Raw genomic sequence first — 288,358 nt, forward strand, 5'->3', positions numbered from 1 at the left:
TTATAGTAATGACAAATCTGTTCCAGCACAATGGTGAGAATATATATGTGTTAAAAAAGATGCTACCTTACTTAGTGGTTACAACTGTTACTTGACTTCATGTTAGATTATGATATCTTGTAGATAATATGCCCTTCTTTCTTGTAAAATGTAGCTTATTTTCCACCATGCCATTTTGACACGTATGCCCTCATAGTTCATTGTTGTATTTGTAAACAGCACATTAAGTAATCAAGAAAATGGTTTATAGTAGCACTAGTGGGAAACAATTTGAAAGGTTGCTTACTTGAGATAGTGTACTCATTCAGCTAGTATTATGCTTATGATTGTGTATTTAGTTACATATGTATATACTTTTGGTTCTGAACACATTTCAGTTACAAATTATCATATTTCTCAGCTGTCAGCTGAACAAAGTACAGGGTGCCCTTTCAGATCATCTTTTCAGAGGATCAGGAAAAAAACCACAGTTGAAAGGACAGTGAAATTGTATCATGTGCTACATCATTTCAAAGTATTTATATTCTCCCATAAAGTGTGCCAACTATCATCACTAGAGTGAAGCATTATCACGTGAAGTGAAAATGGTGATTTCACAGAAGAGTGCACAAGAAGTAGTTGTTGTGCAGAAATAAATTACCCAACTATGCTACAAAGAAACTATTATAGATTGCATGGGCATGATGCACTTGATGTGAAAATAATTAAAGAGTGATTTCATAAGTTTCTGGCAACTGGAAGTGTTTTGAAACATTCTGGCCATGCATGCCATAGTGTTTTGGATGACACAGTGGACGACATCAGACAAGCATTTCTTGGAAGCCCACCTGCATCAGTTTTGCAGGCATCTAGATATCTTGAAGTGTCCTGAAGAACATGTTGTGTTATCAACATGTTCATTGGTATGCTTATAAAGTACAACATCAGTTTTCTGTGGGTATGTCTGCAACATACTGCCATGAATGCCATCTTCCTGAGAGATCTTTATTCTCAGATGAGGCACTCTTTCATGTGCTGGTATCAGGAACAGTTAATTGGCATAATGTTCAGATTTGGGGCTCACAACATCTGCATGATATCATTGAACATGTTCATGATAGCTGTAAATTGAATGTCTAATGTGTGCTAATTCATGACAAGATAACTGGGCCATTTTTCTTTGGAGAAAACACAGTGATTGGGTCAGTGTACCTGGGAATGTTGGAGCAGTTTTTATACCCTCAGATATGTGTCTTGGAACCTAACATCATCTTTCAACAAGATGGAACTACACTGCATTGGTTAACACCTGTTCACAAGTTCCTGGATATGGAATTTCCCGGTAACTGGATCAGCATGGAAGATCCATTGCCTGGCCACCAACTTCCTCTGATATTACTGAATAGAATTTCTTCTTGTATGGATTCATGGAGGACCACATGTGTGTGATCATAGCGGATGACATGTTTAAGACATTGTATTACTGATGCAATTGCAACCGTGACAGAGAACATGTTACAAAGAACATGGCAAGAAACTGAATACAGGCTCAGTATTCTTCATGCTACAAATGGTTATCATGCAGAGGTAGACTGATGAGTTTTAAATAAACTCTTTGAGAAGCTCTAGCATTCGTCAACCCAGATTATCACACCTGGTCAGGCACGCTTGTCTCACCAGGGATTGTGTGTGGTGGTGAGAGAGTAAAGACCAGCCCACAGTGAGCTTTGCTTAGACAGTACAAAACTGTGGTTAGTACTTGGAACTATGGAGCTGAAGGAACAACAATGACTTGAGCCAATGCCGAAGGCCTCTGTGGGCAGTAGTTATCAATTTGTGGGGTGACACAAGGGTTTTCTACAGTGCCTGGCTGGAACTGCTTCACTTCAGTGTGACTGGCTCAAAGAGTTGCCATAGGATGCATTTCAGAGGCAGAGTGGAAGAGAGAAAAAAGACCATGGGAAAGCAGAGGGCCATAGAGAAAAGAGTAGCAGCACGGAATGAGCACCAGTGAACTGCATAGGTCAGCACAGGGTGTGGCCCTCTACATCTACATCTACATCCATACTCCGCAAGCCACCTGGCGGCATGTGACGGAGGGTACCATGACTACCTCTATCAGTTCTTCCTACTATTCCAGTATCATATTGTTCATGGAAAGAAGGATTGCTGGTATGAATCTGTGTGGGTTCTAATCTCTCTGATTTTATCCTCATGGTCTCTTAGCGAGATATACGTAGGAGGAAGCAATATACTGCTTGACTCCTCAGTGAAAGTATGTTCTCAAAACTTCAACAAAACCGCGCACTGAGCTACTGAGCATCTCTCCTGCAGAGTCTTCCACTGGAGTTTATCTATCTTCTCCTTAATACTTTTGCGAGTACTAAATGAAGGCAGCCCCTCATTGTCAGGAAGACAGAATAGTTTAGAGTTGTGAATACTTGATACGGTACAGAACCTAGAGTGGTGTGTGATATGTTTGTGTGTCATAAATCCTATTAGCAAGCTCTGATAGTTGTCAGGGTCTTGACTAATCAGGTTACAGTGTGGCAGTGTACACCAGGACTGCTGGAGCTGGCTTGATGTATTTGTTGCTGTAAAGCAAGCCATGAGGAATTTGCTAGTGCTACAGGTGCTTTTTAAATTTATTTGTGGATGGGCCATGGTATTGCATGTTTGTGAGATTCCTGTTGTGTATTTGAATACATGGCAAGGTTCTTGGCAGATAATTGTGTATTAATGATAAGCTATTGCACATTTGCTTGTTTTGCATTTTCATTGTTGCTGGTGCAGTTAGTTGTATATCTGTGTACATTATGTGGTCTTATCAATGTCTGTCTGGGAGAAGGTGAAGGTGTTCATAGTAATGGATTTTAGGTTATTGTAGTGAGCCACTTTATTTGTTATTTTATTTTGGTGCACTTCTGTAAAGTCATTAAAGGGCTGCAGCAATGTTCTTCACTCTGTAAAATGTATGCATGTATCTTAGTATAAATTGTACCATACAATGAGAAGACAAAAGTTATGGGATACCTTCTAATATTGTGTCAGACCTCCTTTTGCCTGGTGTAGTGCAGCAGCTTTATGTGACAGGGACTCAAAAAGTCATTGAAGGTCCCCTGCAGGAATTCTGAGCCATTATGCCTCTAAATCTGTCCATAACTGCAAAAGTATTGATGGTGCAGAATTTTGTGCATTAACAGACTTCTGAATTACCTCCCATAAATGGCTGATGGGATTCATATTGGATGATCTGGGTGGCCAAATCATTCGCTCAAATTGTCCATCTCCAAACAAGTCATGAACAATAGTGGCCCACTGGCATGTCACATTTGGAAACATAAAGTCTATGAATGGATGCAAATGGTCTCCATGCAGCTGAACATAACCATTTCCAGTCAATGATTGGTTCATACCACACCCCAGCACTATGGAGCCACCACCAGCTTGCACAGTGCCTTGTTCACAACTTGGGTCCATGGCTTTGTGGGGTCTGTGCCACACTCAAACTCTAAATGAGCTTTTACCAACTGAAATTGTGACTCATCTGACTAGACCATTATTTTCCAGTCATCTGGGGTCCAGCTAACATAGTCACAAGCCCAGGAGAGGTGCTGCAGGCAAAGGCATTGACATCAGTTGTCTGCTGCCATAGCCCATTAATGCCAGATTTCACCACACTGTCCTAACAGATATGTTCATTGCATGTCCCAAATTGATTTCTGTGGTTCTTTCATGCAGTGTTGCTTGTCTGATGGCATTGACAACCTCACTCAAATGCGATTGCTTTTGGTCTTTAAGTGAAAGCCATGGGCATGGTGAGAGGTTAATGTCTGAAATCTGGTATTCTCAGCACTCTCTTGATACTGTGGATGTCAGAGTACTGAATTCCCTAATGATTTCTGAAATGGAATGTCCCATGCATCTAGCTCCAATTACCATCTGCATTCAAAGTCTGTTAACTTCCACTGTGCAGCTATAATCACATTGGAAACCTTTTCTCATGAATCACCTGAGTATAGCTCTGCAAATGCACTGCCCTTGTATTCCTCGTGTACATGAGACTACTGCAATCTGCGTATATGCATATTGCTATTCCATGATGTCTGTTGCCTCAATATATATAGCTGCTTCAAATTATTAGCTCACTGTGAGGTGAATAGTTACTTGAATTATTGTGTTATTGTGTTATGAAGTTATTTAGTCAAAGAGGTTGAGTGCTGTAATTTGTTTTTTAAATAAATGAAGATTGACTATAAGCCAATACCTGCACAAACCCTGAGCCAAACTTCACCCCCAACTGGTCCTGCACCACAACCTTACTTTTAATTTCTACATTCACCATTTGCATGTGACCTTTGTTTTTATGACTAATATTATGTAGTTTCATTTGCAGTACTTCCTTAAAAGATTCTGTTTCACTGAACACAGGATGATAAAAAAAGTACCTAACTTTTTAATTCTTTGTGAGACAGCAAACAACTCGATCCACAACACACAGTCCATGTATCAAAATGCCCATGTTTTCATTTAGTATTCATTACTTGGCTCTCCAAAACATGCTCCCATGATTTTATTCCTTTGCATTTGTTAAAAATATTCATTAATGACAAGATGAATACAATGTATGTCTATTTTTTCGTGTTGAACACACTTACGTCACAGCACTGACTGGCTGCAGTACACACCTATACACTTACTGCTGAGAGTCGTCTTGTCACTCGTGATATTACTGACATAAATGTGCAATGGTCCAACACACCTCCTTACATTTATAGCACAACCAATTTACATTCAATATTCCTCAGAATTTAGCAGATTTATCCTTGTGCAAAGGTTTGGTCAAAATGTCTGCTACATTGTTTTCTAAATCTGCTTTACAAATATCTATAGTACCATTCAGTCATGAGAAGGTAGTGTACTTCAATGTAATTTGAATTTTTAGAAAAGTTGCCGTATCTAGCAGTACTGTCTGCCCTTGCATTGTCTTCAGGCTCATCAGACTATGCATCAAAATTACACAAAATTAGAGTTAATCTCAATGACAGCTTCTGAAAATGTTGCATGCTTAGCAAAAGTAGAAGATTTTGTAACAATTCCTTGTTTCTTAGATTTCCAAAAGATTACATTTCAAAATAATCTAATTACATAACCTGATGTAGACTTGTGGTCCACACAATCATCTGCCCTATTTGCATCGACAAAACAATCTATGATGTCAGTTTTGCAGTCCTTCCACATGTTAACTTCAAGCCTTTTGTCTGATTCAAATATTTCAGTACCTGAAAAGTGCATTTAAAGTCAGTATCATTGTAACAATTTTGACGTCTACAATTTTGAAGTCTACTCAAATAGTTTACACTGTAACACATGTGGCTGCATTCCTGACCATATGTACAGAGGAGCACCTATCAAGTTCCAGCATTTATCATTGTGACTTGCAACTTATGACAGTTCTAATTTCAGATTAACTTCCACTGTTATACTGTATACCTTTGACTGTCCTGTCTGATATCTCTTAGACAGAGATTAAATAAAACTTTCCCGAGAGAGCCATCACATTCTTTGCATAATTATAGTCATTATTTATCCCAATATAATTCTTTACTTTACCTAACTCTTCTATTTGAAATCACTTAGATAAGAGAATCTTGATGTCTTGTATTTTACCTTCACTTTTACCAAAAATTAGCAAATCATCAACAACCATAAGTACAAAAGTGACTTAATTTGCAGTGATCAGTACATTAAGGTGATAATTACATTTACTTCTTCCAGAACCCAAACTTTTTAAAAACTAATTCAAATAATCATACCATGTTCTAGGATTTTCTATCAAACCATATAACATATTAAATAACTAACAGACTCTGCCTATTTCATCCACATAACCTGGAAATTGCTTTACATAAATATCTGAGGAAACTCTACTATTTAGAAATGCAGTCTGTACATCTATTTATTATACAGTTAATCCCTATTCACAACAGAGTGACAAGAAAAGTTTCATTGTTGGAGTCATAGCAGCTGGTGAATAAATACCATCTGCAATATCGTTTGGTTGAAAGCACCTTAGAGCTAGTGTTGTTTTACAAGCATTACCACATTTTCTTGTAAAAACCCAGTCAACATCAAGGACATTTATATTCACTGGTCTAATTACTAGTTCCTGAGTTTTATTTTAGCATTCATCTGCGTTATCAATGCCTTGCAGCCAAACTTCTGACTTTTTCTTATACTTTTCCTCCTGAAGTGTCTTTGGACTGTCAGCACTACCGAAACTTACATACATGAAGTTACTTATGACATTATCATTAAACTATCAGGCGCACTATGTTCTCAAGTCAGTCTTCTCAACTCTCATTATTTTCCTTTTTTATGATTGACTGAACCCCTTCAATAATGTTTTCTTCCATGTGCTCGTTTACAGATTAATTCAATATCGCCATGCTGAGCAATGAAAATTTTATTGTTAATACAATACTCTGTGTCCATCTTCAGTGTTGTCTATTCCCAAGTCTGCTTTATACAAAAACCCTGATTCTATATAACTTAAAATGTTCAATATCAGGTTTCTTCCCAAACAAAATCTCATAAGGAACAAACAATAGAAACTCCAGGTGGGAATATCAACAATATAAGAAAAGATACATTGCCACTTATCATAAAGATGACAGGTTAAGTTGCAGACAGGTGCAGTTAATATGAGGTTTCTTCCCAAATAATATCTCATAAGAAACAAACAATAGAAACTCCAGGTGGGAATATCAACAATATAAGAAAAGATACATTGCCACTTAACATAAAGATGACAGGTTAAGTTGTAGACAGGTGCAGTTAATATTAGGTTTCTTCCCAAATAATATCTCATAAGAAACAAACAATAGAAACTCCAGGTGGGAATATCAACAATATAAGAAAAGATACATTGCCACTTATCGTAAAGATGACAGGTTAAGTTGCAGACAGGTGCAGTTAATATCAAGTTTCTACCCAAATAATATCTCATAAGAAATAAACAATAGAAACTCCAGTTGGAAATATCAACAATTTAAGAAGAGATACATTGCCACTTATTGTAAAGATGACAGGTTAAGTTGCAGACAGGTGCAGTTAAAAGATACTTACTTGCACAAAGCTTTTTACCACAACCTTCGCCAGTATAAGAGAAACACACACCATTCATCCACACAAGCAAGCACACTTCATGCACATGACTGCCAACTCTAGCAGCTCAGCAACAAACTGCTTCTGGCCAAAAATTGCTATCTACTCGTACTTCAGCTGACAGGCATCATGACATATCCATAATCAACCTGTTGTGTTTTTCAGATGCACCACTTAATTAATGTACAAAGGGAGGACATGCATTTGAAATGATTTCTTTCCATCTTACACATTGATAAACTTCTGAATTTTAATATTCCTTCCTGTTGTCATATCTTAATCTCTTAATAGTTTTACCAGTTAAATTTTCAATTTCATTAACTTACTCTACAAAATAACCATCAACTTTACTTTTATATTTGATAGGGTAGACTGTACCTGCTTTACTATAATCACCAATAAAAGTGAGAAAGTATGTTTCCTTGTGTAAACTGTGAGTTGACTGAGGTCCACATTAATCAATGTGAATAATCTCTTATCTTCCTTTTACTTTGCTTCTGCTGTTTCCAAGGTAAATTGTACGTTTTATTTTCAATTCAAACTTTACACTTCATAAAATTTGATTCTAAATTTGTTGGCAATTCATTTGCTAACTAATGATAACACAAAATATTCAGATCACTAAAAAATACACGTCACAGAAAAGATTCCATTTCTGCTTTATTGACATATTACCCTTACTGCTCACATTATTTAGATTCATCCCTTTCTTTAAAAGCAATCACAAGTAAGTTATTGTCTTCATCAAAAACATTTAAAATACTATTTACAGACTCAATTTTATGTTTTCTTCTCACTTTAGCACAGCTCATCAAATTTCTAACCATATCTTTCTTGAAAAATGTGTTTTTCAAATCAACTGGAGTCATGCCATCCTGAAATGGCATGGCTTCAGAAAACATCGCTCTTGTGCAACGCAGCTAGCTCTTTATTCGCACGAAGTAATGGCCGCTATCGACAGGGGATCTCAAGTTGATTCCGTATTTCTAGATTTCCGGAAAGCTTTTGACACCGTTCCTCACAAGCGACTTCTAATCAAGCTGCGGAGCTATGGGGTATCGTCTCAGTTGTGCGACTGGATTCGTGATTTCCTGTCAGGAAGGTCGCAGTTCATAGTAATAGACGGCAAATCATCGAGTAAAACTGAAGTGATATCAGGTGTTCCCCAGGGAAGCGTCCTGGGACCTCTACTGTTCCTGATCTATATAAATGACCTGGGTGACAATCTGAGCAGTTCTCTTAGGTTGTTCGCAGATGATGCTGTAATTTACCGTCTAGTAAGGTCATCCGAAGACCAGTATCAGCTGCAAAGCGATTTAGAAAAGATTGCTGTATGGTGTGTCAGGTGGCAGTTGACGCTAAATAACGAAAAGTGTGAGATGATCCACAAGAGTTCCGTTGGAATTCGATTACTCGATAAATAGTACAATTCTCAAGGCTGTCAATTCAACTAAGTACCTGGGTGTTAAAATTACAAACAACTTCAGTTGGAAGGACCACATAGATAATATTGTCGGGAAGGCGAGCCAAAGGTTGCGTTTCATTGGTAGGACACTTAGAAGATGCAACAAGTCCACTAAAGAGACAGCTTACACTACACTCGTTCGTCCTCTGTTAGAATATTGCTGCGCGGTGTGGGATCCTTACCAGGTGGGATTGACGGAGGACATCGAGAGGGTGCAAAGAAGGGCAGCTCGTTTTGTATTTTCGCGTTATAGGGGAGAGAGTGTGGCAGATATGATACACGAGTTGGGATGGAAGTCATTACAGCATAGACGTTTTTCGTCGCGGCGAGACCTTTTTACGAAATTTCAGTCACCAACTTTCTCTTCCGAATGCGAAAATATTTTGTTGAGCCCAACCTACATAGGTAGGAATGATCATCAAAATAAAATAAGAGAAATCAGAGCTCGAACAGAAAGGTTTAGGTGTTCGTTTTTCCCGCTCGCTGTTCGGGAGTGGAATAGTAGAGAGATAGTATGATTGTGGTTCGATGAACCCTCTGCCAAGCACTTAAATGTGAATTGCAGAGTAGTCATGTAGATGTAGATGAAATGGAAAATAACTGATTATATTTCCTATTTTGGTACATCGACATCTATGTATATACTCTATTAAACTCACAAATAAAGCTGATGCTCAGTGCGCTGGCTGATGGGAGAAGCTGTAAATGGGAAATGCCCTTGCAGGCACTCTTATGAGCCACCGTGCCGAATGTCAACTTCGTTTGCACGTACAATACAAGCCACTGTATGATGCATGGCAGAGTGTAACTTCTATGACTACTAGTCATTTCTTTTCCTGTTCTACTCACAAACACAGTAAGGAAAAAGAATGTCTACATGCCTCTGAATGTGTCCTGATTTCTCTTATCTTGTACTTACCTGAAATGTATGTTGGTGACAATAAGGTGGTTTTGCAGTCAGCTTGAAATCTCAATTTTCTAACTTTTTTCTGTGATGTGCCACAAAAGGAATGTTGTCTTCTCTCAAGGAATTCTCATCTCAGTTTACAAAGTGTGTGCATAATACTTGAATTTTGATTGAACCTATCTGTAACAAATCTAGCAGCCCACCTTTGCACTGTAGTTTGCAAAACTTTATCTTCCACAATTTTACATCCACAGGCTCTTTTAAATTTTTGCTCTCAGAAAAATAACTTTCATTATTAACAACATGATCTGTGCAACTGATGTCCAATAACCAATCAATCAGTACACTGCTTTCTGACTCATTATTATAACAGGTCACTGCAAGTTGTACATCTATTACCAAGCTGCTCATGTCATTTCTGTTCTGTTGATAGCCTCTGTGTCCTGGATGATGACTGCCTGTTGATCCATATTGTCTACTTCAATCACATGACCTGTTTTTGTTACCCCCACTACACTGCTCACTTTGCCATGTTATCAACTGCTGTGACCACCTCCTCAAAGATGTCCACCACATGTCCATGAATCTCTGCTTGTTCCTGACTAGTGACATTCCATCATGAAATGTCCTGGTTCACCTCATTTGTAACAAAACTTCTCCTGATAGCCCACATTAGTTTGCTTTGCATCATGAAATGAATTGGCTTTTACACCTTCACTTCCATCTTTGTCTTTTATAACCATCTTTTGAATTTTACTTTTAACATTTTAGAGTGACTGATTTTCATCTTTCTAAATATTGATCAGATCCCTGATTAGCTCAAAGATTCTGACAACATTTTCAACATGTAGTTAGGTTAGCTTCTCCTTTTCATCACTTTCATTCCTGATAATTTTAACTTATTCACTGTTTTATCAAAAATACTAAAGAAAGTTGCCATGTCACTGTAGTCTTATTAGCCCAGTTTTTCCAATTTATTTCTGCACACAGTTTGCAGGTGGTCAATTCCTTGGAGTATAATTGATCAGTATTTCAAATGCAGTTTCCTTTTCATTCATGAATTCCAGTTGCTTGTTTGAAATAACTCTACATCCACAGGTCATCATGATCAGATTCTCTTCATCCCAAGTGTCAGCCTTGTATGTGCTAGCTTTTGTTCTTGAAACTACTTCATCTTCAGCTCCATTTATGTTCATTGTATTCAATTCCCATAGTCTTCTCCAGCAAACACTGGTCTCTTAATGACAGCCATGTCCTATTTACAAAAAAATAAAAATAAAAAATAAAACACTTTTTGAACAGTGGTAACAATATTCCTTTTAGGCCACAACTGATCACTGCTTTTCTGGATAATAATCGCATTTTATCTCAACAATCATGTTCTGCTATCATGTTAAGAATATTTATTAATGACAAGATAAATACAATATATATGTAACTTTACACAGTGGAAGCACTCATGGGACAACACTGACTGCTGTACACACAATACACTAATGGCTAAGAGTCGTCCTAGTAGTGTCAATTCTGTTAATACAAAGGCACCACATTCCCTAACAGCATTATTTGAAAACTCAAGGTGATTGTATTAGAATGCATCTTACAAACATTTAACTCAGCTCAACTCCATCATGTCAAATGTTCCAGCTCACAGTTAAGATGTAAACAGCTCCAAATGTTAAGTCCAAAAATTGAAAGCTTCTCATTAGCTAGGAGAGATTCTTGCCAAAAATAAAAGATTTTGGAGCAGAAAACCATTAATTAGTATTCAAATACATATCTTGATGACTTGGAGGTGACAATGATTATTGATTGAGTTAGCATATCATTTTTGTTCACAGTACAAAGTACTGGGGTGATTTCTGTTAGAACATACTGCATCCTTACATCATTAAACATAATTTTCTCATAACTGAAATTTTTTACATTCATAACTTTTTATGGTGTGTGGGAACAACAATCCACAATTAAGTGCAGTATTCTGGGGATAGATGCAGGCAGATTATATTATGATGTCCAAACTCATTTGGTGAGTGACCTCACCTTATAACATCCATAATTTACATACATATTCATATGTGTGGTATCATTTCATTTGGACATGTCCAAAGAGAATGACTCACTTTGTATCATTCACCAGCTGCACATATAGAATGAAAGAGAAATTTTCAGATCTCACCTGCATATGTGCATTGCATTAAAATCAATGGCTACATGTGAAAATTTGTGGTAGACCATAAATCGAACACAGGAGTTTTACTTCTCTTGAATGGTTGCCTTGATTGTCTCGCCAACCAAGTATGCTTCCCATCTAGTCCAAATTCCCACATGCCACACACTAGAGTGTAGGGGCCTCTGTCCATTATCCTCTGTTTGCTCACAGCTATTCAGCTGAGTCTCACAAGGGTTTGGTGGAGTGATTGTATTTGCACAAAATATACCCCTGTAACAGTCCCTGCTGCAAGACTTGCCCTATACACCCTCTTACCACTACCTATCATAGCTCTGTAACTGCCAAAACATATACTATCAAAAGGAGAGCCACCTGCAAAACGACACTTCATATACCAATTATCATGTAAACACCGTTCAGCCTTCTACATCAGTATGACTACCACCAAACTATCAATTAGGATGAACGGGCATAGGCAGAGGGTGTAGACAGGCAACTCACAATATCCTATTGCAGAGCATGCTGTACAACATGACATTCATGACCTCGGCTCTTGTTCCACCACATTTTGATTCTTCCACCAGACACCAGTTTCTCTGCAGGCGGGAACTAAAGCTGCAAGATATCCTCGGTTCACGCCACACATCTGGCCTCAATTTATATTTATTTCTTCCATCTCAGCATTTCTTCACTGTAACTTCTCTTTGCTTCACTCTGTTTTACTTTTCTACACCTTTCATTGCCTTTCCCATCTGTTTTCCACCGAGCCCCTTTACCTGTCTTACGTACAATGCACTTAGTTTTTCACTCATACATGATATTTAGGCAGTCATCTCTGTTTACATATTATATATATTCTCCTGTCTTCCACCTTTAAGCTCTCTTCCGATGCAGTCCCCAACAATCAGTCTTTCCTTCTTATACTGTACAGTAACTGTCCCATGACCCACAGTTGTGGGTGACTTTCCAGAAATCTACCACTTTTTGTTAGACGTCTCCAGTCCTTTTCCTTCATCCTTCTTCCTTTCCTTTCAACCCTTCTGCCTGCAGAAGGAGCCACTGGTTCCGAAAGCTTAGCAAATACAACAATGTTTCATGTGTGTGTTACGCTGCAGCTTGGTGAGTAGATTTTCTCTCTATCCAATTAAATAATTTTGTCAATAAATGACTGTTTTCGTTGTTATATTATCCCATGTGGCCATCATTCCTTCTTATTTAACCCTCTTGTCAGTCTTTGTTGTCGTGTGCCTTGTTCAAACTGTCGTCTGTTTTCTACCTTATGTGCTAATCCATTTGTTTATTTATCTGTATTACCAAGACTGATCAACACTTTGCCCCTACGTCTTTTCTAATACTGATTTCCGTGCTCGTAGACTAGTCCATTTTATTTGCATATAACAATTCCATTGTTATTTACGAATTTGCATACAACAATATACGGTTCATTACACTGCATGGCCTTCTCCCGATTGTCTTTCGCCGATTTATTCGCAAATTTGAAAGCTGTTTTCTTTTCCACCATCCACTTATCTTGTTTATACGTAATTATTTCACATTTTTGTGCGTTTGTTTTTCGGCAAACTGCCCTGATCGACTTTTATTGTCGAATCTTACGTCACTGTAATTACCAAGCTGAATAGTTTACATTTTCTTCTATGACTTTCGCTTTCAGTTTACCCAGTTTCTAAAATTTCGTCTGTTTTCACGACTTTCCCCATCGATTTTTTCCTTTTATCTTCTTTTTCGTGCCATATACATCGCCAACTCATTACTTCTTATTAACGATTTTCGTACGAATTTTTCTAATTTTCCGACTTTTTCCTCGTTTTCTTCCGCTTTTCAATTTTTTACACCCTCTGCTTATTTATTTCTCATGTTTGATTTTCGTAAAGGGAAATCATTGGCCAAACCTTAACAGCTTTTGAAAACAATAACATGCTATAACTGGGAATAAGTGACCTAAGCAAAGCTTGCATTGCTGTCAACGTACTACTGGGGAAACTAGAGTTTTATGGGGTGAGAGGGAGCACTTTTTCTGTGACAAATTCTTATTTAAGTAACCGAAAACAGTTCATTTTTTCATAATGAAAATCATCACAGGTGTATCACAAGGGTATATATCCTTGGACCTTTGTTCTTCATTGTAGCTATTAATGATGTACCTAAAAACATAGCCCACCCTGTCGTGTATTATGCAGATGATACAACACTGCTTACCACACATCAGAACATTTCAGATCTGAATAAACTAACAAAAGAAACACTTGATAAAGGCCTGGACTGGTTTGCAGCCTATAACCTCCTGTGCAATCCTGTTAAAACGCAACAACTTTTCATGGAAACATCAAATGAAGTAGGCAATAAGTCAGTAAAACTCTTAGGTATTCACATTGACTTTAAACTCTATTGGTAGGAACATGTCAATCACATATGTGAAAAAATATCTTGGGTGGCATACCTTATCTTGAAACTAAGCTAGATAGTGAGCTTAGAGTACCTTAGGGTGACATACTTTGGGCTATTCAAGTCACATATTTCATATGGTCTCATAATATGGATGCACTCCACTCACACCAAGAACAACTTGAAATTACATAAAAAAAGTCTTACGCATATTATGTAAAATAGGTCATAGCGAGCACTGTCGTCCTCTTTTTTCCACGCTCAGAATACTCACAGTTATAAATTATACAACTATGTGTCTGTACACTATATTAAAAATAATATTTCAGAATTTATTGCCAGAGGGTGAATAAATGAATACAACACCAGGGCTAAGGGTAATTTAGACACACCATGCCACAGATTAGCAAGAACAGGAAATTACCACAAAGTTAACCCACTCAAAATGTTCAACAAACTGGCAGTTCATGTTCAGTTTATGGATATAATTTTTCTTTACAATTAAGTGGTACAGCTGGCTGTCAGATCATCCATTCTATGACATTAAAGAATTCTTTGAGGTGCCTGAGGAGGATGTTAGCATTTAAAAGTTGTCTGTAGTTAAACATATTATTGTGTGCTGTTGTTAATTGTGTGTAATTACATAGTGTATACAATAAACAATACAACAGTATCTTAGAGTAGATTCTAGTATAGCTTATTGCATTAACTTTTAGGAGCTATCCTGGTGTAATCCGGTACACTGTCATGCTTGAAATGTATTCTGTAGTGTACTAACACTTGTTTATTTTATTATTCTGTATGTACTAGTACATCCTGTATGACGAAGCCAATATCATTGTAAAATGATCTATGATGAATAAAATTCTTGATTATTGATTCTTTTGTCACTCCCATGGTTTCTAACTCTCCAAACTTTCATCTATTACGATGATGAATACCATCTCTTACTACATCTATTCTTTTCAAAAAGATGCAGTTAAGGCAACCATTCTAGAGAAGCAAAACAAGTTTGCAAAATGAGATTTTTATTAAGCAGTGGATTGTGTGCTGGTATGAAACTTCCTGGCAGATTAAAACTGTGTGCTAGACTGAGACTCGATCTCAGGACCTTTGCCTTTTGCAAGCAAGTGCTTTGCTGACTGAGTACCTAAACATGACTTACAACCACTCCTCACAGCTTCACTTCCACCAGTGCCTCAACTCCTACCTTCCTAACCTCACAGAAGCTCACCTGAAAAACTTGCAGGACTACCACTTTTGGAAGAAAGGATATTGCAGAGACTTGGCTTAGCCACACCCTGAGGGATGTTTCAAGAATGAAGTTTTCACTCTGCAATGGAGCATGTTCTGATATGAAACTTCCTCACAGATTAAAACTGTGTGGCGGACTGGGACTCTGACTTAGGACCTTTTCTTTTCGTGGGCAACATTTCTATCAGATGAGCTACCCAATTCACTTTCAGCTACCCAGTTCTCATTCAGCAGTAGTAGTTGTTGAACTCATCTGTAGAGCACCTTCACAAAGATATTGTGTAGTTGGGTCCTGAGTTGTGCTTGGGTGGCTGAGTTGCTAGAGCACTTGCCCCAAAAGATGATGGTCCAAAGTTTGAGTCTCAGTCTGGCACACAGGTTTAATCTGCAAGGAAGTTTCATATCAGTGTACACTCTGCTGTAGAGTGAAAATTTCATTTTGGAAACATTCCCCAGGCTGTGGCTAAGCTATGTCTCTGTTATATCATTTCTTCCAGAAGTCCTAGTCTTGCAAGTTTCGCAGGAGTGCTTCTGTGAAGTTTGGAAGGTAGGAGACAAAGTACTGGTGGAAGTGAAGCTGTGAGGATGAGTTGTGAATCACGGTTGGGTAGCTCAGTTGGTAGTGCACTTGACTGTAAAAGGAAAGGTCTCGAGTTAGAGTCTAGTCCAGCTCAGAGTTTTAATCTTCCAGGAAGTTTCATCCAGGTTTCATTCCCAAACCAGTACAAAATTTCACATGTGACCATTGTTTTTAATGCAATACCCATATGCAGAAAATCAGATCTGAAAACTTCTCTATCATTCTATGTATCACAATGAAACAACGTAAAAAGTGAAGGAGTGCAAGATTGATAGGTCTGGATTTCAACAGTTTTCATCAGCATTTAAGCATTCGCACAAAATGTTCAGTGATGATGTTAGAGGCAGTGTGAAAATGGGATGCAGTAATATGTTTGATTCCATTTTGGGTGCAAAACCAATGAAAACCAGTGGATGCACAATGTAGTCCATTTTCAGTGACAAATGATCATGGGGCTCCTTTAATAGAGAAAACAGTGACCAAGGCCTTTGTTGTATTCTTATTTGTGGCCTGTTGCACTTCAATGATATATATATATAAAATGAAAATACATATCTATTAAAAAAAAGCCACATGGCACCATGGATGGATCCACAAAATTGACAAGCACTCAGTCCAGCAGCTGGGTAGGCATAGGCTTGGGGCAGTTCTGGCTGCTGCATCTGCAGTTTTCAATCATATGTACAATATCCTCAGTGCAGTTAACTTATCCTGCTGCTCTTTGGACTATGCATTGTTCTGCTGGCAGACACCATTGTGCTGAGCAAAAACAAACTGCATGTAGGTGTGGACATGTTCCAAAGGAGAGATGTATTCTTTTGTTGATCCATTGTGCCTTCCAGAATGATGAGACTACCCAGAGAATGCCACGAGAACATTCCCTGGACTGTAACACTCTCTCCTCTAGCCTTGATGCTTCTGACAATTGTTGGAATGTGTTTGCTTTCAGATGTTTCACGCTGTACTCATCAATGGCCATCTGTCCAATGGAGCATAAAACGTGATTCATCTGAAAAGTCCGCCTGTCACCACTCACTCAGTGGATGTCCTGTTGTCGTATTGATGTGCAAATTGCAGTCTTTGTCCAACGACCAGCACTCAGCATGTTTGCATGAACCACGTATTTGCTGTGGAGACGCATATGCAGCAATATTCACTGAATTGTCATTGAGGAGAAACTGTTGCTAGCCCCTTGGTACACCTGAGCTGTCAGCTGATCAACAGTTGCATCATGAACAGACATGCAATTGTTGATCAACTGTTCACCCACACTGATTTAACACAGCTGTCATTCATCCCTGTCATTTGTGGCTCATGGTGAACCACAGCTGTTGCCTCAGAGCCAGTTTTCGATAGCATCATTTTGACATGCATGATACATGTTGACGAAGGTGGCATGAAAGCAGTTTATAAACTCAGCTGTTTCAGAAATGCTTCCACCCTTGGCCCAAAAGCCAATGATCATGCCCTTTTGGACATCAATTAAATCACTGTGTTTCTGCATTATATCAATGACCACTCTTTTTCCGCGTATCCTGAGATTCTTTATATAACCTCCACTGCTAGTATTGCAACCTGCATTCTGTGAGTGGTTATTGTATGTTGATGTTGAACATAGGCAGTGACCACATTAATCATGACTCAGCATTGATGATCATCTTGATTCAGAAATAAGATGCCATTGGAAGATGAGAGTCATTGTATCATGAAAAGAAACAATGAAATTCCACACAGGCTGCCGAAGGGAGGTACGGCAGGCAGCTGGTTTGTACAAACTTGCAAACTTATCTCAAGAGAGGATCCTTATATGCAGCTACTGTAACATTTCAGGAAGTGATGGGCAACTCTTCCAGTTACAATACCAGTTGTGAATCACTGTAAAAGCAAACAGACTCATGTTTGTCAAACTACTAATTGGGACCTATATAGAACTGTAACACTGTCAGCAATTGTTTGTGGCATCAATCAGTGATAATGAATGGAATAGTGATAATTTGATAAGAAATCACCTCACCAATATAACCTCCAAGATTTGCATTTTGGCAACTGTGAATAAATACAGACAACAACAGCTTATGATGTGTGACCAGATGAAATTGGTTACATACAGAAAAATGCAGAGCTCCTGGATAACAAAGATAATTGCCAATGACTCCTTCTATATCTGGGAATAATAAGTTCCTAGCACTGAGCTGTGTATCTTAGATGTGAACATGATACCCCATTCTGAACTATTCAGTTAATTATGCAGTAGAATGAACCCGATGTCATATGGTGACTAGTCTGTAGTCAATATGAGAGGCAAATGAGTCTGATACAAGGTCAGGTTAGAAGCAGTTTGAAGACATGGCTTCAGCTCAAGATATGTTTGGTGACAGACCACTGATGAATGGAAAGGGACTCCTTTTCTCCACAATCAATTCAAAAGATGGAGTATTGTTGCAGTTTAGGGGAAAATTGCCCATAATATGTAACCTTGCCCATAAACACCTCCAAATCCTTTATGTTCTACAGTGGAGGTACATGGCAAATGCCTTCCATGTTGTCAGACACTGGTTAAAGGTCATCACACCTGAGGATGTACTTAATGGAAGCTGGGAGAACGAGCATTTCAAGTTCCACTTTAACCTGGCTCCTGGCTCCCACAATGATGGAAAATACTCATTAGAGAGTTGATATGTCTCCTTCTGCTTCTAGATAATTGACACATTTTGGAATACTTGCGACAGTTTTTTCTAAAATTTTCTGAAAGATGCCAAAACATAGTAGTAGTAGTAGTAGTAGTGTGCCAGATTAAAACTGTGCTAGACCAAGACTCAAACCCATGAACTTTGTATTTTGTGTGAAAGTGCTCACCAACTGAGCTACCCAACTCACACTCAGCTACCAGTTCTCATTTAGCAGTAGTAGTTGTATGTTCAAGCAGAATTTCATTAACATTTATCATTCACAGAACAGTTTTCAAATGAATGATGATAATGCTATATTTGATTTTTATGAAAACATTTTCTTTACAGAAATATTCAAGATGAACTGCACATGAAGACCATGCAAAAGTAAAATTACCGGGTTGCAAAAAGTTGTTTGCTTTTATATTATTAAAGGTCATTTAAAAGCCCCCATTCTCCTCTTTTCAACAAACATTTTCCTTTTTTCAAAAATTTTGGTTTTAAAAAGTTGTTTGTCTTCGGCATTTTCATGTCCTAGAATGTTCCAGTCTTAAAATATAATTCTTTAAAAATTCAGTACCGTAGTCTGTAGCCCTGACTTTTCTGTTTCTAAAAATGCATACTTCCACTAAAAGATGTATTAGTTTGTTAATTATTCCATTTAGAAAATATCATTTTCTCAAAAATTATTTTCAAGCTCTGAGAAACCCACTTTCACATTAAAATACTGTCAAATACAATACTACTGATAATTTTGTCATATTATAATTATAAAGCTATTAGTTAAACTTACATCGCTGCCTGTTGTACCTTTTTCACTTTTAATTTTCCTGTCTTTTATGTTAACTACTGAAATGTACTTGTATCTCAGCAATCTATACTTTCCTGATGTATACATGTTTATAAATATGCATTCTGCTTATATCTCACCCAGTCACAGTTGGATAGTTGAAATGTGTTGTTGCCATATATAAGTAATCAGGAACATGATGAGGTCAGAAAAGGTCAGACAAGTGAGAAATATATAATATTGATTTTATTGTTAACCATAGCTTACAGAATTTGTTCAATATGAGCACCAGAGATGTTGACATGATACTGTGTAGTGCTAGATTAGCTCCAGAGGCCAAAATCAGAACTAATTTTTTTCCTGCATACGTCAGTAAAACATTAATACATTAGTGCATCTACCTAGTTTCACAGCCATGCACTAATTACAGTCCATACTGGAGCTCCATGTGTAGCTGCACTTCAGTTATAAGCATCCAGCATAAATCTGTAGTCAGTCAGCATTAAGCTACTATAATATAAAGTTATTAAGTGACTCAGCATGTAGTTGTAAACTCACATATTGTCTATGTTTTATCATACAGATAATCCAGATATTATGTTATTTGTTCCCAGAACGTAGCGTTAATCAGTTTGTCAGTGCCTGAGAGTGAGTGTAAACATCGTAGCTTTTTAGAAGCTAGAATTTACTGAACAGTCAATCTATGTTTTATTACATCCAAGTTACTATCTTCATTAACTGTGTTACCATTTAAAATGGTGTTAAGCCATTCATAGATTCTGTAAACTGCTGACTGTTGCAACCTGTTGTAACTGTGACAGTTCCGACAAAGCACAGTGGTACCAAACGGAGAGTGGCCTGCGAACAAACAAACGAACAGAAAGGTTGGACACAAAACAACTATGGACGATGGAGACAGACCTTACAATGACAACATGCAAGAAGCAACAGAATGACAGAGACAACCAAATGAATCCAAGACTTACACTAGTATTGAAAACAATTAAGGGTAAACACGCTGTCTCTTGTCGAGGTGATGTGTTAAGACTCACACAATGATTATACTCGCCAGCTGATCAAGAGGCAGATGCTTAAATACTCTATTCGTGGTGCTGCTATTGGCCGCTGGAACCATGTGTTCCACTGTGGCACCCTCACACTAAATGCGGGCCAGGACGCAATCACTGCCACAGCTTATGGTGCAATGGTGCAGAGACCTCTAGGGGTGTTCGACGTCCATGATGTCTGAAGGGATTCAAATTCCGTGGTGCATGGTACCAGATCCCTCCCCCCTGGAACTTGCTCGTAGGGATGGAAACGCCCCGGACGGTGCTGAGGTGGGCGGCAGTGGGGAGAGGAGCCGCGCTCATCAACTGCTATGGGTGGGGAGGAAGGGACGCCCGAGGTATCGATGACAGCCGATTAAGAGTCCAGGGTGGGGGAGGGAGCCGCCAATCCACCTGGGGTGGAGAGGGCCTGTGGCAAGCCCATGGGGAGATGGCAGCCTGGGGGCAGGGACGGTGACTCAAGTACCACGTCCATCGTCCATACACGAAGAAGGTAGGGAAAGAGCCGGTGGTGTGAGTCCTGCAGGGGCACGCGGGCGAATCTGATTATGAAGGCAGCACTCCAACCCTTTCGACGTCTGTACCGACATCACATGCCACCCATCGGCCGCGACAACCGTGGCGGATGTCCAACCCACTTTGCGTCCCAACTCTTGGGTCAACACTGCCATGCCAGGGGCATACCGCTACGAGGGCCGGTAAGGGTGGGAGGGGGATTGTGTCAGCAAATGGAGCAGGATCTGTGGCTGTTGCCCATCAAGGAGCTCTGCCGGACTGCAGCCGTCAATTGGTGTTGTGCGATAGGTTCTCAGAAACAGGGTGAAGGATGACGTGGTTGGAGACGTGTCGGCCGCCTTTGCCAACTGATGTTTAAAAATGCAGATAAGCCCATCCGTCATGCCATTGGATGAAGGTTGGAAAGGGGGGCTACGGATATATTTGATACTGTTTGCCAGAATGAAGTCATGGGAGGAGGACACCATGAATTGGGGACCATTATCGGAGACCAACATGTGTGGCTGGCCCTCAATGGCGAGAACATGGACCAGGTCCATGAGTGTAGCCTCCATGGTGTTGGATGCCATGCGGACAATATGTGGGTATTTGGAGTAGGCATCATCAATGAGTAACCACATGGACCCCAAAAAAGGGCCCAAAAAATCGATATGGATGTGATCCCAGGGCCTGCGAGGCACAGGCCAGGTTGAAAATGAGTGAGGGGGGCTTGCCTGGTGACACACACAGACAATGCACCCACGGACCAGGTGCTCAATATCGCCATTGATGCAGGGCCAATACACGTGCTGATGAGCCAAAACTTCCATATGGGACATACCCCAGTGCCTGCAGTGTAACAAACTGAGCACCCGCAATTCTGGAGAGATGACCACCTAATGGGCATCCAACTCCACGGCCAATAGAAGGACATCATTGACCATCGAGAGCCTGTGGGACAGGTGGCGCCAGGGGCTGAAATCGAACTGCATCCAACGAGTAACATAGAAGGGCCACCCATGGACCATGTAGTGGAGAACCTGTCGCAAGATAGGGTCGCTGCGGGTAGCCGCAGTGTGAAAGCAGAAGACCTCCTGTTGGTCAAAAGCAGGATTGGGGCCCACTGGGAGACGTGACAACGTGTCCACATTAGCATGGTGGGCAGTGGGCTTATACTGGATGCTGTAAGTGTAATTATGTAAAAACAATGCCCAGCGCTGGAGATGTTGAGCTGTCCACTCTGGAAGGTGAGAGTGGGGTCCAAAAAGTGTAACCAAGATTTAGGGTCCATCAGGAGGGTGAACTTTGCCCCAGAGAGATAGGTGTGAAATTTTTGGACGGTGAACACGATCGCCAGGGCCTCCTTTTCAATCTGGGAGTAGTGCTGGGGTCAACGTCATAGAGGCATAAGCGATGGGCTGTTTGGAGCCATCGGCATTTCGGTGTGTAAGGATGGCCCCAATGCCATATGCCGACGAATCACCCGCCACAACCAAGGGGCAGTCTGGAGAGAAGGGAGTAAGGCAAGGGACAGATTTCAGCTTTTCCATTAAATGGAGAAAACCCTGGTGACAGGCAGGAGTCCAATCAAAAGGTACCACTTTGCAACACAAGTGATTGATGGGTTGAGCAACGGAGGCAGCCTGGGGCATGAACCTTAAGTAATAAGTTACCTTGCCCAAAAACACCTGGAGTTCAGATAAGTCCTTGGGACGAGGAAGAGCCTCAGTGGCCTCGGCATTACAACCCAAAGAGCGAATGCCATCTTTACTAAGCCAGTGGCCTAAGTATTCCACTTCCAGTTGAAAAAAACAACACTTGTCTAGCCGACAGCGTAAACCAGCAGACTGCAGAGTGTGAAATAAGGCGCTGAGGTTTTGCAAATATTCCTGGCGGGAACACCCAGTTACCAAGATGTCATCCAGATAATTCACACAGGCGGGGATAGGCCATGTAAGGTGTTTCAGGAATCACAGGAAAATGTCCGGCACCGAAGAGACACCAAAGGGAAGGTACTTATACAATCCGAAAGGCGTGTTGATAATCATGATGTTCTGAGATTCGGCATCCAAGGGCAACTGGTGGTATGCCTCAGCCAGATAGATCTTTGAAAAATACTTTCCCCTGGCAGGCTTGGCGAGAAGGTCTTCCTGTCGGGGAATTGGGTAAGTGACAATGAGGAACTGGGCATTGACTGCAGCGCCGAAGTCCCCACACAGCCGAAGGGTCCCATTGGGTTTCTGTATGGCCACCAGTGGCGTCGCCCAGGCACTGTAAGTTACAGAGAACGCCAGCGGCCTGGAGCCAATCAAGTTCCTGCTTGACCGTAGGCCGTAAGGCCACTGGAAGGGGCTGGGCCTGGAAAAAGCGAGGCTGTGCATCTAGCCGTAAGGTGATGTGCGCCTCAAAGCCAGAAGCACATCAGCGATCTGTTGCAAACGCAAAAGCGGAGCACAGATCGTCCAAGTCGTGAAAAGAAACAGCTGTGGAAACGACCTTAACTTCGACGGAAATTGCAAAGCCAGCTGAAATGCACCCAGCCCAAAAATATTCGAAGACGACGGATGGTAAGGAGCCAGGGAACACACTTGTACGTCGCCTGAACGACGAACTGCCCACGAAGAGGAATGGAACCATTTCTGTAGGCGACCAAATGGCGAGGGGGAGGTGAAAACTCAGAAGATCCCAGCCGGGTATATGTCGCCATATTAATGAAGGAGACAGTGGCCCCATTGTCCACCTGAAAAACGACATCCTCCGTGAAAAGGCGGAGGGTGAGGAAAAGCTTCTGCACTGACGGGTCACCCTGTGGGACGACTGATTGCAGAGGATGTACTGTATCTTGAGGCCCAGGTGGGGCAGGACTGTAGCGAGTCGAGCGACTATGACCAAACGGCCAGGTGTGGCGCTCCTTGTTACATAGCATTCACGTTTTCCAATGGTGGGGACAATCAGCCTGCGAATGTGCAGTAAAGCACTGTGGGCAAGATGGAAGTGGGCCACACGACCGGCGACGAGGGGTGACTGGAGGGGCTGATGCCACAGAGACATTGGACACTTGAGCAATTTCAAAGGACTGGGCAATGCGGAGAATCTCTTCCAAGGAGGGGTTGTCGAGTTTCAACGCCGCAGTATGGACCTCAGGATCGGGAGCCAGCTGAACTACCACATCCCAGAGCAGGGAGTCCGCATATGAAGCCTTACACTGCTTATTGGTGCATGTAAAATCGCATTGACGGTTGAGACCCTGCAATCCTGTGACCCAGGAACGATATGATTGACCAGGCTGTTTATGGTACTGGTGGAACTGCAGTCAAGAGGCGACCACATGGTAGCGTTGGGAATAATAGTTTGTCAGTAAAAGGCACATCTCCTGGAAAGAGAGAGCCACAGCATCAGAAACTGGTGACAACTTATGGAGAAGAAAGAACGTGACAGGAGAGGCCCAAGACAAAAATAACGACTGCTGCAAGGCATCATCTGTGACTTGAAAAGCTGTGAAATGTTATTTCAGTCGATGTAAGTAGGTTTCCCAGTCCTCTTTAGCGTCCTTAAAGGGTAGAAATGACAGCATACGTGGGAAAGCATCGGACATTTGAGGACTCAGAAGCTGTTGTGGTAATGCGTCCCGGGCATTGACTTTGTCCATTAGCAACTACAGCGACTGTTGTAAGATGTCTAACTGGAGCTGTTGCTGTCGCATGAGCTGCTGCTGTTTGCTCCAGAAGACAGACCAATGTTGCCTCCATGCTAGCAATTATAACCGTTTGTCTCTTTGCAAAGAAGTTGTAACCTGTTGTAACCGCAACCATAACAGTCATGGGGTGGCCGATAAAGTGCTGCGGGACCAAATGGAGAGTGGCCCGTGAATAAACAAATGAACAGAAAGGATGGACACAAAACAATGACAGACGATGGAGAGAGACCTTATGATGACAACACACAAGAAGCAATGGAGTGACAGAGGCAACCGAATGAATCCAAGACGTCCACTAGTAATGAAATCAATGAAGGGTAAACATGCTGTTTGTTGTCGAGGCGATGTGTCAAGACTCACACGATGATTAGACTTGCTGGCTGAGTGAGAGGCAGGCGCTTAAATATGCTATCGGGGGCGCCACTATTGACCACTAGAACCATGTGTTCCACTGTGGCACCCTCACACTAAATGCAGGCCAGGACGCGTGCACCGCCACAGCTTACTGCACAATGGTGCAGAGACCTCTAGGGGGTCTTTTACATTTATGACCTCTGGTGGGGATTCAAATTCCGTGGCACATGGTGCCAGAGTGACCTATGATATCGTAATTTTTAAAAGTGCTCAATGCAAATTGATCGACATTAATTTAAAGCAATTAATGCAGCAAGTTATGTTACATCATTATTTACTGTGAATGAACTTACTTATTAGCTAAAGAATGCTTTTGTGTATGAACACAACAAGAATGACAAGGCAAATGTAAAAGGTCAATAAGTTTGTACGTTCTATTGTGAATACTGTGTGTGGATGGCTTGTAGTTCAGTCAGTGATTGTTGTATGAAGAGAGAAAAAAAGCCATTTCATTCCCATAGACGTGGCAACTTGATATATGGCAGATAAATAGAACATTACATTATGGTGCACTGAAACTCCAGCAGTATTACCTACACATTGTGCTTTAGTTGAAATGTGATTCCATCAAGATGTAACTAGGACTGACTGCCAACTGACCATTATCTAAATTAGCATTTTCTGTGCTTACATTGTAATACAATGTACCGTAGCAGCTGAATTTTTTTAGTGTGCCACTGCACACTAAAATGGGTTGTAATTTAAAAGACACTGGGCCTGATTTATCTCTGGAAAATGACTGGCCAAAATGAATAAGATGGCAAAAAATTGTATAGTATAATGATTGGGTAGTCACCAAACAAGGAAATAAATGGTTTTGAAGTGTTCCAGAAACAAAATTCACCCTATGGACTTGCTTTTAAGCATTGTGTAAGGAGATGTTTTAAAATATAGAGTTATTGTATGATTTCTTGTCTTTCATGATGTACTGGTGTAGTGTATTTAATTTGGGAATCAGTTCCAAAATATAATGAAAAACAACATATGTAACTAATACGTAACACCTTGACTGATTTTCAGTACACTGTTGGTTAAGAATTGTGTACTGCTGGCAATTTATGTTTGTACACTCCTGGAAATTGAAATAAGAACACCGTGAATTCATTGTCCCAGGAAGGGGAAACTTTATTGACACATTCCTGGGGTCAGATACATCACATGATCACACTGACAGAACCACAGGCACATAGACACAGGCAACACAGCATGCACAATGTCGGCACTAGTACAGTGTATATCCACCTTTCGCAGCAATGCAGGCTGCTATTCTCCCATGGAGACGATCGTAGAGATGCTGGATGTAGTCCTGTGGAACGGCTTGCCATGCAATTTCCACCTGGCGCCTCAGTTGGACCAGCGTTCGTGCTGGACGTGCAGACCGCGTGAGACGACGCTTCATCCAGTCCCAAACATGCTCAATGGGGGACAGATCCGGAGATCTTGCTGGCCAGGGTAGTTGACTTACACCTTCTAGAGCACGTTGGGTGACAAGGGATACATGCAGACGTGCATTGTCCTGTTGGAACAGCAAGTTCCCTTGCCGGTCTAGGAATGGTAGAACGATGGGTTCGATGACGGTTTGGATGTACCGTGCACTATTCAGTGTCTCCTCGACGATCACCAGAGGTGTACGGCCAGTGTACGAGATCGCTCCCCACACTATGATGCTGGGTGTTGGCCCTGTGTGCCTCGGTCGTATGCAGTCCTGATTGTGGCGCTCACCTCCACGGCGCCAAACACGCATACGACCATCATTGGCACCAAGGCAGAAGCGACTCTCATCGCTGAAGACGACACGTCTCCATTCGTCCCTCCATTCACGCCTGTCGCAACACCACTGGAGGCGGGCTGCACGATGTTGGGGCGTGAGCGGAAGATGGCCTAACGGTGTGCAGGACCCAGCTTCATGGAGATGGTTGCGAATGGTCCTCGCCGATACCCCAGGAGCAACAGTGTCCCTAATTTGCTGGGAAGTGGCAGTGCGGTCCTCTACGGCACTGCGTAGGATCCTACGGTCTTGACGTGCATCCGTGCGTCGCTGCAGTCCGGACCCAGGTCGACGGGCACGTGCACATTCCGCCGACCACTGGCGACAACATCGATGTACTGTGGAGACCTCATGCCCCACGTGTTGAGCAATTCGGCGGTACGTCCACCCAGCCTCCCGCATGACCACTATACGCCCTCGCTCAAAGTCCGTCAACTGCACATATGGTTCACGTCGACGCTGTCGCGGCATGCTACCAGTGTTAAAGACTGCGATGGAGCTCCATATGCCATGGCAAACTGGCTGACACTGACGGCGGTGGTGCACAAATGCTGCGCAGGTAGCGCCATTCTACGGCCAACACCGCGGTTCCTGGTGTGTCCGCTGTGCCGTGCGTGTGATCATTGCTTGTACAGCCCTCTCGCAGTGTCCGGAGCAAGTGTGGTGGGTCTGACACACCGGTGTCAATGTGTTCTTTTTTCCATTTCCAGGAGTGTATTTCATGCCAAAAATGAATAAGGAGCAGTGATTGGGGGCAGGGGGAGTGGGCAGGTATTCTCTGTGGGCACCAGGTGACTGCACTGGCTGAATGCAATGTGAAAGAGGCTGAACTATCAGGCATGTTAATACTGTATGTAAATGTACAATACGTAGGAGGTGTTCAGAATAAATGGATTTTACTCCCAATACTGTCATCTAAAATTACACAGAACAGTAAGATAATTTATTGTACTATGTAACTCTATATATTACTCTGATTGCAAGGGGAGAATAAGATGACTTTTTGTTGGTTGCTGTTGCTGTTATTCAGTCTGAAGATAGGTTTAATGCAACACTCCACACTAGTCTATTCTCTGTAAGCCTCTTCATCTCCCCAAAACTACTGACACCTACATCCTCTTTCATCTGCTTGTTGTGTTCATCCCTTGATCTCTCTCTACAATTTTTACCTCAATACCTCCTTCAGTGTCACTTCAGAATACTTTTATAGACTGATCTCTTCTTTTAGTCAGTCTAAATAATAATTTTATTATTTTCTTCCACTGTCTGAGTCATAATTTTTTTTTCTGCAGTTGATTCACTACAACGTTGTTAGTTTCTCAGTTTACACATCAAATATTCAGAATTTTTTTTAATTTTATTTGTTTGTTTAAGTCTATGGACCATTCTATGCAATGGTATTGGACTCATCACATTTATATGAAGTTCAAAAATGCGTAAATTTGAAAATTACATGACTACATGCATATATCAGTAAAGTGACTGTTTTCTTCAAATATATCCTCTAAAATTACTTCGTCTGAACAGGCCTTGGAAGGTCCTATGGTACTGACAGACCACTGTGTCATTCTCAGCCAACAGGCATCAATGGCTACAGATATGGAGGGGGCATGTGTTTAACACACTTCTGCCTTGGTCATTGTCACTTTTTGTGACCAGAGCCACTATTTCTCAATCAAGTAGTTCCTTAGTTTGCCTCACAAGGGCTGAGTGCACCCTGCATACCATCAGTGTTTGGCAGACCTGAACAGTCACCCATCAGTGCTTAACTTTAACAACCTGATGGGAACCAGTGTTACAACTGCAGCAAGCCCACAGCATCTAAAATAAAAATAAAAAAAATATGTACATAGATAATTACAAAATATTACAGTCACTTTTTGCTTTCTGAAATTTTCACACATTTGCCCAGTTATATATGAAACATTACATTAATTTTTAGTTTCAAGGTGTTCCTTAACAAAACATATCCTTCAATTTTCAAAATTTTCTATTCTCTCAATTGAACTATTTATCAGTCACTTTTTTCTCCAAAGCAGGGCTACACTTCAAATACATTAGAAAAAAGATTATCTAACACTTAAATTTATATTGGGTGTTAAGAGAACCCTTTTTTTTTTTCTAAGGAATGCTTTAGTCACTGTAGCCAGTCTGCATTTTATGTCCTCTTTACTTTGGCCATAATCAGTTTTTTTTCTCTGTCAAAATAACAAAAATGCTCTACTATATTTAATGTTTCATTACCTAGGCTAATCCCTCAGTATCATCTGATTCAGTTCAACTAAACTCCAGTGTCACTGCTTTACTTTTGCTTATGTTCATTTTCAAATCTTTTTCGAAGATAAATCCATTTCACTCACCTGTTCTTCTAAATCCTTTGCTGTCTCTGATAGAATTACAACAGTGGCAGCAAAGTTTTTCTTTCTTCTCACTGAAAATCAATTCATTTTATATATTTCTCCTGGATTCCTTTACTGCTTTCTCAATGTGCAGATTGAATAATATTGGGGATAGGCTGCAACCCTGTCTCACTCCTTTCTCAATCACTGCTTCCCTTTCATTTCCTTCAACTCATGTACATGCTTTCTGACTTCTGTACAACTTCTAAATAAACTTTACTGCCTAAACTTTACTGCCTCTGTTACCTTCATAATTTCAAAGAGTCTATTGCAGTCAACATTATTAAAAGCTTTCTCTAACTCTACAAATGCTATAACACAGTTTTGCCCTTCTCTACCCTAGTCTCTCAAGATAATTCATAGTGTCAGCATTGCTAGTTTTTCTATTTTTCTATAAATTATTTGTGTTAGTATTTTTTGTAAGCATGACCTGTTAAACTGATAGTTCAGTAATATTCACATTTGCCACTACCTACCTTTCTTGGAACTGGAACTGTTATGTTCCTTTTGAAGTCTGTGAGTATCTTATATACCTTGTACACCAAGCTGAATGGTTTAGTCGATTGGCTCTCCCAAGGATTTTAATGATTCTGTGGAAATGTTATCTGCTTCAGGGGCCTTTTATGACTTAGGTGCTCTGTCAAATTCTTCTCACAGTATAAAATCTTCCATCTCACCTTCATCTACTTCCTCTTCCCTTTCTATATAATATTACCTTCAAATAAATTTCATTTGCACAGCCCTTCTATACATTTCTTCTATCTTTCAGCTTTGCCTATTTTACCGCTTCTCTCTTCTCCAATGGTCTCTTTAATTTTCCTGTGGGTGGAATCTCTCTTTCCCATAGCTATTGATCAAGAAGGTATAAATAAGACTGTTTCTAGATGATAGCTCTTTTGGTAATTGAATTAATGAATGACTGTCTGTTTAAGGTACACATTATTCATCTGTTTTGTAAAGATGACTGGGTTATGTGATTTTAACATTTGAGGAAGAGTTGTCACATAAAAGATTGTAACCATTATCTCTGGTAGGAAGTAATGTTAAATGTGGATATTAATTACCCTAAATATGGATGTTAATTACCCTAAACTTACTAAGTATGATAGACATAATTATTTTTAAAGTGTATGCTTTGGAATAAAATGATGTGGAAGGAAGAGGAGATGAGTGGCAGCAAGGTCAAGAGGCAAGAAATACACCTTGATAAATATGTAAAAGAGAGTTAAATGTCACCTGGACAACTATACATGATTAATGAATGAATGATGATCATTTTTCTCTTATTTGGTAATTCCAAGTCCTCCTGGGAAGTCCAGACTGTGTTAATGTCCTTCAGATTAACTATCAGGAAAAGGAATGGTTGACCTGACTATTTATGTTGAATAAGCAAACTGCTGGATTCAAATCTTTTGCTATCATTCATAACAAAGACATGCAGTTTAGAGGATCTTAACATCAGAGACAAATACAGCAAATTGTCTGTGTGAAATTGAACATAATCTTCATTTTAAAATTAGGAATAAAGCAACTTACACTGCATTTGGAAACTTACACAAAATAACACAGCCTTTGATGTAAAATGTTTAAATTGTACACTGGTGTGCAAAACTTAAAGAAGAAAGTGACTGTCACATGATGTGTCACTGCATCTCTGCCAAGCGACATAGCTTGATGAAACTTGACCATACATAGTAAGAACTTTTACAGTAAAGTACAGAAGGTAACTGAAAATACACAACGAGAAAGACAGTGACAATAATAACACTGAAACCACCACCATTCATGATGACCCCTGTACATTACAAATGGTCAGACCAGATTTGTAATAGTGTGTTTGATCACAGATGGCATTGTGATCCTATGCTGGCCATAAGGCTAGTAAGAATTTCTTGTGGAAGGGCTTTCAGTTCCTCCACCAATGCATTTGACAACTGCTGGATGGTCATTGCTGCATATGGATGTGCTGTAATACATCTTTCCAATACAGCCTATATGTGCTCTATGGAATTTAAGTCAGGGGACAAGATTCTTGGGTGCGTTACACGTGCCCTCCTCTTGTCATATGAGGGTATGTCCAGCACTGTCAAACATGATCATGATGTGGAGAGGCATAATGTTGCATCTACATCTACATATATACTTTGCAAGATGCCATATGTTATGTGATAGAGGGTATATTGTGAAACTACTTGTCATTTCACTTCCTGTTTCACTCTCAAACTGAACAAGGAAAAACGATCCTCTATATCTTCTGTATGAGTCATAATTTCTCTTATCTTATGTTTATGGTCCCGATGCAAAATGTACATCAACAGCAGTACAATCTCTCTGCATTCAGTTTCAAATGCCATTCCTCAAAAATAATGTCTCCTTCCCTCCAGGGAATCCCATTTGAGTTCTCAAAGCATCTCCATAATACTTACTTGTTGATGGAAACCACCAGTAACAAATCTAGCAGCCAATCTCTTTTACAGATGAACCACACTTTTCTAAAAACACTCCTGATAAACTGAAGCTGACCATTTACCTTCCCCATCACAGTTCTTACATGTTTGTTCCCTTTCACATGACTTTGTAGTATTACACTCAGATATCTGATCAACCTGACTGTGTCAAGTAGCACACTACTAAGATTTATTTTTCTACTCATCTACACTAACTTACATTTTTCTACAGTTAGAGCTAGATGTTATTCATCAAATCAAATAGAAATTTTGTGTAAGTCATCTTGTACCCTTCTACAGTCACTCAATGAAGACACCTTTCCTTACACCACAGCATCATCTGCAAACAGCCACAGATTGTTGCTAACCTTGTGTGCTAGATCACTCAGATGCAAAATGTACATTAGCAGCAGTAGGAGCATTCTGAATTCAGCCTCAAATGCCATTTCTCAAAAAGAATCTCTCCTCCCCTCCTCCCATTTGAGTTCCCAAAGCATCTCCATAATACTTGCATGTTGACAGAAAAGAAGTTCTATCATGCTTGCTGGGGCACTCTTGATGATAACCTTATATATGATGAACACCTGCCATCAAGATAATTTACTGGGTCTTATTTGGGTCCTATTACTTAAAAGGTCTTTGAACCACTCACATATCTGGTCACCTATTCTGTGTTTGGAAATCTGGAAATATGGAATCTGCCTGTTACACCTCCTTCCTGATTAGATTAGATTAGATTATACTCCTGGAAATGGAAAAAAGAACACATTGACACCAGTGTGTCAGACCCACCATACTTGCTCCGGACACTGCGAGAGGGCCGTACAGGCAATGATCACACGCACGGCACAGCGGACACACCAGGAACCGCGATGTTGGCCGTCGAATGGCGCTAGCTGCGCAGCATTTGTGCACCGCCGCCGTCAGTGTCAGCCAGTTTGCCGTGGCATACAGAGCTCCATCGCAGTCTTTAACACTGGTAGCATGCCGCGACAGCGTGGACGTGAACCGTATGTGCAGTTGACGGACTTTGAGTGAGGGCGTATAGTAGGCATGCGGGAGGCGGGGTGGACGTACCACCGAATTGCTCAACACATGGGGCGTGAGGTCTCCACAGTACATCGATGTTGTCGCCAGTGGTCGGCGGAAGGTGCACATGCCCGTCGACCTGGGACCGGACACAGCGACACACGGATGCACACCAAGACCGTAGGATCCTATGCAGTGCCGTAGGGGACCGCACTGCCACTTCCCAGCAAATCAGGGACACTGTTGCTCCTGGGGTATCGGCGAGGACCATTCGCAACCATCTCCATGAAGCTGGGTCCCGCACACCGTTAGGCCATCTTCCGCTCACGCCCCAACATCGTGCTGCCCGCCTCCAGTGGTGTTGCGACAGACGTGAATGGATGGACGAATGGAGACGTGTCGTCTTCAGCGATGAGAGTCGCTTCTGCCTTGGTGCCAATGATGGTCGTATGCGTGTTTGGCACCGTGCAGGTGAGCGCCACAATCAGGACTGCATACGACCGAGGCACACAGGGCCAACACCTGGCATCATAGTGTGGGGAGCGATCTCGTACACTGGCCGTACACCTCTGGTGATTGTCGAGGAGACACTGAATAGTGCACGGTACATCCAAACCGTCATCGAACCCATCGTTCTACCATTCCTAGACCGGCAAGGGAACTTGCTGTTCCAACAGGACAATGCACGTCCGCATGTATCCCGTGCCAACCAACGTGCTCTAGAAGGTGTAAGTCAACTACCCTGGCCAGCAAGATCTCCGGATCTATCCCCCATTGAGCATGTTTGGGACTGGATGAAGCGTCATCTCACGCAGTCTGCACGTCCAGCACGAACGCTGGTCCAACTGAGGCGCCAGGTGGAAATTGCATGGCAAGCCGTTCCACAGGACTACATCCAGCATCTCTACGATCGTCTCCATGGGAGAATAGCAGCCTGCATTGCCGCAAAAGGTGGATATACACTGTACTAGTGCCGACATTGTGCATGCTGTGTTGCCTGTGTCTATGTGCCTGTGGTTCTGTCAGTGTGATCATGTGATGTATCTGACCCCAGAAATGTGTCAATAAAGTTTCCCCTTCCTGGGACAATGAATTCACGGTGTTCTTATTTCAGTTTCCAGGAGTGTATATATATTAGATTTAGGTTTCATTCCATAGATCCAAAAATTGAGATGATTCTCATGGGTGTGGAACATATCAGAAAATATAGCATAAAACATAAAACATTTGAATATAATACATACTACCCTGATCATTTTTCAGGATATTGTCAGAATAGATTAATACAATGCAGCAAACTGGAACAGCTAATATTTACAGAATTAACACAATGTCAGAATGGAACAATGTTATGCATTATTAATATATTTATCATACACAAAATACCTAATCTAGACTGTTGTGACCAAGTGTGGTCAAAACAGATATTTTTACTTAAGATGGCTTAACAGTCTCTGTTAAGATATTCATCTATGGAGTAGAAGGGGTTGCCTATAAGCAAGTCTTTCAAATTCTGTTTAAACTGTGCTTTACCTGAAACCAATTTTTTAGTGGTTGCTGACAATTTATTGAAAATGTATGTTCCTGACTGAAAATGTGTGCTCACAGAATGTCACGTGAAGAAAGGGCAAGCTGAGTTTTGCATGGGCAATGCTTTCTAGAACTGTGCTGATTTGTGTTTAGAAGCTTTTCAGTCTCAAGGAATTTATTATGTTTGAACTGAGAATCTGTTTCAGAATTCCTCAGCAAACTGACAATGGTCTGCAATTTTGAGGGTCAGTTCTTTTATCCTTTCATATACAGGAGTCTCCTATGTATTTCTTCAATTGCTTGGAAGTTAGTGCTGGATGAAAGATTTGTGATACGGCAATCTAGGTAATGGACTAATGCTGTATAGTACACTCTGTAAAACCAAATTAGGATTCCATCTGGATCTGATGAGTTATTTGTGTTCAACTCTTTTGGTTGCTTCTCTGTACCAGGGATTACTGCATCCTCCATACATGTTTATATGTGATATTCAAATGACAGAATGTTTGTAAGATCCTCCTCCATGAATAATTTCTTAAATGTGGAATTTACATCATCAGCTTCACTTTTACTGTCTTATATTCCAACAACAGATCAGTCAATGTGTGACTCAATAGAAGCCTTCAACTCACTTAGCAATTCTCATATTACCAGAATTGTTTTTGGTTCTCCAATAAATGCTTTGCTAAGATATGTATGCTTGGTGCATCAATCTTAATACAGATACACAAGTCTCTATTAACTTTTGCCAGACATCATTTGTACCAAGAGGGCTACAGATTTTGCATCCTTTGCATTTTCTGAATTTTGTTATTAACCCATTGTGGGTCTTTTCTGCCCTTGATCCACTTATTTCTCTAGAGTGTGATTTAGAATCCATTTAAATTTTACCCGTAACTCTCCACTTTCATCACACTAGAACTAAACGAAGTCCATTAATTGTCTAACTTCAACTGTTTATCTGTTCTTTCTAGCAAAAATACACTGGTAGCTTTCTTGACTGATTTGTTAACTACAGTAACCATTGTCACTATGATGACATCATGGTCACTAACATCTGTGGCTATAGTGACACCATCAATAAGGTCACGTATTTTTGTAGCTACAAGGGCTAAAATGTTTCCATTGTGTGTGAGCTGACATACTAACTGCTCAAGACAGTTTTCAGAAAATGTATTCAAAAGTACACTGCATGACTTCCTGTAGGCTAAATTCACCTCCAACTAATATTCCATATTCTGTATATTTCTGTGCCACTAACCATAGACTTTCTTTGAATTACTCTAAAACTATCACAGCAGAGTTGGGTGGCTGGTAAAACCATCCAGTAATTACCTCAGTTTCACCTACTGACCTCCAAATCTTGGAACACATTACACTCATCAATTGATATTACTATGATAGTGTAATCATTCCCCACACGTGTCTTTGTTGCATTCAGCCCCGAGATCACTTTTATGGATGAAAAAGTGTGACCACGTCAAACAGCAGAGTTGGAAAAGCTCTTTAAATGAGAGAATATTCAGCAGAGTAGCTGTTCTGCCTATTTTCCAGACTTAAATCTCATCCAGTACATGTGGGATGCTTTGGGAGGGCATACCGCACCAGTTTCACATGAACCAATGTCCACCCAGCAGTTTTCAACCACACTGGTGGAGGAATGAAATGCCATACAACAAGAACATGGGGTCATGTTGCAGAACATGCGTTGTTGTCCATGGCTATCACACACCCTATTAAGAATAAATTCCTGCTGTTTGTAATGCCCAGGGGACCATCATGAATTCCCGTGACTTCAGTGTAATTCTTGTCATTGAATAAAAGTGTCATTTGTGCTTTTGTTGTTGCATATTTCTTTCACTTCTCTGTTGTACTATACTGTAGCAATTCCTTCTATGTATGGTCCAAGTTTCATTGTGCTTTGTTACTTGGCAGTGACACACCATGCAAAGGTTAGGTGTGTCCTTAAGTTTTGCATGCCAGTGTACAACAAATAATGATAAATAATCAAGCTTTTCAGTGATGACATATCTTGAAACATTTTTCTACAAAAAGACCTCTTCTTACAAATCTGACAATAACAGCATTATTCATCATATTTCTGTTGAATGCACACTCTGTACTGTATTACTGATTTTGCTTTGTTTTCTGTTGTGGGTGAGGTCTCTGGATACTGAAAAGTGCATTTTATTGTAATTTTCTTGTGGCATCTTATTCCATGTGATTCAGTAGCCATAGTCAAGGAGCAGCAGCAGTTTCTTTTTATATGCAAGATATACTTTATTTTTGTTCTCACTTGCTTATGAGGAGAGGTGAACTGTGTTGTGGATATTACTGTACTGTCTTACATTTTCTAAGTATTCTAAGCTTTTGTACTTCATTTGTGTTACATGAACTTATTTTGGGGAGTAGGAAAAACCAGAAGTAGTGTAGCAGCAGAACTTAGGTCACATCCAGCAACTGCTTATTGTACTATATTCTTTGTGATATAAATTAACATTGACCAGAAATTGACAGGGACTGTGGTTGTTGTGTATGCATGCAGGGGAAATAGGCCACTGCTTGTAAAGAGCTGGAAGCTGTGTTGACCATGGTCAAGAGGCTTCAGCATGCTGCCATGGGCTGTGGTGGCATTGGGGTGCATGAGATGAATGCTTTGGCATATCTGGCATACTTTCTTTTCATCAAGGCTTACCAATGTACTGAAATATACCTGATACAAACCAGGGTATTTAGAGGATCACCTTTAATAATTTGAAATCCTACTGAATTCTGTTTTATATTGGCTACTCCAGTATGTATATTACATGAAGAAATGTTGTTCATTTATGTGCATGGTGTAAAAAGACATGATGTTTTAAGTATTTCCTTGCAGATTATCACACCTGTATATATTTTCTATCATAGTATGAGCTACTTATTATTTTCAATTAACAGAATACACATATGTAAAAACATGAATGTAAATATAAAATAATAATTTAAAACATAAAACAAATATAAGTAAAATAAACAGTTATAATAGTAATGAATGTTTAGATGTTTTAATCAGATATGTTCAAAATACTCCAACAGCACATTGTGTATAGCTCAATTTCCAAAAAAATGGTGTTTTAGAAACCAGCTTTATTAGACAGGGATGTATGTGGCTGGAAAACTTCTTTAATTTGTGTTGGAACAAAAGTTTTCATTTTTCAGAATTAATTAATGGTAGTGGGGTATTTTGCAAAATTTCAAAATATTACAAAATTCAATTACACAGTTTTCAAGAATATTAATTACATATTAACTTTTACCTGAATAATGTTTTCTTATACCTTGAAGATATTCCCTCTAAACCTAAAATGCCTATTTTTTTGGCGTGTGTTATATACCATAAACGTGAAATTGGTCACAAATAAAAAAAATATGTGTTGTACTATTTTGCCGCCTCTGTCAACCACCAAGTTCCATCACAATTGCTTATTGATACTTGGGAATATTCCCTTGTAAGTGCTCTCATTATGAATTGCTGGATGAATATAAATTGGGTAATCTGCACTAGTTTTTCACGCATCTCCATGTTTATGATGTCATATCTCCTTGACTCTGTGTTGTACAATGATATGTGGACACTGTCTGCAGACTGTGTTGTGCATAGTGTTAGTAGTAATGAAGTAATAAATTAAAATGTCTTGCTTGATGCTGAAATTTGACTGCATGAACAGCAAAAGTGTAGTAAGCAATAAATTTTCCCCCTTTCATTATTTTGTGGATGGTGTCAGCAAGAAAAAATGGCATAAAAATTTGAAGTTATGTATAAATTTTGTTGGAAGTCACTAGGTGCTCTCATTCCTTACCATTGGACAAATGAAGTCCACATATTTGTGTGTCATCAGTTAAGTCACCTCAAGAGAAACACACAGTTTCAGACTACAATCCTTACAGGTTGTGCGGGTTCCACAGCTATGCCACATCTGTATCTCCCCAGATACTTCAATTGCACCCTTCTTCCTTGGCCACACTTTCCGTGGTCTTCCTCTTCTTCTCCTTCCAGGACGTTGCCATGAAAGTGCTCTCTCTTTGTCTTACTGTATTAAATTTTTAACACAAGACTGTACCTCTTAATGAGCAGACTAGGACAGCATTTTAATTTTTTAATTCAGTTAATAATTCCATGAATTACTGAAAATTGAATTTTTGTTGCCCTATACTGTAACTGGTGCCTGATTACAATTTCTGGGTTACAGGGTAGTGTTTTGATAATATAGACGTTAAGATGTTGTTTTTGTAAAGCAAAAATAGGAAAAGAACTTTTAAGACAAAACATTTATTTCACATTTGGTACACAAAAATAAATGCACTACATTTTCATACTTCTTATGGCATCATAATGAATAAGTTTGTTAAATGGCAGTTTCATACTTTTTCTAATGTTTATAAAAATGTAAATGTCTACAAACATATTAAAATATCCATCTGAATAAAATAATGAGTCATTAAATATAATATACACTGAAACATAACACAAACATAGCTATAAACATCTAATATCAACAACAAATTTCACTCTCAGACAGACAAACTACGTATATTTAATGAAGCACACTGTAGAAACACATGATTAGATTACTAAGCATGTATTGAAGACAATTTGTTCTTCATACATGATCATTTCTTGTTACTGTACTAATGAATAAACTGAAAATTTCTGGTGTTGTATTTTAAATATTTGCCAATGATTTCTTGCTGGAATGAAATTGTACTATTAACTATATTTCAACTAATTTCTTGATTTTGTTACAGTTCTTTTCACTCATCATAGCTACTCACATCTGGCTACAGCTGTCTTCTCATAGACATAATTAATTTTATTATACAGCTTATAAAAGTTGCCCTGAGAATATAAAATTAAATGTTATTTTACAAAAAGGCACCAAAAGTAAATCTAATTACATCATAGTAGCTACCAGATGTTTAATATAAAACTCAGCTGCCTTTTACATAAGTGCAACAGGCCAGTTTAAAGTGTTTCTTGTTTATAGGAAAACTCCATACACTGATATCAAAACACATTAATGTATAATACAAACATATTTTTACAAAAAATGTATCTTTAGCTTGACATTGTTTTCAAGGCTGCACTTTTCCTACTATTTTGAACATCTGGATCGTGCAGATATAAATACACATCAAAAAGTTTTAATGGAGTACTTTAAATTCTCTTCCTGTAATATATAAATAAAAATAAAGTTCTGATGAATACACGACCTTATATTCATTTAATACTGCCTAAAAGTATTTGAAACATCCATAGAAATAAAGCCTTATACTGAATGTCAGCATGAAAGACATAAACTTTGTTTCCTTCCAAGTGCTGCTGACAGTGTATGAAATATGAGTAATAAACTGCATCAAAAATAAATTAAAGATTAATCTCATGACAGTACTGTTTCCATTATTTTGATGAAATGAAATAAGGAAATAAGTAAACTTTATGAAATACCAGACATTCAATATCATGGCATCATCTTGAACTTTGAGACAGTAGCTACCAACATGGTTAGCTGAAATCAAAATATACAATAACGTGCAGGGAAAATGATGATGTGTGACTCGATACAAAATATATGTGATGTTAATGAAAAAAGGAGGAATTTGGCAGATAATAGCTAATTTAGTTCCTAATATATACTACATTACTAACAAATGTTGAATCTGAAACAGCAGTCTTATTTAAATAATGCATCCCTCTTTTGTGAGATGTTCTCTCATATAATTCTCCAAAACAATACAAAAAATTCCTTAATGTACTTGAATGTCAAATTGCAGATCATTAAATCTGGCTCTTCTTAAGCTGCATTCCCAGTACCATTCACTTCTTTCTTGGGTTCAACCATGAAATTAAGGAATCCATCCACATCATCAAGCTCTTTTGATGTAAATTTTGCAGCAATTGTTGCCCGGCCATCATATTTTGGTGTAAATTTAAAGTTGACTGATGCCTCTTCATCGGGAGCAATGTTCCTAAAAACATAACAATTTTTTTGTCATTCACTGGAAAATAGGAGTGATTCAACTGCAGAAATTATAATTACGTAACATCTATTTTTTATAGCATTTCCTTTATCACATTTTAGTTAAACTGAGTTCTGGTGTTTTAAGTGGCCTTGGCAATACCTTTGCTTGTGTGTATCATTAAATTATACTAGGAAAACCAAAATATTAAGGCCTTCAAGGAATCTGCCCTACATGGTTGGTGCCAAATCTTAAAAATGGAATGCTAAAGGTGATGTTGAGAATTTATATGGCATACATAAATGGTTTGCGAAATGCATTGAAGAACTCCTTGAAAAATGTAACGGCTCCTGATGATGTGAGTGTACTGACAAAGGATCCAAACATAACATACCTGGTTCACCCAGAAAAATAATGGAGTATGCTTATAGGTGGTTTGCAGTAAACAGCTTCACTTCCAATCTTACAAAAACTAAACTGTATCTAACACTGCTAAGATGCTGAATTGCAGATAGGCACTACAAAAATACTTCACAAATTAAGTTTGGCCAGTAAGGCCTTAATCAAAAATAGATCTCACACACACACACACACACACACACACACACACACACACACACACACACACACACATGCAAATGCAACTCGCACATACGACTGCAGTCTCAGGGAACTGAAACCACACTACGAGCAGCAGCACCAGAGCATGATGGGAGTGGTGACTGCTTGGGGGTAAGGAGGAGGCTGGGACAGGCAGGGGGGTGAGTGATAGTAGGGTAGGGTTGACGGAGAGTGAAGTGCTGCATGTCAGATGGAGGGCAGAGGAGAAGTGTGGTTGGGGGGGGGGGGGGGGGTTACATTCCAGTCTGGGTTTTCCATTGTTTGATTTAAACTTTACCTGAGGAATATTCAGTTGAAAACACCAATAAATTACAGGACAGAATTATTAGCAAGTGTTTCCTTTCATGACACAGAATGTTTCATATTACCAAGAGAGAACAGTAGATCAGGGGTAGTCTCAGGCCCTGGATGACAGGGACATACCTCCCTAAGGAAGGAACTAACATTCCAAAAGCTAGGATAGTATTGCCACTTTCACTTTTACATGTGTCTGTTGACAATATTAAACAGTTTGCTATAAATTTTCTCTCATTTCCTTTTTTAAAAGACTCAATTTTGCAATTCCAAAAATTAAAAACGACTTACAAGTACAAAAGTATGGACAAAAATCAAATGTGATGTGATGAGTAAATTGTCTAGGTATTCAGATGGATAAAATGCAACTTACAACAATTTAAAGCAGAGATCAATGAGAACACGCTGAATGGAACTCCATGTGTGAAATTCCCAGGCATCCAAATGGGTGAAATACGAATGTAGTGATTTGAACACAGATTTTTTTTTTTTTAATACAGCAGTATATATGCTTTGATAAATATGACCAAAACATTCAATATGATCTCCACAATACATTGACGAACATGATCAACAGAATTTACAAGTTACATCATTGATCAGATCTTCATTTCAGAAACAAGCTGTAATTTCACAAGCAGCGTACTTAGCATTGGTGACAGTGATCATGAGACACAGCTACTGTGGAAAGAAATAGCAACAGGTTGTAGCAGTTGCAAAAATGTAGTTGAAAAAGTAACTTTTTCTGAAGACAAAATTAGAATTTTTAAAATCTTACTAGGTAGGGGAAACTGGGAAAGTATTTCCATTCAGAACAATGTTGTCAACATGTACAGCCCATAACAGAAATTGCATGACCATTCACCTTATCATTACACTCAACTGCACAGCTTTAATGTCTCTTTTAGAGAACAACCCCTAAGGAGACAAAGTGCTACCAACATGAAATCTCCAAGCATGAGGTCAAAAGAATATCTGAATATTGTCAGACTGTTTTACACACACACACACACACACACACACACACACACACACACACACACACACACACACATATCCATCCACACATACACAGACACAAGCACACATATTAAAAGGCCTTTTAATATGTCTGCTTGTGTCTGTGTATGTGCGGATGGATATCTGTGTGTGTGCGTGCGCGAGTGTACATCTGTCCTTTTTTTCCCCTAAGGGAAGTCTTTCCGCTCCCGGGATTGGAATGACTCCTTACCCTCTCCCTTAAAACCCACATCCTTTCGTCTTTCCCTCTCCTTCCTGAAGAAGCAACCATCGGTTGCGAAAGCTAGCAAATCTGTGTGTGTGTTTGTGTGTTTTGTTCATGTGCCTGTCTGCATATATATATATATAAATAAAACAGAAAGAAACTTCCACATGGGAAAAATATATTAAAAATAAAGATTCCAAGACTTACCAAGCGGGAAAGCGCCGGCAGACAGGCACATGAACAAAACACACAAACACACACACAGAATTACAAGCTTTCGCAACTGGCAGTTGCTTCGTCAGGAAGGAAGGAAGGAGAGGGAAAAATGAAAGGGTGTGGGTTTTAAGGGAGAGGGTAAGGAGTCATTCCAATCCCGGGAGCGGAAAGACTTCCCTTAGGGGAAAAAAAGGACAGGTGTACACTCGCACACACACACACACACACATATCCATCCGCACATACACAGACACAACTGCCAGTTGCGAAAGCTTGTAATTCTGTGTGTGTGTTTGTGTGTTTTGTTCATGTGCCTGTCTGCCGGCGCTTTCCCGCTTGGTAAGTCTTGGAATCTTTATTTTTAATATATATATATATATATATATATATATATATATATATATATATATATATATAACAGAAAAAAACTTCCACATGGAAAAAAATATATTAAAAACAAAGATTCCAAGACTTACCAAGCGGGAAAGCGCCGGCAGACAGGCACATGAACAAAACACACAAACACACACACAGAATTACGAGCTTTCGCAACTGGCAGTTGCTTCGTCAGGAAGGAAGGAAGGAGAGGGAAAAATGAAAGGATGTGGATTTTAAGGGAGAGGGTAAGGAGTCATTCCAATCCCGGGAGCGGAAAGACTTCCCTTAGGGAAAAAAAGGACAGGTGTACACTCGCACACACACACACACACACACATATCCATCCGCACATACACAGACACAAGCAGACATATTTAAAGGCAAAGAGTAAGGGCAGAGATGTCAGTCGAGGCGGAAGTACAGAGGCAAAGAAGTTGTTGAAAGACAGGTGAGGTATGAGTGGCGGCAACTTGAAATTAGCGGAGGTTGAGGCCTGGCGGATATCGAGAAGAGAGGATATACTGAAGGGCGAGTTCCCATCTCCGGAGTTCGGATAGGTTGGTGTTGGTGGGAAGTATCCAGATAACTCTGACGGTGTAACACTGTGCCAAGATGTGCTGGCCGTGCATCAAGGCATGTTTAGCCACAGGGTGATCCTCATTACCAACAAACACTGTCTGCCTGTGTCCATTCATGCGAATGGACAGTTTGTTGCTGGTCATTCCCACATAGAAAGCATCACAGTGCAGGCAGGTCAGTTGGTAAATCACGTGGGTGCTTTCACATGTGGCTCTCCCTTTGATCGTGTACACCTTCCGGGTTACAGGACTGGAGTAGGTGGTGGTGGGAGGGTGCTTAGGACAGGTTTTACACTGGGGGCGGTTGCAAGGGTAGGAGCCAGAGGGTAGGGGAGGTGGTTTGGGGATTTCATAGGGATGAACCAAGAGGTTACGAAGGTTAGGTGGACGGCGGAAAGACACTCTTGGTGGAGTGGGGAGGATTTCATGAAGGATGGATCTCATTTCGGGGCAGGATTTTAGGAAGTCGTATCCCTGCTGGAGAGCCACATTCAAGGTCTGATCCAGTCCCGGGAAGTATTCTGTTACAAGTGGGGCACTTTTGGGGTTCTTCTGTGAGAGGTTCTGGGTTTGAGGGGATGAGGAAGTGGCTCTGGTTATCTGCTTCTGTACCAGTTTGGGAGGGTAGTTGCGGGATGCGAAAGCTGTTTTCAGGTTGTTGGTGTAATGGTCGAGGGATTCAGGACTGGAGCAGATTCGTTTGTCACGAAGGCCTAGGCTGTAGGGAAGGGACCGTTTGATATGGAATGGGTGGCAGCTGTCATAATGGAGGTACTGTTGCTTGTTGGTGGGTTTGATGTGGACGGATGTGTGCAGCTGGCCATTGGACAGATGGAGGTCAACGTCTAGGAAAGTGGCATGGGATTTGGAGTAGGACCAGGTGAATCTGATGGAACTAAAGGAGTTGAGGTTGGAGAGGAAATTCTGGAGTTGTTCTTCACTGTGAGTCCAGATCATGAAGATGTCATCAATAAATCTGTACCAAACTTTGGGTTGGCAGGCTTGGGTAACCAAGAAGGCTTCCTCTAAGCGACCCATAAATAGGTTGGCATACGAGGGGGCCATCCTGGTACCCATGGCTGTTCCCTTTAATTGTTGGTATGTCTGGCCTTCAAAAGTGAAGAAGTTGTGGGTCAGGATGAAGCTGGCTAAGGTGACGAGGAAAGAGGTTTTAGGTAGGGTGGCAGGTGATCGGCGTGAAAGGAAGTGCTCCATTGCAGCGAGGCCCTGGACATGCAGGATATTTGTGTATAGGGAAGTGGCATCAATGGTTACAAGGATGGTTTCCGGGGGTAACAGACTGGGTACGGATTCCAGGCGTTCGAGAAAGTGGTTGGTGTCTTTGATGAAGGATGGGAGACTGCATGTAATGGGTTGAAGGTGTTGATCTACGTAGGCAGAGATACGTTCTGTGGGGGCTTGGTAACCAGCTACAATGGGGCGGCCAGGATGTTTGGATTTGTGAATTTTAGGAAGTAGGTAGAAGGTAGGAGTGCGAGGTGTCGGTGGGGTGAGGAGTTTGATGGAGTCAGGTGAAAGGTTTTGTAGGGGGCCTAAGGTTCTGAGGATTCCTTGAAGCTCCGCCTGGACATCAGGAATGGGATTACCTCGGCAAACTTTGTATGTAGAGTTGTCTGAAAGCTGACGCAGTCCCTCAGCCACATACTCCCGACGATCAAGTACCACGGTCGTGGAACCCTTGTCAGCCGGAAGAATGATGATGGATCGGTCAGCTTCCAGATCACGGATAGCCTGGGATTCAGCTGTGGTGATGTTGGGAGTAGGATTAAGGTTTTTCAAGAAAGATTGAGAGGCAAGGCTGGAAGTGAGAAATTCCTGGAAGGTTTGGAGAGGGTGATTTTGAGGAAGAGGAGGTGGGTCCCGCTGTGATGGAGGACGGAACTGTTGCAGGCAGGGTTCAATTTGGATAGTGTCTTGGGGAGTTGGATCATTAGGAGTGGGATCAGGATTGTTTTTCTTCGTGGCAAAGTGATATTTCCAGCAGAGACTACGAGTGTAGGACAGTAAATCCTTGACAAGGGCAGTTTGGTTGAACCTGGGAGTGGGGCTGAAGGTGAGGCCTTTGGATAGGACAGAGGTTTCGGATTGGGAGAGAGGTTTGGAGGAAAGGTTAACTATTGAATTGGGGTGTTGTGGTTCCAGATTGTGTTGACTGGAATTTTGAGGTGTTGGGGGGAGTGGAGCTGGAAGTGGGAGATTGAGTAGATGGGAGAGACTGGGTCTGTGTGCAATGAGAGGAGGTTGAGGTTTGTTGGAAAGGTTGTGGAGGGTGAGTGAGTTGCCTTTCCGGAGGTGGGAAACCAGGAGATTGGATAGTTTTTTGAGGTGGAGGGTGGCATGTTGTTCTAATTTGCGGTTGGCCTGTAGGAGGATGCTATGTACAGCCGGTGTGGATGTGGGAGAGGAAAGATTGAGGACTTTGATTTGGGATAGGAGTTGACGGGTGTGTTCATTGGCCGAGTCGATGTATAGGTGAAGGATTAGGCGGGTGAGGGCTATGGATTGTGCTGTTTGGAACTGGTATAAGGACTGATGGAAAGAAGGATTGCAGCCAGAGATGGGAACTTTAAGTGTGAGGCCTTTGGGAGTAATGCCAAATGTCAGACAAGCCTGAGTAAATAAAATATGGGAGCGTAATCTGGCTAGGGTGAAGGCATGTTTGCGGAGGGAATGTAAATAAAATTTAATGGGGTCGTTGTAGGGATGTTGTGAGGTTGACATGGTATTAGTAGGTGGAGAGGGTAATATGAGGTTAAAGTGAAAGTAAAGAGAGATTTGCAGAGGGAGAGATAAAGGTGTGAAAAAAGTCGAAGAAGTGTTGGTTTGAGATGAGCTATGTTGATCATGTGCTGAACTTAGGTTGGTGAACAACAATGGGTGCAAAGGTTGGGTAGTTATGTTGTCTCCAGATCACGTTAAAGGGTGGGGAAATTCAAGAAAATTTCGAAAAAAAAATTTTTTTCGAAAAAAAAAATTTCGAAAAAAGTTTCGAAAAAATAATTTGCGGAAAAATAAAATTCGAAAAAAATTTTCGAATAAAATCTCGAAGAATATGTGTGTAAATGTATTCAAAGGACTGGTTATGTACTGGCAGGTTATGATTATGAGGCTAACAATTGTTTGATGAAGAAATAATAGCGTGTAAACCTGTGGGAAGCTGCTAAAAAATGATCGGTTTTGTGGGAAAAACTGGAATGGAAATAAAACGAAAGTTGTTGGAAAAAAACTGAGATGGTTGTGTAATGGGTGAAAGGAACTGAAGCTGTAAAATAGTATTCACGAGTTTACACGAAATGTTTGTAAACTTGGAACAATGGATTTTATAGCAGCGGTTATGTTGAAAACGTTGAAAATTTTAGGTTATGGTTTGGAGGTAAATTACGTATTATTGAGTATAATTAGGCAGGATAAAATGTATGGTAGATTACGGAAAAATGGAAGATGAATACAAAGTGGAACTTCTTGTACAAACGAAAAGAGAAAGTAAGACGATAGAGAAGATTTCGAAATGCAACAGAGACAATAACAAACGTAATTGTTGGGTTCAAATTAATGATGATGTAAATAAAACAGAAAGAAACTTCCACATGGAAAAAATATATTAAAAACAAAGATTCCAAGACTTACCAAGCGGGAAAGCGCCGGCAGACAGGCACATGAACAAAACACACAAACACACACACAGAATTACGAGCTTTCGCAACTGGCAGTTGCTTCGTCAGGAAGGAAGGAAGGAGAGGGAAAAATGAAAGGATGTGGGTTTTAAGGGAGAGGGTAAGGAGTCATTCCAATCCCGGGAGCGGAAAGACTTCCCTTAGGGAAAAAAAGGACAGGTGTACACTCGCACACACACACACACACACACACACATATCCATCCGCACATACACAGACACAAGCAGACATATTTAAAGGCAAAGAGTAAGGGCAGAGATGTCAGTCGAGGCGGAAGTACAGAGGCAAAGAAGTTGTTGAAAGACAGGTGAGGTATGAGTGGCGGCAACTTGAAATTAGCGGAGGTTGAGGCCTGGCGGATATCGAGAAGAGAGGATATACTGAAGGGCGAGTTCCCATCTCCGGAGTTCGGATAGGTTGGTGTTGGTGGGAAGTATCCAGATAACTCTGACGGTGTAACACTGTGCCAAGATGTGCTGGCCGTGCATCAAGGCATGTTTAGCCACAGGGTGATCCTCATTACCAACAAACACTGTCTGCCTGTGTCCATTCATGCGAATGGACAGTTTGTTGCTGGTCATTCCCACATAGAAAGCATCACAGTGCAGGCAGGTCAGTTGGTAAATCACGTGGGTGCTTTCACATGTGGCTCTCCCTTTGATCGTGTACACCTTCCGGGTTACAGGACTGGAGTAGGTGGTGGTGGGAGGGTGCTTAGGACAGGTTTTACACCGGGGGCGGTTGCAAGGGTAGGAGCCAGAGGGTAGGGGAGGTGGTTTGGGGATTTCATAGGGATGAACCAAGAGGTTACGAAGGTTAGGTGGACGGCGGAAAGACACTCTTGGTGGAGTGGGGAGGATTTCATGAAGGATGGATCTCATTTCGGGGCAGGATTTTAGGAAGTCGTATCCCTGCTGGAGAGCCACATTCAAGGTCTGATCCAGTCCCGGGAAGTATTCTGTTACAAGTGGGGCACTTTTGGGGTTCTTCTGTGAGAGGTTCTGGGTTTGAGGGGATGAGGAAGTGGCTCTGGTTATCTGCTTCTGTACCAGTTTGGGAGGGTAGTTGCGGGATGCGAAAGCTGTTTTCAGGTTGTTTGTGTAATGGTCGAGGGATTCAGGACTGGAGCAGATTCGTTTGTCACGAAGGCCTAGGCTGTAGGGAAGGGACCGTTTGATATGGAATGGGTGGCAGCTGTCATAATGGAGGTACTGTTGCTTGTTGGTGGGTTTGATGTGGACGGATGTGTGCAGCTGGCCATTGGACAGATGGAGGTCAACGTCTAGGAAAGTGGCATGGGATTTGGAGTAGGACCAGGTGAATCTGATGGAACTAAAGGAGTTGAGGTTGGAGAGGAAATTCTGGAGTTGTTCTTCACTGTGAGTCCAGATCATGAAGATGTCATCAATAAATCTGTACCAAACTTTGGGTTGGCAGGCTTGGGTAATCAAGAAGGCTTCCTCTAAGCGACCCATAAATAGGTTGGCATACGAGGGGGCCATCCTGGTACCCATGGCTGTTCCCTTTAATTGTTGGTATGTCTGGCCTTCAAAAGTGAAGAAGTTGTGGGTCAGGATGAAGCTGGCTAAGGTGACGAGGAAAGAGGTTTTAGGTAGGGTGGCAGGTGATCGGCGTGAAAGGAAGTGCTCCATTGCAGCGAGGCCCTGGACATGCAGGATATTTGTGTATAGGGAAGTGGCATCAATGGTTACAAGGATGGTTTCCGGGGGTAACAGACTGGGTACGGATTCCAGGCGTTCGAGAAAGTGGTTGGTGTCTTTGATGAAGGATGGGAGACTGCATGTAATGGGTTGAAGGTGTTGATCTACGTAGGCAGAGATACGTTCTGTGGGGGCTTGGTAACCAGCTACAATGGGGCGGCCAGGATGTTTGGATTTGTGAATTTTAGGAAGTAGGTAGAAGGTAGGAGTGCGAGGTGTCGGTGGGGTGAGGTGTTTGATGGAGTCAGGTGAAAGGTTTTGTAGGGGGCCTAAGGTTCTGAGGATTCCTTGAAGCTCCGCCTGGACATCAGGAATGGGATTACCTCGGCAAACTTTGTATGTAGAGTTGTCTGAAAGCTGACGCAGTCCCTCAGCCACATACTCCCGACGATCAAGTACCACGGTCGTGGAACCCTTGTCAGCCGGAAGAATGATGATGGATCGGTCAGCTTTCAGATCACGGATAGCCTGGGATTCAGCTGTGGTGATGTTGGGAGTAGGATTAAGGTTTTTCAAGAAAGATTGAGAGGCAAGGCTGGAAGTGAGAAATTCCTGGAAGGTTTGGAGAGGGTGATTTTGAGGAAGAGGAGGTGGGTCCCGCTGTGATGGAGGACGGAACTGTTGCAGGCAGGGTTCAATTTGGATAGTGTCTTGGGGAGTTGGATCATTAGGAGTGGGATCAGGATTGTTTTTCTTCGTGGCAAAGTGATATTTCCAGCAGAGACTACGAGTGTAGGACAGTAAATCCTTGACAAGGGCAGTTTGGTTGAACCTGGGAGTGGGGCTGAAGGTGAGGCCTTTGGATAGGACAGAGGTTTCGGATTGGGAGAGGGGTTTGGAGGAAAGATTAACTACTGAATTGGGGTGTTGTGGTTCCAGATTGTGTTGACTGGAATTTTGAGGTGTTGGGGGGAGTGGAGCTGGAAGTGGGAGATTGAGTAGATGGGAGAGACTGGGTCTGTGTGCAATGAGAGGAGGTTGAGGTTTGTTGGAAAGGTTGTGGAGGGTGAGTGAGTTGCCTTTCCGGAGGTGGGAAACCAGGAGATTGGATAGTTTTTTGAGGTGGAGGGTGGCATGTTGTTCTAATTTGCGGTTGGCCTGTAGGAGGATGCTATGTACAGCCGGTGTGGATGTGGGAGAGGAAAGATTGAGGACTTTGATTTGGGATAGGAGTTGACGGGTGTGTTCATTGGCCGAGTCGATGTATAGGTGAAGGATTAGGCGGGTGAGGGCTATGGATTGTGCTGTTTGGAACTGGTATAAGGACTGATGGAAAGAAGGATTGCAGCCAGAGATGGGAACTTTAAGTGTGAGGCCTTTGGGAGTAATGCCAAATGTCAGACAAGCCTGAGTAAATAAAATATGGGAGCGTAATCTGGCTAGGGTGAAGGCATGTTTGCGGAGGGAATGTAAATAAAATTTAATGGGGTCGTTGTAGGGATGTTGTGAGGTTGACATGGTATTAGTAGGTGGAAAGGGTAATATGAGGTTAAAGTGAAAGTAAAGAGAGATTTGCAGAGGGAGAGATAAAGGTGTGAAAAAAGTCGAAGAAGTGTTGGTTTGAGATGAGCTATGTTGATCATGTGCTGAACTTAGGTTGGTGAACAACAATGGGTGCAAAGGTTGGGTAGTTATGTTGTCTCCAGATCACGTTAAAGGGTGGGGAAATTCAAGAAAATTTCGAAAAAAAAAATTTTTCGAAAAAAAAATTTCGAAAAAAGTTTCGAAAAAATAATTTGCGGAAAAATAAAATTCGAAAAAAATTTTCGAATAAAATCTCGAAGAATATGTGTGTAAATGTATTCAAAGGACTGGTTATGTACTGGCAGGTTATGATTATGAGGCTAACAATTTTCGGCCAGCACATCTTGGCACAGTGTTACACCGTCAGAGTTATCTGGATACTTCCCACCAACACCAACCTATCCGAACTCCGGAGATGGGAACTCGCCCTTCAGTATATCCTCTCTTCTCGATATCCACCAGGCCTCAACCTCCGCTAATTTCAAGTTGCCGCCACTCATATCTCACCTGTCTTTCAACAACTTCTTTGCCTCTGTACTTCTGCCTCGACTGACATCTCTGCCCTTACTCTTTGCCTTTAAATATGTCTGCTTGTGTCTGTGTATGTGCGGATGGATATGTGTGTGTGTGTGTGTGTGTGCGAGTGTACACCTGTCCTTTTTTCCCTAAGGGAAGTCTTTCCGCTCCCGGGATTGGAATGACTCCTTACCCTCTCCCTTAAAACCCACATCCTTTCATTTTTCCCTCTCCTTCTTTCCTTCCTGACGAAGCAACTGCCAGTTGCGAAAGCTCGTAATTCTGTGTGTGTGTTTGTGTGTTTTGTTCATGTGCCTGTCTGCCGGCGCTTTCCCGCTTGGTAAGTCTTGGAATCGTTATATATATATATATATATATATATATATATATATATATATATATATATATATATATATATATATATGCAACTTGCACACACATCTGCAGTCTCAGAGAGCTGAGAGCACACAGGTCCCATCTCCTTAAATCCCCATTTTTTTGCAGTTTCTTCAGTTTTAATCTACAATTCATAACCAATAGATTGTGGTCAGAGTCTACATCTGCCCCCAGAAACGTCTTACAATTTAAAACCTGGTTCCTAAATCTCTGTCTTGCCATTATATAATCTATTTGATACCTTATAGTATCTCCAGGCTTCTTCCATGTATACAACCTTCTTTCGTGATTCTTGAACCAAGCTCTGTGCAAAATTCTACCAGGCAGCTTCCTCTTTCATTTCTTATCCCCAATCCTTATTCCCTACTATGTTTTCTTCTCTCCCTTTTCCTAATGTTGAATTCCAGTCATCCATGACTATTAAATGTTCATCTCCATTCACTATCCAAGTAATTTATTTTTTCTCATCATACATTTCATCAATTTCTTCATTGCAGAGCTAGTTGGCCTATAAACTTGACACCTTGAACATATGGTAATAGATTGCTGTTTTGTGCTTCCTTCTGTTCTCCTCTATTGCCTTCATTCTTTGTCACCATAGTTTTATCTATTAGTTTCATCCCATAATCATTGGCATCAAAAATGGACTTGAGGTTTTGTAGTTCATCCTTTAGATGTTCCTTAGCACTGATCCTGTGAACCCTCTTGGTTAAAGCACGCAGGGTGGATTTCTTCTCAATAGGGTGATGACGATAGGAGGCAGTGCTTGTCAGTACTAGTTTGGTTCTATATACTCTATGGCCCAGTTTACCATCAGACTTTCTGTAAACTTCTGCATTGGGCAAAGGCAGCACCCAATTCTTTTCCATCTCCATAGTGGATTGGATTCTGCTGGGCTGCTGGATGAGATGTTGGTGGAAATTTCATAACTCTTCCTCTCCATGTGGCCAGATAATGAAAGTATTATCAGCATCTCAGAACCAACATTCTGGGCGTAATGGTGTGGACTGGAACACTGTTTCTTCAAATGCTTCCATGAAGTTGTCTGCTACAATAGGCAAGAGAGGGGAGACCACAGCTACACCATCTGGCTCTTCATAGAATTCCCCATTCCACCTGAGATAGGTGATCGTTGAACAGTGGTGCACTAGCTCGCAGATATTGGGTGCCACACGTTCCTCTAAGATGTTCATTGTGCCTTGTACTGGTACATTTGTGAATAAAGATTTCATGTCAAAGCTAACCATCAGGACTGTGGCAAAGATACACTTTTGATTTAAAAGTTCAACAAAATGGATGGAGTCCTGAACATACAAATTTATGTGGCTCACCAAATGTTGGAGCTTTGGACCCAGTTCCTTCGCTAGACTATATGTTGTTGAATTAATGGTACTTACAGTCGGTTGCAAAGGAAATGCCTCTTTATGGACCTTCAGTACACCATATATATCCTTCGTGCCTGTGGAACTTATGGAATGAGTCCTCTGGCCATATCAAAATTCTTTCTAGTTTGCTTTGGCAGTGTTTGCGTCAATGTGATTATCTTGGCCATTAGCTCTCCCTTAAGCTTCTTACAAATTGGTTCATTCAGAAGATCCTTCATTTGTTTATTATAATCTTCCATGCCCAACACAACAGTCGCATTTCCCTTGTCTGCTCATGTTATTACTAAATGAGAGCTATTCTTCTGTTCGCACACATCCACACCACACACACACACACACACACACACACACACACACACACACGAATGCACGTGCGCGCAAACACGCAGACATGCAAACACACTTGTATGCACATGTCTGTGCCTCTGTGTGGTGCTGGCTAGACACACAATGCTGGTACTGCATTCTGACAGGTGAACTAGGGTAGCATGGGTAGAAGAAGAGAGAGGTGGATGCAGGGAGAGGAGTTTGGTGCCACATAGAGGCATAGGTAAATATATTTTTGTGTATGTGCACGTGTTTTTACTCTAGCCCGGAAAAGGGTTACTCCAAAAGTTAGCAAGTTTTGTTTCTTTTTTTGAACTTATGTTCAGTGCTCCTGCTTTTTGGTGAGTGGTCTCCTTTATGCATAAGTATTTACACTACACCCGAACTTCCCTAAAAATGTATAAAAAGTTTGAAAGTATAATATAAATGTTTCTAGTGTTACTGCAATAGCTACACTGCCAGTTGACAGGCTGATGTGCATAACTCCAACTGCAAATATGACTCTTAATAAGGAGTGAAAATTCAAAAGAATTACTTACATAGTAAAGGAAAGTTTTACTTGTCTAATGAGGAAGATTATAGTTAAATGAACAAATGAATGAATTATATGTGGTCTGTTGTGATTTAGAATGATATGGGAAAGAGATTAATTTAGGTTGACACACATTCCTGGAACTTTCTTCCCAAAACTATTAATAGATTACATAGTCCAAAGGAAGTACAAGGGATGGGCAACATAATTCTTATATGACCCATTGAAGTGCAGTATCAGAAATGTACATTTGTGTGTTTTTAACCGTTACCTCTTTTGTTTTGAGTTAGATATTAACTATCAATCTTTTTTTAGCTCTAACTACAATAATATATCCAAGTACACTGTTGAATGCATTGTGTGTAATGGTGTGTCTTGATTCATCTTTTACATTTCAAGTTAAATTTTTATTATTATATGAATTAAACAAATATTTCATACTTCCTGCCTGGGCAACAGTGTACAGTTTCACACTGATATGTTCAAAGTTAAGTAAAAAATTTCTAATTAAAAATTTCAAATGCAAATCATATGACGAAGTATCGTCATACTTAAATACGTACTGGGAAAGTTTTATCTTCTGTGTTTTAGCTATTCCAGGGCCTTCAATCAAGAACTGTCCTTTCTTCACTGGTATTGGCAATGGGTTCTTCAAAGTTGCGACAGCAGACATCTCTTGACCTTGTACAGGTTCACCTTCCAACTGTAGAAAAAAAGGAGATTGTATTAAAAATGTTGAAACTACACAAATCATACGGAGCAAAAGCAGCACATATATGAATTTAATTCATTTTGTTTTGGATCAATACATGCATTGATGAAAGAAGTTAAACTTTAATTCTTATATTTTGAAAAATAACTGAATAACTTCATGTGGCAGCTGGCAGCATATTTGCTTTTTCTGTGGTTTACAAAGCATTGTATATTCCAGAATGAATCTCTCATTCTACAGCAGAGTGTGAGCTATTGTGAAATTTCCTAAAGGAATGAAACTTGTGCCAGGCCAGAACGAGAACCCAGACTTTACTTTGCCTGTGAAAGTAGGGCTCTATGTTCAAATGCACTTCCAGCAAACACAATCAATGTGTCAGGAAGTTTCACATGGAATACAGGTGCTAAGAGCCCTGTGATGTGTGGAACAAATAGTAGTTATCTTATCACTGAATACCTCACAATAAAACAATGGCTAGTGAGAACTAAAAGTAAGTGTTGCTTTTTTAAAAGTGAGCATCATGAACAAGATAATTTTTCTGGGACATTTGAATCTAACTTCATCAGATTTTTTTCTAAGTAATCATTCTGTAAAATCAAATGGTTTGGATTCATTCTGTAGTTGAACATATGGCAATGCAACTTTGTTCCTGAAATAAGTTCTTAATATGAAAAATGCCAGTTCATTTAATGGTCACTACAACTGCTGGGTGGAGTGTTTCACAGGCCAGCATAACATGAGAACTAGGCAGCTCAATTGTAGGGTCATGGAGGATTGTGGTGCTCATATTGATGCTTTATTTTTTACTTACTGAGAACAGAATTTCCCTCTTATCTCTCAGCTGCAACTGTATCTGTCACCAGCAATCTTCTGGAATGGAGTAAGGAGCAGCCAAGAGGCTGGGAGAAAGAGGGACAGTAGAGTATGGGTGGGTGAGGTGCTAGTGCTGCCTGGAGGTCTACATGGGCTTGAGGGAATAGCATAGGGCTGTTAGGTGTAGTGTTGGGAGGCTGTGCTGGTGGGGGGGATTGGGAGTAAGGCAGAGTAGAGAGAGAAGAAGTAGAGAAGAGAAAAAGGACTTGTAGGTGCACTGGTGGGATAGAAGACATATGGAGAACTGGAGTGGGAGCAGGGAAGCGGATAGATATGTGAGAGACAGGGACTAGTGAAGCTTCAGACCAATGAGATTACAGGACCAAAGGATATGTTATAGAGGAGTATCCATCTGAGCAGTTCAGAAAAGGTGGTACCAGTAGGAATAATCCAGATAGCTGTAAAGGAGTCATTAAAATGAAGCACATCATGTTGGGCAGAATGTTCAGCAACTGGGTGGTCCAGCTTTCTCTTAGACACATTTTGGCAATGGCTATTCATTTGAACAGACATCTTGTTAGTAGCCATGCCCACATAAAAACTGGCACAATGGCTTCAGCATAGATTGTTTGTCACATAGCTGCTCCCTTTGATGGGCTAGGAGGTGCCTGTAATTGGACTGGAGTAGGTGATAGTAGTAGGTCTATTGCATGTTATGAGCCATGAGGCAGGGGTTGGGAGCAGGTGTGGAATAGGGGCAGACAAGGATACTGTGTATGTTCAGTGGGTGATGGAATACCACTTTCGGAACTGTGGACAGGATAGTGGGGAGGATGTTCCTCATTTCGGGGCATGTCAAAATTCACATATAGAATGAGATTCAGTTGCTCCAGTCCTGGATGGTACAGAGTCATGAGAAGCACGCTTTTTTTGTAGCAACTGGATGGTGGGTATATGGGAGATGATAAGTGACTGGAGAGAGAAGGCATGAGAGATATGTTTCTGAACAAGGCTGGAAGGGTAATTTCAGTCTGCAAAAGTGTGCATGTGACCACTGACATATTTGGAGATAGGAAGCTCATCACTACAGATGTGATGTAGACAGGTGGCTAAGCAATTTAGAAGAAACTTCTTGGTATGGAATGGTTGGCAGCTGTCAAGGTGGTCGTAGGTTTGATGTGGAAGGAGATAATGATGTAGCCACCCTTGAGGTGGAGGTCACCATCAAAGAAGGTGGCTTTTGAAGTTAAGAAGGGCCAGGTGAAATGAATGGGGGTGAAGGTATAGAGATTCTGTTCACATCACAAAAATGTCAATAATGAAACTGAACCAGGAGAGGGGTTTACAATTCTGGGTGTCTAGGAAGAGTTCCTCCAGATACTCCGTGAATAGAATGGCGCAGAATGATGCTGTATGGCTGCCCTTTGCTATACCATGGATTTTTTGTAGCCAATTCCTTCAAAGGAGAATTAATTGTGGGTGAGGATGTAGTTGACCATAGTGACCAGGAAGGAGATAGCTATAATGGCAGCTACTGTGTAAGAGCAAAAGAGCATGTGAACACCCTAACTTTTGACACCTTGTGGATTTATTGTCTGTTTTTCTTTGAATGCTGTTAAACATAACATAGATGCTCCAATCTGAAAGATACCACACTTAAAGCTACTATGCTGCTGCTCCTCTACACTCCATGAAATTTGACATTGGAGTCATGAGCACACCTTCAGTTGTACTTGTTTTAAGGAACATTTGCACATTTGCAACTTGCATGATGTAATTGCCTTATGGACCAAGTACAAACAGATTTTATAAACAATGCACATGGCACTCAATTAGAACTTTATGTCAGTGCCATGAGGTGTAGCACACTGCAGCAGACTTTTATCTCAGTTTGTTTGGCATAAATCGTGCTATATGATAGCACACTTCTCAGATATGCTAATTCACTCACTATATACTGCAGTAAAATTAGACCAGATGTCAAAGTATGTTAAAGTTGTACTGACAGGAAACCTATTTTGTCTGATTTCTCATGCAGCTAAAGTCTTGCTGAGATTGTTGAATAGAAGGAATTGCAGAGGAGCAGTTCAGATTTAGAAGAGGAAAAGGAACAAGAGATGCTACTGGCCTGTTAAAAACTATAGGGGAAAGATATATATTGGAAAAATGTAGAGAAATCTTTGCTGTTTTTACAGAATTAGAAAAGGCTTTCGACAGAGTTAAGTGGAACAAGCTGATGGATATTTTGAAGAGGAAAGGAGTAGACTGGAAAGAGAGACAACTGATATAGAATCTATATTTACACCAGAAAGTAAGGATAAGGATTGGAAATGACATGTCAGAAGGAAGCAGCACTGGATGAGGTGTTAGACAGGGTTGTTGTGTTTCCCCACTGTTGTTTAACTCTTACCTTAAAGAGATTAATGCAAAAGGCTTAGATAGTAAAAGAGGAATGTGTATTGGTGGAAGGAGAATAGAATGTATAAGATTTGCTGATGACATGGTGTTAGTGGAAGAAAGTGAATGGACAGTGAATAATATGCTGAAAGATCTGAATAAAGCATATATGGAATATGAGATGTAAATAAACACAGGAAAACCAAAGAGTATGGTCATCAATACAAGATGCAGACTGTCCAATATTAATACCATTAGCCAAGTAACAGCATTTAAATATCTTGGAAGCACAATAACTGAAGACTTGAGATGTCACCAGGAAGTGAAAACTCAAACGGCCACAGTGAATGAGGCATTCAACAGAGAGAGGAGACTCTTATGTGACAAATTAGATAAAGACCTAAGGAAAAGGCTTGGCAAATGTTTTGTCTGGAGTGTGGCACTATATGGGGCAGAAACATGGACGCTGAGATGAGAGGATGAAAAAAGGTTAGAAGTATTTGAGATGTGGATGCGGAGGAGAATGGAGAGAATAAGCTGGGTGGAAATAGTGAGTAATGAAAGAATATTGGAAAGGGTTGGTGAGAGAAGATGTTTGCTGAAGGTTGTAAGAGAAAGGAAAAAGAACTGGTTGGGACATAAGGGCCTAAAGCACATCATCATCAATTGTGAGACTGTAATGTTTATTCATGGTTACGAAATCTGTTGATCTTATGGTGAGTCAGGTTTATTGGTGCTGTAGACCAACAATGTACGTATGAAAATTCACAAAAAGCTGTAACATTGGTTTCTCTGATATTTACTTAAATGTGGGATCAATGGTGGTGTGCTTTAGGCCCTTATAGATCTTAGTGTTTCATTTGTATTCTAGTCAAGTGTTGGTTGGTAGACAAGTTTGTTGGTAGACATTACTACTTGAGTTGTATCATTTCCATATACAGCACTTTGTGTTTGGTTGTTCAGTTTGTGGGAATCAGCTTTCATGTGCAGTGTAAACATGAACTATGTTGAGTCTATTTTAAATGCTACTGGAAAATTAAAGCTGTGGGATGGATCGTGAGTTGTGCTTGGGTAAATGAGTTGGTAGAGCACTGGCCCACAAAAGGCATACATCCCAGTTCGAATCTTGGTCTGACACGTAGTTTTAATCTGCTAGGAAGTTTCATATCAGTGCACACTCCTCTGCAGAGTGAAAACCTCACTCTGGGAACAGATAAGTAAATCACCAGGAAAAGTTAGACTCAAAGGAACTAGGGCCTCTGAGAACAGATCCTTTGGGAGGGTGACAAAATCAAATAAGTGGTGACTAGCAAACATTTAACAAGTAAATCAGTAGTCAGCACTACTTCTTGGATGGGTGTAGCATAAGAAAATCTGATTTCAGCCTGGAAGTAAATTCGTGAACTAATACATCTGTCAGGGATCTTGTGCATTTGTCCGAACAAAATGGACAGTTGGGAAAGCTTACACATTATTTTCTTATTGTCCTGAACTGTACTTATGTATAAAACAACAAAATTTCACAAAAACCATTATTTCTTTTGTCATATAAGTTATGCATCTAATTATTATTATTATTATTATTATTATTATTATTATTATATTATTATTATTGTTGTTATTATTATTGGTAGTGTCTGTAGTTGCATAAATTTGACGATAAGCATAACTGTTATACCACAGATGCTAGTAATTTCACACTCTCACATTTATCTGAATCTAAAAATTTGTGATCACCCAGAGTGTATATTCATGAGGCGCCACTGGATAGCAGTCTGGAGCCAGTTGAGCATTGAAAAAACAAGTATTCAACAGCAACATGGGATGAGCATTGGGAATGTTAGTGTAGAGGGAGGTGGCACTGTTAGTAACAAGCATGATAAAAGAACAGGGACTGTTGAGAGTCAGTGGCAGAAATGGTTGGTGTCCTTTATATAGGCTTTACAGCCCATCCCACCTGTTTTATTACTACCAGCACCAGTTTTTGTGAACTGTACTCTCACTACAATGTATACTCCATTCCCTTAACCCCCCCCCCCCCCGACCTAAATCTTTGCTCATCCCTGTCTCCCACCTACATATCTTCTTCCTACTTCACACTTCAGCACTAGACATGACACATGTCTTCCATCCTGCCAACATACTTGCAAGTCCCTTCCCTTCTCTGCTTCTCCTCACTCCTTCCTCCCCCCTCTCCCCCCCCCCCCCCCCCTCTGCTGCCCTTCCCAGCACAGCCACCTAACACTGCACTTAACAGCACTGTCCTGTGTAAGTACATGCATGCCACACCACCCTGTGCAAGTGTCTTCTCTAACATGTACCCTACTGTCCCTCCCCTCTCCACCTCATGCCTCCTTCTGAACCCCACCTTCCATCCCAGCAGATTGCTACTCGATACACACACAGTTGCAATTGGTCTGTAGCACCCTGAGACATAGGCCTTGTTTGTGTGAACTGAGGAAATGTGTGTGTGTGTTTTCTACTGCAAAAGGACTTTACCCAAAAGCCTTAATAGTTTAGCATTTGTTTCCACTGTACCTGTCTGTGACTCAGTACCTCCTCTTTACAGTGTGTAGCAATACATGCTTACTAATTGTTGTTACTTCATTCTGGGCTTTCCACTGCCAGATGAATTACTTTTTACTTTGTGCTATATCTGGATCATCAGAATACATCAGCTTTCTGATGTGTGTAGCTTTGCATTTCATAAGGGCCACTATAGTTGGTATTAAATTTATCATAATTTTCTTTGTTCATTTTACATACAGTGTGACTAAAAAATTGAACTTTTAGCAGTCTCAAATATTACACTAGCAACAAATTAAAGACATACATTACCTTAATCTTAATGTCAGGCTTACGGACACGGAAGTCATCCTGGGCAAAATATTCATACTTTGTGTCATGAACAGTGGCAAGACAGGCAATATTGAATGCACACTGATCCACCAGGTGTTTGTAATAATCCTCATATGCCACATCTATCCTTACTTCCTCAACTGAAACAAAATGGTTTTAAAATGGTACTGATAGAACTTTTCACATTTGTTGCTAATGTAAGTGTTGAAGAAGTATTTCTCATTTTTGTTATTTGCACATACCTTAAAATATTCCATTGGAAAGCTAAAATGAAATTTTTTATTTGAGAGATGACTAACAGTGGAGAAAACTGTAAAAGCTACTCTATGAGGTAGTTATATAAAAACAAACACACAACTCACGTAATTGCAGTGAATTCAAGAAGAATTTCATCAGCAGAAAATGCAATACCATTAATGAAATAATAATGATAGGAACTGCTAACAATGACTAATCTATTCTCCTTCTTTTATGCGCACTCAATGAGTCCATTAATGAAAGGAATTTGGGTTATTGTGTATTGTTCTCAAAATGATAGACAAGGTACGTTTCTCAGAATGGAAATGAAAATGACCATAAAAATGAGAAATTATATGTGTGGCTCAAGGAGATACAATGACTGACAAATACTTACCTGAATAGTGTATTCCAGGATTTGAAACCACCAGTTCCTTCATGAGGGATGAGAGAGGGATAGGCTGGGGAATGTTTGAAAGAAGGGACAAGTTATGCAGATTTCAAGTCATGTGGACAAAGGGAGATAACTATGAGGGAAGATACATTAGAGGCTGCACATTTGGGGAGAGAGGAATTATGTAATCACATGGACATGTGTAGTCTTAAAACTTTATTTTGGAGGAGAGTTCTTAAATATGGGTCCTAGAATTATTAAAGCCACATGTCTATTCAGTACCTGGTTAATTGGTTAAATGGATACATACAGAAATCAGCTGTGGTTGGACTATGAAACTGATTACCAAAGAATGTGCCATAAAACTGTTTTCTACATTAACTTTGCAGCTTTGTCTAGAGAGAGAGAGAGAGAGCAGCATGTAGTATGCATATGAAAACTCAACATCAAGTTGCTTGTACACATAAGAAAGAAAACTGGAATACATAGAAATTCAGAATAAATGAAAAACACGCTTACTAACCACATTTTGATAGTGATGATGATGATGATGATGATGTTTGGTTTGGGGGGCACTCAACTGTGCAGTCATCAGCACTCGTACAAAGTCCCAACTTCTACACAGTCCACTCTGGCCACTGTCATGAATGATGGTGATGACAATGACAATGATGAAATGATGAGGACAACACCACATTTTGATAAGCATGTTTAATCATCATGAGCAGCCAGAAGATATAGAAAATTCAACCAGGACCCTTTCATGCCTTATTACAATGGTTGTAAGTCAAGAAACATCAATCAAATGTGTATTCTGTCCTTCAACAGAGGTGAAAATGATTGTGGCTTCTGTAAAAGACAACAGGAATATACAAGATTCCACATCGTTGTTGGATGTCATATATTCTTCTGATTTGCCGCACTCTTATAGACAAATGTGATGAACATTGACATCACAATAGACTAGATCCAGCAAAACAATCTGCTGTTGCTGGCAACTACCTAGAAATGGGAAATTATATGAACTGCAGAAAGACCAAGATACTTTCACCTCCCTTGACCCATTAGACTTGTAATTAAAGAGCTGTTCAAAATATGTGGAGTTAATAATGCAATCAACAGAGACAGCATACCTCAGCACAATGTGAGAATCAATACTAACAGTGTTAGGACATCATCAGTTGAAGAAAAACAAATCTGGTGAGAATACACAAACTGGGTGAGGGGCAGGGGGTCTTGAATCTAGGGTAGATAGACCAGGTGTCAACAAAATATTAAGTTGCAAATGCTGGTATTTGCAATTTGTGCCCAGGGTTCCTGCACATCTCTTTTCTCTGGTAAGAGGCTCTTGAAGTCAATTTCTCCTCTGATAAGATTAAAGACCCTTCCATCATCCTGGTGTTTGCTATTTTCTAGGAAGCTACTTCGCACAGAGACACCTAAAGTTTATGAACATTGACCTCACTGAATTATTGTATAGTTTCTACAACAGCAGCATGCCCATGCATCTTTCAAACTGTTTTTACGCCAGGAAGATCTTAAACAGCACAGGGTAAATGTCATTATCACTAGACTGATAATTAATTGGATGTGCTGTAGGATGGTTGTTTTTTTACCTCATTTGTTACCATATGAAGACAATAATAATGATGATTGTGACATATCACCAAAATATTTTGACAATAACATCCAAAAAAGAACTAGCCAGATACACTTATGAGGAAAAACTTTTAATTTATACTGGTGTTCCCAGAGGAATGTTCGACAATTAGGGGGACAACAGGAATACCATTTGCAGCAAAAAATTCATATGGACATATTTCCAATTCTGAATGTTTTCTGAGGTAAGACACATTTAATGCATATTGTTATTTGTTTTCTGTATCATTCAATACATTGTCAGTTTTACACACATACACTTGCACAACAGTTAGTAAGTATTACAATGTGCATTTCACAATGTATCAAGTGAAAAATATGTATTTTTAACATATTAACCTCCAGTATTACAGCTTTTGTACAGTTCACAATAAATGTTCTAAATTCCTACTGTCAATTTCATTGCATTTGTGCCCTCTTGGGCGTATTGTGTTCCTTTTCTGAGAGTTTCTGCATGTTCCCTAACAAATGCAGCAGCTTCCATGATGTGACCAGGCAGTTCATGTACCATATTCACTTTTCATAAATGCAGCTCAGTCTTCGTCCAATCTCATAACCCAAAACCTAATGGCCTAAGGCCTAGCAATCTTGGTGGCCAGTTAATTGTACTGCCACCACTAATGCAGCAATTAGGGTAAATGCAGCTGAGATGTTCCCTTATATGTCTGGTAAAATTTGGAGGGGCTCTGTCATGCTGGAAATACATTGCAGTCAATGTGGCCAAAGGAATGTCCTCAAGGTGTTAAAATTTTTTAAAAATGTGTTTTATCTGGAAATCCATTGAGAATAAGTTTTTTGCTTCAAATAATCTTCCCTGTCACATCCTTGACTACTGACCATTCCTCATGGGACACCCTGATTATTCTGTTGGAAATCATTGTAGAAATGAAATTTAGATTGTCTGTGTTTGATGACCATATGTCATAAAAATGGTCACAGTAGGCTAGGTTGAGCTCCTTGTGCCAAACAACTAGATTATTAGTCTTCAATGATACAAATATAAGCAATAATATTATGTTCTTGATTGTTACTTACCAGCTCCAGCCTTGATTAAACGCTCAACCTTCTCTTTCTTTACTCCATCCTTCACATGGCCAGTGTAAAGCACTGTGTCAACTCGCAACAGGACAGTAACTGTATAATCCTGTTGATTGCTCCTGTTCTTCATGACAACCACAACACTACATGGGATAGAATGGTAAAGTATTAGAAATCTGTATTATGTGAGATGATACTGAAATATAAGTAATGCTAATGATTTATTTGTACCACCACAAATTTATTGTGATTATCAAGCAGTGTAAGTATGTTCTGGAATGAAATGTAACAGATTTACTGCACAGAGACTATGATTTGAAATCTATTCTATCACAGAACTATCTGTTGATTGAAAGTATTGGTAAATATCGAGATTCACATAATACTACCCATTACCATTTATTCCAATTGAAAATGTAAAAATAGAAATGTATATTTTCAAAAAATACAAAATTTAGAAAGCAACAATTAATAGAAGTAGTAATTAAACAGAGTCTGTTATGAACATATTTACAGGACAATTAAGTTATATGTTACCATTTGGGGAAAAAAAAGAGGAGGGAAAACAAGAAACTAAGCTGTAGTGTCAATGATTCTGGCTGTAATTACGTGACAAGGCAATAAAATGCTAATATTCTAATAATGTGTTTAATATTATGTCACAGTTCTGCACATATTTCTTTGTCTTATGAAGCTATTAATATGATGAATACCACTGGAGATCTACATGCAGAGGATAAACAAATGGACCATGTGTTATCCTGAAGATGAAGTTATCAGTCCAAAGGACAATCTGGATAGAGTAAAAACAATATAGACTTAGATAAAATAACTTCTTACCAAATTGTACCACACTTGTAAACAAAGAATGAATGTAAGAAACTGTGTCTTTTTGAGTAAATCATTTTCATCCATATAATGAGAAGAAAATGTTGCAGAAATAGAGTTATAAAAAGTCATCAATGACCCTACATCAACAAGACTCAACTGGCCAGAATGGGAGGTAAATATACAGTTAAATCACTTACAGGACTTCAGTCTGTAAACCTTGAATGGTTTCATAACAACAACTGAAATTCCTGATTTGATCATTTGTGGTACAAGGTATACAATATGATATTGGAGAAGTCATTGTGATTTACAATACATGATTTTAAATCATACAAGAATATTTACATTGATTTAGGCTTAATATTATCACAACTGAAGGTTCATCTTCCATACAATATATTTAATCCAAGTAATTTAATGTTTCTTTTTTAGTATTTGTCAATAAATTTTTATGTTTCAAGATATTCATCTACACTATAATAACATTTTTGCAATAAATATTTATGGACAGCAGTTTTAAATTTTGAAGTGTCTTTTATTGTTTTAATGCTTGCAGGTAGCTTATTATATGATTACTTGTAAAGTATACAAACATGGTAGTGGAAGGATATGTAGTTTCTTGAATAAGAGCTTGCATGAGCTTCTTGATGCAGCATTTTCTATGGTTCTTACAATTCTCTATGTCTGGCGCTAGTGAACATTTATTTTGCACTGTGTGTATATGCATTGTAACTGTTTTTTCTGTGTTTATTATTAAGCTGTTTCCAGAAAACCAGTCTGTAATTTGGGTGGTACAATTTTTAATCTCATGTAATAATTCTTCTTTGGTCCTTCCTTTTACTATCACATTTGTGTCATCCAGAAATTTTATGTAATTACGGCATGGGATAGTCAGTTCCAAGTCATTTACAAAGAGCAGAAACAGAACTGGTCCTAGAATGGAGACTTGTAAAAGTAAGGAAAAGGCAACTACTCCATGGACTAATGCATGGAGTACCACTTTCCTAGCAAAAGAAATGCAACAAGAGCTTGTGTGAATGGTGTGTCCCATTATGTGTTTCTGTGTACAATGCATTGGTCCTTGAACAGTTTCCCTTGTTCATGCTCTTTCCTTCATTTTTGTTGAATGAAGGAACTTCTAATTGTGAAATATTTTGTTCCCCTCAGTCTTTTTCTTTTATTTATATTGAACCACTATTATTCATAACTTTTTTATACCTTTATCTTGAAGATAATTTTCTTTAAGTGACAACTAAAAATATGATAGAGTTTTTAGCTACTGGAAGAAATCTATCTGTATCACTCTTGTGTTTGTAGTCAGTGATATGAGAAAAAGTCTTCAAATTGAAACACCTTTAGTTCCTTCCTTAGCCTCTGATCTTAACTTTTTCTTCCACTTGAATTATTATACAACCACTTGCTGTTTAATAATGCTCTATTCAGATCAGATAATAACTTCAACTTTTAAAGCTGCCTTTAAGCAGTTGTATACATCAACGCTATGCTTTCTATAATTGTTATTTCCTATTAGTGTTACTGTGCATGTGAATGGCTCTGAGCACTATGGGACTCAACATCTGAGGTCATCAGTCCCCTAGAACTTAGAGCTACTTAAACCTAACTAACCTAAGGACATCACACACATCCATGCCCGAGGCAGGATTCGAACCTGTGACCGTAGCAGTCACGCGGTTCCGGACTGAAGTGCCTAGAACCGCACGGCCATTGCGGCCGGCATGTGTGAATATGTGCATATGTGAGTATTTAAATATGTGACAGCTCAATTTTCTGTTCTTTTAGAATGAACAAATCTGGTGAATAACCATACTGAAGGATGAGCAATATTACCTGAATGGTGAGCCAATTACAATATCATCCCTTAGCTCAAAATTGAAATGTATGTCATTAAAGTCTTCATTGAGGTAATATCTGCTGAAAAGACTTTCACTCTGCCTTAGTGCCTTCAGCATAGCAGCACGCTCTTCAACACTCTCTGAAAAATTAGAGAATGAATAGTTATGTTAAAAATATTAAATAAAATAAACAAAAAGTGGTGTCTTCCTTTTGACAGAAATCTAAAATAATAATAAAGAGTAAGGGATTATTTAAATTATGATAGTGGGTATTTCTATGAAATTTGAGATACTTAATTGTTGGGTTCAAATTAATGACGATGTAAATAAAACAGAAAGAAACTTCCACATGGGAAAAATATATTAAAAACAAAGATTCCAAGACTTACCAAGCGGGAAAGCGCCGGCAGACAGGCACATGAACAAAACACACAAACACACACACAGAATTACAAGCTTTCGCAACTGGCAGTTGCTTCCTCAGGAAAGAGGGAAGGAGAGGGAAAAATGAAAGGATGTGGGTTTTAAGGGAGAGGGTAAGGAGTCATTCCAATCCCGGGAGCGGAAAGACTTCCTTTAGGGGAAAAAAAGGACAGGTGTACACTCGCACACACACACACATATCCATCCGCACATACACAGACACAAGCAGACATATCACAAATTAAGGGCCATACACTTGGAAACAAACACTTACAAGGGAGAATGGCAATGGATAATTGAAAGTCTTAAATAATGCACTGTTTCTAGTATAGGATGACCTCCAGGTATCTGCTGTGCAGTATCCATTCTTCCTGTTAGAAGTGTTAGTGAAAGGCATCTTCTTTCATAGCTTATTAATAACCTGGCAGTATTATATAATGTGACTTGGTAACTGAGTGGAGAAGTGCCAGACTATAATTCTAAAGGTTCAGGATGCAATTATCAGTTGGTCCTATGAGTTTTTCAGCCACCTGATGCTTCTTTCACCTAACTCAGAGATTTATTTCTGTTCTATATGGCAATATTGCCCATGGTTCAGAAGCTGCATTAAATCATAGGTCCTCCCTTTATCTGACAGTGTAAGGCAGTTCATAGGCTGAAGGAAGGTTAAGACATATTGCCTTCAGTAGGACCAAGTCTAGTAAAGCACTGTTGTGCTCAAACCAACCTTTGGTTTGATAACAGGTTTACCTTATTTCTAACATGCCTTTCTGGAGCCTTTACCTGCAATAACAGCATCTGCAGCTGTGGTAGTACAGTCTGCATCAAGAGCTCTGCAAACAGCTGAATTTTGAACCATAAAAAGTTGGTGATGGAAAACATCCAGTGCCACATAAGAATGACATGCCAACAGGTCAGCACAAAACAGAACCACACAGGTGAGCTGCAGCAACCACAAGTGACACAGTCTGGCTGGCTGTTGCTGCAGCTCACCTGTGTGGTTCTGTTTTGTGCTGACCTGTTGGCATGTCCTTCTTACGTGGCATTGGATGTTTTCCATCACCAACGTTTTATACATTGACTGTCAGCCCTATAGACGTTGTCATTTTAACTATGAAGGTTGGGCCTTCTACATTCTCACTATGTTGTTTATCACATTTCAATTTTTATATCCACCTGATGATGTAGCTACAAACAACAAACCTGGAAGTACCTTAATAAAATTGGTTCAAAATTCAACTGTTTGCAGAGCTCTTGCTGCAAATGCTGTGATCAAAGAGTCACTTGTAATAAGGATATTGATGACCAGTTACAACAGTTGTTGGGCAAGTTATCTCAGAAGAGGATCCAACATTTGTATGACACCCAAAATGGCCCCCAGAATTCCCAACTGAGTCAGTGCACTCATCCAAGCCCACAGGATTTAAACATCCTCTTGATGAGAGACCAGTCGAGAACTCAAGTGGCAAATTTTGATTTTCATTTAACTTGATTTTGTAATGACTGAAATTAATCCTCTCCCCCTAGGTTCGGATCCACCTCCAAACTGAAGTCACTGAGGCACAGTTTTGTCAGAAGTATTTAGTTACCAAGTTGAGGAAAGATGGTGACAAAGACTTTATGCCAATCTTGGGGATTGGACTGAACTCCAGACACCTCCAAATTGCCTCAGAACAAAGATATTTGTCACTGTTGCAGGTTATTTTTTAGTTGGATGGAACCATTGTGTTTGGCTGCCATTTTGGTGATATTCGAACAAAGTATGCTATGTGCAGATTAGGCTATGTACTGGCACTGGCTTGCACCCTCTTCCCTCTCTCATAATCATACAACAAAAATATGAGACCACGTTATTGTTTCACATGTGTGGTGGGAATAGCAAATATGAAGACACTTGTCGTACATGACTCAAGGAAATCACAGACATTGGCTGAGAGGGGCATTGATTTAAATAACAAAATAACCAACCATATTAAACCCAGGGGGCACATTTGAGCTTTGTACTCTCTTGCACTGATGGTTGTTAGACTGTCAGTAACTGCTGAAGACTCATTTAGAAGACTGGAAACTACAGAAACTGCTGATCTCCCACCCTTAATTCTCCTCTTACAATACTCTACAATTTGAGCCCAATTTTTTGGACCCTAAGCCCAACTTTTATCTTTTCTCTGCCAGTATTTAGTATCTACAAATCACCGAGACAAATACCTACTAGTCCAAATATGTCTCATGTCATTCAATATCAGCAAACACTTTGCAAATGAGTTAAAAATCAAATCAAGTTATTATGAAATAATTTAAATAGCCCACGTGTCAATCTGCAAAGTTTTGTAGCACAGTAGTCAGTGTTGTGTACCAGTAATGAAAAATATACTTACGATAGTTGCTGTTGTACTAATAGTGAAAAGTTTTGATTCAGTTCAGCAGTAAATATTCTAAGTATACTTTTCATTACCAAACAGTGTACATTGTTCTACAAATCCTAGTGGATTGCCTAATATCCTGAAGTTCATTTACAAGTTACTGCAATTTTTAAATTATAGCAGCATTCCACAATAACATCTGCATTGCACTTTCACAATTCTATATCATTTCTTTGTTCCTCTATTTAATTTTTTACATGTGGAGACTTTGATCAAATGAGTCTACGTACCTCCACAATTTTCCCCAGCTGTAGAAAAAAATATGAATGTTGAAGAAGGATGGAGAGAAAAATTGAACACCCAATTTTTGAAACTGGTATTTCTTTCAAGAGGAGGAAAAAGTAACACTTAAAAGTGGAAAAATCAAGAAATATTTTATAAGAATGTTAAAGCAGAAACATTAGGTCAAAGGAGGCACAGTAATAGCAGATAAAGAGTTGGACTAACAATGAAGACATCAAGCAAAATTCAAATTGTAGATTACAGACAACGAGTTGAGAGATCAAATAAGACCTGGAACTTTGGTAGCAATTTGGTGGTGTGCAGACTAGAAAGGAGAATGTACTGAATCTTCTTGTGCAGGTGTAAATATGAAAACTTTAACAAACTTTTAAAATGTAACAGAAGACCTTGCATCATCTCCATGTTAACTTTAATGCCATTTCTCCTTCTGTTTTCTGATATTAAGATATAACTCTAATGCAGATGAGAGCACATAGTAGAATAGTAGATACCAAGCACTGGCAGAGAGAAGATGGATGCTTGGTTATGGTTATAGAGTATTGGTCTCAGACTGTGGACTATTCATCACAAAAGGCAAAGGTCTCAGTCTGAGTCTCCGTCTAACATAAAGTTTTAATCTGTTGTTTGACAAACATTTTTATGATTTGCTTAAGAAAAATGATCACTCACTTTCTGGATATTTGTAAGTGTTTGTGATGTCCTCTCTCTGAAAGCGACCAACTGCTTTTGTACTGATGTTTTGTCCAATCCTATAACAGAAATGTTTCATGTCCTTTAAGTATTTGCAAGATTATTAATTAATTTACATTTAAATGAGAATTATTGTCAACATAACATGTGCAAACATTTATCACATTTGTTCTTCAAACATGCAGAGAAAATAAAAAACTCATATTTTTCTGATATTTTATGTTACTGGTATCTCAGTTGCAAGTGAGCTTAACAAAACAAACTAAGGAGATCTCATGAAGTAAAATTTGCATTTTGAAGTACTTAAAATTGTTAAACATATGCATGGCCAACAAACAAAGAAGATAAAGAAATGCCTTGCTGAGATACCTACCCAAGCATGTCCTTGCGAATTAATTTGAGTGGTTGAGTTGGGCCACTGTAACGCCAGAATACTTTGTCAGCATTGACTTCAGCAAACACATAACCAGAGTCATATGGCCGAAGAACTTCACCCTGTTTCACAGCTACAACTGGAGCAGGCCCACAGCGGTACATGTTGTCACTCAGTTCCTGTGGTGTTGAATCAACTGCCTGCCAACCACCATAGTGGGCTCCATCTCCAGGCATCAGATCAGGACGTTCCATCCATACTTCAGACCATACGTGGAAGTTCCTGTGCAAAATATGTCTATGTAGACTTTGTATGCCATTATGACCAACATAATCTACATAAATATCTGAAATTTATGGCCTATAATTTATAACTGAGGAATGTTCATTTGTAACAGAATAGTTCATTTGTTGTCACCCACAAGTGTCCACACGTATACAGTAATCTGTTTGTAATTAATGTGCACTAAAAGAAATGTAGTGTGTAAGACTTGTGCAACATGTTTAGAAGTTGGGGAGAAATACATCATAAATTCATAGCATGGTGTTATCTTAGCGGATGTCTCTTTAAAACATTTTGCTAGCAGCAGTGCCAAAAATTAGTACATTCATTCAAACAGTAAAGTTTTTTAATAAAGTGTCTGAGAGAGCTCACACAGCAACAAGTCCTGCTGCATCAGCTATGTTATTTGAACATTTAACACATTCACTTTACCAAAATCTGTGATATGAGACTAGAACTATCAAATCAGTATACATTGCAAGAAAGAAAGTCCACATCACAGGACTTTTACACGCATTATATCGAAACTGCCCACATTTTAGGATGGAATATTGTGAGTTGTTTCAGGAAATGGTACAAGATGGTAAGGACATTGCCACAAATAATGATTTGATGTGGCAAAGCAGAACTAAACTTGAATGTAACTGTAAACCACCTTAAATTTGTGTATTTGTGTGCAGACAATAAACAGATTTTGCACAAATGGAGATCTGTGAAGAATGAATTAATGTGGCTTGCTACCAGGGGTTGTCACTGGAACAGTCACAACAGCAGGTACAATAAGTGGACAAGGGAAACTGAATATGCTGTTTGCATCCATACTACTCAACATTTGTGTGTTACATGGCTATAAGATATTTAATTTAACAGGATGGCACACCACAACATTAACACCAAGTTACATGAAATTATTTCGATGACAGGTTCCGGATACTGTATAGCAGGATATGGTGCAATTGTTATCTGCACTTAAATCTACTGGACTCCTATGTGCACCATGACAAAGAAGAAACATTAGCAGAGCATTGGGAAGAAACTCAAATAGCACAGGCACCAAGCACATGAAACATATTGACAAAGTTACTCAAGCAGTAATTTAACAATATTACGAAAAGTACAGTTGCTACTCAAAATTTAAAGAAGATGCTGCAATAAATCACACTATCAAAACTTATTTGATGCTGATGTTGTCATTTTTAACAACTGTAGTTGTTGGATCAATTGAGATGAGTATGATCATGTACACGGTCTGGACTGGAAAATGTTCCATGCAGCTTAAGGTAAATTACACAACTTATATCATCTTCCCTATGTAACTTGGGTTTCATGAAACATTTTTTATCCAGTTTTATTTTTCCCACCCCATACTAACAATCATTTAGTTTAGTATTATTTTGTCTCCATCTTTTTATTTTCCTGGAATATGTGTACATAATTTTGTCGCCCTTTAGATGGAAAACATATATGTTTATCCTTAACATCTGTATACTTTTCTGTGTGAATGATGTCCATCTGGCGTTTGTAGCACTAAATGTACAATAGAGTACTGTGATCCATTAGTTAAAACTTTCAGGCTGAGAGGCCATGATCGACCAATTAAACTTCTTTTTCCTGACGTTTCGTTGCCAACTGCGGGCAACATCTTCCGAGGTGAGTCAATGACTGGCAGTCAGTCCATGGAGGTACTGTTTACATAGAGTGCATAGAGGCCATCATCAAATGTCATGTGGGGCTGACTGTAAGTATATCTCTGGCTAACATGATTATTCTCAATTGAAGGTAATCGATTGTCACATCGTTGGTGCAAAGTCTATCACCATGTCTTATCGAACATAAAGCCTTCCTCTTTTCTGATAAAATTATTGTGGTGTTTCTGAACCTCTATAGCTTCTCTATACATGTGTTCATAATAATGCAGTGTCATGACAAGCACACTCATCTCACTAAATTTTATTTCATGATCACCGTCTTTAAAAACATGTTCCGCTACAGCTGATTTGTTGTTATGTCTCAGTCGAAAGTTCCTTTTGTGTTTGGTTAAGCAAGTATTAACACTTCTTTTTGTAATTCCAATATAAACCTTCCCACAGCTACATGGAATTTTATACACCCCTGGAGTTGGTAAGAGGTGTCGAGCATCTTTTGCCAATCTTAAACACTCGCTAATCTTCTTGGTGAGTCTCAAGATTATTTCAACTTGAACTTTGGTCAGTAATTTCCCAATATGGTCCATAATATTATGAATAAATGGAAGAAAAAATGAAACAATTTTTAGACCCACCAAGAAGATTATTGAGTGTTTAAGATCAGTGAGAGACACTCAACACCCCTTAGCAACTCCAGGGGTGTATAAAATTCCATGTAGTTGTGGGATGGTTTATATTGGAACAATGAAAAGAAGTGTTAGTACCTGTTTAACAGAACACAGAAGGAACTGTCAAATGGGATGTACTGACAAATCAGCTGTAGCAGAACACGTTTTTAAAGATGGTGATCATGAATAAAATTTAGTGAGAGAAGTGTGCTAGCCAGGACATCGCATTATTAAGCACGCATGTGTAGAGGAGCTCCACCATAATTTTAATAGAAAAGAGGAAGGCTTAAAGTTAGATAAGATATGGCGGTCGACTTTCCACCAACGATGTGACAATCGTTTATCTTCAATCAAGAGTAATGATATCAGTCAGAGATAGACTTACAGTCAACCCCAAATGATGTATGGTGGTGCCCTCTATGCACTCTATATAAATGAGACTTCCATGGCCAGGCATCCAGTCATTGACTCACCTCAGAAGTTGTTGCCCACAGTTGGCAACAAAACATCAGGAAGAAGAAGTTTTACAGAGCGACCACAGCCTCTCAACCCGGAAGTTATAACTAACAAAGACACTGGCCATGAAAGCCTTCACATTACGAGTACTGAGATCATTCATGAAAATATGCTGCCATCTTTGCAGGAGAAGTAATAATGTCAACCAGTAGTTCTCATACTCTTAAGTTAAGGGATAATTCTGGAGACTAGTAAGACGTAACTTCTATTACCAGTAATGACTCACTGAACATTTTTGAGCAGCATTTAAAAATTGATGCACTCAACATGGGTGTTAAATAATCTTTGGTAGAGTGGTGATGCGCTTTTTGTGAAATCATGCTGAGTACACTTATAAGATCAGTATTCAAGGGACACTACAGATCATTTCAATTGCAACACATATGTTATATTTTATAAGGTACACAAGCTGTGTTGTGTAATGAATGTAAAGAAATATGGGAATTTTATAACAAGTTCCATAAGGTCGGATGATGGCAGCATAAGACTGTTGAAACTGGATTTCTTGGAACACTAAGCTTGTCATCACTGTGACCACAGCATAGAATATATGTTCTTCATTCCCTCCACATATATGTTGGTTAATGACCACAAGAACAACATGAAACAATTGATATATGTGTGGAGGCATAGAGACAATGGTTTTCTTACAGTCAGTGTAAGACTGAAAGAAAAAAGAAAGAGAGGAATAATGATAATATATATCTTGGCTCAAATGATATATGTTGCCTTGAGATGGATTATGAAAATGTAGATGTAGTTAACAAAAATATATATTGACAGTTTTAAAATATGAATTTTTCTTCAGAGTATGCATATCTGTGAAAAGAACAATTTTAAGAATAGAGATACATCCACTTTGACAAGACCTGATGTCCTACCCTAGTTAGAAACATATAGTGACTAAATATTATATAAATATTTCATGAATACCACTTAAATACTGTTGTTTATTTTCAGAAAATCAAAAATAAACTAAAAAGAATTTAAGATAACTGCAAATAATATGAATGGTTTTTCAGGAAGTTACTTATAATTAAGAATATTTGACATGTGCACATGTATTCATTAAAATACTTGTGGGGTCAAATTTGATTGCTCTTTGCAACAGACTAAAAGTATTGTTTGTATGTAGTGCTTTTTATCACTTTTTAATAAAGCCATCTTACCATATGGAGTCACTGTTCATTTCTTCCATGATCTCACCCTTATCATCAACAAAATAGTCAACTGTCAGACTGTTTTGGGTGTCATGGGCAGCTGAGTATGTTGTTACAGTACGTGCTGGTAGACCCAGTGCTCGGCAAACTGTAAAGAAGTAGTAGTTTCCTTTATTTGTGAGAACCATCTTAGTAAACCAATTACAGATGTTATAAGTGACAGCAAAAATACAAAATGAAAGAAAGAAAAAATTATTCTGAACAAATAGTACCAACAGACAAGTGTCTGTTGGTACCACACTTTTTGCATTTTGAAGATAAGTACTGGCCTGTCTCATAATTTACTAATTTCCCCAATTGATTCTTGCTTTGATGTAGTAGTATAAAGAGTTATGACAGACTACAACCTTCCTGGAGATGGAAGGTGGGTGACATCTAGGTACAGTTATCATATCTTCAGGTGAGTGGTCACCTGAAATTTGTTTTATTTACTGCTTCCATCCCAGAACTTCTATTGTCACATTACTTTTGCTATATTATTGACTATAAACTAAGCAAGAGGACTTTCAGCAAAAATGTATTAATGATATTTGTCGAAAATTACTGAGAGATCAGCACACTTTGGGCTATAACACGCAATTATTTTAGAATAAGCTGAGTTAAGTGAATGTTTTTAAAAAAGACTGAAGAGCAGTCTTATTGTATGAAGAATTAAACTTGCATTACATGACAACTGAAATGCTGGAGCATGAAACAAACTTGAGAGGATGTGCAGCTTCAGTTACAGGTGAGCTGAGCACTTGATAGGGTTTGTATATTTTTTGATTGAATGATTCATAGTTACAGGCAGAAACAAGCTGCATATTATGTACCTGTCAGTGGCATTATCTCTAACATCATTTTGTTGGTATATTATCAAATAAAAACTGCCAATACCTTCTTAAACCATTACAAGTGGGAAATACAGTAGGAATTGAGACTCAAAAACTAGTAGATAGGTTTTGGTATTTGAGCAGCAAATTAACTGACAATGGCTCAGATGGGGAAAACATAAAATAGAGAGATAGGCAATAGTAAGAAAAGTACTTCTAGAAAAGAGAAAACTGTTAGCATTTAATTTAAATTAAAAAGTTAGGACAGTCTTTTCTGGCAGTATTTCTCTGCTCTCAATTGTATCCTTGTATTGGATGGAACCGGGTCAGACAAGAAGAGATTAGATGCCTTTGCAATGTGATGTGGATCTACAGAAGAGTGCTGAAAATTATAGGGTCAAATTGTATAAATAATTAAGACATACTGAATCACGTTTGGTAGAAAAAAATGTTTGGTACAATTCGAGTAAAAGAAGGGATTGGTTGATATGGCAGGTTCTGAGGCATCAAGAAATCATTAATTCGGTCATAGAAGGAACTGTGAGAGGCAAAACTTGCAGAGGGAAACTTAGCAGATTCAAATGATTGTAAGTTGCAGTTGTTATGCAGAGATGAAGCCTTACATAGGTGGATAGCATGGAGGGCTGCATCAAACCATTCTTCACGCTGAAGACCACAAAAAGAACACAAATGAAGATTACATATAGCAGTAGTTACTAAGAAAGCCTGTGTTCCTCCTAGATTGTGTGATAAGGATGAATGAAATATCAAGTTAAAGTATTCATTGTTTCTGAAAGATACACATAGCTGCTCACATTTGTAACTTATTTCATACTTTAAGAAATCCACAATAAGGGTATCATGATTTTTATGAACAATCCAAAGCTACTGTGCCAGATACTATCACAGGATTTAAATGAAATATTTAGCAGTGGAATTCAGTATTTTAATGGCTATTCCACTGACACAACAACTTACCAGTTGTAAGTACCCCTGCAAATACCCAGCACTGACCATATTTCACAGGTTTCTTATTCTTGTAGAATTGCTGCAAGATCTTCATACTACCTATCCATTTTGTAGGTGGAGTACCACCACCATAATCATTAGACCAATTGCCCATTACTGCTCCATTGTCGTCTGGAGAGTTTACCTGTAAAATTGTTGATTTATGTAAAAGGCATTGTCAGTATGTAGTAACATTCAGGAACTAAGATTTTTGATACATTAATGGGTGACATACTAATGAATTAAAGCTTAAAGGAACATTTAAAAGCAAATTAAAATGACAGACAAGGAGAAATGCCAAATCACATAAAAATCATTTGCCCATATCATAGTAGACATCTACAGTTTGTTGATAGCTTTTACTGTCATCTATGTAACAGCAAATACATTGTCATTAAATATGGCAGTGCACTGTACACATTGTATGATATATCTTTCTCTGCATTGCTCTGTTCCACAATACTAAAACAACTACTTCGAGAATTCACATATTTCCAGGCTAATAAAGTCCTGATGTTTATGAAAGCTGATCTCAATAGTGTTAATCTACACATCTCTACAGGATTTCTTCCTGTGTCATGTTGTATTTTTCTGTGTCCTAATTTTTCACTGATTATTATTCTTTCTGATATGCTTAATTAATTTTCCTTACATCTGATCATTTTAATTGACTCTCTGTTTCAAATTTATGTTACCAAATATTTTTCTTGAATTTCCACTTACCTGCAATTCAGTTTTTGTTTCATTATTGGTTTTGTAGATATTGGGTGCTCTCATTTGGCCTTATACATCAGCTTAATTCTCCATACAGCATCAAATATTTTTGTATCTTCTTGGCACTGTTTGAGCAGGTATCAATCAATGTATTTCACATTATTTTTTGAACACTTCTCCATTGTAATTCAAATTTTCTGACCTGCACTTCTGTTAAATACAACCTCAGAAGAGAGCAGAACTATGTACAGCTTCTGAAGGCAAACTAATCATCACACAATTCCTTCTCTTTTTTTGAGTAATCAGTCTTCTGACTGGTTTTATGTGGCTCATGGTGAATTCCTCTCCAGTGCCAATCTCTTCCATGCAGAATAGCACTTGCAATTTACATCCTCAATTATTTCCTGATTGTATTCCAAATCTCTGACTTCCTCAACAGTTTTTGCCTTCTACAGCTCCCTCTAGCACCATGGAAGTCACTTCCTGATGTCTTAACAGATGTCCTACCATTCTGTCCATTCTGCTTTTCAGTGTTTTCTACATATTACTTTCCTCTCTGATTCTGCACAGAACCTCCTCATTCCTTACCTTACCAGTCCACCTAATTTTCAACAATCATCTGTAGCACCACATCTCAAATGCTTCAATTCCCTTTTGTTCCAGTTCTCTCACAGTCCATGTTTCACTACCATACAATGCCATGCTCCAAAGATACATTCTCAGAAATTTCTTCCTCAAGTTAAGGTCTATGTTTGATATTAGCAGACTTCTCTTGAGCAGGAATGTGCTTCTTGACAATGCTAGTCTGTTTTTGATGTCCTACTGTATGTCATTGGTTATTTTGCTGCCTAGGTAGCAGAATTCCTTAACTTCATGTATTTTGTGACCATCAATCACAATGTTAGATCTTTCGCTGTTCTCATTTATGCTATTTGTCATTACTTTCACCTTTCATCGATTTACTCTCCATCCATATTTTATACTCATTAGACTGTTCATTCCATTCAGCAGATCCCATAATTCTTCTTCACTTTCACTCAGGGTAGCACTGTCACCAGCGACTCATATTGTTAATATCCTTTCACCTCGAATTTTAATCCTACTCCTGAACAGTGCCAGCTGCTGTGTAAGAGCAAAAGAGCATGTGAACAACCTAATTTTCGACACCTTGCAGATTTATTGGTTATTTCTTAAAGATATCACACTTAAATCTACCACACGGCTGCTTCTCTAGACTCCATGAAATTTGGCATCAGGATAGCGAGCACACCTTCAGTTGTGCACGTCTTAAGGAGCTTTTGCGCATGTGCAACTCGTATGACATAATTGCCTTACGGGCCAAATACATAGGCCTACGGATTTGATAAACAATGTGCACAGCAGTAGCATATTGCGGCAGACTTGTATCCCCGTTTGCTTAACAAAAATCCTGCTATATGACAGCACACTCCTCAGATAGGCTAATTCACTCACTGTATGTTATAGTGAAATTAGATCGCACGTCAGTGTATGTTAAAGTTGTACAGACAGTAAACCTATTTTGTGGGTTTCTGAATGAGTTGTGGTATATTATGAATTTCAGGGACTGAGAATTATGAGGGCCTAAAGTACCTATACATCGATTGTGAGATTGTAGCATTTATTCATGCTTATGAAATCTGTTGATCGTATAGTGCGTCAGGTTTATCTGTTCTGTAGGCCGACTTTATGTATATGAAAATTCACGAAAAGCTGTATGATACGTTTAACTGATATTCACTTAAAATTTTGGATCGACGCTGGTGTGCTTTAGGCCCTTATGGATCTCACTGCCTTATTTGTTCCCTAGTCAACAGGCCAACTTGGTAGACATTACTAATGAAGTTTAGTCATTTGCACATAATATGACACCTTGGGTTGGGAGTTGGTTTTCTATCTTGCGGGAATCGGCTAATGCGTACAGTGTAAACATGAACTATGTTGAATATATTTTAAATGCTATTGGAAAATTAAGGCTGTGAGGATGGGTCGTGAGTCGTGCTTGGGTAGTTCAGTAGGTAGAGCACTTGCCCGCGAAAGGCAAAGGTCCCGAGTTCGAGTCTCGATCTGACATCTGACACACAGTTTTAACCTACCATGAAGTTTGTTATCAGAGCGCATTCCTCTGCAGAGTGAAAATCTCATTCTGGCAACAGAAAAATAAATTACGAGGAAAATTAGCCGCAAAGAAACTAGGGCTCTGAGAACAGATCCTTTGAGAGATTGACGAAATGAAATAGGCATGACTAAAAGCGAATATTTAACAAGGAAGTGTACACTTTGTACAAGTTGTTGCATGGGTGCAGTGTAAGAATATCTTATTTTTAGCCCAGAAGTAAATTCGTGAACTAGTACATCTGTCAGGTATCTTGTACATTTGTCCGAACAAATGGAAAAGCAGGAAAACTACCACTTCCACAAAAATACGAAATGGAGAGTTGCGAAAGATTACACATTATTTCGTTATTACCCTAAACTGTACTTAATTATGTACAAAACAACAAAATTCCACAAGAACAATTCTTTCTTTTGTCAGATGTGTTATGCATCTTATTATTATTGTTATTATTACTGTTATTATTATTATTATTATTATTATTATTGGCAGTGACTGTAGTTGCATAAACTTGCTGATAAGCATAACTGTTATACAGCAGATGCTATTAATCTCACACTCTCAAATTTATTTGAATCTAAAATCTGTGAGCACCCGGAGTGTATACTCACGAGCTGCCACTGCTCCTGAACCTTTCTTTTATTTCCATCATTGCTTCTTTGATATAGAGATTGAACAGTAGGGGCGAAAGACTACATCTCTGTCTTATACTCTTTGTATTCCGAGCTCTTAGTTCTTGGTCGTCCACTCTTATTATTAGCTCTTGGCTCCTGTACATATTGTATGTTATACGTCTCTCTCTACAGCTTAACCCTATTTTTCTCAGAATTTCGAATATCTTGCACCGTTTTTAACTGTCACACGCTTTTTCCCGGGCGACAAATCCTATGCACGGGTCTTGATATTGATAGCAACGTGTTATCAATATTTAACACATCAGTAAATATAGCAGCTCTAGCTATCTGTCTATCTGACCATCCCAATGGGATATTCTTTTTAGCAGCTGCTAATGTTTTTTTCTTAACATGTCTCATGCGAACACACTATATATAACTCATATAAGCTACCAGGGTGCATCTGCATGACACCACAGCTATGAAAATTATCAGATGGTGCCCCCTCTATAATCACAGTTTCCAAAGTACATCTGTACAATGATGCTAAACTTGGAGGTAGCCGGACCAAATATTGATGGTGAATTGAGACAAGTACACTATGTCTTGGCACTGTTTTTCACTATCTCCCTTCTTTCACCATTGTACAACATAAACATGACACCACAGCAAACACACTCGTTACAGGGATCCTTGAGGGCAAATTCTCATACACGGTATTGAAACAGACGATTGGACACAGAGACAGAAAACCCTTACACTTAGCCACCTGAACAATCCCTCGGGGACTCCCAGCCAACAGTGCCATGTGACTGTCTCTTTTGTTAGACATTTACCAAACGCTGCGAGCAGGTATCATTTTAAACTCCATCCGAGTAGTTATTCAGGGTGCTTCTAACAACAAAATTGCTATGCAAGGAAGCTAAGATGTAAAAAGTATTCACGCAGATGATGTGGTACTCACTGCTGCTGAGATGGCTCTGCAGACCCTCACAGGATCTCCGCACTCACTTGGGCGAACGCCGCCGATCTTGCTGACGAGATAAAGGGCACAGTCGAGGATGTCCTTCTCAAACTGGGCATACTTCCAGACACACGGGCGCAGCCGGTTGTAGCTGCCTCTCCAGATGAGGCCTGTGTCATTCAGCACATACTCCTGCAGCAGTTCTTCGCCCTCCAAGAACACCTGGTCCTCTGCCAGGGGAGAGAAACAAAGGAATGAACATTTCCTGTAAATCACTGTCATTTCTTTTTAATCCACACTTTAAAATTACATGAGGCACATAACAGAGCATAAGTTGTGGAAATTTGTGGGAAGACCCATGGGACTAAACTGCTGAGGTCATCGGTCCCTAAGCTTACACACTACTTGATCTAACTTAAACTAACTTAGGTAAGGACAACACACACACCCATACCCGAAGGAGGACTCGAACGTCCGACTGGGGAGACGCGCGAACCGTGACAAGGCGCCCTAGACCAAGCGACCACCCCACGCGGCCAATACGTTGTGGTGGAAGGAATATAAGATAACTATAATTCAGAGATTCGAGGAAATGGTGTTTCAGTGCTGAGAGTGCGACTATTACATTTTGTGAACATTTGCTGGAAGTAGGAAAGATCCTCCCCCCCCCCCCCCCCCCCCAAAGAATGGATACTAACAAAGGTTGAATCAGTGCTCAAGGGAGGCACACAATTTTTATTCCAAAGTAACTACAGCTTTTATAAGAAGAACTGTGGAGGTCCTTTTGAACGAAGAGTAAGGCGTATTCTGCAGCGATTGTTCGTGTATCGCCGCTCTATTCAGCATACAACAGATAACTGAAAAGCACAGTCATTGACTATAAAAAAGTGTTCAGTAAATATATTCCTATAAGACAAATGCTGTGGGGAGTACATCCTGAAACAGGCTTTCGAAGCCATCATCACAGAACTCGTTTTTTTTAAATTTTGTGCAAGGGCACCACTGTTTTATAAGTGACTGGAGCTCCTGCTGAGATCCAATTAATGCCCCACTCCAGCATAGGCTCTGTTGCAGCTGAAACTGAGCTTTATTTCACAAATTCTAACTTTGGTAGATAAGTTTTTACATTTGTTGACCGATAACGTATATATGAGGGCGTGCTAAAAAGTAACCCCTGCGAATTTTTTATGTGTAAGGTCTTAAGGCTTCTTAAATAAAATAAACGTTAGTAACATACTACATCTTTATTCTTCATGTCTACACATTTGAAGCCCTCTGTCGCTAGAGAGTTCGGAAACTGTAGCGCGTAATGTAGCGGTGTGTAACGTAACTATGTCGATGCGTGAGAAACAGTGTGCTGTAATCGAGTTTCGAATTCGAAGAATTCGTCCACACACGGATAACCATCTCCTTCCGCATGACGATGACAGATTACACACGAGCGATGTGATATATGCAACAGTTACACGTTTTGAGTTCACTGTTATTGACCGTTCCAACATACAATTATGACTTGGCCTCATACGAATTCCATCTGTTTCCAAAATTTAAAGAACCCTTTTGAGGAATTCACTTTGGTAGTGAAGGGACGTTGCAACCAGAGGTGAAATTGTGGCTCCGTCAACAAAGTCAAACATACGCTATACAGTGACGGTATCAACAAACAGGTCTCTCGGTGGGAGAAATGTGTTTGTCGTCAGGGTGACTATGTTGAGAAATTAATATGTAGATATGAGGAATAAAGATGTATGATGTTAATAACCTTTTTTTTCCCAAAAAGCCTTAAGGGTTTTCGTATAAAAATTCAAAGGCATTAATTTTCATCACGCCCTGTATGAGTTGTTTTATTGTACACTTCAGCTCTAAACTCTTGAACAATAGAATAATAATCCCATCACTTCTCTAAGAAGAACAGAGTGGACTTAGATGAGGACGTTCTTGTAGCGACTCGATGCAATCGTGCCGCCGTTTCCTCGTTGCAGTGAACTTCTGTCCCTTAGTGAATGCCTCCTAGCACCACGGAATGCAGCGTGAGCACATGTGTAGCCTATACTGCGTAGAACTGACGCCCGCGCCCCGGGACAAGAGTGGGGAAAGAGTGAGGCCAGAGGTCGGAGGCTGTGACCTGTGAAACGGCTAACTCCATCCCGGAGGAACGCGGGGCACAGGCGGCGATCCGACACGCACCATCTCCAGCTTCATCTGCTGGACTGCAGCCGTCTAACTGCGGTCGGCGTACGTCAGCAACGTGGTAGTCTGCTCACCGGAGAAAATCGATGAGGTACCAAAAGTCATGCTGTACCTCTAATATACACTACTGGCCATTAAAATTGCTACAGCAAGAAAAAATGCAGATGATAAACGGGTATTCATTGGACAAATATATTATACTAGAACTGACATGTGATTACATTTTCATGTAATTTGGGTGCATAGATCCTGAGAAATCAGTACCCAGAACAACCACCTCTGGCCGTAATAATGACCTTGATACGCCTGGGGATTGAGTCAAACAGAGCTTCGATGGCGTGTACAGGTACAGGTGCTCATGCAGCTTCAGCACGATACCACAGTTCATCAAGAGTAGTGACTGGTGGATTGTGACGAGCCAGTTGCTCGGCCACCATTGACCAGACGTTTTCAATTGGTGAGAGATCTGGAGAATGTGCTGGCCAGGGCAGCAATCGAACATTTTCTGTAACCAGAAAAGCCCCTACAGGACCTGCAACATGCGGTCGTGCATTATCTTGCTGAAATGTAGGTTTTCGCAGGGATCGAATGAAGGGTAGAGCCACGGGTCGTAACACATCTGAAATGTAACGTCAACTGTTCAAAGTGCCGTCAAGGCGAACAAGAGGTGACCGAGACGTGTAACCAATGGCACCCCATACCATCAAGCCGGGTGATACGCCAGTATGGCGATGACGAATACTCGCTTCCAATGTGCGTTCACCGCGATGTCGCCAAACACGGATGAGACCATCATGACGCTGTAAACAGAACTTGGATTCATCCGAAAAAAAATGACGTTTTGCCATTCGTGCACCCAGGTTAGTCGTTGAGTGTACTATCGCAGGCGCTCCTGTCTGTGATGCGGCGTCAAGGATAACCGCAGCCATGGTCTCCGAGCTGATAGTCCATGCTGCTGCAAACGTCGTCGAACTGTTCGAGCAAATAGTTGTTGTCCCCAACTGTTGACTCAGGTATCGAGACGTGGCAGCACGATCCGTTACAGCCATGCGGATAAGATGCCTGGCATCTCGACTGCTAGTGCTACGAGGCCGTTGGGATCCAGCACGGCGTTCCGTATTACCCTCCTGAACCCAGTGATTCCATATTATGCTAACAGTGATCGGATCTCGACAAACGCGAGCAGCAATGTCGCGATACGATAAACCGCAATCGCGAAAGGGTACAATCCGACCTTTATCAAAGTCGGAAACGTGATGGTACGCATTTCTCCTCCTTACACGAGGCATCACAACAACGTTTCACCAGGCAACGCCTGTCAGCTGCTATTTGTGTATGAGAAATCGGCTGGAAACGTTCCTCATGTCAGCACGTTGTAGGTGTCGCCACCGCCGCCAATCTTGTGTGAATGCTCTGAAAAGCTAGCCATTTGCATATCAAAGCACCTTCTTCCTGGCGGTTAAATTTCGCGTCTGTAGCACGTAATCTTCGTGATGTAGCAATTTAATGGCCAGTAGCGTAGTATCGGACTCCTTTTGCCTGGCATAGTGCAGCAATTCGACGTGACATGGACCCAACAAGTCATTGGAAGTCTCCTGAAGAAATACTGAGCCATGCTACTTCTTTTATAGTCTTCCATAATTGTGGAAATGTTGCCGGTGTAGGATTCTGTGCACGAACTGACATCTCGATTACGTTCCATAATGATCAATGAGACTCATGTCGGGAAGTATGAGTGGTCAAACCATTCACTAGAATTGCTCAGAATATTCTTCAAACCAATCGCGAATAATTGAGGCCCGGCGGCATGGCATATTGTCATCCCTAAAAATCCCGTCGTTTTTTGGGAACATGACAGCAAATACAATATTACAGTACCTGTGTTATTCTGATGACGATGCACTGCGGTGACCACAGTCATTGCGAACACATCAGATGAATTCGCAATTGCGAATAATGACTACTACCGGCTGTAGAATGGAATAATCACAATGAAAAGTTGTGCCGGAGCGAGAATCGAACCCGGATTTCCAGCTTAAGGCTAGCGGTCGCCTGACCATTTTGTTATTCGTGCGCGACTCACGACCAGACCCAAACTTCTGTACGTCGTCAACCATGCGTCTACTATCTGTACTCGCACATCCATTATGTGTATTCCCCTACAGATCAGACGTTGTGCTTGAAAGTCGCATGGTCGGTATCGGCAGCGTCTGACAAACCGGTTTCAGGCACTGTCTCTGGCTGAGCCAGATGCAGCTGCCTGCCCTGTTTCAGAGGATCATTCTTAGCCTTCAAGGTCCGGGCAATCGCAGAGGGTGGGCTTACTGGTAGTTGGGAGCTCCAATGTTAGGCGCGTAATTTGGCCCCTTAGGGATACGGCGGCTAAGAAGGGGAAGAAATCCAATGTGCACTCCGTGTGCATTCCAGGAGGAGTCATTCCTGACGTGGAAAGGGTCCTTCCGGATGCCATGAAGAGCACAGGGTGCAGCCAGCTGCAGGTGGTGGCACATGTCGGCACTAATGACGTGTGTCGCTTTGGATCTGAGGAAATTCTCTCTGGATTCCAGCGGCTATCTGATTTGGTGAAGGCTGCCGGTCTTGCTTACGAGATGAAGGCAGAGCTCACCTTCTGCAGCATCGTTGACAGAACCGACTGCGGACCTTTGGTGCAGAGCCGGGTGGAGGGTCTGAATTAGAGGCTCAGACGGCTTTGCGACCGTGTTGGCTGCAGATACCTTGACTTGCGCCATAGGGTGGTGGGGTTTCGGGTTCCGCTGAATAGGTCAGGAGTTCACTGCACTCAGCTGGCGGCTACACGGGTAGCGAAGGCTGTGTGGCGTGGACTGGGCGGTTTTTAGGTTAGAAGGCCTCGGGAAAGTACGGGGTGGGCTGCAATGTCAAAGGGTGCATGGCAATTACAGGACGTGCTTGGATCAAGGAACAGTCGGAATTATAGTTGTAAATTGTTGTAGTTGCGCTGGAAAAGTCCCTTGCTTCAAGCGCTAATAGAAAACACAGAAGCTGATATCGTTATAGGTACAGAAAGCTGGCTAAAGCCTGAAATAAGTTCTGCAGAAATTTTTACGAAGTCTCAGACGGTGTTCAGGAAAGATAGATTAGGCAGAATTGGTGGTGGAGTGTTTGTGTCTGTCAGTAGTGGTTTATCTTGTAGTGAAGTCGAAGTAGATACTCCGTGCGAATTGGTGTGGGTGGAGGTTATACTTAACAGCCGAATTAAGTTAATAATTGGTTCCTTCTACCGACCCCCAGACTCCGATGATACAGTTGCGGAACAGTTCAGAGAAAGTTTGAGTCTCGTAACAAATAAATACCCCACTCATACGGTTATAGTTGGTGGGGACTTCAACCTACCCTCGGTATGTTGGCAAAAATACTTGTTCAAAACCGGTGGTAGGCAGAAAACGTCTTCCGAGATTGTCCTAAATGCTTTCTCCGAAAATTATTTCGAGCAGTTAGTCCACGAACCCACGCGAATTGTAAATGGTTGCGAAAACACACTTGACCTCTTAGCCACAAACAATCCAGAGCTGATAGAGAGCATCATGACTGATACAGGGATTAGTGATCACAAGGTCTTTGTAGCTAGGCTCAGTACCATTTCTTCCAAATCCATCAGAAACAAACGCAAAATAATTTTATTTAAAAAAGCGGATAAAGTGTCACTAGAAGCCTTCCTAAAAGACAATTTCCATTCCTTCCGAACTGACTATGCGAATGTAGACGAGATGTGGCTCAAATTCAAAGATATAGTAGCAACAGCAATTGAGATATTCATACCGCATAAATTGGTAAGAGATGGAACGGATCTCCCGTGGTACACAAAAAAGGTCCGAACGCTGTTGCAGAGGCAACGGAAAAAGCATGCGAAGTTCAGAAGAACGCGAAATCCCGAAGATGGGCTAAAATTTACAGACGCGCGAAATTTGGCACGTACTTCGATGCGAGATGCCTTTAATAGGTTCCACAACGAAACATTGTCTCGAAATTTGGTAGAAAATCCGAAGAAATTCTAGTCGTATGTAAAGTACACAAGCGGAAAGATGCAGTCAATACCTTCGCTGCGCAGTGCCGATGGTACTGTTACCGACGACTGTGCCGCTAAAGCGGAGTTATTGAACGCAGTTTTCCAAAATTCCTTCACCAGGGAAGACGAATGGAATATTCCAGAATTTGAAACACGAACATTTGCTAGCATGAGTTTCTTAGAAGTAGATACCTTAGGGGTTGCGAAGCAACTCAAATCGCTTGATACGGGCAAGTCTTCAGGTCCAGATTGTATACCGATTAGGTTCCTTTCAGATTACGCTGATACTATAGCTCCCTACTTAGCACTCATATACAACCGCTCGCTCACCGATAGATCTGTATCTACGGATTGGAAAATTGCGCAGGTCGCACCAGTGTTCAAGAAGGGTAGTAGGAGTAATCCATTTAACTACAGACCTATATCATTGACGTCGGTTTGCAGTAGGGTTTTGGAGCATATACTGTATTAAAAAATTATGAATCACCTCGAAGGGAGCGATCTATTGACACGTAATCAGCATGGCTTCAGAAAACATCGCTCTTGTGCAACGCAGCTAGCTCTTTATTCGCACGAAGTAATGGCCGCTATCGACAGGGGATCTCAAGTTGATTCCGTATTTCTAGATTTCCGGAAAGCTTTTGACACCGTTCCTCACAAGCGACTTCTAATCAAGCTGCGGAGCTATGGGGTATCGTCTCAGTTGTGCGACTGGATTCGTGATTTCCTGTCAGGAAGGTCGCAGTTCGTAGTAATAGACGCCAAATCATCGAGTAAAACTGAAGTGATATCAGGTGTTCCCCAGGGAAGCGTCCTGGGACCTCTGCTGTTCCTGATCTATATAAATGACCTGGGTGACAATCTGAGCAGTTCTCTTAGATTGTTGGAAGATGATGCTGTAATTTACCGTCTAGTAAGGTCATCCGAAGACCAGTATCAGTTGCAAAGCGATTTAGAAAAGATTGCTGTATGGTGTGTCAGGTGGCAGTTGACGCTAAATAACGAGAGAGATGATCCACATGAGTTCCAAAAGAAATCCGTTGGAATTCAATTACTCGATAAATAGTACAATTCTCAAGGCTGTCAATTCAACTAAGTACCTGGGTGTTAAAATTACGAACAACTTCAGTTGGAAGGACCACATAGATAATATTGTCGGGAAGGCGAGCCAAAGGTTGCGTTTCATTGGCAGGACAATTAGAAGATGCAACAAGTCCACTAAAGAGACAGCTTAACTACACTCGTTCGTCCTCTGTTAGAATATTGCTGCGCGGTGTGGGATCCTTACCAGGTGGGATTGACGGAGGACATCGAAAGGGTGCAAAAAAGAGCAGCTCGTTTTGTATTATCACGTTAAAAGGGGAGAGAGTGTGGCAGATATGATACACGAGTTGGGATGGAAGTCATTACAGCATAGACGTTTTTCGTCGCGGCGAGACCTTTTTACGAAATTTCAGTCTCCAACTTTCTCTTCCGAATGCGAAAATAATTTGTTGAGCCCAACCTACATAGGTAGGAATGATCATCAAAATAAAATAAGAGAAATCAGAGCTCGAACAGAAAGGTTTAGGTGTTCGTTTTTCCCGCTCGCTGTTCGGGAGTGGAATAGTAGAGAGATAGTGTGATTGTGGTTCGAGGAACCCTCTGCCTAGCACTTAAAAGTGAATTGCAGAGTAGTCATGTAGATGTAGATGTAGATATTGCACTGCCTGTGTTATTCTGACGAGGATGCACTGCGGCGACCACAGCCGTTACGAAACACATCAGATGAATTCGCAATTACGAATACATAATGGATGTGCGAGTACAGATCGTAGGTGTGGTTGACGACGCATGGAAGTTTAGGTCTGGCCGTGAGTCGTGTTCGGATAGCCCAATGGTAAGGCGACCGCTCGCGATAAGCGGGAAATCCGGGTTCGAGACTCGGTCAGGCATAAATTTTCATTGTCGTCATTCCATTCTACAGCCGATGGTAGTCACTATTCGCTATTGCGAATTCCTCTGATGACAGCAAATGGTCTCCAAGTAGCCGAACATGGCCGTTTCCAGTCAATGATTGGTTCAATTGGACCAGGGGATCTAGTTCATTCCATGTAAACACTACCAGCTTGCACGGTGCCTTGTTGACAATGTGGGTCCGTGGCTTCGTGGGGTCTGCGCCGCAGTCGAACCGCACCATCAGCTCTTTCCAACTGAAATCGGAACTCATCTGAGAAGAACACGGTTTTCCAATCGTCTAGAGTCCAAGCGACATGGTCGCGAGCCTAGGTGATGTACTGACAGCAAAGGCACTCGCGTTGGTCATCTGCTGGCGAAGCCCATTAACGCCAAATTTCGCCGCACCGTCCTAACGGATACGTTCGTCGTACGTCCCACAGTGATTTCTGTGGTTATTTCACGCAGTGTTGCTTGTTTCGTAGCGCTAATAAATCTACGAAAACACTGCGCGTCTCGGTGGCCTAGTGAGGTCATCAGGCGCAGCGTTGCCCTTGGTGAGAAGTTACTCCAGAAGTTTGGTATTCTCCGCACACTCCTGACACTGTGGATCTCAGAATACTGAACTCCCTAACGATTTCCGAAATGGAATGTCCTATGCGTCTAGCTGCAACTAATATTTCCCGTCCGTAGTCTGTTAATTGCCGTCGTGCGGCCATTATCAAGTCGGAAACCTTTTCACGTAAATCACCTGAGCACAAGCGATAGTTTCGTCATTGCACTACCCGTTTATACGTTGCGTACACGACACTACCGCCATCTGTATTTGCGCATATCGCTATCTCATGTCTTTTGTCACCTCAGTGTATGACACACTCGTTTAAAACCGCCTCTACAGTTGATAAGGGTCCCAATTCGGTGAGCAAGTATATTCACATGAAGCCACTCACTGTAGGTTAGATCCCATAGAGCTAGAAAATTGAAGGGGATGTTGGCGGTTGCTACGTTTTAGCTTCTGTTCCAGTTACTCCCAGAAATTTCATGTAGGGTTAAAATCTCTAGATTTGTTGTTGTAGTGGGGTACCACAGTGTGGTTGAGTGTTCGACAAACGAGGTAAGTATGCGTCAAGCTATGTGAACATGGCTGTTTTTATATCTGAAGAAGGGAGTGTTCACAGAATACTCAACATGAAGATGTAGAATACAGGCAAAAATTGGTCACGGAAAAAACTGAAATAAACACCTCAAGATTAAGTTCACGGTAATCGAAATGATAGGGTCCTAATCATGGCGCGAAACACACCCACAAAAAGATCACACAACCGCCTTCAGCATGAGTTACTCGTATATCCTCCACACGCTCCAGGTTACATGCTTCATTGGGCTGCCGGTAGAATCGACTTCGTGCATCGTTTGAAAAGACTGACAAGATGTAAAACCACGACCTGATGGTCGGAACACCTTACACGCCTCCAGTAAGCAAATGTCCAGTTTCTGTGCTGTTCAGCCAAATAAAGATACACAGCTTAGTAATTCTGTGAGCAATGGTGGCCTTTCGCGGCGGCTTTCTTTCCCCCTCTTGCACCAACCGCTTCGTCTTAGAGTAGTACTTGAACACTACGTCATCAGTTTTTTGCTCGATGTACTCTCTTCCTCTACGTGCTTTAGCGTCGAAAGCTTCTCTAGTACCATGAAAGTTATTCTCCAATATCTTAACACATGTCTTATAATCCTTTTCCTACTTCTTGTTAATGTTTTTCAGATTTTCCTTCCTTCACTGTTACTGCATGGAACCTCCTCATTCCTAATCTTATCAGTCCACCTAATTTTCGACATTGTTCTGTAGCGCCACATCTCAAATGCTTCGACTCTCTTCTGTTGCGGTTTTCTCACAGTTCACGATTCGCTCGCTACCTTACAATGCTGTGCTCCAAACGTACATTTTCAGAAATTTCTTCCTAAAATTAAGGCCTCAGTTTGCAACTAGTAGACTATTTTTGACCAGGAATGCCCTCTTTGCGCGTGCTAGTCTGCTTTTATGTCCTCCTTCCTTCGTCCGTCATGAATTATTTTGCTTCCCAGATAACAGAATTCCTTTACTTCGTATACGATTCCAAAAGTCCAGTGCACGCAGTCCCCTTCGCAATATTCGCTTGGAAACTGGCTGCGGAGGATCCATATGTTCTGACAGCAGCAGTTCATCTCGATTTTTCTATAACGTGATACACGCTTGCGAGTCCTGCTCCGTTCCTTGTAGACACGATAAACGGTCTGCGTTGGCGTACCAGTAAAATGGCTTATTGCACACATGCCGAAATCGATCGTGGAAAAAATATGACGTGATATTCCTTTCGCTAAAGGTACGGTGTTGGTACAGTCCTCTTCGAACACAGGCTCCCTAAATTCATACAACAGGGTTTGGCGCGCACTACGTGGTCTTGCTTCCGAAGGTAAACTGTTTAGCACAGCAGGCCTAGGGGGTTTACAGCTTAAAGTGAAATGCGCTCCGTCATTGTGCTGCAGATTTTTTCATGCACGCGAGATCATTGTACACCTGATTAAGCGATTGCTCTGTTGTGATGAAATGACAACACTACTGTAAGGGATTTGAAGTCAAATTTATTTCATGGTTGATTTGTGTGCGATTTATAGTCTAGTCATTAACTTTGACGTTGCCAAATATTTTGACACATTATGACATGTGCTACGGTGCTTCAAAACAATTTGAGAATTGCTAACACGCCGAAATCGATCGTGGGAGAAACATGATTTGATATTTCTTTCAGTCATCTGCTGAGAATGTTATCATTTATGACTAACATACGGTTGCGGTGCCAACCAGAGTGGAAAACGTTAACTTTCTAATAATCTTGATATCGACAAGATGTCAGACTCTAACACGTCTTGAGTATTCTGGTCACAAAAATTTCTTCTCTCATAGGGGTTCGAATGATTTCGAACGTAGATCAGTTGTGTTTATAAATACTGAGTGATTTTTTGCCGAAGAATTGTGTTGCATACACTGCTGTCAACGACGAACTTTCACAACGCACGAGTGTCTGTAGAGACGAAGTGGAATGCTTCCATTGCATCAAAAATTTTATCATGGGAACATCGTCTTCTTCTTGAGGCTCAAAAGATATTATCATGATTATTAATAGGCAAAGGATAATACAACGATTGCTTGTAGTTGACAACGTTATTGGGGTAGTTGTACAACGAGCTGAAGAACAAGCGGCCAAAATTAAAGATTTTTCTTATACCAGGAGAATGCAGCTATCTATAAATTGTTGGAGCAGTGAAATATCCTTTGAATAAGGAGACTACGTGAGTTCTGAGGGATTACTAGGCACATCTGGCAACAGCTTTCTTTTCTGAGAAAATAATGAGAACTTAATATCCATGGATCAGGTACACGAAGCTCAAATAACTTTAACTGGGAAATAAAATTTTGTTTTTGCAAAAGCAATGTATTCATTTTTTTATCGAACTTGTGAAAGCTTCCTTGCACTTCATCAAAGATGGTTCAAATGTCTCTGAGCACTATGGGACTCAACTGCTGTGGTCATTAGTCCCTTAGAACTTAGAACTACTTAAACCTAACTAACCTAAGGACATCACACACATCCATGCTCGAGGCAGGATTCGAACCTCCGACCGTAGCAGTCGCACGGTTCCGGACTGCGCGCCTAGAACCGCGAGACCACCGCGGCCGGCCTTCATCAAAGAAAGACATATACAAGCTGCTGCTTTTACAACAGCATACTGTGATAATAATATCGATTCCTCTTCCATTTCGTTTTTGAAATGCCGAACGATTTTAAGACAGTTAAATGTCTGCGACAACTCCGAGATTGATGGACGAAATCTACAATTACAAGTCTTAGGCTGGAGAGTAAGTACTTACGTCGGCACCAGGGGTTGTACAGGATATAGAACGGGTCCTTGTAGCTGTAGCTGACTGCGCCGTCGTTCTTCAGTTTGGTGTCGATGTCCATTTTCCATTTTCCCACAATAGCATCTGCCGCCGGAGTAATCTGTAAGCACAAAACAATTGCCGTGTACGACTATTCATTACCGTAACGAAAATGCTGTGCAGGATGTATATGAACAATACCGACATGTAGTTTCTCGTGTCCAGTGGTCCGATTCAGCCCGTTTATACTGTTGGTGGATGTCTGAAAAACTTCCAATAATGACTTCAAAGTAGACGATGAGCTTTCGAGTATTTCGAAGTTAACCTACTTGCAGAACAGTGACTCTTCCAATACTGCTAACAGGTAATGAAGATGCAGATAAAGAAACGTCTTAAGCTAAACGCATCGAAAAGTAACTCGGTATTGTGTCCTTTGAGAGCATAGCTTTCTATTTCAAAACAGTAAACAACCAACGATCTACCGAAATAAATTTGCGTACACTCCCGTGTAAGGACTTATAACCTCGTAGAATCAAATACACATAAAAAAAAGTTTTGGTTCGCCGCGGTTCCGAGAATTCCGGAAACTGTACAGAAAACTGGAATAGAGATCAACATAAACATCATTTCTGCCCTTTTTATTGCTCATGATAACCAAGCGTTGCATGTTGTACCACCATACAGTGAGACCTTCAGAGATGGTGGTCAAGATTGCTGTACACACTGGTACCTCTAATACAGAGTAACACCCCCTCTTGATCTGATGTATGCCTGTATTCGTCGTGGCACACGATCCACAAATTCATCAAGGTACTGTCGGTCCATATTGTCCCACTCCTCAGCGGCGATTCGGCGTAGATCCCTCAGAATGGTGGGTAGGTCACGTCGTCCACAAACAGCCCTTTGCAAACTATCCCAGTACGTTGATAAGGTTCATGTCTGGATAACATGCTGGTCACTCAAGTCGAGCGATGTCATTATCCTGAAGGAATTCATTTACAAGATGTGCACTATGGGGGCGCGAATTGTCGTCCATGAAGACGAATGCCTCGGCAGTATGCTGCCGATATGGTTGCACTATCGGTCGGAGGATGGCATTCACGTGTCGTACAGCCGTTACTGCGCCTTCCATTACCATCAGCGGCGTACGTCGGCCCCAGACAGTGGCACCCCAAAACAGCAAGGAACCTCCACCTTGCTGCACTCGCTCGACACAGTGCGTCTAAGGCGTTCAGCCTGACCAGGTTGCCTCCAAACACGTCTCCGACTATCGTCTGATTGAATGCATATGCGACACTAATCGGGGAAGAGAACGTGATGCCAATCCTTAGCGGTCCATTCGGTTTGATGTTAGACCCATCTGTACCGCGCTGCATGGCGTTGTGGTTGCAAAGATCGACCTCGCCGTGGACGTCGGGAGTGAAGTTCCGTAGCATTCAGCCTATTGCGCACAGTTTGAGTCGTAACATAACGTCCTGTGGCTGCAAGAAGAGCATTATCCAACATGGTGGCATTGCTGTCAGGGTTCCTCCAAGCCATAATCCGTAGGTAGCAGTCATCCACTGCAGTAGTAGTCTTTGGGCGGCCTGAGCAAGGCATGTCATCGACCTGTTCCTGTCTCTCTGTATCTCCTCCATGTCTGAACAACATCGCCTTGGTTCACTCCGAGACGTCTGGGCGCTTCTCTTGTTCAGAGCCCTTCCTGGCACAAAGTAAAATTGCGGGCGCGATCGAACCACGATATTGCCCGTCTAGGCATGGTTGAACTACAGACAACACTAGCTGTGAATGACTGGAATTGATCGGTTGTCTGTCCCCATCCGTCTAAAAGGCGCTACTCATGCATGGTTGTTTACATCTTTGGGCGGGTTTAGTGACATCTTTGAATACTCAGAGGGACTCTGTTCCGTCAGGGTGGGCTATAGCAGGCGTGGATCCAAATTTAAGACCTTCAAGAGATCGCAGTATGTTCGTGATGTAGGGTGACTTGACAAATATGTTCCATCTTTGAAGTCTAGTGGTGCGAATGGAGATGAGAGTGACACTTGTACACTTGCCAGAGATGACTATTGGTCTTCAATATGTAGGCCACTTTCACTATGGATTGTTGATGCCATACATAAGCAGAATGTTAATAACAATAATATCAATAAATTTATAAATATTTTAATAAAATCAGCGCATAGTCCACCGGTATAGCTCAACTTGGAAGAAACTGGAAAATTCAGAGAAGTACATCATTTTGAAATTTGATAAGTGTGTGCATCTTGCAGTGATTTAAGGAACTTTCCTAACTTTTACAGGGTCATAATTTACACCATATGAAATCGAAGTGCGCGCTCTCCACAATCAGTATTTCACTTAGTAATAAGTTTTAGATCACAGATCTGAATCCTACGGGTATGCAAGAGTGTAAATTTGGATAATGTTGTATAGGAACGCAGGCTTTCTCGGAGAACTGCAGTCCGAGAGACAGCGTTGTCCTGTAGCAACGTTTCACCGACTTTCCTAGTCGCCAGGTGAAGATTACGAGCAGGAAACATGTTGAACGGTCGACACAAGGCGACGTTGCCAATCGGCTGATGTCACGAGAAAATTCTGCCTGCTTTTAGACTTGGCCAATCTTCCAGATTTTTTTTTTTTTTTTTTTTTGCCTATGTGGAAGTTCTTTCCGTTCAAGCCTTGCGTTACACAACTTCTTCGGACTCCAAAACCTATCTGATTTGTTTTGGCGGCACATACGGTCAGCATGTGGATGGGTGCCTTTAGTTGTGAGGAACGCCTTCTGCAGCCGGCAAGGCTGACAGCCCACCCTCTGAGGCTATCTCTGAAAAATATAATTCCTCGCCATTTTAGACAGCTCTAGTCTTTATGAGACATTATTCACTAAAAGTTGGCTAAAGAGTTTGGAAACTAACAGATGTAAAATATAAATGTTTTTGGTGAATTGTTCTTCGGTCAGGGACGTGACCGCCATGACACTCCCCTCTGCTGCACTCTGGTAACGCTAGCAGGCGATGGACGCGCGCTCACCTGTATGCGCAGGATGTCGTCGGCGCTGGAGTCCAGCACGGCGTTCCAGGCGGCTCCAGACTCGGCGCCCTTGGCCAGCAGCGGCACGGCCACCAGCGTGCCCTGTCCGTAGCTCGGCTTCTCCGCGTCTGTGCAGACACACAACAGGCACACAGTCAGCAAACACAGCTCCACTGCCTTGAGCATTTGAATATACGGGTCACAAATGTAACTCAAAAGTTTTCTTTAGCACGACTGTACTTCCTGTTACACTAGAATTACAATTTTAGATGATCACTGCATTATTTCATGACCGTTCCGTAACGTCTAAATGAATAAGCCTTCAGTTTCTTCATTGCCAAGCCACTTAGGCGTAACTGTAGATGACGCGAAGTTTTACTTAAGAAATCCGCATTCAGTCATATTTACATGACGAAATACGCCTGGTATTTGAGGTATTATATATACTGTATATGTAAGGCTGTGGCCACATCACCAGAAACAGGCTCTTGAAACTATTTTTTTCTGCTGTTTGTAGCTCTCTATGGTTCAAATGGCTCTGAGCACTATGGGACTTAACGTCTGAGATCATCAGTCCCCTAGAACTTAGAACTACTTAAACCTAACTAACCTAAGGACATCACACACATCCATGCCCGATGCAGGATTCGAACCTGCAACCATAGAGGTCGCGCGGTTCAGACTGTAGCGCCTAGAACCGCTCAGCCACCCGGCCGGCAGCTCCCTATGGAGAGGAAGTAAATTCTAGATGCAATTTTGGTAAACAATGATTATATCGAAATGATATATCGAAAGTTTGTCTTCTCCGAGTGGAATGTACATGTATTTCGTGTAAACATTAAAAAAGAAATCGATGAGTTTCCCCGACGTTTCAGGAAAAACATAATTCCTTCATTGTAATTCAAGAGGGAATACTCCCTCAATTATGCTTCTCAAATCTCAGAATATCTTTAGCTCTTTTGAAGCAAGTTTTTGACTTATATGCATAAAATACTTATGGATTGCGCTCTCAAATGACAGACTACATATGCCCTAGGCCACTTAAAGTGAATGCTAGGTTGGTATCTTAGAACAAGCCGGCAGATTTCCTTCCTTATCGTTCTCCAGTCTGGTTCATTCTCTAATGGTCTCATCGTCGTCGAAACGTTAAATCCTATCACGTTCTATCCCTCAACCTCGTACAGATCCGGATTTGACTGCCAGAAGAGCAAATATTCTTAATTTTTCAGTAAATGTCATCACGGCACGTTCTCTGTGGAGTCAGAAATTCACCCTGCTACCATAGACCTCCTTCATATTCACTTTGATACTGTGAACAGTACTTTGTTTTTGACAAAAATGACAAAAGGATTTCGCAATGTAGTAACCTTTTACAACCATCCAATACTGCGCGCATATAAAAAATAATGGAGAGAAGGAATCACTCTCGAATCTGTAAAAGTGGCTACTCCTTTCACGAACGTGAACATGAATGATTAGACAAAGGGATTTCATTCCGACTATAAAACCTAACTACTGAACCTAACTACTGCTCCCAATACTAATGTAGATGATGCAATAGAACTCTTTGTCACCTCTTACAGCATATGGTTTTACGTATACTTTTATTCTTATTTCATAATTCCATAGATTGTTGATGGCAGATTTTATAGATTCTTCTGTTTTATCTGTATACAGTCCGATGATGGCCAATGACTGGTCGAAACAGGTAACTAAATTGTGAAATACTTTTCAGACTGTTGTCGCATAACATAATGGTCAGTCAGTCATCTCCGATGTTATTTAGTCCTTACAGTGAGCTAGCTGTGCAGGAAACTCAGAAGAGATTTGCAAAGGAATGTTAACGTTCGGGAAGAAGGAATAAAAATGTTGAGGTTTACCGATGACATTGTATTTCCGCCCAAGACATCAGAAGACTTATAAGAACACCTGGAAGGAGTGGATAGTGTCTTGAAAAGAAGCTTTAAGATGGACTTCGACAAAAGTAAAACATTGTACTCAAATGAAATCAGACGATGATGAGTAATTAGGGTAGGAAACGCGACACAAAAGGGGAGGATGATCTGGTTGTAAAATAGCTGACGATGGTCGAAATAGGGAGGATATAAAACGTAGACTGAGAATAGCAAGTCAGCATTTCTGAAAAAGAGAAGTTTGCTAACATCGAAAAAAATTTAAGTGTCAGGAAGTCTTTTATGAATGTTTTGTCAGAAGTATAGCCTTGTACGGTAATTTAACGAGGACGATAAACAGGTCACACAAGAAGAAGCTATTAAATTGTGGTACTATGGAAGAATGCTCTGGTATTAGATAGGTATGTCTAATAACTAATGAGGATGTAATGAAGCGAATTGGAGAAATAATACCTCTGGCATCAAGTAATATCAGTTTAGTAACGGTGGAAAGTACTGATTTTTATTTATTTTTTTTTTTTAATTCACGAGTCCTCGGAGTGATTTGATGCAGCCCGCGACGAATTCTCCTCCTGCGCTAACCTCTTCAACTCAGAGTAGCACTTGCACCCTATGCACTTAATTATTTGTTGGATTTATTCATATCTCTGTCTTCCCCTATAGTTTTTAGCCTCTGCAGTTCCCTTTAGTATCACAGAGGTTATTCTCTGATGCCTTAACACATATCCTGTCATCCAGTCCATTCTTCTTGTCAGTGTTTTCCACATATTCCCTTCCTAACCGATTCTGCGCAGAACCTACTCATTCCTTATCTTACCAGTCTACTTGATTCGCTTCGATTCTCCTCTGTTTCTGGTTTTCCCACAACCTCTGATTCACTGCTATACAATGCTGTGCTCCAAACGTACATTCTCAGAGTTTTCTGCCTCATATTAAAGCCAATGTTTGATGCAAGCAGACTTCTCTTAGCGCCGGCCGGAGTGGCCGAGCGGTTCTAGGCGCTACAATCTGGAACCGCGCGACCGCTACGGTCGCAGGTTCGAATCCTCCCTCGGGCAGGATGTGTGTGATGTACTTAGGTTAGTTAGATTTAAGTAGTTCTTAGTTCTAGGGGACTGATGACCTCAGAAGTTAAGCCCCATAGTGTTCAGAGCCATTTGAACCATTTTGAACTTCTCTTGGCGAGGAACGCCTTCTTAGCCTATGCTAGTCTGCTTTTTATGTCCTCCTTGCTTCGTCCGTCATAGGTTATTTTGCTCCCAAGATAGCAGAATACATTAACTTTGTCTTCTTCGTGATCACCTATTCTGACATTCTGTTTCCTGCTGTTCTCATTTCTGCTACTTTCGTATTTCTTCGATTTACTCTCAATCCATATTCTGCACCCATTGGAACGTTCATTCCTTTAAACTATTCTATTCTATCGCTTGCGCCCTGTCCCGCGGTTAGACAGGGTCGGCCATGGTTAATCGGATTTGGTATGTTAAGTTTAAGTGGTGGCGGGATGCCCTTCCTGCCCAATACCCTCCAGGACGGAATTAGTGCAACCCCAACAGTCTCTGTTTAGTGGAATCCATGAAATAGTGTGAATGTGTTCAGATGTATGCAAGCTGTGTACCTGAGGCGGAACGTGGGGACCAGCCCGGTATTCACCTAGTGGGATGTGGAAAACCGCCTAAAAACCACTCACAGGCTGGTCGGCACACCGGCTCTCGTCGTCAATCCGCCGGGTGGATTCGATCCGGGGCCGGCGCACCTATCCGAGTCCAGAAAGCAGCGCGTTAGCGCTCTCAGCTACCCTGGCGGGTCAATGTTCATTCCTTTCAACAAATCCTGTCATTCTTCCTCTCACTCACTGAGGATAGCAATGTCACCAGCGAATCATATCATCGATACCATTTCACCCTGAATTTTAATCCCACGCTTCAACCTTTCTTTTATTCCGTCATGCTTCTTCGATGTGTAGATGGTCTTTGTACATATCGTGCAGTGCCCGTCTCTCCGTATAGTGTACTCCTATTTTTCTCAGAATTTCGAACGCCTTTCACCATTTTACCCTGTAGAACGCTTTCTGTATGTCGATGAATCCTCTAAGAGTATACTGATTTTTTTCAATCTTGTTTCCAGTATCAAGCGCAACATGAGAACTACCTTTCTCGTGCCTTTACTTTACGTATGGGCGGGGAAAATAAAAGTTTTAGTGGAGATGAAGAAGGTTCTTATATAGCAGACAGGTTCAAACGGATGTAGGCTGTGGTAATTACGCGGAGAAGAAAATGCTTGCACAGGACAAGATAGCTCGGAAAGTTGCGTCAAAGCAGTCTTCTGACTGAAGATCACAACAACAATCAGTCAGTGGTACAATCTCCAGTGACAGTGCGTCATTTTTCCCGACTACGAACTGTGTCCCCGACACTGATGGGAACTCTGCAGCTGCTTGCCCTTTAACAGGATGTGCGGCAGCCCCCTTACGGGATGGAGGTAAGCGGGAGGGGCCACGCACGACATGCCGATGACTACGGCGGCGGCCATACGGGGATGCAGGCCACGGTAACTGTCTGCTCACGACCTGGTATGCCGTTGCCGTGGAAGTTGCGAGTCCCGCCTGTAACAAGTCCGTAACGGGAGACTGGCCGGACGAGACGACGACTCAATCAGCGCAGTCGTGCTTCCGGTAGAGCGGTCTGTGCGAGCAGGCGACGCGCTGCCCTTGCATAGCTCGTACTTTTACAGAAACCACTCAGCCGCAAGTCTCAGGACCGTCACAGTGCTGCAAGTGCAGTCGTCGGTACTCGGACCAAGCGAGTTTCAATTTCATGGAGTGCTTATGCGTCCGGCATGTTTGAAGCAAATCGAATACCTGTTCACCATTTTATATGTAGTCAAGGGCGTCTTCTGTGTCACTGTCCCTCAAAACTGATTTTGATTAACTTCGTGTACCTCATACTCACTTTATTTCTCAAAAAATAGGAAACAGCGGTGATTTCGGTGTACTCTAGCAGCAAAAAGGAATGTTTTAGTCGAAATATGGATAGAAACTTTTCGATGTAGATAAGAGTGCAAGAAGACTCAAAATATTTTCGTCCACCCAAGATATCTTCTTGCTGCCCGCAAAATGAGCAGGTACCGCATGAAGATTATGGAGGAAACTTCGAAATACGTTGCGGTTGGCTAACAGAAACGGTATTTTGCTTGTATGAAAATACGTAAAAGCAGTATAATTATTAAGACTTACGATGTGCCACTGAAGACTCATTAAGAATCTTACTGACCAAATTTTTGAAAGTTCACTTCCTGACTCCTGGTTGTGCGATTTCATCTTTTTTATTTTTTTTAAATGTTGTGGAAAATTAGAGACAGTTGGGACTGACGTGGGCAAAAGGCGCCTCTGATCATTTATGTCGTACTTATATTTGTCTTCAAACTAATTTGAGAATATATAGCTCGTCGTAGTTCAAAACCATCTGTTCCGTTTCAGCCGGCCAGAGTGGCTGAGCGGTTCTAGGCGCTGCAGTCTGGAACCGCGTGACCGCTACGGTCGCAGTTTCGAGTCCTGCCTAAGGCATGGATGTGTGTGTTGTCCTTAGGTTAGTTAGGTTTAAGTAGTTTTAATTTCTAGGGGCCTGATGACCTCAGAACTTAAGTCCCATAATGCTCAGTGCCATTTTGTCCCGTTTCATATTTGCTGCCCATTTCTATGCTAGGACCTGTCACTTCTATTCGTGCAGTTGACCGAAAAACACACTTTAGCCATTTTAAATTTACATTTCGCTAAACAAATTGCAAAAATATATTAAACTATTCGTGAAATAAAGCAGTTTACTTTGCACACAGACAAACGATAGACTGGCTCCTCTTAATATTCTGACCCAGATCAGTATGGCAGCCGAGTTAACTTTCATAGCCGCAAGGAACGCTATAGGTCGTAAATTTAAACTCGTTGCTCGGACCTCTCGTCAGTTTACTTCACTGAAGGGTATTGTCCAACCTGAACAGGGGTATGTGGTGCCTCTGCATAGTTTCGGCTGGTAAGAACATTTTCCCAGAAAAGCGAGAGTCCAGGTTCGTGCCTTACCTTTGTAACGGTCGGGCTACATCCGATTTCTTTCTTCAGCCTAAAATACTATTTCAGAACGAAAGGTGACATACAAGATGATTCTGTGACGATGTTATAAACTTTCAGGTATGATGGAGGAGAACAGATGTATCTATTTAAGACAACCTAGTCGAAATTTATGAGCGAAGACCGTTCTGATACCCCTGACAGTAGAATATGTGTACAGCTGCTGCTCGTGGGACGATGTGAAAAGTCTTTTGTCGAGACTGAAGAGAATCTTCTGGCAAGAATTCGCCCTGCTTGCAACACTGACAGCGGAGATACTAGAACGAGTACGATAGAACTGCGACGATGCCATGGCTGAATGACGCTGGGGGGACACAATTTTGAACAACTGATGTAAATCTAGCAGCTCATGAAACTTGTGTCGGTTAATGGAATCCATTATTACTGTACCGTAGACAGAAATTTCGGTCCCTCTGACATCCGGTTACCTGAACCATTACTAATCCATCAACAGGGCAAATTATCTGAGAATATTGTGGAGTACTGAGCGGAAATTCTGTAAGTCATGATCAGGATTCGAAAGTTGAAGCAAGGCTGAGGTGGAACTTGAGCAGATTTGAGCTCATATCTTCCGACTCTGTCGTTTCCCGGCTAGCGTACCTTACCTCAGATTGATGCATTTACACTTCTCCATCATCCCTGACAGATTGTGACATAATCACGGAATCACCCCGTGTAATAAATGGATACCTTGCTGAGTGATAAAGAAAGTGGAACAGGCGGGTAAGTTCCTTTTATTAATGTGTTAAGAAAGATAGATTGCGTGTTGAAGATGTTTCGAATTACTAGCTGGTAAGGAACATCTGAGACCTCTCACACTATCGAAGCATCGAATAGTAAGTGTGAAGGAGGCTATGAACAAAGAGAAATACCGGGCAATCCTCAATCTCTTAGTGAATGTGGAGTGCAGACCCCTAGCATGAATTATAGCCATAGGAAGAGGAGCCACCGAGTCGGACACAATCACAGCAGCAGGGACTCAGATAACGAAAAGGGATGAATAAATCTCAGAAAATGAGATGGGAAGTATAATATGACCTCAGCTTATTCTTCGGCAGTGGTTCGTAGGCGTATTTCCCATTTCAGAGGAGGATAGGTGACTTTAAATTGAGATGCTGTACAATGTGCCTTAAACTGTTTTACACAACTTGGACAAAGTGGAGCCTTATAAACAGAATCAGCGACGTCAGAGACGTAAATTTGTTGTACTGTTGTAGGACTGCATAGAAAGATTCCTCCGTAGTAGGAAATACTGCATTTTACTTCTGCTATTAGTGATGTCATTTTCGAGTCTGCAAAACTACTTAGCTTTGGTGCCTTGAGGCAATAGCGACGTTTAATCTCGAATCTGCGGTTTCCGATCCGCAGCGCATTGCTTGATGGTCAGGAAACGTTGTCGGCGGCTACTTACGAATAACGTTGCAAATGTTGGTAAGATTGCAACTTCCTGACGTATCAAAAATATTTAAAAATCACACCTGGATCTCTAATGTTTGTGCGTAAGTTGGTCGTCTGAACGCATTTCACGAGCCCATCAATGCTTCAGCACGGCAGTACCGGTCTCCTGACCAAGGTTTTCCCAATTATATGCGTTTGGGAGCGCCGAACCAGAGAGATATGCAGAACAACTGGAAGAAGAGTGCGCAGCAGCATAAGAGTGGTACTGATATGCTGCAGCTTAGACAGGCGCGTAAGAATAGCTCAACTGCTTGCTTTTCCAGCGGAAGGTAGAGGTCCCTGTTGGAGTTTCGGTCCGGCATCCAGTATTAATCCGTCAGGAAGTTTTATCACAATGTGCACTCGGCAGCAGAGCCCAAGTTTGATTTTGGAATTCCAGGACTAGTGTTATGTTCTTATCATCGCCCCGTTTTTCTGGTTGCCCTACTGTCAGAAAGTCGCGATCTTACTCAGCAGTGCTCACTTTGTTTGAACGTAAAGATCAGCGTCGTCGGCTGTGGAGCAACAATGAACAGCTGACGGCACTAACTGTCAAGGTACAACGTGGTTACACGCTGAAATGTATTTGCTTGACTATCGAAGTTTACTATTCGGTCTTATTAGTAGTGAAATTTTTAGTGGCGACAAAGTAACGGCCTGTGGCGATTGTTATCGGCTGCATCGGTTACTTTTAATCAAGGAAGTCGCTCAGGTGTCCCGAGCACCAAGAAATATCTGGATAACAAAGTGTTCACACAGTTCGGAAAGTACTCATTTCTGGGGAATATTGTGTTGCAAATTAACCGTGTCATAAAACCCTTTCGTTACCATTGTCCATTGCTTGAGACTTACACACTTGATTCATTTACGAACATTCGTTACCATTATCCATTGCTTGAGACCTTCACAAGTGTTTCATTTATAAATGCATTCTTGGCCTGCATAATTATCCTTTACGTGTCCGAATACTTCGGCCACCTTAGGTAACATTTGGCTATATTTCTCTAACGCTACATACTCCAAATATTTCATTTAAAAGTTCCTTTTTCCCACAAAGAGAGATTCGAATTAATAAGGAAGACGACGTGAATTTCTCCCATTCTTGGCGGAATACACATCATATTGTGTGTTCATAACAACTTAAAACTGTACGTCCTGCAGAAACTCAAATCCGGATTAGTTCCATCCATTGCAGCTGCTCTTTTCATCGAGCCATTCAAGTTCGGCTGAAAGTGCGACTCGAAGACTTGTAACAATGTCCTTCCCTTTTATCTGCACAGCGGCCCTCCTGTGATTCCGTGGACATAATTCCCCCTATGTGGGAGTTAAATTCCACTACATAGCCTCCCAACTGCAATCGAGTTGAAATTTATTATTATTTATTAGCATGTACATTGAACTGCCAGCGGGTATACTCGGTATAAAATAAAAAGACTTCGTCTCAGTTACAAGGACGAGGTTGTGGAGGATTCAAACTGCTGCTTCCTTTCTACCTGCCATCTAGTCTCACTGAATTGTAGGGGAGTAAATAAGGAGCTTAAAATGGATGAAGGAGCAAACGGAAAGTTAAATCCGTAACTTGGTCTCCGAGACACACCTGAATGACTCAGTGTGGTAAGTTCTGAAAGTGAGAGGCGAGGATTCCGTGCGGAGTTTAACTCGTTCACGTCGACATTTCTTTCCATCAAGCGCCGTGTACAATCGGTGGCTCATGGTAGACGCTACCAATTATGCTACCAGCTACACAACAACGTATGATATATTACCTATAGGCCACGCGCAATGAAAAGCTCTGAATACAATTTTGGGTAACCCTTCGACAAGAGAGCTTCCTGAGCAAATGAGGTATCACGTAAGTTTCTGTTAGTTTGGATTGAAATTATTTTATGTGATCCCTCGCATTAAGATTAAAAGGTCAATACCTGTATTAAAATAGTAGACTAGGACGTTTCAATACGACCGCCATCCTGTGTCGAGATACAGGAAAAGCAGCCTCGCCAAATGAAAGAAAGGATGAATACGCGCGCCGCCCCCTAGCGAGAAACACAATTGGCAGCGTCGGCGTGAACATGTTAGAGTACCGAATTTGCGAACAGGTTATGATGAAGTGGGATGGTATGTGCAACTGACCTTCGACAGTGAAGACGAAGGAGATGGCGTCGATGTCCGGGTTGTAGGGGCGGCTGAGCGTGACGCTGACTGCGAAGGGCTGGCCGCGGCGGACGACCAGCCTGGGCTCCTTCTCGCGGTCCATCAGCTCGTACTGGCGCGTGCGGTGGGCGTCGCCGTTCTCTGCCAGCAGCACGTCCACCTCCTTCACGGACGCCACCTCCGGCGCCACCCCAGCGTCTGGCACATCGCCTGCAACACATTACAATAACCAGCTGTAGTTTCTGCAGACAGTGGAACCTGCAAACAACACCAAAAGTCCCTAAGGTTTCACTAAGAGAAATAGTGCCATATGTGTGAACTGATGAGCCAAAACACTATGACTGCCCACTCCGACGTTCGGTGTCGTCTAATAACGTTGTGGGCACTTACGCGGTAACAACAGTATGTAAATGGAGCAGACAAATGGGACACTGAGATAAGTGACTTTGACAAGGGCCAGGTTATTATTACGTAGAGCCCGTGAACGAGTTGTGGCAGCCTGGGACGACATTACACCCAGATGTACTGCGGCGTGTACGACATGCATTACGCCAGAGTTTGCAATTGTGTGCAGCAAATGATGGCCACCACATTGAACATCTATTGGCCTGACACGTCTGGACACAATCTATTCCACTCCGTAATTGAAAACGGAAACCACGTGTGTACGTGTACCTCACCCCTCATTGTAATGTACACGTGCGTCAGTGAAAAAGAGCAATAAAAAGGTGTTAGGATGTGGACGTAATGTGCTGTTCCAGTCTCTTCTGTACCTAAAGTCCATCACCGTTTCCTTTGAATCTCTACGTAATTCGGTGCTCTCCGATACACACGATCGAACAGCGGAGGAGTGGTACTCAAGCGTCAACTTTAGGTTACAGTATCTCCGGATGTAATTAACGTTTTACAATTCAACAAATGGCACTGATTACGTATTTGTTTATATGTTCAGATGTGCTAACAGAACTAACGGGCTTCCGTTAAAAAAAACGTAGGTTTGTGTTAAAAAACATACTTCCGTGGATTTTTTTATGGTTTGTATTAACCAATTACACTAGCTCCTCTCCTCACGTTCGGTTTGGGGAATCGATTCGTCAGTATTTGATGTGGTTTACGAAATATATCCAGCGGTAACGTTAGGTGACTCACCCTGTATAAGCAAATCAGTGGCTCTTTATTTACGCGAATTCTATGACCTATGCGTAGGCATCTAATGACACATACTTACCTACCAACGAACTGTGGGGTTCCTGACATGGAGAATCAGTTATGTAGCTTCGTTCCAGAGACGGACAAACAAACTATTAAGCAGGTGGCCATAATTTTTTGGTTCAAATGGCTCTGAGCACTATGGGACTTAACGTCTAAGCTCATCAGTCCCCTAGAACTTAGAACTACTTAAACCTAACTAACCTTATGACATCAAACACATCCACGCCCGAGGCAGGATCCGAACCTGCGACCGTAGCGGTCGCGCGGTTCCAGACTGTAGCGCCTAGAGCCGCTAGGCCACCCTGGCCGGCCCATAATTGTTTGGCTCATAAGCGTTTCTCTATAACTGTTCGGCGTTTCAGCTCCGGCGGATCACGCAATCTCATCCTACCCAATTCCGTCATTCGGGTTCAGTATGGCGCGTGTGGCGTGAGCTCAATATCTTCCCGGTGCTTGTCAGCGACACACAATTTGAAGCTGCTCCTTGTGACCCAATCAGTTCCTCACCTGGCTTCACGAAGCAAAGTGCACGCCGTTCCAAGGCTCCCCCTACGGAAAAATCAGTGCCAGTGCCGGGAGTTGAATCCGATTCTTCCACAAGGCAATCGTACCAGCTGACAACTCAGCCACTGGAGAGGACATGGGCGGCGATACCTATCTAATGAAGATTCATGACATTGATGGCCTGCCTCAGAAGCCGTAGTTGTGCGAAAACTTGGAGAAGATTGTGTGTAAATTTCCTGATTATATTGTTTTATTACTAGCCTGGGAGACAGAACTAATTGGATCACGTTGTAGGGACAGAGACTGGAGTAATACTATTCTACATGTATTATCAGAAAATTAACTTGGGGAGTTAACCAGAGTCCGACTCCTGAGGGCAACTTACTAGGTCTCCTGTTTACAATGGGACTGACCTCATCGATGCAGTAGTTATATCGGCAAACGAGATCGGTAACGCTCCTGTATTGTGGTGTTTATTTCCACGACTACTTGTTCGAATCCCGGTAGTAGAAAAAATTATCACCACCAGTATTTGGCTGGCGGCAACGGCCTTGCCACAGTGGTAACACCAGTTCCCGTTAGATCACAGAAGTTAAGCGCTTCATGCTTGGCTAGAACTTGGATGTGTGACCATTTAGGTCCACCGTGCGCAGCTGGCAAGTTGGGTGTACTCTACCCTTGTGAGGCCAATTGGGGAGCTATTTGATTGAGAAGTAGCGGTTCCGGTCACGAAATCAGACAACAGCCAGTAGAGCGGTGAGCTGACGACTGGCCCAACCATATTCGCATCCAGTGATGTCTCTCAACTGAAGATGAAGGCAGTCGATCGGTACCTCTGGGACTTCCGAGGCCTGCTCGGACGAAGTATTTTTTTAGTATTTGGCTGGCAAGATTGCTAAAGTGGTTGCGTTACGTTCGCCATCCCCGAATTTCGCACCAATATCTTTATTAAACTCGAAACCTCTGCTCATGGAGTCAGTACATGTGACACCCTTGATGGTGATCTGTCCGACTGATTGGGATATTAAGTTCGGCGGCCCGCTCGTGTTGTTCGAGAGGAGCGGGGTATGTGCCGGCACTGCATTTCACCCTCTCCCTTATCATCAAAAAGATAAACATGACAGAAAACTATCAGTTACATCCGCTACAGTCATCTAAACTCAACTGATACGGTTCAGATACAAGTCTTGTACACATTGAGGAACGAGATTTACTGGAAGGGGCCACACTATTTCCGATTAGGCGGCTGAACTAGAGCCCCGCTGCCTCCCAACCAACAATGACATACGACTCTTGCTTTTCTTTTCTTTGACGGAGTTCAGCAGTGAATAATCGATCATAAGAACGTCATAGGATTGCTGACTACACGTGTCAGTAGGAAAGTCAAGAAAGATAGGAAGATTTTCTGCTTAGCAATTCTGTAAAGAAACAGTCTTCTGATTACCTGAGCAATAAATTTCAAACAGTTATGTGAAAATTTCATAAAGTTTGAAACTTTTGAGCTTATACGAAGACCGGCAAACAGTCGTCCTTCTCACATTTCGCGACTGGAACGGGAAAGAAAGTGTCAGTGATTTGTGGAGCACCCGCCACATACCACAAACGGCTCGTGGAGAATAAACGTATGTAGATGTAGAACATGTGGCAACCCAGTTTAAGTGTCGACAAGAATGGCTCGGGGTTCACAACCTTCCTGAAATAAATCAGCCAAGTAGCATTTTGCAGTGGATATACTCCGATAAAGAACTATACCACCACACTGAAGCGTGGGAAAAGATGTTGGGGACAAGACATAAAGAACTATACCACCACACTGAAGCGTGGGAAAAGATGTTGGGGACAAGACACCAACCCGGCCGCTGTGGCCGAGCGGTTCTAGGTCCTTCAGTCTTGAACCGCGCGACCGCTACGGTCGCAGGCTCGAATCCTGCCTCGGGCATAGATGTGTGTGATGTCCTTAGGTTGGTTAGGTTTAAGTAGTTCTAAGTTGTAGGGGACTGATGACCTCAGATGTTAAGTCACATAGTGCTCAGAGCCATTTGAACCATTTGAGCCAAGACACCAACGACCTACGTGAGTACATCGATGTGGATAAAACCGAGGCATCGATGTAGGAGTTGGTACAAGCTGAATTCGTGCCAGAGTTGGAGAAAAAAGGGATATAACGTAAACCACCAACAGTTTTTTTGAACAGTAATCTCAGTAACGCTGTAATGGCATGAGGGCATGTATTTAGCCACCATGATCATATGATATGAATTCTGTAGTATACTTCTAAAATACTGTAGAGAATGATGTTCACTACGTGCTGTTCGGTCCAACCAATCGCCGTGAGATGTGGCTGACAGTTGAGTGGTTACAGACGCCCAAACGTTCCCGGTATCTTGCGAAGAACGGTATATGACGAGTTGTCGCCACAATGCGAGCAATCTCGGCTACTCTTCGCTACTGTGCAGGTTTGTTCACTTCAGTCCTTTGTCAGCGCAGTGATGGTAATACCGAAAACAAAATAAACGATTCAAGGTGCGAAAGGAATGTAATCATTTACATACACAAATGTAATAAGAATCTCTTCAATGAGTCTCATTATTGTTAAGATCTTCCGGCGTTATGACTGGTACTTTCGCTTATGACCTGATGTGTCAGCTCAGTTTCCTGCCGCTGAGTCACAACGCCAGTGCATAGACGAAACCTGCCGACCACAGGCTCCACTATTATTACCTCGGCGTGCGTCGCCCTTGACATTTATTCAGAGTGGACGCACGCCCGCTTAACCGGATTTGGTAGTGAAGTATGCTGATCCACCTCATCGCTGTAGGGCAGCGTATCCGCCGCTTACGTAACGATAACATTTCGCAACCGGCCTGGATAGCTTCTTTTTTTTTTTTTTTGTTTGGTCCAGGCACGGTGCATTTGAGTCGCACGCAACCTCCAGGCTACCAACGTAACTGAAGGCGCCAGAGGCAACAGCAGACCTCAAACTAATTTTTTGTTCGAAGGAAGGACGCAAGATTAGGGTTTAAAATCCCGTCGATGATGAGGTCATTATGAACGAAACACAAGCTCAGATTGGAGAAGGATTAGGAGAGAAATTGTCTATGCCCTTTATAAGGAACCATCCCAGCATGCGCCGTACACCGGTTATAGTTTTAGGGGGAGACTGGAGTGGAGTGGGAAGGGGGGAGGCGACAGGAAAGGCATCCGGGAATCCTTTCTTCTACCTTTGTCGAATCCAAATTAACATGCCAACCCTGTGTGGAGAAGGGATAAAGGTCAGGGAAAAGATGTCAAAATAAAAGGTCTTCGCAAGAAAATTAGTTTCTCTAAGAAATCAAAATAATGTTATGTCCCTGAGGAAACGAAGGTTCGCTTGCACTGTTGTTGAGTCAAGAGTATAAAAGTGGAAGAACAATCGGGTTTCATTGCCCCATAGGAAATGAGACGCATGTCTCTATATCAACACCCCTTTAGATCCAGTGTAGCCACTCATATAGTTTTCACACTGATGTGACAGCTTAGCTTCGCCTCCTCTGGTGTGAAATGAAAATTTGTTCTTGTTATCGGCCTGGCTGGTAGTTTGAATACACGTCGGAGGTAGTGAAGAAGTCACTTTTAAACAGTAATTTGGAGTTGGTTAGCGCAAACAGTTAATGATCCCCATTAGAAAGAGCACTAAAGGCAAATATTAGGAAGAGCACTAAGGGCAAACACAGCGATCCAGTTGTGAATCGCCTGATTTGCTTCTCTAAAGGATAGCATAAAAATTGCAGACGTTCAGTTATTAAACATTAATCGTTACAGGAGTCGACTGCTTTCTCAAGATGAACACAAAACTACAAAGCCGGCCAATGTACTAGCGACTCATATAAAGGGAAATCGTAAAGGTACTAATGTTGTACACAGTATACATGAATGAAGCGTTTGTTAACGCCGGAAGGTCCATGAAGCTGTTCACCGATGATGCAGTTGTACACAAGGAACTTGCAACGCCAAAAAATTGTAGCGAAACACAGAAATACCTACAGAAGGTCGATGCTTCGTGTAGCGTTTGGCAGTAGTCACCCAGCATAAACAAATGTAACTTGCTGTGCAGAAATAGCTGGAAAGAGGCTTATTGTAATATTACAAGATTGCTGAATTGTGCCAGCTGAGTGACTTAAAGTTGAACGACCACATAAAACAAATGACAGGAAAAACAGATGTTACACTGTGACTGATAAGAAGAATTCTCAGAAGGTGTAGTCCATCCACGGGGAAGGATGGACTTGAGTCTGCTCGTCACTATAGCAGATAGGACTGGTAGAAGAAATAGAGGAGATCCGAACAAAAGCAGCACGTCAGCACGTTTCGTCATAGGTTTGTTTCGTAGGGGCGAAAGCGTCATGAAGGCGCTGCTCCAACTCCAATGGTAATGCATCACCAAAAACAGAACACATTACCACTTCCAATACGGTGTAGGAAAACAGTTGACATTCAAAAAGCTCTCAATCGTCTCGGAATGGACAAATACAGGTCCTATATTTTCAAGGAAACCCTACCCTATATCATTCTTCCAGAGAAACAATGGGGAGATTAGGTAATGACGAAGGAGGTGGATAGCGATCTCGCACAGTTCTCTCCAAAGTAGATCGCAAAGTAGCAGTTCTGGTGATTGTGGTGACTGTGGTGGAGAGGGAAAGCGCGAGGATTCTCGTGCTCGCAAAATCCAGTGCTGGACGATGTGAGCTGTGTGAAGACTAGCGGTAGCGGGATCCTCGTGGAGCCGGGCGGTCTGGAAGTCTTGCCACGGTTCGTGTGGCTCCCCCCCCCCCCCCCCCCCACACACACACACACACCCCACCCCCACCCCTCGGAGGTTCCAGTTCTCCCTCGGGCATGGATGTGAGTGTTGACCTCAGCGTAGACCTAGCGACCGATGACTTCAGCTGCTTGATCCCATAGAAACTTACCAAAAAATAAAATAAATAAAAATAAAAAAATGTCATCGTGGACGACGGCGTCGTAATCGGGAAAGAAATATTTTATCATGAAGTGGTAATGATTAGCCAAAATGGTCACATAATCCTTCGCAGTAATGCGGCCTTACAGAATAACTTGTCATACCGTGATATGGCTGCCCAAATTATCACGGAACGCCTGCCATGTTTCACTCTTGGCACCGAGCAGTCTGCACCGCAGACGAGACGGTGTTATCCAGACATAAACTCGGCCAGAAGTCGAAACGGTGTGAGACAAGACTCATCCGACCAACTGACTTTCTTCCATTGCTCCCTATTCCAGTGCTTACGGCTTCGGCACTGCATTTTCCTGTTACAGGAATTTGTATCACTGATGGGAGAAATTGGCGCTAGCCCTGCTATTCATTCTTCGGAGCTCCATTAGTATTGTTTAGTTGTTGAAATGGTTCGCGAGTGCGACTTTCAGTTCTGCAGTGACATTTGCAGCTGTCTTCACCTTTATTTTTTCTCACCATGCTTTTCAATGATTATCTGTCACTATCACTCAACACAAACTTTCGTCCACGTTGTGACTTAGCCGATGATGTCTTTCCGCTTTCTCTGTATGTAGTATAAATTTTCGATTCGGTGCCTCTTCAAACACCAAACACTTCTCCTAGCTTGGTTACAGAAGCACCCATCATACGAGCACCAATAATTTTCCCTAGTTCAAATTGACTTAACCCGGACATAACGCGTTTACAACTGCACAGAACGCTGTTCTGACCATGACTGGCATTTGCAACGTATTGATGATGTTGCAAGAGTGACGTTCGTGGTCAAATACTGGGCGGTTCCAATTAAAGAGCAGCCACTCACAGAGGTACAATGTGGGCTGTAATTACCGTACGACAGCGAAACTTGGTAGATATTCTACTAACGCGAAACAGATTTATACTGTAAAAAATTTAGTTCCGATTATGGGCACCAAGTGCAAATGTGGCGCTGTAAATGCAAAGAAGACGTTTGCAGTTGTTCGCATATGTAACAGATTAGAAACGGGACGTGGGCAGAAAAGGTCAAATAAGTACGTATCTAGAAGAGTCAACCAGTATACTGCTCCCTCCTGCGTATATCTCGCGGAAAGGTGGAGGTAAAATTACAGAGATTAGAGCTCACAGGAAGGCCCTACCGACAATCGTTTTTCCGGCGCACCACTCGCGGCTGGAACAAGAAAGGCGCAGTGGTACACAAAGTACCCTCCGCCACACACCATATGCTCGCAAAGCATAGACTCGTAGAAAGTAAACTCCGGAAATATGGTGTCCGCATTGCTTTGTGCAACTCGTGTATGATGCTGCAGTGGAGTCAGGCCACCTTAGCGTACAGGTGACAGTCATGGGGCATGAATGAGCGAGATGGCCTGCGAGCTTGTTTGCGTGGAACGCTGCCAGCAGAGCGGTGTGTTGCTTTGTGGAGGCGGCAGCGGCTGCAGCGCTCTGGAGGACCGGTTCTCCGGGAGGCGGCGCTGCTGCCATCTCGCCAGCCGCCAGCCGCCAGCCGGGCTGCTCCTGAGGACACGTGTAGCCGCCGCTCTACACTCCTCCCTTTTTACGTGCAGCGGGCGGCCCGTTAGCCACGTGTGGCAGGCACGGTACCCAGACAGCTGTCTTCTACAGTATAAGGCCGCTGCGCTGCTCCCGCTTCCTGGATTAGTAACATCTATCATCCGGCTGCTTTCTGTAGCCATCCGTTACTACGACGCGCCAAGCATTCGTTGTAGAATCTGTTTCCGGATGCGTGTGACGTGGCTCCTCACACCAGAGAGTTTGAGCGTTTCTTCGAGTGGTCTGTCATAGTCGTTTAAATGAGAGCTGAACTCTTGTTCGGAATTAGACGTCATCTATCTACTCAAACGTCTTAGTACTAATCCACTGACCACCGATTTCAGGAAGGTTCTTCAGTCCATCTTTATCCACAAATTGTTTCTGCCTGACTGTCTTTTCCTGCTTTATCGTCCAGTAAACATCACTTTCTTTTTATCATCACTCTTCTGGGTGCTCTGATGCGAGTCGCCATGAGTTCCTCTTCTGTGCCAACATAATCTCAAAGCAGCACTTACACTAAACGTCCTCATTTATTTACTGAATATATTCAAGTTTCCCATTGTCTATCTGCCCCTGTAGTTCTTATTCCCCATATCTCTCTCAGGTACTAGGAAAGTTATTGCTTCATGCTTTATCATATGTCTTCTTCTCCTGTCCTTTTTGCAGTGTTCTCCTCGAATTCTTTTCGAATCCTCATTTTCTACCAGTCTCTAATGACGACGTTTTCGACGAAAATTTCAGTTGTGATTTTGCTTCTATTTGTCACAACTACGTATTTCGTAGCAGTAATCTATCTTAAGACTTAGAACCACAACGATGCAAAACAAGCTCTGTAGAGTAAATACTCGCCGAAAACCAGTCCATCGGTGAATGTCACACGTAAATCGACGAGTTTCAGTCTTCTGAAGGTTAGTTTACAGAGTTAGAAATCCGTGTTGAATTAATCCAATAAGTTAAACAGTAAATAAGTCATTCGATTTTTTTTTTCAAATAGAAATTAGCAGTGCTTCTTACAAAACACCCACACAACATTCTTTTCCATATTAGCAATTGACAACTAATTAACAACCATTTCGGACAGAAATAATCAGAGGTGCCACGAGAAAGAACGCTGCTGTAACAATTAGCATATCGTGCTAGAGCGAATGCTACAACGTCGTACGCTTCATTGTCTGCCTAGGCTTTCTGCACCGCAACAACTCATGTTAGGTTGCACTAGAAATAAACCTTTCCTGGATGCGAATCTGCTCAGTGTTCTGTTCACTTGCGTAACGCACCGTGCATCTTGGTCAGGGAGCATACTTTCTCTTTTTTCTTTTCACAGGGAACACGTTGTATATTTTCCCGCATTCCTGTGTAGAGCAAGCTCGGAGAGGCACACAGCGAAGAGTGTCAATAAACAGATCCACGAGCGTCACGAAAAAACCGCCGCGTTTTTTTGCCCTTGGTGAACTTCTCTCAAGAAAATCAAGAGTTTTATAGGCTAATTTTACAAGTGTTTCCACATTAATTAACAAGGTTATCCTATATCTTTGCTAAAAGTACACAATGTACGTGATTGTTGTGACGAGTGCATTACTGCTGGTATGGCAACGTTTCATAAGCTTCCATTTTATTTTTGTCTGCAGCGTTTATCGTCTCTGTTTCAGTTCCGTAGAAGGCAACACTCCAGAAGAAACTTGCTAAGCAACATTTCCGAATAATACCTTCATAAAAGACTCCCTAACGCTAAATATTGTATTTGATGTTAACAAATTTTATTTTTCTTGCTATTGCCGGCCAGCATTGTATATACTCACTAATTTAGCGATCGTCTCTTATTTTACAGCCCAAATAGCAAAACCGATCTACTGGTTTTAGTGCACATTTCCTAATTTAATTTTATCACCATTGCCTGATTTGATTCGACTACGCTCCTTAACGCTTCTTGTACTTTTGTTGACTTTCATGACCTAAACATTCCAATCAATGGCTCTTGCGAGTCTCCGATAGCGAAAATGTTGTTGTCATACCTCAAAGCTTTATTTTTATATAAATTAGACATATGAATATGCTATTTCCGTTCTCAGCTATTGTTTTCTTCGGTTCTAGGCGCTGCAGTCCGGAACCGCGGGACTGCTACGGTCGCAGGTTCGAATCCTGCCTCGGGCATGGATGTGTGTGATGTCCTTAGGTTAGTTAGGTTTAAGTAGTTCTAATTTCTAGGGGACTGATGGCCTCAGATGTTAAGTCCCATAGTGCTCAGAGCCATTTGAACCATTATTTTTTTTTTTGTGCCCTTTGACTTTTGTAATTGTGGTCTGGTTTCTGTAGAATTTGTAGACAACCTTTCGCTGGTGCCTTCAGAATTTCAGTGAATGTAGGCAGGTCAACATTTCAAAAGCTTTCTCTGAATGTATAAAGTTGTAGACGTAGGTTTACCTTTTTGTACCCTGTGCCTTGGTCGAATATTTGACTTGAGCGAAAACAAGAAACCCTGTTATTCACACGATGGCTTTTTATCAGATTTTTCATAGACAAACGAAGAGTGAGAAACCGACAACTAGGATATCAAACCGACAAGAGTGAAGTCAAGTTTTTTGAAGGAAGATTTATTTGCTTGAAAGAAGTCAGGGCAAGTAAGAGAAATTTAATTAGTGATGTGAAGGAAAATTTAAATATTTGACGAACAGTTACTGCTAGCCACGTGAATTAAGCGTAAAGAAATTTCATCCCATCAAGGCCGAGTTACTTGGAGAGTAAAACGTTTTATAGGTGTAGAAATCGTGTAATCCCTTCTTTCAGGTTGAAAAAATCAAATAAAAATCAATATATATATAAAGCGGTTGCAGTTTCCTACGCGGCTTGTATTCGCTACGAGTATCAACAACGCAGAGCGCGAGGCACTTCGTGTGACAGATATCAAACATGCCGAGCACTGCAACTACTACTCACAATGATAGAAAACCGATCGATACTTAAATACATTTGCTTATGTAAGTAGCGATCTTCATACATATATATGAAGATCGCTGCTTACATAAAATTTCGTAAACTGACTTGAAACACGTATGTATCTAGTAGGTGAAGGGGAAAGGTTGTTTACCAAAAATCTCTAAGACTCCTTGACCGATTTATCTCATATTTCTACACGATTATCTAACGAAAATTTGGACAGGCAGGAATCAGACGTAACAGTGAAGAAAAGTAATGAAAAATTAAATGCCTAACAAACGAAATACATCGTGACAAAGTGACTGCAACTCCTATAGCGAGAATAAATTACACCAGCAATACTCGTCTTGGAGATAGCACCATCAGGCGTCACTAGATCGCGGGATGAGCGAAAGATCGAGAATTTGAGAGAGACGTGACTGTAAACTGTTATTTAGGGATAAGTTGCCTATGTTTCACGCAGCGGAGCAAGGCTGGCCGTGAAGAACCTGTTGCTGCACGTCACGGGGTTTGCCGCAGGTGAAGACGTATTCAGTCATTCCTCGCATTCAGTTGATACGCAGTGTTTTAAATGTGTCCTTCGCTTTAAAGCGGTTGCAGTTTCCTACAAGGCTTGCATTCGCTACGAGTATCAACAACGCAGAGCGCCAGACACTTCGTGTGACAGATATCAAACATGCCGAGCTCTGCAACTACTACTCACAATGATAGAAAACCGATCGATACTTAAATACATTTCTCCCTTTCTGAACCAAACTTGGAATAAAAAAATGAAAGAAGCAGCCACATGTTTGGTGAAGTGATTTTTATACAAGTAAGAAATAAAATACATTAGAGAAATATCTGAAGGGCCTATTTGCTGTACATGATTTCGAGTAACATTCAGAGGTGCGGCAGAACTTTCTCTAAACTATTTTATTTCTTGCTTGACTGTTTTCTTTTGTTTATTTTTTTCAGTTTTTCTTTTAAAGTATGTTACAAGGTCAGTATCGCCTCGCGTTTTCCCACATTTCTGTCGAACCCAATCTGATCTTCCCCGCGGATGCAGGAGAAGAGTACCAAAACAGACAGTGTAGGTACACGAGGCGAAAAGGAAGGCCAGCGGCGGGTCAGCGCTCAAGGGCAAGCGTCGAGCTCGGGCCGAGGTGACCTGCGCGACCTCCGTTATCGCGCGTCCCATCCGCGGCGCGGGAGAGATGAGTGGCGACGAGGCGCGTCGGCCAAATGTCCGGAGGCCCCCCACGCCGCCGCTGATGGCTATCGCCGGCTGCAGACGCCCTGCCGACACGCTGGGGCACTCCTCCGAGCTGAGAGGCGTCTGTCTGCTGCCTCACAGATGATACGACACACCAATGCTCCGACGTTGGGGGTTGTACCACACGGAAAACTACTGTGTAAGTGGCTGTTGTGCCACTGACAGCAAGAGTCACTTCAAATTCCTTTTACGTACATAGATGGTGGCAGGCTCAAGGTACTACTTGACGACCGTGCAGGAGGGATAGTCTGAGAAAATTCAGTACATTCAGAGTTTTTTTCGGGTACGTATAACTGAGGCTGGGAGTATGTATAACTGAGGCTGGCCAATTGGGTCAGAGATGATTAGTTGTACAAATGCCTCCTGCAGTTCTTCAAGAAGCACGTGAGTCTTCTCCTCTAACATAACGGCAATGAATCGCTGTAAGTCCATCTTTATACAGATGGTTACAGGACCTCTGTTGTTCAGTACAGAATGTCGAATCAAAACACCCTCCAGCCGTCTAAATTTCCAGTTGCTATTTTATTTGAGCAACAAGTTTCGGTGTTGCATTATGCCATCGTCAGGCCCCTTAACCGACGTATTGGAAGGACCAGAGATGGAAATCGACATACAGGCCGCTCAGGGAGCCTGAAGATCATGTAATGTAGCTCAGAAACTGGTTGCTCAGATAAAATAATAATAATTGGAAATTAAAACGGCTGAAAGGTATTTTCATTCGACAGTCAACGCTTAGGTGCCAAATAAACTGGTATAGGTATGCGTACTCAAATACAGAAATATCTAAACAGTTAGAATACGTCGCTGCGGTCGGCAACGCCTATATAAGAGAACACGTGTCTGGCAAAGTATTTTTTTGGATCGGTTACTGCTGCTACAATGGCAGCTTATCAAGATTTAAGTGATTTTTAACGTGTTGTTGTTGTCGACGCACGAGCGGTGGGACACAGCATCTCCGAAGTAACAATCAAGTGGGGATTTTCCTGTATGACCATTCCACGAGTGTACCGTGAATATCAGGAATCTGGAAAAACAGCAAATTTCCGCCATCGCTGCGGCCGGAAAAATATCCTGCATGAACAGTACAAACGACGACTGAAGAGAATCGTTCAGCGTGACAGAAGTGCAACCCTCCCGCAAACTGCTGCAGATTTCAAAGCTGGCCCTTCAACAAGTGTCACTGTGCGAACCATTCAACGAAACATCATCGATATGTGCTTTCCGAGCCGAAGGCCACTTGAATTCCCTTGATGACTGCACGCTACAGAGCTTTATGCCTCGCCTGGGTCCGTCAGCACCGACTTGGACTGATGATGACTGGAAACATGTTGCCTGGTCGGACGAGAGTCGTTTCAAATTGCATCGAGCGGATGGACGTGTGCTGATATGGAATACGTGGATCCTGCATGTCAGCAGGCGCTGTTCAAGCTGTTGGAGGCTCTGTAATGATGTGGGGCGTGAGCAGTTGGGGTGTTATGCGACCCCTGATACCTCTAGATACGACTCTGACAGGTGACACGTACGTAAGCTTCCTGTCTTATCACCTGCATCCGTTCATGTCCAATGTGCATTCCGATGGCCTTGGCAATTCCAGCAGCGCAATACGACATCCCACACGTCCAGAATTTCTACAGAGTGGCCCCAGGAACACTTTTCTGAGTTTAAACGGTTCCGCTGCCACCAAACTCCCCAGACATGAACATTATTGAGCATATCTGGGATGCAACGTGATGTTCAGAAGAGATCTCCACCCCTCGTATCCTTACGGATTTACGGACAGCCCTGCAGGATTCATGGTGTCAGTTCCCTCCAGCACTACTTCAGGCATTAGTCGATTCCATGCCACGTCGTGTTGCGGCACATATGCTTGCTCGCTTGGGCGCTACACGACATTAGGCAGCTGTGCCAGTTTCTTTGGCTCTTTAGTATATGTGGCAATGACGACGTACACCACCTCACCAAAAGTATCCGTACGTATATTAGTGGATATTTATATGGGTTGCGTCCACACATCACTTTTATAGCGGTTTCAGCATTCTGGGAACACTTTCAACTAGGTATCTCAACGACTGTGGAGGAATTGCAGCCCATTCTTCTACAAGATCCGAAACCAGAGAAGGTAGTCATAGTAAAAGCTGGGGTCTGGAGGGAAGTAAACGTTCCAGATCGGTTCTGTTCAGGTCGGTATACTGGGCAGGCCAATCCATTTCAGGAACGTTACTGTCCACAGACCATTGTCTCAGCATTCTCATGCTGATGCAGCTATCGTCTCCAAACTCTTTCTCTACTGTAGGCAGTACACAGTGCTGTAAAATGTGTTCAAGTCATTCCGCATTTAGCGGTGTCGCAAGCGCAATAAATGGACAACATCCTAACTAAGAAAAACACCCCCTCGCCATAATGCCGCCTCCTTCATACTTCACTGTTGGCACTATGCATGGCAGCAGATAACTTTCTCCACGCATCCGGCCAAACCAATCGTTCCATCGTCCTGCCACAGGGTGTAGCGCGATTCATCGCCGCAAATCACTCGTTTCCAGTCATCAACTGTCCAGTGGCGTCGCTTAACATTCACTACCTGCTCAACCATTTCACCCATCGCCATTCCCCATGCACAGTCACCGTGCTAGCTGGACTGCCGGTAGCACTTTGAAACTGACCAGTGATTACTTCCGCTGATTTTATGCCATTTTCTACAACCAACTGTCGACAGTTCCTGTCCGTCAGTACATGAGGTCTACCTGATTTTGGTTTAGCTGTACTGTAGGTATTTACAACTCACAATCGCATTACCGACAGTTGACTTGCTGAATTTGTTACTGAGCTTACGTCCACATTCCAAATCACTGAAATTTCCCGACCAACCCACTCTGCCACTTCTCTGCTGACAAACATAATACTCTCCGGCTTCTTTTATGCTGGCGCGTCAGCGTCTCTTGGCAGCTAGTGGTGAATCCTGCATGTGCACGGATACATTTGATCAGATACGTCGAATTCGGCACGGTCGAATTTTGGAAACGTCGTCGACGGGTGGAGTGAAGTTTATCCAGGGTGGCGCCTCCCTCTAGAACGTCAGAGTGGCCTGGTGCGGCTGTGAGGCGGTGCCTCGACGCCACAAGCGGGCTCTGTGGCGCTGCGTGCATTACCGGCACGCAAAAAAGCAGCGCCGACAGCGACGTGGCTGGGCGGCGCGCCGCTGCGCTCAAGGTGAAGCTGCCCGGTCCGGTCTGACATCATCGCTCTCGTTCGGCCCTTCTGTGAGCTAACGGCGAGGCTAACAGACGGCGGCGCAGCCGACGCAACGTGCTGACCCACTCCGTCCGTGTCTCACGTAACGCTTTCGAAGAGCGCAGGCAAACAGGATGGGATCGAGCGAAATATTCGCATATCGTTGGGGTATCGTCTTAAGCAGTTACACCCTTTCGTGCTTTCGCAACACAATACTCTTACATCTGGAAATTAATACTACACAACCTGTCACAGCGATGGCGCGTAATCTAGTTCTAGAATTCATTGTTGACCTTGCACGCATATGCCATACGTAATGCTTGGTTCTCACACAGGCGATACGATATGCGATACGACAAGTCGCATTCCCACAGAAGCCATTCGATAGCAAATGAGAGAGTAAGCGGCAATAGCCGCGTTTGTGGCGCGCTACAGCCAGCCTCATCGCAAGGCAACTCTCAAATACTTCACGAATTTACTCGAGACTGGAAAGATGTATGGTTGTGCCCAAAGTGTTAAAAAAATAATTCCGATATGATGGCTATATTTGGTATGCAGCATCGTATGACCTAAAATGCATCACATGTGAACTACACTTTTTACTGTAAATTTTTCAAAATCAGCGCTATGTTTTACTTAATTTCCAAGTATGACAGTAGCTATGGGTAAAAATCATTTCTCTTTTTTACCGAATAACAAAGATTGCACATCGGAGAACATGCATGGATTCTAAAACAATGGTTTTTAATTTTTTACGTGAGGAAAGTAACTACAGAGACAGATATAGAATTGTTTGATCTACATAAAACAACCTTTTTAGGCACTTCAGATGACTTAAAATTTCCTTCCCTGTGTATCGTAAGATACAGTTGCGTGGAGCGACCAGCAGTCTGTTTTGGGCCGGGCGATATAGCATTGAATCGTATGGGTGGTGTATCACCGGCATCCTAGTGCGAGCCAGTGCGGTCTTTTTAATTACGTTTCCGCGCACCGCCAACGGCTTGCTTCTGAGTCATGAAACGAGTCTCACTGCGTATCGTATCGGATATCGTATGGCCTCACTAAAAATAATAATAATAATAACTGAATAGGATTTTTAATGTAACCCATTCTATCAGATGAAAGGTTGCACTCGTCAATACACTGTACACTGAAGCGCCAAGAAGACTGGTACAGGCATTTGTATTTCAAACACAGAGATATGGAAAGAGACAGAATACGGCCCTGCGTCGGCAACGCATATCTAAGACAACAATTGTCTTCGCAGTTGTTAGTTCAGTTACTGTTGCTACAATGGCTGTTATCAAGAGTTCAGTGAGTTTGAACGTGGTTTTATAATCAGCACATGAGCGGTGGGAAGCAGCAGCGCCGAGGTAGCGATGAAGCTGCGATTTTCCCGTACGACCATTTGACGAGTATACCCTGAATGTCAGGAATCCGTAAAACATCAAATCTCCGAAATCGCTGGGCCCGGAGAAATATCCTGCAAGAACGGTACCAATGACAGCTGAAGAGAAACGTTCAACGAGACAGAAGAGGAACCGTTCCGTAAATTGCTGCAGTTTTCAATTCTGGGCCATCAACAAGTGTCTGCGTGCGAACCATTCAAAGGAACATCATCGATATGGGCATTCGAAGTAAAGGCCCACTCATGTATCCTTGATGACTGCACGATACAAAACTTTACCCCTCTCCTGGATCCAGCAACACCGACATTGGACTGCTGATGATGGAAATATGTTCCAATTGTATCGAGCGGATGGACATGTACGGGTACGGACACAACCTCATGAATCCATGGACCGCCGGCCAGAGTGGCCGAGCGGTTATAGGCGCTACAGTCTGGAACCGCGCGACCGCTACGGTCGCAAGTTCGAATCCTGCCGCGGGCATGGATGTGTGTGATGTCCTTAGGTTAGTTAGGTTTAAGTAGTTCTAAGTTCTAGGGGACTGATGACCTCAGATGATAAGTCCCATAGTGCTCAGATAGTGCTCAGAGCCATTTGAACCATTTGAATCCATGGACCCTGCAGGTCAGTAGGGAACTGTTCAAGCTGATGAAGGCTCTGGAACGGTGATATGGGACCCCCGATATGTTTAATATGACTCAGACAGATGACACGTACGTAAGCATCCTTTCTGATCACCTGTATCCATTCATATCCATTGTGCATTCTGACGGATTTGGGCAAATCCAGCACGTCAATGCGACACCCCACATTTCCAGAATTGCTACTGCGTGGCTCCACGAACACTCTTCTGAGTTTAATCACTTCCGCTGGCCACCAAACTTCCCAGACATGAACATTATTGAGCATATCTGGGCTGCGTTGCAACGTGCTGTTCAGAAGAGTTCACTCCTTCGTACCCTTACAGATTGATGGACAGCCCTGCAAGGTTCGTGGTGTCAGTTCTCTCCAGAAATACTTCAGACATCAGTCGAGACCATGGCGCGTCCTGAAGCGGCACTTCTGCCCGCTCGCGGAGGCCCTGCACGATATTAGGCAGGTGTATCAGTTTCTTTGGCTGTTCAGTGTATTTTCCAACGGCATAAAACCTGCTCTGAACCAGCTAACACATAAAAGGTCAATCAAATGCACACGAGGAGCAGTGCTGATCAGCTGCCCGCCGGGCCCGGTGCCGGCAGCAGTGCCAGCTGAAGAGCGAAGTGCCAGGCCGCAGCCGTCAGCACGCCTCCGCCTCCGCCGCCGCCTCCACGTGCGTCGCTGACCTTCTTCACCGCAGCTGCCGCCCTGAGCCGCCTATTAAATTGCACGGCCGCTTACTCCGGATTAGGCGAGGCCTGCAGCTGCGGATGCGACGCACGTTGAATCCAAGTCATCCGGAGAAGTCAGTCATCCGAGTGGGGTCAGTGCCTGCTCGGTAGAGGCCTGGACCAACGGTGTAGCGTCTAGCATATGTTCGAGCAAACTGCGCTTCTTCGTTTCCCACACACTCCGTCACGCACCCACACAAAATGTAAATCACATCTTTGACCGTCAAATGTGTTCGTATGGTTCTTCAGTGTACATTCACCAGAGTTCCTCGCATGACAAATCACGTACATACCATCTCTTTACAATCGAAACACAGTGTCTCACTTACCTAGTACCCCAACTGTGCACATTCGTAAACTCCATTTCCGTTGCTGCCGTCTTCCTCTAAAACTAGCTGCTCTGCACGCAATAAAATGCCCTGTGGCTTTAAGAACACGCAGAAGCACTTCCATATGTCATCCTTTAACGTTTTCCCAAAAATTAACTTAATTGCCAGTTTTTCCTCTGTGAAGCTCTAAACCAAATGAACCCATCTTCTCCAAGTTGGCTTCTTTCTCTTATCATCTCGCAATCACTCACGTCACTTTCTTCTCCTCTGTCTTCATTAATTTTGTTTTATCACATTCCTAACTGTCCCTTCTTCGACCCTTTCTCTGACGTCTGTTGCTGCTAGCACTCACAGTTTACGTACACCTTGATGTTATTTGCATTTGTTGTCGCATTTTTCATGAAAGAATGTAAACTGCGTTTTTCTTTCTTTTCTGGACTAAGATAATTTCTAACTGTTGTGTTACGTCGTATATTTGATGTAACTCACAACATGCATACCGCAATGCGTGTAACGCAAGTATTTAGAATATCTAGTAACAAATGGATTGAATGAAAAGTATTGGCAGAAGTATTATAATTCAGTCCAGATTTTATACACAGAGTCCTTCGGCTGCTGTGACCGAGCGTTTCTAGGTGCTTCATTCCGGAACCGCGCTGATGCTATGGTCGCAGGTTCGAATCCTGCCTCGGGCATGGATCTGTGTGATGTCCTTAGGTTAGTTAGGTTTAAGTAGTTCTAAGTTCTAGGGGACTGATCACCTCAGATGTTAAGTCCCATAGTGCTCAGAGCCATTTGAATCATTTGACAGACGTCCACCGTATTACGCGTCCTCAGCATAATGACCCCGAGTCTCAAAATTCAAATGGCTCCGAGCACTATGGGACTTGAACTACTTAACTAAACTAAGGACATCACACAGATCCATGCCCGAGGCAGGATTCGAACCTGCGACCGTAGCAGCAGCACGGTTCCGGACTGAAGCGCCTAGAATCGCTCGGCCACACCGGCCGGTACCCCGCGTCTCGATCATCTTCCCCCATACGCGTCGTTCACCGTCAGAACGTCCATCTCTGCCGCTGTCTCGCAAGGGTCGGGCTATGCCATGGATGATGTCTTCTCCTGTGTTGTAGCGCTTGTAATGAGGAGGTTCCTTCATTTCGGCGAACAGGTCGTAATGGCATCAACTCATATTGGGTGAATACGTCGGATGTTCTCCCATCCCCACGCACGGGGTTCACCGTGTAGAATCGTGCATTGTCATGAAGGGTGATGGAATTCAGTACGAGAAGGCGCCATTGCTTTCTTCTCGGTATCGGACATAGGAGACGTCTCAAGAAATGGTAGTAGCAGGCTGCAGTGACCATTTTCCCCTGGAGTAGCACGACGTGATGCAGTATTAACCCGTGGGCATCGTAACCACAAGAACAATCACTTTGGTATCGGCCGATTCACGGCGCACGTTCTGTGGGCGAGGAGAAACAGGGTGTTTCGGTTCGTTGGGCCGATCCTGAAAGATATTCTTGCCATCGCGTAACGCTTACACCCATCCCGCCGCCATTCGCTACCGCAATGCTGCTTCACCACGCGCCTCACACAGTCCATGAAAACATTATTGTGCACTCTCACCACTGCAGTCTTGATCCACCCACGTTTCTTTTGTTTCATAAGCATAATCATGTGGCAAATTAGTTGGCCTCCTGCACTTCCAGACAGTACACAATGCAACTGCTCCAAACACGGCCGTCGCCACTCACTGTACTTCTCCAACTGACCTGCTGTCAGCTACGTATACCACTGGACGTACATCCTTGATGTTGCCACTACTTTTTATCCAATCCTAGTATCTAAGAGAGGGCCTGATGGCTCTGATCTTGCCAGGTTAAATAAATAAATATACAAATAAGAAAATACGGTGCGTGGCGGAGGGTGCCTCGTACCACAACTAGCATCTTCTCTCCCTGTTCCACTCCCAAACAGAACGAGGGAAAAATGACTGCCTATATGCCTCTGTACGAGCCCTAATCTCTCTTATCTTATCTTTGTGGTCTTTCCGCGAAATGTAAGTTGGCGGCAGTAAAATTGTACTGCAGTCAGCCTCAAATGCTGGTTCTCTAAATTTCCTCAGTAGCGATTCACGGAAATAACGCCTCCTTTCTTCTAGAGACTCCCAACCGAGTTCCTGAAGCATTTCCGTAACACTCGCGTGATCAAACTTACCAATAACAAATCTAGCAGCCCGACTCTGAATTGCGTCTATGTCCTCCCTCAATCCGACGTGATAGGGATCTAAAACGCTCGAGCAGTACTCAAGAATAGGTCGTATTAGTGTTTTATAAGCGGTCTCCTCTACAGATGTACCACATCTTCCCAAAATTCTACCAATGAACCGAAGACGACTATCCGCCTTCCCCACAACTGCCATTACATGCTTGTCCCACTTCATAACGCTCTGCAATGTTACGCCCAAATATTTAATCGACGTGACTGTGTCAAGCGCTACACTACTACGTCGAGTACACAGTCATCCGATTCAGTCCACTCCGATAACTTCCATAGATTCTTGTACCTTTCAGGCAACGTTTTGTTATAGTTTCCTTCCTAAAGAAATTTGAAGAAAGGAAAGATGGAATTTAGCATCTCCCGACTTTGAGATCGTCAAAGACGGGGAACTCACTATCTCACATATACAAGCATACAGCAAAGAACACTTAGCCATCCCAGCATTCGACTGGAGTTACGTAAGCCTCAGATAACCTAAATCAAGATGGCCTCATGCCGATTAGCGATTTCGTTGCTTTCGTACACGAATCCAGCGACTTAAAAACTGCTCCACAAATATGAGAAGTATTGCATTGCTGAGTATTCCAGGTCATTCTCGACAGACTAACTCTAGTCGAAAAGTCAGGAATCGGAGGCATACTGAACAAGACACTACCGTAATTTCTAAAATGCATAAATTATTTGCCGTTATTATCATCGTACTGACGGTTGGTTTGAAGCAGTTCTGAACATCTTGTCGCTCGCTGGTTATTTTCTTTACTTCACCGTAACTGCTGCATTCTGCGCCAACGGTATCTATGCCAGCTACTTCTATTCCTTTTCCCCACCAATTCTTCAACAACTGTTTTTAGCAACAACTACTGCGTCTTACATAAGTGCCTAACCAGTCTCTCTCTCCGATCCATGATGTTCTTTATTGTTGTAAGGTGTCTTCATTCCTTACCCTATTAATCCATCTGATCTTCAACTGTCTCCTGTAACAACACAAATCAAAGGTTTCTAATCGTTTCATTGCTGTCAGTCTCACTGTACATTTGCGCCAATACAGAACTGTACTCCAAACGTAGCTTTTTGTGAATCTTTACCCTGTCTCGAAGTTTACTGTTTGGATGTTAGCCGCTGTTCACTGTTTATTTTTACAGGAAGTCCTCTTACTCTCTACGTTCTTTGCTGAAACGTCTTTCTTACATCTTTTATTCTCTTATCGAGATACCGACATTGACCCTTTTTCTAAAGAATCTAACGTGCAAGTTTAAAACTTAACCATTCAGCACGTCCACCTGTTGTGCGTATTAACAATTTATTTTCTTTTTGATAGTGCGCACGTTACAGGAGACAAGTAGCACACTTCCCGTTTAGAGCTGTTTTTCTTCGGTGACTATTGTTGTGACATTAAGTACTGTATCGTGACCCTTTTTCTCAAGAATCTAACGTGCAAGTTTAAAATTTAGCCGTTCAGCATGTCCACCTATTGTGCCCGCTAGTAAATTTATTTTCTGTTTGTTAGTGTGCTCATTACAGCAGACAGCTAGCACACGTTCTGTTTCGATCTGTTCGTTTTCGGTGACTACGGCTGTGTCATCAAAAATCGTATCGCACCGATTTTCTGAGCACGAAAGTCACCCCCCCCCCCCCCCCCCCGTCCTTTACTTGCACCACTCCCTGTTTAATCCACATATTAGACGTCATTGGCGACAATAATAGCTCTGGGTTACATATTCCGTGATTTTGGTCCTCCTTACCATTCACTTACTGCTGGCTATTCCAGTCTGTTTGACGTAAGCATGATGGATTATCCTTCTGTCGAAACTTTGCGCTCTATCGGGACAAACCGCGTATAGTCGAGGACTGTGTTGTTCATTTTGTCCTCTTGCAAAGTTTCTTAGGTAATCTACACCAGCTACTCTACATCTACACTCCACAGGCCACCTTTTGGTGTGTGGCAGATGGTAGCTTACATTGTGTACAATATCACTTGCCCCTTTTCCTATTCCAGCTGTGAATGATCCACTGCAAAAACGATTGCTGGTAAGCCTTTGTGTATGCTAGAATCTCTCTAATTTGACGTATTTTCTTTTCGAGCGATGTCCGAAGAATGAAGCAATATATTGGTTGACTCTTCCAGCAACGTACGCTCTCGGAATTTTCACAACGCCGTCTCGTAGCGCGTGTCACTGCAGTTGGCTGACCATTGCCGTGACGAAATGCACGTCTCTTCTTTGGATCTTTTCTGTTTGCTCTGTAAGTCCTACTGGATACGATTCGTAGACTGATGAGCAATGTTTAAGCTACTTTTTTCCTCCGTGAACCATACTTCCTGAGTATTCTTCCAATGAATCTCAGTGTGACACTTGTGTTACCTGTCATTAGTTTTTGTGTTCGTTCCATTTTAAACTGCACCGTACTCATACTCACAGGTATTTAAAGGATGTGACTTTTCCAGTGCTTGTTTGGAAGTGTAATCATATAATATATGGGCTTCCTGCCTATTTGTGCAGGTGCTTTAAATTTTTTTTGTGTTGAGGATCCACTGCCAATTCCTACACCAAACGTCGATCCTCTGCAGCCTTGCTTTTTGCTACACTTTTCTAGCGTTGCTACTTCTCTGGATGCAACAGCATTATAAGCGAAAGTCTTTTTGAAATTAAAATGTCACCGTTATCCAAAAGTATATATTAGCTCTTCAATCCCCTCACAAAGCTGGTCTGATATTGCGTACTTTTGTATTTTGTTCATTAGGTGACAGTGCGGAACTGTATTGAACCGCTTTGGAAGTCAAAGAACACGGCATCAATCTGGGTACCGATCTCAACTAAACTATGGGTCTCGTGGATGAACAGAGCGATCTGGATGTCACACGATCGTTGTTGATCCCTACAGAGTTAGTTTTCGGTTTCCAGAAGTGCTATGTTACGGGTGTGTATAATGTTTCCCAGAATTCTACAAAATACTGACGTCATTATGATCAACAGTCTACATCTAAAGCTCACAACCAAAATTAAACCTGAATATTTTGTTCGTTTCTGCTTTTTAAATGTGTTACAGTTACATCAGTCTACTGTTTGACGCAATATAGATAAGCGGAAACCATTGTTGCAGTGAGGCATAGAGTGCGTGTACCGCACTGGGCGGGACTCTTCCCTTGTTAGGAACGTGTGGTGTCCCCGTGGATTCCCACGCCGCTCATCGTGAAGAGATGGACTTGACTCAGTGCTGACTGATGCCGTAGTGGGAGCTGAGCACCGGTCGCTTGTTCCAGGAAGCTGGAGGTTGATTCACTCTGCCGGTCGTGAGACCGCTAAGAGGAGCAGCCGGCGGCGAACTTAAAAGTTTGCTAGTCAACAAATTCCTGAGTAATTACCAAAATATGGGGCAACCAGCCTACACAGACAGATATGATGACGGAGCATATATTCCGAAATCGATCATGTATGAATAATGAACATCAATAAAGTGCAACCTAAGTAAGTCAGGGATCTTTTATCTGATTTTTGATATTTCCTTCGGTTCATTCACAAATAGAGCGTGAAAAGAGAAATGGTGGCAATGCCTCTGAGCAAGTTCTTATTTATCTTCGTGATAGCTACGGAAGCAGGAATTGAGAGATAACAGGATATTTCTACTTTCTTGGTTTTGAGAATATTCTAAGGTCGTTTTCAAGAGCTAATAGTTCACATATTTCGGGACATCTGTAAGAAACTCCAGCAGAGCAAACAAACCTATTGTTATCATTTGCACTGGTTCTCTTTGTGCACGATCGTAATCCCCTGTTATTTAGAGCAGACGTAGATACTGAGGGTCGAAGTACCAATCTTATTTCAGTTTTTCGTAACTATAGTAAATCATTTCAGAATACCGTTACGATTTTTTTTTAAGAAGGTCACGATCGATTTTCTCTGATACGCGTCCAATGAGTTAGTGCTTCGTCTGTAATTACCGCGCTGGATTTAAACACGAAACAATAGCCTCCTTTTCCAGCTAGAATTCACCGGCTACAGCCCACCTACTTTATATGTACAGGCTCTCTACGCCACTGTCGGAGACAAACTGCAGTCGTGCAATGAGCTACCGCACAAGTAAGACGTTTGTCTGTGTTTTTTAATATGCAGAGCTTCACATTTACTTATTAAAATTCCATTTATTTAACTAAAGGTGTTGTTAATTTAGTATTTGACAGTTTCAGTCAACCTTTACAAGTCTTTAACAGATCATAAAGTTCCACACAACACTCTAACTTGAGTACTGTCACCTTACTGCCGTCACAAATTCGTTTATGACGTCAAAGGAGCATGCCGTGTATTATACAGTGAAGGCTTTCATGAGCGCATGTCATAGATGCTGATGAGTCTTTTGGGTTGTATGGCCGTGGTCGAATAAACTTTTCGGTTCCTGGCGTGTCAGAGGTACACAAGACACCTTCGGCGGTGCTAAGTGGGCGTGGTCGAATTTACATGTGATCAGCAAGGATAATCTTTGTCAAAGATAAAACTACATTGGAGCTACCAAAAAAATGTGTGTGAAGTCCTAAGGGACCAAACTGTTTAGGTCATCGGTCCCTAGACTTAACACTATTTAAGCTAACTAAAAATAGCTTATGATAAGAGCAACACACACTCCCATGCCCGAGGGAGGATTAGAACCTCCAGCGGGAGGGTCTGGGAACTACCAAAAGAAACGCAAACACATGTTGAAAGAACGCAAAACTCTTTGTCGACTAGGGAAAACAGAAATATCAGCTGTAGCAGAGCATGCACTTCAGTCAGGAAATCATGAAGTGACGTTTAACGAAGCCAAAATTTTACGTACTATGACAGACAGTTCGGCTGCATATTTATGATGAAAACTTTTACTGTAGGTGTGGTCCTATTTGGTTTGCATTGCACTGCGCCAATGCCGTACTAAGCACATCGCGCAGTGTTTTTAAAGTTTGGACAAGGGACATTTGCCTGCTGGGATATTTTGTGCGCGGTGTCCCATGTACCCGTCGCTACCAAATATCAGCGAATGCGAAGAAGCATAAGCGAAGGTGAAAGGCGTCATTGGGAAATAATAATGAAAAAAAAAGAAAAACACTGCACACAAGACTCCTTGGCTTCATATCATAGATACTAATTGCTGTACCAAGCCCTTTACGAAATGCAAAAATTTATTATGACCGACTATTATCCACGACTGTACAGAGAAGCAATCGAAATATTTCTGTAAGCCTGTGACAATTTTAAAAGAAAAGACCAAGCCAGGAACTCAGTGATATATATTTACAGTGGCTCTGAAGAATCGATAAATAAGTTTTTATCCTTTACAGGCGACAATCGATGGTTAACTTTGATCTCTGACGAAGATTATCTTTACTGATCACGTGTAAACCTGACGACTCCCATTTTCCACAGTAGTTAGCAGCGCTCCCACGTCAGACTCGTCAGTCGGCAAAACTCAGCGCTGCCAGGAGCACATCCGAAGATGTCCAGCGCAGCTCTGGACGATATATCAGAAACCGAAAAGTTTCTTCGACCACGGCCATACAACCCGGAAGACTCATCATCAACCATGCCTTGTATGATGTTCGATTAATGTATCCATTTTGTTTGTCGATTGAGTTTCCTATTTTCTCACACCGTTAAGAATTCTAAGCAAGAAACTGAATACGCAGTTACGGTACTTCTTCAAGCTGGCGTAACAATACTGCCCTTATGAAGCAAGTGGCTCCAGGAATATTTCTAGAAAAGGAAGTGAGTTTCTTACTCATCTTTCTCCTTCGTCACTTCCTCAGTGACGAGTATGCGTGACTTGCAACGTTCTCGTAGAAGCGCACACTTTGTATTGCGAAACTTGTTCAGACGAGTGCCTTAAACGTGCTGTTTTTGCTGTATCCGGGAGACACTCTGAGTCAGAGGTGGCCATGTCTTGACAGGCAACAGCTAGAATGATTGTGGTGTACAGTTTCCTACAATCCTACGTGTCACTGTTTGCCTTCTCACCGTGCAATAACGCCCACGGAGCGGACGAGAGAAGAGATAATATGAATCAAATTACAACGAATAGTTTACTCATTCCGTCAACACAAACCTTATACATAGTTCCGCCTGTTAGTTGAGGTCTACGATGGGCAGCCCTTGACGACATACGACTGTCAAAACAAAATAACGGTTCGGCCTTCGTTTATATTGTCCTCGACAGAGAAACTGACTGAATTGCAACACAACATGATTGTAACTGATTGCTGTCTCTACTGGCGCGCTTCAGATCAGGTACGTCGAAAATGTGTAGTGGCAAGGCTCCCCAGACCCGGAGGCAAGGGGGGCCGCGATTCCGTTCCCTACCTCTCAGGGAGAGGACAAAATGTAGTGTAGTAAGGTGTTTTTCTTTCAATAAAATGATTTAAAAATAGTTATTTCGCTGGTTTATGGCAAAGCCGGAAATTGAACCTTTTTATGACTACTTACAAGTCGCCATTCACTACGGTCGCAGGTTAGAATCCTGCCTCTGGCATGGATGTGTGTGATGTTCTTAGGTTAGTTAGGTTTAAGTAGTTATAAGTTCTAGGGGACTGATGACCTCAGATGTTGAGTCCCATAGTGCTCAGAGACATTTGAACCAAGTCGCCATTCGTCTTCCAAAATATTAAATATACTCAATATCTCCAGGCAGAGTCCTCTCCGCCCCCCCGCCCCCCCTCCCTGTAAGCTACCGTATTGACGCCCTTGTGTAGTGAAAAGGAAATGGACTCACATTGGGCAAGAGTGATATACAGATCCGCGTCTGCTCATCTGGATTTAAGATTTCCACGGTTTCCACAATTCTTTAAAACTTAATTACGGTATGATTCTCTTAAAAAGCTGCGCCCTCTTTCTTCCCCGGTGCTTATACAGTCTCAGCTTGTACTTCACCTGTGTTAACGTCGTTCTTATTGACTAAATGTTACACCTTAATATTCTTTTTCTCACTTCCGATTCCATACACCTTGTCCGTTCTTTTAAGGCATTTTCCTTGACAAACTGTCGTAGGGAGTATATGAAAAGCCTCAACTTGCCTTGAAGATTCAATAGCCCCGATGAGTGTAAAGCAGAGAAGGTTTGTTGGCTATGATTTGCATTTCGCTGGAACAAAAATGTATGTCCAGGTACTTCACGTTTATTTGAAAACCTGAGGTGTTTACACAATTAACTTAAGTTTGGTCGTGAAACCGATTTTGCATTACTACCTGTGATACTGCTGACAATATACTCCATCATCCAGTTCTGTTCACTGAAGATTTAAAACTAAATGTCATATTTGTTGAAGGCAGGAACCGTGACTATACTGGGTCTATGAAAATTTCACAAAAATTAAAAATTTATTGACACTCACTAGTTTCAGCGTTCAAGTCATCGTCTAGAGGTAACTCAAACGTGAGAAACTTATACCGAATCTCTACAAGTGTAAAGCAACTTGCAACGTCAAAAAATATTAAAATTTATAAGGAAGCATAAAACAAATGTCAGGCAATGCCCTCTAAGAGCGCAGAAGATGGAAGCCCCACTTTCTTTATTATTATAACATGCCTCGAAAAAGGATGTATTTTATCATACCCGTATTATTTGTAGATTTCATAATGAGAAAAGCTATGGACGGCTCCAACATGCGAACGCATTTGAATGAGCAGACTAGGCGTTCGGATCTGAGTTTTGCTAATGACAACGTTTTCTGGCAGAAAGACAATGAAGTTTACAAGTAGTGACTTCCAAGTTGGATGGAATGGCCAGTACTGTACGGCTAAAAATAAACAGTGATAATACAAAGACAATGTACATAAAATGTGGAAATGTATCTACTGAATTTTTAATGTGAAGGCAGTACAAGATGTTGACCGATTTTCATAACTCGGAGTCTTTTCAATAATAACGGAGACACGGATACAGCCATGATCAACAGAACGGAGAAAGATTCTGCTATCTTCCAACGAATGCGACCCATAAGGCAATTACACTCTACTGACATTTCTGCACTCTCTGCTTATTCAGTTTGACAGATGTATGCATCAACGGACGCGTCAGCTCACTCATACAAACAACGCCAAGATGTGAACGCAACGGTAGATGAGAGCAAATTGTATGCACTGTAGTTGTGGTAATTTACTTACGTGTACATTAGCGGACGCGTGCGCCAGGACACAGTTTCTATGTTGACCATGTAGCCACAGATTCAATTCATGCAGACTTCTTTACCGTCTATCGACGTTCCTGCCACTCAGCTGCATACACAGCGACGCGGTCCACCGGTTTTAAAAAGGACGGAGCGAGAGATGTAGACCAGTCTTTCGGCTCTGAAGATGGTGGAAAGGTAAAAGGGCGAAATTTAAACAAAGGAACTGCAGTTAGGAAGTCAGGCACGGAATTCGAAGCACAGCTTTCTTAATTACTAGAACACGCTAATTGTTGTCCCAAATAATTCAGTTCGCTTCGTGTACGTCGACTTTACGAATTACTCCTGAAATATGCAGCAATCTGAGCAATATCCTCTGAATAAAGGCTACCCTAGGAACAATAAAGCTGTGATTGGATTCAGCCGCGAGTAAATGCAGGTCATTGGTGTTGAAGTGTTCCCTGAAAGCCTGTAACGCCGTCAGTGCTGCTGCGCCTTCCTGGATGCTGTTAGTTGCTGGAGGCAGCTGGCTCAAGGGATTCCCAAGGGCTCCCCCTACTGGCGTGACGGCGCCCTTGACGCCAGGGCGGCGAGCTATTTCAGTGCGATATCTGCCAGACGCTCAGGGACCCCTCTCGCTTTGTAGCGCCGTATGCATCTACTACCATACTAATGGAGTCTCTAGGGTGTCTCCAGTCCTCCTCATATGGATAGAGGAGATCCTATGCTCAGCTAAAAACTGACTGCGTGCGCAAACTATGTTACACTTGAGCATTATGTTCGATGTCAACAGTACAAAAGTCGTCATGACTATTGCAACTCAACAGCAAATGACTTGGTACTGATAGCTGGAACTGTGACACTCGACTTAACAATGTGTTTATGCTCGCATGCTTACAAGCAGATCAACAAATCCAGTCTTGGAGTCCATCAGGTGGACTCTCTCTCTTATTGACTCACTGATATAAACCGAAACATTTAGCATCTCCTAGCGAAGAAAAAATATTCTCTTGATGACTCAGCTCCGTGTATACTTTGTTGTGGTCTGGCGTGGCACTGTGATGGTAACTCTACGGCTACAGTTGCGGGTTCAGTCCACACTGCGTCCCAAAATTTTCCTATAATTTGACGTGGTTATCACTAAGATGCATTGTAGTTCAGATTCCGGATTACCAAGTAGATTTCTTTAAAAGTGGCTAGGTGAACAGGTATTTGTGTCTGAAAACCATTGCTGATAAGTCACTGTAGTATTCGAAGCAATTTCCGTGTAGATGGAAACTTTAGTTATAGGTGTCCGTGTGAAAGCTAATTCCATGTCTGCGACCTTCTTAAGTAAAGCATGAATCATTCCTGCCACTGTTTCTCTGCTCCCGTAATCGACAGGCTGCTTTAAAATCAAATGGCTCTGAGCACTATGGGACTTAACTTCTGAGGTCATCAGTCCCTTAGAACTTAGAACTACTTAAACCTAACTAACCTAAGGACATCACACACATCCATGCCCGAGGCAGGACTGGAACCTGCGACCGTAGCGGTCGCACGGTTCCAGACTGTAGGGCCTAGAACCGCTCGGCCACCCTGGCCGGCAGGCTGCTTTACTCTGAGAAATGTGACATATTGATCATATTGCCTTCCATTCAAAAGCGTTGTGGCTCCGTCCCCTCTAATTTAGATGATGCCTTTTCTTTCTAAAGCATATAACATTACTATCACGATGATTCATTAGCGACCACGACTAATTCAAGCTTCTCTAACCACCTCTGTATCTGATCGCCTTCTTGTCGACGGGAAATTACATTTTCATTGTTCCTTTACTGCTTGGCATTGCAAAGCTGAGTTTGCTGACTTAAAGTCTTTCGTACTCCGAAAAAATGCCGAAAGGGACGGGGATCAAGAATCTCGTTTTGTACAGATAATCTCTAATAATCATCAGACTGAAGAATGTGTGTGTGCGTGCTTGAATGCGTGTGAGAGAGGGAGAGGATTTAAGGGGAGGGGGGGGGGGGGGAGGAGACGAGACGAGACGAGACGATCTGCCAGTAGCGAGATCTTCGATGCCAGTATTAAACTGTTGCAATACAGTCGCAGCTAAAAGGTTTGTGTATTCACTAAACCCACGAAAACAGTTTATACCTGACAGCTATCCTAAAAAAAGGACAGATGAAATGATATGCAATAACGTAGCCAGGATTTGGTCAAAGGAGGATTCGATTTGAGGAACTTAAAAAGACTAATGGTTTCCATTTACTTTAAAATTTCCATAAACAACGGTAAACCATTTTATTCGACAATGATCTCGGAGTTTTCACCTTTTTGGGCTATAACCTCGTTACTTAGGAGTGTTGTAGTTTGGCAAAGCACTAAGAAGCAGTCATGCTCCAATCTCCCTTCACCCTCCAAGGTCTTTTTACACTCTTCTTCTTCCAGTCTAGATTTGAGCTGAGGAAATGATCAGGACCGGACGAGCGGTAATTTTTTGGGACACCGTGATTATTACCGACTGGGATTTTTGGAATAAAGAGATGTCTGTTGGACAGAGCAGGTAGAAAAAAGTTTGGTGGCGGAAACTCAAAGGATCCGGAATTACTCGATCTTACAGTTTGTCACTTCATTTATGTATGTATCTCTTACTTCCTGCAATGCAAGAAAGGTCATTTTTCCGCATTAAATAATGCCCTAGCAGAGAAATGCATAAGCTTAAATAAGGAGAATTTGGGTAATTATTGTTTATTTATCATATGGCTTTTATTGCCGGGAGTCTCCGAAGAGATGCGCGGCTCGCCTTTGATCCAGCTCCTTTCATTTAAGTACAGTTGCTGTATCTTTAAGTAATTGGATTCTTTCATGAAAAAAAGGCATTCAGAAGGAACTGGATGTTGCCTGTAGTAAGGGACCGACCCCACAATTTGCCTAAATTGGAAACGGGAAGCCGCAGAAAACTATTTTCAAAGTTACTGGCGGACGGATTCAAGCCACCTCGCCTTGCGAATCAAGAGACGGTCAGCTCAGCGTCCCAACACGAGGTCGGTTGGGAATTTGCAAAAACTGGTTGTTGTACATTGTTTTAAAATAAATTAAATGCATCACAACAAAAGAATGAATCCAGACATTGCATATTTTCCCTTCAATTGACCATTTTTAGTCATTTGATAGTGCATGAATACATGCATACTTTAAGATTTAATTGTGCATGAAATTGCTCGCTTCAGTTACTGCAGTATTACAACAGCGTAAATAGATTTTGGAGGAAAGGGGGAGGGAGGATGCAGTATTCAGTCGGCGTGGACGAGTCCAAGCAGCCAGCTGCGCAATATGTTTTAGACATGAACGAACTATAGAATGTGCTGTGATCCCGTACCCCTTCGTCTCTCCATGAACCCCCTTCATCGTTCCGTATCCGAACTGGTTTTCATAACAGAGTACCGCGCAGGTGTGACCAGGTTGGGGGATATTTGCACATGGGCTACTAATGACAGAATATCGAGCAATGTTTCGGAAAAAAATGCAACCATCGCCGTTTAGGTGACATTTTTGTTGATAAACGCTATTTTTTGGCGACGCAGACAAATCCAGCGTATTTGTACGCAGTGATTTTAACTTAGTTTATTTGTAATGGTATTTACCGCTCCACTGCCTTGTGAAATACTGAAATATTGCAACGCCAAAGTTCTACCAGCCTCCAAACAGAGAATCCAGAATTAAACTGCTATAGATAGGTAATTTAGGCTATTAGGTAGTAGTGCGTAGATATTCTTTACTATTTAAAGCTAATGGGTGAATCAGAATCGACTTTCTACTTCTTTCTCGTTACCAACCTATCCATAATTAGAAACTACACAGCAGCACACACCACAAAAACACTAAACGATAGCGTTTACATTAAATTCAACAGCAAGTAAGAACTGAACTGATTAACAAAACAATAACTGAGCTCAAACAAGGAAAACAATTGGTCTTGGCTGAAATAGGGGTGGGCTAGAGCCGATAGTACTATGGATGTATAGATTCTTTAAATCTTTCGTTGGCCTTGCTACCTATCGGTAGTGTGTCGCCCTTTCTCGTCGTGTGATTGAAAATCAAAACATCTTTCAGTTTCACTACACGGCAACTAGGTGGTGTGTAATTCAGTTTAGGTGATAGGGGGAGGGGGGCGTTCGGGCCTCTTCCCCCTCCCCCCCCCCCCCGCTCCCCCCTCCCCCCGCCCTTTGGCTCCGACCTTGTGATATAAACATAGACATTCAAAAAGGTAGCTACCGGTATTCCAAAACACCATAAAAACCTCAACCTGGAATAGAGACAGCATAGGCCTACTTCTCTAAATATAAAGTGAACTTTATAACATTGTGGCTGACTTCAATGTGTATACACGAATGGACTGGTCATCCTGCTGAAGTTAACAGCCACGCATCAAAAAGTGATTTCCTTTAAGCTGCTGTGACAAAACCACTTCCTCGAATATCACTGATCGAAATTAGTATTGGCACAGTTGGACAGTGATTTTCTCTGACGTCAGTAATACGCTACCTCTCCTAGAGTTACACCTACGACTACACTCATGAAGCTGAGGTACCGACTTTCTGTTACAGCACCCATCGTTACGGCAGTCTCAATGATTGGTAGAGAACTATATACTCTAATGAATAAATAATTATATTGGCTGATGATATTCTAGTCTGATCTTTTTACAAAGTCGGTCACAACAATATCGCATCTCCATGGGCGTTCCGAGATCTAGTATTCGTGCCGAGAGCAGGATGATTAATCGGGTGCTGGTTGTTTTAGCTGGCTACTCTTAGCGCAGACGCTCTGTTTGTGGCGCTGGTTACAAGGACGCCCAGAGATCTGAGTGCCTCCGGAATCGTTTATATCTGCGCAACTGCACGCGAGGCCCTCTGGAACCGGTCGCTGACGTAGCAAAACATGCAACGTTCTTGTCGGCATCCGACGTCTCGGAGGAGTAATACGCGTTCCATGCATTCACTGCCGGCGCACATGTTATTGTGTGTCAGCCCTTCAGATAATTCCTTAACAACGTTGATTGATGTAAGCTGCTTAGGCAGGAAAAAGTTTTAGCTATAGTTGAGTTGGAAATAACATTTCACACAGGAAAAATAGATTAATTATGTATTCAGATGACGAGAAGGAAATGAAAGTGTCAGTGTGCTTGGAAGAGCTGCTCGGTAATTACTAGATGGTTCTGTTCTTTCAGCATATACGTATCACGCAACAGCATAGAGGACTCCATAAGTTATTTACTATAGATTCGTAAAACTGGAACACTGATATGAAAAGTACATGTTATATCAAGTGCTGGACAAGGAATTAAAAGAAATATTTACTAGTATAGCTGCAAAAGAGCAATAATTCTGTCGTCATCTCCCGCATGCTATCACAATAGTTCTGCTGCTGCACAACGAAAAGGCTGCTATTAAATCGTAAGATGTTTCATTTTGTCACTACAAAGTACACAGAGGAAAGAGAAAAACCTAGCTATGTTTCATTGTGATTAAGATACTAGTCTCCATTCTGTAGGAACAAGAGCCGGCCAGTGTGGCCGAGCGGTTCTAGGCGCTTCAGTCTGGAACCGCGCGACCGCTACGGTCGCAGGTTCGAATCCTGCCTCGGGCATGGTTGTGTGTGATGTCCTTAGGTTAGTAAGGTTTAAGTAGTTCTAAGTTCTAGGGGACTTATGACCTCAGAAGTTAAGTCCCTTAGTGCTTAGATCCATTTGAACCATTTTGTAGGGACAAGATTAAAAACGCTCACCGAGCATCCTGATTTAAGTTACCTACAACTTCGCTAACCACGCTTCGCAATCACTGGGACAGTTCTTTGAAGTGTTGCATCTCTGTCAAATTGATTTGACACCCCGTATCTAATAAACTCGACGTGAACAGGAGGTTTAACTTCCTTTCTCCTTTTCTTACGAAGTACGAGTAGACAGATAAAGGTGGCAGCGGAGCTGTGCTCACCTGTAACCGATAATTATTATATTTAGTCTCTAGGCGAAGTTCGCCTCTAGGAAAAATGCCACTTTCTATGAAGAGATACGGACTCCGCCATCGTCGTCGCTATACTGCACTCGCCTTGTCGGTATCTAAGTTTCGGATTTTATCTGGAAAAGGAAACTTACCTATGGTTCAGATTTGATCTTGGTGTGCATGAAGGCAATATCCGAGTAACTTGTTCGACTGATTTAAATGGTCGCTTAAATCCAGCTATACACACGGCAAATCAAACTTCAGCGTAGAACACATATAATAAATAGTCAGCCCGACTCTGCAAAAACTGGCGTCCATCTCTCAAGTACTGAAGCAGAGATACTTATCACGTTACTAAGGAACCATTTGTCGTGGTATGTTCATGCGTGACTGTTTCTCGCCCTTGAACTGAAACCTTATGCTGTGACATGTTTCGGGTAATTCGATGATCTCATTGACAGTGGATTAGCAGTTTACTCCGGACGGGTTCTTGTTCCTTCCGGATTTGATGCCGCGAATATGTGAAAGGCGATTTATAACCCAGTAAACAATTAAATAATCATTTAAGTAAAAACGCTTTTAATGAACAACATGTTTTTAAAACGGACTAAAAGTGGTTGATTGCAACAACGGCTTAGCTCCTGTACACAGCCACACGGAAAATAACTCTCGGAAATGTTTTGAGTAGTGGAACGAACGAATTCAGACACTGTGGGCTTAAATTTACACAAATTACCAGCATCAGCCCCTTCTGTTCAGTGATAGACCTCGTACAGATTTACAAGCGAGGTAAGGACACAAATTGAAGTTGAAGTAGCAAACAGTCACATACCAACAGGTCACGACAAATAATTACTTAGTAATACGAGCAGTCTTTTTTTTTAACACGTTTTTGTTAAGTCGCTCTCTTGTGTGTTTGCTCGGTACAAATTTTGGAGTTAATTTTAAACTAACTTCCGCACGAACTAGATACTTGAAACTTTCAACATATCTCAGAACTGGATGACAACGCAATATTAACTCTCTTTCTTGTCTGGTGTGTGGCGGAGGGTACTTTGCTTACCACTATCATTCCCCTATGAGCTAGAGACGTGAAACTTTCAACATAGCTCATAACTCCGAAACAGAGCAATATAAACCCACTTTCACGTCTGGTGTGTCCCGGACGATACTTTGTGTATCATTGGCATTTCTCTCTGTTCCTGGTACACTTGCAGATGTTTCGTGGTCTATGAATGGTTGCTGGTAGGTTCCCGTGTGAACTCGATTCTCTCTGATTTTTGCCTTCGAAGTCTTTTCGTGAGATAATCATAGGAGAAATCAATGTATTGTTGACTCAGTTGAAGAGAAATTGAAATAATCCTTGCATTTACAACATTTGTTTGATGTAATCTTATCAAAATGTTTTAAACAGACTGAAAAATGTGATACACACAAAAGATTAAAAATCAGAAAAGAATTATTTAAATAAATAATTTATTCCAACACATTTTCAAGCGGGCTACAAAGTATGAAGTAATTTCTCCTAGCTCCATACAGATTCCTAACCTCTTAAAGACAGTCCTTAAAATTTGTGTTTGTGAATTTTTAATAGCTTAAAATACTCGTAGAATTTAAAACGTAAATGTGAGGCAACACATAATAGTAAGATGGTGAACTATTCGTGCATCATTTTTGTACTGCGTGCGCCACACATTTCTCTTCTTTAATTCTACATTCAGAAGCACAACCTTTCAGGAGTATCTCTATGTGGCTAAGAAACTCTAAAGGGCTAGGAGATATTATTTTACACTTCTTAGTCCGTTTTAAGAACGTGTTGTATTAAAAAGGTTTTGATTTAAGTAATAATTTAATTGTTTAATGAGTTATAAATGGTCTTTTACATACCCGCGGCAGCAAATACCGAATGCACGATTTAGCAGGAATCAGGTTTGATCACTTTAACCGTATACGTCACGGTGGTGCTGGCAAGGACGTCCTGATCATTTCCATAAGGTCATATGCCATTTGATGGCCTGGTTCCGGTGCTACCTCACTAACAAAATAGTCAGAGTAAAGAAAAAATTAAAAGAAACTTGTTTCTAGATGTGAACGTGGCGCAGAGGGCGGCTGTCTATAAATAAGCGTGACTAAGAGGCGCTACCGCAGAAGAAAACGACACGGCGGCTAGTGCTGGCTTTGCCTGCAGCCACGAGGCACGTCCAACAGCTGGCTGCCGCCAACTCTATCGAGACGTCTCAATGGAGGCTACAGCGCCCGCTGCGCGACCGTTAAAGCAGAACACTTCTCAAATATTTGACGCTCCACCGCTCACAGGAGTACCATCCGGGGCAAATATTTGAGGGCGGCCCTTCGTAGGCACCTTTTAAAAGCGAGAAGAATAAACGAAAAGAAATGGCCGCTTTCATTCCCTCCGAGTGGTGTGAAACGCTTGGACGACCAAACTCTAAACAGCTGATTAACGCGCAGTCACATCAATACTGTGGAAGTCTGTATTTTACCACCTAGTAAGGCTTTCGGTCAGCTGGTGCCTCATTCATGGCCTGGAACAAAAACTACCATACAATATCCGTGTTCTTCCTGAACCCAAATATCTACGCCAAGAAGGAAAGGAAGGAAGCACACTGCATTTCAGATTATTTATAATGTTTAACTGCTATACATTTAACATTTTCACGTCTTACTCACAGGCGTCGGATAGAATCTACTGTCACGAAGAGCTTATAACACATCATGGTAACTGAAGGAAACTTCAGAAGCCAAACTCGCTAAAGAAAGCAGTTTACTGTATGACCGATCTCGACAGAGCTGTTCTGTTATCATTGGATCTTATGCTTTTGAATTTTTACAACATATTATCCAACAATGTTACAAGTCTCTCCACATTGCATTTGTGTACCACACTACCATGCAGATTGCTACACATCGGTATCTCAAATGTAAAAGTATTATGTACAAACATAAATTAAATTATATTGCGTTATGGTTTTACACCACTTCTCTGTCAGTTGCCACCTGGTAGAGAACATGAACACTTGCAATCGGTGTAATGTAGTTATGTTTATCTCGGTACATAATACTTTTACATTTGTCATGCCGATGTGTGGAGATATTCATCTTAATGAGGTGTACATATACAGTGTGAAGCGACTTATGACACTCACTGATATGCTGGCAAAATTCATCTACATCTACATCTACATTTATACTCCGCAAGCCACCCAACGGTGTGTGGCGGAGGGCACTTTACATGCCACTGTCATTACCTCCCTTTCCTGTTCCAATCGCGTATGGTTCGCGGGAACAACGACTGTCTGAAAGCCTCCGTGCGCGCACGAATCTCTCTAATTTTACATTCGTGATCTCCTCGGGAGGTATAAGTAAGGGGAAGCAATATATTCGATACCTCATCCAGAAACGCACCCTCTCGAAACCTGGACAGCAAGCTACACCGTGACGCAGAGCGCCTCTCTTGCAGAGTCTGCCACTTGAGTTTGTTAAACATCTCCGTAACGCTATCACGGTTTCCAAATATCCCGGTGACGAAACGCGCCGCTCTTCTTTGGATATTCTCTATCTCTTCTGTCAACCCGATCTGGTACGGATCCCACACTGATGAGCAATACTCAAGTATAGGTCGAACGAGTGTTTTGTAAGCCACCTCCTTTGTTGATGGACTACATTTTCTAAGGACTCTCCCAATGAATCTCAACCTGGTACCCGCCTTACCAACAATTAATTTTATATGATCATTCCACTTCAAATCGTTCCGCACACATACTCCCAGATATTTTACAGAAGTAACTGCTACCTTTGTTTGTTCCGCTATCATATAATCATACAATAAAGGATCCTTTTTTCTATGTATTCGCAATACATTACATTTGTCTATGTTAAGGGTCAGTTTCCACTCCCTGCACCAAGTGCCTATTAGCTGCAAAGCATAAGACTCGATTATGACAGCATAGCTCTGTCGAGACCAGTCGTAAAATGCTTTTTAGCGATCTTGGCTTGTAGGTTTTCTTCAGTTACTGTACGCTGCAGATCGCCCCCAGACTGACCATGTCAGGAATGTGTAATCAGATTGACTCCACTTCTAACTAATGAACATGCTGTCACTATTTGTAGCTCAGCTGCCAAGTACCACATTGCTCATACTTCATTCCTTTGTCATTCTGGAAGGATGTTCTGGGATCTTAGCCGGAAAACGTTCAAATACCTTGCTTCTCCACATGGCTGTAAATGTCAATATCCTCATATTATATCCGTTAAATCTCTTAAAAATGTTAAACGTATTTGCTGTGTACTACTTTGTACACAATGGTAAGGAGATGGGGACTACAGAGTGGTGCAGCAACTGTCACCGTAGGAAAGCTGGACAGGAGCAGAAATGTTTAGTGAGAAAGTTAGTACAATAACAAGAAGATTTACGGAACCTGTATTTCTCCAAGTATACGAAGACACATTACAAAATATGCCGCAGGAAACAGAGTCCGGTTATCACAATGTCAACAAGAAAAAGGCTAGCTGTACTAAGCACAAACGACGGTGTCGTAGCGATGAGACTGCAAGTACAGGTGAGGTGATTGGCTGCCACCGGCCGTCCTATGTCGCAGCGGCACATGGCGCTCAAGGTATGGGCCATGGGTGGGGTGGCTCAGCGCATACGTACCATTGGGTCCGCCAGATACCCGCGCGACTGCTGTCGTCATGTAATGGAAAGCTGGAATTTCGGAGCCAACTTCGCGATGCCGGTGTGTTCTTATCATTATCCAAGAACATTGGTTTCAATTATAATGCACATTACTATGACACAATGGAAAGAAAGTAATTCGTTCAGATGACAATCTAGTCATTAGAGACAGACTACAACTTGGACTAGATAAAATGCCTCTGAGCACCTTGGGACTTAACCGCTGAGGTCATCAGTCCCCTAGAACTTAGAACTACTTAAGCCTAACTAACCTAAGGACATCACACACATCCATGCCCGAGGCAGGATTCGAACCTGCGACCGTAGCGGTCTCGCGGTTCCAGACTGTAGCGCCTAGAACCGCTCGGCCACTCTGGCCGGTTGGACTTGGTAAACATGAGGGAACTGGCCGTCGTCTGGTTAAAGGGGTCGTACCATATTTCACCTGAAGTGATTTATGGCAACGGTTGGAAATCCAAATCAGGCAGGCTAGACGTGGGCCTCTTGAAACTAAACTTTCGTTGTTTTCGTGAAATCCTGTAGAGTAAGCCTACAGAACAACTATTTGAGAGTGACTGTGATACCATTCTGCCACCAACGTGTACATCGTGGAAACCACGAGAGTAAGATTTGTATGCGTTCAGAGAAATGTAATTTTTTGCGTAGTTCATTATTCGTGTAGGAAGAGATAAAAACGTTGGTACAAAGTGTTCCCTGTATACCGTACAGTGGCTCCCAAAGAAAAAGGAAACGAGAACTGGCAGTAAGTTAGGTATCATGGCAAAGTGGACATAATTTCGTCGGTGTGGAGTGAGAACTGTGGCTTCAAAGCAGTTTCCGGTTGTATTTAATAGCATAGTGAGTTGTACAACCCATTAGACAACAGTGTAAAGTGGACGCAAGGGCTGTGTGTGAGAAAAGGAGGAAGAAAGATTAGGATTTAACGTCCAGTCGACATCCAGGTCATTAGAGACGGTGCATAAGCTCGAAATGTTTCAATGATGGGGAAGGAAATTGGCCATGCCCTTTCAAGGGAACCATTCCGGCATTTGCCTGGAGCGATTTAGGGAATGACGACAAACCTAAATCTAGATGGCCGGAGACGGACGACTGCGAAAGACGTTGTATGTTGAGCATAACGGTGAACTGGTCTTTTTTCACGACAGAACTAATATCTGGAAATACATTACTTGTGCTGTGTAGGGCATTGTAGCTCGTGGTTGCAGCCAAGAGTGACGTCTAATGGGTTGCATTACGAATTATTTTTTAAACACTATCTGAAGATGCTCAGATACCACCCTTCTCAAATTTCGGACGATTCCACGCAGAGGTTCCTTCTTCAGAAATAGCCAGTTTTCCGTCTCGGAAAGCGAAGCCAGAAATCTAAGCTTTGTCACAATTGTTTAATGCTCTATGTATGAAACCCTGCTTCTCGTGAATGCAGTGTCTTGCTCAAATCGTCACATTGCTCGGTACGAGGAAGATAACGCCGTAGAGAAGCAGCTGTCAATCTGAGGGTGGGTTTATGAACTTCTGTGCAGTAATGAGCATGATCCTATTTGAAGCTTACCGCCCATGTTTTCATCCTAACACAAAAGCGGCTCACCCATACAGTTTATCATCTAGAAATTTCATTCCAAAGGGCAAGATGGTGCATTATTTGATGCCTTCGGTTGTAGTATTTAGTGAGTGAGAGAAGAGGAGATTTTAAATCTCCAGCAGGTCATCCAATTTTACGCTTTTGCGGTACCCTTAATTTACTGGAGGCGAAAGCTGCGGCAATATCAGTGTTTGCTGACTGAAGTGTGTTACCTGTAAGTTAAAAGTGATCTACTGAGAGAAAGTGACTGTAAAAATTGAAGGAACACGGTAAATCAAATTGCACAATTTCGCAAACTGCAATTGAGAACGCACAGTAACTCCCAGAGACGCTCGTTTCTGCCGCGTTGGCATCAAAATGCTTGTCCTTACATAGCAACTGATGTCCTTACGATGGAGGTGTGACGTCGAAATGTACAGTGGTGTAGTAAAAACTCCATAAAATACAGTAGGAGGGTGTTGTTATTAAATTTTCATTCATATTTAACTGTCTCGGTTTTTCCAATGGTATACATAGCATGAAAAATGTGAAGATGATTCTGTACGATAAACTCAGTTAGTGCGCCGAAATGTTGAACTTCGGCTTTTCTCGACGAATTCGCGGTGCGATTACGTGAAGCACATGAGTATACAGAGAGGGCAGTTGTTTGCGTAAGAGTCGGTAACACCTCCACGCTCTACCAAACATGGGAATCGCACGCATATGCAGGTGGAAACCACGCAGCTGGAGTCTTTTCGTGCACTGTCTACCAGCAGCAGGTAGACGGCGGGCTGTCCGCCTCCCAGGGACGCCGCCCACGCAGCCGCGAGAGGTGCTATTATTGTGGCAACCGGACCGCCGCTCGCGCCGACGGTAAATATTTACCTTGAGTTCTGCGAGTGCGTCTGTGTGCGCACTAATGTACGTGTGTGTGTGTGTCTGCTGGAGTGTGTGTGTGTGTGTGTGTGTGTGTGTGTGTGTGTGAGACAGAGAGGGGGGGGGGGGGGGAGAGAGAGAGAGATAGAGAGAGAGAGAGAGAGAGAGAGAGAGAGAGAGTGTTCCGTTCATCTTTCTGCTATAGGGCTCGGAACATACTTCGTGCCTTCCTCGCCTGTGTTTTTGCAAGCGGCCACACAACTTTTTGATCGCACATTACATGTTGGTAGTAACATATGAACCAAGAAGAATTAAACACTTGCCTCAGCAGCACAGTGTATTTCAATATCAGACTCGCCTGGTACATTCCGAGCACGCATTGTATTGGGGCTCAAGTTGGGATCTCCGTCTTTCCTAACTAGAAGGTCAGGAAAAAGCTCTCTCTCCCTTCCTCCGCCCGCGGTTTGTGACACCAATGTTATTATTATATTTAAGTTGTGTGTGCGTTTAATGTCTTATCAATAAAAAGAAAACATTCGTATGACATTGTTAGGTGGGGAGCCACGCGTAACTAGAGCGATTTCTTTCCTGGCATGTTGTAGCATATTTGCTATGAAAAAGTAGGCTACGAATACTATGTTGTTGTTGTGGTCTTCAGTCCTGAGACTGGTTTGATGCAGCTCTCCATGCTACTCTATCCTGTGCAAGATTCTTCATCTCCCAGTACCTACTACAACCTACATCCTTCTGAATCTGCTTAGTGTATTCATCTCTTGGTCTCCCTCTACGATTTTTACCCTCCAGGCTGCCCTCCAATACTAAATTGGCGATCCCTTGAAGCCTCAGAACATGTCCTATCAACCGATCCCTTCTTCAGGTCAAGTTGTGCCACAAACTTTTCTTCTCCCCAATCCTATTCAATACTTCCTCATTAGTTATGGGATCTACCCATCTAATCTTCAGCATTCTTCTGTAGCACCACATTTCGAAAGCTTCTATTCTCTTCTTGTCCAAACTATTTATCGTCCATGTTTCACTTCCATACATGGCTACACTCCATACAAATACTTTCAGAAATGACTTCCTGACACTCAAATCCATACTCGATGTTAACAAATTCCTCTTCTTCAGAAAAGCTTTCCTTGCCATTGCCAGTCTACATTTTATATCCTGTTATTTTGCTCCCCAAATAGCAAAACTCCTACTTTAGGTGTCTCGTTTCCTAATCTAATTCCCTCAGCATCACCTGATTTAATTCGACTACATTTCATTATTCTCGTTTTGCTTTTGTTGATGTTCATCTTATATCCTCCTTCCAAGACACATGTTAAAAAGTAAGTACCTCAGCTGGAAAAGCTTAAACCGAACAAAAATAACTTTAAAATAACGGAAATGTGTCGAGCACCCATCAAGCCCATCTAGGCCGATTATCTGTAAAATTCTACATTTGTGTGCGATCGATGTTTGAAGATTTAACGAATCTAAAGACTACAAAGAAGCAATACCATCTAACTGACAGTTATTATGACCGTCAGATTCACAACAATCATAAATGCATTAGTTCGCGAAAAGCTAAACTTTGGCTTGGTTTTTGACAGAAGATGAAGTCCATGCATGATTACCGAGGTGGTCACGGAGAAAAGCCACTGCGACTAATCCACTGTTGTGCAAACGAAATACAATCTGAAATAACTGTAAACGTTTGCTGTACCAGTCGGCCACAATGGAAGGGAATAAATTCGAAATACGATTACTCTACAAACAGCCACTGGAGGTCACGAGTCCCTTGTACCAAAATACTGTAATTACTTGAAATGAAGGTTAGTAGTTTGAAAAGTACATCAGCTGACGTAGTATTGTCGTACAGCGTAGAGGGTTCTGCGTAGCAGAGGGTTGGGTGCTTCGTGAGATAAGATGTGGAGGAGGCTGCGGTCCGGGCAGCGGCTGCTGGGCGTTATCAGAGAGCAGTGCTGCGTGCCACGCGCCACGCACGCACCCTGCGTTATCTGCGCACCCCACGCACCTCAGCCGAGCACGCGCTTCCGGGCACCCGCGCTGTTTATGTCGCACCTGCCCACCTTAAATAATCACATCGCGAAGCGCCTTTACCGGCTGCACCTCGTTTTCGGTCAAGGATGGCAGGTTTACGTCTACATCTATTCTCCTGAAGCCACACTATAGTGTGTGGCAGAGAGTACTTCGTATAGCACTGACGCCCCTTTCTTGTTCCAGTCGCGAATGGTACTCTGGAAGAACAAAGGTTGGCGAGCCTCCGTTCGACTCGAATTTGTCCAATTTTACGTCCATGATCTTCTTGCGAGATATACAAAAGAAGAAGCAAAATAATCGTGGAGCCTTCTGGGATCGAACAAAAATGTTATAAGGACACCACTGGGTGATCCTGAAGGCTTCTGGCGTCTGTCAGGGGAGCTGGGTGAGCATCTTTGCGTTCGCACTTACTAAATGAATGTGCAGTGAAACGTAGCGCTCACTCTTCTTTGGATCCTCACTACACATACAATTTACTGTTATGGTAGTTATATCTGTTCGTGCACGACAGTACACGGCACGAATACGTTTCAAACAAAAAATGGCTCAAATGGCTCTGAGCACTACGGGACTTAACTGCTGTGGTCATCAGTCCCCTAGAACTCAGAACTACTTAAACCCAACTAACCTAAGGACATCACACACATCCATGCCCGAGGCAGGATTCGAACCTGCGACCATAGCGGTCGTGCGGTTCCAGACTGTATCTCCTAGAACCGCTCGGCCACCCCGGCCGGCAGGCTGCTTTACCCTGAGAAATGTGACATATTGGTCATATTGCCTCCCATTCAAAAGCTCAACTGTTTCGGGCTGCGCGGAATTAGCCGAGCGGTCTGAAGCACTGCAGTCATGGACTGTGCGGCTGGTCCCGGCGGAGGTTCGAGTCCTCCCTCGGGCATGGGTGCATGTGTTTGTCCTTAGGATAATTTAGGTTAAGTAGTATGTATGCTTAGGGACTGATGACCTTAGCAGTTAACAACCATAACATTTCACACACATTTGAACATTTTTGAACTGTTTCCGATAGCCTTCGGTCTAATGACCAGTTCTATACTTTTCGAAAGAACTAGCACACTGTATCTATCCTACAGTACTGGGTCAAAATTTAAACGTTACACACTGCCTCCAGCCCAGGGAAATTTGGCAAATGGGTTGGTTGTTTTGTATTAGGTGTGTTATAGTTCAATAGGTTCAAATGGCTCTGAGCACTATGCGACTTAACTTCTGAGGTCATCAGTCGCCTAGAACTTAGAACTAATTAAACCTAACTAATATAAGGACATTACACACATTATGGCCGAGGCAGGATTCGAACCTGCGACCGTAGCAGTCGCGCGGTTCCGGACTGAGGCGCCTAGAACCGCTCGGTCACAGCCTCCGGCTGGGGTGTTATACAGTGGGCCTTAAGCGGCCTATAAAAACACTATTTATTCATGGTCGGTTCCTGAGAAAAACCCACAAAAATCATGATTTTTGGATATTAAAAGCACAAATTGTGGGCATGGCCACTTCTATAATTTATGTTCGCACCAAGTCATCAAAATTTTTACCAAATATCCTTAAGATGATGTTCTCTGGGTTCTTCGACAGGTTTTTCGACATCATTATCCGTCACCGTAATCAAGAGACTCAAAATTAGCGCAAAAACAGGTTTTTAACCATTTTTTGCACCATGGGCCGCAGGTGTCTAAATGACTAACAATGGAGGAGGCTCATATTTTAACTGCACTCTCTTCAGACAGATTACGCAAAACAAAGACAATACGAACGTACAGTACCAATATCTTTGACGACAAAACAGGCCGACACCGCTGAAATGCTTAACAAGACGAGGCCGGCCGAAGTGGTCTCGCGGTTCTAGGCGAGCAGTCCGGAACCGTGCGACTGCTACGGTTCAGGTTCGAATCCTGCCTCGGGCATGGATGTGTGTGATGTCCTTAGGGTAGTTAGGTTTAGGTAGTTCTAAGTTCTAGGGGACTGATGACCACAGCAGTGGAGTCCGATAGTGCTCAGAGCCATTTGAACAAGACGAGGGCATCATAAAAATCAACTAAAAGAGTAGTTAAATTATACCTAAATAGCGTGCAAGATAATCCAAAACTGTGAACGCGTCCCGTAACATATATTATTATGTATTGTGTAATTATGCAGGTCCTGCAAATTTCGCGGGCCGGGGAGGCCGAGGGTTTTAGGCACTACAGTCTGGAATCGCACGACCGCCTGCCTCGGGCATGAATGTGTGTGGTGTACTTAGGTTATTTAGGTTTAAGTAGTTCTAAGTTCTAGGGGGCTGATGACCTCAGATGTTAAGTCCCATAGTGCTCAGAGCCATTTTCAACCTGCAAATTTCTGGACATAAAGCCCGATACCGGCCCGACCAAAATAAAAGTAAACTATAAAACAAAGAGCCTTGTCTGCGTATAAGCATACACTGTCATTCAGCAACTTCATACAAGTTGCAGGATGCCGTGAAAAAAAAATTTTTACGATATTATTGGTGATCATTTTGAGCAGATCATACGTGAAGCCACTTCGGAAGTAACCTGCTCAAGATATATATATATATATATATATATATATATATATATATATATATATATATATATGAGCCGCTCGGCTTCAGCTAACGCAATGTACCATCATGTGATGTAACAAGACCCATTCCTTGGTTGGCTGATTTTTTCAACCTCTTCACATTTACGCACTTGCTGTTCCGCAACCATGTTTAAGATTTTGTATTTTATCTGCACGTTGCATTAAAGGAATAAAGCCGACAGGGTACGGATATTAAATGGTTTCATCGTTTAGACATTAGTACAGAAAATCACTAATATCGGTTCGATGTACCCTCCGCCATGCAGTGCACAGTGTCTCGTGGGGTGTATGCTATATGTACCACGACTGGCTGCGTGGCTGCCGCACTTCCGGCCAGTGCGGACACACTTATTGCCCTGCCCCCGGCTTATTATTAGGCGCCTGACAGCGGCGAGCGGGCGCTCCCTAAGGAACGCGGCGCCGTCGCGGCGACCTGGGCGCCGGCTTTGATCGCCGCCCCCCCCCCCCCTCTCCGTCACCCCCTCCTCCTCCATCTTCCTCCTCCGCCGAGAAACGAGAGAAATTGTCCGCCCGGCCTGGGTTGTCTCACGTCGCTGCTGCAGGCTCACTTGGTTTCTGACTCCTCTATTTTCTTTTTGTTCCATTTCCTTCTTTTTCTCCCGCTACGCCGGGCCGCCCTGTCGCCTCTTGAAACAAAGTTGGTCCATTCATGCCCCTCGGTCGGCCGCTTTATCAACAGCCGCCAGGGCGCCGCCTCTCTGCAGGAAGGTGTGTCTCTCTGGCCTGAAACACGCCGGTTCACCGCTTCCGTAGATGCGTCGCCAGACTGCCTGTCTGCCACCGGTATTTACTGCACCACAGTTGTAGAGGTAGTTACGAGGGAAGGAAGAAGCGGACGACCATTCAGCTGGACGTAATTATGATGATATACAGGAGTTAGGCCGTAAACATTAATGTTTGACGGTGACACTGTAATTCTGTCAGAGACGGTAAAAGCTGGCCGGTGTGGCCGAGCGTTTTTAGGCGATTCAGTCTGGAACCGCGCGACCGCTATGGTCGCAGGTTCGGATCCTGCCTCGGGCATGGATGTGTGTAATGTCTTTAGGTTAGTTAGGTTTAAGTAGTTCTAAGTTCTAGGGGACTGATGACCTCAGAAGTTAAGTCCCATTGTGCTCAGAGCCATTTGAACCATTTTTTGAACGGTAAAAGAGTAAGCAGCAATGGATGGTGTATTGAAAAGAGATTATAACATGGACATTAGGCGTTCAAGTGAACAGTAAAATTTCGTCACAACCTTTCAAAAGTGCAGAAGGATTAAAGAAGGGATGCTGCCTACCTCTTACATTGTTTAAAATTTAGGGTAGCCCTACCTAACTTCGAGATATTAAGTTTTGTGTATAAAGTAGCAAAGCAAATATTCAGTCTAACCTTTCAAAAGTGCAGAAGGATTAAAGAAGGGATGCTGCCTACCTCTTACATTGTTTAAAATTTAGGGTAGCCCTACCTAACTTCGAGATATTAAGTTTTGTGAATAAAGTAGCAAAGCAAATATTCAGTCTAAAAAATTTATATTTCACATGTAAGAAACCAATGCATTTCTCTGCTAACCAAAATAAAGAACATATAAGAAATGAACAGCAGCTGAAGTTATGAAATGTAGTGAACAAAGTGGGCATGGTACTTAATTTTGTTATTTCATAGCTAGTTCGATGACACTCTCTACTTAACTTCCTGATAATGTGTTTAATTCTGTGATAATTTTCTTTTGCATTGTTACGTTCACTTAACGCACTTTTCATTCATTTTCAGCATCGGCGTAACTAACAATTGCACAAATATTGCACATAAATACCATACAGTCATCATTTTTATCTGTTTTCCGCTTTTCCTTAGTTGCTCTAAATTTGTGGAGGTATGTGCCGTCTACGCAACTAAATGTAGGCAGTTTATTTATAACAATAAACAAACTGTCTTAATTTAGTTGCATAGACGGTACATGCCTCCATGACCATAAAGTCAGTTGAGTCGATGGACTACCGATTTTCAAGAAACCACCGCAGAAGGAAACACCTCTGAATCGAAGGTTTTTATTTTTTCCACAGCTTTAGCTATGTTTCCAATCGGCACAGATGTCACCGTTCCTTTCGTTCTTTTACTTCTGTTTTCCCTTACACATTGATTTCACTCTGCTACAATGACTAGTGGACTATTCGGTTAACGTTAAGCACTCAGCACTACGTCTTCAGGGCACAAGTGGCCCATCGGGACCATCCAACCGCCATGCCATCCTCAGCTGAGGATGCGGATAGCAGGGGCGCGTGCTCAGCACACCGCTCTCCCGGTCGTTATGATCGTTTCCTTTGACCGAAACCTCTACTATTCGGTCGAGTAGCTCCTCAATTGGCATCACGAGGCTGAGTGCACCCCGTCAAATGGCAACAGCGCATGGCGGCCCGGATGGTTATCCATCCAAGTGCCGGCCACTCCTGACAGCGCTTAACTTCGGTGATCTGACAGGAACCGGTGTATCTACTGCGGCAAGGCCGTTTCCGGTTAACGTTAAGGCCGAACACTATTCCCTGCGTTTGTATTATGAAATTAACTAATTCAACTTCCAGTTCACTCATAACGGCAAATGGTATATCCAATTTGCCAATGGTCACATTGTATTTGCCACCATTACTGCGATCTTCATAGTCTTTTAAAGTAGTTCACAGAATGGAGGAACGTATAGCAGCTTTGTACATCGACAACTTCTCTTCCATAACTTTCTGAAGTGCTCCAACAGGGCTCTCTTCTCTGTAATGGGCTTCAGTGCTCCTTTACTTATTATTCCATATAACCATATCACGATAGCGCGACCCTCTTCTGTAGCTAGAGTCGCTGGCAGACGCATGTGCAGTGGCGCTCGTCTCGGGCATAAGCCGGTTCGAATCCTGGTGTTGGTTGAAATTTTCACCTCCTATATTTGGGCAGCAAGAGGAGGAGGAGGAGTGGTAGCGTCAAGTTTTTGATCACCAGTCTTGGAGTCAATGTCCTGGTTTAAACTTCAGTGACGGATGAAGTGTGGGCACGGGGCACTTTTTGTTGGTGATCCGTTCATGCGGGTGGTAAGCCTGGCCATCCCACTGATGTCTTTCGACAGGAGTAGGCTACTCGCTGGCACCGTGGTACACCGTCTCACCTGCATTCGCAAGTACACATACGACACGTCTCTCACATATCCTCAAGGAAGCAGGCCAATGTGTACGGAAGAACCCACTCGGTAGGATGACCCAGCCAACAATACCATACGATATTCACATTTTTCATAAGAGTGATAATAATATTTGGGTTGTATATCATTAAAACTGCGAAATAAGTAATTGCCTCTGTTTGCATAGAGCTATAATTTCGGAAGGGTCTCAGATAACGGAACCAAACCACAAGAATCGCCAACGGACGTGGGGCTGTCTCATGTTCATAACAGTTGCTCGCGACCTTAAGTGATCCGGACACAAAGGGCAGATCAATGTCGGCCTATATTTAGCGCGACTGGTTTATCTCTGGAAGACACCTGCGCCCGGTGTCAGATTACATCTCTCTGAAATTACACGCTACCGGTGACGCGGGCTTGGCAGAACGTTACTGCACGCGAATTAGCGCTTTAGTACCTTGCCATCAGGAATCAGGTTCTTACGGGCCGCGATTTTAAAAATAAAATCAGCACAGACATTACGCGCCAGAAAGCTATGTCGATTTCCGCATACGAAAAAGTGTGAGAAGCTGTTGGAGGGGCAGTATGTAGTGCTACCCGCTGCCCATATATCTGCCTCCAACGAGATCAGTTAATTATTCAACGCACCTACTGTGCCTGCATGGATAGCGGATATAACTCCCTAAAATACGGTCGCCGACTTAATGTAACTCCACGAATCCTCTGAAGGAGTAAATATATGCATTTTCGAAACGGAAATGCTGTTGTCAAAGGTCATCAGTTCGATCCTCTTCACAAGTTTGGCCAGAAATATTGCGACCGTGCATCCACTACAGAACTGCAACAAAAACTGAATATACAGGTGTAGCGGATATAAATTGAGACACTTTTACGCGTGGTACCTTAAGAAGTACACGCATCAGCGTGTTGGCTGTTTTATCCCTGTGTCAAACATTCTTCCCACAAATACGTCACAAACTTTTCGTCCTGATAATTTCAGCACGGTCGTAACTGCACCACTAAGTGGACTACGCCCACTTACCATTTTGCGGCCAGGAGTCCACCCTGCAACAGCTCAGCTGCTGCCCACGGAGAAGTAAACGTTAATGCCTCTTGCCACACCTACTTGGAGGTACTACCCAACCTAAAAACAACCGACTTGTAATAGCTATATTTATTAGACTGCGAGTGACGTAAATACTGATGTAATGTTGTTCAGTCCACCGTCCTCAGAAATATCTGCACTGATACTTGCTACGCCCGGTATTCTTAATGAATTTCAGCGCAGAAGTCATGACAGAAAAAACGCACAGAAATCCGATTAGCAAGGGATAAAACAGAAACAATTGGGCCAGGGTTTCGCTACCGTAGAGAGTTTACCTGCATACTGCAAAATGTTTTTCTAGGGTGACAATCAATGTTGTACGAACCTGACGTCCGAATCACAGGCCCACCCTTCATCAAATGGTTCAAATGGCTCTGAGCACTATGGGACTCAACTGCTGTGGTCATCAATCCCTAGAACTTAGAACTACTTAAACCTAACTAACCTAAGGACACCACACACATCCATGCCCGAGGCAGGATTCGAACCTGTGACCTTAGCAGTCGCACGGTTCCGGACTGCGCGCCTAGATCCGCGAGACCACCGCGGCCGGCCCACACCCTTCATCAGGACAACTGCACAGCACGTCTCGTCTCTAACACCGTCCGTCAACGAGTGGGCCCTTGCAACAATCCGAAAACCATTGATTATTCTTCCGTGTTTGGCTTCAGGCAATCTACTACTCTGGCTCCTCCCAGGCTGCCAACCCAACTGGACTCTTAAACACGCTCCTCCCACAGGAACAACGGAAGAATCTGTCTCTTTTAAGTTTCACGTTATGGTTGATTCTGTCCCAAGCCCGGGACTGACAATATCTCTGTCTTCTTCCCCCATTGTAACTTAACGGCTTTGGTCTCATTTCCTGTTTCAAGAGAATCGGTCATTGTACAAAATTTCTCGCGACTTGTGACCACTTTGCCTGTATCCTATATATATAGACCTCATTGCTTCAATATCACACACGCAGTTTTCCAATAGTAATAGTGGTTATGGTTTAACGTTGGGTCGGCAATTCGGTCATCTGAGGCAGAGCACTAACTCCCATTGCAGAAGAATGGGAAGACATCTGATTGTGTCCTATTCAAAGGAGCTATTCCGACATTTTCCATAAGCGATTTATGTAAACCAAGCAGAACATAGGCGTTCAGACAGGGACTTGAACCGCCATCCTCCTGAATAGCAGTCTGGTGTCTTGCCATTGCACCACCTAAGTCGATCTCGCAGCCCAGACTGAATACTGACTACTGGGTCTAGCGTTTGCTGGCCACATTTTCACGGGGTTACTAGTTTAAGAGAAAGGTCTTACTTGATACCGGGATAGCAGCCAACCTGAAAAGGTACTCTACCAGTAAAACTATGCAGAAAGCTCACATCTAAATTTTGAATTCTTGTTAAGACTCTACAGTTATTCTGCAGAGCTACGTCAAATATAGTTTCTCTGACGTTGTCCTCATAAAGAAATGTAAAACGTGTTTTCTCTTTCTGCACTATCCGGACAAGTCATGCACACCTATTGGATGCATCAAGTTCTCTTGTATTACTCTCTAGACTCTCGTGTAGTCAATATTACTTGTTGCAGCTAACTATCTTACACTGGCTCAGAGGTTCTCATCAGTTGCACGAAGTTCCCGTCAGTTGAAGTGTCGATCTTCTACGTCTCCCTCAGCTATGGGTAGTAGGCTTAAACATTCAAGCCGGCCGGTGTGGCCAAGCGGTTCTAGGCGCTTCGTTCTGGAACCGCGCGACCGCTACGGTCGCAGGTTCGAATCATGCCTCCGGCATGGATGTGTGTGATGTCCTTAGGTTAGTTAGCTTTAAGTAATTCTAAGCTCAAGGGGACTGATGACCTTAGATGTTAAGTCCCATAGTGCACAGAGCCATTTTTTTTAAACATTCAATGTGAAACATCCTCTTGGAAAATTTACGAATGATAGTGCTGGTAATCCTCTTACGTTTGATTTTCAAACAGCTGAGCAGAACTGAACGTACTCAGACATTTCTCTCTTTAGTTATTCTGATCAACGTTAAACTGACACACAATATTTTTAGCGCAACGCAATCTGACTTTCAACAATCCCTACAATAGAATGGCTCTGACTAACAATAACTTCTACCTTTCATGCTCACAAAAATCTTCATTACTCGAACTACTGCAATACAGCGAGCGCCACTACTTCCAGATAAATAAAAGATTCAAACTACTGAAGGCACTAACTACTGATAGGCAGAGTTAGCAAATGAAAGATTTTGATGGAGAAGAAACAATGTATTTACCTTAATAATGTTCAAAAGTCATCATATATAAATCAGTTCATGATATACAGTTTTACAAATTTATTCGTTCTGATGGACAGACGTCCAGATCATCCGGTCTCAAAATTCTGCCATCTCTCTCCCCACATCCACCACTGCTGGCGGCTCACATCCAACTACACAACGCTACGCGCTGTTCACATCCAACTGCCCAACACTACAATAGCGAATATTCCAACAATGCCAACGAGCCACAGACTGCACACAGCACAGCCAGCGATTTTCATACAGAGCGCTACGTGGCGTTACCAACATAAAAACCTAAACAGCCTACTTACAAATGCTCCCTAAGGCGTTATTTCAAACATTTCATATAAGGAAACCTTCCATATATTGCTGGTACGTTCTGTTTCTGCGTGTTTCCCATGATTAATGTGATTACGAAGAGAAGTATAAAATGAGTTCTTTCTGGTCTTTTTTTGTCCACATAAATGCATTTTTATCCTTTATGTCTGAGGAAATTTTCCTAAAAGTTTGGCTGTACTACTTGTTACACGGTGTTCATACAGGGTGATTGAGCGGCCTGTGTTGATAGGTTTTATGCAGCTCAAAACACTTTCAAAAAGCAAATGCGAAATTTTCTTATTCTATTGTTCGTTACGTGAAAACTGTTAGTCCTACAGAAAAAAATGAACCAGACCTTTTTGTAGGAAATTTGTTGTTGTTGTTGTTGTGGTCTTCAGTCCTGAGACTGGTTTGATGCCGCTCTCCATGCTACTCTATCCTGTGCAAACTTCTTCATCTCCCAGTACCTACTGCAACCTACATCCTTCTGAATCTGCTTAATGTATTCATCTCTTGGTCTCCCTCTACGATTTTTACCCTCCACACTGCCGTCCAATACTAAATTGGTGAACCCTCGATGTCTCAGAACGTGTCCTACCAACCGATCCCTTCTTCTTAGTCAAGTTGTGCCACAAGCTCCTCTTCTCCCCAATTCTATTCAATACCTCGTCATTAGTTATGTGCTCTACCCATCTAATCTCCAGCATTCTTAAGCTTCTATTCTGTTTTGTCTAAATTTAATGAAGTTAAATTTTCTACTGAGACACATTCGATCTAGAGGCCTCAAGACACACGCTTTTGGAGTATAATTCTGACACTACGGCCTCTACCGAAATCGTACCACAGTACAAAATTTAAATACATTAAATTACGACAGAAAGGTCCTGCTCATTTTTTCTGTACGTCTAACATTTTGCGCTAAGCAAGCGAGAGAATAAAATCTTTAAGGTGGTGCTTGAAGGTGCATAAAACTCATGGGTAGGGGCAGTTGAATCACTCTGTATGTAGACATATCTGTCATTTTTACTGTGAAAAAAAGGAAGATTAGGGTTTAATGTCTTGTCTACATCGCGGTCATTAGAGACGGTTTAGAGTGGAGAATACGTGTGTTGTTGGCACCTCGTAGGACTAATAGTCGGGTGAGCTGTGAAGGCAAGTCCTCGACGTGGGTAGTTATGTCCAAGCACCGTTGCGTGCCGACTGTGAACCGCCGGAGGCCGACAGAGAATCCAGCAGCCCCTCTCCGCCGCGCCGCATCAGCTAACGGAGCGCAAGCAGCGGCAGCGGCAGCGGCGGCGGCATCGCTCGAGTTACGAGGCCGGCCGGGGCAGGGCAGACCAGAGCAGGCGGGCAGCCCGCCGGCCGTTTCCCACGAGCACTCGGCCCCCGCCCACCCGCCTCCTACTGTTACGGGGCGGAATCAGTGAGGCGAGGGCGGCCAAAGATTTCCGCGGCACAAAAAAACTCGGGAGGGCTGCCGCTGCCGTCTCCGAGCCCTCCCCCGCGACCATTCAGTCGACGCCGGGCCACGCCACGCGATGAATTATGTATGGAGATCACCGCCGCCCCGTCCGATCCGGTTGTACCCTACGCGTGACCCTGCACGGCGCGAGAACTCCTTTCAGGTGATACTCTTTTTTAAAGGACCTCGCTTCGCCCTCTCAGACATTTTTCAGTATACAGTCTGTATGGGAACGTTTTTGTCCTGTAGGAATCCGCGGACAAAGGATATCATTGACACCAAAAAGAAACACCCTGTGCGATTCCCCGATGGCAGTCAGCTATTCTAATTTCAAAAATAGTTACAATTCATACACTCTAAGGAAAAACTAACGACGGGCCACGAAGGAATCAAGCGAATGTGACGGAAGTCGGTAGATGCGATGCACGCGTACAGACAAACAAATAATCACAGTTTCAGAAAAACTGGGTGATTTAAATCCAATCCGGAGCTGCTACCAAACGTTCTCGGGGGCACGAGGGGAGGGGTGGGGGGAAGGGCAGATCCAGTGACCTTCCTATCTAAGGTAGTGTTTTAGTCCATTAAATTTCGGGCGTGTAGCCACGCAAATAAAATTTTCTCCACTGACATTGCGGCCGCGTATCGTCCGGGCAGCCTCAGAGTGAGTCGCAAGACTGACGACAAGATGCCAAGCGCGGCCTTATCCGCTCCACCGCGGCGATACTGCGCATGAGGTCTCAGATGCTGGTCGGCGCAGAGAGATACGCTTAGAAATGCGCCGCCTGTGGCGAAGGCGCACAGACATTCGATTCGCTTATCGATGTATGATCGCCAGCGGTGACACCATGACGACTTCTCTGCAGTTTAATTACCCCAAGAGCCGAATTCCATGCTTTGTCCAAATTAAAACCATTATCTCTATTTATTAAATTATTAGGTAATCTAATCTCTATAGCTTCCCTGAAGACAGAATCCCAAAAACAAGAGGTGGATTTTAAAATCTTAACATCACTGTAATTCATGGAATGCCTTGTATTAATACAATGTCCGGCCACAGATGACTTAGTGTTTGGAAAGCACGAAGACAAGCAGTAGAAACTTTCGGTATGTGCATAGTGGCATTACTTGCTGAAATGTAACTCTATAATAGCTTGCAATGAAGGGCAGCCAAAGGTGTATAGAATACCGCCACCGTACCATTGTGCCGTAAGAATGCCAAGGATAACAATCAAAGTGATCCTAGATTGAAAAAAAGCGGTATCTCAGAACAATCGGGTTGGTATGGCACCGCTATCCATGGCATCTTCAGAAACATCTTCGGCCTGGTATCTCATTGACTGGAGTAGAATTATCCCTAGGGATGAGTACCGCCTCAAAATGAGCCCCTATGACCAGCCCAGTTCTAAGCAAAGAAGGGAAGGCAGAAAGGTGGAAGGAGTATATAGAAGGTTTATACAAGGGCGATGTACTTGAGGACAATATTATGGAAATAGAAGAGGATGTAGATGAATATGAAATAGGAGACACGATACTGCGTGAAGAGTTTGACAGAGCACTGAAAGACCTGAGTCGAAACAAGGCCCCCGGAGTAGACAACATTCCATTAGAACTACTGACGGCCTTGGGAGAGCCAGTCCTGACAAAACTCTACCAGCTGGTGAGCAAGATGTATGAGACAGGCGAAATACCCTCAGACTTCAAGAAGAGTATAATAATTCCAATCCCAAAGAAAGCAGGTGCTGACCGATGTGAAAATTACCGAACTATCAGTTTAATAAGCCACGGCTGCAAAATACTAACGCGAATTCTTTACAGACGAATGGAAAAACTGGTAGATGCAGACCTCGGGGAGGATCAGTTTGGATTCCGTCGAAATGTTGGAACACGTGAGGCAATACTGACCTTACGACTTATCTTAGAAGAAAGATTAAGAAAAGGCAAACCTACGTTTCTAGCATTTGTAGACTTAGAGAAAGCTTTTGACAATGTTGACTGGAATACTCTTTTTCAAATTCTAAAGGTGGCAGGGGTAAAATACAGGGAGCGAAAGGCTATTTATAATTTGTACGGAAACCAGATGGCAGTAATAAGAGTCGAGGGGCATGAAAGGGAAGCAGTGGTTGGGAAAGGAGTGAGACAGGGTTGTAGCCTCTCCCCGATGTTATTCAATCTGTATATTGAGCAAGCAGTAAAGGAAACAAAAGAAAAATTTGGAGTAGGTATTAAAATTCATGGAGACGAAGTAAAAACTTTGAGGTTCGCCGATGACATTGTAATTCTGTCAGAGACGGCAAAGGACTTGGAAGAGCAGTTGAACGGAATGGACAGTGTCTTGAAAGGAGGATATAAGATGAACATTAACAAAAGCAAAACGAGGATAATGGAATGTAGTCAAATTAAATCGGGTGATGCTGAGGGAATTAAATTAGGAAATGAGACACTTAAAGTAGTAAAGGAGTTTTGCTATTTAGGAAGTAAAATAACTGATGATGGTCGAAGTAGAGAGGATATAAAATGTAGACTGGCAATGGCAAGGAAAGCGTTTCTGAAAAAGAGAAATTTGTTAACATCGAATATAGATTTACGTATCAGGAAGTCGTTTCTGAAAGTATTTGTTTGGAGTGTAGCCATGTATGGAAGTGAAACATGGACGATAACTAGTTTGGACAAGAAGAGAATAGAAGCTTTCGAAATGTGGTGCTACAGAAGAATACTGAAGATAAGGTGGATAGATCACGTAACTAATGAGGAGGTATTGAATAGGATTGGGGAGAAGAGAAGTTTGTGGCACAACTTGACTAGAAGAAGGGATCGGTTGGTAGGACATGTTTTGAGGCATCAAGGGATCACAAATTTAGCATTGGAGGGCAGCGTGGAGGGTAAAAATCGTAGAGGGAGACCGAGAGATGAGTACACTAAGCAGATTCAGAAGGATGTAGGTTGCAGTAGGTACTGGGAGATGAAGAATCTTGCACAGGATAGAGTAGCATGGAGAGCTGCATCAAACCAGTCTCAGGACTGAAGACAACAACAACAACAACATGACCAGCGATGACAAGTGCAGAGACGTCCCGGACAGTGATGGGATGCCGGACCGACTGTCGCCCGCCATAGGTATACGTTCCTCTTTTGACAAACACTTAGGTGTTTTATGGCACCTGGACTGGCAAGAAAAGTAACCTGACATTTACCTCATAGAAATTGTCTGATACTATATCTAACACCAAAAGAACATTCCCGATATTTGGTCGCTCAGCTGGATCCGATCATCAATGAGTAGATTCAGCTGGATCCAGCGTACCTGAAGAAACTTGTGGGCTCCATTTCCCTCTGGATCGAGGCAATTATCAAGGTCAGATTCGGCGCTCACGTGTTGTTAGAGTGACATCTCCCTGGAGTTATTAATATTTTGTCTGATGGGTTTGTATGTTTCGCCCACTGAGCTCTCTTGTGAAACTTGCTGACAGATCGACTGTTTGGGCCTCGAACCTAGACCGCTGCATATTGCCGTCAATAAAGCTTCTACCGACTGAGCTGTGCAAGCCCGCTTCACGGATCGCCACCATTGTTTCAGTACCTTCCGCGGCTAAGCCATTCCCCGGTCTCCCAGGAGCGGCAGAACGGCATTGCATGCCACATACTCAGCTTGTGGTTTGCCATTGCCTTCCACCGACCTGTTACGAAGCATCAGGTCTACGTGGTGATGAGTGATTGTACAGAGTAGTGCTGAGTTAGTGTTGTGATAGATGAAGGTAAGGAAGTGAGTGGAACCCGGTGCCGGTACGCATTCCTCTCGAACAGCATCATCGGGGGAACAGAGCTTAACATCCCCATCTGAAGATCGTATCATCATCAACAGTGCTGCATTTTGTCAGTCAGGGAGCCACAATAGGAATAGTTCGAATGTAATTGATTACACTGGCGCAATGCATCATAATTATGGAAATAATACTACCACTTCTCCTTTTTCAGTCAAAATATTGGCGATAAAAATTTCTTCCACCCAACCAAGATTCGACCCGCTGTCTCGTGGGACTTACCGGCATCGCAGAGACGTGCGCTAGGTTTTTTTTTTTCTCAAATCATTTTGTTCGTAATTATTCATTGAAATTATCATTGAATATGTTCGAGGCGGACTTCACCTGACACCGTTAAAGTTCATCGTTGCTCTGTTGGCTCAGGGGTTTTATTATTATTATTATTATTATTATTATTATTATTATTATTATTATTACAGAGGGTACCTAACCCTCTGACGAAACACACTGAGCTACAAAGTCCTCGGCTACGAAGACGGATCCCGAGTTTTGCAATTAGGAACAAAGTGTTGGCGGACCGAAGCGAAGTGTCGAGCCCAGTTAGGTCCGTTGTTTAAACAACATTTCGCCATTCTGATTTTTGTGTCGCATAGTTACATTTCTACAGCAACTTCAACAACGGTTCATGCTGTTACCCCTCGACTTGTCTAACCCAAGAAGGCCATTATGTTCTACCTTGATATTAAATCAATACAATACCTTAAATTCCTTAAATTCAGCTCAGGTAAGCCTCAGATTCGATGAGATGTAGTAGAGATACGGTGACTTTGTCTCTTTCCTACTTCTTAGGAAATGTTGCTGAAGGTGATGAGTGGTTGTGCTGCGTAGTACCGTGTTTCTGTTATAAGCATGGAAATGAAAGGAAGGGAAAGTTTGAAATACTGTGCTGGCAGAAATTCCGCTCTTTGAAGCAGCTCCAAGACGGCTACCAAGCTTAACTGACCCATGCCACGTGCGGAACATAATCAAAATCTTCACATGCAGTGACTCCATGAGACAAAATTGCGCATTCGAGCGCAATTTACGCAAAACCTAATGATCAGAAACGATGATTCAAGAAATGGCTCCAAGCACTTTGGGACGTAACATCTGACGTCATCAGTCTCCTAGACCTAGAACTGCTTAAACCTAACTAACCTAAGAACATCACACACATCCATGCCCGAGGCAGGATTCGAACCTGAGACCGTAGCAGCCGCGTAGTTCCGGACTGAATCATCTAGCAAAGACCGTGAGCCACCCATTTACGCACTGCATGCGTGAGGTCATACGTAGCAGATGAAAACTGATTAAACGTCGAGGTTCCGAAATGCTCAACATTGAGACTTATGTCGCCACACTAGGCTCTGGAATTGGATCTAAATCTGTTCTTTCTCTTCATTGTTTTTGGATCTTTTTGCGGTTTGCTGATGTCAGTAGGCAAAGAGATAATTCCTCCGTTGCGAAACCTTCAGAAAATTTAAGCACATGATATCTCGGAAGGGACGTGTACCTGACACGTTTACAGCTACATGAATCCCAGATATACAAAGCAAATAATGTGATTTAAAGGTCTTCTCGTAGTGTAAATGTATTTTTCCTTGCGAAAGACAATACACCGCCCACTGTGATGTGGGAAAGTAAAAGCAGTTTTACGACTCCTGTCAACTAGCAACTTGGAAATCACACAATGTCTCAGAAACAACCAACGTGAACAGTAAAGCGTAAAATTTACTGCAAAACATTCTCTTTAGTAACTGTAGTATTGTCAATCTGTGAAGATATACTGAAATTATAGTAGCTATACTGAAATTATACTTTTGCTAGACTCAGTTATTAATCCAAACAGACGTAGACGCAAGTAGACTGCCGCGTGCTAGTCATTTTAATCACAGTGAAAATAATCTGTGTTACGAAGCATGTACAAGGTATACGCAGTAGCTCTCAATGGATCCAAAATCATTTAGGTTAGGAGAGGGAAACGTAAAATTAGACGATCTCTTGGCATTTCACGAACAAAGGACGGGTTAAAACTATACGTTTTACTGGAATTCAGACATAAACTGATCTACCGCGATAAGAGACTTAATTTTAATAACGGCTGTAAGCAGAAAACTGCGAAAGGTTCCTTTCGTCAGGTTTTTGGTGTTCTAAAGGGTTAGAAGCAGAGTCTGTAGTTGATAAGAGGATTGAACTGACCATCTCTGGAATGAACTGCGAAGTGAGCATTTTCACACATACTCGTATCAAATTGAACATTGTTATGAAGTAATCGTAACCAGTTTTATTCACGTTCTTAGTTTTCTAATGTAAAACTGATAAAACCTCGAATTAAATATGTGAAGTTCGATGTTAGAAAAATGAAGCTGACTAACCAGCGAGCTGCTACCCAGGTCGCCACAGTAGGTCATAATTGGCTCCCAATGTGATAGCACGTGGCAGTTCTATGTCACAAAATATGGAAACTGTTAAGTATAGACCGGTTACTTTTTTAAGTGAAACCGACATAATCAAAGAGTGGAGAGGATGTATGACAAGTAGAGGAGAAACTTCATGAGTCATGATGGCAGTCACAAAAAGTGTTTAACGCTTTTAGTGCTTTATAGTTCGTCAGAAGAAAGGGAAGCTGACCTCTCCGGCAATTAAGAACCCTCATCCGGAAAGAATCCGCAAACCAAGTGGAAAATGAGATGATCCGCCGAGCTGCTTACGAAGGTATCCTGGCCCGCCCGGAGCAGGATGCAGGTCGGGCACGTGGGGGTGCATAATGTGCGGCAGAGGGCGGCTGGTCAGGTCAAAGGACAGGCCATCTGCCCCAGGAATCCTTTTAGAACGCCTCTGAGCTGCGTCCCCCTCCCAGCCCTTTGTGCGCAATGTCTCGCTGGCTTTGGGCGCGCCAAAACTGCGTAGGATCCGACTTGTCAGAACCTTCTCCATAGACTACAAAGAAATTCTTATACTTCTTCCTTAACATGGCGTAATGTGAAATTTTGAAAGCTTACTTATTCAAACAGAGATTGTTGTTCTACAGCTCTCATCACATATTATCTTTTTTTTTGATAACGTCATAGTATCTGCAAATAATATGCTATCACCGAACCTCGATATGGTAATTATTTTTTATATTAATTGCGGGCCAAAATCTCCATCCTGACACCACAGCTGTCTATTACGCTAAGGGAGGAAATCTGCGTAGAAATCAGTACCATTCGCGTCAGTACCGATTTTGTACTTTTGTGCCGTTTATTCATTTCGCCAATTTTCTACTAGAAACGAAAACAAAAAGTGGACTGAATTTTTAATGAAATATCGAAATGATTTCATTTCCGTGTATTTCTGAAAACACTTATGAAATTAGGGAACAGTTGTACAAAGAAATATACATGATGTGAAAATGGATACGTAGATTTGTAGATGGCTAATGTTGCCTTACAGTAAGTTTGGTTAAAATCGGTCGAGTGGTTTAGGAAAAGATGTGTAACATACACTCATACCTATCGGATCGTAAAATATTCTCGATCGGAAAAAATTTGAGAAATAAGACACAATCGACTGTTGATTATTCGAAGCTCGATAAATAGAACTTTTCCATATCTCGAACTTCTCGCTAAGTTGAAAAACTTCTATAAATCGAAAAAATCATGTGAGTTTTGACACTCTCGGTAAAATGAACAGATGAGCAGATTGTCATGACAGATCGCCCCAAAAAACTTTACAGTTCGAAATCAGCGGCTATCCAACACCCGACAGTTCGAACTGTTTTTCAACTGTTCAGCTAATTGTTTCCCCAGTCAACTGTTCGCGACACTTCTTTGTTTTCTCAACAATGCATACGTACTACAGTACATAAATCAGTTGTAAAAATTACTTCAAGGCCGGCCGGAGTGGCAGAGCGTTTCTAGGCGCTACACCCTGGAATCGCGCGGCCGCTACGGTCGCAGGTTCGAATCCTGCCTCGTGCATGGATGTGTGTGATGTCCTTAGATTAGTTAGGTTTAAGTAGTTCTAAGTTCTAGGGGACTGATGACCTCAGCAGTTAAGTCCCTTAGTGCTCAGAGCCACATGAACCATTTGAATTACTTCAAGGGAGTTCAAGCGTTTGATTATCACAAAAAAGTAATAAGTTATTGAGAACGTGGAATGAGGAATGGAAAAAAAGGATGTAGCGAAAAATTTTGGGATTCCGTTATCCTCGCTGCCGACAATCCTGAAAGAGAAAGATAAGACTCCTGAAAACGTAGCATACAGATGAAGGATGTGGATCCGGTGAGACGAGTTTACGCATGCAGCAGAATGATGGTGGAAATGTTTAGTCAATGCAGAGGACAAAAAACACATGCAAGTGGTTATGTGCTTAGAAAAAGGCTAAGTACTTCGCTGTTAATCTGGGCAATGAAGGGCTCGCCGCAACAGACTGATGGCTCGCTAACTTTAAAGAAAGACATAACTTCGTTTTTAAGATGATTTGAGGATCAAGTACAAGCACTCACGACAATTTATTCGGCATGAGAAAATGACTGAAATTGAAGCTTTGGTACGTATTGTCGAAAATTTGTGCGTATTTGTTTGAAATGTTAAAATAAGTAAAAAAAAGTCATTAATGTAAAGAATTAACTTATTTGTTATTTTCCGCTTCCTTCTGTGTAGAAGTACGAATGTTTTGGAAGCTATACCAGTTTTAGTGTTCTGTATGTCAGTAAGAAAAACGGAACGCTTATAGGACCACTTTGTCTGTATGTGTCTGTCTGTCCAGATCCTTTTTCTCAGGAACTTTTAGAGGTATTAAATTCAGATATATGACAAGTACTAATGTCGACGGTCCTTTGGCTGTGTAAGCAATTTATGGGTGTAAGTCACTGCTATCAAAAGATGCGTCCATTCATGCCAAATATTTTGATACAGACTCACTCGTCAAAACCTATAGGGTACTGCCCATTGACGTAGAATTATTAAATGTGCCAAGGAACAAGGTTTCATAGTAGAAGTAAGGGAAAAAATCGGAAACATTATCTTGGAACTGATCTCGAAAGCGCTGAAACACCAGGGAACGATGTATTGGCAACATCGATTTCAGTACCAGTCAAAATCCTCGGTGCGTAAGTCCCCTACACACTCAGCAAAATTTTAATTTAACTTAGTTCTTCCTGATTTCACCTTGATCAGTCAAAGTTAATTCAAACTTTCAGGTATTCGTACTTTTGCCACGTCTCTTGAATTTCGAGCTATCGAGAGTCGACTGCACGCCTTATTTCTGTTCTGACTATGCAGCTGCGTGGACATAAAAGTACAGACACGTGAGCAGGGCAGAAAGGCAGGATTTTTGTACCAGATATGCACTGAAGCGCCAAAGAAACTGGTATAGGCATGCGTATTCAAATACGGAGGTAAGTAAACAGGCAGAATACGGCGCTGCGGTGGGCAACGCCTATATAACGCAAGTGTCTGGAGCAGTTGTTATATCAGTTACAGCTGCTACAATGGCACGTTATCAAGATTTAAGTGAGTTTGAACGTGGTGTTGTAGTCGGCGCACGAGCGATGGAACACAGCATCTCCGACGTACCGACGAAATGGGGATTTTCACGTACGACTATTTCACGAGTGTACCGTGAATATCACGAATACGGCAAAACATCAAGTTTCCGACAGCGCTGCTGCCGCAAAAAGATCCTGCACGAATGGGACCAATGACGACTGAAGTGCAACCTTTCCGCAAATTGCTACAGATTTCAATGCTGGGCCTTCGACATGTGTCAGCATGCCAACCAATCAACGAAACATCATCGATTAGGGGTTTCGGAGCCGAAGGTCCAATTGTGTACCTTTGATGACTGCAAGACATATACAGTAGTTTTACGCCTCGCCTGGTCCCGTGAACGCTGAAATTGGAAATATGTTGCCTGGTCGGACGAGTCTTGTTTCAAATTGTATCGAGCGGATGGACGTGTACGGATATGGAATCCATGGATCCTTCATGTCAGCAGGGGCTGTTCAAGCTGGTGAAGGCTCTGTTATGATGTGGGGCGTGAGCAGTTGGAGTGTTATGGGACCCCTGATACGTCTAGATACGACTCTGACAAGTGACACGTACGTAAGCATCCTGTCTGATCACCTGCATCCATTCACGTCCATTGTGCAATCCGACGAGCTTCAGCAATTCGGGAAGGACAATGCGACACCCTACACATCCAGAATTGCTACAGACTGGCTCCAGGAACACTCTTCTGAGTTTCAACACTTCCGTCGGCCACCAACTCCCCCGATATGAGCATATCTGGGACGTCTTGCAACGTGCTGTTCAGAAGAAATCTCCGGCCCCTCCTACTCACGGATTTACGGACAGCTCTGCACGATTCATGGTGTCAGTTCCCTCCAGAACTACTTCAGACAGTACTCGAATCCATGCCATGTCGTGTTGCGGCACTCCTGCGCGGCCCTACACGAAACAAGGCAGGTGTACCAGTTTTCTCGGCTCTTCAGTGTATTGAGAAGACTCGAGCATTGCCGAATCCAAGGAGGAATAAAACCCACCTAGATCAATCATGTAACTGAAGCAGCTGTTTCTATGGAAACTCTATTAAGTTATTACACGAATTTCAGAGATTTTTCAGTTGTTGCCCAATTGCGGAGAACCATTAACATCGAGCCACTCGTAAGAGAAAATTAGCACGACGGCTTCGAGTGGCGGTCAGAGCGGGACGTGAGAGGCAGCATTTAATTTGTGGGCCACATGCAGGGCCAGAGGGTATCGAGGGCAGCAGGCGGCACCGGTGGTGCGCGTCGGGCGGGAGCCTCTGCAGTTCAAGGCCGCGGCGGGCAGGCGATGACCGCTGCTACGGACGCCATCGGCAATCAGCCGGCCGCAGCCGCCGGGCTGCCAGCACAAAGGAGTCGCAGGAGCCGCTGCTGGTGCTGCTGCTCAGCCCCACTGCCAGGCGGTCCCAAACAGCTAACGCACTACTCCCTCCTTCATCAAACATATGCGTCCTTCTACTGACCTGGTTACGTTAGAATGAAAGGAAGGGAAAGTAATGGAACAGGAGCTTGGAATGGAGAAGGATAAGGCAGAAAGTCTGTCGTGATTGTTTACTATAGAACCATTCTGGCATTTTCATGCCTTTAGAAGACCACGGGTGATCTAAATGCGGCAGGCCGTTGTGGCTGAGCGGCTCTAGGCGCGTCAGTCCGGAACCGCGTTGCTACTACGGTCCTGAATCCTGCCTGCCTCTGGCATGGGTGTGCGTGATGTACTTACATTATTTAGGTCTAAGTAGTTCTAAGTCTAGGGGACTGATGGCCCTCCTTAAAACTTGCCGGGAGATTAAAATTGTGTGGCGGACCGGGACTCGGCCAGGGATGTGGTAGAACAATTTCTACGAAATTTGGAAAATTGGAGAGTGATACATCTGCAAATAAGGCTGTGAGGTTGTGGGTCGTGCACGGAGAGCTCAGTCGGTACAGCATTTGCCTGTGGGAGGTAAAGGTTAGAGTCCCAGTGAACAGGAGGAGGAGGAGAGTAGTGTTTAACGTCCCGTCGTCAACGAGGTCATTAGAGATCGAGCGCAAGCCCGGGTTAAGGAAGGATGGGGAAGGAAATCGGCCGTGCCCTTTCAAAGGAACCATCCCGATATTTGCCTGAAACGATTTAGGGAAATCACGGAAAACCTAAATCAGGATGGTCGGTGACGGGATTAAACAGTCGTCCTCCCGAATGCGACTCCAGTGAGCTAACCGCTGCGCCACTTCGCTCGGTTCCCAGTAAACACTCCGCTGCAGAGTGAAATTTCATACTGGGAACGCTTTTCTTGTTGAGTTTTCCACAGAGTAATTCAGTATTTCTGGGACGATCTCTGAAGGTGTGACACGCCACATGACCAAACACGTGCGTAATATTTGAAAAACGTCATGATTATCTGCATGTGGTCCTGATGAAATTTCTTTATGTGTGAAACCAGTTTGGATCCACAAACCATCATGAGGTTCATAAAAGCATGTACAGACACTATAAAATCATTGGCGACAGATTATACAATCCACGAATTCGTAACTGTTGTCACATGTTAATATAAATAGCATCATCAGTCATAAACTGTGCCAGCCAGTGCACTTATTCATGCTACTTCAACAGTCAGCATGAGCGCCCTAGACCTAGTATTCTACTTACTGAGTATGTAGAATATGTTCGTTTTGCTGGGACCCCTGCAACTGTGGCCTTTCATAGATCGGGCAGAGAGCATGAGAGCTGCAAAAAAAGTGGTTCAAATGGCTCTGAGGACTAAGGGGCTTAACTTCTGAGGTCATCAGTCCCCTAGAACTTAGAACTACCTAAACCTAACTAACCTTAGGACATCACACACATCCATGCCCTTGGCAGGATTCGAACCTGCGACCGTAGCGGTCGCTCGGTTCCAGACTGTAGCGCCGCTCGGGCATCACGGCAGGCTGAGAGCTCCACGGAACATCGAAATTAACCCGGCTCTTACAGCTCAACAAGCTGGCAGTAGCAGAGCACGGCACCTCTCCTGGACAGTCTATTCTATACGACAATGTCGAAATTCGAACTTCGAGTTCATGGTTCTGAGACCCGGTGGTGAAGGGCGAGGTAAAAATTTGTTTAGCGGATTTAACGGAGATAACAGTTTTAATCCCAGAAAATCCATAAAATCTGCCGCTTTCTTTGATCAACTCGATAAGACGTCGCTACAGTGCATCTCTTAATGATGTATCGATATACTAGCATCTTTTCAGGGTCTAATTAGATATTCAGTTCGTAAAAAGTGCTGCAACGTATCATTATCTCTGGCCGGTATGTTTTCTGTAATAGCAAACGGAGTCAAGGGTCTTTGATATAACGTATGTGCGTGTTACAATCTGTCACGTCACTCAGAAGGTGACGGAAGGTGCACTGCCAAATAATAGCTGAAGAGATGGAATTTCTGCACACACCAAATCTAATTGAACAGCTAGTACGAATTTAAACTGTCACGGCAGCGGAGGTTTCTAACGTTAGGCTAGGTTAGGTTAGTGTTTAACGTCCCGTCGACAACGAGGTCATTAGAGACGGAGCGCAGCTCGGGTTAGGGAAGGATTGGGAAGGAAATCGGCCGTGCCCTTTCAAAGGAACCATCCCGGCATTTGCCTGAAACGATTTAGGGAAATCACGGAAAACCTAAATCAGGATGGCTGGAGACGATATTGAACCGTCGTCCTCCCGAATACGAGTCCAGTGTGCTACCACTGCGCCACCTCGCTCGGTGGTTTCTAACGGACAACCGTCTCTAATGAGCTCGTTGTCGACGGGACGTTAAACACTAACCACCACCACCATCTAACGGACAGTTTTGTTATTCGATTACCAGCTGCACACCTGTGGGGTACCGTGCAGTACTTCTGGACGGCGGCAGGTGAAGGCGATCTCGTGTGCAGGGGGAGAGAGGAGACAGGCGGCTGGCTGACCCGAGGGCGAAACCTGAGCCCCGAGCGGCGGAGCTGTCTCCTGGTCTGCGGTCGCCGAGGAAACCGGGTCCCTGGCTGCGGCCGCGACACACCCGATAGCCCGGGGCGCGTTCGCACGCTGTCATCGCACCACACGCCTACCTGCACAGCCGATCTCTCCTCCGCACACCGTCCTCTGGCAGCTTCCTTATTATACACCAGGTGCACTGCACTACTGCCACTCTGATGCTCGAGGACTAGCGGTAGTTTTACGACTTCACGTGCTGCCACATTTCATCTATTGCACTCAAGTCCTTGAGGCATTCGGAGGGTGGGGAGGGGGGGGGGGGGGGGGAAGGCTTTGAACTCAGCTCGGCCATCGGCCATCCTTGTTTAGGATTACCATGGATTGCCCTTAACGGACAGAGGACTCGGAAAAAGATGCGGTGGTCAGATTCCTTCCCTGTCCTTGCCTTATCTACGCTTTCAGTCCGTACAGTGATCCGTATTGAAGAATGGAAAAGAAAATTGGCTATGTGTTAGATGACGACCAGTTTGACCTTAGGAAAGGCAAAGGCACCAGAGAGGCAATTCTGACGTTGCGGTTGATAATCGAAACAAGTCCAAAGAAAAATCAAGACACGTTCGTAGGATTGAAGACCTGGAAAAAGCGTTCGACACTGTAAAACGGTGCAAGACGAACGAAATTCTGAGAAAAATAGGAGTAAGCTATATGGAGAGACGGGTAATATACAATATGCACAAGAGCCAGGAGAGAGTGATAAGAGTGGATGACCAAGAACGATGTGCTGGGATTAAAAAGGATGTACGACAGGGATGTAGTCTTTCGCCCCTATAGTTAAATCTGTACATCGAAGAAGCAATGGTGGAAATAAAAGAAAGATTGAGGGGTAGATTTAAATTCAAGGTGAAAGCATATAAATGATACGATTCGCTGATGACATGGCTGTCCTGAGAGAATTTGAGAAAAAATCACATGATCTGCTGAATGGAATGAACAGTCCAATGAGTACAGAATATCGATTGAGAGCGGATCGAAGAAAGACGAAAGTAATGAAGGGTAACACAAATGAGGACAGCGAAAACTTAACATCAGGATTGATGGCGACGAAGTATATGGAGTTAAGGGATTCTGCACCTAGGCAGCAAAATAACCAATGACGTACGGAGCAAGGAGGATATCAAAAGCAGACTAGCACTAGCAAAAAGGGCATTGCAGTCTACTAGTATCAAACATAGTCCTTAGTTTGAAGAAGAAATTTCTGAGAATGTACGTTTGGAGCACAGCATTGTATGGTAGTGAAACATGGTCTAGGGGAAAAGCAGAACAGAAGAGAATCTAAGCATTTGAGATGTGATGTTACAGACGAATGTTGAAAATTAGTTGGACTGGTAAGGTAATGAATGAAGAGCTTCTGACCATAATCGGAGAGGAAAGGAACTTGTCGAAAACGTTGTCAAGAAGAAGGGACAGGATGATAGGACATGTGTTAAGACGTCAGGGAATGAGTCTCATGGTACTGGAGGAAGCTGTAGAGGGCAAAAACTGTAGAGGAAGACAGAGACTGGGATACATCCAGCAAACAACTTAGGTTGCAAGTGCTACTCCGAGATGAAGAGGAGAGGAATTCGTCGCGGGCCGCATCGAAACAGTCAGAATGATGACGAGAAAAAAAAAAAGTCACTGTATAGACAACGCATGGCTATAGAAACTTCTTCTGGAGGAGAGCAAGGGGGGGGGGGGGGGCTAGAGTTTTCACGATCTGTTACTGCTCGCTCCCTCCCTCTCCCCCCCGACCCACCCCTCTCTCTGCAAGTATTACTTGACGTCACCCTCATTTTTATCATGCCACATATGCCTACGATTCTGAATTTGGTTCTTTGCATTACCGTTTACCACGTGTAGGACGGTCTCTGCTGTACTCAAGATCTGGGATTTTTTTCTTTATGTTAACTCTTCTGCCGGATGCCCTTCCTGTGGCATCAGTCTTGACTTACCTGAAGGAGGGTTGCCGAGAACGCCACCTGTCTTGAATCGCGTAAAGATTGTTCTCTGTGTGATAATATGTAGTTTTACTCCAGAATGAAAGTTTCACTGTGCAGCATAGTCATGGTCTAGCACACAGTTTTAAACTGCCACGATGTTTTGTATTCCAACTGTTGTTATCTGATGCGTACACTGGGGACTAGACAGCATTTACCTAAAAGAGTGTGGAAAACCACCTAACAACCGTAGGCAGGCCGGTGTGCCGGCAACGGTCGTTAACCCACCACGTGGATTCAATTTGTTTCAGGCACAACTCCCCTTCTCGCAAGCTAGCTCGTAGTGCGTTACACTATACGAGCAATTGCTATGATTTTAATAATGATAAAAACAAAATATTTAAAAAAATTAATATAATAATAATAATGTGTTTTCGTCACTACTTAGTACATCACTTTACCACAATATCTACTTAACTGAAATTCAGAGAAATGTTGCATTTGAACACCTTTCAATTGACAAAACAAAATAGCCAGTTGCCAGAAGACCGGCTGGTTGTTTATTTTGTCAATTGAAGTTACTCATGTGGTCATGCACGTGAAAAGCATTCGTCTCTTCTCAAAAAGAGAATGTGTCATGTAATCAATTCAAGAACTATGACAACAAACTCTAGCAATTTCGGTTACAATACATTTTACCGGATGTAAAATCAAAGTGTGGAGTCACCACCATCATGTTTCACTTAACATTTCGACTGTGGACACACGTCTAACAACTACTGCTATGTGGGCTCACAAGTGAGGGAGGGGGAGGGACGGGTGATCCTTTTTTACGTGGTTTCCACCTACGTTCGGGATGTCAGCCTGTGTGTCGTTTTATTCTTTAGTGGACAATCTTACCCTTTACCTCTTTCCCTACCCAACTCCCAGTGGTCCGTCGAGTTCTACATGTGAATATACGCATCGTTTCTGGTTTGTTGGCGATGGCAGATTCGGGCAGCCTGGCAAAGTACGCCTTTACCTGGCAAGAGTGGCACAGGCCACATCGTACGCCCAGCCACTTGGAGACTCCTCACACAATCAGCTGAAAAGTATCCCGTTTAAAATGTAGTTTGCAATTTATAGAATTCTTTGCCATTTTGGAAATTGTTAGCTCTGATACTACTTATTTCTCCGGAAGTTAGCTGTAAAATTTAGTAATTGATTTATTTAAAAACATAAACAGTACTAGCGAAATCTGGAAGGAGTTGAGAGGAACTTCCCCCGGCCCCCCTTGGATCCTCCCCTGGTTTATGGTAAGATAAATGATTTATATGCCGGCGTGGTATCTATTCTTTCGGACATGCAGGGGGACTATGGACAGGTGGCGCTAGATGGGATGTGGGTCGGTCGGTGGACGTACCGAAATATTCCGTACTTTGCGATAAACACTGGGTCCGTGATACACGCAACTGTATATTAAGCGGGATATCCCTGGTTCCAGCCTCGGTGTGGCATACATTTTCACTTGTCGGAGCTGATTTTCCATGAAGCCTGTATGCAGCTGACATCAATAGTTCCTTCCATTTCCTTTCCTTTCTTCCCCGTCCACCCCCATTTATATCACATAAGCTATTATCTTCCTGCTTTTGTTTTTACTTTTAATGTGCTTCTCATCGACTGTATGATAAATTCTGACCTTCATTCCTTTCTTTGTTTGCCATCAACAATGTCAACAAGATTAGCGCACCCACAGAGAGGATTAGGCTATCCGTTTTGTTTCTGATGCCCTGTCCTGAAATAAGAGGGAACGCCAACTGCTGGTACCGGAAACCATCACCCATAATCTGATACGTAAACCTGAGTGCAGATACAGAGTCACGTGTATTCCATTCCCAATGAGAAATGCAGAAACACACTCCGTGCCCTTGCCAGCAGCGACGTATACGGATGAATATTAACTAGAGACTAGTTTTGCATGGTGACGCATCGGACTGGCGGATTCTCGGTCATTGGGACTTCAGGACTACTAAAGGCGATGACATCACTCTGTGTAGAAACAACAGTGTTGTACTCGTCTCGCTCACTGACGTACTTGCGTAACAAGGCAAGGTGTCGACCCGAGGCGTCCATCAGAAAATGTTTTGTCTATGTTTTCGAAGAGTGTCGCTTAAATATTCATCTCCTTTTCCTGTGAAGTGACAATTTTCATCAACCGCTTTTTTCCCCTAAATATCCCCGACACAGGGAACCTACCATATTTTATGATCGATTCAATTATACACACCCCAGGTACAGTTCGAAATATTTGGAAGAGACACGCACTCAGCGAGGGCACATTTAAAGCCCACACCATGCCCGGTTTGGGATTCGAACCCCTTCCATCCGCCTTACAGGATGTAAGTAACCTGTTTGTATGTTGGCAGCTCTATAGACAGTGTTAATATCGCTGACAGCACTCTGCACCCTCCGCAAGAGAGTCTATGGTTGGACGGACTGGCAGTTAGCGAGTGTACAGGGAAGTGTATGGCCATAATATTCTTAGTGGAGAATCTGTTTTGGTAGGACATGCATTGTAAAGTGAGATGAAATGATGTGTTTACAAGAAAATACGCAAGGAAATGTTTGAGGATGGATGTATAGTTGATAATGTTTGGGCAGTGGAATTAATGACAACTACATAATTTTTGGAACTGGATGTCACTTGAACAAGGTATAATTTTCTAGATACGTTGTTTGCTCTTTCATTTGCTAACCAAATGCCTCCTAATAGTTAGAGTCTACACTAGTTACAATCTTTTTATTTAGCTGGCTGTTGTTGCTACTTGCTGTAATTGCTGTAGTTCGTCTTATGAAGATTTTCTGCGAGGCAAGTGACTTATAAAAATGAATGGGGCTTCCAAAATCGGGATTCGTAATTGAAATGAGTTTAGACAATTAACAGAGTTGGAGGTATTTTTATATTTCTTTAATTTTATTTTTCATGGATTTGTATTATTGTTAGGATTTCTGGCAATTCAGGGCCATTCTTTTCTGTTAACTAAGGGAAGCCATGCTGTCAATGTATATCACTCAGACTGCGTTGGGCTTGTAAATTGTGAGTAATAAATGAATAGGTTAAGTTTGAGTTGTCTTTGTCAGGGAAAATTCTGTAGGTCAGTGTTTAGTAAAAAAATTAATTTACAAGAGTTTCAAGGGGAGTGATGCTTCCCAAAGATTGTGGCAGTTAACAGCAATACTAGCGAAAACTACTCGACAGGTAAGTTGAAATGACAAAGATAAATATGAGAGGCTGCTTTTGTCTTCCCTAGCCGCTAGTTCTTTTCGATTATGAAACTACCTTAAGTTGATTTTTTTTTATCCATGATTTTCCTACTTTTGGGAGACACAACCATGTAGAATCGTCACTATTTGTCTACCATTACAACTTCAGGTCTATTACCACTTTTAAGTGGTTCATTACTATCATATGCTAATTACACATATATCATGTCGTAGCAGACGTCAAGAACATCACGTGCAACATTCCACCGTACAACGAACATCATGCAAAAGCACTATTACCTTACCCATTAAAAAACAGTCTGTCTCGCGAACCTGGCATAGTTACAGATATATTTCATCGCTGACCCTTCATACCATACGAGCTATTAAATGTGTGCATAAGGATGCCAGGTTTGCGGGATGGACTGGTGTTAAATTGAGAGGTAATGTTGATTTTACAAATTGTGACTGGCATTGACACGATGTTCCCAATATGGTGAGATGTTACTTGCGACTTTCTTGACGTGTGATACGACAGGGAATATGTCTAATTACCATAAGATAATAATGCTTTGAAAGTGACTATAGAGATGAAACTACGGCGGTGTCTAAAAGGAAACGAAAGAGCAATCAAATGACTGAAGCATTATCATTTAAAAAATTTGTTATTGCAGTTAATACATACTGTCTTTACACTGATATTACTTATCTGTCGTTTGAAAAGTTTTTGTATAGATAATGACAAACTTTATAGCCGTACGTCGTTGATAAGTCATATCAAATAAGGCTTAATAATAAAACATTGATCGAGCACTAATCTTGGAGCATGACTTCAGCGCCCATCGCTATTAGAGAATTAAGAACTGCGGTTTGTAAACATAATCCGAAAACAACTTTTGGGTGTTCCATAAATAAGCTGAGATCCGGTTTCTTCCACCTTGTCGATGTATGCCGAGCAGTATTGTGAGGATACGGGCAGATGTATGTATGTATCTGTGTGTGTGTGTGTGTGTGTGTGTGTGTGTGTGAGAGAGAGAGAGAGAGAGAGAGAGAGAGAGAGAGAGAGAGAGAGAGCTGATTTCTGGAGGCTGGAGACGGCTTTCCAGCTCTGCGAACATTTAAAAACGTAAGCAACGTTTGCAGTGCACTGAAGATGGGAGTGTAAGGTGCACTGCAACGTGCTCGAGACGTAAGAAACGGAACGGGTGCCAGATATGGCTTCGACTGACGGTGAGAACAGATTCAGATCACGCAGGCGGCCGTGTGATTCCGAGACGCAGTAGGGCGGTGACGCTGGCCGAAGGCATCCTGACCCAAGGTCGGGGGCCGGGCGAGTGCCGAGGGCAGCCGTGACCGACTTGGCCGTACTCACGCTCTTGCGACACGCCGGGGGCTTGCCGAGACTCCTCTCAAAGATGACCACCTTGCATCTCAGACTCATCAGGGCGGCACCTATGATGTTCCACTTCTTGTGGCAATCCAGATCTCTGAGTGATGGTACTCCCGGAAGAGAAAATTTGCTCTTTCTCAGACCTACTGAATGTTCCTAGACAACCGAAAACTCGCTACTTTTACCTGTCTCTTTCCGGTATGTAAACTTAAGAAGCTGAAATCGTTAAGCAGTTCCATAGTTTCTCATTTACGAATGAGGCAACAGTGATTAATCCTCTACAGTCCTAGACAGATAGCGTGGTGGTTGGTATACTGATCCCCCATTCAGGAGGACGATGACTCAAATCTGGTCATCCAGATTAAGGTTTCCCGTAATTTCCCTAAATCGCTTTATAGAAATGCTGGAATGGTTCCGTTCGAAAGAGCACGGCTGATATCCTTCCCCCTCGTTCTACCTTTCTCTAATCTGAGCTGTTGTACCATCGCTAATGGTCTCGTTGACGATTGGACGTTAAGCTCTAAACTTCTTAGGTATCAGTAGACCGCTTCAGCTGTATCTCGTCCTTTATTTTTGTATGACTACCAGTTTCATGGCAGCAAAAGCCACGTCTTCAAGTGAACATCTGTATCACAATAAATCGGAAGACATTGTAATCCTCAGATATCCACACTACGATAAGTTTCTAAAATTATTTTAAGGTTTTTCAAATTTTTCTAAAAACTATTAAAAACTTTTATATGAGAAAATTAAAATATTTGGACCATAGTGACACACTAGTAAGATTTTAAAAAAATGAAAAACTATTAAGACCAGGAAATGGTTCCAACAAAATGGAGGGATGTTCTAACCGTCAGTAAAGCTTACTGTCGGAAAACTGGAACGTGAGTACTGCACTTACCGCTTCCCTTGTCTGTAAGCAATCGCGAACAGGGAACGCGGGAGCTGACGGTATGAAGTAAAAAGTACAAAAAGTACAGCGATAAAGTACGAAGCTCCGAGCTTTCTAGCTCTAAAGTTTTAGTTACGTGAATACAAATACTTTAGTTTCCTCATGTAAATGTTTTTAAGAGGCTTTTAAAAAATTTAAAAATCTTAAAATAATTTTTGAAAATTATCATATGAGGGTTTATTGTTATACATACGTTCACCTGAGGATGTGGCCTTTAGTGCCATGAAATCGGTAGTGATCTAAAAATAAAGAATTAAATACAGCTGAAGCGGTTAATTAATACCCAAGGTGAATACTCTCACAGCTATGGTTGCCCTACGCACAAGGTTGTCTGCGTTAAATTCTTAGCTTCTTTTCTTTCTTTTTTTTTTTTTGTGGTCCAGGAGAACTTGCATTCCATGACAGCGCACATATGGCAACGGATCATTCTGAACATGTTGTGGGACGAATGGACAGCACAGTAAAACATTTGTACGCCATAAGTGATAACGATTTATTGAGAGCGGAGACAAAATGATTGCGTGACCCTAATAATGCCATCGTCAGGTTCCGTTTATGCATCTGTTGAGCAAGCAGTGGGAGAAGATGGAGAGGCGGGGTGAAGGATATTATAAAAAATGCTAAGCGAATCATAAGTACCTATTCAACATAACTTTCAAGTGATCTAATTAAGAGAGCTTCTGATAACCTGTATGTTGTTGGGCAGCAGGCTGGTACAGAATATTACCACCAAGAGAATAGTTCAGTACTAATAGATACAACTTTTATTTTTTGAAATTGGTGGTTATTATAATTTGTCCTTGTTTTAAAAAAGCCTGTTTCGTTTTCTGAGTCTTGTAATTGTGCTGCCTCCATCTTAAGACATGGTTCACACTGTTAGCTTCGGAACAAGGGCGCAACACAGCTCCTCACGAAAAGAGCCACATTGATAATGAGTTCCGACAGCTAACGTACCGGTAAAATCTAATAAAGTGACAGGAAGAAGGCCAATTATAATCAGGAAAGGTGAACTTAAAAACTCTCTTAAATTCTGTAAAAGTATACCAGTGTGAGGTGGCGTAGTCGTTAAGGCACTGGACTCGCATACAGTAGTCCTTTTATGGGTTTCTAGTGGCTTCACTAAGTAACGGATGGCTAGTGCCAAAAAGATGTTCTTTTGTGTACGACACGACCGCTTGCCTTCCCTATCCTTTCTCCGTAGGAGTTCGTCGCTAATGAACTCGCCGTCGACGAGAAGTTAAATCCTAGTTGTCTTCTTTGTTAACGAATTTTAAATAGAGAAAGAAGCGGATTCCTTTCGAGGCCCAGATAAAGGATCCAATTCATGCGATTCTGTCGAATGAAACATTTAAACCTTTAAAACTGTAAGAATCCAATGGAGAGATGCAGATGAATAAACAAAAGATCAGGAAGTTAAGGCGCTTCCAACGGTGAAATATGACTGCGCGAATATTCATAAGAATACGTAATTTACAAGCCATTATTTCACGAAACACATTTTCCCACAAATCAGATAACCGCAAATGATGGAAAAGGACAACTGACTGAGTTGTGGTAATAATACCACGAATCTAAAATCATATTCAACAAATATAATTTCGATAGAGGACATCTGAATTTTGCTTTATCTGAACACAGGACGATATAATATATACAGGATAGTGCATTATAGCCTCATACGCTCTGATGTCCTATGCTACATGCCTCAGCACCTGTAACGTTCTTTGAATGGTCTGTAATGTTGATGAGTTTATCTGAAAGAAAACGAAGATACTTCGTATCGTTTTCAAAAGAGAGACTGTTTCATAAGCAAAAATATCTTGACCCTACTATAAACAATAAACAATCAAAATTTAATTTCTCTACACAAGTTACCTTACTATACACTTTCATCCGTTTATCAGCCATCCACAACAAATACACTCCTGGAAATTGAAATAAGAACACCGTGAATTCATTGTCCCAGGAAGGGGAAACTTTATTGACACATTCCTGGGGTCAGATACATCACACGATCACACTGACAGAACCACAGGCATATAGACACAGGCAACAGAGCATGCACAATGTCGGCACTAGTACAGTGTATATCCACCTTTCACAGCAATGCAGGCTGCTATTCTCCCATGGAGACGATCGTAGAGATGCTGGATGTAGTCCTGTGGAACGGCTTGCCATGCCATTTCCACCTGGCGCCTCAGTTGGACCCGCGTTCGTGCTGGACGTGCAGACCGCGTGAGACGACGCTTCATCCAGTCCCAAACATGCTCGGTGGGGAACAGATCCGGAGATCTTGCTGGCCAGGGTAGTTGACTTACACCTTCTAGAGCACGTTGGGTGGCACGGGATACATGCGGACGTGCATTGTCCTGTTGGAACAGCAAGTTCCCTTGCCGGTCTAGGAATGGTAGAACGATGGGTTCGATGACGGTTTGGATGTACCATGCACTATTCAGTGTCCCCTCGACGATCACCAGAGGTGTACGGCCAGTATAGGAGATCGCTCCCCACACCATGATGCCGGGTGTTGGGCCTGTGTGCCTCGGTCGTATGCAGTCCTGATTGTGGCGCTCACCTGCACGGCGCCAAACACGCATACGACCATCATTGGCACCAAGGCAGAAGCGACTCTCATCGCTGAAGACGACACGTCTCCATTCGTCCCTCCATTCATGCCTGTCGCGACACCACTGGAGGCGGGCTGCACGATGTTGGGGCGTGAGGGGAAGACGGCCTAACGGTGTGCGGGACCGTAGCCCAGCTTCATGGAGACGGTTGCGAATGGTCCTCGCCGATACCCCAGGAGCAACAGTGTCCCTAATTTGCTGGGAAGTGGCGGTGCGGTCCCCTACGGCACTGCGTAGGATCTTACGGTCTTGGCGTGCATCCGTGCGTCGGTGCGGTCCGGTCCCAGGTCGACGGGCACGTGCACCTTCCGCCGACCACTGGCGACAACATCGATGTACTGTGGAGACCTCACGCCCCACGTGTTGAGCAATTCGGCGGTACGTCCATCCGGCCTCCCGCATGCCCTCTATACGCCCTCGCTCAAAGTCCGTCAACTGCACATACGGTTCACGTCCACGATGTCGCGGCATGCTACCAGTGTTAAAGACTACGATGGATCTCCGTATGCCACGGCAAACTGGTTGACACTGACGGCGGCGGTGCACAAATGCTGCGCAGTTAGCGCCATTCGACGGCCAACACCGCGGTTCCTGGTGTGTCCGCTGTGCCGTGCGTGTGATCATTGCTTGTACAGCCCTCTCGCAGTGTCCGGAGCAAGTATGGTGGGTCTGACACACCGGTGTCAATGTGTTCTTTTTTCCATTTCCAGGAGTGTATATTACAAATAACGACTAGGGAATATTAATTACGGTGGCTTTTCGAGTGAAGTTAAGGAATGGGTACAATTTCTTTCTGCACTGCTGCCTATACACATATACCTAAGAAGCTGCTTCTGAGAGTACGTTTCTGAAAACCTAAATTATTATAATAAAGGTACTTCTTACTTCAGAGAATCGCATTTTGTGATGCGCCATCGGGATGTTAGATAATATTTGAATCCTCACCAGGTGCATACTTTTTTTCGTATCTTGCATTCGCGTCATCTGAAACGTCTGTGGTCTGTGAAACAGGCGCGAACAAGGCGAAGTAACTGCCGTTAGCGAAGTGGTCTCGTCCACTTAGCGGCGGCCCGTGAATTATCCTCTTCGATGAACACCAGGCGCTCTGTGCTGCACATGCGCGCGCGCGCGCGCACACACACACACACACACACACACACACACACACACACACACAAACACACAGTTTTGTAGCGGCTTGTCTGCGCAGCATTTCCAGAGGAGGTTTCGAGTTACTCCACATTTACTTCCAATTTCCAACAGTTAGACGAACAATTTTCCACAGCTATTCATCAAGTATACATCCATTAGAAACTCAGAAGCCGTGAACTTCCTGAGAAAGGTACGCTCTGGTTCTCACAAGAAAATGCAATATATCCTCTGATTATATGTAAAATGTCACGGAGACGTTTCAAGTAAACTAAATACAATTATAGCAGAAAAGGCTACTTAAAAGACAAGTTACGCAGAAGGAGACATCAGTTCTCGCACTCACAATAGTCAGTTTCCGGAGCTGATTTTCAGGCACTGGAATTGAGACTAGAGGCGATTTATATTGGTGGTACACATAGTATACATTTAAATGTTTGCACCAGTAGATACAACATAGTGTTCGTCACAGTAATCATCTTCTAAATCAATACTTTCACACAAAGCGTTTCGCCGTTCCATAAATGGTTCAAATGGTTCGAATGGCTCTGAGCACTATGAAACTTAACATCTGTGGTCATCAGTCCCCTATAACTTAGAACTACTTAAACCTAACTAACCTAAAAACTTGGATATATTGGCACTTGTTTGATAAAAAAACACTGCTAAGCCCGTTCTAAATTTAAGTTTTAGTTTCAACACTCATACGCAGTCATAGTCCCTCGTAATAACGCGTTTGTGGTATCAGTCCAAACCTAATGCCAGAAAAAATTACAAACCGGATTATCTGTGACAGAATAATCTTTCAAATATTACCCAATTTGACCACTGCCTGTATCATCCACCACGCGGATTTTGGTTATTCAAAAGTCGCAGTTCGCATATTAAAATCGGAATTTCAAATGTTCGTTTTTTCTCACACGTCCGCAACCACTTTCCGGCACTCCACTGCCAAGTTTTCATCAGTGTTCAGCGCTCCTTATATCCGCATCCGAACACGATGATGGCTGAACTCCGAACTAAATTCTTTACACTTCATAAAGCAATTCTTTAACCCACAAAATACGGACAAAATGTACTCTCCTTTTTACTCGCCAGTTACGTTTCAATTAATCGCTCAGTTAACCCGATACCGAAACTCATTTATTGCACCCGTTGGATTCGTATAATGCTACTGATTCTCCTACAGTTTTTGCAGAAGAAGAACGTTATTCATTTTTAACAGAAAGGTGTGTGGACCTTAAGGTGAGTAAACACTTTCCACAGGACGAGCAAAAATTAACCACGCCCTTACATACACGCATATGTCCTTCAAATTAGTTTGGAAGCACTTTCGTAAATGTCGAAAAAGCGTGGAATCCATTAGCGAAATTCAATACGTATCTCAACAGAGATTGTGTAAAGCTAACCAAAGGTGGTAACGCTTTTGACATGGCTATGTGTGGTAGTCAAAAGTGCATTAGATAAATAATGTCTACTTTCAGTACGTTACACACATAAAGAAATTTTCACAAGAGAACGCTTCAATAGCGCTGTACATGCCTTTACAGAAAGTATAAGTAAAGATCTGTGTAGTCTACATTAGAAGAAACACAACGTCACAACACGGTTCTCTGAATACATTTCGTCGTTCCTTCCATGTAAATATCGAATCGTAATAGCTATTTATACCCACCGCGAGTGAGTTCAGATAAGTTGCACTGAATCAGACCTGACGTCACTTCGCGGCTCTGGGACAACATGTGCACTAACTCCATTCATATTTTTGCGGGCAAGGACAAAGCGTACAATCTCTTGTTCTTGTCATCCTTTAAGCATTCGTGGGTGCAGGCGACGCTCAGAACTCAAGATAAGTTCATTTTCCCATATGGAACTCGCGTAACACAAATCAACACGAAACATCTACACCCTCAACGTAGTAGGGCAGATGTAACCTCTCGGTTTTTTTATTTGATACTGTCACTATTGTTGTTACTGTTGTTGTTTATTTGACACTGGATCCAGACTATACAGCCACTGGCAACACGGCACGCTTATCAGCTATGCTGCGTCAAACATTACAGCACTGTTCAACACTAAGGAAACCAAAAGAAAATGTAGCAACTGCAGATGACTAATTACTGTTCGTGTTTCACGGAATGGTGGAATGTAATTGAAATACAACTACGTGACACAACAAGCTAGTTTCTTGCCACATACATCGTCTGCGAAAAACAACACAAGTGCTTGCTGCTAACACACGGTATAAAACACAGACAAACGCGTCTTATGGTGGTGATGTGGCATTCAAACGCGAAGCAAATCAAGTAACTACTTGATTGCCTTTTAATAAGGTTCTGTTTCTGCAGGTTACTGATTACTCCTATCTGACTGTTTCACTCTCTCTGTCAGCTTTTAAAGCATAGCCGCAATACTTGGATGAGAAAGACAAGAAACAAATGAAGATTTTTCACGGGGTGCGACACTCTTCTCGAGATTCGTGGAAGTTCACCCTGAGTCTGCGACTTCCGGAAGGAACACAGACTTCCAGTCTTTTGGTGAAGTGCCGGTGTATCGAAGTACGTCTCAGGAACGTTAAGTTGTAAATGTCTGGTGTGGTATAACAGACGATCAGCTGATTAGGCTGCTGTGTTACCGCTTAGTCTTAAAGGATCCCATTATCTATACTTCTCTTGAAAACGTGTTTCCAGCATTATTGGAAGAGGTCCCTTTGGCTGTAACGATGGGTACGTTCTTCCAGCATCACGGGGCCCCTGCACATTTTAGTTGCCAGGCGACACGTCATCTAAACCTAACCGGACGTGTCAGACAGAACAGACACTACTCGTGTTTCTCTGTGATGGCGTGACGGCTTCATGAGATTTACTTCAGTGCAGATGCACTGATATCGTCCGAACTCCCGCAGGAATCAATAATTTGAGAGTAGGGGATTAATGGACGACGGAAGCTGCATTGCAGCGTGCGGTGAGTTGGAAGTTTGGGTCGGTCAGGGACTGTGTACGAAGAGCCGAACCGGCCGCTGGCAGATTAGCGCAGCGTATTCGGTCAGAGGGCTGGATGCTGTGTGTAACAAGAGAAAGTGAGTGAAATATTCGACGATGAACTTGATGAGGTGTCACATGATGTCCGCCCTGACCAAATACCGCGAACAAATATGAAGAAAATGGAAAAAAAGAAAAAAAATCACTAATGAGAAGCGTTAAATCCACGAGCGCGTAACTGCCCGACATATTTTCAACTTACGGGGTTGCATTTCCCACCCCTTTCCTTTCCTTCCCATTCCTATAATTCACATACAACTTCAGAAGAGCTGCATGTGGTGTCGTCAATATAACTCGAAAGTCACTGAAGTCAGAGGTGGAATTTATAAAAATCAGCTTTACTTCTAATAATTTGCCATTGGCTTCGTGTGAGTATTTGTTTAGTTGGCAATCTAAGAGTTGTGTCTATGTAACCAAAAAGCTTAGACGTAAGTTATCTGTAATGTTATGTTCGGATTAATCTATACTGCCGCCAGCTGAGACATTTTCTATTCCTCCTGAAGCACACTGTATGAGCAGGCGGACTGCGAGACACCGGCAGAAGATGGAAGGAGGCCGTACACCCTCCGAATAGAAGCAGACTCATTGCGAACTACCGCCGCTAAAAACGTTAATATATTTTACTGCAAGAAAAGGTTTGACTCTCTCTCTGTGAGTGCAGTGTAGTGCTACTGGATGAAATACACCACCACCGCCAAGATTACTCATTTCTATCAAGAAGTGCTTCAAGTATCTACATACAAGTTTATCTTACACTTTCTTCTTCCGTACGAGTCCTGTCTTAGAACAGAACATTTAGTTAATAATATAGGTGATATACACGTTGCTATGAGTAGAAGGATTGACGTCTCCTTGTTGCTAAGATTAATAAACCCTTACAAGTGTGTGTCAGGATGGTTTCTGCAACATAAACATCGTGATTTGCTTCCCCAGCTTTGTCCTGCTGAGTTAGATCCCTGTCCCTGATGACACGGATTTCAATGAGATGCTGATCATTAAAAGGTGATGCGATGTAACTGAATTTCGTTACATCTCGACTACATTGTCGATTATATCCGTTTGAAACGCAGAGCTTCACTGATAAGCACTAACGGTGGTTATAACTGTATAATTTGTCAAGGCCTGCAGAGTCTCTTTAAATATCTGTTTCCCCTCCCCTCTTTCTCATTTTTCGTCGGTTTTACTTCTTTAACGGCGTAGGCAAACGTCAACGCCAGATACATCTTTTCGAAACGGCGTAACCAACGCTGGATAGGTTAAGTATCACGTTGTCTTCTAGTATGCAATATGACTTCAATATTTTTCCTCGTCTCTTGCATTAGATGTCTGGTACTAAAGCAATTCTGCGCTCCCGTGCTTCAGTATATACATAATCTTTCGAAAGGAAATGAGAATATCTCATCAAAAGATGATGCTATTATTACAATTTGATAAGATTTATTTACTTTGCGTATGGCGAAACGCTCTACTGATGTTTGGAGGCGCAGATTCGAAACGAACTGTACGACCACTCTTAACAGTCACGCACTAAGATGTATTTTAAGTAAGTACATGATTCTGAAGCAGCGCTCTTTATAATTTTTCCGTTCTTAATATGAACCAGAGAGGAAGAAATAAATTTAAGCAGTTTGTTTGAAATGCATTTATTCATAACGCATGCCGAAAATGTTAAATTTTGAATTAATATTTAGTTCAATATGTTATACACTCTGAAAGTATTTGTATGGAGTGTAGCCATGTATGGATGTGAAACATGGACGATAAATAGTGTGGACAAGAAGAGAATAGAAGCTTTCGAAAGGTGGTGCTGCAGAAGAATGCTGAGGGTTAGGTGGGTAGATCACATAACTAGTGAGGAGGTACTGAATAGGATTGGGGAGAAGAGAAGTTTGTGGCACAACTTGACTAGAAGAAGGGATCGGTTGGTCCTTGAGGCATCAAGGGATCACCAATTTAGTATTGGAGGGCAGCGTGGAGCGTAAAAATCATAGAGGGAGACCAAGAGATGAATACACTAAGCAGATTCAGAAGGATGTAGGCTGCAGTAGGTACTGGGAGATGAAGAAACTTGCACAGGATAGAGTAGCATGGAGAGCTGCATCAAACCAGTCTCAGGACTGAAGACAACAACAACAACAACAACAACATGTTATACACGTCTGTTTCGCTGATATCCAGGGAGTATACAACGGTAGTGTAGAAAACCAGATGAAACAGCTGAAGGAACTTACATTAGAAGACAAAGTATGAGTATTCTCAGTCAGTATAATCCTAGTGCAGCGAGATCGGCATCAAAAGAGTTTCAAAAGGAACACAGTTTTATGTAGCTGTGCCGTCCCGGTAGTGGGTCGTGTATTACATCCGTGAGCACTAATGGCACGGGAGAGTAACATCGCTCCTCGATCACCGTGCCGCTGTTTGTTTACGCTCGTGTTAAAGCGCGGCCGTCTGCCCCTTCCTCCAGATTCCACACTGTCAACACTGGAAAATAAACACGGTTCAACGATCTTTGCTTACATGGCTCCAAACACCTTCTAGCAAGTAGCTCTGAAGAGTCCAGTCGCACATCCAGTTTCTGTCCTCCCCATCCCCTCTCAAATATCCCTCAACCAGCCTCGCACTGTGTCACACGTTCGGCAGCTGTCAAATGTGAAGACAGCACAGCTTCCTATTTCGCGATGACTGGTCCTAACCCGAGTCATATGGCTCTCGTTGTGCCGGTGCACTTGTCTTAATGTGTGAACGCTTCCGAAATTAATAATTATTTGTTGGTTTAAAGGCGCAATGGAATTAAAGATAGTAGCTACTAGAGGCCATTGATTATATCAATGGGGCAAGTCAAAAATTTGTGCTGGAGCAGGATTCGAAGCCGTGTTTCCTAGTTACCAGGCAGATGCACTGGCCACTACGCCATCCGGATACATGTGGTCACCTAAAACAAATGAAATGCTCCATGAAAGAGAAAGAGCTTTAAAACTGTTGTCAGCGAGTGTGACATTACCGAAAAATCTTTTAACCTACTATTTTTATTGGTTCTCACGAAATAAGCGCAAATTAAAAAACTACAAAGAACAAAACTTGTCTACTTTGAAGGGGATGGCGCTATGGTTGGCCCGCTAGATGGCGCTGCCATAGGTCAAACGGATATCAACTTCGTTGTTTTAAATAGGAAACCCCATTTTTTATTACATATTCATGTAGTACGTAAAGAAATACGAATGTTTTAGTTGGATCACTTTTTTCGCTTTGTGATAGATGCCGCTGTAATAGTCACAAACATATGGCTCACAATTTTAGACGAACTGTTGGTAACAGGTTGGTTTTTTTTAATTAAAATACAGAACGTATGTACGATTGAACATTTTATTTCGGTTGTTCCAATGTGATACATGTACCTTTGTGAACTTATCATTTCGGAGAAGGCATGCTGTCACAACCTGTACATAACACATTAATGCAATAAATGCTCAAAATGATGTCCGTCAACCTGAATGCATTTGGCAATATGTGTAACGGCATTCCTCTCAACAGTGAGTAGTTCGCCTTCCGCAATGTTCGCACATGCATTGACAATGCGCTGAGGCATGTTGTCAGCCGTTGTCGGTGGATCACGATAGCGAATATCCTTCAACTTTCCCCACAGAAAGAAATCCGGGGACGTCAGATCCGGTGAAATATGCTATTCAATACCGCTTCAGCTGCACGCGAGCTATGTGCCGGACATCCATCATGTTGGAAGTACATGGCCATTCTGTCATGCAGTGAAACATCTTGTAGTAACATGGGTAGAACATTACGTAGGAAATCAGCATACATTGCACCACTTAGATTGCCATCGATAAAATGAGGGCCAATTATCCTTCCTCCCTTAATGCCGTACCATACATTAACCCACCAAGGTCGCTGATGTTCCACTTGTCGCAGTCATCGGGGATTTTCCGTTGCCCAATAGTGCATATTATGCCGGTTTATGTTACCGCTGTTGGTGAATGACGCTTCGTCACTAAGTAGAATGCGTGCAAAAAATCTGCCATCGTCCCGAAATTTCTCTGGTGGCAGAACTGTACACGACGTTCAAAGTCGTCTCCATGGAAGTCCTGGTGCAATCGATGTTGATGTAGCATTCTCAACACCGACGTTTTTTAGATTCCCGATTCTCGAGCAATTTGTCTGATATTGATGTGCGGATTATCTGCGAGAGAAGCTAAAACACCTACTTGGGCATCATCATTTGTTGCAGGTCGTGACTGACGTTTCACATGTGGCTAAACACTTCCTGTTTCCTTAAATAACGCCCGCATCTCGTGGTCGTGCGGTAGCGTTCTCGCTTCCCGCGCCCGGGTTCCCGGGTTCGATTCCCGGCCGGGTCAGGGATTTTCTCTGCCTCGTGATGGCTGGGTGTTGTGTGTTGTCCTTAGGTTAGTTAGGTTTAAGTAGTTCTAAGTTCTAGGGGACTGATGACCATAGATGTTAAGTCCCATAGTGCTCAGAGCCATTTTTGAGCCTTAAATAACGTAACTATCCCGCGTACGGTCCAGACACTTGGATGATGTCGTCCAGGATACCGAGCAGCATACATAGCACACGCCTGTTGGGTATTTTGATCACAATAGTCATACATCAACACGATATCGACCTTTTCCGCAATTGGTAAACGGTCCATTTTAACACGGGTAATGTATCACGAAGCAAAAACCGTCCGCACTGGGAGAATGTTACGTGATACCACGTACTTATACGTTTGTGACTATTACAGCGCCATCTATCACAAAGCGAAAAACGTGGTCCAACTAAAACATTCATATTTCTTTACGTACTACACGAATGTGTAATAAAAAATGGGGGTTCCTATTTTAAAAAAACGCAGTTGATATCCATTTGACCTATGGCAACGCCATCTAGTCGGCCAACCATAGCGCCATCTGGTTTCCCCCTTCAAGCTAGACAAGTTTCGTTCTTTATAGTTTTTTCGTTTGACGCTTATTTCGTGAGATATTTGGCCCGGTCACTGTCAATGTATCTAAATATTGTATCTAAATGTGGTAATCCTTAGGATGGCATATTTAAGAAAAAATGTTCTTACCAATCACCATAGGCTATAACAGACAAAAAGAAGAAATTCAGTGTTTTAGCTATGCAAATAGATATTCAGCGTTAGACTGATTAAATATTTTCTGCCATGAAAAAGAATCAGTTGACACGTATCTGTTAAGCAAAAGCCGCGAGGGATTAGCCGAGTGGTCTGAAGCGCTGCAGTCATGGACTGTGCGGCTGGTCCCGGCGGAGGTTCGAGTCTTCCCTCGGGCATGGGTGTGTGTGTTTTTCCTTAGGATAATTTAGGTTAAGTAGTGTGTAAGCTTAGGGACTGATGACCTTAGCAGTTAAGTCCCATAAGATTTCACACACTTTTTTTTTTTTAAGCAAAAGAATTGCATTAGGGCGTTAATCCTCACAAAGTAGGATCCAACAATTTAGCTTATATCTGTGCTTCTATAGACAAATTATTTTTTAGCTCTTTACTCGCAGTGTGTCTTCCGAAAAGTTAACAGTTGTTTTCGTACAGCTCGTTTCTTAGGACCGCTAGCCGTCTATTTATAGCCTGTCCACGTTTTCCTCTAACGTCAGTGCGAGAAACAGCTAGCGAGTCACTCTGTCTTCCCGTGACCAACATCCGTATCAGGCGTCTGACTGCGTCGTGACGCGTTCACGGTCAAACTTTGTACCTCTACGTTAGCTTCACATTTCACACGGCTTCCGTATGTTAAGCGACCACAGGACGTACGGGAGTCTACGTATTGAAGCACACAGTGAGTCGGCAGGCCGAATGACTCGTCGGTGATTCCTTGTTAACTCTTCTCGGGCCGCACAAAAAGCTCTGCGCCAACTGCAGGAAGTGATGTCAGTGCAATGACCCCCGCCTACTGTGGGCGGATAAATCGTCGCCCATTAGGCATTTCGCGGTAGTGGTCTTCGAGTGACGTTTCCTTGTAGACATTCACAGGAAACGTGTCTCATGAGAGATCACACGATTTCCTCCCCGTCTTTCAATGTTCGGACGTGGCGAACAATGGACTCGTAATCCATTCGAGCGTTCGAGCGAGATTCTAGAAGTACAAAACGGCGCAGAGAAATACTATGAATGAATACCCGAAGATATGCACTATTGTTGGATTACACTGTTCGAGACAAATCACTGGGATTAGTAATTTCCATAAAATGCCCAAGAATAACCATCTGGAGCTACCTAAAGCGGTATCTTGGCAAACGCCGGTCTGACATTCGTTGGGAGAATATTGAGGAACTGAGATTCATTCATGATATAAGCGGCTTAATAACAGAGGCGTTGCTCATAACGGAGCGTTTTACTGTTGACATTCCTAGAATATATTTCCTAAGAAGAATTGGACAACGTATTACTATCTCCCACATTCGTGTCGCGAAATGTCCACCATTGGAAAATCAAAGAAAGTAAAGCTCATATAGAAGTTTACCGACAGCAACCCTTCGCAAGTGCTACCCACGAATGTAACAGGGTGGAGAGAAGAAGAAAGTGTTTCTAGAAAACCTCTTCGCCACACAGTGTAAAAGACACAGATCTAAAAGCGCCCGCACACCGTATTAGGTACGCGTTCGTCTTGTTTTGTTCAACCACTCTTGCTATAGTGAAAAACTATGTGCAGCTATGGTGAAGTTAACATGTCATTTCCCCAAGGAAAATGACAGAAAACAGTGTGGATATGTTTATCTGTGCTATAGCAAGGCTTTGTATCTACGTCTTACTGATAGACATGGCCGGTATATTGGACAGCTTCAGTTAAACGTTGTAATAACACGAAAAAACATTCAATTTAATTCTAAATTGATTGTATAAAAAATTATAAAGTAGTGTTCTACCCAAAGTCTCTGGTGTCTTCTAAAATTTATAGCATATTTCATGTAAATTCAGCCGATTTTCAAATCGTAGCTTGTCATGTTGGCATAGCAGCATTGTCCTCATCGTCGCTGCCATACCGCACCGAATAGCGTCTGACGCCAGAAAATTTTAACAACTGTTCTGCCTTTCCCTTCGTGAACTGACATGTGCTGATCATCGACAAAACGACGCAGTGGTTTCGCAGGGGAGAACAAATTTTCATCGAGGCACCGTCCTTTGGTCTATTGCTCCTTAAAAAAGGGCATGGCCAATCCGTTCTTCACTTCTCTCCAGCTAAGTTAGAGCTACGTCTCTAATGACCCCGATGAAAAATTGAAATTGAGCTTTCCTTATGTAATTTGTGTAAGGAATGCATACAATAAATTTAGTAATTTCGATACCCTTATGAACAGTTTAGCTGTTACAAGAAGCAGTTAATGAAAACTATGGAGTGAAGGTAACTGCGTCTTATGGAATTTCAGCAGCCCTAGGCGACGTGTATTAAACGCATTCTGGTCTCCTCCATCTCCAGAATGTTTACTTTCAGCTGTGTCTCCAATTAGTTGTAGATTATCATTGAGCTAAAACTGGACGCTGGTCACCGAACAGAACACCGATACTTCCGTTTTGAAGAGACGGTGCTCTCATATTTACTCAGTAGAATCTGCACATTTGAAGAAAGGATATATCGAATAGGAGTGGGTTTCTTATTGGAATGAAGGTTTTTGGTTGAAGATTTCGCCCTTACAAGTGTGTTAAGGTAGCCGAAATACACTTTACTAAAGAATTTGTCACCTCATTCTCCCGCTTTCTTTAATGTCTTTCTCTGACGTACAACACTTTCTCGATGAAGTTTCACATAAAATAAACTTTTGCCTAAAGTGGCACAGTTATTAGCTATACCGTTTCATACGCAGCACCCACCACCAAAGCTTGTACACTGCGGGTATTGTCTCTGCCAGCAGTCCGTGGAACTGTGACCTTTTCCGAACAGATGCCAGCAACGACTATGCGGCAGCTCTACGTCCCCCACTTTCACCGATGTTCTGGCTGGTGGACTTCGTAAAATTCTACCAGTTGTCGCTTCGCAGGCAAAGAAGCATTCGTTCTACAGTAACGTTAGAACTTGAGATGAGAAACGGAAACTGACATTTTTCCTGAAATTTGCGGCAGATCTCACAGCGGGTGATTTACTTTTAGAAAGTTAATGCTAGTGTATTGAGCGAGGTGGCGCCATAGTAAAGGCACTGTATTCGTATGCAGGGTTCAAATCTTCGTTCAGCCATCAGAATTTTGTATGTTTTCCCTACATATATTGCGATAGGTGAAAGGCTGGGTCCTTTGTGGAATACATTATTGGTTTTTTGCTTTATCCCTGTCATCATCCTCCTTTCCGTTTAAAATCCACACCTCATTTGCGTCTTAAATCATGGTGAGAATCTTACCGCGAAGGAAGAGGAGAAGCATCAGAAGAAGCAGTCCAGTATACACTGTCGTCTGCTGCGAAGAAGGAAGAACTATTACATTTTATCGTCTCCACGACATGAGGCAGAGCACTGAAATCAAAAACCAGAAATCCCAGATGGGGATTTTCAATTCTCCTCCTTCTGAATACGTGTGTAATGTCTTACCCTCTGCGACAACTTTCTTGGTCTCTGGCATTGTACGTTTTAGAGCTACAAGTACAGTACCGCCGCTGCCCATGTAAAACATAGCTATCAGCATGTCAAGAGACATGTCCCGTATGCTTCTGGAAATGAGAAATAGATTAGACAGTTGCGTATTAAAATGTGCCGCGCTGTCATGTTGTGGTCGAATGAATTTCTTGGCGAACCCCAAAGTTATGGACCGAGCGAGGTGGCGCAGTGGTTAGCACACTGGACTCGCATTCGGGAGGACGACGGTTCAATCCCGTCTCCAGCCATCCTGATTTAGGTTTTCCGTGATTTCCCTAAATCGTTTCAGGCAAATGCCGGGATGGTTCCTTTGAAAGGGCACGGCCGGTTTTCTTCCCAATCCTTGCGTAACCTGAGCTTGCGCTCCGTCTCTCATGACCTCGTTGTCGAAGGGACCTTAAACACTAACCACCACCACCACCACCAAAGTTATGTACTTCTCAAGTCTTCAAAGGGGAGCGGAGGGTTCAAATGGTTCAAATGGCTCTGAGCACTATGGGACTTAACAGCTGTGGTCATCAGTCCCCTAGAACTTAGAACTACTTAAACATAACCTAAGGACATCACACACACCCATGCTCGAGGCAGGATTCGAAACTGCGACCGTAGCAGTCGCACGGTTCCGGACTGCGCGCCTAGAACCGCGAGACCACCACGTCCGGCCGGAGCGGAGGGGAGAAGGCGGGAGCATAGGGTGCGAGGGTGGTGAGGAGGGGATGTTTTAATAAGTGTGACTTTTCCAACCGTGAAAACTTACATGTCAGAAGTACTAGACAGCATGGAGGCGTATAACGGGAACGAGCAAACCTCGTTTATGTGGGTAAACAAAACAGTCGGAGGGTGTACACCAAATCAGTTCGAAGAAAAGGAATTTAGCCAGGCCAGGAGCGTACCCAGGAAATTTGTGCGCTTAGTTACCGTGGCTTAACGTGCTCATTTAACGACGCAGACAACTCACGTTGCGACAGGCAATAGGAACCCTGTGGAAGCACACGGGCCGGCGCAACAGGTATACGCGAAGACCACGTCCGCTGGGCCGTGTTCAGCGGTGAACACTGTCCGAGCCCATTGTATGCAGATGGAGCGTGGCTCTCAAATCGTCCGCGCTGCGTTCAGCAGTGGCACGTTCCTCTGCGCCTGGCCTGCACGCCGCACTCAACGCCGTCCTCACACTGAGCCACGGAAGCGCTGCGTTAACGTACCGACAATTGAAGACAGCTTGCGCCAGATGGAGGATTTAAGTCTGGTTACGATTAGTATGCTCCCGGTAACGAGGCCAACATTCGAATTGCATATCGAGCAAATTTGCCAGACAGATGTCATTAGTACACATTGTTTGTGGATTTCGATGACTGTACAGCTGTTAGGTATGAACAAAAGATGATTTAAATACGAGGATCATTCGGTAGGTCATGGCAACTAAGATATCTCGAGCAAACATGTGGCATCTCAATTATCGCAGTAAGAGCATATGATGATGGCTTGGTAGCATCCCCTGAAACAGCGTGTGGTTTCCTGTGTTACAAGATGGATCCTCTCCCACAAGTACTACTGAACCTAGTCCCCCAGATGTCAGAAACTAAGATCGGTACCAACATTGTGTGTCGATATTGTATCATACCAAAACACCGTTTTAGTTAGTTCAGATGGTTCAAATGGCTCTGAGCACTATGGGACTTAACTTCTGAGGTCACCAGTCCCTTAGAACTGAGAACTACTTAAACCTAACTAACCTAAGGACATGACACACATCCATGCCCGAGGCAGGATTCGAAACTGCGACCGTAGCAGCCACGCTGTTCCGAAATGCAGCGCCTAGAACCGCTCGGCCACCGCGGCCGGCTTTTAGTTAGTGCTATACCCTGTCGTCTAGTAGAACATGCATAAACGGTAATTGAAAATAGCACCAGAACTATGGAGCACAGGAAAAGCATATGTGTGAGTCATTGTTTTCCAGATTTCTCGTGAGGTAGTTGTATGAGCGATCAATCCCCACTGATGACTTTTTTTCTTTGTTTACACGTGAAACTGTTGTATCATGCCGGCCTTTGTGGCCGAACGGTTCTAGGCGCTTCAGTCTGGAATGTGATGTCCTTAGGTTAGTTAGGTTTAAGTAGGGGACTGATGACCTCAGATAGTGCTCAGAGACATTTGAACCATTTTTTTGTTGTATCAAAGAACATTTTCCTGACACGCAAAAGGATTTTTCAGAGTATGCAGCAAAGTTCTTTTGGAAGTCTTCTTTCGCTTCGTTAGCTGAAGATAGCAAACCTATATAGTACATAATGGTCTGAGAGCAGCATCTAGCAATGTTGTGACCACGACTGACACTTGCAACGTCTAGAGGTCGTTGCACAGGTGCCGCTAGTGGTCAACAACAGCGCAAGCTTCACAGACAGTCATTTTACGTCACGCAAAAGGCGACTGCAGTTTTTGAGAAATTTATTTACATTGGTACGACGTATACTCTGCCACGCACTGTACAGTGACTTCTGGAGTATACATCAAGATGTAGAAGTTAAATGGTGAACGTAGCACTGTAGCTACCTACGCCCGCTTCAGAACGCACCCGCGCCCCTCGATTTCCGAGGCGGCAGGCCATCCATCAGCGGCGCGGCGACCGGACGCCTCGCCTCGCCTCGCTCCGCCTCACACCAGCGCCGCCCTCCCAGGTGCCACCGGAAGCGCAGGCTTCCTGCACGCCGGCCTCCCACACGTGCGAGCCGCGCCGGGCGTCGCGCAGCGGCCCGCGGGCCGGCCATGAATATTGCAGCAGGTGGCGCAGGCGGCCGCATTGTTGTGCATCTCGGGTTGGCCATCTCCAGCCGCGGCCTTGTGGCCTGCGCCACAGGTGCTGCGGGCCTCGCTGGGCAGCTACTGCTTGCAGAAGGGGCATGGCGGACTCCCGTCCACTTGAATACACCGTTTACTTCACCAAGTGGTCAGAGGTCGTGAGAAGGCGCTGGTTGTGCCTTCCCATGACCGAGCCCTCAAAACTGCTGTAAAAAGTCAGGGCAACACGATGTACTACAGTCGCTCTGGAGACACACTGATCGAGCCTTGAAGTTGCAGTAAACCGTCGAGGTCTGAGGCAAACTACGTGTTTCAATCGTTCTGGAGAGACATGGATCCTCGCATCAATTCAGAATTCTTCTTGTGTACGTGGTACTGGCTTCACAGAGCTTACAACATCCTATAATTGCCTATAACTACAATTCAGTTCTCTTTAGGACCAATCCATGATTGTGCGGTCGGTGAGTTGCTCATCGATCCACTTGTGTGTAACGAAAAGGCGGTGTCATGTCGAAACGTCCAGGAGTCTCCATCATGGTTCTGTACTGGCAGTAATTTAGATGGTCTGCAAGGTATGGACATAGAATGCAACTGCCACTGCTTCCTGCACCCGGATAAGAGGGACTAATTACGACCGCGTGAACACACGCCAGACCAAGATTGGACAAAACCTTGAAATGGAGGGATCAGAGCTTCATTGCCGATACAGCATTCCCATGTGCCTATCAGTTCAATACAGTTGAAACTGGGATTCGTTGGAACATGTTATAAGCCGTCATTGCACCTTGGTCGAAAGACGTTATTCGCAGACCCGGAACAGTCAGTCTACTTTGGGTCGAGGAGTCACAAAGGGACACATACACTGCTGAAACAGTGGGTTTTTTCCTCTGCACAGTTCCGGTAGGAATGGGTTCCTGACGCCCCGCATTCAAGCCAGCAACGATTTGACGTATGGAGGCAGCATGATGTCCGTTCATCAGACGCCTTGCTGGGAATGGTGTTAAAAATCTGAATGGGACCGTGGCAGGCGCCGATAAAATATGCAGAGGTATCCTCCAAAATAATCAAGAGGGAGACGTATGACTATTAAATGAGACACAAATTATAATCACTTTGATTTATTCCAATAAAATGATCGTTAAATAAATGGCAACCAATGGCTACATTAATCTCCTTACAACAAAATCATAGATAAAGAAATTGTAACCTGTGGCAGCATTAATCTGATAAAACCTTGGCATTCCTGGCATACGGACTCGGGAGAAAAAACGCAGATAGCTGCATTAAATCTCGAAGTGCCCAGTAACTGCCGTAACGTTAAAAGAAAATAGTATTACAGGAGGGAATACGTACACATGTGGTCAAAGTTAAAAGCAACTGTTCACGGAATTAAAATGCAAGTTTTCTGAATGAAGCTTGCAGTAATTGGATTACTTAAAAATGACTTTAATGGCTCTACAAATAGTCTCGCAGTTGCGGCTCGATCTCACCTTAGTACTGCAGGTGGTGGCTGAAGCGGCTGTGGGTTTTTACATTGGCAGAACTAACGACACCATCAGGAGCAAAATTACATTAGCCAGAAATTTTTATAAGTCTCCAATTCGCAACCGCAGATAGTTCAGTGGCTGTAGACGGCTCTCAGCATAGAAATCTAATTATAGAAGCCACAAAGAGTATCTAGAATGTTGGAGCTGAATTTGAAGTCTCATTTCTGATCGACCTCCATCTCATTGAATTTTCATTGGCCCAGCTCCAGATCGTCTGTGCATCGACCTGCTCCTTACAAAACATTCATCCCATTCCTGTAGCTAGTTAATCAATGATTTGTGTTCCACCACCCTCAACACAAAAAGTTCCGTCTCTGTCTTTCGTCTACCAATGAGGTACTTTGGATTGTCACTGTCCAGTGTCTCTTTCTGACTTGAACAATTGTCTTTTTCAGAGCGAAAACATTCCGCATTGCCTCAGATTTTCAAAGGCTCAGGACTGTGGATCCCCCACATGCCTTCCAAACGTGTATCTCTAGCATTCACTGCTTTATGAGGAAATGGCCGGCTTTCTACATTTCCAGAACAATGGCACTAGCCAAAAATGGCATTTTCCCTCACTCCATTTCCAGGTCGCACATGTTTTTGTCAGGAATTCGCTCTAGGGAGTTGCTATCTGTGTTTCTATAGAAACCATAACGTCCTGCGGTTGTGCCGCTGGGCAATAGCCGCATGTTTTTTAACGAAGTACACACAGCTTTTTTTTTGTATAGCGAAACAGATTAGTTCAGCGAAACACATACCATCTGAAGTAGTTTTCTAGCCCGACTATGTAAGGCGCAACTTGTTCAATAACTGAAGAATGCTTCACAAGACAAGATCGTTAAAAAAGCATTTTTTGTCTGACCGGTTTTCCATGGGTTTTGACCACTCAGTTTATATATCTAAATGTAACTGCACAGGTTGTAACATAATCAATAGCGAAAACTTACACGGGTGAAAGCAAACGACAGGAAATTTGGGTCTGCAAACTGAGACGGTTCCGAGGTAATTCCAAATGTATGTTTAGGACCTCTCTCTGAGGTTAGTATTAAACATTAATATTGTGCTATCTGACACAAATGTTTTTGAAATTTAACTTTTTCGATGATGTCTCCTTCTGAATGAGCTCAGACTTCACCCTAGGCTAGTCTTAAGAAGAAATAAAATACTACTTCAGCATGTCACTTGTTCCAGCTGACTATACATTCGGACATGTTAAAGCAATGTTGTACCGTTGGGAAAAGGAGTGTACGTGCACTATAAAGTATTATGCTTAAGAAAAGAGAGAATGAAGTTAGGTGCCACCGCACAGCCTGTTCCTTCCAATGAATAGCTAGTGAGTTGCAGAGCAAAACTTCGCATTTGGCGGCTGGATCACCATTCACAGTGACACATGCTGTCATTGCATGTGGCACAGGGGGAGGGTGTGGATTTGAACCCACGAATTTAGCACAGGGTATTAGATGACTAGGTGAAAGGACAATATGTGGGTTGATGAATGACTAAAAATTGGTTGCGAAAGACACAGTTCGAAAATCCTTGCCAGAATAAGGGTTGGTTGGACGACTGATAAGAGATCCTTTACGATTTAACTACTCTACTGCAAAAGAAACCGTTGGAAAGAAGGATTCTTAAGATACGTAGGAGTAGCCATCTGGTGCGATCTAAACTGTAATGACGACAAAAATACAAATGTCGGAAAAGCAGTTGCCAGGATGAGATATTAAGAAAATATAATCCATCTAGGAAACAAGTGGCGTACAAAACATTTGTAAGACCAGTTACTGGGTAAGGCTGATGAGTCTTATATCTGAGACCCTTACCAGGTTGGATTAACAGAAGAGATTAACGGAAGATTCAACAAAGATCGGCGTTTATCGTCACGGAATGGTTCAGTAAGCAAAGACACTCAACAAAGTCCAGTGACGGACACTGAAAGAGGGCCATTGTGTCCTTCTAGAAGAGTCGAGCATCATATTAATTCCTCCCATATTTATTTCGTGAAATGAACTCAACAAGAGAATCAAAGAACTTATGGTGCAGTACTAAAATGCCTTTACAACTTTGAAAATTCAGATAAACTTATTCACGGGGCTTACAGACAGTCTTGGCGTAATTTTATAGGAAAATAGATGAAGTTTTGATTCAGGTGGTACCATAGAATGAAATGCTGCCGGAAGCGCTACTATAGTTGTAGGAAAGATGGCTGCGTTCATTGTTCCAGAGAGCACTAGCTGTATGTTTCAGTTTGAAGTATCAGTCAGTGACAAATGTTCAACTTAATTTTCGTACAAAATAGTAGGCACACAATTTATGAGAGGCATGTCTGTTTGGGTGTTCTGTAAGACATAAAAAATACTTTGGTATACAGCTTGACCATGATGGCATCGTAGAGCGAGTGAGGCAAAATACAGCCGTCATTCTCCTCTCGGGATGGGCGTCCCATATGTAACTGTTTGGAATATGTTAAAAACACATCTGCGCCTCAAAAAGATTACAGTGTTTGTACTACTTTTATCGGATTATGGCTCTGAGCACTATGGGAATTAACAGCTGAGGTCATCAGTCTCCTAGAACGTAGAACTACTTAAACCTAACTAACCTAAGGACATCACACACATCCGTGCCCGAGGCAGGATTCGAACCAGCGACCGTAGCGGTCACGTGGTTCCAGACTGTAGGGTATCGAACCGCTCGGCCACCCCGGCCGGCTTTTATCGGATTCTCTAGCAGACTTCAGAACAAGATTCTACGTCGCAATTGAACAAGTTGTATGAGACTGACATTAGCAGTGAACGGTAACAGGAAAATTTCACAAGAAAGACTACTAAAAACACGTTTTATTGGATGGCCGGTTTCGACAGAACTGTGCTGTCATAATCGAATCTTATGCTTCAAAATATTACAACATATTGTCCATCAGAACATGTTGTAATATTTTAAAGCATAATATCCGACGATGACAGTATAGCTCTGTCGAAACCGGTCAGCTAATAAAATGCTTTTTCAACGATCTTGTCTTGCGAAGTTTTCTTCAGTTTTTGAACAATCTGCGCCTGACATAGTGCATCGATTTGGCAAGAAAACTACTTCAGGTAGTATGTGCTTCGCCGAACTAATCTGTTTCGCTATAAAAAAAGATACGTGTACTTCGTTAAAAAATGACACTCAAACCAGGTCTGTAAATGATAAGAATAAATGTAGATGAATTTTCAAAGTTGTTAAGGAACATCCTGTAGAGCTCATACGGACAGTCGTTCTCCCCATGTCTGTTCGCAAATGGAACAGGGAATGATACTGGTAGCACTCAACGCAGGATGGCCTGCGGATTATAGAAGTAGACGTAAATATCCAGAAAAACTTCATTTCAGTGGCAGGAGCAGTGGAATTGGAAACATGTAGGAGAAACATAAGTGTAAGGACATGTAAACCGCATTGCAGAGGACTTCGGGTGTAGCGGGTACATAGTGATGAAAAGATTGAGAAAAGATAGAGATGAAAGACGGCGTCAGACCAATTTCAGTACTGATCACTTACAAAATTACAGTGAAGGAGTGCTTTTGTCGCCCATAACTTCTACATTTCTCACTCCTGTACGCTCTCAGCCCATTGCTTTAAATACTGTTTCTTCTGCAAGTTATAAATTGACCTACCTTGTGCTAAGGCCACTTGGTTTAGTAAGAACTGTGGAACAGGAATACTGCAAGCTGACAGCGAGCCAGTACTTGAAACGCACAGCTTCGTGGCGCATGAAAGCATTGTCTTCCCTGCGTGGGGCCGGAATCCTGTGGTCAGTGTGTTGGCATCGCTGATTCACGGACGGCACTTAGCCGTGACCTGCTCGTCAAGGCTGCCGCTCTCTTTAGGTTCTCCCGCAGCCAAGCCGAACAATAGCTCTCGCGGTTATCCTCCTTGTTTCGCAAGTACTGTACGTGCATCATTGTTAAAGACGCTTCTATGCGGCAACCTTCCGTTGCTGTTGCTGCTCATGTAGAATTAAAGGGTTTCCTGGCCAAATAGTGAGCGTATCGAAGAGGATAGTGACATTCTTGGATTCCTAGGTGAAAATTCGTTTATGGAATTTGTTAAATCACTAAATAATCGGACTCTTCCTCAAGCGAATGCCAGTTTAAGGTACTACTGCTTTTTAATTATCAGCGAGGGCGTGGCTTCGAAAGCCCGGTGAATCCCGAAACCCCAGACGTCAAAGTATTGCTAGCAACATGTATTTGTCGGCACGTGGAAGGGAACGGAGATGTAGAGTTCTTATTGCCCAAAAATTATGTGGAAATTGCCTTAATTAGATAGCACACCTTGTAGCTCTATTTTGCAAAGCTAAAGCGTGAGATACTGTTGATGATGATTTGTACTCTGGAGAATGAGGAGGAGGTGGTGACAAAATCGTCGTTCTCGTTCCTGCCCTTCCATAGCACCAGTCTTTGTGTTAGCACTTTGCTACACCCATCTTGTCTCCCGTTTCGATTACCAGAGCTTCCATACACTGTAGCTGCAAACATCACGGAAGAAGGCATTGTGGATTGAGCGGTTGGACGTGTCCACGTGTGATGTGTGTGTGGGAAGAAGGGGAGGGGGGATGTGGGAGACAGCAGACTACCACTGATTGTTAGGCCGTGAGACGCCAGAGAAACCTATTCACCGATTTCTTTCAATAATACCATTAAGCAAATACGTATATCAAAATAGTGTGGGAAGGTAATCGTCATACTGGACTATTTTTCTACAAAGAGGAACAATTCCTTATAATTTGTGTTTGAGTCCTGAGTCTCCTGACTAGTATGATGTGGCTGGCCACGAATTCTTCTCCTATGCCAACACCTCCATCTCAGATTAGTACTGTCACCCTATTCTTTCCCTCCTATTCTTAACCCTCTGCAGCTCCCTCCACTACTAAGAAAGCTGTTCCCTCATGTCTTAACAACGTCCTACGACCATATCCCTTCTGCTTGTGTGTTCCGATATGTCCCTTTCCTCGCCAATTCTGCGGTGAACCTCCTCATTCCTTACGTTATCAGTCCACCTAATTTTTAACATTCTTCTGTAGCACTACATCTCAGGTGCTTGGAGTCTCTTCTTTTCTGGTTTTTCCACAGTCCATGTTTCATTACCATACAATGCTGTGCTCCAAACGTACAGTCTCAGAAATTTCTTCCTCAAATCAAGGCTCAAATGGTTCAAATGGCTCTAAGCACTATGGGACTTAACATCTGAGGTCATCAATCCCCTAGACTTACAATTTTTTAAACCTAAATAACCTAAGGTCATCATATACATTCATGTCCGAGGCAGGATTCGAACCTGCGACCGTAGCAGAAACGCGATTCCGGACTGAAGCTAGTAGAACCGCTCGACCACCGCTGCCGGCCGAAATCGAGGCCTGCGTTTGATACTAGTAGACTTCTCTTGGCCAGAAGTGCCTTTTGTGGCAGTGCTAGTCTGCTTTTTATGTTGTCCTTGCTCCGTCCATCACGATTTTACTTTGTTGCCTAGTTAGCAGAATTCTTTCATCTATTTCGTGATCAACAATCCTGACGTTAAGTTTTTCGCTGATCCCTTTTCAACTGCTTCCCATTAGTTTTTTCTTTCTTAGATTTACTCTCGAAACGTATTCTGTACTATTTGGACTGTTCATTCCATTTAGAATATACTGTAATGCTTCCTCATTTTCACTGAGTGGAGCAATGTCATCAGCGAATCGTACCATTAATATCCTTTCCCCTTGAATTTGAATTTCACTCTTCAACTTTTCTTTTATTACCCTCATTGCTTCTTCGATATCTATTGGGGGCGAAAGATTACATCACTTTCACCGGTTTTAATCTAAGCACTTCTTGTTTTAGTCATCCACTTCTATTGTTCCCTCTTGGCTCTCGTACATATTCTATATTACCAGTCTTTCCGTATAACTTATCCCTACTTTTACCAGAATTTCGAAAATCTTGCACCATCTGACAATTTCGAACGTTTTTCCAGGTCGGCAAATCACTGATATTGAAAGACGTAAAAATGGTCCCAGTTTTATATGTCCTGCATCTGGTAATACGGGTGATTTAGCAGGGAAGATTTAGCTGTACTATTCTGTGAGACCAATTACAACCAGTAGTTCACATATAGTCTAGACCGCAATGGTAATCGGCGTACAGTTAGTATAAAAAATCATACGCTTATGCAGAGTGGTCAGTGAAGAGGCGGTAGACCGGTGTCTTCCAGTGCGAGAGGAGCAGGCAGCTGGCGGTGCGAGGCCGTGAGGAGCGGGATGCCGCCGCGGGGGCGCGCCTACGCCTCGGCGTCTGAGTGGGCAGCGCCGGCTCGCCTCGCTTCTCCTCGCTTTGCCTTGCCTTGCCTTGCCTTGCCGTGTTGTGTTGTGCTACGCTGTGCGATTCACCGCCAACATCCAGTGCTGCCAGCTACTGCACTGCACGCCACGCCCAACGCAGTATAGCTGTGCTGGGCAGTTTCGAAAGGTGGCAGCTCTGTGTACTAAATTTCGCACTCTGTACAGTGCAACCACCTGCAAATTTAGTAATGTATTCTTCCTACTGCGCTGCACACTCACAACAAGCTCAGTTCCTTTATTTTCTCTCCTTCTCGTTGTAATTTTAAAGTCCAGCTCTGTGTAAAACCTCAGTTTGACAGAAGCAGCTACTGCACGGATATGGCTGTCTTAGATCCTAGAGAAAAAGAGATGACCCAGTGGTTAAGTAACTGAACTAGCATTCGGCAGAGGCTGAAAGTTACGTAGCCGATATCCTTCCTCATACTGTTCCAATGTGAGCTTCTGTACAGTCTGTGACCACCTACTCATTGACATTACGGCTTAACCTTCCCTCTTTTTTGAATTCTAATGTAAATGTCGCGCATCTGGGGGTGCAAGTCTTTCGACTTGACGCCATTTCGGCGACTTGCGCGTCAATGGGGACGCAATGATGATTAGGACAACACAACACCCAGTTCCTGAACGAAGAAAATCTCCGACCCAGCCGGGAATCGAACCCGGGCCCTTAGGATTGACATTCCGCCGCGCTGACCACTCAGCTACCGGGCGGACAATTCTACTGGTGGATGATATATACACTGCCAGTAATGAATCGAGAAACTCTTGAGGTGTCTTATCGGAAATTTAATGATATCAGAAGGTAGTGCCAATGTCTCGAATAACATGCTAAATCTTTTTACGGTATCATGGGTCAGGTGCCTGCGATTCCGTACTGGGTCGTTCAGCGAATGCGTTGGCGTATGCGCATGCGTTTGTTAACCATGCCGGACATTGGAACTATACATTGCCAGCACCTGGTTTAAGTCTTCCCCCTTCTTTACTCTTTATTTCCGAACTTATTTGGAAGTACGTGAACCAGTCTCCGCGCTGCATAAGCCCTTTCCAGTCATCCACTCGACAGATATACGAGACTGACATTTGATAAGCACTTTCGAGGACTTCGTTCCAGATTATTCCCAAAGTCAATTGCCCCAATCTATAATTGATTTTTCTGTATAAGGATATGAATATAATTTCACATTAAAATAAAATCCAAACAGTTCAATGTTACTTATAATCCGTCTTGATTACGAAAATGTTTATTCACATGACCGGTTTCGGTTCGCCGCGCGGGATTAACTTGGAAGAGTATGCATACAGCCAAGAAAACAGGAGTGATTGACTCTGGCGGGCCACGCGGGGTTAGCCGAGCGGTCTGGGGCGCTGCAGTCATGGACTGTGCTGCTGGTCCCGTCGGAGGTTCGAGTCTCCCTCGGGCGTGGGTGTGTGTGTTTGTCCTTAGAATAATTTAGGTTAAGCAGTGTGTAAGCGTAGGGACTGATGACCTAAGCAGTTAAGTCCCATAAGATTTCACACACAACTGAACTTTTTTTTATGTTTCTGTTCCTCTAGAACCATCTTCAGATCTGCAATTTCGGTTACAGGAGTAACCCATCCACACACAGCAACCTTCACATGGCGCGCCATCTCCCTTGTAGATGACTACGCTAGTACGCGGCATGTGAAGATTGCTGTGTGTGGACGAGTTACTCCTGTAACCGAAATTGCGGATCTGAAGATGGTTCTAGAGGAACCGAAACCGGTCATGTGAATAAACATTTTTGCAATCAAGATGGGTTATAAGCAACATTGTATAACCAGTGAGTGCGGTATGCCATCAGACATTATGTCTGTTTTTCCAAACAGTTCAGTTCCACATAAATATTTAGGACAAAATTTCGTCTTTTTATTAGTTCATTCCAGTATCCACAAGTAGGAAACCTGTAATTAAATGTTAGCTCTGTACTTATCGCACGACGCTTCCTATAATCACATACTCTGTCCTGCAACCGTTACAACAGCAACAGAGCATAGGTCGTGTAAGGTGTTACACACACAGTGTAAGCTATCTAGTTCGGCTGCCATTACTTCGGATAATTGCTAGTATCAAAATAAAAGGAGCCATACTGCTCTAAACTTCTATCGCTGTCGGGGGGAGGCCCGGGGGTCTTATTAAGCAATTAACGTTTTACGTCACCTCGTGAAAAATCTAAATATTTTTGTACGCATCTACAAGGGAGATGGCGTGACTGCTATACGGGAGGGTCAGGTTCAGATCTCCAGCTGACTAATCAGATTTACGTTCTTCTTGCTTTCTCTAAATTGTTTAAGGAAAATGTCGGGATGTTTCCTTTGAACAGGACATGGCTGATTTCCATACCCATCCTCCTTCAATCTGTAAACTCAAACTTTCTTTTCCGCATAGCTGGATATAGTTGCTGGATAACCACTGATCTTCTTTTCTGTCGACAAGCAATTCAATTAACAGCTCGGTCTTTTGTGGCCATTTTTCCGAGCAGCAGAGAGGACACTGCTCGTTGATGTCCTTTGATGCTTGAAAGGCCCGGGTGATGTTCTGTTTAATTTGTTTCAGGAAAACATACAGGGCAGTCTTACTGTAACATAATCCCTTTCCAAATACGTATACTATTTGGAGACAGTACCTTCTCGTGGAGTTGATCATGAAACTGCAAGGCACACTGAGAGATAATTCTGTAGATGCAGTCAGCTAGTCGGAATCCACTAGGCGAATATCGTTACTCAGGAATGAAGTAACTCACAGGCACCTCTAAGGATTGTAGGAGGCGACTTCTAATGTTACGGGGTGACCAGTGACTCACTCACTAACTTTCGGTTTCAGGAGAAGAACAAATACGACGGGAACAACCGATAGAGTGCTCAGCACAAACAGAAATGTAAGGCCCAACAGTTTAGGCTTCTTAGCGAAGAACCTGACTCCGTTTCACTCTTTGGAAAATCGCTGCGCGCATTATGAAACCGCAGCGTTATTCACCTCGTCCTTTGCGGATCCGCTCAACAGGTGGGAGAACTACGTGATGTCATCCGACGAAAGCGAAAGTGGGCGGTTCGGAGGCAGCGGCCAGCTGACGCAATGACGTCAGCAGACCGTCTTGCGTTGCTGCAGCCAGCTAACAATTAATCGGCTGCCGCAGTTCCTTCTGAGTGAATCAGCGCAGGGCCACGGGTGTTAGGAAACACAGTACCGTAGCTTTCATATATCTCACGTCGCCGCACTTATATTGAAAACAAATATCACTCAAATGGCGTATGTATGCCGTAGAAAAGGCATCACTATTCTCATGGACAGAATATGGAGACCTGCCTCCTTCTGGTTTATTATCTTCGGCCTTTATTCACAGTGCAGAATACAACAGAAGTGTCGGTATCGTGGAGGTGTGGGCCTTAAATCCCAGCCCGGAGGTCAATGTTGTTTTTCATAAGCAGATTAAGAGGAATAGCGGTATAGTTGCTATGAAAAATGACACGTCCAATCCCTTCGCCCTCCTTGACCCATCCTAATTTGTTGTGTGACCGTTAAGAGCTGATCTTCCTGTTTTCAAAAAATCAAATGGTTCAAATGGATGTGAGCCTATAGGACTTAACATCTGAGGTCTTCAGTCCCCTAAAACTTAAAACTACTTAAACCTAACTAACCTAAGAACATCACACACATCCGTGCCCGAGGCAGGATTCGAACCTGCGACCGTAGCAGTCGCACGGTTCCGGACTGCGCGCCTAGAACCGCGGGCCACCGCGGCCGGCAGGAAGCGAGTGATTTGGAGTCTGGTGGTAGGGTTAGGGTTTGGCTAATACGACGATAACTTTATCTGCCATCATATGTAACACCGGCAGTGAAGTAAGGAGTAGGTCGTGTTACGGTCTGGGCGTGTTTTTTCGTGGGTGCGGATAGTTCTCTCATTGCACTTAAGAAAACGCTAAATGCGGAAAGCTACGAACATGTTTTACAGTATTGTGTACTGCGTACAGTGGAGGGGTAGTTCGTAGACGATGATCGTATCAGCATAACAAAGCGCCCTGTCAGAAAGTACTATCTATGAGGCAATGGTTTGTGGAGAGTAACATTTCTGAAATGAACTGCCCTGCCCAGAGTGTCGAACTGAACCCAGTGGAATGAGTTATAAATCGATTTCGCTCCAGATCCCATCGTCGACGGCAGTGCCTTCTCTGATTATGACTTCTGAAGATGAGTGTCCACAGACATTCAGACACTTCATTGGAAGTGTCCACAGCAGAGTTCAAGCCGCTATGGAGATGGGGCGTGGACACATCACATATTAATGTGCACTAATGGATGTCCGGATATTTTTTTTCAGATGGTGTGTCTTGACAAATCTACAGAATGCTCATCAGCAAGGTGAGGTTAAAGACACAGTATGAAAAGGCATCGTCTATCGTATATCCGCCTCGCCTCCGAGGTTTACGTTCCTGTGGTTTTCTCAAATCACAGCGTGTCAATGATGGGACGTTTCTTTGAAAAACACACTTGAAACTTCTTGTCCAATCCGAACTTGTCTTCCACCTCTAAGGAAACTCATTGTGAACGAGGTGTTACAATTTCGACCGTATCCTTCCTTCTCGTCTAAGGTTGACACATTTTCTTAACATCTGAGTGGCTTGAGAAAATATGCAGAAACCACAGAAAATTTGCTTGGTGCCGCCTGAAAATAGCTGAAATCTTAACAGTAGAATGTTTACAATCATTAAGTCGGTGGTGTATGTGTGACCGTTGCTACACGCTTGTAAGTGAACTACAAATATTGATGCGATTATTTTTCAATTGTAACTGCAAAAAAAGCCAGAGATGTATATAAGACTTTTGCTACTCGCTCGCAGGTAACCAAAAATATTAATTCCATTTTTATAGGAATTTGTATAAGGGCGAACATAAAGAAATTCTTTCAAAAACTGTTCTCCTTTGCTAGCACTTAAAATCCCTTCAGCTGTCCGCCTGTACATCTAAAGCAGAAAGAAATGATTCGACTGACAAGATTTGCTGATGACGTTGGTGTTTTCTGTGAGACTGAAGCACAACTGCAGGATTTGCTGAATGGAATGATCTACAGAGCTCAGAGGAGCACACAGTAGATAAAGAGAACAATCCCTCCTACCCTCGAAGCAAAATAATGCGTGACGGACTTAAGAAGAAGTCTGTCACAGGCAAAGAGGACTCTCCAGCCAAAAGAAGCAGTAACAAATATCGGCCTTAGTTTGAGGAAGACATTTTTGAGAAGGTACATTTAAAGAATAAAATTGTATTGAAGGTAAAAACACGAGTGATTTTCTTATTACAGAAGTTTATTCGCCCCGTTCGCATAAAAATACACAACGATTACTCGCTTCAGCGAAATTAAATGGCCGTCTTCAGATAATTTGTACAGAATCTTTTTTTATTTGCAGTGCCAAACCATTTCGTCGACTGTTCACATTACTTGGACACAACTGTAATGTATATGAAGGTATAATTACGGAAAATTCGAACGTCAGACCAACATAAAATGCAAACGAATTCAAAGTAAACATTCTTCATAGAGACGATATCATACAACAAGATAACAGCTGTATGAAATGTCGTCTTTATGAAGTATGCTTACTTTGAATTTGTACGTATTTTATGTTGGTTTGCCATTAAAATTTTCCACATTTGTACCTTTATATACTATACATTACAGCTATGTCCAACAAACGTTGAAAATATGCTGTATAAATAATCTAAAGAGAGCGATTTAATTTCGCTGAAACTGACAACTGTTGTTTATTTTTATTCGATCTGAGGGAATAAACTTCTGTAACAAGAAGAACAATCGTGCTTAGATTGTGAGATCGCCTCCAGTGCTATTGATAATGTCAGATAATCATCATATGTATGGAAGGGAATCATGGACTGTGGAATCGAAGCATTTGAGATGTTATGTTACGTAAGACCGCTGGAAATTAGATGAATTCTTACGGTAGGAAACACCGTAGCACTTCCGCACAATCGGCGAGGAAAAGAATATGTGGAAAACTGTGACTAGATAGAAAGACAACATGGTAGAGGCTACAAATGTAATAGAAGAGAGCCGCTCAGGACAGAAATTGTTTGGTTAAGCGAAATTAGGAAATATACAACAAATAGCTGAGAAAGCTGGATGTTAGTGTTACCATGAGAGGAAGAGATTGTCATAGAAAAGGAAATTATGGCGAGTCGCAAGAAACCAGTCAGGCGACAGATGATGAAAGAGAATAGGAAACTGTGAAACTTGCATTCGCGATAGGAATTTATATTAAAAGTGTCTCGCAAAGGCGGATTGTCCATGAGGCAGTGTTGCCAACCTTTTAATGCTGAGCTCAACGCGATGTTTGGTTTCCCGCTCTGATCATCTGCGAACCGCGCTTTCCAGATTGCCAGGAGTGCTCCACTTCCACCGGCTGGCAACGCAGAGGGGCTGGAACACGGGGACCGCAAACTGGTTTGCCGGAAGCGCTGCCTAGATATAGCCGCCCCGCCTGCAGCCAGCGGCCAGATGCAACAGTAACCACGTGCGCGCGCGGATGCTGCGGCTCCTGTTGCAGCGCTGAGAATAGACGCCACCCTCTCTCTCCGTGTTTCGGTGAGCCAGCCGCCACTGTCGGTGACCTCAGGAACAGCTGCGTGCCGTGACGTCACACCGCTCTGCAGTAGTCCGATTAGCAATACGGCACTTGCGGCGATTGTCGAAACTGGTCGAGGCACCATGATTCATTCCGAGCGGAATACAAAGGTCTACTTTCAGTTGACTTTTAGAATGCAGTTATTCTGAGCTGGGACTTTTTTGATAGTTTTACTTTTAACCGCCTGCCCCTAGTAGCCCTAGAGTGCAAGTCAGCACTTATCCTTAATGTGAAAATACTGTAGCGGTACTACAAAAAACAATTGTCAGTCTGAGATGCTATACAGTCAGTTAGGTTGCTCGATGTGTGGTTATCCACTTTATTTTGCTGTTTAATTTCTTATGATCGTTTCTTACCACTATATGAACTACATCTTATATTAGGCACGATGGTTTAAGCATTCAGACCATAGATTCAAATACGCTACTTGCCAAAGAAAAAAGAAAGATCTAGATGACATTGTCAGATGTCAGTATAGATTCGTACATAAACACACCATTGGTAGGTATGCAAATGATAAGAGTTTCAATTTTCTGTGACTGATAGAACGGCCACGAGAGGGTACAAGTGTTGTTCGTGGTTAGTTTTCAAATGGTTTAAATGACTCAGAGCACTATGGGAGCCGGCCGCGGTGGTCTCGCGGTTCTAGGCGCGCAGTCCGGAACCGTGCGACTGCTACAGTCGCAGGTTCGAATCCTGCTTCGGGCATGGATGTATGTGATGTCCTTAGGTTAGTTAGGTTTAAGTAGTTCTAAGTTCTAGGGGACTGATAACCACAGCAGTTGAGTCCCATAGTGCTCAGAGCCATTTGAGCCATTTTTTAGCACTATGGGAGTTAACATCTGACGTCATTAGTACCCTAGGACTTAGAACTACTGAAACCTAAGTAACCTAAGAACATCACACACATCCATGCCCGAGGCAGGATTCGAACCTGCGACCGTAGCGATCGCGTGGTTCCAGACTGAAGCGCCTAGAACCGCTCGGCTACACCGGCCGGCGTGGTAGGTGTCATTACCAGACCTAGTAAGGTATACAGGGGGCGTGAACAGTGTCGGAAGTTAGGTGACAACTATGAAGGACACGGAAATGTCGCATACCCGTGTGAGGCGGCGTTATCAGCACCTGACACCTCATTGTGAGTCTCCGGCTGGTAGAATCATCCAGTACTCAGGTTTGCTGGAACATTGTGTCAGTAGACTGCATGGGAACTTGAAGGCAGACATATTCGTCGTCAAAGCTTTCCGCCGATCTCTACGGAAGATAGCTGTATTGTGCACCAAGTATATCATAATCTCTTCACACCCCCACCTGGCGTCTGCTAGCAAGTAACGGACTGCCAGCAACATTCTGTGCCAACCCGCGCCACTGATCGGAGACTAGCTGCAGCCGGACTATGGAATTCTCGTCCGATGTGTAGAGTTGACGTTAATACCTCAACACAGATGGCTGCGTTTGGCATCGTGCCGTGACCAGCTGATGAATGGCGTCATTGTGTTCAGTAATGAATTTCGGTCGCGCACTACCCTGAATGAACGTTGTCGGCGAAATTGATAGTGGCCCGAGGAAAGCGACTGTCCTACCAATGTTTTGGAGAAGCACAGTGATGTTACTCATTGCGTTATGGTCTAGAGAGCCATCGGGTATGACTTCAGGGCACGGCTGAGGTCTCTGACGACACAACGGTACGTCACGGTCATCCTGTGTCTATATGTGTTACCTCTCATGCAACTGTATCGTCGTGCCATTTTTCAACAGGACAATGCTCGTATCTCTAAGAACTATCGACCTGATGCTGTGGTCAGCAGTACCTCCAGATTGTCCCCGACAGACGTGTGGGATGAGCCCAACCCAGACGACAACTCCTCACCGTTATCAGTAATTTGACTACCAGAGACCATTTACGTGCCAGCTTCCCTCAGGAGGGGATGTAATGGATGTATGACACCCTTCCCAAACTAATTAGTGCTTGCGTCCAGGCCAGAGAAGGTGCAACATCTTACTGATACGCCGTCTCATACTGTCAAGTTCTTTGTCTGAATCGATCTTGTAATAATTGAAATAACGACACATAGTCTCTCAACCAGTGAAGGTTTCATTTCGCTTTCTTCTGGGTAGTTAACTTTCTTTGTAAGGCTGTGTTTAGTTCTACTTCTGTGTGCGAGATCGTGTATTATGGTTTTTGAGAGAAAGCAAGGCCGTAGGTCAGCAACACTAAACTGTTCTGTCTGTAGTCATGCTGGTGTCAGTCTGACATCAATACAGCCACAAGTAATTATAATCGATTCTTGATAAATGTTACATTGCGACAATGCAATTAATTAAGTAAACCTAGCAGGTGCCTTCACCCTCTTAGGTCTGATGTATCCGCTTGAAGAATGCCCGCATTGTTTTAGAAGGAACCGAGCTCTGCTTAACTCGGAATATCAGGATATAAGTAAAAACTGTGATACTACGCCAGCGTTCCACAGAAACTGATTTCTAGTACCAATAGAGGATTTTTTTAAATACTCTCTGTTCCTTTCCTCTCCACCTTTCTTTTGTATTTGAAATTGGTTCTTAGGAGGTTAGTCGTCTGGCACGCTTGATTTCGAGCTCGTTTCCTGACGTAGTAGACAAAGACATCTACGAGTATATCTCCAGTCATCTTCACGGAATGAGAAACTTGAAATGGCTCATACAATTCTGTTGGTTGTTGTGCAAAAGCGATAATTTCTTATCTATGAAGGATTTGGTGTAGCCACCTGCGATAGTAATTATTTTTGGTCACTTAAGTATTGATGCGGATCTCTTGGTGTTCACTTTTTTTACTTTGGTTATACTGAACGCGGGCCGTCCTTGTAGTATATGTAGTTCCATACTCACAAATAGGCAAATATTCCAACCACACTTCTGAATAGATGCGTCACAAGTTAGTGGTACTATAATGGCACAGTTTTTACTTTCACTCAAAAGTTAAGCAACTACTGATTTATATAGATGCAGCTCTTAAGTACATATTAGTTACGGTGAAACTTGTTTTAAAAGTGAGTCAACCAGTATCTACGACGACTACCTCCGATGTTCGTAATTAAAACGCATTAAATGAGGATTACATTCAGCAGGTCGTACCTAGCAGTGGAGTAGGGGGTAGTGGTAGGTCATTGCTAACCCCTTCCTTCCTGAAAAAAAAAAATGATCTTCGCAACACGCATTCTGTCCCACCACACATAGTTCAGACCCTGGGTGCACTCTCGATAACAATATTTTGGAGCGAATGCCATGCTGTGTGTTTCGCGCTAAAGACTGTCACAAGATACCTGTCATCCACAAATCTGTTAGTCTTATATTTGTGGCTAGCAGAAAGTTGTATTTTAGATAGCCTATCGTACAATCCGTACAGCTGTCTTATTTTAATTGGTTTTGTGCTTGTGGACCAAACGAAACGGTGCAGTGGTAAGATACTGGACTCGAATTCGGGTGGATAGCAGTCTAATCCTCCTACGGCCATCCAGATTTAGGTTTTCAATGTTTTAAAAAACTGCTTGAGGTAAATACTAGGATGGTTACTTTGAAAATGGCACGGCCAATATCCTCCCTTTCGTTTCCAAGTCCAAGCCTTTATTCAAGCTGTAATGATAGTGTCGTCGATCGAACGATACGGCTTAATCTTCCTTCCTTTCTGCATGTGAAAAACTGCATCTTCAACTTGAAATTTAAGTCTCCTTACATCTTACAATGTTAGCTGAGAGTCCGTCAGATGAATGAAACACAGTACGTGGGTAACGAAGCTCTCCCAGGTTTAAAACTACCACACGGTACTGGTGGCTTTAGTTTCTTTATAGTGTGCTTCTTTAATGAAGATATATTAACAGTATCGTTGAGGATGTGTCCTAAGTACCTATTAATTTTGAAAAACTATGGAGAGCCAGACGTTACACACCCGAAGCGACTGAAATAGGAGCTATCATTACGATGCGCCTTTGGCAGGACACTGACATGACTGCTTGACAGAGGGCATGCTATTTAAACGCATGACAAGCAGAGGGCGTGACCCGTTCGCACGATATCTCTCTTTTACTGAGCGACGTGACATTAAGCTCTCCACCATCTTCATTAGCTTCAGCGTGTCCGACGGGTGGACGCCGTGACCCCAGATAAGACGAGGAGGAATGCACACTCCTTAATAAATACATTGTGAACTGAACTGCAGCATGTATTAGCAACGAGATTCGCTGCTCCAATTATAACGAAGTGATAAACTGAGCGGCTGCTCCTCGAAAATTTATGTAGGACACTTGTGGTCTTTCAAGGTGGGAAACAGCCTCACAGTGCCCGTCAAAGGCAGTTAACGCGCATGTGCACCGTGTGAGGTTTCGTCTAAAATCGTCCGTGAATTTCAAAAACTCATTGTTCTTGCATACACAAATTTTAAAACTGAAGTTCATGTAATTTTTATCTTAAAATATTGCGAACTTAAGCAGCATAAAATTAAGGATTGAATCGATTTGTTGTCTTTCATTCTTACTTAGAAACTACTCTGCTTGTAAGTCGCCAGGTCTGTCCCCAATTGAGAACGTTTATAGCGTTATGGACAGGGTCCTACAACCAATTGGGCGGAATTTGACTGAATATCCCTCAGGAGGTCATCCAACAAATCTGTAAACCAATGGCGAGCCGAATAACTGCTTTCATAAGGGACAGAGGTAGGGCAAAGCGTTCATGACTTGTTCAATTTGTGAAGCACATTCTCAGAAAGAAATCATCCATTTTTTTATAAAAATTCTAATCATTTGAATGTTTATACATGTTTATCACGCCAGCCGACTTCAGTCCCATTGAGGTAATTCGTTCGTGAAGCACCGATTTCTTTTTGTTATCTTAGAGTGTAGTAGTCTACGGGACTTAGAGTATCACAGAAAATGATAAGTTTTTGCACAGTTTTGAGTTCGGTAAAAGCAAATTGTATGTTTCGTAGAGTCGCTTACTTGGAATATGAGACATAGGCATACTGCATGAAAGGTGTGAATGAAGCTAACAGAATTCTTCTCATGGATTGTTCGGCTGGTCCCGGAGAAGATTCGAGTCCTCCCTCGGGCATGGGTGTGTGTGTTTGTCCTTAGGATAATTTAGGTTAAGTAGTGTGTAAGCTTAGGGACTGATGGCCATAAGATGTCACACACATTTGAACAGAATTCATCTTGTGCTGTTGAACCCGGAGATGCTATAAGGGTGAACTCAAATCGCCTGCCTCTGGCGAAGACTCAGAGCTGTCCGTTTTGTGGGTTGCTCGTGTCTCGTTTCTGTACCCATGTCAAGCGAAGACGGCAGCTGGCAACCACGGGACAGCTACCGCTAGCGGCTGCCGGACGAGCTGTCAACACGTCCGCGGCATGTGTGGATTTACTGCACGGCTGGGGGCGGCAGCGTCGGCTAGCGCACAAGGCGAGGACTTAAGTACACGCCACTGAGTGCATTCGTTCCTGTGCTCTGGGCTCAAAAGTGCGAAGAACACATCAAGCGCGGCAGTACTGTTTCCCTTAGTGACAGAGGGAAGCAAATTCGGATTTGAACGTCCCGTTGACGCCCAGGTCATCAAAAACAGAAAACAAGCTCAGTTGAACAAGACTAAGGCAGAAGTAGGTCGCGTCTTTGTTGAAGGAATCATCCTACCATTCTCCAGAAGTGTCTATGGTCTTTGCCAAGAGAGCCTGACGAAAGAGATCAAGAAGTAGAAGAGATTAAGATATATGCTTCAACGGTAATAAAAGGTCAGTAGAGGTCGTATGGAAGTGTGGAAATGTATCACAGATGAAAGGGAAATTAAAACGGGAGTCGGTACTGAAGGTAGACAAAGTAGTCGTTGCACAGGCTCCATTGTACAGCGGAATAACGGAAGCGATGTCAGAGTGCGGGAGAAGACCTGTAGGTAGTTATTTGCTTCTCGCTCCATATGCGATTGCAACTGGGTTTTATACATCTCGTGCTCCACAGGTTTTAAATATCGTGTGAAAGATGTATTTACAGTTACCACTGCTGCAACTGAAACTGTTCTTTGTCTCTGCGGCTAGATGCATTCTTTGCTCGGGCAATGCAATAGCGCGCCAGTGATTTAGAAGGCATCAGATATGAAATCGCACTATAAAATAAACTACGGATTTGCCATCATAATTGTAATAGTAGCTGCCAAGGATTGGTAAACAATAAGGAAAAGCATACACATATAATTATTTGCGTAGTCAGTAACACGTAGGTGCATGACAAACAAATGTAAATTCAACCTGTATACCCAGGGACTACCAAATATTTGTACAAAGCACCTTTCGCCAGCCCTTGTACCGTCGTGTGCAGAGTTATCCTCTTATGTGGAAATTAAAATGTGTTTGAAATTTCAGTGAATTACAAACATCAGCTGTGTACAAAAATAGTTCAAATGGCTCTGAGCACTATGGGACTTGACTTCTGACGCCATCAGTCCCCTAGAACTTAGAACTACTTAAATCTAACTAACCTAAGGACATCACAGACATCCATGCCCGAGGCAGGATTCAAGCCTGCGACCGTAGCAGTAGTGCGGTTCCAGACTGTAGCGCCTAGATCGGCTTGGCCACCCCGGCCGGCCCAGCTGTGTACGGGACGTTGATAAAAATCAAGGGGGAGATTTAAAAATGTGTGCCCGACCGGTATTCGAACCAAATATCTCCTGCTTACTAAACAGGCGCTCTATCCCCTATTATTTTACATTTTTTTCGTTACTGTTCGTTGTATTTGGTAGTAGCCGAACGTCACATGACATCCGTTAAAGTTCGTTGTTGATCCCTTCACTCAGTTTTTTTATTTTTTATTTTTTTTTTTAATTACTGCGACCAGCCAGCTCTCTGACCGAACACGCTGATCTACCGTGCCGGCGGCCCCTAACCCACCGAGGGGACAGGAATTAGCGCGGATTTTTCCCAAGCACAACCCCCCCCCCCCCCCCCCTCCTCCAACAGGCTCACATTCTCAACTTATTCCACAGACTACGAATGTAGTGCTCCCTGCCCATTAATCTCAATGCTCGTAGCATGAGTTCGGGCGTATGTATGCAACCGCACAGAAATGATCCTTGCCTTGTGATCGCCGTAATTATATGTGTACCATACACATATAAAATGTGTTTCTATCAATTGCTTCTTCGTTATTTCTCTTCGCTTGTCCTTAGAAATGTTGCCTTAAAGTTTCATTGCTCTACGAACGCTCGTTCTTCGTGGAGGCCCACTCAAGTGGCGAAAGTTTAATTATAACCACCCCGTACTTTGCTCACCACGTCCCTTGCCCGCAACGACCGGTCGCGAAATTAAGACTACAGTGGAAGTCCGGAGAAGCTTTGCACAGATGTGTCAGATGTGTTCCGCAGTGTCTCTAGAATGCCCGTCTGTCGCGTCGTATCGTACTTTTCAGTTTGGAGCACACAGTTAGCACACAAATATGCCTAGAACAATAGTGTCCTGACGAGCGGTTTTGGTTGACTCCGTGCAACCCACATAACATAACTGTCATGCGTTTCTCTCTTCATGACAATGCGCTCTGCATACTGCAGGTCCAACGAACACGCCCCAGCAGCGTTTTCGCTGAGAAGTGTTCGATCCTCCACCAGCCCGGGATTGCTCCCTCTGATTTTAATCTCTTTGCTCACATGAACCGCTGTCAATGAAGACAGCATTTCGGCACAGACAACGAGCTGCATAACAACGTAGGGAACTGGCGGAAATTCACAGACGGTTGCCATATATGACGAGGGCTTTGTAAAGTTGATATCACGCTACCACAGATGTGTAACTCTGAGCGTAGCTTATGTACAGAAGTAGCTGGGAGGTGAAGCTAAATATTGTACATAAAACGTATTTGATTTTCACTGTGGTTTACATTTCGCGACCGATCGTAAGTTGGAAAAAAATGTTGTATAAGGAACGCATGCTTATTACAGAGCAATAACGCGGTTATGATTTATTCGTTTTTTTTTTTTTTTTTTTTTTTTTTTTTTTTTTTTTTACCGCAGTCACTCTTGGTTCAGAGAAAATACCTTCGCGATACTGAAGGATCCTGTAATATGCAATAATCAAAACGTACAACACACAACACAAAGTAATACAACAACCCTCAGATGAAACATCGTACTGTGATGTGGTTGCCGTCACATTTCGTGAACCCATACATGGGGTGCATTTCGGCCAGCTCTCCGTCAGTGAAGGTTGAAGCTATCCATACAGCTGTATATAACTGTAACGTATCACTAACACAGCCAGGGAAACAAAACAAAACTAGGACAGAACCGAGCAGTGCTGAATGCAAGCTAGAAGTCGAAGAGCAAAATGGATAATACTGTCATTAACAGCACATACCATGAGCGAGTGGGAACGAGACAAACAGCGCATACCATCGACTTTTGCACTGTTGCGCACTATTTTCATGCAGTGCAGATACAAAGCTAATTCGGGCAAGAAACCAAAGGATATGCAATAACTCCGTACCGAGGCGCCGGAAACCGTAGATCCATTGTAACGGAATACTCAGAAGGCATCTCTGAACGAACTCTGGAAATTTGTCGGCTGACGGGCCAAAACATAATGGCAGCCGCCGGCTCCGAGGTTGAAGGACACCGCTGGTGTCGCGGACGGGTGACGGCGCAAGGGAAGTGTACGACGAAGCGAGAACGACCACAATGATTCCTGCCCCATTAGTACTGTATATTTTCCCTACCGCGCAACGCGCCCACTTCGAAACTGGCCACACATGTGGAGACTGTCGTGACCCTCCACGTGGAAATGGTCATCTCGGGAACGAGGAAGCTGTTCGGCTGTTCGCGTGCTACTACAGTGTGCATCTACGGAAAGTGATCGAAGAGCGATGAAATCACGAACTATCGACACGGTGTTCAACGTCCAGGCTTCATCATAGAACTCTCTATAGGAGGAAACGTGGTAATCCATGGGAGCTATGATGGTAAAATACAGTCATATCTCCCACAGATTACAGTACTTTGGAGCATACAGTTCAGAACACATTACTGAATATGCGACACCACAATATATGAACCCTACGTGTTCCCTTGTTGACCAAAGGACATCGTCAGTGAAGATTGCAGTCTGTATGGGATCATCAGGATTGGAGCGTTGATCAATGGATGAAGTGCGTTTCTTGTTACACCAAGTCGATGGCAGTGTCAGGATACCCTGTTCTCCAGGGCAACGCCTGCTTAAAACATGCAACACGATACAGGAGAAGGGTGATCGGGGCATTATTATGCAATAGGATATGTTCATATGGGCGTCGTATAATAATAATTATTATTAAATTCAAACTTAAGCTAATGTCTACAATAGTTTTTAAGGATTTTGATGACTGTTTCAGGTAAGCCTACTTTCGTTCGTGTGTCTCTCTACTGACAACTGTTGTCACCTTTAGAAGAATGTGTACAGGAATTGCACATTTATGGTGGAACAACAATGCACTTTTTCCTATCTTATAACGATGGCGTTGAATAGACTGCACAAGGCTTGTCTACCAGTCCTGCTCATCTGATCGACAACACTTGCCGCAACCGTGCGAATGGCGCCTAGAGAAGGGCACCCCGCCATGCACACACTACCTGTCCACGGCTGCAAAGTGCGGAACGTATACACAGACGGTACGTCCGAGATTCAACATCAAGGACGTCTGGTGCTGCCGCACCGGCTGAATCTGGTGCACATACCACTAAATGATTATTCAACATTAAAGGGCTCTCCAAAGCTACGATTACGGAATGGAGGTCTGGCAAGGCCAGCATCTGGCTCAATCAAGTCCTGTTTCTCTGTACCGTGATTAGTGAATGAAAATGCGTTATAGGTTGCAAAACACAGACAGTGATTGTGTAGCAATAACTACCCGTATACGGGCACGCATATGCAGCAAGCAAGTACGATGTGTAAGTATTATTCTCTCTCTCTCTCTCTCGCTCTTTCTCTTTCTCTCTCTCTCTCTCTCTCTCTCTCTCTCTCTCTCTCTCACACACACACACACACACACACACACACACAAACACACACACACGCACAAAACCCTGTTCAGTTTGCTTTCTTCACTTGTTTCGTTGCAGTATCTATCAGTGTTCTAACAAATTGTTGGTGCTTAATGAAAACAACATCCAACAAAGTGAAAATAGTCGCCTCTCTCAACAGGCTGAAATGTAATTTAGGAAAGGACAAACGTTACCAGAGAACAAGGCACCATTACTAATTCTGAAAGAATTCGACCACCTAACAACTCTTTTCTCATTTCATAAGTTTCACCATCTTTTTTTGTCCGCTCCTAATTTCCTTTTTTTGATGTGTTAAGCATCGTTGAAGGAGGCAAAGTAAGTTGCGTAGTTGTTTCTATGCAGTGTCGCACATACAATTTCTTTCATAATAACGTCATCTGTAATGTAATTATAATAATTAGTGACACGATGCTCATATCGGAAAGAAAAAATCATCAGTAAGTAACCTGTCTCAGGCAGTGAGCTCTGGTATTTTATAATAGGTTGTACCAGCTGAGTTATGAGACCATGCTCTTGAGATGAATTGGGTTTACTAGCAATAGACACAGCCTTATTAATGGTGGATCGTGGGTCATTCAGCGATGAAATTCCAATAGAAACCTACTACAATCTTAGTTCTGTGAAAATTGTGTGACAAGACACTTCATAAAAAAGTAATAGAATTTTAAATCAGTTAACAGAGAAGAAATTGAACGTGAATAGTGAAACAAGCAATAAGACTTACACAAGAGGATATTAAATACTGTTGGAATACAGGGAAGTAATTCATTTGTGAACTGCGCAGTTGACTTGTAGTCTGAAAAAAAAATAGTATTACTGTTTAGTTGTACTAATTACTTAGAACGATGGAGAGACGTTGTGACAGCCTGGTAAAGGTGACAGACCAACCCACATCCAACGACAATGTGCAGCTCTTTTGTTATTCGAGGATAGTGGTCGCGTCGAGTGAGGCACAAGCACAAGCGATAGCGTCGCGTAATTCTTACTTGACAGTTTGTCGTCATACAGCTAACTACGAAATTCCTCCACACTAGAATAGACAGCGTCACTGTATCAGGAGATGCAAAACGCAGAATTTCCGAGTGATGTTCCTTGCTTCCAAGAAGTGAGGTATTGGATTTGCATTCGGGAGGATGTTGGTTGAAAAACTCAAACGGTCAAAGGAAGTGTAGGCTTTCAGTAATTTCTCTAAATCATTTTAGGTAAATGAAGAGATCGTCCCTTCAAAAAGAATGCGGCATCCTCATTCCCTCTAAATCCGAGTTTGTATTCAGACCTTAGGGTCATCGTTGATGGGGTGGTAAACCATAATTTGCTTTCCATCCTTCCTTCGTGACAAAAGGGTCTTACAGCCCTTCCCTTTCTTTACTTAGACACGTCGAAAATACAGCTGTTCTAAGAAAATCTTCTGATAGGTCACATGAATGATAAAAAATCGCTCTTAGATTCGGTAATGACAACTGTGTCAAAAGAGAACCGCCCGGAAAGACGAGAGCGTTAGAGCGCCGCTTCCGGGATAGTGGAGCCGAGCCCGCCATACATAGAATCCATCTCGAAGAGTAACGACAGGTGCCGGTAAGCCGCGGTTTTTAGGCTGTTTCCCATATTCATCTGGGCAAATACCGGGATCGCTCCCACCTCTGGCCTCAGTTACACGCTACGAAAATATTGCAGAACGTTCTTACATAGTTCTACTCTGTACGAAGACAGATGGAGTTAGCAGATCCAGCCCTGGAAGCGGGTGGGGGAGGGTGGTGACGTCAGGAACGGTATGTGCCCACCAACTACCATTAACTCAACTCATGAACAATGCGTACCCCATAGTAGAAACGAGAAATGGCAAAAGTAGGAGGAGGAGGAGGAGGAGGAGGAGAAGAAGAAGATGGAGAAGTACGTCAAAACGGAGCTGAGTTGAACAAGGGACGATGAAAAAGTTTTCGTTCAAAGAGTAGCGCGTTTCAGGCGCGTGTGTATAAGTACCGACGCAAAAGGTTAGTTTGGTCTTCGAACGGCAACTTTTTGATTGCGTCTTATGTCTACAATTTTTACTGTAGCCTGATTGTGAAACAAAAGTGAAATAAGTTAGAAGTTATAAATTAGTAAAAACGACGCTTACTGCTTCAACATTCTCATTACGAAGTAATTTTTCTTAAAAAACTGTTTGCTCGAAATATAAGCGACGGGTACATTTTTAATCGTACTCTCCAAGTTAAAGTATCTAAGAGAGCAAAAAAATCAGACATTTCAATGCATAGTTGACAGACAATAGCGCCAAGAATTGTACAATATCTGCCACCGTGAGTGCTAAACAGTAAATCATCTGCACCATAATTTATTTTTTAGAGCATACTCAGGGGTACTCAAGATAAATCAGCGTTGCTTGACAGTTGATCATATTTTGTGTTTCATCCTGTAATTGGTGGTTGGAACGGGCTGAAGCTGTTTTTCTCTGAGCGCTGCACCTCGGATGGGACATTGTTTACAGTAATTACAGCGAGATTACGGAACTGGGGTGGAGATGAGAGCCCCTTCGGACCAGTCGAAATAAGACGTTAAGAAGTACCTGAGCACGTGGTCCCGACAGTGCGCCGTAACGTAGCTCAGAGAACAATGGGTGATCACGGCCCATCCTCAGGGGGCGCCTGCGAGAAACAATACGAACGCGTCTTAGTTAACTCGCTGCTTTACGATATCGTCTCACGACGCCCGAGGAACATACGGAGCGCTGGGAAGAGCATCATTCATCAGACAAGTGTTTATGACAAGTGGCTACTAATGTCTCTCCAGGGCGAAGTTTATCGCTTCAGTTTGCTTGGGCGTTAAGCCTATCCTTATATTTAAATGAACACCAGTAATACTTTAACACTACTTCACATAAATAGGCACTGCAGGTCAATAACGGTTCAGTACTGTGTTCCAAATCAGTGTATGTCACCATACTTATCATTGTTTTATGAAACGTGGAAGTTTTACTTTAGCTTTTGCAATAAACCGCCTTCTAACAACAAAAGCACAAGAAGTTTTTTTCTTTCGTTGCTTAACCAGTTTCGGAATGATGCACTGAAGCATTATATTTTCAGTGCACACGAACATTGATAAGGTATGATAGACAACACCGTCTGTTTACGTACCTTTCAAAATGGAATGTAGTATTAAGAGAATTATTATGGCTTCCTTATTGGAATACTTATTCAAATTCTTCATTGTATCAGGTGCTGACCCATCCTGATGCCAGAAGGTGGAAAAGAGGTTATAAAATTTCGATTTCTTTCTACAGAGCAAAATACTACATAATTATTTTAGATCTTTGATCGTAATTCCCTCCAGAAAATAGTTGTTCTATTGCCGGCTCTTTCAATCACTGTAACCTGACCTTGAAACAGCTGTACGCTACATGTGATTTTCTATCGTGCAATACGTACTCTTGAGTAACATTGTGTTATAGAAAAGAAAATGAAGCAATACTTCCCGTCTGTAAATTCACAACAAAGCAATGAACACAATATTAGTTTCCTATGAAGTGTATTCCCTTTCTTCGCCTCTTTATATGTCCAGTCTCTATTATATCAACCCTTTAGTGACTTAACATACTGTCGTTAGAATCGAGCCCTTGTTTTTGTTACATTTGAACTTTTAGGTAATTACATTTTTTTTTGCCTGTATCGTTCAAGTTAAAAGTCTTACGTTTTGATCATACTATATGCATCATTTACAAGTATACAGAAATAAAAATACGTGAAGATAACGATGCAAGTCACTTCATCAACAGGAACGAGCCACCAGTATAGAAAGTTTTGCAGTTACATTTATTTAAAACAAGCTGGCGCTTTAATACAGACAAAAGAATGCATTAAGAAGTGGAAAAATGGAAGTGATCGAGAGAGAAAGAGAGAGAGAGAAGGAGATAAAAAGAAAGGGCAGATTGGTTTGATCATTATCTTTTTGACAATGCTGTCTTAATATCGAGCACATTTAGAGCGAGCTGTGAAATACAGATCACTTTCTAAGCCATTACTCTCTTATATTATTAATATATAACATCCACATCAAGTCACGGCGGTAAAGATACCCGTGTTTGTCTCTTTAAGGAAACAAAGGGGTGTAAGTAACGAAATGCTATCACAGGTGATGTACGGTTTTCGCTTGCTGTGCTACCCTGAGGTCTGTCGTGATGGTTGTGCGGCTGTTACGCGACTAATGTATATTACACGGGCTGCACCGCGACGAGGTTTCGGTATGCATCCCGTCAAACAATAGCTGTGCGATCATTCCAACGGACGGCGCACACATTATCTGGTTTTGCCTGCGCTTCATTATTACCAGTAATACTTCCCCTTTTCAGGCAGCATACAGGCACAGTTACAGGAAAAAGTTACTAACAGCAGTTTCATTTAACATCTGTTGTAGATTTCTGCTCTAGAAAAGGTATCGCGTTCAGAACACAAGGAATGTGCGGGAGAATTTAGCAGCCCGTCGATGCCGCAGTGGTACAGTCGAACTACTGTGCAGCCTTACTACCAGTTCTGTTGGATGAGGATTCTGGGGAACATTCGTCCATATCCTACTTAAGAACGCTCCCAGAATTCTCTTGAACATGGTGCAGCAACCTTGGGATCATCATACCAGAGTTCATTTTGCTGTCTTCTGGAATATGTTTCCAGTTCCGCTGCGACCTGTCTCCGTGTCACTAGACTAGATTAAACGAAACCTGTCAAGAGGTGTTAGATACCTACGCCCATTGGTCACCGGAACAACTCTGCAATGTCAGCTGCATGGAGTTGTGAACTGCCGTATCCTGCAAGGGTGACGTACAGTGTGTTTCGAATACATTCGTCCTACTTCACAAGACTATATCTTTAACATAAATGTAGATGGAATAGGGGGGTCGATTTTAACTGACAGATCAAAACTATAAATGTACGTAGGCACCAGTTGTCAGTTTCCAGCTCACACATTTATGGGTATGGATATCTCTGGCACGCCTAGCTTGCTCTCTGGCTCGTTCATCTGGCTCTTCCTAGGAGTGGGAGAACATGCCGAAAGCGTCACATTGCAACAGGGCGGAGCACAACGCACTGGCAGCTGCGTGTAACAATAGTTCTCAACAATGAGATACCTTCACAATGGACTGGCGTAAGGATGCCGTATTGCACCTGTGGCTCAAGGTCGCAAGATTTCACGATATGTGCTTTTACTGAACTTTATTCCAACAACTTGGATATACTGCGATGTCACACAGTAACAGCAGCAAATGCAGTAATGCCAGATATGCTCACTGAGGCACAGGACAAAGTTGAGTATCATCTCGTCATGATTTACGTAAAATACAAAGAGCCATTTGAACCATTTTTATTGAAACATTTTCTAGTGGAAAATTGTGCTTTGTTGAACTACAGCGCTGGAGCGGTTATTCTTCAATTCATTTCACGACTGTGGAGCAGCCGCGCTCAACAAACGTGGAGAAACTATCACTTCTTCATAACGTTAAAAATGTTCTACGTCTCCGATATCTGGGCATGTACCGCATTCCAGCGATCGAGGCATGTCTTACGTGGGACAGCTTATTAAAACAGTCGAACAAAGACTACTATCACCGAACGGGGCGGCGCTGTGCTTAGGACAAAGGACTAGTTTTCGGTAGGACGACGGTTCAAATCCCCGTCCGGCCATCCAGATTTAAATTTTCTGTGACTTCCCTAAATTGCCCCAGGGAAGTGTCGGGATGGTTCACTTGAAAAGGGCACAACCTATTTCTTTCCCCATCCTTCCGTAATCATAGCTCTTGCTCTGTCTCTTATCACCGTCTGAGAGACGCTGAAATAAAGTGCTTCTTCCTTCCATTTTCGAGTATAATCAGACTAATTGGGAACCCAGGCTCGCTTAACAACGCAGAACAGATCGCGGCACCTGAAGAGGACGACTGGGCATAAAATGGAAGCAACACCTCGGCTTTACTCAGGAAATCATATCATTCAGCGCGTGGATGATTTTCGTGCGTCCCGTGGACGGAACATTGAACTTTAGTCAAAGATAAATGAAACCTTGGAGCCTATAGGCGAGTGTAGAAAATGTAAGGGTGTATCTCGACACAGTATAAATGAAATGCTCTTATAAAATTGCATAGGTTTTTCTTAAATATACAAATTTTGTAATCAAATGTATCAGTTAAAATTCGCCCTAAGTTTCTGTCTTCATTTGTGTAAATATGCAGGCTTGTGAAATTAGATACATCTATTTCCAACACCACGTAGATCGACATTCATTACTCGCTCATACAGTTCTACTGCGTCCGATCCAAGTAGTTATAGGCTGTATTTCATAAGGATGAAGTACTGTCTCGGGATGGTCTTGTTGTTACTAAGCAGTCTAGGTAGTACATGAATTCTACGTAGGACCCTAGCGAGTTTATACCATCAAGCAGCAGAAGTGGCAGCGGCGAGGTACTTACCAAGCGATGGCGGCGGGGGCACCACAGCGGCGGGCGGCTTGGGGAGGCTGTCAGGCCTGCGTGTCGACCCGCCCCTCACGGGCATCAGAGGGATGCCGCCCCCGCTGCCTTCGTTGGGCTTGAATACCGCCCTGAACGTCGAACAACAGTTACCCATCGCTAGACAGGCCGTCCTTCCCTACTGAGAGACTCCGCTTCGGTACTGGTTGCAACCCGGGCGCGAACAGAACAGAACAGATGCGACTGCTTCGGTGGGAGACGCCGGACTGACGCTACGCGGGCCGGGCCGCGCCTCCTGAGGACCACCTCGGCAGCGCCCCTAGCGGGCGGCGCGCGAAACTCGCGGCCGTTCCAGGAACGCCGCCGGCCCGCCGTGTCCGTGGACACGCCGCGCCGCTTGCCGGGGGCTTCCATAGTCGCGTTCAGCGACGCGACAGACGCTCACATCCCATTCCAGCGTGTTGTGCGTAACCGGCACGCGGTCCGACGGATTTCCGCCCGGCTTGCAGCATCGAGTTCTCCGTGAAGACTGCCGAAAACACGCAGGTCTTCTAGACAGACGTCACTTCGTGGAACTGCTAGTGTTCCAGTTGCGCCCAATCAGTTCAAGGCCTTAACACCGACCACGGTAGGAAGCGCTGATTACAAACTAACTGAACTGCCACGCAGGCATCAAATACACACTTGTCGACTTCGCAGTAGACACTATTGGCGGAGGACGTCGAAAAAGTTCAAAGTACATGGGTGGCTCCAAAAGAATGCACACTATTTTTAAAAAAAATCCATCTCTTATTCTACATGTTTGAAAGTTTTAAAGTGTTTAGATTTTTCATTTCTCCACATAATTTACATCCCTCTCAACTGCCTTACGCCATCTTGGAACCAGCGCCCGTATACCCGCACAGTAAAATCCTGGACCAACCTGTTGGAGACACTGCAGCGTCCACAAGGGAGTCATCATCTTCAAACCTTGGTCCATGAAGAGAGTCTTTCAGTTTCCCAAAGAGATGATAGTCACATGGAGCCGGGTCAGGACTGTAAGGCAGGTGTTTCAGTGTCGTCCATCCGAGTTTTGTGATCGTTTCCATGGTTTTTTGACTGACATATGGCCGTGCGTTGTCGTGCAACAGCAAAACGTCCTGCTTTTACCGATGTGGTCGAACACGACTCGGTCGATCTTGAAGTTTCTTCAGTGTCGTCACACATGCATCAGAATTTATGGTGGTTCCACTTGGCATGATGTCCACAAGCAAGAGTCCTTCAGAATCGAGAAACACCGTAGCCATAACTTTTCTAGCAGAAGGTCTGGTTTTTAATTTTTTTTCTTGGGTGAATTGGGATGATGCCACTCCATTGATTGTCTCTTCGATTCTGGTGAAAAATGATGAAGCCTTGTTTCATCACCTGTCACAATTCTTGCAAGAAATTCATCTCCACCATTCTCGTACTGTTCCAAAAGTTCGCTGTATACCGTTTTTCTTGTCTCTTTGTGAGCCACTGTCAACGTCCTGGAACCAGAATGGCGCTAACCTTTTTTAATGCAACACTTTCAGTATTCTGCAAACACTTCCTTCCCCCATCCCAATGTAGCGTGACAATTCGTTTACTGTGATGCGTCTGTCAGCAGTCATCAATTCGTTAACCCCTGCACATTGTCTGGAGTGTGTGCAGTACGAGGCCTGCCGCTGCGAGGAAAATCCTCAATATTGCCGTGCCCGCTTTCATCACGTAACGTGCTTATCCACCGACTAACTGTACTGAGATCGACAGCAGCATCTCAACCGTTAGTGATTGTGAATGTTTCCCAGCACAGGAATTCTATGACAGCACGTTGCTTCTGACCAACGTCAAGTGCAGGAGCCATCTTGAAGACATACTGTGACGGCGCCACTTACAGGAACAGGTTCAACTAAATTTGAAAAGAAGCTGGAAGAATGTATCTACACACTGTAAAACTTTCACACATGCAGAATGAAAACCGTATTTTCACAAAAATAGTGTGCATTTCTTTTGGAGTACCCTCGTAGTATTACGATGCAATAGAGAGAGAGAGAGAGTCACGGGTATGTTAAGCTAGTTGGGACGGTAATAATTAAAACAAAGCAATTTTTCGTTGCAGTGAGACCTTTTCACGAAATTTCAGCAAGCACCCTTCTCCGAATGCCACCTACGAATAGAGAAATGATCATCATCATAAAATATGAGAAATCAGAGCTCGCACAGAATTATTTAGTTGTTCCTGTGTGTAGTGTCTGTTCTTTCGGACTTCCGAATAAATAATTAAGGTGAGACAACCAAAGATCTCTTCACTTCAGATGCACTCCAGGATCGAACTCTTACGGGAATCGATGAAATGCCTCGAGTAATGAGGATAATGAGCAAAGGGCACTTACATTAGTAGAGTCTAGGCAAGTTGAGAATTAGGTCTGATGGGAAGCGTGCTCGGGTAGTCCGTGGAGTAGCAGTGACCACTTTGTCCAGATTGGTCAGTGGTCACTGCATCGGTCTCGTAAGCAGGACACCTTGGTTCGAATGCCGGTCAGGCACAAATTTTCCACATTTCCATTTGTTTTCAATCAATGTCCACTCGCAGCCAATGTCTGTAATTCATTTGTGAACGTCTTACTCGACAGTGAGTCCACGATTAACTTGTGCAAACCTCTTCATCTCGGCATAACTGCTGCAACTTTCATCTATTTGGTTTCCCTGGACAACAGTATTCCCCCCTCCCTCCCTCCCCCCCTCTCTCACACGCACCTGACCCCCCCCCCCCCCCCACACACACACACACAAACACACGCATAAACATTTTCTTCCATGTTCATATTCACGATTCCTTGGTGCCTTAGGATCATCAATCGATTCCTTCTTTTAGTCGAATTCCGCCATAAATTCCTTTTCTCCTCATTTAGATTCAGTACCGTCTCATTAATAACGCGATCTACCCATCTAACCTTTACCATTCTTCCGTAGTCCCACATTTCAAAAGCTTCAATTCTCTTCTGCCTGATTTGTTATCGCCCACGTTTCACTTCCCTACAAGGCTATACTCGAAATCAATTCAGAAAAAACTTCGTAACACGTATGTTCATATTTGGTGTTAAAATATTTCTTATTTTCAGAAAAACTTTTCTTGCTGTTGCAGTTTGCTTTCTATTTCGGTGTAATTTGATGGACAAAGAGACAAGCTCATTTATTAGTTCTAGTGTCTCATTCCATAATCCCGTTCCCTCAACTTCGCCTGATTTAATTTAGCTACATGTACTTGTCCTTGCTGTGTTTTTGCTGATGTTCCTTTCTGCGCTATACTGCACCATACTTCGCAAATAAATGAAAATCCACAATTTCCTCGTAGCCTCTCTTCAAGCCCATATAACTTCCACTTTCTCAGAAAGGACTGTTATCAATTCTTCGTAGCAAGTACTTTCGGTCTACTTGGATGCTTGTACCTGGCTAACAGCCTAAAATTTTTTCTCCAGCTGTGCACTTCTGCTTCCGCTACTGCAATCCGTCTTATTCTCGAAGCCTTAGCCTTACTGCGAGTTTCATAAATATCCGCAACTTGTCTACTCAGTGTGGTTAAATTTTAAGGTTACTAGTTTATATCTGGCGTCCAGTGAAAGTGATATTAGCTCTACATTTCCATTCAATGTATCATACATGATATCTTTATATTGTATATGTTTCAAAACGAAGGCGTCAATAATCTGTATGTTACGCAAAACAGGTTCTGAATACAAGAAATGTGATCTTTGGTTGTCAATAGCAATGTCACTGCCAGTAGCATCCTCAGAGAAGTAAGTGACACGGGTGTTGGTCATGTCATTGAGCGGTCTGGATGTTGCTATCAGAGCACATAAATAAAAATGCAGAGGATGTTGAATTTTGGAAATTTGATTTGATAAAGACTGGCCCTAACAAATTTTCTTGGCTTACCTGTGGCAACAGAAACTCGGCACTGTTCGAAAGAGATGAACATTAAAATACAGCACAGCTGCAGACTAGCTAAAAATAAAGATGTTCACGTAATGTTGTCGTTGCATTCCTTCCTTGCGAGTAATTTGTGATTTGTTTGAAAAAAGAAAAGTTCTAATGGGATTCTATTTATTAGTTCAGATTGCTTAGTGTCATTGCTCAGTAGCGTTTAAACAGAGGTATCTGTTCGTACAACTTGCACTCGGAGTTGTAGATGTATCCCTCATCGCAGAGTAATATTTTTTAATGTTGTTGTTGTTATTATTGTTGTTTTTGTTGTGGTCTTCAGTCCAGAGACTGGTTTTATGCAGCTCTCCATGCTACTCTATCCTGTGCAAGCTTCTTCATCTTCTGCAACCTACGTCCTTCTGGATCTGCTTAGTGTATTCATCTCTTGGTCTCCCTCTACGATTTTTACCATCCACACTGCTCTCCAATAGTAAATTGGTGATCCCTTGATGCCTCAGAACATGTCCTACCAACCGATCCCTTCTTCTAGTCAAGTTTTGCCATAAACTTCTCTTCTCTCCAATTCTATTCAATACCTCCTCATTAGTTGTGCGATCTATCCATCTAATCTTCAGCATTCTTCCGTAGCACCACAATTCGAAATCTTCTATTCATTTCTTGTCCAAACTACTTATCGTCCATGTTTCACTTCCATACATGGCAACACTCTTTACAAATACTTTCAGAAACAACTTCCTGACACTTAAATCTATACTCGACGTTGATAAATTCCTCTTCTTCAGAAACGCTTTCGTTGCCATTGCCAGTTTACATTTTATATTCTATCTATTTCGACCTACATCAGCTATTTTGCTCCCCAAATAGCAAAACTCATTTACTACTTTAAGTGTCTTATTTCCTAATCTAATTCCCTCAGCATAATCCGACTTAATTCGACTGAATTCCATTACCCTAGTTTTATTTTTGTCGATGTTCATCTTATATCCTCCTTCCAAGACCTTGTCCATGCCGTTCAACTGCTCTTCCAGGTCCTTTGCCGTCTTTGATACAATTACAATGTCATCGGCAAACCTCAAAATTTTTATTTCTTTTCCATGGATTTTAATTCCTACTCCGAATTTTTCTCTTGTTTCCTTCACTGCTTGCTCAATATACAGATTGAATAACATCGGGGAGAGGCTGCCATCCTGTCTCACTCCCTCCTTAACCACTGCTTTCGTTTCAAGCCCCTCAACTCTTACAACTGCCTTCTGGTTTCTGTACAAATTTTAAATAGCCTTCCGCTCCCTATATTTTACACCTGCCACCTTATTTCTTAATAAGAAGTAATTTTGTACAGATGGTTGTAATTGTCAGGGGATTTTTTTTATTATTCTGTGTAGTTTTGGAATACTAGTATCTTTCGAATCATTTAAGAAATGTAATATCTTCCACCGTCTTTTCACGAAAATTTGGATTTTTAATTGTGTGTCACCGCACTGGATTCTGAGGAACAATGTTGTTAAAACTAAAGCTTAATCTGCTTAGAATAGCTGAATGTCCTTGCACTACACTGTGCTAGCCTTTCTTTGATTTTTATTTGCTCCTCTGCTGCGCTGTATTTTAATGTTCAAGACTTTCGAGCAGTGCCGAGTTTCTGTTGTCACAGGTAAGTCAAGAAAATTTGTTAGGGCCAGTTTTATATTACAGTCTGGACAATAAGATCATTCGTACTTAAATTCTGGTTTACAGAATCGTTATCGTGCTCTGCAATGGTAAAGATGAGTTCATATTTCATTTCATATGCAGACAGGTTTCATTCCTACAATGTAATCTTTCGTTTGCATGTGTATAACTTAGTGTCTGGAATTTTGCTTAATCAGCCTGCGTTCGTAAAATTACAGGGCATTTTCACAGAAATGTTAGGTTCGTTTCTCGTTCAAAATACATTTGTAGTTTTTTATAGAATTTTTATTCTAACAATTAGGTGTGTCGAAGTTGCAGTTATGCATTGCAGCACTTTTCACTGCCCTTCACAGTACAGTATCTCTCAGAACAGCTTATTTAGGATACAGTTTTACCTTTTCTAATTGTTTTGGCAAAGTTAATTACAACACAGTTAAACAGTTTCAGACCTCCGGCAACTCTATATCAGGTAGCGTTTACGTAATTACAGCACTTGTATTGTTCAGGGTTACAATACAGACACATACGAAGTTAAGAATAGGAAACCAGGTCAGTTTAGTTCAGTATGCAACAACAACTCACATAGAAAACTACAAAATCCATTCTTTTAATACGGGCACAGAAATTTAGCTGAGATTCTCCTCATAGAAGTAAATGTAGGTTTACTTTATTCGTTCTTATTATTTACTCAGTGATCAAGACATCGGTTTTCCGGTCACGTAAGGGAGTACATGAAAATGCAAGGAAGTCATAGGAAGGAATTTAAAAGACAGAAGATCCTTCTGTGAAAAGAAGCAGCTCCTAACGTAAAAAAGCATGAAACCGGAAAAAGTTTACCGAAAAGCTATGTTTTGAGCAAAGGTCTGTATGGATCCGAAACATGGAGGATGGTGAAGATAGAAATTAAATTAGTAGAGTCCCTTCATGCTTGATGTCTTCTGCGACAACAGTACCTTCCAGCGGGATAACAGTCCGTATCACAAGGTCGGCATGTTGTGAGACGTGTTGTCAATGTTCTTGCTCAATATTCTATTCGTGTCTGTTGTGCATAAAACGTGTTCATTCATTCCAGCTCCCTAGTTATTTGTGTTCCGTTGATTCTGAAGAAGCGAGAAAGTTCTATACATGACACTGTAAGTAAATTGATGATTTGAGTGATGGGTCTGTCGTGTTCGCATTAGAATGTTGTCGCGAGTTTACTAAAATGTCCAACCTTCATAAGGTGCGGGTTAGTGTTTTAAATCTCCCAAATGAGATGCCAAAATGAAACCAGAGGCAATCGAAAGGAGAGTGTGTGTTGCGCTCCTTTGTATGATTACACATTCCCTCCGAGTACACCCTTACATCTGCAGTATATCTTGACATGTTAAAATTGTTTAACGTTCGCCAGTTGTCTTCAACAGACGACGTAGCGCCTCACTGGAGTTTAGGTATTTTGGCTTTATCTTTCCTGCCACGGCTTTTCATGGATATGATAAAACAAAGTAAAAAATACCCAAAATTGCTACCCGCAAGAGCTTTGAAACATTGCTCATTTTGTACTACAGATTAACGAAACTACACTCCTGGAAATTGAAATAAGAACACCGTGAATTCATTGTCCCAGGAAGGGGAAACTTTATTGACACATTCCTGGGGTCAAATACATCACATGATCACACTGACAGACCCACAGGCACATAGACACAGGCAACAGAGCATGCACAATGTCGGCACTAGTACAGTGTATATCCACCTTTCGCAGCAATGCAGGCTGCTATTCTCCCATGGAGACGATCGTAGAGATGCTGGATGTAGTCCTGTGGAACGGCTTGCCATGCCATTTCCACCTGGCGCCTCAGTTGGACCAGCGTTGGTGCTGGACGTGCAGACCGCGTGAGACGACGCTTCATACAGTCCCAAACATGCTCAATGGGGGTCAGATCCGGAAATCTTGCTGGCCAGGGTAGTTGACTTACACCTTGTAGAGCACGTTGGGTGGCACGGGATACATGCGGACGTGCATTGTCCTGTTGGAACAGCAAGTTCCCTTGCCGGTCTAGGAATGGTAGAACGATGGGTTCGATGACGGTTTGGATGTACCGTGCACTATTCAGTGTCCCCTCGACGATCACCAGAGGTGTACGGCCAGTGTAGGAGATCGCTCCCCACACCATGATGCCGGGTGTTGGCCCTGTGTGCCTCGGTCGTATGCAGTCCTGATTGTGGCGCTCACCTGCACGGCGCCAAACACGCATACGACCATCATTGGCACCAAGGCACAAGAGACTCTCATCGCTGAAGACGACACGTCTCCATTCGTCCCTCCATTCACGCCTGTCGCGACACCACTGTAGGCGGGCAGCACGATGTTGGGGCGTGAGCGGAAGACGGCCTAACGGTGTGCGGGACCGTAGCCCAGCTTCATGGAGACGGTTGCGAATGGTCCTCGCCGATACCCCAGGAGCAACAGTGTCCCTAATTTGCTGGGAAGTGGCGGTGCGGTCCCCTACGGCACTGCGTAGGATCCTACGGTCTTGGCGTGTATCCGTGTGTTGCTGCGGTCCGGTCCCAGGTCGACGGGCACGTGCACCTTCCGCCGACCACTGGCGACAACATCGATGTACTGTGGAGACCTCACGCCCCACGTGTTGAGCAATTCGGCGGTACGTCCACCCGGCCTACCGCATGCCCAGTATATGCCCTCGCTCAAAGTCCGTCAACTGCATATACGGTTCACGTCCACGCTGTCTCGGCATGCTGCCAGTGTTAAAGACTGCGATGGAGCTCCGTATGCAACGGCAAACTGGCTGACACTGACGGCGGCGGTGCACAAATGCTGCGCAGCTAGCGCCATTCGACGGCCAACACCGCGGTTCCTGGTGTGTCCGCTGTGCCGTGCGTGTGATCATTGCTTGTACAGCCCTCTCGCAGTGTACGGAGCAAGTATGGTGGGTCTGACACACCGGTGTCAATGTGTTCTTTTTTCCATTTCCAGGAGTGTATGTGATGAAGGAAATGAGAAAGTTTTAAAAACATTCTACCATAGCAAAAATAAACATTTACATCTGCATCTACGTCAATACCCTGCTATTCACAATAAAGTGCCTGGCAGAGGGACCAGTGAACCACCTTCAAGCTGACTCTCTACCATTTCACTTTCGAACGGCGCGAGGGTAAAACGAGCACTTAAATTTTTCTGTGCGAGTCCTGATTTCTCTTGTTTTATCGTGATGATCGTTTCTCCCTTTGTAGGCGGGTGCCAACAGAATGTTTTGCCAATAGGAGGAGAAAACTGGTTCAAAATGGTTCAAATGGCTCTGAGCACTACGGGATTTAACTTGTAAGGTCATCAGTCCCCTAGAACTTAGAACTAATTAAACCTAACTGACCTAAGGATATCACACACATACATGTCCGAGGCAGGATTCGGACCTGCGACCGCAGCGGCAACGTGGTTCCAGACTGTAGCGCCTAGAACCGCTCGGCCACCCCGACCGGAAGAAAACTGGTGATTGAAATTTCATGAGAAGACCCCTCTCAACGAAAAACGACTTTGTTTTAATTATTGCCACTTCAATTCACGTATCATGTCTGTAGCACTATCTCCTCTATTTTGCGATAGTACAAAACGAGCTGCCCTTCTTTGAACTTTTTCTATGTCATCTGTCAGTCCAATATGATACGGATCCCACACCAAACAGTAATACTCCAGAATAGGGCGGACAAGCGTGGTGTAAGCAGTCTCATTAGTAGACATGTTTGCACCTTCTGTGCCTTCTGCCAATCAATCGCAGTCTTTGGTTTGCTCTACCCACAACGTTATCTATATGATCGTTCCAATTTAAGTTATTTGTAATTGTAATCCCTAAGTATTTAGTTTAATTTAAAGTCTTCAGATTTGTGTGACTTACCACGTAATCGAAATTTAACAGATTTGTCTTGGTACTCATGTGAATAACTTCTTTATTCAGGATCAATTGTCACTTTTCGCACCATAAAGATATCTTATCCAAATCATTTTGCAATTCGGTTTGATCATCTGATGACTTTACACTTTCTAAGTTTCGTGGCAATGATTTGCATTCTTTGGCTTTCTCTACCCACAACATTATCTATTTGTTCCTTCCAATTTCGATTATTTGTAATTGTAATCCCTAAGTATTTAGTTACATTTACAGCCTTCATATTTGTGTGACTTACATCTGATGACTTTAGAAGATGGTAAATGACAGCATTATCTGCAAACAATCTAAGAGGGCTACTCAGATCGTCTCCTATGTCGTTAATATAGATCTGGAACAATAGAGGGCCTATAACACTGCCTTGGAGAACGCCAGATATTACTACTGTTTTACTTCATGACTTTCCGTCTGTTACTAAGACCTGTGACCTTTCTGACAGGAAATCATGAATCCAGTCTCACAACTGAGGCGAGTTTTGTTAGGAGGCTCTTGTGAGGAATGATGTCGAAAGCCTTCTGTAAATCTCAAAATCAATTTGACATCCCCTGTCGATAACACTCATTACTTCATGGGTATAAAGCACTAGTTGTACTTCGCAAGAATGATATTTTCTGAATCCGTGCTGACTATGTATCAATAAATCGTTCTCTTCGAGGTAATTCATAATGTTGGAACACAGTATATGTTCTAGTACCCTACAGCAAATCGACGTTAGTGATATGGGCCTATAATTTAGCAGATTACTCCTATTTCCCTTTTTGGGTATTGCTGTGACGTGAGCAGTTTTCCAGTCTTTAGGTACGAATTTTTCTGTGAGCCAGCGGTTTTATGTAATAGCTAAATATGGAGCTAGTGTATCAGCATACTCTGAAATGAACCTGACTGGTATACAGTCTGGACCGGAAGCCTTGCCTTTATCAAGTGATTTAAGCTGCTTTGCTACATCGTGGATATCTACTTCTATATTTCTCATCTTGGCGGGTAGCAGGAAGACTGTAGGAGTTGCCACACCCCGTACCCAACATAGACCTGTTATATGCACTGTGAATCTTGTAGAAGCGCCTGAAGAGGTACCATTCAAGTGGAGGTTTAACTTCAAGAAGGGTGACAGGCAGAAGTTCAGTGAAGATTTTGGCTCAAAAGTGATAAACATTCAACCGAAACCTGAAATGTACGGAACCTTCATCAAATGCGTACAACAAGTTTCATGGAAAACTATTCCGAGAAGATGCAGAACTCGGTATGTTCAAGGCATGTCCAGTGACGACGAAGTGTTGTTAGAAAGATACCAAATTCGCTATGAAGAGGATCCATTTGCAGAAGAAGCGATCCAAACTGCTGAAATATTGCTGCAAGTCATTTCAGCAACTCGCAAGGCCAAGTGGAGTAACCTGGTAGAGAATTTAGGCATGAAGCTGAACAGTAGACAAGTCTGGAAATTGCTTAAAAACCTGAGTTGTGATCCTGTAAAATCACAAGACAATTTTGCGAGAGTATCCCCTGATAAAGAGGCAATCCAGCTCCTGCAGAACGGCAAAATAAAAGGAAGGATGCCCAGAGAAGCTCTTCAGCTCGACCCAGAAACAGAGCATTATTTTCTTACGGATCCTTTCACCATGGCTGAACTCGAACATCTCCAGCTCGAAGATGTGTAAGGCTGCAGGTGACGATGACCTAAGAGATGAACAGATAAAATGTAAAACGATGAAGTGGCTACTAAGCCTAACGAACACATGTGTCGTCAAGCTACACATCCCCAAAATGTGGAGGAAGTGTCGAGTCATTCCAACACTTAAGCCTGGGAAGGAACCAAACGATCCAAAAATATTCGACTTATCTCCCTTTTATGCCACACTTTCAAGATATCAGAACGGCTGGTACTTAACCGAATCGGTGCCACCCTCGAAGTGAAGTTTATCCCTCAATAAGCAGGATTTTGTGTTGGCAAATCATGTTGTAATCAGATCTTGAATCTAACCCAGCACATCGAGGACGGTTTTGAGCGTGGTGAGATTACTGGAGTCGCTTTTGTTGCTCCATCAACTGCATACGATACTGTTAGTAAGGACTGCCAACTAACATCCCTTATTAGCACCTTCCTTCGGAACAGAAGATTCCAAGTTTCTTTACAGGGTACGAGAAGTAGATGGCGAACACAGAAGAACGGTCTCAATATCTACACAAATGATCAGCCAATACCAGCAAGTACTAGGCTCTTCATGTATGCCGATGACACACCAGTAGCTATTCAGAGGCAACCTTGATAGAAGTAGAGGGAAAACTGTTTCTAGCAATGGTTAAACTCTCCAAGTACTATTATGCCAACCACCCGAAGTCCAATCCCCGTAAAACTCAAGTGAGCGCCTTCCACTTACAAAACAGGGAAGCGCAGCAAAAGCTGGACATCACATGGCGAGGAGAGCAACTGAAACATTGCCCAACACCAGTCTACCTAGGTGTCACACTGGATAGGGCTTTAACATACAGGCAGCAATGACTAAACGTGAAACAGTAAGTCATTGCTCGCAATGGGCTACTTAAAAAGCTGATAGGCAACAGCTGGGGAGCCAATCCGCACCTCCTAAGGACTTCTGCACTTGCGCTTTTGTATCAGCTGCTGAGTGAGCTGCTCCTGTGTGGAACGCTTCAGCTCATGCTAAGCACGTCGATATTGCAGTCAACGATACTGCTAGGATCATCTCAGGAAGCTTGAAGCGGAAACTTTATCCGACTGTTGAAACAGCGCCAACCAACATCCGGAGGGCCATTGCTGCAGACAATGAGAGTACAAAGCAGGAGAATGACCGCCGATATCCTCTGTATGGTCATCAGACAGCAAGATCCGCCTTAAATGCCGCAAGAGTTTCCATACTAGTACTGCGCTACTGGAGGGAGCACCAGAGTCAATCTGTCTTACTTCCCGTAGACGTATCAGTAAAAGAAGAACTAGCTCCTGGCGCAAACTTACAATACCCTGTGTGGAGGTCCCTCAACCGCCTAAGAGGGGCGCCCCCCGATGCAAGGCCAACCTGAAGAAATAATGAATCCTTCCAGCGAGCGCTGACACCTTTAACAACTGCGGGGTTGAAGACGATCCAAGCCACCTACTTGTATGTCCCCTCCAGGACAACCCATGCCCAATACAAGATGTTTACGAAGAAAATGACAAAGTTATTGCAGCTTCTATTTTTTGGAAATACTGACCGGACACGGAAATGAATGAATGATCTTGGCAGTTGTTCTTGATTGGAATTCGGGAATATTTACTTCGTCTTCTTTGGTGAAGGAGTTCCGGAAAACAGCGTTTAATAGCTCTGCTTAGTGACACTGTCTTCACTGACTTCACCTTTGAAGTACGAGCCATATTTCGAACTTCTGCAAAACTTTGCCAATCTTGAGGATTTTGCGTTTTTTTTTTATCTTGACAATGTTTTCGTTGTTTCTGCAACAGCAATTTGACCCGTTTTGTGTTCCATGGGGGATCAGTACTATCACTTATTACTTTATGTGGTAAACATCTCTCACTGCCGCCGATATTCTCTCTTTGGAATATTACCAGATCTTTTTTTCGACACTTACGTGATCAGATCGGAAGGACTGGAGACTGTCTCTTAAAAAGGTGTTAAGAGCATTTTTATGGGCTTTTTTTTAAATAGATGTACTTTGCGTTTCTTTTTGATGGTTGTAGGTGTTACGGCATTGAGCCTGCCTAGCAGCAACTGCCTTGTCGTCGCTAATCCCTGTATTCGTCATGATACTCTCTATTTGTCCAGGATTATATGTTGCTAAGACGTGAAGTACGCTTTCGCAACCATTTACGCTTCAAGTGGGCTCATGAACTACCGCAATTCTTCAAAATAATTTCCTGAGAAAGCATTCAGTACAATTTAGGATGACGTTTTACGCCAGCCGCCGGCTTTATAATTTTTCCAGCATATCGAGTGTAGATTGAAGTCACCACCGACTATAACTGTATGAGTGGGGTACCTATTTGAAATGAGATTAAAGTTTTCTTTAAACTGTTCAGCAACTATATCTCCTGAGCCGGAGGGTCGGTAAAACGATCCAATTAATAGTTTAGACCCATACTATTTCGCAGATACTATCTACATCAATTTCACTGCAACGTAAACTACTTCTTACAGCAATAAATACTCCACCACCAACTGTATTTAATCTATCCTTTCTAAACACTGTTAGATCGTCTAAAAAAATTTCGGATGAACTTATTTCCGGCTTTAGCCAGCTTTCCATACCTATAACTATTTGAGCTTCAGTGCTTTCTATTAGGGCTTGGAGCTCTGGTATTTCCCAACACAGCTACGACGATTTACAACTACAATACCGATCGTTTCTACATCTACCTTGCTGTCTTTTACCTGCCCCCTTTTAGACGGACGCTCTTTCTGTGGTTTCCTGGGACGTTCTAACCTATAAAAACCTCCCAGTGCCTTCAAAAGGCAAGCGTCTGGGATCGCATTTAGAATTGAGTTTCAGAAAGTTTCGTAACACCGCATACTTCCTTGAATGAGAGATTCATTCTGCATTCCATAGGTTGTAGCGATCTATTTTCTGCTACATTTTTTCCCAGGCATGCTAATGCAACAAGATATGAGAGAAGACGCTGTGTGGTGTTTGGTAAATAGGATAGGGGTACTGGCACACGGAATCACTTATTATAGTCTTAAGCTGTATATTGATACCTCACATAGGAAGATCATAACCCGTCAGTAGCATCGGTCTGAGTTTGAGCCTCAGTTCAGAATATAATCCTCACCTGGCAGGAGTTTCGTGTCGTAACTTCAGTGTCGACTTGAACATAAGTGATAATGATAAAAAAGAAGTGCAGAGCACAGTAATGGTTGCCCGCTGCCTCTGAAATACGAACAAAAGGTTTTCAGATTACTGTCGAGACTTCTCTGCCACACCCAATTATGGACGCGTTTGTTTTAAATGTATTTATCGACATAAATTATGATAAATGGTCAGGGAGGGTAGTTAAGGATATTAAATGTTTAGATAATGGCGCACCACGGTCCTTTGTTTACTTGAGCTGTAAGCTACATTACTTCCTTGTAGAAGTGGAAGGAAAGTTCAGACATATTTCCCAAACGTCGACTAAAGCGTTTCAGATCAGGAGAACAACGTTTAAAATATATTACATTAACGTGAATATTAGCTACAGAATTAAGGTGCGAACTAACACTAATATTAATGATTTAATGGAAGCATTGGCTTAATCTACAATGCTTAGTCTGTACATTAGACTTCACAAAAAGGAGACATCATCTCCTGATGCAACAGTTAGACGCAAAATGAAATCCAGAGTTCACTCAGTCATCACAGAGCCTACTATTGCCGTATTGCTTTCTTCTCTGAATTCGACGCGTCCCTTCCGCTCTCCCACGACCTTGCAGTGTTAATACGTCACATCAGGCATCCGGAGACAGATATCACGACTCAGAGCTTCCTGACTGCGGTACCTCGGGATTCCTTCGCGGATTTCCCCTGACGAAAGATCTACGCGTACCACAAAGAAAACGAATTCTTACCTTTGGAAACAGTGCTCTCCTGTTGGCTAGTAGTAAAGCGCGTGCCTAAGACAGAAAGTTCCAACTTTTCAAAACCCTGTAATTGCTTACCATTGCGACGAGTAAGTTTAAAATTTAGCTCAAAGGTGCCTACAGCCTTGCTCTGCAATCTAGTTTTGTCCATCATGGGCGGGCGGCATCGGCTTTATTGCTACCAAGTCTTCGAAAGAAGCACTAGTGTAACGATTGAATTCACGATATCCAGAGATTTATGGCTCTGTATGACATTTCCGTTTACTTGGATAGATGCATATGGGGCCTGAAGGTAGCATAGTGAAATGCAGAAACTTGTAGACTTCACAATAAAATAAAATACTGTATGTGATCAAAAGCATCCGGACACTGGTTGAAAATGACTTACAAGTTCGTAGCACCCTCCATCAGTAACTCTGGAATTCGATGTGGTGTTGGCTCACCCTTAGCCTTGCTGACAGCTTCCACTCTCGCAGGCATCCGTTCAATCAGGTACTAAAAGGTGTCTTGGGGAGTGGCAGCCCATTCTTCACGGAGTGCTCCACTGAGGAGAGGTATCTATGTCGGTCGGTGAGGCCTGGCACGAAGTCGGCGTTCCAAAATGCGTTCTATAGGATTCAGGTCAGGACTCCGTGCAGGTCAGTCCATCACAGGGATTTTATTGTCGTGTAACCCTCTCCGCCACAGGCCGAGCTTGTGAACAGGTGCTTTATCGTGTTGAAAGATGCAATCGTCATCCAGGAATTGCTCTTCAACAGTGGGAAGCAAGAAGGTGCTTAAAATATCAATGTAGGCCTGTGCTGTGACAGTGTCACGCAAACCAACAAGGGGTGCAAGCCTCCTCCATGAAAAACACGACCACACCATAACGCCACTGCCTCCGAAGTTTACTGTTGGCAACACACACGCTTCCAGATGACGTTCACAGGGCATTCGCCACACCCACACCCTGATATCGGATCGCCACATTGTGTACCGTGATTCGTCACTCTACAGAACGTTTTTCCACTGTTCAGTCGTCCAATGTTTACGCTCCTTACACCAAGCGAGGCATCTTTTGGAATTTATCGGCGTGATGTGTGGCTTATGAGCAGCCGCTCGACCATGAAATTCAAGTTTTATCACCTCCCGCGTGACTATCACAGCACTTGCAATGGATCCCGACGCAGTTTGGAATTCCTGTGTGATTATCTGGATAGATGTCTGCCTATTACACAATACGATCCTCTTCAACTGTCGGCGGTGTCTTGTCAGTCAACAGACGAGGTCGGCCTGTACTCTTTTGTGCAGTACGTGTCCCTACACGTTACCGCTTCACTATCACATAGAAAAAAGTGGATCTAGGAATGTTTAGGAGTGTGGACATCTCGCGTACAGACGTATGACACAGCTGACACCGAATCACCTGACCACGTTCGAAGTCTGTGAGTTCCGTGGAGCGCCACATTGTGCTCTCTCACGATGTCTAATGACCGATGTCTAATGACTACTGAGGTCGCTGATATGGAGTACCTGGTAGTAGGTGGCAGCACAATGCACCTAATACGAAAAAAAAAAAATGTTTTGTGGGTGTCCGAATACTTTTTGATCACATAGTGCAATACGTTAAGTTACACGGCTGTTGGTGAATTTCATTGACAATGGCAATTCCTCTGTAATGACGCAAAAGCGTGGCGCCCTGCGAAATCACCTTCGGGCTCGGCGATGTCCACACTTCGGAGAAAAGGCCAAAGTTAAAACGTTCATGTGAGCTTTAGGGTGTGTTGATAATGCCATACTGGCACCAAATTTGACCACAATTCTGCCCAACGCCTCTGTGGACGTATCACACGATGAGAAAGTCATTACCGCCCTCTTACCAAACTTCAGCTCTGCTTTTCACGTCTCCAATGGAGATCAGAGCCGCAAGACCTCACATTGAAGTCACGTTCAGACAAACCGCCTCTTAGAACCGACAAGAAGAGGCTCGAGAAGGGTGGGCGCTCGTTCCCACATACTTCGCAGTCTGAAACGACAGTTCGCAGAGCGATGAACCTCGAGAAGACGTTTTTGACAACCGTCGACTCTGCTGATACCCTACAACGTTTCAACCCTTTGCTAAGGACATTGTGGGTTGCATCCCCACTGAACGTGATCGCACTCCTTTGGAGTGTAGCGCTACTTCAACGTTTGCTCTCGTGTACAGGCTGGAACGCTAGAGACAGTTCAAAACCATTCAACAAAATCTGAACGTGATGCGAAGTATCAAACGGTACTTATGCATTTTCAGCCCTCCTGTTTTCCGCCCACCTGTGGCGTGATCATGTTGAAGTGCAACATTAGCATGCGTGGGAATGAAACAGCAACTCTCTCGCCGTCACCCATGCGACTTTTGAGCACGTTACAAATGTAGTAGTTAGGAATTTCAATACCAGTTGAGCCTAGTGGTTGCTCTAGCGCCTTAAGGTAGGTAAACCGCACCAAATGAGTATCGAAGGGGTTGGCTAAACCTCAAATGCTCGGGCAGAAGCCAGGCTGATTTGGTGCCGAATTTTGTGAAGGCACATTAGTAACGTGCTCAACAAATTTTCTTGGGTATCACCGTGGGTTTTTAACTCTGACTCCTTTTCTGAAAGTGCGTCAAGTTAATCACTGCTATCAAAACTAGACATGATTGTCTTAATGGGAATTCCGCGATCGTTTATTAAACAAAAATATGGAGTTTCAGTCTTTGATCGCTATTCTTTATTTTCAATTACCGGTTTCGGCCTAGCTGTCCATCTTCAGATCATATATTTTTATCAAAATTAGACATGATTGTCTTAATGGGAATTCCGCGATCGTTCATTAAATAAAAATATGGAGTTTCAGTCTTTGATCACAGCTAGCCCGAAACCGGTAATTGAAAATAAAGAATAGCGTTCAAAGACTGAAACGCCATATTTTTATTTAATCAGTGCTAGTCATATCTCATTTCCTTGTTATAATTAGATGTTTCTCTCGCCATATGCTTAATTAAGATCCACACTGAGCAACGTTATAATGAAATTAGACTCACCTGGACAACGATTTCCATTCAATAGTTAGTGAACCCCGTTTCCATGCAGTATTCCTTCAATGAGTTTTAAGAAGACCAACACCCAGGACTCATTTACCAGTGTCAACTCTTTGCTATAGCTAATTCCGTTGCACTACAGTTATTAATTCAGTATCAGAGTTCATTGAGAGCGATATACCTTTCATTAGCCAAGTTGATACCGAGCGAGGTGGCGCAGTGGCTAACACACTGGACTCGCATTCAGCAGGGCGACGGTTCAATCCCGCGTCCGGTCATCCTGATTTGGATTTTCTGTGATTTCCGTAAATCGCTCCAGGCAAATGGCGAGATGTTCCTTTGAAAGGGCACTGCCGATTTCCTTCCCCGTCTTTCCCTAAGCCAATGAGCCAATGAGACCGATGACCTCGCTGTCTGGTCTCTTACCCCAAACAACGCAACCCAGTTGATACAGCTCTTGTCCTTTTTTTTCAGCTCAGTTTGCGTTTCGCAGAGTACTGTAGATTTTTTTATTTGTTTGCAGGTACAGATCAACAGTCCAGGTAGCCTTTGAAAATCCTGCGCCACAGTAAAGTAGCACTAAGAGGAACCAAAATAAAATATCACAGCCTCTTGATAAAGTGAAGCTATATATTATTTTTCTGCGTTGGGAGGGATAAAATGCTGCAACAATCTATGCTAAATTCGTGGAAGCGCACAGCAACACTGCAACATCATGTAACCCACAAAGTTGGGATGGCGCGTACGCTTCCAGTGGGGTCACACAAGACTGAATGACGAGGAATGAAGGGGCATACTATCTTCTACATCTACGTCTACATACATACATCACAAGACAACGAAGAGTGCGTAATGGAAGGTACCTTGTAACACTGCTAGCCATTTTCCCTTCCGTTTCACTGGCAAGTACAGCGAGGGAAAAACAAGCCTCTATGTGCTTCTATACGAGTCGTAATTTCTCTTAGCTTACCTTCGTAGTCCTGACGCGGAATTTACGCACTCGACAGTAAAATAGTTCTGCAAACAGCTTCAGATGCCTGTTTTCTACAATTCTCAATAGTGTTCCGCTAAAAGAAAGTTGACTTCCGTCCAAGGATTCCCATTTGAATTCACGTAGCATTACACAATATTTGATTGCTGATCGAACCAGTCTCTGAATTCCTTTTATCCGACCTGGTGTGGATCCAACACATTCGAGCGGTACGCAGGAATGGGTCTCACTGGAGTTCTATACGCGATCTGCTTTACAAATGATCTGTACTTTCATCAAGTTCTTCCAAAAAAACGAAGTTGACCATTAACTTTCCCTACTACCGTCCTTACGTGCACGTTCCATTTCTTATCGGTCTGCAACATTACTTCTAGATATTTAATCTAGCTGACAGTCTGAAGCAGTACACTACTAATTCGAACATTTTTTTCTTCTCATCTAAATCAACTTACCCTACATTTTTTCTACACTTGGAGAAAGCTGCCACTCAGTACACCTATCAGAAATTTTGTCTTAGTGTCTTACACCCTATTACAGCCACTCAAGGACGAGCCCTCCTCGTGCACCACAGCATCATCAGCAAACAACAGAAGATTGCTGTTCCCACCTCCTTCAGATCATTTATGTATATCGACAGTATCCTATCACACTTCCCTAGGCAACCCTGACGATACCTTTGTCTCCAATGAACACCCACAGTCGAGCACGACATACTAAGTTCTACTACTTAAGAAATATTCGAGCCACACCCATATCTGGGTACCTATTCTGTATGCGCATATTTTCATTGACAGTCTGCGGCAGGCCACCGCGTCAAAGGCTTTTCGGAAAAATAGGAACATAAAAATTATGGAAAATGGCTGTTGCTCTTCCTCCAGAGTTTGCATTACACCACGTTAGATAGGAGCAATCTAAGCATTGACCCGTCGCTTGGGATCTTCAGAAGCCTAGCTTCCACAAAAATGCCAATTACGTACTTTTAAAATTTTTCCAGCGGTCTGTTACTCTTGGTAGCTCCCTAAAAGGGACAATACTTACCGATCACGCTGGCAACATTCAGTCTGCACGTGTGCGCCGTTGGGTGCAGACGTGTATTTCTGCACGAGGCTTCGAGGGACCCCATGCGACGACTGGAGTAAGTGAAATTCTACAGGTTACTTTATTTTCTATTTGTTTTTTATGTTTCTTTTGTTACAGTGCTTATGATTCGTTTTGTTGAAGAGCAGTTTAAATAAAATAAATATAGACGAACGACAGCATGAACGAATCCTGAGATGGCTGGAAGTGGAAAACGACTAAATTATTGGTGGTGAAGAAGATGAAGAGAAGGTCTATTTTCCAGAGGAAATTAGTGATCACGACACAGCGTGATAGCAATACTGCGAAGATGACAATACTCCAGAACATCTTAAACCGCCAGAATCCTCAAATAGTGACGAAGATGACATTTCATTATTCCATTTACCATCAAGTAATTTATGTTCTGTCAAAAAAAAAAAAAAAATAAGCCAAAGAGACGGAACCTACACTGTTATTGGCAAACGGAAAAAAACTTCCTACCAACAGGCTGTCAGAAGAAGATTTCATAATATTTGTCACAGAACAACCAGGTCTCCAAAGCGTAGTATGTGAGGTTCGCAACCCTTTAGAATCTTGGTTATTGTTTATTCACTTAGAAATGTTGCAACACATAGTAGACTACACAAATATAAAAATAATACCAATGTGGATATATTTATGAATGAGAACGAGACTGTGGGCTTACAGATTTGACTGAGTTGAAATCTTTGTTTGGCGCCATGTACATAACAGGGCTACATAAGTCGTCACATTCTTAGAGTGATGACATTTGGATTATTGATGGAGCTCGCCTTGATTTATGTCTTGTTTTTATGTCCAAACAGCGATTTCAGTTTTTACTTAGATCTCTTAGATTTGATGACATTATAACACGTGGAGAGTGAAATCTAACTGACAAGTTGGCACCGATCAGGCAGTTATACAATGTCTCTGTCAACAATTGCAAAAAACATTGTAGAAACAATGAGTACGTTACAGTGGATGAGATGCTAGAGAGTTTCAGAGGATCGTGCCGATTTTATCAATACATGCCCAGCAAACCTGCAAAATATGGAATCAAGGTCTTTTCTTTTGTAGATGCTGTTACATTTTACACCATCAAATTAGAGATTTATGTTGGTAAACAGCTGGAATGGCTTTTTTTTATCAAGGCACTTCGACCAACACACTTGTCAAGCGGCAAATTGCTTCCATATCAGTACTGGACGATATGTGACTGTTACAATTGGTTCACAAGCGGTCCTTTGGCAGAAGAACTACCGAGAGAACACAGATTGACAGTGGCGGGTACATTTAGAATAAATAAAACAGAAATTCCGAGTGAATTCAAGCAGAAGGGTATGCAAGAACGTTCAATAAATTTTTGGCTATCAAGCAAGAATCACTTTGCTGTATAATTGCCCCAAGAAGAACAAAACAGAGATACTTCTGTCAACAATGCATCGTCCTGGAGTCGTAGATGATAGAGTCCAAAAAAAACTTCCTGAAATTATAAGCTTTTACAATAAAACAAAAGGGGACGTTGATGTAGTGGACCAACTCAACCGCAGCTACTCTGTTGCACGAGTTTGCCACCGATGGCCACTTCGGCTGCTCTTTACTTTTCTGTACATTGGTGCACTGAATGCTCACATATTACTGGACACAGTCAATCGGGCACACAAAATGGAACGTAAAGTTTTTTTGAAAACATTGGCACTTGAACTGTGTCGCCCTCAACTGTTTTTACGTGCAACTGTAACGATTTTTCCTCCAGTCTACAATGCGATTCATATCTGCTGTTCAGGATATACTACCTGATGAAGACGAGTTCGTGCCGACGAGAAAGCGTTGCATTCACTGTGCAAGACTAGCAGGTAGAAAATTGAAATCTATTTGTCATTTTTACAAGTTTACTTCAATTTTTTTGGCTGAATATACTAGAATTGTTTTTATGAGAATATTGTTAACTTTAATTTTTCTAGTTGGTGACTTTTATTCATTTATATTTTTTATTAAGCTTGGTAATATATGCTCAGCTCATACCAAAGCAGTATGTACTGCCTGTATCCGAAACGAGAACTTGGCCCAGTTAAATGTGTGAAAGTTTATACATTTTTGCCTGTTCATGTTACTTTCTATTTTTTATTAGTTTTATGTCTGTGTTGAGCTCAAATAATTGTAAGATTTAAAGAAATTGCTTGGTTTCATAAAGAAATAAATATCATGATAAACTTGTTCCAAAGAGACAATGGCTCTGAGCACTATGGGACTTAACATCTGTGGTCATCAGTCCCCTAGAACTTACAACTACTTAAACCTAACCAACCTAAGGACATCACACACATCCATGCCCGAGGCAGGATTCGAACCTGCGACCGTAGCAGTCGCGACGTTCCGGACTGAGCGCCTGAACCGCTAGACCACCGCGGCCGGCAAAGAGACAATGTTTACATAGTGTAAATAAATACACTAGTGGAAATTGAAATAAGAACACCGTGAATTCATTGTCCCAGGAAGGGGAAACTTTATTGACACATTCCTGGGGTCAGATACATCACATGATCACACTGACAGAACCATAGGCACATAGACACAGGCAACAGAGCATGCACAATGTCGGCACTAGTACAGTGTATATCCACCTTTCGCAGCAATGCAGGCTGCTATTCTCCCATGGAGACGACCGTAGAGATGCTGGATGTAGTCCTGTGGAACGGCTTGCCATGCCATTTCCACCTGGCGCCTCAGTTGGACCAGCGTTCCTGCTGGACGTGCAGACCGCGTGAGGCGACGCTTCATCCAGTCCCAAACATGCTCAATGGGGGACAGATCTGGAGATCTTGCTGGCCAGGGTAGTTGACTTACACCTTCTAGAGCACGTTGGGTGGCACGGGATACATGCGGACGTGCATTGTCCTGTTGGAACAGCAAGTTCCCTTGCCGGTCTAGGAATGGTAGAACGATGGGTTCGATGACGGTTTGGATGTACCGTGCACTATTCAGTGTCCCCTCGACGATCACCAGAGGTGTACGGCCAGTGTAGGAGATCGCTCCCCACACCATGATGCCGGGTGTTGGCCCTGTGTGCCTCGGTCGTATGCAGTCCTGATTGTGGCGCTCACCTGCACGGCGCCAAACACGCATACGACCATCATTGGCACCAAGGCAGAAGCGACTCTCATCGCTGAAGACGACACGTCTCCATTCGTCCCTCCATTCACGCCTGTCGCGACACCACTGGAGGCGGGCTGCACGATGTTGGAGCGTGAGCGGAAGACGGCCTAACGGTGTGCAGGACCGTAGCCCAGCTTCATGGAGACGGTTGCGAATGGTCCTCGCCGATACCCCAGGAGCAACAGTGTCCCTAATTTGCTAAAAGTGGCGGTGCGGTCCCCTACAGCACTGCGTAGGATACTACGGTCTTGGCGTGCATCCGTGCGTCGCTGCGGTCCGGTCCCAGGTCGACGGGCACGTGCACCTTCCGCCGACCACTGGCGACAACATCGATGTACTGTGGAGACCTCACGCCCCACGTGTTGAGCAATTCGGCGGTACGTCCACCCGGGCTCCCGCATGCCCACTATACGCCCTCGCTCTAAGTCCGTCAACTGCACATACGGTTCACGTCCACGCTGTCGCGACATGCTACCAGTGTTAAAGACTGCGATGGAGCTCCGTATGCCACGGCAAACTGGCTGACACTGACGGCGGCGGTGCACAAATGCTGCGCAGCTAGCGCCATTCGACGGCCAACACCGCGGTTCCTGGTGTGTCCGCTGTGCCGTGCGTGTGATCATTGCTTGCACAGCCCTCTCGCAGTGTCCGGAGCAAGTATGGTGGGTCTGACACACCGGTGTCAATGTGTTCTTTTTTCCATTTCCAGGAGTGTAATTAACTTACAATTTATTTCATTATGGTTCTATTACGTAACTAAATCCTATAAAAGAATACCCTAAATATATGTTGTAACAGCAACAATATGCTGCTGTTTATCCTTTTGGGGTCTCTCATTACTCCACGCGACGTCTCACGTTACAAGAAAGGCGCGACGGGTCGAGGGTTAAAATTGTACTGGTGTGTGGAGAGATGCTTTTTCGATGCAAGGAAATTTATTGTATTCGGACTGAGAATACGTCGAAGCATTCCGTAGCAAAGCAATGTTAAGGATATTGGTCTGTGATTTGGCGGCCCTTTTCTTTTACCCGTCTTATATATTGAAATACGCGAGAGATTCGCGATAAATGAAAGGTAAGAAAGAGACCAATGCCTCAGAGTACTCTTTGTAAAACCGTACTGGGACTCCATCAGGACCTGGCGACTAATTTGTCTTCCAGTCTTTCAGTAGCTTCTCTACGACAAGGATGTCTATCTCGTCCATGCGGGAGTCTGTACAACAGTCAAACTGTTAGTTTGCACGACCCCTTAAAGGCGAAATTCAAAACTCTGTCTATCCTTTTGCTGTTTTCTATTGTCTCATCACACTGATCGAAGAATGAACGGAAAGGAATCTTCGACCTGCTTAGCGATTTTACGTAGGACAAGAATTTTATGGCGTCCATCGCATAGAAAGTAAACAATATCCATTCAGTTTCAAAGTGGGACGCTAACAACTGGTTATCTGGTGTTTCTAGCATAAATACTCCTATATTTCTTGGTGGATTTACTCGTATTAACCTTAGTAACCTTTGTCGCTATGACGACATCGTGATTGGTAATCGCCGGCTCTACCTGTGCTGGTCCTGTCGGTAAGGTCTGGCCTCTTTGTACCTACAAGGGCTAAAATATTTCCATTGCGTGCTCGCTATCGACTGCGCAGGACAGTTTTCGGACAACGTGTACAAAAATACTTCACAAAACTGTCTTTCCCCACCATCTGCAGTGAATCAATAGACGTCCTAGCCTGTACTCGGTAGATTAAAGCCTTCTCCAACAATATTGCATGGTCTGGATATTCCCGTGGTACTGAGCCTGGACTTACTCTGAATAATTCTACAACTGTTACAGAGGAAATGGGGAGGCGGTAAAAACATCCGATAATTAACTTAAGTCCACCTATGACTGCTGAACGCGAGCAGATAACTTAACAGTCAGACTCAATTTCGACTTCAATACGCACAATATTTTTGTTGATAGCAGGGAACACTCCTCCTCGTATGCCCCCTAATCTGTCCTTCCAATAAACTTTCTATGCCTCGTTAAATATTTCGGTGCTTTCTATTTTGGACTTAATCTAGCTCTCGGTTCCTAGAAGAAGAAATAGGAACCGCAAGACATGTGGATCACTTGCTGCTCGAAGACTGGCGACCCCAATCACGGCCATAAAGGAAAAAAAGGAAAATCAGTCGTAGATCAACTGAAACGGAGCAAGCCTTTCGGCGTTCCTATTTTTAGTCTTCGGTCATCTTTAATTTTTCAAATGGAAGGGATGGAAGCTTAATGGGATACATATTAGCACTGTGACAGGATGTGATGAGTTTACTCCCTCTTCATAATTTTCTTATAGTATAACTTTCTGCCGGATACTTTCAATTCTTTTCTGGGCTTATTTTAGAAGCGATGAGTGCTGTGAACATGAGACTGGCGTCACGTTGCGAGGCCCAGCGAAAAGAGTCACGGAGGGCGTGACTGAGGCCCTTGGCAGAAACGGCGAAGAAGTGCAGCTCGGGCGCACGCCTCCTGGCCACGGAATGAAAGTTGCTTGGTGATACGGAATGCTGGTGGATAACCCATTGTCCATTTATGACGGCCTTCATTCCAAAAAAACAGAACTCTGCCAGCTTCTGAAATGACATACTTGGGAAGATCAAAGATTTCTGGCATTCCTAAAAAAGTAAAAGCCGTTTTGACGCTGTAGGAGGGGCGGCTGCTACCCTGATAACAAGATTTTCACATTTTCAGGAGACCAGAAACGCAAGGCTAGCGGATGACGAAATGAGCACCACTTGATGTGTTTCTTTTGACGTCATTTGAGCGTAACACATGGCAGCAAGCTTTTTAGAAAAGAGGGGAACTGATGTGATTCATTAACCCGTTGGCATTTCGGAAGTTTTGGGCAAGAAATCTTGCCTACGTAACAGTCACGCCATTGGGCGGCGCTGGCAACTTTCTAGAGGATTAGTGGGCGCTTAGTGTTGGCGGAAAGACGGCAGCAAACTCTGTTTTTAGAGACACAAAAAAGAGGACCGATGAGAAGACGTGGACGAGGAGAGTCGTGTCCGGGATGCGAAAGAGAGGAGTCGATCGAGGGGCGTGGAGGGTAGACTGCGCTGTGAGTGCACTTTGTTCATCACTTACAGCTCCGGCAAATTAGGAAAAATGAGAGTGTTAAGGTTCAATTGAAAGATAGCTGCCACTGGCTGTCAGCACTTCCTTAGTTCTCTTGGAGCTATAGGAGTTGGTTGAAGACAAACTGTGATTGTGATAATCGCATTCAAGCTAATGTTCCTGTCTCACCGAATGAGAACCGTGATATGATGCAGCTTCGTCCCTTTCAGTAACTCTGGCAACTCAGAGCGTTAGTTAGCAATGTTTGCAATAGGCAACATCTTCGTAACGTTTTTGCCTCATAATTGTGTTTCACTGCATTAATATTCATTTGTTTCTGATAACAGACCATAGTATTATTTAAATCTTGTATTCATTATGATAACCAATTTCCGTAAATGGCAATACTATGTTAATTCCCCATCTTTAGATTCTTTGCTAGGGCCAATCAGATAAAGTATTAGTAAATTCTCACACTAAATTTAGCACTAGTCTCAAGGGTGCACCTGATTCTCGATTAACCTCAGATTCAGATAAATGTCACATTTATCTCTTACACGCACAGTTTTGCCCAATTATCAATATCTTGGACAACCTTTTCGAACATGACACACACAGCCAGCCGCTGGGTTCCCCACTGCTCACATCCATTCAAGATAACCGCTTAGCCGAGGCAGTACGGAAATGTTGCACCTGTGTCATGCCAACACTTCTTCAGCCTTTGCTTCCTTAGGGATTGTATTTAACAAAACAATACATTGTCCGTCATAGGCTGCATTCTGATTTATTAAAATCGTGCTATTAGCTAATTTCGGCCGTGAGCCATTATCAAGCACCTGAAATAAACCAAGTGGAACAGCGTCACATTACTGCATGGATCGTCATGTATAAATAAAGCATTCCATAATTCACATTTACATAATGAGATTTACAGTACAATAACAGATTTACCCTTGCTATGTCATGTATTACATATCGTGATCATCACATCAATTTTTTTTCACATTAATAAAACCAGAAGTCGTACTCCATCGCAGTATATTGTAAGTGCTGCAACTTGACAACTGAAACAGCTGTAACAATTTTGACAAAGATGCACTTACAACAATTGTAAACCTGTCTATGGCAATGAGCAATTACTTTATATTTACTTCCGGAATTCCAAACTTATTTGAGGTATTGTGTACTCGGTAATCGGTGACCGAAGGTAACTTAAGGTCATATATATTCTTTACAGTGCATTAAAATCATATATGAAAGTATAAATATCATGAAATATTGACGAAGAAACAATCTATTTCCTATTGAGGTACCACACTTAACGAAAATATTGTAACGTAGATCATCAGTGACTTACGTTTACATACAGACATACGGAAACCAGCTTATTGACGTGTTTTACAGACGAATGAAATATCAAAACATAGATTTTACAATATTTTAAGCTTATGTTAACCGTAATACACCAGTGGGACCAAATTGCATTTGCACAATATGTCAACAAGCTGGTCTCCGTCAATATCTCATGATATTTACACTTTCATATTTGTTTTTAATGTACTGTAAAGAATATATATGCCATTAAGTGACGTTTGGTCACCGATTACAGAGTACACAATACTTCAACTATGTTTGGAATGCCAGCAGTAAATATAAAGTATTTGCTCATAGCTATAGATAGATTTACAGTTGTTACAAGTAAGTGCATCTTTGACAAAATTATAACAGCTGTTTCACCTCTCAGATTGCAGCACTTAGAGTATATTACGATGGAGTACGACTTCTGGTTTTATGTATGTGATAAAAAACAACGTGATGACCATAATATGTAATAAACGACATAGAGTGTGTAAGTAATGTTATTGTATTGTAAATCTGATTACGTTAATGTGAGGAATACAGGGTGGTCCACTGATAGTGACCAGACCAAATATCTCACGAAATAAGCATCAAACGAAAAACTACAAAGAATGAAACTCGTCTAGCTGGAAGGAGGGAACCAGATGGCGCTCTGGTTGGCCCGCTAGATGGCGCTGCTACAGGTCAAACGGATATCAACTGGTTTTTTAAAAAATAGGAACCCCCATTTTTTATTACATATTCGTGTAGTACGTAAAGAAATATGAATGTTTTAGTTGGACCACTTTTTTTCGCTTTGTGATAGATGGCGCTGTAATAGTCACAAACGTATAAATACCTGGTATCACGTAACATTCCGCCAGTGCGGACGGTATTTGCTTCGTAATACATTACCCGTGTTAAAATAGACCGTTTACCAATTGCGGAAAAGGTCGATATCGTGTTGATGTATGGCTATTGTGATCCAAATGCACAACGGGCGTGTGCTGTGTATGCTGCTCGGTATTCTGGACGATATCATCCAAGTGTCCGGACCGTTCGCCGGATAGTTACGTTATTTAAGGAAACAGGAAGTATTCAGCCACATGTGAAACGTCAACCACGACCTGCAACAAATGGTGATGCCTAAGTAGATGTTTTAGATGCTGTCGCGGCTAATCCGCGCATCAGTAGCAGACAAATTGCTCGAGAATCAGGAGTCTCAAAAACGTTGGTGTAGAGAATGCTACATCAACATCGATTGCACCCGTACCATATTTCTATGCACCATGAATTGCATGGCGACGACTTTGAACGTCGTGTACATTTCTGCCAAAGGGCACACGAGAAATTACGGGACGATGACAGATTTATTGCACGCGTTCTATTTAGCGACGAAGCGTCATTCACCAACAGCTGTAACGTAAACCGGCATAATATGCAGTACTGGGCAACGGAAAATCCACGATGGCTGCGACAAGTGGAACATCAGCGACCTTGGTGGGTTAATGTATGGTGCGGCATTATGGGAGGAAGGATAATTGCGTCCCATTTTATCGATGGAAGTCTAAATGGTGCAATGTATGCTGTTTTCCTACGTTATGTCCACCGATGTTACTACAAGATGTTTCACTACATGACAGAATGGCGAGATACTTCCAACATGATGGATGTCCGGCACATAGCTCGCGTGCGGTTGAAGCGGTATTCAGTAGCATATTTCATGACAGGTAGATTGGTCGTCGAAGCACCATACCATGGCCCGCACGTTCACCGTATCTGACGTCCCCGGTTTTCTTACTGTGGGAAACGTTGAAGGAGATTTGCTATCGTGATCCATCGACAACGCCAGACAACATGCGTCAGCGCATTGTCAATGCATGTGAGAATATTACGGAAGGCGAACTACTCGGTGTTGAGAGGAATGTCGTTACACGTATTGCCAAGTGCATTGAGGTTGACGGAGATCATTTTGAGCATTAATTGCATTAATGTGACCGGCTGGTGTGGCCGAGCGGTTCTAGGCACTTCAGTTTGGGACCGCGCGACCGCTACGGTAGCAGGTTTTTAAGTAGTTCTAAGTTCTAGGGGGCTGATGACCTCAGATGTTAAGTCCCATAGTGCTCAAAGCCATTTTTTTTTTTTGCATTAATGTGGTATTTACAGGTAATCACGCTGTAACAGCATGCGTTCTCAGAAATGTTAAGTTCACAAAGGAACATGTATCACAATGGAACAAACAAAATAAAATGTTCAACGTTCCTACGTTCTGTTTTTTAATTTAAAAAACCTACCTGTTACCAACTGTTCGTCTAAAATTGTGAGCCGCATGTTTGTGAGTATTCCAGCGCCATCTATCACAAAGAGAAAAAAGTGGTCTAACTAAAACATTTATATTTCTTTGCGTACTACACGAATATGTAACGAAAAATGGGGTTCCTGTTTAAAAAAAAAACTCAGTTGATATCCGTTTGACCTATGGCAGCGCCATCTAGCGCGCCAACCATAGCGCCATCTGGTTTCCCCCTTCAAGCTAGACAAGTTTCGTTCTTTGTAGTTTTTCCGTTTGACGCTTATTTCGTGAGATATTTGGCCCTGTCACCATTAATTGGCCACCCCGTATAATAGGCTAAGTGTCATGTAGGCATTTTTTGGTGGATTTTAATACAAGACAAGGTAACTGATAAATTGACTTTATCAGTCAAGAACAACATATCTATGTAGAAATATCCAGATATGCTGAAGAAAATTGATAAATGTGTGCCTGAGGAATCGTCGCAGCAGTTTCGCTAGTGACAGATACTTAAAACTATGAAATATGCATGATGATTATCAATAAGGATACTGATTACCATGCAGCTGTGCGCCCTAAATGAAACTACCCGCACTTTTCCCCTAACCCTAACGCATGGCAAACTGAGCACACCTCGGACTCCGTCTAGTGAAATGTGATTGACTAGGTCCCAGCTCCAAATATTTTGCATAAGTTAAGCAGCGATGGAGCTGGATGGCTTCCCAACACTTTCGACGTTTCGTGGACGCTATGACTTGACAGGTCACCGCCATCATTGGACGAAAGGAGACGCTACACGGAACCAGGTAACTGTGTCTAATTCATTTGCTCATTAGCGGATTGTCCTTGTGGTTTGTTTACAAATGTGAAATAGTAACTTGTATCATTAACACGAAAAATTCATCTGTTCAGTACGAGACGCTCACATCTGGACGCCATATCAATAATGTTCACGAGTTCGATAACAACCGAAAGTTACGATGGCATATATATAGGGTGTTTCAAAAATGAGCGGTATATTTGAAACGGCAATAAAAACTAAACGAGCAGCGATAGAAATACACCGTTTGTTGCAATATGCTTGGGACAACAGTACATTTTCAGGCGGACAAGCTTTCGAAATTACAGTAGCTACAATTTTCAACAACAGATGGCGCTGCAAGTGATGTGAAAGATATAGAAGACAACGCAGTCTGTGGGTGCGCCATTCTGTACGTCGTCTTTCTGCTGTAAGCGTGTGCTGTTCACAACGTGCAAGTGTGCTGTGGACAACATGCTTTATTCCTTAGAACAGAGGATTTTTCTGGTGTTGGAATTCCATCGCCTAGAACACAGCAACCCCTCAGCGCCGCTACCATTGCTGCACAAGAGACATTCGCTAACGATATAGTGCACAGGATTGATAACGGCGATATGCATGTGGACAGCATTTGGTTTACTGACGAAGCTTATTTTTACCTGGACGGCTTCGTCAATAAACAGAACTGGCGCATATAAGGAACCGAAAAGCCCCATGTTGCAGTCCCATCGTCCCTGCATCCTCAAAAAGTACTGGTCTGGGCCGCCATTTCTTCCAAAGGAATCATTGGCCCATTTTTCAGATCCGAAACGATTACTGCATCACGCTATCTGGACATTCTTCGTGAATTTGTGGCGGTACAAACTGCCTTAGACGACACTGCAAGATGGTGCCCGGCCACATCGCACGGCCGACGTCTTTAATTTCCTGAATGAATATTTCGATGATCGTGTGATTGCTTTGGGCTATCCTAAACATACAGGAGGCGGCGTGGATTGGCCTCCCTATTCGCCAGACATGAACCCCTGTGACTTCTTTCTGTGGGGACACTTGAAAGACCAGGTGTACCGCCAGAATCCAGAAACAATTGAACAACTGAAGCAGTACATCTCATCTCCATGTGAAGCCATTCCGCCAGACACGTTATCAAAGGTTTCGGGTAATTTCATTCAGAGACTACGCCATATTATAGCTACGCTTGGTGGATATGTGGAAAATATCGTACTATAGAGTTTCCCAGACCGCAGTGCCATCTGTTGTTGACAATTGTAACTACTGTAATTTCGAAAGTTTGTCTGCCTGAAAATGTACTGTTGTCCCAAGCATATTGCAACAAACGGTGTATTTCTATCGCTACTCGTTTAGTTTCTATTGCCGTTTTAAATATACCAGCCATTTTTGAAACACCCTTTAAACTCAGATGCAGAAAAAATATATTTCTTCCTTTAGTATGTAGTCGCATATTTATTTTGTCAAATGTCAACCGGTTTAGGTATCAAGTACCCCTAGCGCACAATCGTCAGTCTCAGGTACCCAAGTGAGTTCGCCATTACGGAGGTTGTTTCACACTATTTGCGTCAAACAAGTAGGGATGGTAGATCACGTGATGAATAAATTTCGTTAGAGGCAAAATATTCGCTAGCGATTCCGCGCGACCGTAGGGTTCTTTTTTTATTTCAGTGGCCCTGAAACGATGAGATTTCACCGAACTAACAGGGTTTATCAACTACGTGTTCTCCATCTATAGACTGTGTACGTCAGTAATCTGATTGAGTGATATTCAACAAGAAAATCTTGAGTACGTCTCTAAGTGACAAAACATATCTTACAAGAGAGTCAGGATCTCAACCTACCACATTTCACGCAGAGCAGATAACTGGATTATAGGCAACATACACAGCATACGCATGCTACAGAATGCCTACGCCCTTCCACCTGTCAGAGACATAACTGATATTAAAAGATGAAACTTCCTGTCAGATTAAAACTGTCTACTGGACCGAGACTCGAACCCGGTAGAGCACTTGCCCGCGGAAGGCAAAGGTCCCAAGTCTCGGTCCGGCACACAGTTTTAACCTGCGCACACTCCGGTGCAGAGTGAAAATCTCATTCTGGACTATTAGAAGATGCTTAGTGTCCCCGGCAAGCGTCAGTGAAAATTTTGTTTCTAACAAAAATGGTATGAGGTGGTCATTTCACTTTTTATCTTTATAAGTTATCGGTGTGCACGTCACAGAGACGGAAAGTTTCGTTACTGTTAAACAATATTTGGTCTTGTTGTGCCACAGTCTTTGCCTCTGCTCAGTCTGATACAATCTTCGTTAAACTGTGGTAGGTGATGGACGCATTCAGTAGTGCTGTGTTGGCTTGTGATTGTACCTCTTAGATTAAGAAAAATGTATTTAAAAAAAGAAAAGCATGGATGAATATGATGTCTATATGTTGTTGTTGTGGTCTTCAGTCCAGAGACTGGTTAGATGCAGCTCTCCGTGCTACTCTACCTAGTGCAAGCTTCTTCATCTCCCCGTATCTACTGCAACCTACATCCTTCTGAATCAGCTTAGTGTATTCATCTCTTGGTCTACCTCTACGATTTTTACCCTCCACGCTGCCCTCCAATACTAAATTGGGGATCCCTTGATGCCTCAGAACATGTTCTACCACCCGATCCCTTCTTCGAGTCAAGTTGTGCAACTAATTTCTCTTGTCCCCAATTCTATTCAGTACCTCCTCAACTGTTATGTGATCTACCCATCTAATTATGTATATAGAGGAAGGCGAAAATAATGTAAATGTTGAAAAATATAGCCGGCCGTGCTGGCCGAGCGGTTCTAGGCGCTACAGCCTGGAACTGCGCGTCCGCTACGGTCGCAGGTTCGAATCCTGCCTCGGTCATCGATGTGTGTGATGCCCTTAGCTTAGTTAGTTTAAGTAGTTCTGAGTTCTAGGAGACTGATGACCTCAGAAGTTAAGTCCGATAGCGCTCAGAGCCATTTGATCCTTTTTTTTTAACAATATTACTTCTGAATAGAAGAAGTTTAAGGTAAGACTGCAGCACTGCGCAGCTAATTTGTTACAATAATTATTGTCAGCTAGTTAACTTGCTCAGAGCTGAGAGAAAGGCCACCCCACTTACCTGAGTCTTGCACTAACATATGATCTGATTAAGCGGAGTAGTTTTAACAGAAATTCACTACACCCTTTTCAAATCATTACTCATTTTGTTAAGCACAGTCTTGTTCAGACAAATGTTATGTGTGAAGATCAGGCCAAGTTTCACTCTGTCTTTTTGAATACACACTTCATTCCAAAATCGTTGTCTTGGAATATCATAAGAATAGTTACTCTCCCCACCCTACTGTTTGAAGAAGGTTTATCAATATGCAGTGCCACATTGCACCATATGATATGCAACAGTTTGAATGTTGTTTGGAAATTTTATCTAAAAAAATAGAAATCTAACATAGACGCTGCCTGTTTGCTGTTGTGCTTTCGTTGTGTGCAATAATATTGCCAGGACTCGAGGTAAATCGAAATTATAATTAGGGTCAGATAATTGTTTTACATCATTTGCGCATTTATATAAAGACAGTTCAGTTCAAATTAGGTTCTATTTAGTCAAAGATAAGCATACAAGTTGGATAGAAGTTTGTGGGCATATAGTTTTAGTAGTATGTAGATTTTTTATAGAACGGGAGGTAAAGTTGAGATGAATTTCATACAGAAACATATAGTGGGGGGCTTACAGTTGTTTCCCGCGACACGAAGTGATCTATCATCCCTATGCGTTTGATACAAAGACTTTGAAACAACCCGTATAATGGTGTAAGTGGGTTTGACGACTGTGCACCAGGGGATGGCCTATATTGGATTTTGGTATACAAACCGGTGGTCATTTCACAAAATAAAAGTGCGAGTGTAGACTAAAGCATACCTAATTCTGAGTACGTAGGTCGCTATTTTAACACAGACTACGTTTGAAATATGTAAACTTAGTTTCATCTATTCCATTTATTAACAAATCTAATGGTTTTATACTGTTGAACATAAAGCAGAGCCAAATCTTCTTCAAGTTAAAGTGGGAAATGTGATCTTGAATATCGTCCTCGACGAATATAGATCACTCGGTGGACACGAAGTCGTGATCGGAAGAGAGGTTGTAAGTACCGACTCGGCAGTCGTGACAAAAAGCGCACTTTAGTTCTGCCAAAACGTGAGCAGTGCTTGATGAGGTCTTTCATGTCGAAGTTTTGCCGGTTGTTCAGTCTTAGAACCATCCTTTTGCGAAAAGACGGAACGCTAGAACATGTTGAAATGAAATTTTCAGGCACTCTGTCAAGAGAGCCCCGCGCCGATGGACCTCGTCTTCCGCTTGATGGTGCCTGCTAATTGCCTCGAAAAAAAAAAAATACTGTGAAACTTACATTATTGTATCATTCATCAAAAGTGAGAACTATATGTTCATCTGTTGACTTGTGAGAGCTGAATTGCCTTTAAGCGCCAGCACTATCAGGCCGAAACACTGTATGTCCCAGGCCGGCCCGTGTGGCCGAGCGGTTCTAGGAGCTTCAGTCCGAAACCGCGCTGCTGCTACGGTCGCAGGTTCGAATCCTGCCTCGGGCATGGCTGTGTGTGATGTCCTTAGGTTATTTAGGTTTAAGTAGTTCTAAGTCTAGGGAACTGATGACCTCAGATGTTAAGTCCCATAGTGCTCAAAGCCATTTGAACCATTTGCATGTCCCATGTCTCCTGTATCCACTATTGTGGACCGTAATAACAATTACCATAACGAAAGTGGTTAGCGACAGCTAGGAGACCACGAGTCACAAACCCGAAATCACAGCTCCGGTCAATAAAGCGTTGGCGTTGCATCCTGTCTAGTGCAGGCGTAGTGTAATGTGGTCCTCCGTGTAGTTCAGGCTGTAACGTGTAGCGCCCTTTCGTAATTTTTATTTTCTCGGATTATCTTCTGTTTGCTACAGAATCTATATCAATATTGTTCTTGGTGTAGGGAGCTCTGTGGAATACTGTTATACACTAAATAGTTTTTAAGAAATACAGAAACGTCGGAAGCAATCAAAATCCCTACATCAGATTGTCCATAATTGTTGGATCGACGTAATGCAATGCTGGATATTCGATAAATTATCAGAGGTGATCAAAAAATTTCCGTTCGAAAGCCACACTACCCCTTGCCTACATGTCGGTGCTTGTATACCCGCATCAGAGTCACGCTGGGTTGCATAAACGCCGCAGCAACGCACTCAGGAGTAATTATTTAGCGGTTCTTATATAAAAGACTGCAGCAAATATGTAGTTGGTTTCCAGTTTGTATTGTTGAAAGGTGTTTCTGGTTCCAAAGGAGGAAAAATTAATCGTGGATAAATTGCGACAAGTTTATTTTGAAAGTATGAACATTTGAGTGCCTAAAATGATCAGCCGAAAATCACATGGACGTTGGTGAGTTACCACTGGATTTTTCTTAACTGAAATCAGTGTTACTGAGTTTAGTGTTGACTTAACTGTTTCAAGGACAGAATCAATAACACTAATAAAAAAAGACTGACGTGCTTACTGATTTCTGAAATTGCGGTATTATCTATTGACACTGTCCTGTTATAAATCTAGTAAACTATTTTACTGAATGTAAAACCTCTGCTTTTCTTAGAAGTCTTATTATCATTTTTATTATTATTATTGTACACGTATAAGTCGCTAAGGACCACGTGAAATCGTTACCTGATGAGAAATATTTTCAGGCGTCACTCTTCCTTCATCGCCTCACCAAGCATTTCCTTCCTTTCTTCCGGCCAAGTTTTCCCCGTCTTGAATTTCTTGACCTCTTGGCTCAATTTCCACTAGCGTACTTTGTTGCTGAATAATTGTATGTCTTGTACATCTGAGTCTGTTATGTCAGCATACTTCAGGTCTTTATTGATTTCAGCTATCCAGTTCATGTTCTTAATATTTTCTTTGTATTTCAAGATCTGTTTAATTTGCCGGATGTACTGCATTTTCTTGATTGCCCGTAAAATTTCAGTTGACGTTTGTCATATGCGAGTAGTGTGTCAGATATCTATTTAGTCTCTCGTATACTCCGAAATCTGGAGTCTTTCTGTATTGTTGCGCACTAGGGTTTTTCTCGTGGTTATTTTCTGCAGTTTCTTGAGATTTTCTAGTGCAAGTCCCCGGTCTATGACTGACGTTTCCGTTGCGAATAAGATTTCTGGTTGATGACGATACTGTAATGTTTCCCTTTTGCATTACGTGTTAGCCATGCTTTATTGTAAATGTATCCAGACTCCCAGAATACTCTTGTCGTCTTTTGATTTCTCTTTCCATGAGTTTCTTTGTCTGTCTCAGCTGCCTCTATCATCTTCCCAAGAAATTTCAGTTTGTGAACTTCCTTGATCTCACGATATTTTGTAGTGATTTTTCTTGATTTGACATGTAGTCTTTTTTCTCCAAGGAGGCCTATAGTCTGTCCATTTTTGCCTACTCTTTCAACACCTGAATTTGCTTTAGTGCAGTTACTGTGTCATTATTATTAATATTATTGTTCATAAACATCAACATCATCCATTCCAGAATTAACATCATCCATTACTTGACATCTACTGCTATATAAATGCTTCGCCAGAAGTCTCGATGCCGTCTAACCACCTTCCATTAAATCGTCGCATTGGTCTGTTCTTTTCCCTTGTAACTGAACAAAGAGCTTCATTTTCCATCCGTCAACCAGTCGCTTGGCTCTGTGTCCCGACGAGTTTCATTTTAATTTCATTGCAGTAATTACTTATTCTGTTGCCAACGATGCGCAGGAAACTGGCGAAACGATATCCTTCCTGTTAGAATACCGTGCTATAACGGTGAGGAAACGACGCAAACTCTCAGAAGTAAGTACATAATCCAAGGTAAGCGAAAGGTCGAAGATGCTACTGATACAGCGATGAAACACCATATTAATAAATAAATAACAATAATCACGTATACTGCAACGCTTGTTTCCTTTAAGCCAACGCGACCCAGGTCCACCACAATGGCTCTGTCTAAAACAGCGCCCTTGGATTAGAATGCCGCTGTTTAGCTGTGCATGATTCTTAATTATCATTCTGCTGATCTGTGTTCTACTGTGAACCGAAAACCGCAGGAGAAAATAAGCTGAGGCCGATTTTTGCGTCAGAATTTTCGGAGCTTCACACCGAAAAAGACTAAAGTTTGTTTCCTTCCATCCGTGACTCATGCGTCAAACGTCGCTTCATCGGCGTGTGTTTTATCGGGCAGGAACAGTGGGTTTAATCGCGTAAGCATCGCAGCCTGAAAATAAACCAGACATGACGCGCGTCGCTCGCAACAGCGCATGCGTAATAGCCTGCGAACGTTCGGCAGGCGTAGAGGCCCTACTTGATGAATGCCCGCCATAACTTTTTCCGCAACAAATTATGTTTAGTTTCCTTCTGATATCGAATCTAGTAATGCCGCATTCAGATCTCTAGCTACACCTCAAAGCAGCTGGTCTAGCTGCTTTTCCGATTAGTGCTTGGAGGTCTTCAACAACAACAAGAACAGAAGTCCCATACTGGTCTGTCTCTAAATCTATCTAATGAAGTAGCAATGAATAAGAGTAAAAGAGGAATTCACACATAAAACTGACGGTGGCATGTTTGGAAGACAAGTTTTTAACATACAGCATTATAAAAATGCTTAGGTGAAGACGAAAAGTACAGTCAAGCAATTTAGGAGAAAAAAGGTTGCAGACAACTTTAATTTATATTAAGAAACACATTCAGCAGAAACGGAAATAAAAAAAAACTGGGTTCGAGAGACATTAGTGATATACGTTTGATTGATTTAAGCAGTTCAGGTCATAATAAAAGTAATAGTTTGGAGTGTAAATAATTTAAACACTTAATGTTATCAGAACTGTGGCAATGAGAGAGAAGCGAGTCTTAGAAATGCTTCATGTAAAGTGAGACTTTTAGCAGTAGACCAGAACCGACATCAGATAACGTATTGTGCAAGGTGCAATATGAATTCAGATGGCGAGATCAACAATGGGTACTGCTTTAGTGATGAGGCACACAAAGAAAAATTGACTTTCACAAGCATTCAGCATTTAGTGATCTCGAAAAATAACTTGAAAATGTCAGCAGGGAAGAATTGAGGGTATTTATGGAGGAGAGGGCAATCATAGCATCCAATACTTCTTTTAAGATGTTTGTACAAAAGTACTTCCATTTACCGTAACAAAAAAATGCAACGCATCATCTTAGGAAGACTCTCCCAACGTAAGAACTAAAGTGGAATTATTACAATATAATACGAATATTACACATGTGAAACAGTGACAGCCCAAAACAGTTGTTTTTTCAGAAGATCTGTATGCATCTGAAAACATATAGATGTATGTACCTCTAACGTTACAAAAATTAAAAAGAAGGAATAGAAAATTGTTACGAAAATATGTGGCCTCGCACATAAACTGAATTTGAACCAGCAGACTACTGGACTGCTGTACACTGAATGACAGGTTCGTAGATGCTGTATGCAGGGTACATGTGTAATTCACATGCACATATTCAGAGAATGGGCAACAATCTCACGAAATGAATATTTAATACAATTATTTCAAAGAAATTCAAAGTTAACTAGCTATAAAAATCTCAAGTATATTCACAAATAATTCCTTTACCAGTGACAGAATAGAAAACTTCAGACACACATATAGTTAAGCACGAGGACAAATTTTAATGATATGAGGGAGGAAAAATCAGCAATCTGTTAGTCGTGCACATCACGAACGGGAAAGGAACATTCTGTGACGAATGTCATGCCGAGCAGCCTTCAGACCATTACCACACAGAAACCAGTAATAGTGAAGTCTTCAAACAGCTTCTGATGGATATTTGAAGTCAGTGCTTTGTTCATTCACATTTTTTGCAGGTCATCTCACGAATTTCTTATCGCATTAATTATTTGACACTTAATCACATCAACGCCTAAACGCATATTGTAAGTAGGCTGTTTAGGTTTTCTTATTGGTAACGCCACGTAGCGCTCGGTATGAAAATCACTGGCTGTGCTGTGTGAAGTCAGTGGCTGGTTGGTATTGTTGTAATACTCGCCATTGTAGTGTTGGGCAGCTGGATGCGAACAGCACGTAGCGTTGCGCAGTTGGAGGTGAGCCGCCAGCAGCGGTGGATGTGGGGAGAGAGATGGCGGAGTTTTGAAATTTGTAAGACTGGATGTCATGAACTGCTATATACATTATGACATTTGAACACTATTAATGTATAATTGTTCTAAGGGGACCTTTCAATATCAATGGCTGAGTTTGGGCAGTTATTTACTCAGAATTCATTGTGACGAGCTTTAGCTATTGTAATGCAGTAACAACAATTTTTTCTTTCTGTAAACTCATCACAATGGTAAAATATTGTACGACGTGAGCCACATTGGTCCCTTTCCTTCCATGTTAAAGTTTTATCTTCAGTAAATTGAAGCTTTCCAATCATCATTAGCCTACCAACTGTACTCGAATGCTGTACGAATAAGCACACTAAACGATACGAGCAGTTCATCGTCTTCAGATTTGAAAAGAAGTTCGCACTTTTGGTCCAGAGCTTCAAACAAACACTTTAGCAGAGTTTTCTGCTTGCAGTGCTAACATTGGAGATGCAGTGAATGTTGGCTATATGTAATTCGGAGGCAAAAATTTTAATGCAGTTTTCCGTGAAATTATTTTACATTTAGATGTGTCTGTGAAACTATCCATATAAGAAATTTGAGAATGTGTCTGTGAAACTATCCATATAAGAAATTCGAGTGAGTATCAGAGTGCCGATATCTCGACTTTCTATAGGTATAAACGGACAAACTTCTTGTGATGTAAAATAATGCTCGAATGGAAATATGTATGGCAAGAACTGCCTCGGCGAAGTTACGACCGAGCTTTCAGCAACGCCCTTCAAGTACAAAACACATCCCACTTCAGCAGGGCGTTGCTGGGCGTGACCATCGTGTTCGAACTGGCTGGAAACGTCGCGCTATTCATGTGGCATGAGTTACTACATGTGTATTGCCCTGAAATATTTTTATCACGCCTACCATATTTCGTCGCTACCACGCCCTGACATTAGTGTTAATAAGCTACTCTATCTATTATTTATGTGTTAGAACATTCACACACACATCCAACGACGTTTAACTACTGTTCTATATTTGCTTCTTGATCCAATTTTTCATTTTTTTTTTCAGTTGCTGTGTTACTGTTTCCTAATGCTGCACTTCGATTGTTGTTCAACAAAACTTCCAGGTTAATGGCAATATTCCGAAAAAAATATTTTTGGCTCTGCAAGCAATATGGCGTAAACTCGTGCAATGGAATTAGTCTGTCTACTCCACCAGGGTAGCTGATGAACATCGCTTTGATAGTATTTGACTGGTGCGAATTCTGATGCTGGAAGAAATATATATACGTGTACTCCGCCCATTCTTTTCTTGGTGCAATTTTATGCGTTTGACTCCTCACATCATGAGCGAGCGAGGTGGCGCAGTGGTTAGCACACTGGACTCGCATTCGGGAGGACGACGGTTCAATCCCGTCTCCGGCCATCCTAATTTAGGTTTTCCGTGATTTCCCTAAATCGTTTCAGGCAAATGCCGGGATGGTTCCTTTGAAAGGGCAAGGCCGATTTCCTTCCCAATCCTTCCCTAACCCGAGCTTGCGCTCCGTCTCTAATGACCTCGTTGTCGACGGGACGTTAAACACTAACCACCACCATCCTCACATCATGAGATGATTATATTATCACAGTACGGCAAGTTTAAAATTTTATATTTTATACTTTGGGAGCTAGCACACTCTTTACTCACAGTACCTCCCGCCCCCTCCTAAACACATTTAAGAATTTGTAACTTTTATGCCGGGCGCTTGAAGACTCTTTAGATGGTTTTTATGTTTTACAAATTTTGCATATGGTCTTACATTTGTCCTGGGTTTCGTAATTTTCTTAGATTGTCTGAAGATGCCTTTCAATACAGGCAAAACGCGTCGCAAATGAAGAACTAGTAAATCCAGCATCTTTGTTGCAGTCACGACGGAATTCGGTCTGTAGGAAAAAAAAATGCCGGTATTAGGGCGAAAATTGACGAAGTAGTGGAAGAGTAAGTTTCTGATCATCGGAGTCAGTATCAAAATGTCTGACTTAATTTAGTAAGTCTCCACAGTGTCTCATGGGTTGCGAGCATAAGACACTGTTGATGTTGATATTTCCATCAAGTAGACTTGAAGCTCAAGTCCTACCTAAAGGTTATATTCGAGGCGCTTGTACCATGTCCAGTACGGACTCCACCTCCCTCATTCTCTACTTACATTCTCATCGACGACATCTCACACAACACTACATTGTACAAGCGTTTATTACAGCCAGTCACGTGATGCTGATAAATCGTCATTTTATAGCACATTGAAGGACGCAAACGAAAATCCATCTGCACTAGGTCTTTGTCCCGGTGAGGTGCTTGGTGTTCACGCGTGCTCTACAAAATACCTGCGGCCTATAATTCGGATCATTTTCTTCACAGAAGCTACAATTTCCGAGCCTAAGCTTACCACCGCGACACCTCATGTGTTTGGGAAGAACAACCGATAGGTTGTTCATTCACGTTGGTTTGTCGTAGGCAGCTATTTGAAATAAGGCTCTTAAGTTGGGAAGTGCTTACAGAAGCGTCTACTGCAGTGTATACCGAAATGTCTACTATAGGGTGTAGAACGGCCTTGCATGGTAATGAAATGAGATGTGTGGTGAGGGCCTCCCGGCGGGTAGATCTGATCGCCTGGTGCAAGTCTTTTGAGGTGACGCCACTTCGGCGACTTGCGCGTCGATGAGGATGAAATGATGTTGATGAAGACGACACAAACACCCAGTCCCTGGGCGGAGAAAATCTCCAACCCAGTTGGGAATCGAACCCGGGTCCCTCAGCATGACAAGCCGGCGCGCTGTCTACTCAGCTACGGTGGCGGACTTCGTGGTAATACAGACTTGCGTCTTTCCGAAACTGTATGAGCAGGTGGGCTGTTACATTTATAAAATGCACTGAGGTGACAAACGCCATGGGATACCTCACGATATCGTGTCGGAGCCTTTTTGCCCTGGGTAGTGCAGCAGCTCAACGTGGAATTGACTCAACATGTCGTTGGAAGTCCTCTGCAGAAATACGGAGCCATGCTGCTTTCATTGCCATCCATATTTGCAAAAGGATTTTGAGCACGAACTGACCTCCTGATCATGTCCCACAATTGTGTGATGGGATTCATGTCATACGATCTGGATGGCCAAATGATTCGTTCGAATTGTCAGAATGTTCTTCGAACCAACCTCGTACAGTAGTGGCCCAGTGACATGGCGCATTTCATCCACAAAAATTCAGTCGTTGTTTGGCTGCAGATGGCATCTAAACAGCCGAACATAACCATATACAGTCGAGGATTGGTTCAGTTGAACCAGAGGACCCAGTCCATTCCATGCAAACACAGCTTACACCATTATCGAGCCACCATCAGCTGGCACAGTACCTTGTCGACAAATTGTGTCCATGCCTTCTTGCGGTCTGCATTATATACGAGTCCTCAGCCTTGGACCCAAATGAAATCGGGACTCGTCTGACCAGACCAGGGTTTATCAGTCACCTAGGGTCCAACCGACAGGATCACGAGCCCAGGAGAGCCGCTGAAGGCGATGTCGTTCTGTTAACAAAGGCACTCGTGTCGGTCGTCTGCTGCCATAGCCCATTAACGCCAGATTTCGCAGCACTGTTCTAGCGGATACTCTTCAAGTAAAGTTCGTCGGCCACTGCATTGTCCGTGATGAGAGATAATGCCTGAAATTTGGTATTCCCGACACACTCTTGACACTGTGAATCTCATAATACTGGATTCCCTAACGACTTCCGAAATGGAATGCTCCACTACCATTCCGCGTTCAAAGTCTGTTAATTCCAAGCATTCGGCCGTAATCGGTTCGGAAACCGCTTTACATGAATCACCTGAGCTCTCCCAGTACACTGTTCTTTCATACCCTGTGTACGCAATACTACCGCCACCTATAAATGTGCATATCGCCATTCCATGACCTTTCTCACCTCATTCTGATAGAGTATGAAACAAATATATAGAAATGGAAATTATGAACCTCAACATAGTGCTAAACCTTTCATTTATGGCAGTGAGATATGGACATTACGAAAACCGGGTTTGTCAGTAAGCAATGGAGAGTTGAGTGCTGGAAAATACAGGGGCAGACAGGGAAAGAAACAAATGGTTCGAAAGAAAGACTGGAGTGGAAAGTTACAGTGACTGTACTGAGAATGAAATGGGGCAGATGAGAGTGTGGCCAAGTGACCAAGTGACTGTACGGCAAATGGACCAAGGAAACTTCTGGAATACCAAAAGGTTAAAAAATATCGTCGCTACGACGTAATGGGAATGACTTTGAAACATGTATAAGCAACATCGATGCCTACATAAAGGCACAGGAGATGTATGGTAGAAGGCTTTATCTATATATTGATATCAAATTTCCGATGGTTCTGGTGATGAAAGCGATCGGCGAGAGTAACGATCAATGTTCTTTCAGAGGCAGCTACTACTTAACCCCTTAAGTGACAGGTAAATACATATCATACCGGTCTTAAGTAATATTTATTACTTTATTTACTACGAACAATCGATTTTATTGGTATGAATATTTTCGCAGTAGTTTATCTGATAAACCTGACTGTCCTTTCCATGTTTCTAAGTGGAAACCTTTACAGATCAGCGAACAAGTTAGTAATGGTAAGAATTTTCACTGATGGCCTTTGAGATACTTTAAGAGCTGATTTTGTGTTCAACTAATTTTTGACAACTGAGGATTTACACAGTAACATTTTCTACATTCTAAAATACAAAAGTCGTTTTAAAGCACATTTACAACTAGTTCTTTTCCGGGCCTTGCGTGAAAAAAGACTGTCGTGATTTCAGTTCCAAGTCACATCCAATTTTGCTGATTATATGCTGCGAGATGCTACTTCTAATGTAGAATAAATGTTACACAGCATATTCTTTGAACTGATTATCTCGAAAGTGGTAGCTTATATAAATTATTTCAGTTAATAGTGTCGATGCCGAATGACTATTGAAATACGCATCTACATCTACATCAATACTCCGCTATTCACAATAAAATGCCTGGCAGAGGGTTCAATGAACCACCATCAAGCTGTCTCCCCACCTTTCTACTCTCGAATGACGCGCAGGTAAAACGAGCACTTAAATTTTTCTGTCCGAGCCCTGATTTCTCTTATATTATAGTTATGATCATTTCTCCTTATGTAGGTGGGTGCCAACAGAATGTTTTCGCAATCGGAGAAGCAAACTGGTGATTGAAATGTCATGAGAAGATCCCGTCGCAACTAAAAACGCCTGTGTTTTAATGATTGCCACTCCAATTCACGTATCACGTCTGTGGCACTATCTCCCCTATTTTGCGATAATATACAAAACGAGCCGCCTTCTCCTTCTTTGTACTCTTTCGATGTCATCCGTCAGTCCCACTTGATGCGGATCCCACACCTCACAGCAATACTCCAAAGTAGGGCGGACATTCGTGGTGTAAGCAATCTCCTTAGTAGGCATGTTGCACCTTCTGAGTCTTCTGCCAATGAATCGAGATCTTCGGTTTGCTCTACCCAGAACATTATCTATGTTATCGTTTCAATTTAGGTTATTTGTAATTGTAATCCCTAAGCATTTAGTTGAATTTTCAGCCTGCAGATTTGTGTGACTTATCGCGTAATCGAAATTTAGTGGACTTCTTTTAGTACTCATGTGAACAAATTCACACTTTTCCTTATTCAGGGTAAATTGCCACTTTTCGCATCATACAGGTATCTTATCTAAATCATTTTCTAATTCGTTTTGGTCGTCTGATGACTTTACAAGACGGTAAGTGACAGCATCATCTGCAAACAATTTAAGACGGCTACTCAGATTGTCTCCTATGTCGTTGGTATAGATCAGGAACAACAGAGGACCTATAACACTTCCTTGGGGAACGCCGGATATTATTTTGCGTTTTACTCGACGACTTTACGTCTATTTCTACGAACTGTGACCTCTCTGACAGGAAATCACGAATCCACTCGCACATCGTTGTTATCGCGCAGTGAAGGTATTGACTGCTTCTAGCCACTGGTGCGCTTTATGTATGACCAGAATCTCTTTGGGTTTTCAGCCAGATTTCGAGATAGTGTTTCGTTGTGGAAATTGTTAAAAGCATCTCGCCTTGAAGTACGCGCTGTATTTCGAACTTCTCTAAAACTTTTCCAGTCTTGGGGATTTTGCTTCTTTTAAATTTGGCAGGCTTTTTTCGTTGCTTCTGCAACAGCGATCTGACCTGTTTTGTGTACATGGTGGAACACTTATTGACTCTTTGAAATCATTCCACAATTTTTCTATGCTTACATGATCAGATCGGAAGGAGTGAAGACTGTCTCTTAAAGCGGCGTTAAGAGCGCTCTTATCAACTTTATTTAAAAAAGGTGTACTTTTCGTTTTTTTTATGGTTGTAGGTGTCGCCGCTTTCAGCCTAGGAGCAACTGCCTTGTGGTGGCTAATCCCTGTATTCGTCACGACACTCACTATTTGTCCACAATTATTTGTGGCTAAGAGGTCAAGTATGCTATCGCAACCACTTACGCTTCGAGTGGGCTCATGAACTTATTGATCAAAATAATTTTCTGAGAAAGCATTCAGTACAGTTTCGGATGACGTTTTATGCATGCCGCCGACTTTAAACATATATTTTTCCAGCATATCGAGGGTAGATTGAAATCACCACCAACTCTAACTGTATAAGCCGAAGATCTATTTGAAATGGGACTCAAGTTTTCTTTGAACTGTTCAGCAACTATATCTTCTGAGTCGGGGCTCGGTAAAACTATCTAGTTAATAGTTTAGTCCGACTATCAAATATAGCCTCTACCTACACTATTTCGCTGGTACTATCTACTTCAGTACAAAGCAAACTACTTCTGACAGCAATAAATACTCCACCACCAACTGTATTTAATCCATCCTTTATGAACACCGTTTGATCGTTTGAAAATATTTCGGCGAACTTATTTCCGCTTTCAGTCATCTTTCTGTACTTATAACTGTTTGAGCTTCAGTGCTTTCCATTAGGGCTTGGAGCTCTGTTTCTTTCCCAACATTGCTATGACAATTTACAACTACAATACCGATCGTTTCTACGACTATCTTACTGTGTTTTACCTGTCCCCTTTTAGACGAACGCCCTTTCTGTGGTTCCCTGAGACCCTCTAACCTAAAATACCGCCCTGTCCCTTCCACACAGCCCCCGCTACCCTCTTACCCGCTTCCTGTGTGCAGTGGTACCGACGTGAGCCACCACCTACAGTTGGATGCACCCTGACAGTTGGCTGCAACAAGACGGAAACGTTTATGCACACACTTGAATGTAATAGGCTTATTATTTCCTCTTTTTTATAGTTAGAGGTCTTATGCTGACATTCGTAAATATTTTTTTAGATAAATAAGAATGACTTTACGGAGGAGAATAATTCCATGGCAGGAATAGCTTCGGCTGGAAAGAGGTTACAGAAGAGGACGCGGAAGATTCGGAATTGGAGGACACTCTGATACAGATGATGTATCTACTGTTTCTAACGTTTCAAACACTGCCACAGTAACTGATAGTAGTCTGTGTAATACCGGGTCAAGTGGACCACCATTGTGTGAAACATCTACATCCATACTCTGCGAACCATCGAAGTTCGTGGCAGAAGGTACGTCTCATTTGGTTCAGGGTAGACTGTTCGCCTCTTCTTGAAGAAGTATTTTATGATAGTCATCAAACCGACTCTGACACCAAAGGGGCTACAAATACGGATTTTTATGGATGGTCTAAAGTTGGGTGTAAATCCCAGTGCTTTGGGAATTTTCTTCCTCTGAGGGCTTTCAGAATTGTTCAGCACAGATTATGTGTTCCTTATTCATTAACTCCTGGTGACTTAGAATTACATAATAAATTCAGCATGTTATTGATTACTGTTCCCAAAGAGTGCATATATACTGACATGTATTCATTATAATGATGAATAAAACATTTTGTCACCGGAAGAGTGAAATAATGGCATACCAACATAACATTGGATTATTCTCTTCTTTTGCCTTTTATATTGGCTTAATTATTCTTCATTTCGTTTCTGCATAACTGTATACAGAGTAAGTCGCTAACAGTTTAAAAAAATTGCAACAAGGTTTTTTAAAAATGAAGGTTCGCATTGTACTCTCCCGACTGTGAGTTGTCTTACCACTGACCACTGCCAAAACCATGACCAGTACATCGGCAATTGATCAAATAAGTATCTTTCGTAAACTGAAACAATCAGCTAACATAATTTGCTTACCTCTTACAAGTGAGAGTGTACAGTGACAGCAAACAATAAACTGTGTGGCAACTGGCATCGTCCTACAATTGGGGCTCTTTGTATATGAGTGTCGACATCTCATGGCAGGAAAGATATAAAAAACACTTTCCTACACGTTCTTTTATGCTTTTTGTAGCTGATGTAATTCTGTATCATTTTCAGGATGTATTAGCTACAAAATTAAGAATAAATCGAAGTTACTATGTGAAGATGTGAAAAGTTTCTTCTCGTGGAGTAAAATCAGCCTCCTGTTTTTCTCTGTCGTCTTGTAAGTTTCACACGGCGTCTTTTCGCTAGAAATGTGGGAGGAAATAGTGTTGCCCGACTTCCCTTGGAATTTAAGCTCTCGGCGTTTCAATAGTAATCCTCTCCGTGATGCATAACCTCTCTCTTGTAGTGCCTGCTACTGGAGCATGTTGAAATCATCCGAACAATCTCGCGCTTACTAAATAATTCCGTGACGAAACGCGAGGCTCTTCGTTGGATCTTCTTTCTCTCTCTCTCTCTCTCTCTCTTTCCCTCTCTCTCTTTTTTTCTTTCTCTTTATCTCTCTCTCTCTCTCTCTTTTCTATCAGACCATAAAGGTCCTCCAAATTCTTGCAATCACTTTCAGCCCAGTATCTGCGGTTACTACAATCAGGTTGCACGTTGTTATTAAATTTTGAGCCTCTTCCGATGGTTACTAGGTATTTAATGGTCGTCACTGTTTTCAGTCATTTATCGCCAATGCTGTAGCTCCATAATCCACTTGGAGATCTAATTGAGTGCCCTCCCTTGCTCAAGTCTTCACACATATGTTTCAGAGATATGTAATTCATGAGGCATTAAAAATTGGTTCTGTCACAAGCACATTTCCTTTTTATTTCTGCCGACCCACATTATTAATATTTCAGTATTGAACTTATCTCAATAGTAGGTTCTAGTTAATCAATTATTTTAAATAAATGTTCAAATGTGTGTGAATTTATAAGGGACCAAACTGCTGAGGTCATAGGTCCCTATACTTGCACACTACTTAAACTAACTTATGCTAACAACAACACACACACCCATACCCGAGGGAGGACTCGAACCTCCGGCGGGAGGGGCAGCGCAATCCGTGACATGACGCCTCTAACCGCGTGGCCATTCCGCGCGTATTTTAAAACCAGTGTTTAAAGAAACGAATTATCGTGTGCAAAATAGCTTCAGACGTGTCTTTACAAGTGAATTAATGCCTTAAATATTTATTTTAAAAAGGTAAGCTAGAAGAAGTTTAAGAAATATTTGAAATTATGCTTCAGGTTTGTTGTACATTGCTAAGTGCACTCATTATGAAACACTGTATGAATATAAACATGCAATTTGCGCCGCATTTTAAGGAAAAATTAGTTTATCACATATCTCAATGCTTATGACATTGCGTGTCCTGATTAATGTTATAATCTTGCTGGTACAGTCACTGATATTTGTAGATACTGCCTGCAACGAGGGTTAGCAGTGGAGTTGGTAGTACAGAAATAACTTAAAACGTCATGCCTGGTGCTGCACAAAAAGAAGAAATGTAGTAAGGGATACAATTTTTTCCTTTCAGCATTTTTAAGGTTTTCAGTGACAAAAAGTTTTGAAAAAGTTTGACAATATGTGTAAAGGCTGTTAGAAGCTACTAAGTGATCTCATCTCAAATATTGGATGAATAAAGTACGAGTATTCGCGCGCCGCAAGTTGCATTGCCTCAACACGGACACACAGTTTCTTATTGTGTTACGCTTTTAACGTAAGACTATATACCTCTTAATGAGTAGATCATGACAATGCAAAAGGGCCTGGGTACTGTGTCCCCGCGTTGCGGGATTGCCGTTTTTTGGGCTTCCGTACCTCAATCGTCAAAAAAAAGGAACCGTAGTAGGATCGCTTTGTTGTCTGTCCGTCTGCCTGTTAAGAACTCTTCTTCTCAGCAACGCGTAGGCTTGTTAAATTCGAACAAATGTAATGCAATAAAATCTTCGGTCCCTAGGCGGTGTAAAACATTTAAGCTTCTAAGTCAATGCAATAAAAAATTCAGCAATTTATGTCACATGTTTCGATATTTGCAAACTCACTCATCAAAACCTAGAGGGTACATCCCGTTGACCAAGAATGATGAGATTTGACAAGAGGCAAGGTTTACAGTAAAAGTGAATGAAAAAATCCTAAAATCGAATTATACCACACACAAAATTTTAGTCATTGGAACATCCTCTACATTCGTCGTCGTCAAAAACATTACAGAAAAATATTACTGCACGCACACCTAAAACGTAAGCTGTAGTCTAGTTTTAGTAACTAAATTAAAATATGTTAGTAAAACTTCCCTCTCTATATATGCATATAAACTGAAGTCCCTTGCTCGTTTCTTTCTGTATGTCTCAGGAACCACTTAGAGACTTTGATGCGGTTTTGGAATTCTTGAAGCCAATATCTTCTCAATATCGATATCGATAACAGCCACAAGTAGTCCAGATTCTTGATTTCCTGGATTGGTAAACTATCTATATACATAATAATATATGATAATTTTGTACGGAATCCTCAGTGCGCGGGTCATATTCGCAATTGGGCAAATTTTTTGTCTTTGACGTTATTCAAGAGTACGTTTAAAATGATCAGCTAGGTTAAAATTGGTTCTAAATGTGTAACCGTGACACCGTGAGAACACAGCATACCTCTGATAAGAGGAACCTTGTTACCAAGAATGTTAATCGAAAGAAACGGCAATGCAAAGATCACTTTCATAGGAGTTCGTTGGAAAAGCAGGTCTGTTTCAGTGTGGGAGCTTCGGTACCGTCGGTAGGCCGGATCGCTATAAGATTCCCAACACACGGAGCGTGGACGGGACGGCTTCCGAGAAGACGGACAGGGTGGCCGCTTAGTGGTACCCGCGGAGTTCCGACTGAGTGATTGGCGGCGTAACGGAAGGCGGGCAGAGAGCACGGCGTCAGCAGAGCGTACAGGCCGCGCCGGCAGGGGAGTACCCCGGGCCTGCCCTCGCGACACGCCTTGTCTGCTCCGTGGAATTCTCGCCGAATGTCGGAGTGGACGCCCCGCGATGCCACAATGGAATGCGCGTCCAACTTACCGCCCTTGCGTATCTGCAATACCAACAGAATAATTTCGAATACCTATTCCTTCTAAACAATTTACGTAATTCTTCAACTTTTACTGGTCGGTATTCCTTATTTTTTTTAAAAATGGTCTTCGTCATTGTAGTGCAATACAACCAGTTTTTAGTGAGTGAGGTGAAGACAGATGTCATTGGAAATACAGGGTGACTCCAAAGAACGAGAAATTCTGGAATGGAGATTAACGTATCAACACAGTTATTATACTAACACACATTTGTTTATGTTAATGTGTAGTACAGTGTGTGCCATTATTGGCTGTCACAAGCATTTTTTGTTTCTCGACTATCACTTCAGAAAGATGAGCTCCCCTCGGCGTACACATTCCTGCAGGAACGTTATTCATGGCTCAACCTAACGTTTCAATATCAATCCTGGAGATTTCCTTTGGTGTTCTTGCTTTAAGTTCTTCGGTAGCAGGTAAAGTACGGTGGCCTCACAAGAAAAAATAACACTCTGTGGGGTAAGAGGATCCTGGGGGCCATGAAATGTCACCGTACCTTGAAATCACACCTTTACCAAACAATCATTGCACAGCTCCCATCGATATCCGTGTGCCGGCCGCAGTGTCCGTGCGGTTCTAGGCGCTTCAGTCCGGAACCGCGTGACTGATACGGTCGCAGGTTCGAATCCTGCCTCGGGCATGGATGTGTGTGATGTCCTTAGATTAGTTAGGTTTAAGTAGTTCTAAGTTCTAGGGGACTGATGACCTCAGATCTTGAGTCCCATAGTGCTAGGAGCCCTTTTTTTTTATACCCGTGCCGTAGCTGCCGTTGCTCAGTGTTGGCAGACAAATTGGGCAGTTTCTGTGCAACAAAACTTTCCATCATGCCAACGTACCGAACGGAGGTCACAGTGATTGCGCACTCAGCATATCTTCAAAAAAGTAAGTGCCCATAACGCCAGTCGATGGCATACCGTACAGTAGCCTCGCTGCTGTGCAATAGACTGGTGTAGTTGACGTGAATTTTGCTGAGACCAATAGAGAAAATTCTGTCAACTAAAAAAAGCCACTAAGGTGGAAATGAGCTACGTCAGACATCCACTGATTGTTAATGAAACTAACGTCCTCCTGCATCTTTGCGTTGGGTATATTGTCTATGGATTACCAGATCATAAGGTTAAAGTTTCTCAATGATCTGCAGCTTGTACGAATGGAACTTTGAATCCACTTTCAGTATTCATTGAGCACTCGATCGATGCAACTGCAGAGATTCTGCTTAACGTAGAACAGAGTGCTGTGGGCTTCTTGCGGAAGCAGTTCGCACAGCCTCGATATTGTCTGCTATTCGAGCGCTTCAGGGTTTCGTTGCAGTTTGTTCCTTCAATTCAGAAGCCGTTGCTTCAAAATTGCGAACCGAGCTGTTGACTACGTGCGCTGAGCGAACACGACCCTGCTGTCCGATGCTGAAATAACGCCGAAGTTCTCGACGCGCGGCCTTCACACTTCCATTCAGGTAACGGGCTATTACTGCAAAGGCGCGCTGCACACTGTTACATTGCTCCAAATCTGCTGTTTACTAAATGGTAAGACAGTGCGAGCAGCATCCTGTATGTCTTTCGGCGCCACCTACCTTTCAGCATTGCCACAACACGTTTCATAATTTCCCGTTCTTTCAAGTCACACTGTACATCTGATACTCTCCCAACAGGCTTTAAACATCAAAAAATTACTAAAACTCTTCGTAACTTATATCAGTTATGAGAGGTTCATCTTTCGAGAGTAACATCAGTCTTAAGCACTATGAAAAAATGAATTGATTCCTCATGGTTCTTTTTCCTCTTTTGTGTGTGTGTGTGTGTGTGTGTGTGTGTGTGTGTGTGTGTGTGTGTCTCCGACAAGTCCCATGCTGTTCTACATTGCTATTGTTTTTTTTTACGTGCTGTTACAGTTTTGCAGCTATAGCCAACTCGGATCGCCGCTTCCAGGAAACGGGGAGCCGCGCCGGCCTCAGATCGAAATCGCCCGGTGGATCAGCAACTGGGGCCAGTGTGCAGGTGCGTCTAGACGTACCTACATCCCGCCTCAGATATATAATACTAAAATGTTTAGAGAACTCAGTAAGCAAAGAAGATCCACAGCTTCGCCAGTTATGTTACCAGAGTCAGTAAATTTCTTTCACTTCCAGCATCTACATCTAGTGTCTCTTTTCACAGTAGTTTTGTTTTTGCAAGGCTCACTCGGTTACTAAGTTCGATTGGAAGTAAAAGTGCATCGAAGTAATTTTTTCTGGTGTGTTCCTGAGAGAAAAAAAAGCAGTTATAATAAACTGTGGATTTAGCTTCATCCTTTGGTGAAATCAGGATTAAATATCAGCATGGTCAAGTTATAGAGAAACAGTTGGGATCACGTGACGGGACAATATCAGATTCTGGTGTGCCCACTGGCGAGGTTTGTGCAGTCAGTACTATGTCGTAAGCTAAGTTCGTAAAACAAATGTTAATGTAGTAACTATAAACTATAGGTCCTCTCATCCTCAACAACTCAAACCCAACGTAGAACTACAGAGAGGCTAATGACTGCTAAGCATGGGACGTAACTGCAGTTAATGGCTCCTGACAAGCAAGCTGTGTTTCCAAGAACGTTTTACACAACAGTATGAGCCAAAGGAGTAATAAAAGTGCAAAATTGGAAGTCTACTTGAAGAGAACTATCTTTCGCGTATTTTTAACTCAAAAACACGAAAGTGGGGGAATGTTACATTGTTACCAAATCATCGTAAATTTTACTACTCCTTATTATATTCACAGGGACTCATAATTAGTAGTTTATTCTCGATTTAATTAAAATTATAAGGTCTCCAGTGGTATGGCACATACAAAATAAGTGCAAAATTTCCCATTTTACACCCTACACTGGCATTACCAGACTGGTGGAAACTGCGAATTGGTACCAACTGCAATCGTAAATTTTACGAGTGCTTAGTAATCTAGAGTTAAAACGTCTAAAAGACTGTGAAGAGTCCAACGAACAGCACTGTTTCTACAGAGACGTCTTTCACCTGTGTGATCCCTGGAAGCTATGTGTATAGCGCAAAGAATTATATAGCAAGCCAAACACTGCAGCTCTTCTTTCTTCTTCATACCGTTCCTTAACGCTAATGTTAGAATCTGCCACTCGCTCAGTGGCAGAAGTAGTAGTAGTCGTTAAAGTGAAATGAAACTTTATGTTTGTCTTCTGAGAAAACAGTATTAATGTGCCAGTTTTTTGGTCGTAGATAAACTGTCTTCATAACCTATTTCATTCTGTTGACTTACTGTTTAATGTGATCCTTGTTTCGCATACTATAACATGCCATGATGTACATAAAATTCAGCAATATTTAATTATCTTTGTTAGAGAAAAATAACTGACTTGCATAGTGTAAGTTTGTAATCTTTTGTGACTTGGAATATTTGTGGAAGGACACACGACGAAACAACGCCTTTTTTCTGTAGTGTACTTGTATCGGTGCGCATCAAGCATACAGTTCAAATTTTAGCAGTTTAGGTTTTCTGTTTCGTTTAGTGTCAATCTGTAACGTGAGCGTTATCACTAACAACATGTTTCGAGTGACGATACTTCACCAGCCGTTGTGGCCGAGCTATTCTAGACGCTTCAGCCCTGAACCGCGCTGCTCATACGGTCGCAGGTTCGAATCCTGTCTCGGGCATGGATGTGTGTGATGTCCTTAGGTCAGTTAGGTTAAAGTAGTTCAAAGTCTAGGGGACTGAAGTCCTATAGAGCTTAGAGCCATTTCATTTGAAGATACTTCACCTGTGTGCCAGAAGTGGAACGGAACCCGTAAGTCTCCTTCCGGAGGAGGTGTGTATGCAAACAAGAAATTACAAGGAGTGCAAGTTCTTTCTGTTTCTTGACACCTTTGCACAAAAAAAGTCAATCCTGGTGCGTGGGAACATGCATTCGGAAACGTCAAACGTGATCCGCTGTTCGAGTGCTAATGCAGTGATGATCTGTCGAAACTGGTTGAAAGACTGTGAAACCAATAGTGGGTGACAAGGTACTGGACGTCCATGCATCACAGAACGTGGACGTCGGGGGCTTGACCGCTCTGCAATGCACGATTGGTGGCGATCTGTAGAAGATCTGACGACTCAGTGCTTGTGCGCGCACGAGGTATTCGGAGCGCCTTGTTAGCGTACTTGGTTGTACATAGGGCTACGCAGCACACGACCCCTACGTCTTCCCGTGTCTACCTAACACAGCGTCTGTTTTGGTTTCAGTAGGCCTGGGATCATAGAAGTTCAACAGTGGATCAGTGGAAACTTGTCACCTGGTCGGATGAATAATGTTTCTTGCGATACAGGTCGATGATCGTGTCAGGACACGTTGTAATCGACCAGTCGAACGGCTTCTCGAAACGTGTACATTGCAACTAACGCAGCCATGTGGGAGCACCATTATGCTTTGAGGAAGCGTTACTAAAGCTTTCAAGGGACCTGTGGTAGTAATCTAAGGGGCCGTGATAGTTGTGGACTACTTGAATTATTGTGGATCCCCTGCACCCCTTCATACTTGATGATTTCCCAGTCAGCATATCCCAGCAGGATAGCTGTGCCAATCACAAGCTCAGATTCGTGATACAGTGGTTTAAGGAACAAGAGAGTGAACTCATTTTGATATCTTGCCTACCAAATACGCCCGATTTGAACCCGATTGAATACAAGTCACAAATCCTTGCGTGACCTGCGCTTAGACCTCTGTTGTCACATACCTCAGGAAATCTGCCAAGAACTTGCCGAACCCATGTTACGCAGAATCGCTATTGTACTGCGCTTCAAAGTTACACCAACACGCTATCATGCAGGTAGTCGTAATGGTTTGGTTCATCATGTGCACAGCACTCTGATTGCAGAGCTGGAGGAGCGAAAGAAATGTTTGAAATTTGGAAACATTAGTACACACGACGTACGTTTATGTTATAACAATCCCGATTCACTTTCTCAGGTCTGTAAACTGATAGATCCATGCGGCTTGTTTTAAAATACGCCTGCACTTGTTGCAAATGCGTGATAGAGATGGCGGCACTGTAAGGCACATGGAACTCTAGGAGAAACCGCGAGATTGAGGACCACGTTTGATGCTAAAAATCGCAGTGTTTTCAGTGCAAGGATAGCATTTAAACTTAGTTTTCTGTACTTGCGTGAAGTGACAGCGATTGAAATTCGTTGCCCGTTGAGTAAGTCATGTGGTGATGTGTCATGGAAGTGTCTAATGTGTTTTCGCGGCTGCGGCAGTTCAAAGAAGGCATAGCGTCCTGTGAGAACAAAACCAAGTCACCTCAGCCTCGCACCAGCCGGTCTGGCGACATTATCGAGAGAGAGGAGAGAATTGTTTTGGAGGATTTCCGAATGAGTGTGGAACACATCCCCTCCAGAATTGGTATTACAGTGGGGTCTGTGCATATTGTCCTGTATGAAGACCAGAAAATGCGGCGAGTGTCCTCCAGATGTGTGCTGCAAAGCTGACGGACGGCCAGAAGGCTATGCATATGGCATGTGGCCAGGCCGGTTTTACGCGTGACGACGACATGAATGGGACATTCTTTTCATCGATTGTGACAACGGATGAAATGTGGATGCAGTTTTTCAATCCTGAA

The 288,358-nt window shown here is 42.6% G+C and overlaps 1 protein-coding gene across 1 annotated transcript; it reads right to left on the reverse strand.

Annotated features, from left to right (window-relative positions):
- Positions 1-38,523: 38,523 nt before the first annotated feature.
- On the reverse strand, positions 38,524-231,500 carry LOC126336968 (annulin). The gene is made up of 14 exons (XM_050001179.1): positions 231,227-231,500; positions 105,884-106,114; positions 96,281-96,408; positions 93,239-93,368; positions 81,162-81,391; positions 76,706-76,880; positions 74,865-75,003; positions 70,584-70,865; positions 70,190-70,269; positions 66,427-66,571; positions 63,745-63,890; positions 60,399-60,559; positions 54,202-54,341; positions 38,524-40,239 (listed from the first exon to the last, which is right to left on the reverse strand). Exons 1-14 carry the CDS (start codon positions 231,381-231,383, stop codon positions 40,065-40,067), a joined length of 2,319 nt encoding a protein of 772 aa, XP_049857136.1. The 5' UTR covers positions 231,384-231,500; the 3' UTR covers positions 38,524-40,064.
- Positions 231,501-288,358: the final 56,858 nt, after the last annotated feature.

Source organism: Schistocerca gregaria, chromosome 2, assembly GCF_023897955.1.
Source record: "Schistocerca gregaria isolate iqSchGreg1 chromosome 2, iqSchGreg1.2, whole genome shotgun sequence".
NCBI lineage: Eukaryota > Metazoa > Arthropoda > Insecta > Orthoptera > Acrididae > Schistocerca > Schistocerca gregaria.

Bases quoted from the DNA above. Each gene is read 5' to 3' on its own strand.
- LOC126336968 (XM_050001179.1), bottom strand. From the start codon at position 231,383: ATGGGTAACTGTTGTTCGACGTTCAGGGCGGTATTCAAGCCCAACGAA. The intron at 70,270-70,583 runs GTAGGTATCTCA...TTTCTGTTATAG, and splicing joins ATTCGCAAGGACATGCTTGG to GATTGGACAAAACATCAGTA. The intron at 40,240-54,201 runs GTACGTATTTAA...TTATGTTTTTAG, and splicing joins CAGAAGATAAAACTTTCCCA to GAACATTGCTCCCGATGAAG.